Source organism: Trachypithecus francoisi, unplaced genomic scaffold (genome assembly GCF_009764315.1).
Source record: "Trachypithecus francoisi isolate TF-2019V2 unplaced genomic scaffold, Tfra_2.0 Lachesis_group1, whole genome shotgun sequence".
Lineage (NCBI taxonomy): Eukaryota > Metazoa > Chordata > Mammalia > Primates > Cercopithecidae > Trachypithecus > Trachypithecus francoisi.
In genome coordinates, this window is record NW_022681454.1 from 25,073,913 (window position 1) to 25,362,270 (window position 288,358).

Here is a 288,358-nt window from a genome sequence, read left to right on the forward strand (position 1 = left end):
TTTCCATTTCATTCCATTCCATACTCCATTTCATTCCATATTCCATTCCATTTTATTCCATTCCATTCCATTCCATATTCCATTCCATTCCATTCCATATTGCATTCCATTCCATACTCCATTGCTTTCCATGCCATATTCCATTCCATTCCATGTTCCATTCCATTCCATCTTCCATTCCATTCCATATTCCATTCCATTCCATATTCCATTCTATTCCATATTCCATTCCTTTCCACATTCCATTCCATTCCATTCTATATTCCATTCCTTTCCATTCCATTCCATATTCCATATTCCATTCCATTCCATATTCCATTCTATTCCATATTCCATTCCTTTCCACATTCCATTCCATCCCATTCTATATTCCATTCCTTTCCATTCCATTCCATATTCCATATTCTATTCCATTCCCTTCCATTCCGTATTCCATTCCTTTCCATTCCATTCCATATTCCATTTCATTGCATATTCCGTTCCATTCCACATTCCATTCCATTCCATTCCATATTCCATTCCATTCCATATTCCATTCCATTGCATTCCATTCCATTCCGTTCCATTCCATTCCATTCCATTCCATATCCCATTCCATTCCTTTCCATTCCTTTCGATATTCCATTCTATTCTATATTCCATTCCATTGCATTCCATTCCATTCCGTTCCATTCCATTCCATTCCATTCCATATCCCATTCCATTCCTTTCCATTCCTTTCGATATTCCATTCTATTCTATATTCCATTCCATTCCTTTCCATTCCATTCCATCCATATCCCATTCCATTCCATATTCCATTCCATTCCATATTTTATTCCATTCCATTCCATTCTCTTCTTTTCATTCCATTCCATATTCCTTTCCATTCCATTCCATTCCATATTCCATCCCATTCCATTACATTCCATATTCCATTCCATTCACTGCTTTCCATTCTATTCCATTCCATATTCCATTCCATTCCTTATTCCATTCCAATCCATATTCCATTCCATTCCATTCCATATTGCAGTCCATTCTATATTCCATTCATTTCCATTCCATTCTGTTCCTTTCCACATTCCACTCCATTCCATTCCATATTCCATTCCATTCCATTCCATTCCATTCCATATTCCATTCCATTCCATTCCATATTCCTTTCCATTCCTTTCCATTCCAATCCGTACCATTCCATTCCATTCCATTTCATATTCCCTTCCGTTCCGTTCCATTCCATTCCGTATTCCATTCCATTCCCTTCCATTCCGTATTCTATTCCATTCCATTCCATTCCATTCCATTCCATTCCATATTCCATTCCATTCCAATCCATTGCATTCCATTCCATTCCATATTTCATTCCATTCCATATTCCATTCCATTCCGTATTCCATTGCATTCGTATCCCATTCCATTTTGTTACATTCCATTCCATTTCATATTCTCTTCCGTTCCGTTCCGTTCCATTCCATATTCCATTGCGTTCCATATTCCATTCCATTTCACATTCCATATTCCATTTCATTCCATTCCATATTCCATTCCATTCTATATTCCATTCCATTCCATTCTACACTGTGGAGTGTGTGTTCTTTTGTTTTTCACAATAAATCTTGCTGCTCCAGCTTGCTGTCTCAAACAGTGCTGTTTGTATCACACTTTTTTATCCATTGCCCCTATTGGACCTGTGCAGAGTTTGGGAAGCTCATACTTTGGAGTGGGCTTTCTGAGCCCTAAATGCTTTTCCTGCCATATCGTTCACCTGTTTACTCAGCCACCAGTGCAATGAGACTGGAGAATTTGTTTCCCCACATCCTCAGGATATTACATGCATTTCTTTTTTTTTTTTTTTCCCTGAAACAGAGTCTTGCTCTGTTGCCCAGGCTGGAGTGCAGTGGTGCAATCTCAGCTTACTGCAACTATGCCCGGAATTGGTTCCTTCCCTGGTTCTTGGTCTCGCTGACTTCAAGCGTGAAGCCACGGACCTTCACGGTGAGTGTTAACAGTTCTTAAAGATAGCGTGACCAGAGTCTGTTCCTTCAGATGTCTCCAAAATTTATTCCTTCCTGTTGGTTCGTTGTCTCACCTGACTTCAAGAGTGAAGCTGCAAACCTTCACAGTAAGTGTTACAGCTCTTAAAAATGGCATGCACCCAAAGACTGAGCAGCAAGATTTATTGTGAAAAACAAAAGAACACACACTCCACAGTGTAGAAAGGGACCCAGCTGGCGCAGGTGACCAGCTTTTATTCCCTTATTTGGCCCTGCCCACATCCTGCTGATTGGTCCATTTTACAGAGCACTGATTGGTCCATTTTACAGAGTGCTGATTGGTCCATTTTTATAGAGTGCTGATTGGTGTATTTACAAACCTTTAGCTAGACACAGAAAGCTGATTGGTGTGTTTACAATCCTTTAGGTAGACAGAAAAGTTCTCCAAGTCCCCACACAACCCAGAAGCCCAACCGGCTTCACTTCTCACAGTCTCTGCCTCCCGGATTCAAGGGATTCTCTTGCCTCAGCCTCCCCAGTAGCTGGAATTAACAGGTGCTGCTTCACCACGCCTGGCTAATTTTTGTATTTTTAGTGGAGACGGAATTTCACCATGTTGGCCAGGCTGATCTTGAACCCCTGACATCAAGTGATCTACCCACCTTGGTCTTCAAGGTGTTGGGATTACAGACATGAGCCACTGCGCCTGACCGTATTATCTAATTGCTTTCTTTTTTTTTTTTTTAGACGGAGTTTTGCTCTTGTCACCCAGGCTGGAGTGTAATGGCGTGATCTTGGCTCACTGCAACCTCTGCCTCCCTGGTTCAAGCAATTCTCCTATCTCAGTCTCCTGAATACCTGGGATTACAGGCAGCCGCCACCACGCTCAACTAATTTTTGTATTTTTAGTAGAGATGGGGTTTCACTACCCCCAGGATGGTCTCAAACTCCTGACCTCAAGTAATCCGCCTGCCTCAGCCTTCCAAAGTGCTGGGATTACAGAGGTGAGCCACCGCGGCTGGCCATATTACCTATATTTCTAGTGTTTACGATGGGTGTGAAGTGACATATTTGTATTTGAATTTGTATTTCTTTGACTTCAAGTTAGGTTGAGCAGCTCTTCATCTACTTTAAGGCATTAGATTTTCTCCTTCTATGGACTGTCTGTTCCTGTGCTTTGAATATTTTCTCTACGAGGTTCTGCCTCCTTGTTGTGGTCAATTAACATACATTCTTTGCACATTCTAGATTTTGATATTTTAGATGTGGGATGTTGCAAATCTCACACCTTAATCCACCAGCTTTGTCAGTGGTGTTCTTTCTTGAACAGAAATCCTTCATTTTTGAAGAAGAGAAATCTGTATTTTTATATACTGTTTAAGAAATCTTTTGTCATTCAAAATGTGTAAAATCTTCTTACATTTTCTTTTATTTGTTATTATTATTTTTTTGAGATGGAGTTTCACTCTCGTTGCCCAGGCTAGATTGCAATGGTGTGATCTTGACTCACTGCAACCTCTGCCTCCTGGGTTCGAGCGATTCTCCTGCCTCAGCCCCCAAAGTAGCTGGGATTACAGGCACCCACCACCATGCCTGGCAAATTTTTTTTGTAGTTTTAGTAGGGACAGGATTTCACCATGTTGGCCAAGCTGGTCTCGAACTCCTGTCCTCAAGTGATCTGCCTGCCTCGGCCTCCCAAACTGCTGGGATTACAAGTGTGAGCCACTGCGCCCGGCCAAATCATCTTACATTTTCTATTACTAGCCTTGTAGTTCTGCCTTTCACAGTTAAGTCTAATTCATTTGAAGTATTCATTTATTTATTTATTTAGATACAGTGTGTTGTTCTGTTGCTCAGGCTGGGGTGAAATGGCACCATCTTGGCTCATTGCAGCCTCGATCTTCTGGGCTCAAACAATCCTTCCACCTCAACCTCCCAAGTATCTAGGACCACAGACATGCACCACCACACCCGGCTAATTTTTGTATTTTTTGTAGAGATGGGGTTTCACCATGTTGCCCTGGCTGGGCTCCACATCCTGCACTCAAGCAATCTTGGTGCAATCAGGTGCGTGCCACCACACCCAGCTAATTTTTGTATTTTTAGTAGAAATGGGGTTTCACCATATTGGCCAGGCTGGTCTCAAACTCCTGATCTCGTGATCTGCCTGACTCAGCCTCTCAAAGTGGTGGGACTATAGGCGTGAGCCACTGCGCCCGGCCAAGGAGTAGACTTTTTAAATTTCCTTGATAAACATCTAATGAGTTCATAGTTTGGTTAATTTCTAGATACTTTACAACTGTGTCATTACTGTAAATGAAATCTTATTTACATTTAATATTACTTAGTATTTAATTTTCTAGTTATTGCTGGTGTAGGAAAACACTAATTTTTTTTAATTGGCATTTTGTCTTGCAACTTTATTGGACACTTTATTGAAACTCCAAATGACCTACAGCTTGACATCTCCCTCAATCAGGGAGCAGAAAGAAAGACTACCAGAGTACCACTTTCCCAGCTCCCAAAAGCTTGGAAATGATTAAGCAGTAAATGAATTTGGAGATCTCTCTCAGACTTTTCACAGTGAAGTCATTAAGAATGAAGAGAAGGAGATTCAAACCATGAGTTATGAACCCAAATGCCTGCATAAAGGAATAAATGGACTAGGTGTAAAGCAACAGGGAATGGTGGAGACTGTGGCAAATCAGAAAGGACAGACTCTAACTAAAAAGGGAAGACCTAGTTAGCCTCAGCTAATTCTTGCCATGCAGCAATGAAAGCCCAGTTTTTTCACATCATTAGAGTTTTTAGGAGAAGCCCCATATCCTTGATTTTACAATATTAGCAATTAATTGAAAAATTTAAAAATACTGAGTGGGCCAAAAAAATTGTATCTGTGGGTTGGATTTGTTTCAACCTACTGGTCGGCAACCTATGGTCTAAGAATGTCCCAAGTGGTGGGGACGATAGGGAAGTAACTGAATATCACTTCTGTACCCTACCCTCTGTTAACCCAGAATATCTGAGACAGGTCTCAGTCCATTTAGGAAGTTTATTTTGCTAAAGTCAAGGATGTGTGCCTGTCACACAGTCTCAGAAAGTCATGATGACATGTGCCCAAGGTGGCCAGGGCACAGCCTGATTTTATACATTTCAGGGAGACGTGAGACATCAATCAATATATGTAAGATGAACACTGGTTCAGTCCGGAAAGGCAGGACCACTCAAAGCTGGCAGGGGGCTTCAAGGTCACAGATAGGCGAGAGACAAACAGTTGCAATCTTTGGAGATTCTCATCAGCTTTTCCAAAGGAGGCAATCAGATACGCATTTATCTCAGTGAGCAGAGGGATGACTTTGAATAGACTGGGAGGCAGGTTTGCCCTAAGCTGTTCCCAGTTTGACTTTTCCTTTTAGCTTATGATTTGGGAGTCCCAATATTTATTTTTCCTTCACACCTCCTATTTCCTTTTTCCTTCCCTCCTACCCCATTTTGCCTTAACTGTGCAGGGTTCTATTCCAGCCAGCTTGGACACTAGGCTTGTGGAAATTCAGCTTAGAATTTAAGGAGAGAAGAGGAAGATTGGGGCTTGAGAAGGTGTGTGATGGATCCAGATCATATAGCCTTGAGAAATCCCTGGAGGACAGATGTCTAAGGTGGGACACGAATTGACAATTAGCTTACCAGCTTCACCTGAACCCAGGTTCGACCCCAGAACCATGCCAGCATTTCCCAACCTCATTTGGAGCTGAGCAGACCAGGATGGATCCCATGAATGAGTCCATATGCTGGACCGGAACCAGCCTTCCATGGTGTAAGGGCTGTTGGTGGTAAGGGCTGAATTGTGTCCTGCCACCAAATTCTCATGTTGAAGTCCTAACCCCAAGTACCTCAGAATGTGACAGTATTTGAAGATATGGCCTTTTTTTTGTTTGTTTTGTTTTGAGATGGAGTCTCACTGTGGCACCCAGCCTGGAGTGCAATGGCACAGCACAATCTCAGCTCACCGCAACCTCCACCTCTCAGATTCAAGCGATGCACATGCTTCAGCTTCCCGAGTAGCTGGGATTAGAGGCATGCACCGCCACACCCAGCTAATTTTTGTATTTTTATTAGAGACGAGGTTTCACCATGTTGGCCAGGCTGGTCTCAAATTCCTGACCTCAAGTGATCCAGCCGCCTCTGCCTCCCAAAGTGCTGGGATTACAGGCGTGAGCCATTGTGTGCTGGTGCCCACTGCAGGCATTCATTAATTAGAGGCCAGGGGTGCTGTTTAACATTCTACAATGCACAAGACAACCCTGCTCCCCAACAAATGTGTATGGGTCTTAATCCAATATGGCTGGTGTCCTTATGAGAAGAGACTAAGACACAGACACGTGCAGAGGAGAGACCATGTGAAGACCCCGAAAGATGACGACCATCTACGAGCCAAGGAGAGAGGACTTAGAAGGAATCAATCCTGCTGACGCCTTGATCTTGGACTTCCAGCCTCCAAAACTGTGAGAAAATAAATTTCTGTTGTTCAAGTACCCAGTATTTGGTACTTGGTTATGGCAGTCCCAGCAAACTAATATATTAGGGTTTTTTTTTTTTTTTTTTTAGAAATTGAGGTACAGAGTTGGGTGTGAAGATTTCTGGGGATCAGCGTTGGAAAATCCTATAAGAACACGAGGAAAAAGGAAAGGCCAGGCTGGGATTCACACCTGTAATCCCAGCACTTTGGGAGGCTGCGGCGGGTAGATCATTTGAGGTCAGGAGTTCAAGATCTGCTTAGCCAACGTGCCAAAACCCACCTCTATGAAAAATATAAAAATTAGGTGGGCATGGTGGCACGGGCCTGTAATCCCAGCTACTCGGGAGGCTGGGGCTGGAAAATCTCTTGAGCCTGGGAGGTGGAGGATGCAGTGAGCCAAGATCACGTCACTGTCCTGCAGCTTGGGTGGTACAGCAAGACTCAGTCTCAAAAAAAAAAAAAAAAGAAAAAGAAAAAGAACATGAGGAAGGCAGAATAGGGCAGAGTGAGGAGAAGTTGCATTCAGTGAGGTTGCAACCAACATGGAGTTTTGGAGCTGGGATGCCCTGCCCTTCAGCCCTGTTCCAAATTGAGGCAAGGGACCTCTGTTTTCCTACATCAGTCATTCTCAAGGTGAAGGGAGTGTGATTTTGCTCCTAAGGAGGTGTTTGCTCCTAAGGCTGTCACACTGGGAAGCAGGGGTGGTGAGTGTCCACTGCAGCGTTCATTAATTAGAGGCCAGAGGTGCTGTTTAACATTCAACAATGCACAAGACAACCCTGCCCCTCAACAAAGAACCATCCAGCTCAAATGTCAATAGTGTTGAGATTGAGAAACTCTGCCTACATCAGGGAGCCACTAACCATGGGCTGCTCTTGCAAGGGTATGCCCTTGGGCAGATCCCAGCAGCTTAGGGCAATTCCCAGTGTGGCGTGTAGCTGTGAGCTCATGTTCCCAACAGATTGGAAATGTGTGTGTTTGCCATGAAGAGAGGATCTCAGCAGAGCAGAGTCACTCTCTGGCCCCTCAGACTGCTCTTTCTTATGTTATAAAAATAATGACCTACCATATTTTAGGACCTGATATAGTTTGGATATTTGCTTTGCTCAAATCTCACATTGAAATGTAATCCCCCATGTTGGAGGCGAGCCCTGGCAGGAGGTGATTGGATAATGGGGATGAATTTCTCATGAATGGTTTAGCACCATCCCATTGATGCTGTCCTCATGGTAGTGAGTTCTCGTGAGAGCAGGTTGTTTAAAAGTGTGTGGCAAAAAATATAAAAAATAAAAATAAAAAAGTATGTAATAGGCTGGGCGTGGTGGCTCACACCTATAATCCCAGCACTTTGGGAGGCCAAGGCAGGTGGATTGCCTGAGCTCAGGAGTTCAAGACCAGCCTGGGCAACATGGCAAAACACTGTTTCTACTAAAAATACAAAAAAATTAGCTAAGCATGGTGGCACATGCTTGCAGTCGCAGCTACTCAGAAGCTGAGGCACCAGAACCTAGGAGGGGGAGGTTGCAGTGAGCCAAGATTGTGCCACTGTACTCCAGCCTGGGTGACATTGAGATTATCTCAAAATATATATATATATAAATGTATATATATTCAAATATATATTTAAATACATATATTCTCTCTCCATATATAGATAGATATAGAGCTCTATCTATTGTAGAGAGAAACAAAAATAAAATAAATAAAAGTCTGTGGCACCTGCCTCGGTCTCTCTTGCTCCTGCTCTGGCCATGTAAGACATGTCTGATCTGCCTTCGCCTTCTGCCATGATTGAAAGTTTCCTGAGGCCTTCCTGGAAGTCAAATAGCTATCAGCACCTTGTTTCCTGTACAGTCTGCAGGACTCTGAGCTAATTAAACCTCTTTTCTTTATAAATTACCCTGTCTCAGGTATTTAGTTAATAGCAATGCAAGAACGACCTAATACAAGACCATATCCTGTAGGGTTTACATATATTATCTCGCTTAGGCCTCATAAAAAGCCGAAGTGGTGGTTTTCATCATCCCATTTTATAGCACAGGAGTCTGAGACTCAGAGAAGGTTAATTACTCACCTAAGGTTACTGAGCTTGTCAGTTACAGGACCAGAATTTGAATCCAGGACTCTCAGCCTTCAACCTCTGGCTTTTTTGCAAATAGGAAAGACAACATTTGCTAAAACAGGAGCAGCACTCATAGGAGGAGGAGGAGGATGAATTGCAAGCTTAGCCTGGAATGAACATAGACCCCAGGTTCAGAGCAGCACGAAGCCCTGAAACAATGTCTGATACTGTGCGAACATTCCAAGGCCAGACCTGAGCTCAGGATTCCTGGAGAGAAGCCTCCTGCCACCTTCCTATCTGCAAATGTTAATGGGTTATGAAAAATAAGCCCTCTCATCAGGAGGACTTTTCTTTTTTCCCTCCTCAAGGAGAATGCATGGACCTTTAGACTTTGTATGGTAACAGTAATTATAAAAAAGGAAAAAAAAAACACTTTCTGGTAGTCAATTGTATAAAAATAATTTTATTTACTACTGTAAATAAAGTAGTGCAAAGAGTAGTTTGGACCCACAATATTGCATTACTGATTTATTTACTACCTTAGCAGCATGTAGTATACAGACATTCTGCTCTTTCTCTTCCTCTCTCTCTCTCTCACACACACACACACACACACATCCCTGTACGACTCAGGCAGGCATAAGGGGTAGGGATGAAACTATAAGCTAAAGGCTTACTTTCTGCATATTCCGTTGCTGCCAGTCTATTCTAATGGGTAATTCATGGAGAAGACTACAGTTAAGTACTAAGAATCTTCTAAATGTAATTTCATGGATTGCAATTGAAATGTAAAAGATATCCAACAATGTCATTAAATGATTCGGAAGCGCTGCGACCCTAGACAAATTCAAGGAGAAAAATGTAAACCAATTTACAAAGCTATCGCCCTCCCTGCATTTCCAGGCATAAACAATTTACTTCAGGGTGACTTATAACTGCTCGGTCTTGGAAGTCAAAGAGAAATCTATCAATTCGGCTTTGAGGAACAGGGCTGTGGCAAACACAGGTACCAAAATATTATCTACCCTGTAGAGTAGTCATAACTTTCTGTTCTTTGATAAAGGAATGAACCACGCACGACGATTCTTAAGACACATCTTAGTGTATAAGAATCCAGATCTGCCACAGGGCAAGCTGTGACTCCTAATACATACAATCACTGGAACAAAGGCTGTGATGACCCAGTAGCCCTCCCCACGTGCCCTATGATCAAGATGTTCCTTGTATGTGTTTGATGACCTTTGGGATTACCACTGCCTGATCTGGGTACTTCCTTGTAATTTGACTTTTTAAAAAAAGGACACCAATTGCAAAATTTGCATCCAGTTGACAAGACATTTAAGGTGTTTATCAGGATCATGCCCTGGCCCCAGCTTCCCAATATCAGCTGTTGAAAGGATTCTCTCTCATCCGGAGAGAACCGGAGAGGACAGTTCACCCACGTGGCTCCAGGTTATTAGTGACTGTGGGCTGGTCTTGGTCAGAGGCATCTGCAGCTGGAGTCACAGCTGGACTTGCAGTGGACGTGGCAGTGTCTGGGGAGGCCCGGGATGGTCTTGGAGAGGGATCGCTTGCTGCAGAGACACATGCACAGCAGGTGCTGAATACTCAAAACAGTGCATTCAGGACGTACAACCACACCTAGACTCTGGCAAGCCGGGAGAGATGCATCTAGTCTAATAACTCTGACACTAACTAGCCAGGCAACTCTGGGCCCATTATCTAAGTTTAAGAAGATGGCACCACATGCTGACAATCTGATTTCTAAATAAAAACCCTTCAAGAGTTTCACCTCCAAGTGCCAATGCTCATCTCCAAGGGGACATTCTAGGAAGTTCAAGAATGGGTCCCCAAACTTCTGGCTTTTCTGGATATATGCAGGAATTCTCCTTCAGGCCCCTTCCAGTACCTACAGAAGAGGTCGTGGATTCCAACACTCTTCTGAAAGAATAGGAGAGTGATGGGGAGGGGCAGGATGTTGTAGAATGATGTGCCCTTTCTAAGGTCATTAAAGCCACTACTCTGGCAGGTGATCTAGTGATTAGAGTCCCAATGATGAGGTACAAAGACCATTTTGCAACAGTCAGGAGAACTGGTTTGGGCAAGTCTCATTCATCTGCTGCTAACAAGTGACCTTGGGATAGATACAGACGGCAGACATTTTGGTTGTAGAATGTTTGAGTCTCCTGGGCCTCGGTTTCGTGACTTGTGAACTCAGAGTCTTGGATTAGATGATCTTGAAACCCACTTTGATCCTAAGACTTACCTTCCTGATGATCTCTGAGGAAGTTAATGAAGTACTAAGGCATGTATTTTCAAGCTCAGGGAAATGTTTAAATCACCATGGTAACAAGATAAATCAGCAATCAGTTTTCTGATTTTTTAAAAAAGTGCCAATGTGTAAATGTAGAAAGAATGTATAATTAGCATTGCCACCGTTTAAATCTTTGGTAAGAGCGTAGTAAAAATGTTCGATGTCTCTACAGGAAGTTAGTCATTATCTGTGTGAGGACTCCCCCTCTTCCACTAGGGGGTTTGCAATCACTGCACAAGACCCCCACAGCCCAGCCTAATTTTAAAGTGGCCTCTTTGTCTGTGCTCACCTGGAATGTGCACTAATTTTATTACTGGACTAGAATCAAGGTAACCAGGACAATAAGCATGCTGTTTAAAAAATTAGAGAGTGTATTCCAGAGCCAAATAGGAGTGATTTGTGAATTATTTGCTGCCTGGGGGACCATTTTCTGTACATTAGTGAGAATTATCAAGAACTGGCCCAAACTGCAGCCCATGGGCCAAACGTAGTCATTGCTTGTTTTTGTATGGCTCGTGGTTTAAAAACAGTTTCTACACAGTTGAACAGAAGAATAGTAATATTTCGTGACACGTGAAAAATATATGAAATTCAAATTTTGCATCCATAGTAAAGATTTATTAGAAACCCAGCCACAGGCTTTGCGCCGTGGCTCATGCCTGTAATCCCAGCACTTTGGGAGGCCCAGGCAGGCAGATAACCCAAGGTCAGGAGTTTGAGACCAGCCTGGCCAACACGGTGAAACCCCGTCTCTATAAAAAATACAAAAATTAGCTAGGCGTGGTGGCGCGTGCCTGTCATCCCAGCTACTCAGGTGGCTAAAGCAGGAGAATTGCTTGAACCTGGGAGGCGGAGGTTGCAGTGAGCCGAGATTGGGCCACTGCACTCCAGCCTGGGCGACAGAGCGAGATTCCGTCTCAAAAAAAAAAAAAAAAAGAAAGAAAGAAAAAAAAAAAAAAAAAGAAACCCAGACACAATGGCTGCTTTTCAGCTACAGCGGCAGAGTGGAGTAGTTGTGACCAAGACAGCCTTGAGGGCCCAAGATGTTTATTATCTGGTCCTTTACAGAAAAAGTTTGCTGATCTCTGCTGTTGTTAGGAAGAACATCTGCTTGCCGACTGACCAGATGGAAGCAAAAAAGAAAGAATACGTGGGACTATGTTGAATTCATCCTGAAATGAGAGAATGTTTGCACAAAGGCGGTATAAAGGGGAAAGCCCTAGAAATTGTATGCTATAAGTAAGATCATGCCGACTTCATCTGGGCCTCTGGATCTAGCAGAGACCGGATTCATGTCACTGAAACACTTTTCAGGAGTGGAGATGCTGGTAAGATGTCAAGCTAATGAGATAGGACAGGAGTACAACCTCTTCATAAAATCTCTCTGACTGTTAGGCTACTGCTTTCTTCATAAGCACTGCTTTGTGACATTTTACTATAATTTTAGTAGAAACCTCATTAGCTGGAAATGTAGATGACAGGAAACAGTAGGAAAAGGTTTAATTAATCTTACACATATCACCTTACTCTTTTTAAAAGAACATTAGGCTAACCACTTAGCCAGAAGGAATGAGTTGCCTTAAGTTATAAATGTATTGAATAGGTTGACGTTGGTTTAAAAGGTTACCTAGTTGTACCGAGGAACTAGTAGTTCTACAAATCTTGCTCTATATGGTGTATTCTATTGAGACATAAAGTTGACATGATATTAGTAAGGCAGAGTTCTTTCTTTGAAATAGTGACTTCTATTTTCCCCTTCTGTTCTTGCCTTTAGCTTCCTTCAGGCAACTGGCCAGGCTCCATGATTTTTTGGTCTCAGGGGAGGTTTGTGGCCGGGCAGAAGTGGAGACAGCTCCAGACATAGACTTTACTTTGGGATTTTTTTGTTTTTCAAAAGCCTGGTCCATTAAGGCAATTATGCTTGGTGTACCCTCCCAAAGAGTGGACAAAGGAGAGCCCTTTTGAGATGCAACAGGTGAGGAAAGGAGCTTCTTGGAGTCCTTGGGTTGTACCCACAGCAGGGCCTCTACCTTGCCCCATCAGCAATCAGAAATAAAGACTTGGGAGAAGAAAGGCTAATGACACTTGGCTTTGGCAAAGATGATGGAGTGCCCAGGTGACCCAGAAGCTGCAAAGCCAATGGACCTGGGGGAACAGTGTAGGCCCAGGGTGATGTGTGTCCTACTATGAGACTGGTGACTACCTGAGTGACCCTAGGGCCACCCAAACCCAGGGACCTTTCCACCACCGTGGGAGGCATAAGCCGCAAGAAAGACTGAGCTGCCTGGTGGGATGCGAGCCAGCAGTCAAACACAAGTTCCCTTGAAGGAAAGAATATATATATTTATCCATAAATATACATGTATTCTTTATATATAAATATATATTCTTTATATACACATATATGTATTCTTTTTATATATAAATATATATGATGAAGATCAAGACATTGACTAATCTATTGAAAGTACCAATTGAGCTATCTTGGTATTTTTGATAGATTAGTCAGTGTCTTTGTTGAAATGCTTTAAAAAATAGTTGAATGGGCCGGGTGTGGTGGCTCACGCCTGTAATCCCAGTACTTTGGGAGGCCAAGGCAGGCAGATCACGAGGCCACGAGTTCAAGACCAGCCTCACCAACATGGTGAAACCCCGTCTCTACTAAAAGTACAAAAATTAGCTGGGTGTGGTGGTGTGCACCTGTAATCCCAGCTACTCAGGAGGCTGAGGCAGAATAATTGTTTCAATCCGGGAGATGGAGGTTGCAGTGAGCCGAGATAATGCCACTGTGCTCCAGCCTGGGTGACAGAGTAAGACTCCATCTCAAAAAAAAAAAAAAAAAAAAAAAATAGTTGAATGGGCCAGGTGTGGTGGCTCATGCCTGTAATCCCAATACTTTGGGAGGCTGAGGTGGGCAGATCACTTGAGGTCAGGAGTTCAAGACCAGCCCAGCCAACATGGTGAAACCATATCTCTACTAAAAATACAAAAATTAGCTGGGCGTGGTGGTGCACACCTGTAGTCCCAGCTACTCAGGAGGCTGAGGCAGGAGAATCGCTTGAACTCAGGAGGTAGTGGTTGCAGTGAGCTGAGATCTCACCACTGCACTCCAGCCTGGGCAATAGGGTGAGATTCCATCTCCAAAAAAAAAATTGAATGTTTTAGAAAGAGTCTAATAGCAAAGAAAAGCATACTAGGCTTTGGTCATTATGTCTGCTTCTGAGGTAAATCAAGCTATTTATGTGTAGGTGTTACCTAGTGTCAGCATGCTTTAATTGCAGGTAAAGTACCCCAGAGGACATACTCCTTGAGAACTAGCAGCTAACATTTGTGGTTTTGCTTTGTTTTGTTTTGTTTTTGAGATGGAGTTTCACTCTTGTTGCCGAGGCTGGAGTGCAGTGGCGCGATCTCGGCTCTCTGCAGCCTCTGCCTCCCAGCTTCAGGCGATTCTCCTGCCTCAGCCTCCCAAGTAGCTGGAATTACAGGCATGCACCACCATGCCCAGCTAATTTTTGTATTTTTAGTAGAGATGGGGTTTCACCATGTTGGTCAGATTGGTCTCAAACTCCTGACCTCAGGTGATCTACCTGCCTTGGCCTCCCAAAGTGCTAGGTGTGAGCCACTGTGCCCGGCCCATTTGTGGAGTTTTAAACACTGTACATGTGTTACCTCATTTGGTTATCTCAACTACAACAGGCAGTGGGTGTATTACTATTTCTACTACTTACAGAAGAGGGAACTGAGGCACAGATAGGCTCCTTCCTTTGCCCAAGGTCACATAGCTAGCTAGTGGCAGGGCCAGGAATCTTAGCAGCATGCCTTCCACACCAATGCTGTTAACTACCGTCCTGCACTGCTAGCCTTCTGAATGCAGGACAATTTAATGTGGCAAATGCCATGACGTGTCAACCATATATCACAGAGCATATAAACTCAGGAGGAAAATGAAGGTAGTTGGAGCTGAACGCAAAATGGATGGACAGCTCAACTGCAAGTCTTGACTATAAATCATTACTTTTTAAAAACAACTGACTGGAAAAAATGCAAATCACAAAATGACAAACCTCTCTAACTTATAGCAACAATCCTCACCCCAAGCTGCTGACGGGAGGCTCCTAACTCTCAAATCCATTTCCTCTTTTTCACACTGTCAGTCAGCACCCATAGTTCATTATTAAGTTTGTTTCAGGCCGGGCGCGGTGGCTCAAGCCTGTAATCCCAGCACTTTGGGAGGCCGAGACAGGCGGATCACGAGGTCAGCAGATCGAGACCATCCTGGCTAACCCGGTGAAACCCCGTCTCTACTAAAAAATACAAAAAAAACTAGCCGGGCGAGGTGGCGGGTGCCTGTAGTCTCAGTTACTCGGGAGGCTGAGGCAGGAGAATGGCGTGAACCCGGGAGGCGGAGCTTGCAGTGACCTGAGATCCGGCCACTGCACTCCAGCCTGGGTGACAGAGCAAGACTCCATCTCAAAAAAAAAAAAAAAAAAAACAGTTTGTTTCACAACACCATGGCTGCTACATGCACCCATCCCTGTCTTCCCCCAGCTGTGGGGCAGGTCTCAGGACCTTGTGCCAGCTCATCGGGGAGACACCAAGTGGTAGAAACTTGATCTCTGAGCAGCATTGCCTTTGCGGCAGCTTCTCCTCACCTCGTCTGTGCCTCGATTTCCCTGCCCCATCATCCCATCAGCTCCACTGTGCTGCTGGAGTACCTTCTTACTTAAAAAGTATTGACAGGCCAGGTACAGTGGCTTATGCCTGTAGTCCCAGCACTTTGGGAGTCCAAGGCAGGTAGATCACTTGAGGTCAGGAGTTCGAGACCTGCTTGGCCAACATGACGAAACCCCGAAACCCCGTCTCTACTAAAAGTACAAAAATCAGCTGGGGGTGGTGGCACGCACCTGTAATTCCATCTACTCAGTCAGCTGAGGCAGGAGAATCACCTGAGTCTGAGAGGTGGAGGTTGCAGTGAGCCGAGAGGGTACCACTGCACTCCAGCCTAGGCGACAGTGAGACTCTGTCTCAACATAAATAAATAAATAAATAAATAAGGTCAGGTGTGGTGGCTCACACCTGTAATCCCAGCACTTTGGGAGACTGAGGTGGGTAGATCACCTGAGGTTGGGAGTTCGAGACCAGCTACTACAAATACAAAATTAGCCAGGCATGGTGGCACATGCCTGTATTCCCAGCTACTTGGGAGGCTGAGGCAGGAGAATCGCTTGAACCCAGAAGGTGGAGGTTGTGGTGAGCTGAAATCGTTCCATTAGACTCCAGCCTGGGCAACACGAGTGAAACTCAATCTCAAAAATAAATAAAACAAACAAATAAATAAATAAATAAATACAAAAATTATTGACAAATTTGCACTTTGATGAGGACTTTTTAAAATGCAAAAATAATGTACTACAACTTTTTTTTTTTTTTTTTTGAGACGGGGTCTCATTCTGTTGCCCAGGCTGGAGTGTAGTAGTGCAATCTCAGCTCACTGCAACCTCCATCTCCGGGGTTCAAGCAATTCTCATGCCTTGGCTTCCCAAGTAGGTGGGATTACAGGCACATGCCATGATGCCCAGCAAATTTTTGTATTTTTAGTAGAGATAGAGTTTTCGCCATGTTAGCCAGGCTGGTCTCGAACTCCTGACCTCAGGTGATCCAGCCACCTCACACTCCCAAAGTGCTGGGATTACAGGAGTGAACCACCATATCCGTCCCATATTTCAACTCTTAACATTAGTTCTAACAGGGCTGGCAGACACTACTGTGGGGGTACATTTTGGAAATGTGTGGAATTTTTTTCTTTTTCTTTTTTTTATACTTCTCAGCCCTTACTACTCGAAGTATGCTTTTACTAGACAGCAGTGTGGGCATCTGCTAGGAGTTTGCTAGAAATGCCAAATCTCAGGGCTTACCTACTGAACCAAAACCTACTGAACCAGAATCTGCATTTAATAAGAACCCTGGATGATTTATATGCACATTAAAATTAGGAAGCACTGGGCTAGAATGTACTTATTGAAATCAATATTTTTTTATTTTATTATAATTAGTTTCTTTTTATTTCCCTTTTATATTGCTGTTAGGGCCCTATATTGATTATTTTAAATGTGTGTAGATGGGTTAATTATCACGAATTTCATTTCAAGGTACTAAAAAGTTCGTTACAAAATATTTGCTATGTGAGAGGCAATGGGTTTGAGACAGAAGACAATCACTGTTTTAAAGTACTGTGATTCTAAAACTAAGTTTGAACTTCTGCTGCCCAAATCCATTCTTAATCTTTTTTTTTTTCTTCCATTTTTTAGAGACTGGGTCTCATTCTGTTGCCCAGGCTGGAGTGCCATGGTGTGATCATAGCTCACTGCAGCCTTGAACTCCTGGGTACAAAAGATTCTCCTGCCTCAGCCTCCCCAGTAGCTGGGACTGCAGGCATGTGCAACCACATCCGGATAATTTTTATTTTATTTTAGAGACAGGGTCTCACTATGTTGCCCAGGTTGGTCTCAAACTCCTGAGCTCAAGTGATCCTCCCTCCTGGGCCTGTCAAAGTGTTGGAATTATAGGAGTGAGTCACTGTGCTTGGCCTCCTGGTCTTTATTTCCTTATTTGGGAAAGCTACTTCACCTCTCTGCCTCAGTTTCCTCATCTGTAAAATAATGGGCATAGAATTAAATAATTTTTATGATCCTGTCCAAACATAGCCTTCTTTAGACTGGTCAAGCAAGAAGTAGGTATGTGCTGGAGAAAGCAATTGAAAAAGTTTGAGAAAAACGATGAAAATGTATGAAAGAACTATGGGGATATAGGAAAAGCAAAACGTCACAGGACAGGAGAGACACGGAGACAAGAATGTGAAGAGACTAACAATGAAGGCATGGAGACAGAAAAAAGAGATGACTTCTGATCAAAGCAATTCTACCCGCCCATGAATTTTCATGGCTACCAGCTGGCATAAAATCATAAAGACAAATTTCAGTTCCTCTAACGGAATTGCATTTGTAATAATCATCACAATATTTCTACAGAGTAAAAATGACAAAGATAATTTGAAATGGAAAACACTGACAAGATGCAAAATAAATGACTATACCTGGCAACAAATTTAGGGACGGGACAGAATTTGCATGAGTGAAGTTTATTAACTGGCAGACTATGGGGCATCAAGCCCGGAAGGTTTTGATGGGTCCCTGTGAACCTCCTCAGGTAAATCAGAGAGAAATGATTTCCCACTAGCTCCTTGCAACAGTGACTTCCTTCTCACCGTGGAAGAGACGGTGACGTGCACCCCTTTCACTTTTCATTATCTGCTACACAAATAACAGCTACGCAAATGCTCCAATGCCATGTCCAGTCCTAATCTATACATTTGCAAATGTCTCTGTTTGTCTCCATGGGTTATTATATCCTTTTGTAGCCGCCCGAGATGGTAAAATATCAGTTTTCTTTCTCTCGAGAGACCAGAGACGTCTGTGGGTGTGAGTACCGACTATGCATGAGTTATTGCAAATGACACGACGGGGGCCTTCCTCTTACTCAGCTTATGGTCTAATAGAGGAGATAAATGTAAGAGCTAACATTTATTGGGAAGGTTTTGTGTGCCAGATAAATATAACAGCTAATGTTTAACTACAGTTGTCATTTTGGTAAGTGTCTTATGTGTATTTTTTTTTCACTTAATATTTTTTTCATTTTATGTTCCTGGGAAGTAGCTACTCTCAGAACCTCATTGTATTGATGAGAAATTTGGGGATCAGAAAGGTTAAATAACTTGTCATAAGTCATACAGCTAATGAGTAGCCAAGCCTGGACTCTAAGCCCAAATAGAAGCAAGTAAGGCTTGCTTGTCCTTAACTGCTATTCTATACTAGCTCAGAAAAATAACAATGATTAGTGGAAACCATGCTCAACTAAATGCCCACTTTACGATTCCTGCTCAGTCCCTCCCTCTTGAGTCCGTGTGGCCGAGGATTTTTATTCATTATGAGTGTTTGTTTATCCTCTTACACATTTGATTGCTTGACTGAAATGGAAGGGAAGACTTCATGCTGCCAGGGACTTTGGTGCTGTGTTTTCAGGCACACAGAGGCAGAATTCTGACAGATGTATTTTCAATGGAAGAAGTTGTATTAGGTCAGTTTCTTAAGCTTTTTAAAGAAAATCCTTATTTTGAGGGTTGGTGCGGTAGCCCCCGCCTGTAATCCCAGCACTTTGGGAGGCTGAGGCAGCCAGATCACCTGAGGTCAGGAATTCGGGATCAGCCTGGTCAACATGGTGAAATCCTGTCTCTACTAAAAACACAAAAATTAGCCGGGTGTGGTGGTGCATGCCTGTAATCCCAGCTACTCGGGAGGGTGAGGCAGGAGAATTGCTTGAGCACAGAAGGCAGAGGTTGCAGGGAGCTGAGATCACACCACTGCACTCCAGCCTGGGTGACAGAACGAGACTCCATCTCAAAATAAAATAAAATAAAATCCTTATTTTGAAAAATACAATAGTAACTTTGTGGCCTCCCAACAGCCAGGAATTTCATATACCTCTAGAAGGATTCGCACCCTGTGAAGACGACCCTAGGGATAGGAGATAGCATGACCAAGGGCACCAGGAGGGAAAACACAATTTTTCTGGTAGACCAAAAAAAAAAAAAAAATCCCTGCTTTTTTTTATATATTGCTTTCGCTTTTTATAAATCTTTACCTGAGACAGACTGGAAATACTGCACAGTCCAGGCGATCAATATGGACAGCAGAAAGGTTCCCAGAAAGTAGATCTGCAAACATCAGAAGCACACATTAGTGACTGACAAAGGCCAGAGGCCACAAGGGCGGGGCTGGTGGGAGATGAAACCTACCAGGGCTGAGTGGAGGACAGCACCCCAGAGAAGCCGCAAGTGCAGGTAAAGCCAGGCCAAGGAGCAGGGGCTGAAGGACTCCTCATTACTGTGGCTCCAGCACCTGCAGACAAGACCCAGGGCATCTTGACGTGTCAGCCAACTTTGGTGGCACGACCCAGGACTGGCATTTTCAGATCCACAAACCTACATTCTTCTGCTTTTAGACAAATGAGCACACTCAACTGACAAAGATGAGAGACAAAGAAAGAAAGCCAGTGGCCAAATAAGTGGTTTGGCCTGATCTGACATTCTAGAATCCCAGTAGGAAGTTTAGAAAAAGGTCAGTTTTGTCCTTAATTAAGAGTCAAGCCTGTTCTGCTGTGGTGACAGCAAAAATTTAAAAATAAATAAAATAAAAGTCAAGCAAGACGCTGAAGCACAGGACCTGCTAGAACAGTATTTCTCTTTAAAGTGCATATGTAGGAATGCCTCCTTAGCTTTCAGAAAAGCATCAGCTAATTAGGCCGGGCCTGGTGGCTCACACCTGTAATCCCAGCACTTTGGGAGGCCAAGGCAGGTGGATCACTTGAGGCCAGGAGTTAGAGACCAGCCTGGCCAACATGGGGAAACCTTGTCTCTGTGAAAAACACAAAAAATTAGTCTGGTGTGATGGTGCACACCTGTAATCTCAGCTACTCAGGAGGCTGAGGCATGAGAATCACTTGAACCCAAGAAGTGGAGGTTGCAGTGAGCTGAGATTGCACCACTGCGCTCCAGCCTGAGTGACAGAACGAGGCCCTGTCTCAAAACAAACAAGAGACAAGCATGGGCTAATCAGATTGTTATTCTTTCCATTCTCGTGGAAATTTTTGGTCAGCCCTTAAACTTCAGATCAAGTACCTTCTATATCTTAAAATTCATATATTAGAAAAGAGAAATACACTCGGATCTGGCTGAATGTTTTCTAGTAGAAGCAAACCCTGGGCTTTTTCTTTCTTTTCTCTCTCTCTGTTTTTTTTTTTTTTTTTTTTTTTTTTGTTCCTTTAGTAGAGATGAGGTTCCATCATGTTGGCATGTTGGCCAGGCTGGTCTTGAACTCTTGACCTCAAGTGTTCTGCCCGCCTCAGCCTCCCACAGTGCTGGGATTACAAGTATGGGCCACAGTGCCCTGCGTTTTGTTTTTGTTTGTTTGTTTTTTAAATACAATTTACATTACAAAATAAGGGTAAAGCTAACTTTAACCAAGAAGCAAACATCATCTACTTGGGTTCCTCAGATTCCACAGTTCTAGAGGCTCTGAGCTCACCTTTCGTACAGTTCCTGGAGAATGGAGATGTTATTAGAATGGAGAGTTGAGTCAATTTCCAAGAAATCCAAGATATGGTGTGGGATTATAGTACCTTCCTCGATTAACAGGGCCAGGTTAAAAAATCCCTAAAAACAAACCACAAACCAACCTCATCAACTCCTTGAAATAAAACCTAGACACATACTCTTCATCAGAACATAAATGTTTACAACCTCTAAAATTTTTTTTAGTCTCTAGAGCCAGATGGTTTTGTCATTTTCATTGATGAATTGTTTCCCTAAATATATGCATCTTAGAAATTTATTTGCAGGAGAACCAGGAGGCTTTCAGAAGCTGCTGTGTCCCATCTGCTCCGAAGCCAGTCAACCGGGAGATCTGTCCTTTCTCGCTTACTCTCTCAAAACAGAACTTACTGGAAAACGTGCCCTTGTATCATAAATGAAACAAGAATACCGAGTCGAATGCCATGTCCATTGCCTACAGACTATGCCCTCGGTTGCCATAGCCCTGTCGGAAATCTGACAAAATGTTTCTGTGGCTAGGGCGGCTTCCCATGATTGACATCCCAAGGCGGTGCCTGCCTTGCACAGGATCACCTAAGGGCACTCATCTCAACTTTCCTAGGCTGGTGCAGAAACCTCTTCTCATGACTCTTCTTGGCATAGATCTCCACTATGGTGTATTTTCCTACCTCTTCCTCTGACATCTTGTTCTTGATCCTTAGAGGTAGGACCTGTCTTATTGGGCTGTATGGATCCAATAAAATAAACATAGTTAGATGGCCCGACCATAGACATGCTTCATAAAGGATGGGTACTATTACACTACCTGGAGAATGCACACCCTCCATCACAAGCCGAGCAGGTGGCCAGATTAAGAAACAAGCAGAAAACGATGTGGTGCTTACCATTAGAACTTGACCAATTAAACTGGATTGTTGCCCTTGAAAGAACTCCGGATCGTGTTTTGTTTTTAACTTCTATTTCAACTTTAGGGGTACATGCACAGGTTCGTCATATAGATTATTTTGTTATGTGTTACGGGGGTTTGTTGTACACATTATTTTGTCACCCAGGTACTAAGCCTAGTACCTATTATTTTTCCTGATCCTCTCCCTCCTTCCAACCTCCACCCTTAGGTGTAGTGTCTATTGTTCTCTTCTATGTGCCCATGTGTTCCCATCATTTAGCTCCCACTAAGTGAGAACATGTGGTGTTTGGTTTTCTGCTCCTGCATAGTTTGCTATGGATAATGGCTTCCAGCTCCATCCATGTTCCTGCAAAGGACGTGATCTCATTCTTTTTTATGGCTGCATAGTATTCCATGGTGTATATGTACCCCATTTTCTTTATCCAGTCTACCGTTGATGGGCATTTAGGTTGATTCCATGTCTTTGCTATTGTGAATAGTGCCGCAATGAACATACATGTGCATGTGTCTGCATAACAGAACAATTTATAATCCTTTGGGTATATACAATCTCATTACTGGGTCAAATGGGAGTTCTGTTTTTAGGTCTTTGAGGAATTGCAAGTGTTTTCCACAATGGCTGAACTAATTTACACTCCCACCAACACTGCCTAAGTGTTCTTTCTCTTTGCAACCTCACCAGCACCTGTTCTTTTTTGACTTTTTAATAATAACCATTCTGACTGGTGTGAGATGGTGTCTCACTGTGATTTTGATTTGCGCTTCTCTAATGACATGATCACATCGAATGACTTATGTCTTCCCTCTGATCTTGCCTCTTAGTTGCCTCTGACAACAATCTAAATGAAAATCATCATTTACCATGTTGCATACCCCAGGACTTTCACAACCATCATATGTAGCAATCACGATAAAAATACTAGCAGCTCACAATGCCTGCCATATGTGAGGCATTGTTCTGTTTTCTATATTTATTCATTTAACCCTCATAACAACAAATTGATATAGGTGGTATTATCCTATTTTATAGATGAGGAAACTGAGGCACAGAGTGGTTAAACAACTTGCCCAAGGTTACACAGCTGGAAAGTGGAAGAGCTGGGGCGTCAAACACAAGAGGACAGGGTGCAGAGTCTCAAATCTTAAATTCCCCCAAGGTGCCACGGATAACCTCTAAATAGATGAAGCATTAAGTATCTTTAAGATGCACACACACACTCACACAACAGCAGAAAATAAACTACTTCTGCACTCTTTGAAAGGAAGGCACTCTTAAAATTTGAGGTATTAAGAGAAAAGAAGAAAATGGCTTTATGAATTTTTTTTTTTTTGAGTGCAATGGTGTGATCTCGGCACAGTGCATCCTCCGCCTCCCAGGTTCAAATGATTATCCGACCTCAGCCTCCTGAGTAGCTGGGATTACAGATGCCCACTACCACGCATGGCTAATTTTTGTATTTTTAGTAGAGACGGGGTTTCTCCATGTCAGCCAGGCTGGTCTCGACCTTCTGACCTCAGGTGATCCGCCCACCTCAGCCTCCCAAAGTGCTGGGACTACAGGGTTGAGCCACTGCACCAGGCAGGCTTTATGCAATTTTAAAGTCTCTAATCAGTGGAATAATACCAAGATTAAAATAAGTGGGAAAACAGAGTAGGAGAATAGTTGTATGCAATGTAATAGCTTAAGGTTCATTATCGACTAGATAAATATATAAAGAACTAATTATGGTTTAAATTTTTAAAAGTGTCAAAATTCCAATAGATAAACAGACAAAGAATAAGAATAGAGAATTTACAGAAAAGAAAATGTGAAAAGTAAGTTATCATAAACAAGTATATGTAAAAGTGTCCATCGTCACTAGTAATTAAGTAAATGCATGTTAAAAACAGTAAGAAAGTATCAACATATCATTATTCAATTAGCAAAATTAAATCATGAAAGCATCCAGTTGCTGGTAAGACTTCAGTCATCCTTCTCTACTTAACCGCTGATGGGTGAGGTATTAAATGGAAAGCCCTTTCAGAAAGCAAAATGGCAGCGTGCTATCATGTAGTCATAAAACCATTTATTTATGTTTTTATTTTTACTTTTATTTTTTGAGATGGAGTCTCACTCTGTTGCCCAGGCTGGAGTGCAGTGATCTTGGCTCACTGTAACCTCCACCTTCCAGGTTCAAGAGATTCTCTTGCCTCAGCGTCCCAAGTGGCTGGAACTACTGGTGTGCACCACCACGCCCAGCTAATTTTTGTATTTTTAGTAGAGATGGGGTTTCACCATGTTGGCCACGCTGGTCTCAAACTGCTGACCTCAAGTGATCCGCCCACCTCAGCTTCCCAAAGAACTGGGATTACAGGCATAAGACACTGTGCCTGGCCTTATAAAACCCTTTAGAATGTCTGACTCAATAATACTATTTCTCAGATTATAAGGAAAGTGTTCAAACTAAGAAAAAAGATGGAAATATAAAAATATTCATTGTAGCACTAGCTATAATTCCAACACAAGAGGAAACCACCTCCAAGTCTTCCTTGGTAGACTATAAATCCCATATAGGCAAGAGTATGATCTATCTTTTTATCTTATGTCCCCACCACTAATCATTGTCTAAGACATGGTAGGACTAGATAAATGTGTGTCAAATCAATGAATAAGTTAGTATACAAAAGTATAAGCATCCACCAATAAAGTAAAGCTTAAGAAATTATAATGAATCAGTTCAACAGAATATGGGGCAGCTATTAGAGGTAATAATTAGAGACTATGTAATAAAACGCACACAGTCCTACAATGAATGTTAAGACAGATTTTAAAAGTGACAGGTGGCCAGGTGTGGTGGCTCGTGCCTCTAATCCTAGCACTTTGGGAGGCCAAGGTGGGCGAATCACGAGGTCAAGAGATCAAGACCATCCTGCCCAACATGGTGAAACCCCGTCTCTACTAAAAATACAAAAATTAGCTGGGTGTGGTGGCACATGCCTGTAGTCCCAGCTACTCAGGATGCTGAAGCAGGAGAATTGCTTGAACCTGGGATGCAGAGGTTGCAGTAAGCCAAGATTGTGCCACTGCACTCCAGCCTGGCGACAGAGCAAGACTCTGTCTCAAAAAAAAAAAAAAGTGACAGGCACACTATGGATAACATGACAGATGCATTTGCTTGCGGGCAGGGACTGCAAGGAAACATGAAGACATAAAGGAGTAAAATTCCTGCCATAGAATTATCAGTGCATTCTTTGGTTTATTTTTCTTGAAAAATTATCCTCCATTGTTTTTGTAACATTGGCTTTCCAAAAAGTAAAAATAAAAATTGAAAAAAAAAAATCCAGGCCCAATTTTAAGTGACAGGAAATATGACCTAAGGGAGTTTATTTCTATAGCAAATGACTTTAGCAGCAACTCCCTCTTTTCAGAGGAAATGATAACAGAATAGATCACGTCCACTGAGTGTACTTGGCATTGGGCTTAGAGCTTTACACTGAACATCTCATTTAATCCTCACGATCTATGAGGCAGATGCTCTTATTACTGCCATTTACACATGAGCAAATAGAGATTCAGAGATTTAGTGACTCGTCAGGGACAAAGAGCTATGGAGTGAGAGAGATGTGGGATTTTAACCCAGGTAATGACCACCGTGATGTTGTACTTCCACTAAAAAAAAAAAAAAAAAGATTGGCCAGGCACAGTGGCTCATGCCTGTAATCCCAGCACCTGGGGAGGCCAAGGTGGGCAGATCACTCGAGCTCAGGAGTTCAAGCCCAGCCTGGGCAACATGGCAAAACTCCATCTCTACAAAAAATTAGCCGGACATGCATTTGTAGTCCCAGCTACTTAGGAGGCTGAGGTAGGAGGATCGCTTGAGCCTGGGGGATCAAGGCTGCAGTGAGCTGAGATTGTGCCACTGCATTCCAGCCTGGCTTACAAAGTGAGACCCTGTCTCAAAAAACTCCACAAAACAGTAACAACAAAAAAATCCCACCAAAGATTGATACAGGGATGAGTTTCCAATTTTTGTTTTGTGGTCAGACTGTAAAGCACAACACCAGAAATCCGTTGCAGCAGAGGGTAACAACTATCCAAACCTCCATCATGAAAATGATTCTGAGGTCCTCACAAGAGGATTCCAAGTAGCAAATGTAGAGGGAATAAGGGAAATTGAGAATCATCGTTGGAACAGCATGGTAATAATCATAAGAGGCAAAATTCCTGCCCAAAATGTATAACCTCAATCTGTTCAAGAGAAAACAGAAGACAGACCCAAATCAACAGACATTCTACAAGCTACCTAACAAGCATTCTTCAAGTATCAAGGGTCATGAAGATGAGAAAAGACTGAGGAACTGTAATAGATTGGAGAAGATTGGAAAGAAATATACAACTCAATCTAATGTGGGATCCTGGATTGAATTCTGGAACAGAAGAAGGATATTAGTGGAAAAATTGGTGAAATCTACATGAAGTCTGAAGTGTAGTTAATAATACTGTCCCAATATTAATATCTTAGTTTGACAATGGCATTGCGGTTATGTCAGATGTGAACATTAGGGGAAGTCGAATGAAGGGTATACAGAGCTCTCACCTATTTTTGCAACATTTCTGTAAATCTAACATTATTTTCAATTAAGAAGTTTACAAAAAAATCATCGAGGGAAAAACTCTGTCACTGAAGCACAGCCCAACAGTACAAGCAAACCACTTCCTATTGTGGATGCACTTCTAATTTCTTGAGTTTCTACCTGGTGAGTGAGTTTGATGTAATTTGGTAGAAATACCCTTTGATGTCTTTGATGTTTGGAGCCAAAGATCCAGTTTTAGGAGCTGGGCACTTTGCTTACCATCTGATTACTTGGCCTTGAACAATTCATTACCTTTTTCTTTCTTTCTTTTTTTTTTTTTCTGAGACAGAGTCTCGCTCTGTCGCCCAGGCTGGAGTGCAGTGGCGCGATCTCAGCTCACTGCAAGCTCCACCTCCCAGGTTCACGCCATTCTCCTGCCTCAGCCTCCCAATTCATTATCTTTGACTATAAATAGGGTATAATAATCTCCATTCCCAAGGGATTATGTGAGAATGGCACAGGGGACACAGTAGGTGTTTAATAAAGGCTCACCCTGATGGTTAGTGTCCTCATAGAGTTGTTTGATGGGCATGTGAAAATGGATGAACAATGGCTTTGTAAACTGTGCAGTGTATGCACACATAAAGGACTGTTAGGAAGATTTCTGGTTTTGCAAGTTCACAAATGGATGTCACCAAGAACTGGGTTTTTTTCTGAGACAGGGTCTCGCTCTTTCACACAGGCTGGAATGCAATGGTGTGATCACGACTTGCTGCAGCCTTGACTTGCCAGGCTCAAGCAATCCTCCTGCTTCAGTCTCCCAAGTAGCTGGGACTACAGGTGAGCACCACCACACACAGCTAATTTTTGTATTTTTGTAGAGACGGGGTTTCACCATGTTGCTCAGGCTGGTCCTGAATTCCTGACCTCAAGCCACTCATCCCCGTCGGCCTCCCAAAGTGCTGGGATTATAGGCGCGAGCCATCGCGCCTGGCCAAGAGCTGATTTTTGTTGTGGTTGCTGTTTACCTGGGAGTCTCCATCCAGGGCGGCTTGGGCATACATCTGCACAGACAACTCCAGGTCTTGTGACTGGTTTTGGTGGCCATAGTAGTAAAGATCTCCCATCTTCAAATATGCTGCAGGAAATAAAGCACAGATCCATTTGTCAAGTGGTTTTTTTTCACACCAACATTTTAAATTAATTGGCCCTTTCACATGAATGAAAGGTTTTCCTATTAGTATCTGAAGAACATCTTTATGTTTCCCTGATATGTCAAGAGAGAAACAAGCAAAAAGGCTTTTTACCCAGAGCATCCCTATATCTAGACATATTTTGCTTTCCTTTTTTTCTAAATTTTTTGTGATAGGGTCTCCGCCACCCAGGCTGGAGTACAGTGGTGAGATCAGGGCTCACTGCAGCCTTGACTTCCTGGGTTCAAGTGATGCTTCCACCTCAGCCTCCCAAGTAGCTGGGATTACAGGAGTATGCCACCACACCCAGCTAATTTTTGTATTTTTTTTATAGAGATGGGGTTTCACCACGTTGTCCTGGCTGGTCTCGAACTCCTGGACTCAAGCAATCCTCCCACCTCAGCCTCCCAAGGTGCTGGGATTACAGGCGTGTGCCACCGCACCTGGCCTCTAGACAGTTTCTTATTTGGCCGGGTAGCTCTCCTGAATAGCTCTGAACATCTTAGTCTACAACTTTGCTGCCCAATCAGCCAAGGTTGTTCTGGGTGCTTTACCTCACATCTGACATTTTGCTGTTCATTTTTGACATCTGTTGTTGGTAACTCTTTGCTTTAGCCATGTATTTTATTTTCCTCTGAAGAAAAACTTATGTTTAAGAGTGTATGTATTGGCTGGGTGCCGTAGCTCACACCTGTAATCCTAGCATTTTCGGAGGCTGAGATGGGCAGATCACTGGAGGTCAGGAGTTCAAGACCAGCCTGGCTAACATGGTGAAACCCCATCTCTACTAAAAAATACAGCAATTAGCCAGGTGTGGTGGTGTGTTCCTGTAATCCCATCTACCCAGGAGGCTGAGGGGAGAATCGCTTGAACCTGAGAGGCAGAGGTTGCTGTGAGCTGAGATAGCGCCATTGCACTCCAGCCTGGGCAACAGAGCAAGACTCCATCTCAAAAAAAAAAAAAAAAAAAAAAGAGTGTATGTATTAGTCAATGTCCAAGAAGGAAAACAGAATCCATTTCAGCTGGTTCAAAAGAGGAATTTCATCATGGAGAAGTAGTTACTAGGGTGTTCGGAGAGCTGAAAAGGCAAATGGAAAACAGTAGGCAGCCGAGATCAGCAGTGAGAAGGCTACTATTATCCCCAGGACTTAGGGGTCACAGAGTGCCTGTAATGTTACCAGAGACCCAGAGCCTGGTGCTGAGATCAAAGAGGGTGGAGCTGCCAGGCGGGGCTGGAACCGTGGAAACGTAGCCCCTGCCAGAGACACAGTTCAAAGCAGAGAGAGAAGGGGAGAAGTACTTGGGCTTCTTCTCCCATCCTGCAATCTTCTGCCTGTGCCTCTTACTGCCTGAAAGGAATCAGAAGCCTGTGGGTAGAGAAGTCCAGAAACTGTAGTTCCTGGAGGCCAGTCCCTTACCATGCAGAGCAGAGGAATCTGCACAAATGACTGGCCCAGAGAATTGTTCCATAATAGCGTTCTCTTTTACATTTTTGTTGACTCAGAAGAAATGTCGGGGGCTAGGTGCAGTGGCTCATAACTGTAATCCCAGCATTTTGGGAGGCCAAGGCGGGTGGATCACCTGAGGTCAGGAGTTTGAGACGAGCCTGGCCAACATGGTGAAACCCTGTGTCTACTTAAAAATACAAAAATTAGCTGGGCGTGGTCGTGGGCGCCTGAAATCCCAGCTACTCGGGAGGCTCGGGCAGGAGAATCACCTGAACCTGGAAGGTGGAGGTTGCACTGAGTCCATATCATGCCACTGCACTCCAGCCTGGGGAACAGAGCGAGACTGTCTCAAAACATAAAAATAAAAAATAAGAGATGTTGGGTCCAAGCACTCCATGGGACAATGGGCGAGGGGCAGTGCATTGTGTGAGGCTGAGAGCAGAGTTTAGCGATCTTAATAGCAGAGATTTTTCACGTTCTTTTCTAATTATTTAGAAATACCTCACTTCACACAAAGCTGTCAGATGTTCCCTGTTACTAAAGATGAAAAACTTCTAATGCTTCAGTTATGCACCTGTTTCTCTATACATACCAAAGGAAGGAGCATCGATTTGAAAAACAGAGAAATTATAGTATCTCCAAACACAGTTAACACCCAAGTATCTCCTGGCCAGGTCCTAAGGGGTAAAGGGAAGAAAAAGTTAATTCATTAATATTTCGGCCAAGTGATCAAGGTTGCCTCCATAAAACCCAATTCATTATCCTTAACCTCAGAGCTTCTACTCTGAGAAGAATACATTTACTTACTGGCCTCTCCTCACAGATGTGTGCTAAATTTGTCTGTGACACTTCAATTCCAGTTTCTGCTGCTAAAACATAATACAGCAAAGCTTCATGCCTAAAAATAGATGATTAATAATAAATTTCATATAGTGGTTCTTACTAATATTCACAGAGAGCTTTATATCCAAACATAAGAGGGCACAAAATAAGCAGTTTTTTTAAAAACCACAAAATCATGAGTTTTTTTTTTTTTTAAATAAATATTGTTAAAAATACTGCATGCACTGATTTATTTTCTGTCTTAAAGGCTGAACTCACAGATAAGGCTGGGGAGCTAGTTGATGCAACAGCTACCTCTACTGGCTGAAGGGCATGTCGGATGTTGGCTTGGGAGTTGTCTACTAGCCTTCAGTCCTTGAATCCTTCTTCCATCCTCGCTTAGAGGAGATACATGGTGTTAAGAAAAATCCCTGTGCTTTGGAGTCCTCTGTTTTATGAAAGGCTTTATAGGGCTTAGGATTCTGAATGAGCTTAATTAAAGCTGAGCTTTTGTTGTGCATTAGAAGTTTGGCAAAGGAGAGGCAGTTTACAAGGGACTTGATATCAATGGCCAAAAGACATAAGAGAAAAGAACGTTTGACACCACTAGCAATCGAATAATTGCAAAACAATGAGTGACCACTTTCATCTGTTGAAAGATTGGTACAAGATTCATATTTGGAATAATGGCAAAGGCTTGGGGAAATGGACATACTCTACAACTACTGCCAGCTTGAGGGCCAATAAATACAACGGTTCTGGAAGGACAGGCCCGGGGAGTCTTAAGAACGTACATACCATGTGGCCCTACAGTTCTCCCTTGTGGGGGTTTATTCTAAAGAAACAATCAGAGATATGTGCAAAGATTCTGTTGCCATGGAGTTCACGGTAGAGCTCTTTATATGAACAACAACAAAAAACTGGAAACACATGTCTGAAAATCAGAGACTAGTGAAATTCACCCACAGTGTAGCCACTTTCAGACGTGGCCATTAAAATGATGTGTGGAAGGGTATTCAAAAACATAGCAAAATATTTATGCAACATTTTCCATTCAGTGAAAAAAAAGCAGTATATATAAAACGATGCACCCTATTTTTGCAAAGCAAAAATATAACTGAACACACACATGTACACACATACACATGCAGATACAAATAGGCAGAGGAAAAAAGACCCTAAAAATTATCACCAAAATGCTAACAACACTTATTTCTGGGTGGTGAGAATGCATGTCATTTTTATTCTATTCTTTTTACTTATCTGATTTCCTCAATTTTTTATACGTTACCCAGCTTAAGAGTAGAACTCTATTTTAACCATAAGTAGTTTCTCAAAGCTTATTTTTCATTTTAAGGAGTTGATATTAATAGCTCTTTCTTAATTTTAGCTCCACCTAGGAACTGGTTTAGGAAACGGTGGGGAAAGGTTGGGTGAGGGGGAGTAAGGGAAGCAGATTCTGAAATCATCTTTTCTAAACTGCTAAAAGCAGCTTCTGGCAGGCAATCCCTTGGAGACCGAGAGGTGCTGGGGGATCAGATTAGGATAGTTAGACCTTCAGTCAGACATGCTGCAGGTCACAAGCCACATGGCTGCTGAGTGAGCCAATTCACAGGCTCTGAGATACCTAAGGCAGCTGACCAATTAGCCATGACTCAGGCTAAAGAGGGACAAGGTCAGCTGAGCAGTGTCCCTTGCAGAGGCAAGCCAGATAACAAGCCCCCAAGTGCAGCTGCAACAACATCCCGAAAGAAGCCTGGGGATTAGCTAACATAGCCTGCAAAATCTATGTTTGGCGACAAGAATCCTCAGAGCAGACCCAAGGCCCCAGACAGAGGGCATGCAAGGGAAGCCCAGCAGAAAGTCCCCCTCATTCTGACATAAGGTCCTCTTCCTAAGGTCTCAGAATTCTCAAGTTTCTTCAGAGACACTTCAGCCTGCACTGGTGTCTCAGTTTCCACCAGGGATTGATGAGGAAAGGAGACGGCGTAGGCCTGCAAACTAAGGTCCAATATTGGGCCAGTGCCCTCTGTGACCATAACTGACTGGGATGTGGCTCATGTTTACTAAAATGTAACAGCATGAGGTTTTTTCTGGCCAGGCGTGTGGTGGCTCATGCCTGTAAACCCAGAAGTTTGGGAGGGTGAGGCGGGAGGATCGCTTGAGCTCTGGAGTTCAAGACCAGTCTGGGCAACAGTAGACACCCTGTCTCTACTAAAACACAAAAAAATTAGTTTGGCATGATAGTGCATGCCTGTAACCCCAGCTACTCGGGAGGCTGAAGCGGGAGAATTGCTCGAACACGAAAGGCGGAGGTTGCAGTGAGGCGAGATTGCGCCACTGCACTGCAGCCTGGGCAATGGAACCAGACTCTGTCTCTAAGAAAAAAGAAAAAGAATTTTTTTCTTAACAGCAGAAACCAATAGGCTGGTTGTCAGAATGGGTGGGGGAAATGGAAGTTGATACTCCCTGCAAGAACATTCACAATGATAAACTTTATAAAGATAATATCTTGTGTCTAAAGTGATCTGGTAGTGGGGAAGGAAGGCAGGAACAAGTTTTATAGAAGACTTCTATCATCCAATCATTGTGTAAACCAGGAGGAAATGTCATCGAATTCTCAAGCATTTCCACTGAGGAAACACTGAAATTCATCAGAAAGAGATGTCTAAAAAGGTATGTGATATCCATAGAAGCACTGAACAAAAATCTACCTCTGGGCCGAGCACTGTGGCTCACGTGTACAATCCTAGCACTTTGGGAGGCCGAAGCAGGTAGATCACTTGAGGTCAGGAGTTCAAGACCAGCCTGGCCAACACTGTGAAACCCCATCTCTACTAAAAATACAAAAATTAGCTGGGCGTGGTAGTGGGTGCCTGTAATCTCAGCTACTTGGGGGGCTGTGGCAGGAGAATCATTTGAACCCAGGAGGCAGAGGTTGCAGGGAGCCGAGATTACGCCACTGTACTCCAGCCTGGGCAACAGAGCGAGACTCAGTCTCAAAAAAAAAAAAAAGAAAAGAAAAAAAAAGAAAAGAAAAAAAGAAATCCACCTCTGTCTTTCATCTTGCACAATCAATCACCCAATGCCTGTACCACCACCATCCATGTTCACATCTACTGAGCAGTGAGCTCTAGGTAGGGGCTGGCCACTCAAGACCAGATTTCCTCAGCTTATTAAAGCTTCTGAGACAATGCCTCTGCAGAAACCCTGTCCACATTTAGCCTTCTAGCACTTTGCTCTTACTGTGTTTCAACAGACGCCATCTGAAAGTATTAATTACAGATGTTCCTACACTTATATTCATAGAACAAACATTTACTCAGCATTTTTTAATTGCAGGAAACCCAAAGACAAGCTGCAAAACTATTGTCCTTCCTCGAATTTCCTCAAGCTTTAGGAAGTCAACCAGAGCTTCAAGCTTTATTTCCAATGCACGCAAGTAAAATTGTCCCCTAGACAGTCATTTTGACAGGTAGAGGGGACGGGTGCGGAGACGAAGGGATTGAGAGAAAAGAAAGAATTTAAGGACACATTTACTATCCTCCTTTCAGACCCAGCACATGCATTTCTAGAACTTTTATAATGATACATCTTAATCATCAATCCTTTGGCTGCTTGCTGTGAATTATAAATTTGAGTATCCCTGAGCAGTTTCTCCACAATTATATTATTTTCCATGTGCTCTTTTCTGCCAATGCTTGAAGGAGCTCAGACTATAAGGGTGAAAAAAAAAATCCTGGGGTCTCAGTGGAATTCAGGACCCAGCTTTATTGCAAAAAGGTGAATTTCTTTCACCTGGAGCTATGTATGCTTACTTGCCTTGCCTCAAGCTCACTATAATCTGGCTAACCTCCTGGGTTAAGTATTTTTGGTATATTTAAGACAAAGGACAATAAAATGCGTAGCTTGCAGATAAAACAGATAAAACACATGTAGGGGTAAGGCAGAGAGAAATGAAACAAGACAGCTGGTCTTTCCTTCGCTAACTTCTTCGGAGTGTCCGAGGACAGCCTCAGGCATGACAACATTATCTTCTGTATTACGCTGATACAGCAAAAAGCCCTTTTCTTAATCATGTTCCTCTTTTGAACTATCCCATATAAATCTTGGAACAACACGGAAAAGCACAAGCTCATCAAACTGACACAAGTAATTTGAAAATAACTTCTAGAATAAATTCACTCACACAAAAATGAAAAAAGGGGATGGACCGGGACATTGATGGATGATTTAGTTCTATTACAGCAGAATAGATGGTACCCAAAAAATGTCATGTTGGACTGTGAGGAGGCCAACAAACATGTATTTCCTATTTAACCCCTGGGGAGGACTTGAAAGCTTGGAGAGCAGGAACGGATGGAAGCACTTTGCCCCAAATATATTTTGAAAAAGATTTCCCCATCATAATTGATACAAAATGTTTCTTCCTGTTGATACTAAGAGGTTTCAAATCCAGACTGAGACATACCTTTAAAAATAATTAGCTTCTGTATCAAGATTAGCAAAGATATGGAGAAATAGAAATTTATGTATGGTGGGCAAGATAATAAATTGCTAAAACCACTTAGGAAAACAATTGACATTGTCTTGTAAGGTTGAACATGTTCCCCTATGACCCAGAGTCGCCACTCCTAAGTTTATATTCTAGAGTGACTCTTTCTGTATGCCCTAGGAGATACACAAAAAATGCTCATGGCCGCATTGCTCTTAAAAAACAAAGGAAACAAAAGGCAAGGCAAGGCAAGGCAAGGCGGAAGGGAAAAGGAAAGGAAAAGAAAGAAAAAAGAAATGAAAGAAAAGAAAGGAAGAAAAAAAAACAGAAAAGAAAGAGAACCCAAATATTCATTAACAAGAGAACTGGGAAATAAATTATGATCTATTACAGCAGTGAATATAAATGACCTACAGGTACATGCATCAAAATGTGTGAATCCTATTTTTATTTTTATTTTTGAGAGGGAGTCTTGCTCAGTCATCCAGGCTGGAATGCAGTGGCTCAATCTCAGCTCACTGCAACCTCCGCCTCCTGGGTTCAAGTGATTCTCCTGTCTCAGCCTCCCGAGTAGCTGAGATTACAGGTGCACACCATCACACCTGGCTAATTTTTGTATTTTAGTCGAGATGGGGTTTCAGCATGTTGGTCAGGCTGGTCTCAAACTCCTGACCGCAAATGATCCGCCCACCTTGGCCTCCCAAAATGCTGAGATTACAGACGTGCACCACCACACCCAGCAAGATGTGTGAACCTTAGAAGCATAATGTTAAGTATAAAAAAGCAGTTGAAGAATTATATATTATATAAAACAATTATAATTATATAAAGGTCAGAAATAAGCCAAACTAAATCCATTTCTTAGGAATATATCCATATATATCAAAAATATAAAGAGGGCAAGGGGCAGACTAACAAGAAGCTAGGATGATGGTTACTTCTGAGTACTGGCAGTAGGATGGGATTTAATTTGGGAGGGACAGCAGGGGCTTCACCAGCACTGGCCATGTTTATTTTTTTAAGTAGAGTGGTAGCTTTATGGCTGTTCCTTTTGTTGTCATGCTTTGGAGGTTATGTATATATCATACATATCAATGATTACATGATAAAAGAAGAGAGAAGCCACCCTAGTGACTCATGCCACGTCTTCCGTACAAATGCTCGGCTCCTTTTGAACTAAATCCCCTTTCAGGCTCTCCCTGCTATTCACCATACACAGCTGTTTGATTAAGCATCGTAGAAACAGGCTCTGTCATGTCACTACGCTCTCCAAAATGATCAATGGCTCCCCACTGCTTCACAAATTAAATAGAAAACTATAGATGGTTCCCCACTGCTTTACAAATGCATAATCTGCCATTCAAAACTCCATAAAGTAGCACCTCTTTGGTTTCATTATATATCCCTCTCAAGTTTTACCCACATGGCATAATATTTTGTAGACTCACTTAGAATTTTCCTATCACTTTGCTTTTGTTCCTGTAATTCCCTACACCATAAACGCTGTTCCCTGCCTGGCTAAGTGGAAATTCCACCCATCCTTCAAGACCACATCATCCATTACTTCTATCAAGAAGGCTGTCCCAAGCTTCCCAAACCAAGCATCTTTTCCTCGTTTGTATCCCCAGTGATCTTTACATACTGCTCATGGCCCTTGAGCTATAATTGTTCCCTCTATTCACCTTAGTTCATTCAATCAGTAGTTTCTGAACACTTTCTGGGCACCCCTGTGTTTAGGGAACTGGGATAGATGTGATCGGGCAATTGATGTGTAAAGAGCAATCATAATCCACAGAAGAACAAAAGGAAATAAGGAGTTAGGTAGGATTCCTGGGCAGAGGGAAAAGTCAGTGCAAGGGCTCAGAGATCGGATAGAATATGGGCCACATGAGAACCTGCCTGCAGAAGAGATGAGGCAGCAAATTTCCCCAAGCCCTACTTAAGGCATCTATGGAAGCTTGTGGCCAGGCATCCTGCATTTAAGTGTACTCAGTAAAATCTGCAGAACTGAATCCAAACTCACAAAGCATGCAGGACACACTTCAGGTCTCCTTTCTCCTTCCCCCAACTAACCAACCAACCAACCAACCAAACAGAAAAAAACCATGATAAGGCTGAGTATTCTAAGAAGGAGGGCAAGTCACAGAAATTTTAATTCATCTAGCCCTTCACAGCAGCTTTTTAAATGTGCTAAAGTGCTTTGTGATATTAAATTCAAAAGTAGGACCCAGGCGCGGTGGCTCATGCCTGTAATCCCAACACTTTGGGGAGGCCAAGGTGGGTGAATCACCTGAGGTCAGGAGTTCGAGACCAGCCTGGCCAAAATGGAAAAACGCTGTCTCTACTAAAAACACAAAAATTATCTGGGCATGGTGGTGGACACCTGTAATCCCAGCTACTCGGGACACTGAGGCAGGAGAATTGCTTGAACCCGGGAGGCGGAGGCTGCAGTGAGCCAAGATCATGCCACTGCACCCCAGCCTGGGTGACAGAGTGAGACTTCATCTCAAAAAAGCTTTAACACATCAAAAGTAGGCAAGAAAGCTAAGGAACTAACAAAGACTCTATGAGAGAAACAGTGTTAGACACCATGGGGGTGGGGGTGGGTTGGGGAGGAGTGTTTACAGGAGTGCTCTTCCTTTGGGAAAACCCCCAAAATAAACACTCCGATATTGAATGTTTAGTTCATCCTAAGAAGTTTGTAGGGAGCAGAGGGTGGGAGGCTGGGAGAGCGAGAAGCAGAGAATGAATTAAAGTCAAATTTGGGAGTTTTATGAACTGAAGTTCATTTGAGAAACAAGATAAAGCATCCCAAAAAAATTGTAAGGTACGTTTATGATGGGGAAACAGTAACTTTCTGAAAAAAATTCTTTTTGATTGTGCAAAGTGAGGTCACAGGTAATAAACTTTCACAGGATGATGATAATAAAAATTTGCACTTGGTGCTTTCTTCATTGGCCTCATTTCTCCTACATTTTCTAATTTAAGATTCTCACTCATTGAGATGCTATCTGTTGGTTGCATGTGCAGCCATGGACTAAAAGGGAAAATGTCATTCTTTTGAACTTACACTTTAATTTTTAATTAAGGTTCAAATCAGAATATGATCAATGCTGAGTCTCATCTAACGTCTTTGAGGCAGTGGACCAAGGACTTTTTTAAGTTATTACTGAAATATCCACATCATTTAGGCAATAAACCAGCCAAGAAAATGTGACCCAAGTTAAAACAATGAAGGTATGCTAGAACTGACAGAAAAAAATAAAAGAAAGGAGATTGGTCAAGTTGGGGGAGGGGTCCCTTATTTGTAAAATCTATGAGTAACAGCAGACAGGGAGCATTTGTGGGTCCTCATGCATCATATTTCATCCCATAAAAAACAAGATGAGATTTGCTAACTCCACCAGAAGGTTAGGAAGCAGGGCATCTGCTTGGTTGTGCCACTGGATACTGGACTTCCAGCAATCCCAGGCTCCTAGTCATGGCAGATGCAGTAAAACATCTATGGAAGAGGTAGCCTGAACCTTAAACACTGATCTCTCTTCTTGCTAGGAACAAGGTAGAAATTCTGGACTTTCTGTGGCCTGGAAATAAAAAGCAGAGGGTCTCACCTAAGATCCCCTATGCTGTCTCCAGGCTCTAAAACCAAAAGGGGCAAGCTTAAAGGAAAGAGAAATCAATGTATTTGTATATCTCTCTCAACTTGATGAGTGTGAACAATTCCCCTAGAGAACAAATTTTTGTGTATAATTAAACATGGAAATGCTATGTTTTCTAATCAACAGCCAATCAGTCCACGATACTCTGAATATCATTACTGGGAGCTGTGATTTCCCTGCAAATTGCTTTCTCAGTTGCATTTTAAGACTCCATTTCATAAGACTATACTGACAGGCAGGGAAAAAAGTTTGCTCTAACGTGGATCCCAAGCTTACCATGAACCTTCCAGGTAGGCATTGAGGCCTTTGCGAATGACATGGCCCAAGTAGCCATTTTTCTCAGCTACATGTTTTGCCCATCTGAAAAAAAAAGGGAAGAGAAAATATGCAAACCATGGCAAATTTAATAAAATGTTTTTCTTCATATGCTCTCAATAAATCCCACTTGGGGAATATTTTGCTAGTTAGAATTTTTATAGAGCAACAAACCAGAACTGAATGTTAAGAAGGTAAAGAAAATGCATTCTGAGCTTTTCATTTAGTGCCCTTTCTTATGAATGATTAGGAGTTGTCTTTTATGGAAACAAAGACATGTAAGATACATAATGAAATATATCCGCCAGTATGAAAAAATACAATCTCTACCAAGAGTTCTAGTACTCTATTAAGTCATGTTTACTGACTTATTATTAGTTTTCCCTATTTTGCTTTGTTCCCTAATTTATTAGGGGTTTATTAGTAATGACCTAGTCTGTTATAATCTTTAGACTTATAACTACTAAAGTAATAGTTTAAGAATGCATAACTAAAAAGCTAATAGAAGGGGAAGTAGAATAATTTTTTAAAATACTTGATTAGTACAAAGGAAGAGTAAGAAAAGAGATTTAAAAAGGCCCCCCACAAAAGTGACCCCCGACAAAACTCCCCACAAAAGTAACAAATAGAAAATAAACAGGAAAATAGTATATTTAAAACCAAACATATCCACAATTACATTAAATGTAAATGGACAAAATACACAATTAAAAATGAAAATTTAAAAATACAAAAAATAATTAAAAATACAAAATTTTAAAAATTAAAAAATACAAATACCTAATTATATGCTGCTTACAAGAGACATGCATTGAAATTTAAGAATGAAGAAAAGTTGAAAGTAAAGAAATGGAAAAAGATAAATCATACAAACTCTAACACTAAAATCAGGTATAACTATATGATCATCAGAAAAAATAGATTTTAAAAGACCATGAACAGAGATAAAGAAGACATTGTAAAATGATAAAGGGATCAACTACAAATACAAAACAATTCTAAATCTATGTGATCCAATAACATAGATTCAAGATATATAATGCAAAATTGACAGAACTAAAAGGAGAGGTAGATAAGTTCACAATATAGTTGGAGATTTTAATATACTTCTTTCAGTAACTGATCTAACAAGCAGAAAAAGAAACATCAGAAAGGATAGGGAGGCTCTGAATAACATGATTAACAAACTTGACGTAACTGATATATATGTAGATGTTGTACCCAACAAGTTCAGAAAGTACACTCTTTTCAAGAAGCCATAAAACATATACCAAAATTGACCATATACTAGTCATAAAGCACACTTCGACAAATTTCAAAGGATTGGAATCATTCACAATATATTCTCTCATCACAGTGAAATTAAGCTGGAAATCAATGAAAAGAGGATAACAGAAAAACCACAAAACATGAATATTCATGTCAAATATACTAAATAACAAAGATAAAAAATCAAGTCAGTCTAAGTCAAGTTTATCACCAAGGTCAGGTCAGGTTGGATTTGAACCCAAATGTGTTACGAAGAACAATCTTTTGGAGAGCCAGGGTATCAGTGTGAGGGTGGCTTAAAACAGAGGTCGACAAACTCTTTTTCTGTAAAGAGCAAGATACTAAATATCGTAAACTTTGTGGGCCACATATAGTCTCTGTTGCATATCCTTCTTTATTTGTTTTATAACTCCTCAGGAATGTAAAAAGCATTCTTAGCTCTTGGAGTCATACAAAACAGGTACCAAGCTACATTTCATCTATGGGTCATGGTTTGACAACTCCTGTAAAACATTTTCAGACATGCAAGACCTCAAAAATGTGCCTCCCATTCACCATATCTCAGGAACCTACTATAGGATGTGCTCTACCAACATGTAAGTGCAGACCAAGAAAGAGAAAGAAAGGGGTCTGGCAAAGAAGAGAACCAAAAAAGACAGAGATGGAGGGAAAGTAAATATCCATAATGATGACAGTTAATCTCAGCATGACAGCCTTGCCCTGAACAAAGACTCCAGGACAGATGTCACCAAGAAGGTTAAATTAATATAATATGTAGATAGGTCTGGACATACTGAGAGGAAATTCAGGCACCTGGAGGATAATTTAGAGATCAAATACATAGAAAATGATAAGTATACAGAAAGCTTAGCAAATAAACAATAAAAAATAAGTAGCAATCCATAGAAAAGAAAAAGTTGTGCAAGAAAGGAAAAGTAATCATAGTATACTATGGCTCAGTTAGAAATAGCATTTACATGGTCATAATAATGTAAGCCCTGATACTAATGTAACCAAAATGATATACTTTTTGGGAAGATGAAAGATGGCAGGAAGTGTGAATGAACTGAGTAGTGGGAGGTGGTATAGTCAAAGGAAACTACATCTTTATCGTTCACAGTGGGACATCATTAGACAATGCCTAGGATGAAAATACCAAGAAATAATGGTATAAGCATGTTAGTAAGAAATAGAGACAAATAAAAAATAAATAAAATCAATAAATAAATCTTTCAAAAAAGATTGAAAGTGATTCATTCTAGGGAGCAGAAAATAGAGTCTGGGGGTGGGATGAAGCGGGGTAGGCAAGGATTTCTTGTTTTGCCTTTGTCAAATTATTTTTAAATTTTTAATTAAAATTTTTAATTTTGTCTTGTCAAATTATGTGGCTTTTAAAACTACATGCATGTATAACTGGTAAAAATAAAAAACTCAATTTAAAAAATGCCCAGGCACAGTGAATATAGGATATGACTTTCCCTTCAAATGCAACGTTTGACAGTCTTACACAACAGCTTTCTCAGGATCTCTAGGGAATGTCTTCAGGTTGCCTGTGATATAGTAGAGAGAACACCACAAGGTTCCTTCCATGTGTCCGCCTTGTGCAGCCTTATGGAAATATTCACCAGCTAAAGTCTGTAATGAGAGATGAACAAACGTTGAGTCATCCTAGCTGGGCTGGTTTCACCGGAGGCTAGGTGGTAAGATGCTTTAAGCCTGATATGATTACAGGCTTATAACTTCTGATAGCTTTAAAACCAGGGCAAGCAACAATTCCAGGAAGATAGCCAATCACAGAAGCCAGTCTCTGAGATGTACGACCTTGCCTCAGCTATTCTGTTGATTAAGTTTACCCAATAAATAAGACAATATGTAATTATGAATACCATTGTCATCTCATTTGATCTTCACATAACCCCCTGCAGGCTAGATAGAAGACTATATCAGAAGTCATGCCAGGTGAAAATCCAGGCATTTGCTTTCCTAACCCTGCTTAAAACCTTTCTTCAAACTCATGTGCAAAAACTGCATTTCCAGTAGGAAGGTGAGAATTAGAATGTGACAATAAGAAAAATTCACTCACAGATATCTTGGGAGGGTTAGCACACATTTGCTATGCATAAAAATATACAGCCACTTATGTCATCAGAGACAGGTAGAGGGTAAAAATAAGACAAACACATAGATGGGTATATTTCCACTAATTACTCTTATTTTTCTGGGGCAGTTAGCTATTGTTTTTTGAAAGCATGGGCGTTGAAGTTAGGCAGGCTTGGTTCAAATCCCAGCTCTGCTCCTTACTAGCTGTGTGGACTTGGGCATGTTGGTTAATCTCTCCAAACCTAATTTCCTTCCACTGAAAAATGTGCCTTCAGATAGCACCTACAATGAAGGGTTGTTGCAAGGATTAAATGAGATAACACATTCTCAAGGTTTATCACAGTGTTTCAAAAAGAATAGTCTTCCAATTCTTCCCCTCCTACCTCCAAATCTGCTGCTGCCACAATCTTGTTCCTCCCAATAAATACCACTTCCATTCTTCCAGCGCAACAGATGACAAACACCTTGGAGTCATCCCTGACTCTTCTCCACCTCTCACACCCCACATTCAATCCATCAGCAAATCCTGTTGCCTCAACCTTCCAAATACATGTAGAACCTGATTTCAGCCCCTCCACTGACATTGCCCTGGTCTCTCGCCCACTGTCCTCTCTCACTTGGATCCAATGCATGAACCCCCTGCTCCTGTCCATGTCTCCAGTAGGCAGGATCCAGGAGGAACTTTTAAAATATAGCCCATCATTGCCCCATTGAACACTGCCCAGTGGTTTCCATTTTGCTCAGAGTAGAAACTAAGTCTCACACTGGTTGGCTTCCTCCCTAGCCCTGTCTCCCACCCTCTCCATCTCTTATGCTTTCCACTCCACTCCCCTGGCCTCCCTGCTGCTCCTCTAGCACACCAAGCCTGCTACCTTCTTGGGGCCTCTGCACTGCCTGTTTCTTCCTTCCAGAATGTTCTCCCAGATATCTGTAAGATTCCTTTAGGAGTCTATACAATATCACCTTATGAAAGAGGCCTTCCCTGGTTCCCTGGTTTCCGTTATAAAATAGCATTTCCCAAACTCCACCTCCTCATACTACATACATATATAAAAGATATATAAATAAAAATTTATATACACATATAAACTATATATAAATTAAAAATACATTTTTTGTTTGTTTGTTTGTTTTTTGAGATAGAGTCTTGCTCTGTCTCCCAGGCTGGAGTACAGTGGCTCAATCTTGGCTCACTGCAAGCTCCGCCTCCAGGGTTCCAGTGATTCTCCTGCCTCAGCCTCTTGAGTGGCTGGGATTACAAGCATACCTGGCTAATTTTTGTATTTTTAGTGATGAGGGTTTGTGTTTTTAGAGATGGAGTTTTACCATGTTGGCCAGGCTGGTCTTGAACTCCTGAGCTCAAGTGATCTGCCTGCCTCAGTCTTCCAAAGTGATGGGATTACAGGTGTGAATCACTGTTCTCAGCCCTCCTGAACTTGTTTTAGTTCTCTGCATAGCACTGATCTTCACCTCCTCTCCTATTATATAGCTATTTGTTTATTGTCTTTTCCATCTGGTGGAATGAAAGCTTCGTAAGAGCAGGGACTGATTTGCCTGCTACTATGTCCTGTGTTCAGAAGGGTGCTTGGCACTGGGTAGGTGTTCACCACATTTTGTTAAATGTAGTTGAGCTCAGGGCCAGGCACAGTGGCTCACGCCTGTAATCCCCGCACTTTGGGTGGCCGAGGTGGGCAGATCACTTGGGGCCAGGAGTTCAAGACCAGCCTGGACAAATGGCAAAACCTCATCTCTATTAAAAATACAAAAATTAACTAGGCATGGTGGTGCATGCCTGTAATCCCAGCTACTCCGGAGGTTGAGGCATGAGAATCGTTTGAACCCAGGAGGTGGAGGCTGTAGTGAGCTGAGACTGTGCCACTGCACTCCAGCTTGGGTGATAGAGCGAGACTCTGTCTCAGAAAAAAAAAAAAAAAAGTAATGTAGCTTAGGCTATGATTACCAATATCAACATTATTATTAATAGAGTGGACTTCCACTGTGCACTAGGGCCAGGTCTTCACACCACTAAGCGTGTGACCCTACGTTACTTAACTTCGCAGAACCTCAGTCACTTATCTGAAAAATGGACATAACCAGAGTATTAATAGCTATTTCAGAGGAGAATTAGGATTACATAAGAGGGCACATGGTAGGGTGTTTTGCAGGGTGCTTGGCACATAGGAAATGCTTAATCAACACTAAAGATTGCCATTGTATTTTCATTATTATTAAAACTGGTTTCACATCAGGCAGTCGTATCTGGACTTAGCTCTCCTTGCTTCTAGCAAGATCAGTCTCTGCTCCATCTCATGCTTATTCCTGTCCTGTGTCATCTCCCACTCCTCCCTCTAGCTCAAGCCTCCCTCCTCCATGAAGCCTTCCTGGATGCTTTGGCCTTCACTGTTTCCCGGCTCCAGAGCTTTGGGTCATGCCATTTGCCACACACTTGGCGCTTGGCCAGATGCCATCCTTTCCTCTTCACTATCTTGTCTTCCTACGAGACCCCCTGAGCTCCTCGAGGACAGGGACTGTGTCTGGGGCACACAGTGTACCTTCAACAAATGCTGCATCATCAAGTGACTGACCAGTTGCAGAGTGGGTCTCAAGTCTTACTCACTTGATTTCTTCCAGGAACTCCAGGGAAAATGCCATCCAAATGCAGGACTCCAAGATTATATGATGCATCTGGGTTCCCCATTTCTTCTGCTTTTAACCAGTACTTTGCTGCTTTGGCGTAATTTTTCTTGAATTTATGGTAATACCATCCCAGGCCATTGACTGCCTGATGCAATCCCTAAATTTTGGGACAATAAAGAAATTAACTTTAGAAAAATGAAATCTAAAGAGCTCTGGAAGCAATTATTGTGGAAGCATTCTGCCTAAGTCTGAACAAAACCTTCCCTTTCTCTTATTTTGGAACAGATGGCATTAAAGAAAAACTAAGTGCTAGAAAACACAAGCCTGCCTCAGAGTCTTCCCAGGTGGGTTTCACCCGACTGCTGCTGGGATTCTGCCTTCCATCTCTGCAGCAATGTTAGCCCCCAAATCATTGTTCTGCTCCTGTGGGCTCTTATGCAACACGCTTGTCTATAAAAGGTCTCTGATTGCCCTGCTGCGTCAATAGTGCCCTTGAAATTCATGAACGCTCAACTGAGGCCTGAAACCTGCCCTGACTGGGATGGTTTCTAGGTGATCGGCCTGCCCATCTGTTGATTCCTCTGCCCTGAACACCAACACGCACTCTGTGGGAAGCAGACGCAACATCCTACTTGCACGGCATAGGTGCTCTGTCTTTGCATGGTACCCCCCAGTTCTGACAGGGGATTCAGGGTCTGGGAGGGACAGAAGCAGAAGGGGATGGCAGTGAAGAATGAGAATCATATAACACTTTTAAGGCCATGACTATTCCAGATCAATGAAAGTGTATTTCCTCATTACTTACCTAAGCTCTGTTAAAATTCATTCAGAATAAAGCACACTAGACATCAATTCAGCACTAGGATGGTACAGAGATGCAAATTTCACACCTTCCAAGAAACCACCTCACGGCCCCATTTTATGGTCCTCTGCAACCAATGACTTCCATGACTACCGTTAAGTTATTTTTCTACTCCTGCCCTAGAGTTTCTGTTGGGGTCAAGAGTGGGGTATGTATCAGGGGGTTCCCTCTTCCTGGGTCATGTGTCCTCCTGACAACACACAGATGGAGGAACAATCTTTTAGGTCTCTCATTCCATGTTCCAACTTCCTGCTGTATGCAACTTTGAACTCCTCAGGAGACGAGAATGAAGAAGAAAAATCAGCATGGTCATTTTAGGAGTCTTCATCGTTAAGGCAAATATTGGTAGCCTTGGAGGCACATCCAGATGCCGAAAGGGCTATAAGGTACCTTGTCAAGGTGTAGATTTATAGTAGTTTCTGCAAATCTATTTATTTGGACATCAGTATGCATGCACATATGAGTGTGCACATGTGACTAGGCATGCATTGGGCATGCGTGTGTGTGTGCATGTGTGTGCATGTGTGGGTGGGGGCCCCTCGAAAGCAACATTGTAACCTCCATTCTATACAGCTGTATAGAAACTAGCCGACTTGATGATACCACTTAAGTGTAAATAGTGACAAAAGCAAAATAATGCCCAGACCTAGCAATAAACTTAATAAACAGCCCTGTTATCAATGCACAGGAAACAAATGAGAAACAGACACCACAGAGTTAACCTTCAGAGGAGTTAGTTTTCTGGTTTCCTGAATTCAATGGCATTTACACCCATTCAATTTCCAGGGGTCCTGCTGCTTGTTATCAGGGCAGCTCCTGATTATAATTTTAGCCTTCAAACAAAATCAGCCCGAATGCTATTGACTGGAAGGTGAATTCAGCTTTTGAATTTTGCTGCCCCTATTGCGGCAAGTTTCTGTATGTATTGTAACTAAAAAGTGACTAATCACGGCAGTGGGGGTGCTGTGCCTGCGACCGACCAACCGCTCACCACCCCATTTCCACCTTAGGGCTTTGTAGGAAGAGGCTGGCCATTTCCTTTTTTTAGATGTGCGAGAGTGTGTGGGTGTGTGTGGTGGAACTGTTTCCCTTTGATAATATGCATGTGTTACCTTGGAAGCTGCTTTCTTCATCAGCTCTAAGGCAAGCCGTCTGTTCTTTTTTACTCCTTGACCCTAAACATTGATAAACAGTGACGATTACAAAGAAAATAAAACCAGACTGCACACATACAGACACATTAGTGTTGGATATAAAATACTTAAAAATAAAACCCTAACTTTCTTCATTTCAACCCAAGGTTAGGGATTTCTATATGCAGTGCTGTTTTGTCATCATCATCATTATTATTTCACTTATATTTGTGGGGCACAGGCAACAAACCTCAACTTTGCAGCTTAGCAGTAATCCCTGTGTCAACGGCAACCCTGTCAATCCACAGGTACTGTTGGGGGAAGCTATGAATCAGGTTAAATGGGTTTGGTCATCCTGGATGCTTTCCTCTGGGGACTACCTAATTTGCCAGCCAGAGAAAGCACTTTATCTGTGTTGGACAGTCAGGAGTTACCAGGCTGTCGCCTGCAGCCTTCATCAGTGCTGGCTGGGGTCTCCAGGGTGGAACATTGTTGCTTCAGCATCAGCTCAAGAACCGGCTCCACAGAAGATAGAATGCAGCAGAATCGGTTGCCTCAGATGTAACTAACAGAAACTAACCAGGTTCTTCTAGCAAAATCAAGATTTTCCAGAGGAGGTGGTTTGTCCACAACAAAGAGACACGGGCTTTGGGGTTCTTGTCACAAGACAGAAACTCTGTGGAACACAGTGAGATGTCTGGAGGACCACTGGGGAGATGGTGGGCTCAAGGGTAGAGTGGAAGGAGGTCCTTGAGTATCTCTTGGCGTAGATCTGAAAGCAAAGATAGCCAGGCAAGGGGGAGGAGGTGGCTGTAAACCACTGCTGCTTCCAAACTCACTTAGAATTACTGATACCCCCAATCCCCATGTGCCACATGGGGTCCTCCTGGACTCAGACAACAGTTGACAGGATCACCTGTGATTTGAATGTGAGAGGGTTTTGCAACAAACACACCTACAAACGCTATCTAGATGCTTAGCTCTACAGTAAATGGAAACAGCACTAGTTACCATTCCTGTGTTAATTAACGTTGGCCAAGCACTGTCTAAGTGCTTCATCAACCCCACCTGAGGTGCTGCTGTTATATTCTCATCTGAGAAATGTGCCCTTAGTCACACAATGGGAAATGGGGGCAGAATTTGAATCCAGACGGGTGGACTCCAGAATCCAAGCTTGTAACCGCCACTCTCTATTTTCTTCTGCCTATTTCAGTTCATAACCTCCTTGTAGGATCCGGGAACCATGCAGGATATACTTGACTGTCTGTCTTTCAGGACCCCAAATAAAACTGTGAATCCAACTAAAGGTTAAATTACATACGCCAAGTTTCTACTCGACTTTAACTTGCTTATTTAATAAAACCAATGAACTGAAGCAAAGTGGAAGATGAAAATATTTTTCAGAATGGCACCACTGCTTCATTTAATTAGGGAAGAAGAGGAGAGGTAAAAGGACATAGAAGAACACTTGGAGTAACTGGAGGGGGAGGAGAGGAGCTTTCCGGACTTCTGGAAAAGTATCAGAAAGACCAGAATCACAGAACGTTAGCGCCTGGTTGAAGTAAAATAAGTTTATCTTCTCCAACTCTTTTTTGTTTTGAAGAAATAAAACAGGGGCCCAGAGTGGTTGACTTAGCCAAAGCCTCACAGTTAGAGCTGCAATGACAACCCATACACTCTAGGACAGGGATGTTTACACTATACCCGCTATCGAGGCAAAACTGGGATGACTTTTCTTGCACAAAGATGATGTACTCTACACAGATCTGAGTAGTATTGGAAGTTGTTAAATGAGAGAAATGTGAAGCCTGGTATATCATAAGTACTCAGTAACTATCCACTGAGTGAATGGATGGAGGACAGTTGCTGCTGTCAAAGTCAAAGCTTTATCCTTATGTGGATGCCAGATAAGATGGACTCAACTACCTGGAATGAACCACAGCCACCATCTTGGTACCATCTTTGCATACAAGCCCGATGCCCCCACACAGCCAAATGCACTTACTGTCTTTGCATATGGAAAGCCCATTTTCAGCGTGGGGTTCTTTCACACAGAATACACTTGAGGAGATCTTCTAGCCAGAGGCGGAAATCTTCCCTGAGCTGCTAATAAAGGGCTTCCTTCCTCCCACCCAGAGAAAACTTAGCAAGAATGCAGAACCCCACCTCTCTGCAAAAAAGCCTGAAGGTGTGAGAAAGCAAACCCAGAGAAGGCATTATGTCACTCCCAGCGTCATTTATTTCTGGATTTGCCTCTCCCTGTAGATTGTGAGATCTTGGTGGGCAGAGATAACGTCTGATTCGTGCCTTTATCTTTGGACTCCACTCTAGTGGACAGGTGCTGCTCCTCTGTGCTTACTGATGTCGGTCTTCTGCCTTCCTCTCTGTGTATGAGCTCCCTGAGGTCAGGGACGTGACTCATGCATCCATATGTCCCTCCATGTAGCCCAGAGCCTGGCATTGGGTCAGCCCTGAATGGAATGGTTGCTGATTGAACAAATACATGAATGCATTCACAAATGGCTCAGATTCAAAGCATTTCCATGTTGATTTGACAACTGGAAGGAGAAGGTCTGAGACCTCAATTTGGAAAACACAACAACCAATAGGTTTTCAGGTTTTGATAGTGTAGGGAGGGTTAGAAATGTAACCACAGCCATGGTTATTAATTTCGGAGTGGCCACAGCTGTGTTCTGGAGATGGGCCTGGCCTTGTTTGAAGATCCTTGCTTTTTGGGGGCAGCTGCTTTCTTTGGGTATGGACATAAGTCTAAGAATTTCCTTACCAAAGCCAAAGCTTTTTACTTTTCTAAGATTGATGAATTGATGTCTCTGTGTTTGGGGAGGACGAACACAGACTGTGAAGCCAGACTTCCTAGATCCCAGTTCCAGGTCAGAAATGTACCAGTTGGGTGACCTTGGGCAAGTTACAAAACCTTTTTGTGCCTTTGTCTCCACATAAATGAAGAGCGATCATAATACACCAAGGTATCAACCTCGTTAAGTCGGTTGTAAGGATTTAATGCATTAGTCCATGCAAAGCAGGTAACAACCACTCAGTCAGTGTGAACTATTACTAATTTTTTTTTTTTCCTGAGATGGAGTCTGGCTCTCTCGCCCAGGCTGGAGTGCAGTGGCACGATCTTGGCTCAGTGCAACCTGTGCCTCCCAGGTTCAAGCAATTTTCCTGCCTCAACCTCCCGAGTTGCTGGGATTACAGGCACAGCCACCACACCTGGCTAATTTTTGTACTTTTAGTAGAGATGGGGTTTCACCATGTTGGCCAAGCTTGTCTTGAACTCCTGACCTCAGGAGATCCACCTGCCTTGGCCTCCCAAAGTGCTGGGATAACAGGCGTGAGCCACCATGCCAGGCCATACTATTTTGTATAAAGAACTCGGCATTTTACGGTCCCCAAAGTCCACTGGTCCTATTATCTCATTCAATCTGTGGTCATTGCCACTGTCCCATGAGATGAGGTGACTCCAAGGACATACCTGACGGTTACAGAGGTGGGACTTTAATGCTTGTGTGCTAGGCTCTTCCCACCCCTCTCCTGTTGGCTTAAAACCAAGATCTTTATTTTCATCAGCAGGATTGTTGGGATCCAGCCCAATTACACACTATGTTTAAGCTGTAATTAAAAGAGAACTCTGCCTGGTGGCAAACTTGCAGTGCCTGTGGGGGCTGGCAGCTGAGTGCCAATCGATAAAATACGGGTATCTCCTCCAGAATGCCACGGTTCTTGCAAAAGCACAGAGAATCCAGGTGCCAAACATAAGACTAATGATTAAAAATGAGAACAGGGAATTGCTTCTGACTCTGCCTTTTTAGCCAACATCCCTTTCCATCAAGAGTGACAGAAGCATATACTAAGTTTCTCCAATTATCGACTCCCTGTTTGCTGGCCCGCCCACAGGAAACTGCTCAGGAGTCTGATAAGAATTGTACAACTTCAGCACAAATGAAGTGATTCTTACCTTGAATAGCACAATGGCATAGTCATAGATTAATGCAGGATCCTCCGTCTCCAGGGCGCCCTTGGCATACCACTCAATTGCTGCTTCAGGATTCTTGGCCACACCTTGCTGCCCCCAGAACAGCATCTGGGCCAATCGTTGCTTAAAGACAATAGCAATTTAGAACAATGACTTTTCCCGTGTAATGCTTAACACAAGACTTTGAAAGGTGGGAGGGCAAACCTATTTTACAATGTTTTCAATTGAGAACCAAGGATTAGCTAGATATACTTTGTCTTCCAACTGGAGGCCAGAGCCATGAACGTGGACTTATGTAAATACAAGCCCTTAATGCAAGCAAGAAATGAAGGGTTTGTGTGTGTGTGTGTGTGTGTGTGTGTGTGTGTGTGTGTGTGTGTATTTACTGTACCCAGGACCAGAGCTAGCTGGAACTTTGTCAAATAATCAGAACTCCTCAAATGGCACTCTTTTGGGAGTTATTGCCCTTTCTTTTGGCATGTGATTGGCATGGAGGTCTCTGCACATCTGTCTCATTAAGGCATCCTTCTATAGCATTGATCTTTTATCATTTGTCTACATGGCTGGGTCCACCATCAGACTGGGGGCTGGAAGCTCTTGGGAGGGAGGAACCTCAAGATGTTGCTTATCTTTGCCCCTGTCCGTTGGCCCCCTTACCCAGCAGAGCTCAACAGGTCATAGAAGCTGCTCAACAAAGACTTAGTGAACAAAGGAAGGAAGAAGTGCCTATTGTTAGAAAAGTTAATGCAAGCTCTGGCACACCCAGGAAATGGCTCTGGCAGAGTCATTCCCAGGCTGGAGTGCAGTGGCAGGATCTTGGCTCACTGCAACCTCTGCCTCCCAGGTTCAAGCAATTTTCTTGCCTCAGCCTCCCGAGTAGCTGGGATTACAGGCACAGCCACCACGCCTGGCTAATTTTTGTATTTTTAGTAGAGACGGGGTTTCTCCATGTTGCCTTGAACTCCTGATCTCAGGTGATCCACCCGCCTTGGCCCCCCAAAGTGCTGGGATTACAGGCATGAGCCACCACGCCAGGCCATACTATTTTGTATATATTCCTGTATTTGTATATCCTTCCTGTACTAGAGAGACTGCAGGCTAGGGACAGATGCCCAGGAACGTGGCCAGAGCCATGTGTGTTAACATTCCAGTTCCACATGGGTCCCTTATTGTCTTTCCTTCTTTCTGCTTCTCCTCTCATCTCATTCTCTTCCCTTTTCCTTCCCAATACTTACAACTTCCAGCAAAGTATTTCCTGAAATGTGGTGAGGACCCCTATAGAGAGATGGGAGACCTGTTACAAAAGAGCCTCTTGGGCCAGGTGTGGTGGGCCTTAATTCCTGCACTTCGAGAGGCCTAAGCAGGAGAATTGTTTGAGACCGGGAGTTCAAGACCAGTCTGGGCAACATAGCAAGACCCCATCTCTACAAAATATTTAAAACTTATCAGGGCACGGCATGGTGGCATATGCCTATAGTCCCAGCTACTCGGGAGGCTGAGGCTAGAGGATCGCTTGAGCCCAGGACTTTAAGGCTGCAGTGAGCTATGATCATGCCACTGCACTCCAGCCTGCCCAACAGAGTGAGACCCTGACTCTAAAAAAAAAAAAAAAAGCACCTGTACTGTCTGCTCTGTCAATGCCTGTGACTCCTTTCTTTTTTCTGTCCCTTTCCCATCTCTGGGCTTCAGCCTCCTTAGCAGCCCCAGAGGCTCTTCCCGACGCTGCTGCACTCATAGGGAGCATTAAGCCCAAGTTAAATCCTTCCTGTGGGAAGGAGGCTTCCTCCCAGTGCAATTAGCGTTCATAGGCTCCCACAAAGGGCTCCTCTTCATAGTGAAATCAAAGAAGGGAAGCAGAGAGGGTGTTTCCCCAGCTGTCTGCCCTTTCTCGTACCTCCTAAAAGTCCATCCAAAGAGAAGAGATGTTCAAGAGACAAGGTTGATCCTTGTGGTCCAACAAGCCATAAATGACCTTCTATTGCTCTTCTAGCTGAGTTCATGGTCTTCTGGACACCTAATTTCCCCTGCACCCCAGGGTGCATCGTGTTTTTCTATCTGATGGATGCATCAATGCACCTGATGGTAGTCTTTAGGGCTGGTCGTAAATATTGTGGCTTTCCCCACTTCTGGGTGAGTGGCAGAACTTGAAGTCAAGAGGGGCCACGCGATTCGCATTGGCCAGTGAAATATCCCACTTCTGGGCAGAAGCAGTTAGCCAGTAGGTAGGGCGCTATGGCCATGGCTTGACTGCAATGGTTTTGGAAATCTCTGTCAGCTTGGGCTCTTAAGGGATTGTGACAACTATGGCCTGCCCCTGACAACCTCTATTGGACATGTAGTGTGAGTGAGAAATAGTGGCATTGTTTTAAGCCACTGAGGTTTGAGATGTTTCATTACCACGGTATAACTCAGTCTATCATGGCTGATAGAATCTCCAAGACAGTAGCCTGCATTTTTACCTGAGCTGCTGCATTGCCTCGGGTAGCTTCATGCTTCAACCACATAAAGACGTCTCCATCTTCTTTGGTTTGTACCTTGAGTATTTCATCATCTTTTAGTCTAATTGTTTCAACATATGCCTGAGAAGGAAGGAGGGAAGGAAGGAAGGAAAGAAGGAAGGAAGGAAGGAAGGAAGGAAGGAAGGAAGGAAGGAAGGAAGGAAGGAAGGAAATATCCAAATGATATAAGCATGCAAAAGACATGACATTATTCTTAAACCAGCAATTGCTCAAGAAAAACTATATGAATAATTGAAATATGAGGTGTGCCTACAATGATACAAGGTCAAATTCTTTTTAAAGGAATGTATTACATCTTTTATATCTAAATGGTTGTTTGTTCCTATCAAAGTATTTGCCTTGGGAAGCCGAAATTATTTCCACATCTACTTCTATTGCTCAGGCTTGTTTGGAAGTCCATTTTGTGCCAATGATTTCAGAGCCAGATTATATACATGCAGCATCAAAAAGGCAAATCAATATTTTCTAAGTATAACCTTATTTTTGATTCTAACGTATTACTATCCTGCATGACTAACCTCTTTTTATTTCACGGGTTCTGCTTCAAATATCTTTTGGCTATTTCCAAAAATTAAATCTACCCTGAAAAGAAGAGGGCATGTTAACTCTGAGGATGTGAGAAAGAATGTGCTAGAGGCTTTAAAGAAGAACCCAAAGGGAAAGTTCACAAAATGTTTAGAATTTGCACACAGCCTCCCAGGTATCTGACTCCTTTGAAGAAGATAAAATTCATTTTGATGTATAAACTTTCACTGTTTATTAAAAATCCAGTCCTGTTGTTCCATGGTCTCTCTTTATACATAGTGAAGTCGCTCTAACGGTGCCATGAGGGATACTAGAGAGGGCTCCCCATGCCCAAAGCATGCCACAGGCAGATGGTGAAAAAATTGGGTCTGCACTAGTTTGGGAAAGAAGCCGCAGAGAAGAAGCCAGGCCTGATTTTCTTTGTTAGTTAATTAAGAAGAGTACTGAGCACTTTGGGAGGCCGAGGCAGGAGGATCACTTGAGGTCAGGAGTTCGAGACCAGCCTGGCCAATGTGGTGAAACCCTGTCTCTACTAAAAATATAAAATTTAATGGGCGTGGTGATACACACCTCTAATCCCAGCTACTTGAGAGGCTGAGGCATGAGAATCGCTTGAACCCGGAGGCAGAGTTTGCAGTGAGCCAAGATCATGCCACTGCACTCCAGCCTGGGGGACAGAGCGAGACTCAGTCTCAAAAAAAAAAAAAAAAAAGTACTGAGAGTCAAAAACTCATAAACTCGAGTCTGCAGCCCTGTTCCTCAGAAAGTCTCTCAGCTGCCTCCTCTACTGGCCTCGTGAAGTCAGGGGTCCCTTCCAGGGGGACTTGGGGGCTGAGACTGGGATCATGCTAGGCTCAAAACCCAGCCAGTAGCCATTCCTGCTGGATAGCTAACCTGAGGAGGCCACCAAGTTAATAGTAACATTTAGAATAACGACGGCCACTACCTTTTATTGAAACCAACTATCTACTCAGTGTTTAAGACATGTGTTTTTTTTTCTTTTTTTTCTTTTTCCTTCCACTTAATCCTCATAATAAAACTTCAATCCAGGTATCACTGCCCCCAGTTTACAGGCCAAGAAACAGACTCAGAGGGTGAGACCATGAACTCCAGGTGACACTATAGAGCTGGCCTTGCCAGGATGGCTTGACTCCAAAGACACAGCTCTCTGGTGCTCCCACAGGATGTCGCCCTCTAGTAAGAAGGCCCTGAAATCCAGTCTGGGCACAGACCACTCTATCTGGTCTATGCTTGGCCAAGTTTATGACCAGTGTGCATGGAGGGCACCCCATGAGCGGGTGTTTCAGCTTAAACTCCAGGGGACACTGTCCTGGGCGGTGAGCCTGGAATTGTGCTGAAACCTGAGCTGCCCTGATAAGGAGTTCTCAGCTGGAGGCTTTCTGTTCATCTGATTAGCAGATGAGTAGTGGAGCCTAGATTTGACCTAGGTCTTTCTAGCTTATTGCACTGTAAAAAAGAATGGCCAAAAAATTGGGTGCCTTTGATGTAGCAGGTGCCATGCTAAACTCCACTTATGGATGCAGAAACTGAGACTCAGATAAAGTAACTGGCCCAAGGCCCACAGGTAGTTAGTGGTAAGTTAGAATTCGGACCTCCTCAGTCTGATACGAAAGGTGCTCTTAATATTTTGTTTTGTTTTGGTTGTTTTTCTTTTTCTCCTTGTTTTGTTTCCTCCTTGAATAAAAGACATAACTCATGAAGACACAGTTCCTTTCCCGCAGTGATTGATATTTTTAGGTGTTTCTGGCAGTGATAATATATCATAAGAACCATCATGGATGATGTGCCAGGCACTGTCCTAATTGTTTTGCCTGGATTGACTCATCAAATCTTTGCAACCTGATAAGACAGTCACCATTAATATCCTCACTTCACATATGCGGAAACGGAGGCCCAGAGAGGTTAAGTAACAAGCCCAACATCAGACAGTTCTTCAAATTGAGGAGTCAAATCCAAGCCGGCTGGTTGCGGGGCCCACACCCTTTACCCAGCCTTACCATCATGAGAAATACTCATGTATCTGGGTGGTGACGTAAATGGTGACTGTGAAGAAGAAACACGTTTGTCCTTTTTTCTGAGACAGGGTCTCACTCTGTCATCCAGACTGGATTGCAGTGGCATGATCATGGCTTGCTGCAGGCTTGACCTCCCTGAGCTCAAGTGATCCTCCCACTTCAGCCTCCCGAGTAGCTGAGACCACAGGCATGCTCCACCAAGCCTAGCTATTTTTTTGTGTTTTTTGTAGAGATGGGGTTTTGCCATGTTGCCCAGGCTGGTCTTGAACTCCTGGGCTCAAATGTTTGCCTTTTGTTTCTGTGTCCTAACCTAGCCCTGCCCCACCTCCCTGCTGGAGTCACTGAGCTTTGCAGCAGGGTGGGACCATTAAGAGCACAATTTTTCTTATCAGAGGGAGGGGATCTAAATTTTAACTCACCACTACCTACCTTAGGCCTTGGGCTGGCTACTTTATCTGAGACTCAGTTTCTGCATCCATAAAATGGAGTTTAGCATGGCATCTGCTACATCAAAGGCACTCAACCTACGAGCCACGCTTTTGCACTGTGCAAAGAGCTAGAATGACCTAGGTTCAAATCTAGGCTCCACTACTCATTTGCTGTGTGACTTTGGGCAATTTCTGACCTCATAAGGTTGCATGAGGATTAAATGAGATTGTTTGTCTGACAAAAGCAAGCAGTGGAGAAAGGATTCCCTATTTAATAAATGGTGCTAGGAGAAATGGCTAGCTATATGCAGAAAATTGAAAATGGACCCCTTCCTTATACAAAAATTAACTCAAGATGGACTAAATACTTAAATGTAAAACCCCAAACTACAAAAACTCTAGAAGAAAATCTAGGCAATACCACTCAGGACATAAGCATAGACAAAGATTTCATATGAAAATGTCAAAAGCAATTGCAACAAAAGCAAACATTAAAAAATGGGATGAATTAAACCAAACAGCTTCTGCACAGCAAAAGAAACTATCATCAGAGCAAACAACCATCCTACAGAATGGGAAAACATTTTTGCAACTTACCCGTCTGACAAAGGTCTAATATCCAGAGTCTACAAGGAACTTAAACAAATTTACAAGAAAAAAAAAAAAAACCCAAACTACTTCATTTAAAAGTGGGCAAAGAACATGAACAGACACTTCTCAAAAGAAGGCATTTATGCAGCCAACAAATGTAGGAAAAAAAGAGCTCAACATCCGTGGTCATTAGAGAAATGCAAATCAAAACCGCAATGAGATACCATCTCATGCTGGGTAAATAGTGGTGAGTTAGAATTCAGATCACGCCAGTCAGAATGATTATTAACAAGTCAAGAAACAACAGACACTGGTGAGGCTGTGGAAAGAGAGGAACACTTTTACACTGTTGGTGGGAATGTAAATTAGTTCAACCATTGTGGAAGACAATGTGACGATTCCTCAAAGACCTAGAACCAGAAATAACATTTGACCCAGCAATCCCATTACTGGGTATATATCCCAAGGAATATAAATCATTCTATTACGAAGATACATGTGTGCGTATGTTCACTGTAGGGATAGCAAAGACATGGAATCAGTGCAAATGCCCATCAATGGCAGACTGGATAAAGAAAATGTGGTACATACACACTATGAAATACTGTGTAGCCAAAAAAAGGAATGAGATCATGTCCTTTGAAGGGACATGGATGGAGCTAGAAGCCATAATCCTCACCAAACTAACACAGGAACAGAAAACGAAACACTGCATGTTCTCACTTACAAGTGGGAGCTGAACAATGAGAACACATGGACACAGGGAGGGGAACAAAACACTCTGGGACCTCTTGGGGGGTCAGGGGAGGGAGAGGATCAGCAAAAATAGTGAAAGTATGCTGGGCTTAATACCTAGATGATGGGTTGATAGGTGCAGCAAACCACCATGGCACACGTTTACCTATGTAACAACCTGTACGTCTTGCACATATACCCCGGAACGTAAAATAAAATATTTCTTTTAAAAGGAGATTGTGAAAGAGCTTAGCAGAGTGCCTGGGTCATGGCACACTCTAAGTAAATGACAACTCATCATTTTTTAGGACCTTAACTCATACTAAAGTGTAAATGGCTAATTGTTGTTTAGAACGTTAGCCCTGTTGGTATTTGCAGTTTAGTACAACTCAAAGCCTTAGGCTGTCGGGAAAAAGATCTAAGAGAATTTTATGCTTTAGAAAACAGAAGGACTAGAACTGGGGGAGGGAGTGTTGGGGCCAGAAACAATTTAGGGAGCTTATCCTGTATGCTTGGCTGTACTGGAGTGACTTATTTGTTCTGTAACAACATGGCAGGTGCAGACCACCATGCTGCCCATGTGACGGGTGAGAAACAGACACAGAGGTGAGCAGAATGATCCAAGAGTTCACACCCAGTGAGCGGCAGACTCAGGACTTGAACCTAGGCAAATCTGGCCATGGAGCCACCACATGCTGCCTGCCCCTGAGGCGGGGGGTACCTTCTCCATAGTTCTGGGGTCACTACAACAGCAACCAGCATCACATCGTGGTCACATCCTTGAGGCCTTCTGTGAAAGCAGACCACCTATTAATACAAAGACTTCTGAGGCGGGAACGACCTTTAAAAGGATGGTGTTCAGTTGTCCATTCATTCAAACAGTTTTGTGGGCAGGAAAAGCCGAGAAGCAGCTGTGGACTGGAAAAAAAAAAAACTAGGCAGTGTGTGGGGTAGAGACAGAGCTGGTGGACACTGGCAGGAACGAAGCGTCCCAACCTGACCAGTTCTGGGATCCTCCGTGGCTTCTGGGTTTTCATTGTAATGGTTGTTGCCGTTTTATAAAATCCGCATCTCTAGAATGAGCAGCTCAGAAGTTCTTATCTTAATACTGCTGACCAAGTCACAGGAGGCCCAGTGTCTGGAGACAAGGCAATCCTCACACCATCTGGGCAAGCCCCAGAGAAGGCTCCACACTGTCCCGGGGACGCTGACACGCCTTTCATTCCAGTCAGCCTGCAGGCCATGGAGGGCCGTGTTCACAACATATCCTGTCTGTGTGTCGTCAGCTTCAGGAAAGGTGAAGGCCAGGGTGCAATGGCTCACACCTGTAATCCTAGCAGTTTGGGAGGCTGAGGCAGGCATATCACTTGAGCCCAGGAGTTTGAGACCAGCCTGGGCAACATAGCAAAACCCTGTCTCAAATTAAAGAAAAAAACATTGTGTGTGTGTGTGTGTGTGTGTGTGTAAAATTTTAAAAAATAAAACAAAGAAAACCTTAATCACTACAGTAAGTGTGGCCAGGTGCTCACGCCTATAATCCCAGCACTTTGGGAGGCCGAGGCAGGCAGATCACTTGAGGTCAGGAGTTCGAGGCTAGCCTGGCCAATGTGGCCCATCTCTACTAAAAATGCCCAAAATTAGCCAGGCGTGGTGGTGCTCATCTGTAGTTCCAGCTATTTGGGAGGCTGAGGCATGAGCCCGGGAGGTGGAGGTTGCAGGGAGCCGGGATCACACCACTGCACTACAGAGGGACTCTATCTCAAAAAAAAAATAAAAATACAGTAAGGTCTGTGTTTGTTGGACAATATTTCCTTTCAAGTCCAACAGAGCATAAAGACAAAAAAAAAGAAGAAGAAAGAAGAAGGAGAAGAAGGAGGAGGAGGAGGAGGAGAAGAAGAAGCAGAAGAAGAAGTAGAAGAAGCAGAAGAAGCAGAAGAAGAAGAAGGAGGAGGAGGAGGAGGAGGAGAACGAGAAGAAAAAGCAGAAGCAGAAGCAGAAGAAGAAGAAGAAGGAGAAGAAGAAGGAGGAGGAGGAGAAGGAGGAGGAGGAGAAGGAGGAGGAGAAGAAGGCAATGAGAAAGAAGAAGGAGGGAGAGAGAAGAGGGGGCAGGAAGAGGAAAGAGAGAGGAAGAGAGGGAAAGACGGGGGAATAGACAAGTAGTGGAGAGAGAAAGAGGAGAGGGAGGAGAAAGAGAAAGGAATAGAAGAAAGAAAGGAGGTGGGAAAGAGAGAAAGAGAAGGAGGGCAGGTGAGGACGAGAGAGGGAGAGAGAGAAAAGAAGGAAGAAAGAAAGACCAAAAAAAACCCCTCTAGTTTTTGCAGCTGGGGAGCAAAGCCTCTCAGCAGCCCCACGTTTTCCAGAAGCCTCTGCCTTCCCCGAAGTTGTGGAATAGAACAGTTCCGCCAGCACCCCTGGGAACTCAGGAGCAGGCTCAGCTGGAGGAACAGGCAGTTGCGGAGCCTGCACTTCAACCTCCCACCTCAGGGCCTGGCAGGACCACCACGAGGAATCTGCCTCCTAGCCTGTTTAAAATCAGCTATAATGTTCGGCTCCCAATAGTGCGTGTGTTTTCTTTGTAGAAATTTAACACTTTAGGGATTCGTAAGTCACAAGGAGAAATATCAGCTGTAAGGGTGGAGAGTCAGGGAAGCAAACAGCCAAGATTCCCCAAATATGAGTGTCACATACGATGGTGGTGCTGCATGCAGGAGAGGCAGGGGCTCGTGGCAAGGGCTCTGAGTACCTGCTGTCAACAACGAAACACAGGTCCCCTCGAAAAGCACCAGCATGAAGACACTGCAGTGACTTTCTGCTCATCACTGGGTGACCTCTGCACCCACTTCTAGCCATCTTTCCATCAGTAAACACTGAGCACCAACTATGTGTCAGGCACAGTGCTGGGCCCTGGGACACAGAGGTGAACAGATGACGTCCCTGCCTCGGGCAGCTCACAGCCTACTTGGGAGCCAGCTCTGTCCCCCTGCACACAACACCCAGCGTGGGAGCAATGGGAGAGATGTGCCTAGGTGTGATGGTGGCACAGCAAGGAGAGTCCCAGGAAGGATTCCAGAGGGGGTGACATCTCAGCAAGAATTGAAGTGGGAAGAGTCAGAGGGAAAGGGGGAGGGGCATGGAGCAAGCAAACCAGTGAGCAGACAGGCAAGGTCAGGAGGTGGGAACAGCCAGGCCTGGCCAAAAGTTTGGTGTTGCGAGTTTGGTTGGGGAGGTAGCAAGGAACCAGATCAAAGAACGCCTCATATGGCACCCGATGAGCTAGACTTACTCTTCTGGGTGAGTGAGTACTTCTCAACCCTGACTGCAGGGTACAATCCCCTGAGGATTGTATTTTGTTGTTGTTGTTGTTGCCATTTTATAAAATGAACATCTCTAGAATGGGCAGCTCAGAAGTTCACCTCTGACACTGCAGAGTTAAAGCCTGCTGACCAGCAAGCTTATTTTAAAATATACACATACATGTATCCGCATATCACATGCATGTGCCTAGGCCACACCGCACATCACTTTCATGAGACTTTCCATGGTGGATTCCGTGCAGAGATGTTCTGTAAGCCCCCAGGTGATTCCAGCGTGCGGCGGTGGTGCACTTGGCCTGAGGGAGAGGATGGGAAGGCTGGTGACAGAAAGACCAGGACGGCTGGGGGGAGGTGGCTCACACCTGTAATCCCAGCACTTTGGGAGGCCAAGGTGGGTGGATCACCTGAGGTCAGGAAATCAAGACCAGCTGGCCAACATGGTGAAACCCCATCTTTGCTAAAAATACAAAAATTAGTTGGGCATGGTGGCACATGCCTGTAGTCCCAGCTACTCCGGAGCCTGAGGCAGGAAGATCGCTTGAATCCAGGAGGCGGAGGTTGCAGTGAGCCGAGATCGTGCCACTGCACTCCAGCCTGGGTGATAGAGTGAGACTTTGTCTCAAAACAAAAAAAGAAAGAAAGAAAGAAAGAAAGACCGGGGAGGAGAGCTCTCCATCTGCTAGGGCTGCCATAACAAAGATCTACAGCCTGGGTGACTTAGAAATTTTCTCATAGTCCTAGAGGCTGGAAGTTCCTGATGAAGGTGTTGGAAGGCTTGGTTTCTTCTGAGACCCCCTTCCTTGGCTTGCAGATGGCCGTCATTTTCTGCATCCTCACGTGGTCATCCCTCTGTGTTGCCTATGTCCTCATCTCACCTTGTTGTTGTTGTTTGAGACAGAGTCTTGCCCAGGCTGGAGTGCAGTGGCATGATGTCGGCTCACTACAGCCTCCGCCTCCTGGGTTTAAGCGACTCTCGTGCCTCAGCCTCCTGAGTAGCTGGGATGACAGATGCACACCACCATGCCTGACTAGTTTTTGTATTTTTAGTAGAGATGGGGTCTCACTATGTTGCCCAGACTGGTCTTAAAACTCTTGGCCTCAAGTGATCTGCCAGCCTCGTCCTCCCAAAGTGCTGGGATTACAGGGGTGGCCCACCATACCTGGCCTCTAATCTCTTTTTATAGGGACATCAGTCCTACTGGATTAGAGGTCTACCCTAACAGCCTCATTTTAACTTAATCAACTCTTTAGAGATCTGATTTCCAAGTATGGTTCCATTTTGAGGTACTGGGAATTGGAACCTCAACATACAGATTTTGGCAGGACACAATTCAGCCCATCCGCTGTTGTGGGAGCTCAGAGGGGAGGTGATGAGCAACAAATTCAGGCAGCAGCAGGGCTGCACGTGGGGAGGAGAGAAAAAGCGGCTTGGAAAGCTGTTGGGGGTTGTTGACTGGTGGGATGATGGCGGATCCAAGATGACTCCCCAGGTTCTAGCATGAACAACGGTGCCATCTGCTGAGGTGTTTGCAGGGAATGGAGATGAGGAGGAATGTGTTTCTTTTGCAGTATGTAACAATGACGGCAGATGGGGATTTGCAAGAAAACAGCCGGAGATTAAGGTCTGAGAATTATCATATGTGGAGGGTAGCTGAAACCAAAGGTGTAGATGAGATCTCTGTCCAGAAAATGCAGAGAGAGAACAGAAGACTGGCAACCAAACCTTGAGGAAGAGCAGCTTTTGAGGAGGGGGCAGAATGTGAGGACTAATCATTTGTAATTAAGCCGCAGAAACAAACAGAAGCACTAGCCATCTTCTTTCTATCTAGCCTGAAGCAGAGTCCTACTAAACCATAAAGAAAGTGATGTGAAGGGAGAGCACTAATAAAGATGAAATGATGTGAACCACGAGTTACATAAAAGAGAGAATGAAATTGATGGGTCCTTGGTTTGTTAATTAGAGGTCTGGCTTTCTCTGTCTTCTCATTTACTACATTACGCTGGTGAATTAATAGATTTCTCAACAAAAGGACATTTAAATCAACGTACGACACCGGTTTAAATTCTTAAGAAGCCATTAATTACACATTCTTAAGAAAATGAGCTATGACACAACTCTTCTAACTGTATAATTCCTATCTGTGATTCTTAATCAGGCGACTTTTCAGCTGCAAGATGGATCTTTTCTATTCATCTCCTCTGGTTCTGACCAATTAAACGTTTTCTTTCGTAATCATAACATTTCACATGCCAAATCTTCAAAAGAAAAGGAGCTTGTTAGCAACATACCATTTCCTGTTTGCTAATTTATGCTGAATTTGAATTCTTAAAAGTATAACATACACATGTAGAACATTATTAACACATCCAGGCTTAGTTAAAAAAAAAAAAAAAGCAATTTTTTGGCTTGACTTTGTGCAAATTTTTTTAGAACAACTCTTTTTTTAAAAAAAACTTCACCAATTAATAAATCTATTCCTGTAAATTGAGGTTAAATTATACAGACAGAAAATACATGTATATATTATAAGGGTGTGTAAGTTTGTTCAGAAGGAATCATTATTTTCTGAAGGAATTAGAATGCCTATATAGACAGCCTTTTCGTGTTTTATAGCTTGACTCATGTTCAATATTTACTGACAGCATGTATCTTCAAGTCATTTACTTCATAACCACCCAGTAGCCACTCTAGATTTCTTTTCCAGAAACCAACCATTTCCAAACATCAAAGCTTGCATTTTCTGCATTGAGGATTTCTGAGCCCAATCCAGGGGCGGAGCTGGGGACCAGTGGTCTGCTTCCCAGTCAGCCACTCAGCCTAAAATTCAACAATCCTAACCTGGCTAGGCCTCTCTCTCAGAGCTGCTCACTAAGCAGGGGCAAATCATGAGTTTATGGCACTCGCCAGGCATGATGGCTCACGCCTGTAATCCCAGCACTCTGGGAGGCTGAGGCATGTGGATCACCTGAGGTCAGGAGTTCAAGACCAGTCTGGCCAACATGGTGAAACCCTGTCTCTACGGAAAATACAAAAAATTAGCCAGGCGTGGTGGCACAAGCCTATAATCCCAGCCACTTGGGAGGCTGAGGCATGAGAATCACTTGAACCCCGGAGACGGAGGTTGCACTGAGCTGAGATCGTACCACTGCATTCCAGCCTAGGGGATAGAACGAGACTCTGTCTCAAAAAAAAAAAAAAACAAAAAAAAAAAAACAAAAACACACAACTACTTATAAGAAGCAACTAGTTCATTGTCTACCACTATTTGATGCAGATCTGTATCAAAGGGCAGCTTTCTTTTATTCTTACGTTATCACCTTTTAGTTGGACCCTATTATTCCCTGTCCTCCGAAAGAAGTCTGGAAACAAACCATCAGTTGGTCTAATGTAATATATTATGGTCTTTTGGGAGAGGCGAGTCACTGATTGTTTTGTCCAATGAATCAATAATATTTGAGAGCCTGCAAAACTGGGGGCTAGAGTTAGTGTCCCTCATCTAGTCCTTCATCTGGGATAGGGTGGAGTCTTCAATTATCACATCCTGTTGTCAGTCACCTGGGAGCACTGGGGTAGCAAGGCTCATGGCATGGGGCCAGACATTTCTCAAGCACCCAGCAGGGGGAACATAGCTGGGTAGGAAGCTTGCCTGTCTCCATTGTAGACATTGCTTGCTCATCACACATTGAAAAGAGCCCTTACAGCTTCCTGCCTCCACTCAATTTGACCCAATCCCACCTAACATCTCCAGACCTCAGCATCTCATACGGTATTGGCACAAAGACAAGACGCCTATGTTTCTTTTTTGCAAAATCAAAATCTGCCCAAGGCCAAATGGACTCTTCACATACCGGTCCTCTCAAGAATGAAAAGCTTTTCCTGCATAAATGTAGGGCTGCCCCTGCATTCATCCTGAGAACACAGCCAGGAAATAGGAATTGGAGAGCGCAAGAAAGCTCCTCTCTCCATTCGATTATGTTCATCCTCTGAAGGCCAACGACGAAAGCAGCCACAGGTGCAGACACTCCATGAAAGCAGGTAAACAGGCCCATAACCATTCCCAACCTTTTTTCTCTCTCATACCTGATCTCCTTGCAGCGTGTGCTGGTCAAGGGGTGTCTTGGTGGCAATATTGCTGTAGTAGGCATATGACAGTTCCCAGTCCAGGGGGTAGTTGTCAATACCCTGGTAGTGTTTGTACCCAAGATTCATTGAGGACAGCCTCTCACTCCCCTGGCCTCCAACCAAACTATACAACATGCCCTGTTAGGAAGAAATTTACAAAGTGCTCATGAGATTGTAGAAAGGGTCATAAAATCCTAACACTGAGAGGTCATCAGGCCCAATTCCTATATACAATCCTAGCCATTCCAGAAATATGTTAACTTGCCTTTTTTTTTTTTTTTTTTTTTTTGAGACAGAGGCTCGCTCTGTTGCCCAGGCTGGAGTGCAGTGGTGCAGTCTCGGCTCACTGCCAGCTCCGCCTCCCGGGTTCACGCCATTCTCCTGCCTCAGCCTCCCGAGTAGCTGAAACTACAGGCGCACACCACCATGCCCAGCTAATTTTTTGTATTTTTAGTAGAGACAGGGTTTCACCGTGTTAGTCAGGATGGTCTCGATCTCCTGACCTCATGATCCACCTGCCTCGGTCTCTCAAAGTGCTGGGATTTAACTTGCCTTTTAAAAAAAATAATAAAATGAAATGAATCTTTAGGAAAAAAGCCAATCCAGCTTTCTATTGGTTTACAAATTTCCAGCTAGCTGCCCTTCCTAATGTCAAACAGCTTAAAACGCCCTGACTTTTGCCTCTTCCTGGTACAAACGGGGATCTCTCGTGACTGCTACTGCAGCACTTTTTTGGGCACCAACCAACCGTCCTAAGTCCCCTGTTCTGTTTCAGAGATGTCATCGATGGACACAGGGTCTGGATGGCAGGCCCATGTCCCATCCTCACACTCTCAGAATGTTTGTGCTGGAAGGGTCTCTGGAGATTGACTGGTCTGACCACCTCATTTCATAGTTGGGAAAAGAGGGGCCCAGAAAGGGGAAGTCGATTGTCCATAGTCAACCAGCCACTTTGTGGCAGAGATGGGACTAGACTGTTCTCGTTATTCCAGCCTTGTGGGGACTGCTTCTGGGTATCAGGAAAACATGCTGTGATTCCGGAGCATCTGTAAGCCAGAGGTATCATAAGCAAATCACTGGAAGGGAACATGGAACCATTTGGGCACCTCTCAACAGTCTGAGCCTCCCTAACCACAGATACACAATCACCTATGCAAATCTGAAAACGAAAAGCAATCAGGGAACATTTAGCAGTACTTATTGCGATGGTTCATTTTGTGTGTCAACTCGACTGTGCCATCGGATACCCAGATGAAACATCATTTCTGCATGTGTCTGCGAGAGTGTTTCCGGATGAGATGAATATTTGAACTGGTGAGGTGAGCTACGCAGACAGCCCTCTCCACTGTGAGTGGGCATCATCCAATCTCTTGAGGGCCTCCATAGGACAAAAAGGCAGAGGAAAGAGAAACTGGTCCCTTTTTGCTCTCTGCCTGCCTGCCTGCCTGCCTGCCTGCCTGCCTGCCTACTTGAGGCAGGAAGACATCATGTGTTTTTTGTTTTGTTTCTTTTTTTTTTTTCTTCCTGCCCTCGGACTGGAATTTATGCCGTCATGTCTCCTGATTCTCAGGCCTTCAGGCTTAGACTGGAATTACACGACTGGCTTTCCTGGCCCTCAGCTTTCAGACGGCAGACCGTGGGACTTCTCAGCCTCCATAACTGCATGAGCCAATTCTTCGTAAGAAACCTCTTCCTATATATATCTAATCCCATTGGTTCTGTTTCACTGGAGAACCCTGACTAATGCACCATGAAAATGTAATTCTAAATGTTAGGCAAGTTGCATAATAAATTTGGATTCAAAACCAGAAATGAAGCCGTCTGGTATGGCGTTTATTTTGATGACAGACTGCTGGATGCAGCAATACTTTGCTTCAAGGTCCAAGTGACTTCACTTAGCTGAAAAGTGATGTGGGATAATGGATAACGGTCTCCCAGCCAGAGTAATTAAAAGAATTTGGTAAGAAGCACCTGTTCTTGAAGAACTGGGGTTCTGGCAAGCCCTGACACTGTTCCTTAGCTGGTGCACCAATCATCCCCCCAAGACCTTGTCTAGAAATGGATGAAGTGCCCTTTTTCGTTCACTGAAAGGAGAGGATCCTGTATTTAACACAGCCCCAGGACATTTATCTTGAGTGTAAAGATTTTTAAAGGACTCCAAGGAGCTGCAACATGTCCAGTTCTACCAGGGGCATGAGCACATTGCACTGCAAATATAACGCAGGTGACTGATGTTAATGGAGCAATGAAATACTCTACCTGCAGCTGATCCCGAGGAACATTTAATCCAGTCTCATAAAAGACTGCGAGGTAGTAGGATGCTTTATGGTATCCACAGCAGCTGGAATCCATCAGAAAGGGGACGACAGAGCTAATTTGGTGAAGACCATCAATGCTAGAGAGTCTCTTTACAGCCTTCTCAAATATCTTCCCACCAATTTCTAATACAGATTCATTTTGGTTCCTTGGCACTGTAAATAACACAATTCAGAGCACACACAATTAATTACCATGGGATCGACATGGCTTTAGAAAAAGAGGAAAAGCCAATTAAAGCACCTGAGTTATTGATATGGTCGGTCCTGCAGTGCCTCAAAATATACCACCTTCTAGGGAGGTAAATTAAACCCTTTGGGGATGCCATGGTGTCATTCTGTAAATAGCTTTTCTTTGGCACTAAATGACAGCCTGGTATCCTGGGGAAATGATGTGCTGTATGTAGCTCAGAAATTGCCTCAAGAGAGTAATTTCCTCAGTGTAACTCATCACCAAACCAGGACCACTGAAACTTCCAGAGAGACTTTTTCCCCCTCTAAGACTCCCTAAAGAAGATTGTGTTTTATCTCACAAACAGTTCCTAGGTACTGCTCTAAAAAGTTGAGCAAAAGAATCTTATTTTTGGATGCTTTCTAGACATCTTTTGTCCCCAGTTTTTCTCATGGGTCTCCAAATAAAAAGAATGTGTCAACTTTTATTGAGAGCTTACAGCAGGCCAAGTACTGGGTTAAGTGTCTTATGTAAATTATGTCATTTAATTGGTACACTTTTTTTTTTTTTTTTTTGAGACGGAGTCTCGCTCTGTCGCCCAGGCTGGAGTGCAGTGGCCGGATGTCAGCTTACTGCAAGCTCCGCCTCCCGGGTTCCCGCCATTCTCCTGCCTCAGCCTCCCGAGTAGCTGGGACTACAGGCGCCTGCCACCTCGCCCGGCTAGTTTTTTGTATTTTTTAGTAGAGACGGGGTTTCACAGTGTTAGCCAGGGTGGTCTCCATCTCCTGACCTCGTGATCCGCCCGTCTCGGCCTCTCAAAGTGCTGGGATTACAGGCTTGAGCCACCGCGCCCGGCCTAATTGGTACACTTTTATAAAGTCGGTACTATTTCCAGCATCCCCATTTTTCACATGAAGAGACTGAGGCCTGGAGAAGAATAACTTGTCTAAAGTTACAAAGGCTGGCAAGAGGCAGAGCCAATCTGTGAGACCCACTTTGAAGGTCACTAAAGCCAGAGTTCACAGTCACCCTGATGCACATACCCTCAATGAACAGTCAGTCAGTTGCCTTAATAGGTACCTTACCACGTGGATAGAGACTTGTTTACACAACTGCTATATGATGCTTCCTTTTACATAATTCTCCCATGAATCTATAAGCTGATCATCACTTAAGCCCAAACAAGCAAGTTTTATGGCCCTAGATGTCCTGTTAGAGTCTTCTAAAGTCTATCTTCATTATTCCTATCTCTTGTTAATTCAGCCAACGAATGTTTACTTTCTATTATGTGCAAAGCACTATGCTAGATGCTATGTTACAAAAGGCCATATAGAATTACAAAGATACTATATTTACATTTAACTTAAGACTTAACTTTTAACTGAAGACTTACATTTAACTTAGGATGTGAGTTAAATGTAAATGTACATGTAAATAATGTTGATTTAAATGTTAAGTTAAATGTCAACTTGACTAAAATTTCACCTGCCTAAAAACTATGTCCAACATTTTTCTTCCTTTCTTCATTCCATCAAAAATCAAAATGTTATTTTTTTTAAATCTCAGGAGGCAATGAGAGAGACTCACTCTTATCAGTCCTTCATCAGGATTGAACAGAGAAGAGTCTCCAATGTGGGAAGGTTGGGGGTGGGTCTATGTAAGGGCGATTTCCTTGCAGAGGTCCACACTAAAAATGGAAGTCGAGATCAGAAGGACCCACAGATGATACTGTGAATGCTGACATGTTGTCAATGAGTGGATACTGGTGCCTGGGGACACATGGGTGGGTTGGGTGTCCCTGAGAGGGGGACACTGTGCCTGTGCTTGCAGACCCTGAGCTGTGGGGAACGATGCAGCCACCACCTCCACCAGCCCTAAGGCATCCTCTAGCTACTAGCTCCTGGAACTCCTTCCTGCCTACCTCCTGGCTCTGCTTTTGCTTTTTTGATCCCAAGTACCTGGCACAGTAGGTGCTGAAAAAATTCACTTTACTGAACGAATGGAGTTTGTTCCTTTTTCTGTATTTTTTAAAACTCCCCAGAGAAATAACAGCTTCTTGTTAAAAAAAAAAAAAAATCAAACAATGCAGATTTGTATAAAATAAAAACAGAAATCCCCTCTCCCTCAATCTTTCTTTAATAATGAAGATTAAAAACTATTAAAAGCTTGGTATGTAGGCTTTGGGACTTTTCCTTCGTATATACAATAATTCATATCCACATCTATTTACATATCTACATACACATTTTCTTTACCAAAATGGCGTATTATGCCATTGTCGATTCTGACTCTCGACTTTCTTTTTTAAATTAACTACACATTATGAATAACTCTCTGGGGCTGTCAGAAGCTCATATTTTCTAATGCTTCAGTAGTATTGCATTCCATAGCTGTACCATTTTCCCTACCAGGCCTCTATTTTTAGACTCCTGGGTTGTTTCCAGCGGTTTTGCTATAACCAACAACGTGGCATTGAACATCCTCGAACATTTCCATTTCCCTCTGCTAATCTGTTAGGATGACATCTGCATGATAACACCCTTTTCACCAGCAGCCTGCGGAATCTTGTCTTGGCTTTTCCCTTTGCATAGTTGAGAGAAGTCTGTTCTACCCAGTCTTTAGCTGTGATAAGAACCTGGAATACACTGAATTCAGTAGACACTGTAGCACTCAGAGGTGCAAAATAAATTCCACTGCCACTTATTCATGTGTTTACTTTTAACTATGTGCTCATCTTGGATACCCCTCTGCACATTCCCAGCAAAGCAACATTAACATTTGTTAACAATTCATCCCTGCCTCACCTACTCTGCCAAATGCCTAACTAAGATGACGAGTTTTGCCAGAGTACCCATGGACCCGCTCTTTGTAGGCTCAGAGGAGGAAGAGACTCCAAACCAAATGAAGCTTCGAATGAAACACTTGCCCTGCCGACCGCTGGCACAGAACCTCAGAAATCATTAGCAGGAGTGCCCAGGGAGCTGAGATTGCTGGAGAATAAGGAGCACAAAGGGAATCCTTCAAAAAGCTCAAATCTTCAGCACAAAAAAACTTTGCAGATCGAAACACAGGCAGTTTGAAAGGGCTATGTTATTTCTTCTGCACATGAAATGCAAAACTGCCCCCGAAATATAACCAAACAGTATTTTCTCTGAAAAAGAATCTAAATAATTTTCTGCAGTAGTAAATACAATAAAAAATAATAATCCTAAGGTAAAACTGCTCATTTTGCACATTTGGTAAACTTTGAATTCCAACTGTTGCTCAAAAGCAAAGGCATAATGTCTTGGGTGATATTGTGTAACTGGTTATTTTAAAGTCAGTTTAATGAAACTGTTAATTTCACCCATCTGGCTTAGCATATGCATTTTTTCCTAGTCAATCTGTAACTAAAAACAGGCCTTGTTTATGGAGATTAATGGTTTAATGAAGAAACAAACAAACAAAATAGAAGAAGCTGTTTTCCCATTTTCTTTCTTTCAGCACCCAAAGCTAAGAAACAAAAGCCACCACCACCATTAATTACCCCTTACTATTTTCCATGTAGCCCAGAATCGTTTATTTTGCTTTTTTTTTCCCTTTTTCACAGTAATACCATAAGGTCACCGTTTGTGTGCTCATCTTTAGAAGAGACAAAAAGCAGAATATGAGAAGGTAGCCACTTGCTGAAGGCCCCGGAGCTGGGACCAGTGTCTGTTTGAGAATTCAGGAGGAGAAAGTCACCTCATTCCTTGGGAGAGGAATGGAGACATCAACAGGAAAGTCATTTTTAGTTTCAAGCTTCTGAAAGGTGTCATGCATCCAAAGTAGAAGTTTGAAAGGGGAAAAAAAGGAAAGGAGAAAATGTCACTTAACTATTAAAAGGAATGATCTACACCAAGTTGACTGGTTTGCACTCTGACCTGGAGATCTTTATTGGGCTCACGGGCTATTTTATTTTTCTCTTTCAAAAAAAGCCTATTTAGGCCGGGCACGGTGGCTCACGCCTCTAATCCCAGCACTTTGGGAGGCTGAGGCGGGCGGATCACGAGGTCAGGAAATCCAGACCATCCTGGCTAACACGGTGAAATCCCCATCTCTATTAAAAATACAAAAAAATTTAGCAGGGTGTAGTGGCAAGTGCCTGTAGTCCCAGCTACTCGGGGGGCTGAGGCAGGAGAATGGTGTGAACCTGGGAGGTGGAGCTTGCAGTGAGCCAAGATCGTGCCACTGCACTCCAGCCTAGGTGACAGAGTGAGACTCTGTCTCAAAAAAAAAAAAAAAAAAAAAAGCCTATCTGTATCTTTCTATATACTGTGTAAATTTTCTTTTCTTTCTTCTTTTTTATTTTATTTTATTGAGACAGAATCTTGCTCTGTCACACAGACTGGAGTGCACTGGCATGATCTTGGCTCACTGCAACTTCCACCTCCCGGGTTCAAGCAATTCTCCTGCCTCAGCTTCCAAAGTAGCTGGGATTACAGGGATGCACACCACACCTGGCTAATTTTTTTTTTTTGGTAGAGACAGTGTTTTGCCATGTTGGCCAGGCTGGTCTCAAACTCCTGGCCTCAAGCAATCCACCTACCTCTGCCTACCAAAGTGCTGGGATTACAGGCATGAGCTACAGCGCCCAGTCTTTTTTTTTTTTTTTTTTTTTTTAAATAGAGACAGGGCTTCACTATGTTACTCAGGCTGGTCTTGAACTCCTGGTCTCAAGTGATCCTCCTGCATTGGCCTCCCAAAGGGCTGGAATTACAGGTATAAGCCTCTGCTACTGACCCCTTATAAACTTTCTGATTTTACACATGTCATTTTCCTCCCTGTCTTCTTCCTTTCCTTCCCTCCTTCCTCCCTCTCTCTCTCTCTCTTTCTCCTTTCAGAGCTGTTATTCTCTGACCAAGAAAAGCACAGCCCATTGTTTGTTTTCTTGGTGTCTCTGTGTATTTTTTTTTAAAAAAACTATAATGTATGCTTTTTTAAAAAAGATAATAAAGATGATGGTTCTTCAACAAACAACAGGGAACACAGCTCTTAAAAGGAAACGGTATCCCGATGTTATTATGTAACATAATTGTATTTCTAACATCTCCACTCTCTGCATTTTAAGGTCTCCAAATAAACATTGCAATTGTTGGCAAAAATAAAGTCAAAAGCAACGCAGAGCTTCGCTAGTGCAGCCAGTCACTCCTTGGCGTATTGTGTGGGGACACCTCTGCCCCCACACTCAGCACTCCAGAGCCTGGGGGCAAGAGGCAGGCAGTGGTCCTGAAGGGGTGCAGATGGTGTCAGCCCAGGGAGCCGAGCCCAACCTTGGACCTGGCCCCATCTCAGAGAACCATTTGTTGGCAGACCTTGGACTTCCTTTAGCCACAGGCACCAACTCCCTTGGTCAGAGGTGCCCAGTGCAGATGAAAGGCAGGAAAGGAATAAATAGGCCTGGCCATGGGGCAGATGTCCCTGGGGGCATGCTGCCCAGTTCCCCCCTCCCCTCTCTACCTTCATGTCACCTGTTCAGTGCCTTTGTGTCCTTCCTCACTGCTCCCCGCCACAACCAAGAGCCTGGCCTGCCACTGCCATCCCTGCAGCCTCTCACCAGCCCAGTCCTCATCGCCTCTCTTCTCTGGATGCCAGGGCCCCATTCAAAGGGTTTTTGAATTCAAACGGCTCGGTTTTGACAGGCAAGGTGTGACAGGAAAGTAAAAGAAGGAAATGGCCAGCACAACTCTTAAATAATGAAAAAACACGCATACTAAAACACCACCGCACTAGCATTAGAAAAAACCCAAATGCTAATGGGGCAATTTCTATGCTCTGGCAGGAGCCATTTTCCTAGAGAATTGGAGGTTCCCCAGGAAACAACATAGAGTTTGACCAATCAGAGTCCCCTCCTCCAGAGTCCTGAACGTGGGGTCTCGTGTTGGATGCCACCCAAGAGTCTAGACGGTGGTGAACTACAAGTCACAGCAGCACAGGAGAACCCTGTGCCAAGCAAGAAAATCAGGATGCAGAGCAGAGGCCCTGGAATGCCCGAGGCAGCAAGGGGACTCAGCCACATCTATATGCGCTGCAGTTGGGGGCCCCGAGTAGCCCCGCCATGTTTAATTCAAAGGCGTGCCCGCTCCGGCAGGCGAGGAACGGGTCCTGTTATACATCAGAGCGGAAAACACCAGTGGGAACAGCTGCGTCTTATACCAGGTTAGCGCATCAGCTGTCAACTCTCAATGAGCCTCCCTCCTCTGCACCCCCTGGCACCTGGCACAGAGTCGTGTGTGGGCTGGTCCACGATTTTCATTGTGGTCGCCCCAGGGCCTGGCACCATGCTGGGATGCACCCAGTACACGGGTCCTGAACTGGGTTTGCAGGTACCTCGGGGCTGCTTTACATCTTGGAACCTGTATATCTCAGCAACTAGATTACAGATGGTATGAAAGCAAGAACTATGACGGCTACATTTCTGGAATTCTTTTGTAAATGAGTGTGCACAGACCTGAGCAGGATTCTGGTCTACTGCTGTTGACAGCAGAAAGCTGGCAAACAGCGTCCTGGTAGACCTGAGAAACAGAACGATGTTTACAGAAGTGTCTACCGAGAAAGAGCAGTCGCTCCTCAGAGGAAACAGGCTGAGAGAGAGTAGGAGAAATGAGGGAAATGTAGAAAGAAGCAGAGTAAGCCCATAGATCTCTTAGCAGTCTGGATCGGAGCTGCGGCTTGACTAGCACAAACCTTGAACTTCGGTCTCCTGGAAGTCAAATTCCTCATTCCTTCAGTGATTCGTTGACCCAACAAAGATGTTTTGAGTACTAAGGTGAGATCACTTATTCATTTGGGCTGCCGCCATTCAGTTACTCAACAAATATTTATTGAGGCAAGGGTCTTAAAAAACAAACAAACAAGCAAACAAAAAGCAAAAGAAAAACCAAAACCCTAGATACTGTTCCTGTCTTTGAGGAGTTTTTTTTTTTCCTGTTTTTTTTGTTTGTTCTTTTTTTTTTTTTTTTATAGTAGCCATCCTCATGGCTGTGAGGTATAATTTATTTTTGTGCAGTAATTTATATATTGGAGAAAGTCTGGTTTAACCGGAATTTAAAATGCAATGCTTTTATAAAGTGACACAATGTCTATGAAAGAACTTAGTGGACAGAAAGATACCATATGGACCTGGGGAACAGGTTCGCCTGAATAAAGCTCATCTTACTCTGCCTTGAGTTTCACCATTTGATCCTACACGTGTCTCCGTCGCTCACTCTGTGGCAAGCTTGTTAAGGGTGGTGCAAGAAGTGGAAGGATCCAACTTATACTTTGAATTCTCGACAGCGCCTGCAACAGTGCTAGGCATAAGTTAGCTGCCTATGCCATATGTTAGTGAAGTGATCCTTCTTCTATATGACCACACATGGTGTGTTTGTGCCCCATACTCACCAAGGAACATACCTCATCCGCCCACACTCCTCAGTTTGCCTGCCTGGCAAACAGCTGTTATGTTCCCACTTAGATACCTCTCCTCACGTCATCTCTCCTGTCTCCCCAGGCAGATGGCTCTTCTCCGATGCCCCCCTTGCCACTGTGTAGGCATCCTCTTTACCAGAACTACCATCCTGCATAATGACTGTCGACTTTCCTGATTTCACAGTACAGCTTAGATGTCCTCAAATACATCTCAAAGGGTTGAGTGCAGGGGCTCACAACTGGAATCCTAGCACTTTGGGAGGCCAAGGCAGGGAGATCAACTGAGGTCAGGAGTTCGAGACCAGCCTGGTCAAAATGGCAAAACCCCTGTCTCTACTAAAAATACAAAACATCAGCCAGGTGTGGTGGCAGGCATCTGTAATCCCAGTTACTCAGGAGGCTGAGGCAAGAGAATCGCTTGAATCCAGGAGGCAGAGGTTGCAGTAAGCCAAGATTGCGCCATTGCACTCTAGTTTGGGCAACAAGAGCAAAACTCTGTCTCAGAAAAAAAAAAAAAAATAGACTAGGTGCAGTGGCTCATGCCTGTAATCACAGCACTTTGGGAGACTGAGGCAGGTAGATCAATTGAGGTCAGGAGTTCAAGACCAGCCTGGCCAACATGGCGAAACCCCATCTCTACTAAACATACACAAATTAGCTGGGTTGGGTGGTGCATGCCTGTAATCCCTGCTACTCAGGAGGCTGAGGCAGGAGAATCGCTTGAACCCAGGAGGCAGAAGTTGTGGTGAGCCGAGATCCGCCACTGCACTCCAGCCTGGGCGACAGAGTAAGACTCTGTCTCAAAAAAAACGAGCAAACAACCAAACAAAACAGGAAATAACAAGTGTTTCTGAGGATGTAGAGAAATTGGAACCCTTGTGCACTGTTGGAGGGAATATAAAGGGTGCAGCTGCCGTGGAAGACAGCATGGAGGTTTCTCAGGAAACTAAATGTAGAATTACTATATGACCCAGAAATTTTGCTTCTGGATCCAGTATATATCCAACAGGAAATGAAAGCATGGTTCTAAAGAGATATTTGTAGACCCATATTCTTAGCAAAGTCACTCACAATAGTCAAGAGGTGGAAGCAACTCAAGTGTCCATCGATGGATGAATGGATAAATAAAGTGTGGTATAAACATGTCATGAAATACCATTCAGCCTTAAGATGAAAGGAAATTCTAACACACACTGCAACAGAGATGAACCTTGAGGACATTATGCTAAGTGAAATAAACCAGTCACCAAAAGACAAATACTGTGTAAGATACCACTTATACAAGGTATCTAAAGCAGTCAAACTCAGAGAAAAAAAAAGCAGGATGATGGCTCCCAGGGTTTGGGATGGAGGCAACGGGTAGATGTTTACTGAGTACGAATTTTCGGTTTTGCAAGAAAAAAGTTGTGGAACTCTGTGGCACGAGAATGTGAATATCCTTCACGCTGCTGAACTGTGTACACCTAAAACTGGTTCAGATGGCAAATTTTGTTATGTGTATTCTAGCAAGAATAAGAATTTTAAAATCACAGCCCTTAAAGAGGAAAAGTGTAAATATTTGGTGACTCTCTTTTGTAGTAGAAGAATACGGTTATTCTGGGAACAACTCAAAGGTGCTGACCTCACTGGACGGGAATGTGGAGGACACTCTTCCACTTCCCACTGGCTGTTAATGAAGCCAAAGCCTCCCCACTCTCTACCCCCTGCAATGTTCTCATCTCTGCTTTGAAGTGTGTTGTTGGCTGAGATAGTGAGCAGATGATCCATCTAAAATCACACAGTGTGGGGGGAAGAAACACTTTCAGGTCTGAAACGTGCACATGTAGCGGCCTGGAAGTGGAGTGCTGGCTGTGTCTATGAAGAAAAGCTGCTGGCAGGGAAGAAGATGACTCTCAGACAGAACCAGAAATTACAGCCCATTTTCTCTTGCTCCATGATGGCATCTTATTTGTTAAAAATTCCAGAAAAAAAATTCCACAGATTAATGCCCTTTGGGGAAACTATGGGAGCTGATGTTTTCTTTTACGTTCGCCTAAATGACTCTCATTCAAAACACAGCCCCATTTTGATTCTATCCTGGCTTGTAGGGGGCATTCAGTCAATGCTTGTTCAGTAAATGAATGAATGAAAGGTTGTGAGTAACTTCAGAACACACCCACTCAGTTAAATTCCTTATCTTTGTTACTGCGCCTATTCAGTTCCTACAGTAAGAATTCCAAGCATCAAACATCTCATGCCTGAATCCATTCTTACAGCTTATCTCAGATATGAAAAATGTAATATGATGAGGATGTTCTAATAAAGTCTATTAATCAACAGGACAGGACAGGTCAGGGCAGCAGCAGAAAATAGAATACAAACATAGTTCCTATTGACTAGAGTCATCTGAAGCCTGCCGGAGCCAGCTAGGGCCAGACACTGTGGGCAGGACGAACTTGGAACGAAGGGTATTTGAGGAACTGGGAACGGTAATAGCGTCACACTCGTCTTACTATGGTTCTTTTTATAGGAGAGCAGAGTAAAGACGTGTTGGAAATATAAATTCTTTTTTTTTTTTTTTACCCTCAATTTACAAAATCAAGTTTTTTTTTTTTTTTTCTCTCAGCCTTGTTAGGAAGCTGGGTGCAATACAAGACACCAGTCTTTCTTCCAGGTTTGCTGGAAGATGCTATGATAGCCCCAAGCAAGGGCCCTGTGCCAGGTAGAGAGATAACCTTAAGGAGTATATGCCCTACCTCTACAGAAGGCTCCCCAATCCTTCCAATTTGACCTAGAAAAAGAGGCGCTGAAGGCAAATGGGTCCCGGAGCTTGGTTCTAGAAACTCACCTGAACTTCTGCTCTCCCTCCCTGCCAGCTCCTAGGCCAGGGAAAGGCAGGGAGAAGAGGAAGGCAGCTGGCCATGTGCCTCTGGAAGCAGAGGATGTGGTGGCAGGGGAGGCTGGCAGGTATGGTCCCTCAGGGGAAGCTCCTTGGGGCTGTTTTAACTTGGCGCCAGAAGACCCCAAAGGCAGTTTAAGCATGAACGGTGGGTCCTAAAGTGGCAAATCCAGCTTTGGGTCCCCCTCTCTCCCCACTGATGGGGGCCCCAGATGCCTAACAGAGGTCAGTGGAATACGCTCACTGCATGGGAATCTAGCGGTTCTGCAGCAACCCGTACCCAGGGAGTCTTAAGGTAAAGGGACTTATGATTGGGGTTTTTCATTAGATTTCATTGCCAGGCCTCCATGGAAAACAAATCATTCTGAATTCTTATAAACAAAATTTTGAGCTGCAACAATAACATGAAAACCTTATCACAGACAGTATTTACTTTAAAAAGAACATTTTGTAAAAAGGATGCACTCCTGTTTCCAATCAGCAAAACTATTTTTAAGTAGGATTGGAACTCACATAAAAACAACGTTGGTGTGGATGTGGTCTTAGCCCATTTAGCCTAAACTGTCCAACATGCATCTCCCTCTCCTATTTGCGGGTCTTGGGGCACGGGGCTTCATCACCTCCAGACAGCCATCCAGCGGAAACCTGGAATTATCTCTGCCCGGTAAGAAGAGCAATAACACTGACGTAGCAATGGTTCTCAGCTGGGGGGTGATCTGGCCTCCCTAGGGACTTGGGAGCATTTGCCAATACCTGGAGATATTTTTGGAAAGGAGGGATATGGGGAGGGTGCTATTTGTATCTAGTTGTGGAGTCCCGAAATGCAGCTAAACATCCCATAATACACAGGACAGTCCCCAACAAAAAAAATTCTACAGTCCAAAATGTCCATATTGTGAGATTGAGAAACCCTGCTTATGTAAGGCTTACCACGTGCTGAAATTCTTCTAAGTATATTATATATATAAAATACTTATATAATATATATATTTTATATATAAAATACTTATATAATAATATATATTATATATAAAATACTTATATATAATATATATTATATAAGTATTATCTATTAATACTTAATAGATAATATATAAGTAATATATTATATATTTTATATATTATAAGTATTAATAGATAATACTTATATAATATATAATAACATGTTTATATATTATATATATTATATATTATATTTTATGTTATATAATGTAATGTACATATATTATATATGATATATACACACATATTCACACACATATACATACATACATATATGTATACATATATATATATCAACTTATTGAAGCCAACACTAGAAGACAGGTAGTATTTTCATTCCCATTTTGCAGACGAGGAAACTAAGGCTCAGAGAAATTAAGTAACTTGCCCAAATCACACAGCTAGTGAATGTTAAAATTGGACCCAGGCCAGCTGGCTCCAGAGGCTACGCCACTCATTATACAACATGACACAGCCTACCGCCCACTTGTCCTTTGCCCACATCCAAGCAGCTATGGAGTCCCTCAGAGTCCATCTCTACATCCTTCAGCTCTGTTCCTGTCACCATGCCCCACTCAGGCCTGCATCCTCTCCTCAAGGGACCGTGGCAATACATTCCCTTCTTCCAGCTCCACGCCCTTCTAGTTCACCTCCCTGCCGTGACCTCAAAGTCCCAGATCTCACTATGCCTCTTCTTCTTGCTTGAAACCCTTTAACAGGTCCCTGTCACCTGAAAGGTAAAGCCCAAACTTCAGGATGGTGTCTGAACCCTCGTTGGAATAATCACTTTGCAGGGCTTCTCCTGCCTCCGCATTGTCACGGCACCATCATGCGATAATGCTGTGCTGTTGCCACCTCTCAGGGTCTGCTCTGCCTGCAATTCCCACCTCCAACTCTCTTATCTGGCAGACACCTGCTGGCCTTTCAAGAATCAGTCCCAGTGTCTTCTCTTCCAGGAAGCCTTCCCAGAACACCTCAGCCCTCCTTTCTTTGTGTCTCCACCATTAGCTTCTATACCTTTAATAAAATGCATTACCATTTTTCTTTGCTTTCAAGTCCATTCCTTAAGGACAGAAGCATTGTGTTACTTCACATATCTCTGAAGTCTAGCCAAGTTACTGAGTAGTCACTGAGTAAGCATCAGAAGAATGAATGATAAAATATCCTATATGACTTGAATTCTTTGCAGGAGGGTCACCATTTGCAAAGGAAATCTATGCTGTTAGACACTGCCATTCTTAGGCAGTGGGTGCAATTTAAGACACCAATCTTACATGAGGCAGAAGTCACTTTCTGCATCGCCCCAACTCAAGATCTGGTTCTATGCCCAGGACTACGTGGAGTTGCCTCCCACCACTAAGACAGTTGGCAACTCCCTGCTAGGATCCTCTTCACCAGGCTGAACATCTCCAGCTGCCTTTCCTCTTCCTAACAGCCATGGTTTTAAGATCCCTCATGGCCCTGGAGGATGCACTGAATTACTAAGCAAACCCAAATTGCGGTGGGCCTTCAGAGAAGCTGGTGGCATCTGGGAAGTTTATGCAGATTCCTGAGATGACGCTGAAAGTGTACTTCAAATCAGAGGTCCCAAGTTCAAGTGCCTGTGGGCTCACATGGGTCAGATCCATGAATGAAGTAAGCAGGAGGTGACAAAATAGACAGGAGGTGCTGTGGGTGGACAAGGTATGCCTGGTCTGAGCCTCACCTCCACAATTGCTGCCACACAGGAGAAATGCCCAGTCTTGCCAGATCTTTGGTTTTTTCTTTTTTAAAAAAAGCTAGAAATTTGCATTTTCGTACAAGCTTTTTAGATACATATAACTACTTTTTTTTTTTTTTAACATATACAACAAGGTATTTTCCAAGTCAACTGCATCTGGGGGCTAGCTCTGGCTGCAGGCTGTCCATTTGTGGCCTTGGCTTTAAATAAAGAATTGCTTGAGCAATTCCTAAATTTAAGTTTTTGCATTTAGTGTTGGAAGTGTGCACAGATATATCGAGAGTTGTGGACATACAAGGGCAGAATTTAAATTTGAAATTAAGCTAAAACCTTAGGGTTAAAAATAACTTTAAGGCCTAAAACACCAAAGAGGGTGAGTGAAACGGAGAAAAACAAGGAGCCTTTCTAACCAGTGCCCAAAGCCGAGGCAAAGACTCAATTACCGGTCAGCAAGTCCATCTCCAGTAATGCCTGGAACAAGCTGGGGTGTTTGTCTTTCAGCTCCTTCTCCCAGGGGAAGGCGCTGCACATCGAGGGTCTCCCATACTTGCGCTGGAGGTCCAGGTAGGAGTTATGGAGGTGGCCTACACAGAAGAGGAAGCAGAAGACATCACACCCTTTAGCAGAAGATGAGACTCACCTCCCTAAAGTCCTTCGTCCTAAGAGGAACCAGAAAGAAGAGGCCAGACTTGCCATTACTGGATGTTGGTTTGGGTCCTTTTGGGATTTGAAATTGGCTATGATGCTTTTGCCTCCAGGTCACAAATTCAGAGCCAAGTCCATGAGAAATGTGCCAAAGTTGCTGATGGCTGTTGAATAATTCTACAGAATGAGCAGCTGGCCTCTGACTGGTCCCCAGGAGGCCAATATCTAGGCCATTTTCTTGGCATTTGAGTTGAGGAGCAAAGCACAAAGACCCCCAGGGAGGCAAGGCAGTTAAAGATGGTAGGAAAATCTTCCTAATGCCACCAAACAGATGGGTGTGCATGCCTCGCCTTCCATCTCAGGGTATGTCTCCTGACAGTACGTAAGTTACCCAAGTCAGTTTCTTTCCTCTTTGGGTTATTACTATTCCTATATATCTTCCCCCTCCGCTTGACAGCATCATATTTTCTGGATGATTCAGCAGTGAGAGCAGCAGCTGGAGACCAGTATAGCCTATTCTTAAATTGAATTGCAGAAGCACTGTCTTTCCACACTCACCCGTCACCATCTCTAATCACTGCCTGGGACCATTTCATGTGAACCCTATTGGACCGGGGCATGTTTGAGATGTATCCTTCCCTCCATGACCTGGAATGAGAAGTTCCGCTCTGGAGATGGAGAGACATATGGGCAGGACTGAAATACTCAATTCGCTTTTGCTGATGGCAAAGGCCCCACAGGAATTTCTCTTCCAGAAGGAACATATGTGAGTAACTCTAGTGCCACCATATCAAACAGCAAGATCCACATCACAGAGAAATGTGTAAGTGCTAGATCCAAGCTGGAACACTGGCGGACCAGACAGGACCAAGTTTTGTAACTGATAAACACCCTGTGTGAGTAAAAGGATGTTTGTGCAAATATGAGCATGCATGAAGCAGTCTATTTGAAATTCATTCCTTCCGTTAAAAATTACTGATTTCTTCGAGAATGAGTCAGTTTCAAGGATTTAAAAAATAAAACCGAACTCCAAACAACAAAGTCACCATTCAACATTTCTGAAAGCTAATATTCAGATATTAATGGCCCAAAACAAAAGTGCACTGATGGGGAAACATTTCTAATGATTAATTTATTTTCCAATTCATTTTTATTTTCTTAGGCTGGCCTTATGAATGGGAATAATGCCATGCGAGGCACAAAACACTCGCTTTCATTTGTACTTGTGAACTAGATTTTTATGGTTGGAGCTATAAGATGTTTTGGTTCTTCTTGACTGTCATTGGTCTTGGTAGAATCCAGGTGGAATGTGTAATTTCACCTGTATCCACCAGTGGAGGGCTCAAGGTCACACTTGTCCCAGCTGATATGTGAGCCAAGTCATATATGTTCAATTTTAATCCCATTATGGAGAAGCCAAACATGTGTTTATGCAAATGCACAGAGCTTAAAACAGCTCCCCGAAGCTCAACACTTACATGCTTCTTGTCTCTCGCCCCCGCGCAGTGCTGCGAATGCATACACAGATACTATTTCTTGAACCTCAGCACACCTTTCATAATACAACTTGATTTGTTCAGCAAGTTGCTTCTCAAGGAGGGGATTAAAAATCTACAAGAAGGCAAGAAAGTCAAATGAACAACAATTGTCATCAAATGTCCATCCACCTCTAGGAAGATGTGTTCCAGTTGACTTCGTTCTCCCACTGACATCTCTAGGTGGCCTGTTTGTACACATATCATCCACTCTGCATTTGCAAAGCAAGGTCATCGCTATGAATTCAAGGACACGCCAGCTCTGACGGCTTCCCTCCAGCTTCTCTTTGTGTCCAGCTTGTTAAACGTCAGAATTTCCCAGACACTGGGACTCTTCCCTCTTCTTTTCTCTGGCTGCACTCTGTCCCTAGAAAATCACACTCACCTCCTCCTTCAATTCCCACGAAAAGACGCAAGTACCCGCAATGTGCCTGCTGCATCAAAGAGCCCTCCTCCCCTCTTCTGCAACCCCCAAGAGCTGGGTGCAAGGCCATGGCTTCAGGACAGGCCCCCCCAGCAACTCACCCCATCTCATTTGTGGGCCGATGTACCTGTTCCTGCCTCAGCACTCCCAAACACATCTGAATTTAAGCATGTATTGTATTCTTTCATGAATTCCTTGTTTAAGATCCCAAAAGGGAGCTCCTCAGGAACAACGGACTTAACTCTGTGTGCTTCAAAATAGAGCCTGGGACCCATTAGAGGGTCACATAGTTATTTCAGCGGGTGGTAACCTACAGAGTTTTGGTGGTTGTTTTTGTTTTTATAAAGTAGAACACAAAATGGCAGCGTGCACTGAATATAGCAAGGGTATGTATTCTTAGAATAATTTCGTTTCCATTTTGTGTGTGAATATATGTATGCATATGTATATGTACTGTTCATGATATTAAGTACGTTTCTTTTTTTTTTTTTTTTTGAGACAGTCTTGTTCTTATCACCCAGGCTGGAGTGCAGTGGCACAATCTTGGCTCACTGCAACCTCCGCCTTCTGGGTTCAAGTGAGCACATCCAGCTAACTTTTGTATTTTTAGTAGAGATGGGGTTTCACCATGTTGGCTGGTCTCAAACTCCTGACCTCAAGTGATCTGCCTGCCTCAGCCTTCCAAAGCGCTGGGATTACAGGTGTGAGCCACCACGCCTGGCCAATAGTAAGCAGATTTCTTATTGTGGACAACCTTCAGATGAATTTTAAACCTACCCATCTTGCTTGCCTCAGCAACTAGTTCAGAGCCTGGCATACAGTAGGTTCTCAATAAGCATTTGTTGCACAAATGACTATTTCATTCTTTTCCCCTTTTCACAAAGGTCTCTCACAGAGGCTGTAAGATATCACCCATGGACAGCAGGGCTCCCCATTTTTCCTGATTATGACTTTGTCTGGTGACCCCTGTTTTTCTCAGAATAAACCCCATAGGGTGAAGGGAATGAAAGAATATTTCCCTTTCAGGTATCAGGTGTGGTCCTGGATCTCCTTAACACAGCCCAGAAAACAAGTGCCCTGAAGACTCCCTCGTGGGGAAACAGCCATCTCCCCCGACCAGTCCAGCTGCATTGGCCCGGAGCATTGGAGAGTTCCATTCAGGGGCGGGTTTTGGATGTGGAAGGCACTGTGCAGAGGATTCGGCCCTGAACACAATGCCTTTTTGATCCATACAACTGCTGCCAACCGACCCCAGTGTGAGCCGAAGGCCTGTGTTTCTGAAGAGAGCAGCCAATGGAACCAAGATTTTAATTTGCTACAGCATCTCTTCTGATACTTTAAATAATAGCATATAAAAGAAGCTTTACCAAATAACTAAGATTCTCTCCTTTCATTAGCTTAATCGCTGGATAGGCAACAGCCTGATGAAAATCTACTCTATAATTAAACTAGTAGTTATTAAAACAGAGGAAGTAAATGGTTTCCATTTTATGAGTACTAAATGAACCAGATGTTAACAGAAATCTATTATTGCCTTTGCTGGGGGAAAAGCCTCAGTATTAATGATGTTTGATGACAGAGGCAATGCATGGTCCGGCTTGGGTAAACTTTTATTTACACTGGGCTGCACACCCTGAGGCCCATACTCATCACCCAGGAGTACTGCAATCTTCCTGATCCCCTGGGACTCACCTGGGCGGGGTGCAGACTGCGAAGGCGATAGTACTTCAGAGGTCCAAAAAACCCTTCAATGCCAGCCACATACCTGCTCCCTCCAATAATGAAGTACCCAGCTGTGTCATTATAATGGAAATCCTCCCGGAAGCTAGAGAAGAGAATGAAGGATTAAGAGAGCTCTGTGCTGGAACTAGATGACTTAAAAAGAGTCTCTTTCCTAGACTCTCCTTGACTTAACCCAAATTGCCCCAAGCCCTTCACTCTGAGTTTTAGCAGAGGAGACCAGTGTGGGGCCAGGTGGACCTGGGCTAGGATCCCAATTTTGCTGTTTGCCAGCTATGAGACCTCAGCCCAGTCACTTAACCTCCTCTCCAGTGCTGTCTCCTCCTGTGTCAAATGATAATTCTTCACTTATTGGATGGTTAAGAGGATTAGGTGAAGTATAAAGATGTCAAGCATCTAGCAGAGTGCTTGGCCCACAGTAAATACTCAATATATACTATTGATAGTGGTGGTATTGTTTGGAATCAATGGAATTGTCTGTCTGGAATTGTTGGTCTTCATTGGAAATATTTTGCTTTAAAAGAAAATAAAAAATCTTGCTGAATGAACAGAAGGTGGCTGTGGGAGAAAGCCAAAAGCATAGACTATTAGATAAGGACTGAGGCAAAATTCAGTTAGGAGGAGGAGGCCACAGCCAGCTCAGAGGATTTGGCCGGAGATGAGAGGTGAGCACAAGTGATGAGCTAGAGGACCACACTGTTCTGAAGGGCTTGAAACATCAGGAAGGAAAGAGAGGGCAAAGTGGGGTGGCATTTATAAAATGCATGAAGGGGTTCCTTGCAACATTGTTTATATTCACCAAAGATGGGAGAACCCCCGTGTCTATCAGCCAGGACTGGCCCATCCATCCAGGAGAACTCCAGTGTCTGCCAGTGGGGACGGGCCCATCCATTCAGTGTACCTTGGACTGGAGCTTTTTCACTATGCAACTAAAAAAGGGACAAAAGAACCTGGAGAGATCTCCAAAATATCGTGTTAAGTAAAAAAAAAAAAAAAAGTACAGGACACAGAGCATACCTTTTATCTAAGAAAGAGGGGCACAGATTTTTTTCATATTTGCATAAAGAAACTCTGGGTGGAAGTCTATACAGAAAACCAATAGAATTATCTCCCCATGGGGTGCTGGGGGGTTGGGGTGAAGCATGAGGGTAGGGTTGGGAGCAAGACATCTAACTGTATTTTTACAAAGTTTTGATTTTTTTTTTAAACCATGTGCATCTATTACCTATTAAGAATTTAAAATAAGGCTGGGCACAGTGGCTCACACCTGTAATCCCAGCACTTTGGGAGGCCAAGGTGGGCAGATCACCTGAGGTCAGGAGTTCAAGACCAGCCTGGCCAATGTGGTGAAACCCATCTCTACTAAAAATATAAAAATTAGCCAGGCGTGGTGGTGCGTGCCTGTAATCCCAGCTACTCAGGGGGCTAATGCAAGAGAATCACTCGAACCTGGAAGCGGAGGTTGCAGTGAGCTGAGATCGCACCACTGCACTCCAGCCTGGGCGACAACAGTGAGACTCATGTCAAAATAATAATAATAATAATTGATAAATAAATAAAAATAACAAATAAGAATTTAAAGTAAGAATGGGAGGACAAGGTGTGATCAGAGCATACATGAACAGTGAGGAGAGTGAGGGCTAAGACAGGTATCCAGTTAGAGGTCAGGCAACAAGGCGGAGCCAGGAACCACGAGGGGCAGATGGAAGCAGGAGAAAAGAAAACAAAGTGGCAGACAGGCTGCCAGGAGCCCAGGGAGCTGAGGGAGCGAAGGGCCGGCGTGATGACATGGATGGGGACAGGGCAAGCTACTCACAGTTGGATCAGGGAAACCAGGCAACCCAGGGTTATTTCAGAACCGGGGATCGACTGTCTGTTAGCAAAGAACCCAAGCCCTAGCAGGTGCACCTGGCCAGGGAGGAGGCATGAGATGGTGAAGCAAAGCACACAGCCTGGCAGCAACAGCTGACAGCAGCAGCATCGAATGTCTAGAGATTAGCCTTGTTTAAATGCCACCAAAATGGAAAAGAAGTGCTTCAGCTCCTGATATTATGCTTTTCAGAATCTCAGTCTTGTAGGACTGTGAAGATGATAGTCTCTCCTGCCTATTTATGGCGAGGTCATAAAGTTATTATCTCTAGAGTTGTGAATTGATTCTGTTTTCCAAGACCTTGAAAAGGCATGAACATTCCAACAACCCTCATGAGACAGCACAGGGCACTCGATGGATACAAAGCAATGTTTCTGCAGTAGGAAGCCCTCTTAACAGAGCTGCAGCTGAACCAACTCTCCAGCTTACCTGACCGTCCTCATGCAAAACCGACTGACTGATGCTTACAGCATCCGGGATGCTCACTGCCTCACTGCCTAGAGCTTACTGCCTAGAGCCTTAGTCTCCCCATTTAAAAAACGGAAATAGCAACAGTACCTGCCTGTCTGGTTGTTATGAAGATGAAATAAACTAATATGTAAACAAAGCATTTCAAACAATGTCAGGTACAGAGCAGACACCATAACCATTAGCAACAGTGATTATCATTTTTAACCTAGTCCTTTGTTGGACTTTGGCTCCCACATTTTGAGTTGCACACTTAGCAAGAATAAGATGTGTATACTCTCAAACTAGTTAATGTTGGCCTGGTGCAGTGGCTCATGCCTGTAATCTCAGCACTTTGGAAGGCCGAGGCGGGGGGATCACTTGAGCCCAAACCAGTTAATACCAATAGTATGTTTACTGTAATCGTACCATTTACTTAAATATGTAATTCAGTAAAGTATGAGTGGGAAGAAAGAGTTGTTCTCGGCCAGGCGCGGTGGCTCACGCCTGTAATCCCAGCACTTTGGGAGGCTGAGGTGGGCGGATCACAAGACCAGGAGATCGAGACCATCCTGGCGAACACGGTGAAAATCTGTCTCTACTAAAAACACAAAAAAATTAGCCGGGTGTGGTGGCGGGCGCCTGCAGTCCCAGCTTCTCGGGAGGCTGAGGCAGGAGAATGGTGTGAACCTGGGAGGCGGCAGAGCTTGCAGTGAGCCGAGGCGCGCCACTGCACTCCAGCCTGGGTGACAGAGCAAGACTCCGTCTCAAACAAAAAAAAAAAAAAAAGAGTTGTTCTTTCTATAAAACCTAAGTTGATTATTTTGGGTGGACGCAACAGAGGTTACTAAAAACTTGTTGTAACATGTCTTGAAAAAAACTGAGAAAAATCTAGATGGCTTTTGGGCTGATTATTTCCACAAGTGTCTTTGTTTTCATTTGGAAGAAACAGAAATTGGGTGTTGTTTACAAGTGTGAAAAAAGCCCACAGGAAACTCTAATCTCTAGATTTGTACTCAAAAGAAGGCCCTATCTAGACAGATTGGTAAATGAATATATACATATATTTTTTTAATTGAAAAAATGTTTAAGGGAGTTATCTGTTTTAATGGATCCTTACATTAACTGAGTTTTTCAACAAAAAAACAAATTACTTGGTCCCTAGGGCACTGAACCATAATTGTTAAATTGTCATTATCATCAAGCAGTAGGGTATCTGTCCAACGTGGTCTCCATGTACATCGATGTCTTCGCATTTTTCTCCTGCAGAATTCTCAGTGTCTGCACAAAGACTGCAAGAGATTCCTTGTACTGTGCACTGTTTGATGGTCATCAATTTCACTGACATAAAAGCTGAGCTAGACTCTTCCAAAGCCCAAGACCTGAGACATGCTGGCAAACTATCTTTACTCTTATCTGGACATAGGAGAGTGCCCTGGTTTATTACTGCAGAGCACCAGTAGCCTGAAAGAATCACCGACGTAGTGAAACAGGCCTCACTCAGAATTAGGAAATAGCTCCAGCTTGAAGTTTCTGTGGTAGGAGAACTTAGAGCTTCAGATTGGCTGCCCCCATGCCCCATAGAGTAGCCATCATCTTACATCATCTTATATGTCACTTCTGCAGGGCCTGGTCTAAATTTTTTTTTTTTGAGACAGAGTCTTGCTCTGTTGCCAGGCTGGAGTGCAGTGGCGCAATCTTGGCTCACTGCAACCTCTGCCTCCTGGGTTCAAGCGATTCTCCTGCCTCAGCCTCCCGAGTAGCCTGGACTACAGGTGTGCACCCCACGCCCAGCAATTTTTGTATTTTTAGTAGAGACGGGGTTTTACCATGTTGGCCAGATGGTCTCCATCTCTTGACCTCATGATCCGCCAGCTTCGGCCTCCCAAAGTGCTAGGATTACAGGCATGAGCCACCACGCCTGGCAGGCCTGGTCTAAATTCTGACCTACTTGTTCTCCTCAAGCTACCTTATCCGTTTCCTTCCTAGTGCTCACCACAACTTGTAAATTTAAATTTATTTGTGAATTTGTTTTCTGTTTGTCTCCCCAGCTTGATATTTTAGCTCCATGAAGGCAGGGTCTGTATTCTTTGTGTTCATCATTTTATTCCCAGAGTTGAGTGCTGTGTCTGGCATGTGACAGGTGTTCAGTGAACAAGTGTTGAATGAGTGAATGAATTTAACACTATAGAGGCCTGAAGCTGTCACATGTCATGGAGTATTATTGGCAGCCTTTCATTTATGCGTTGTACTGCCATCCCAAGCACTTAATTCCTGATCTTCTCACACTATCCTTGTAGGACAACCATCATTATGTTTACGTCACAGGAACAAATAAAAAGGAGGGGTAAGAGCCTTGCCTGGGAACACCTATAACCAGTAAACTGGAAATATCTGATGTTTAGTTCACTGGCTTGGCCCACTCTGAAAGTGGGGTTCCTGGCAGGGATGAGATTCCAAATGCTTGACCACAGGAACCCTCGGGGAACTGTGGACAGCTCCCTCTGGGCCTAGCTTTACCTCTGCTTATTTCTCTGATGGGGAGGTCTCAGGAGTACAGGCAGGGCAGCTGGGGTGGTGGGGAAGGGCACTCCTGGGTCTGAGTACTGCTAGCTTTTTTTGTTTGTTCTGAGTTTTTTGCTTTGTTTTGTTTTTTTTGTTTGTTTGTTTTGTGGCAGGGTCTCACTCTGTTACCCAGGCTGGAGTGCAGTGGTACAATCTTGGCTCTCTACAACCTTCACCTCAGCCTCCCGGGTAGCTGGGATTATAGGCGCCCACCACCACGCCCGGCTAATTTTTGTATTTTTAGTAGAGTCGGGGTTTCACCATGTTGCCCAGCCTGGTCTCAAACTCCTGGACTTAAGTGATCTGCCTACCTCTGCCTCCCAAAGTGCTGGGATTACAGGCGTGAGCCACTGTGTCAGGCCGGAGTACTGCCAGTTTTACTAAGAAATTGTTTCAATGCTTCAATTGGGATGTAGAGTTGGCGTGTGCCCCAAAATCAGTCTTGATCCCTTGATTCTTCTATGTCTATGTTTATTATGTCTTTACTCAAAATTTTAATATTTTGTTCATCACAGATTATCTGCATTCATTTTGATTTTTAAAAACATCATATTAATATGTTATTTATCATGATTACTGTTGAGTTAAATTGTGTGCCCCCTCCTCCCACCAAATTCATATGTCAAAGTCCAAATCTCCAGCACCTCAGATTGTGACCTTATTTGGAAATCGGGTCATCGCAGACATAAGTAGTTAAATTGAGATGATACTGGAGTAGGGTGAGCCCCTAACCCGATATGACTGACATCTTTATAAAAAAGGGAAATTTGGATACAGGCACACCCATGGGGAGGATGCCATGTGAAGACTGAAATTATGCTGCCATGAGCCAAGGAGCTACCAGAAGCCAGGAGAGACTGGGAGCAAATCTGTCCCTCGCACCTTCACAGGGAGCACGGCCCTGCCAGCCCTATGATCCTGGACTTCCGCCCTCTAAAACTGAGATAATACATTTTTGTTGTTTAAGCCACTTTGTTTTGGCACTTGGTTCTGGCAGCCCCAGGAAACGAATGCAATCCCTGAGCTTTCTGGCACCTCCTTAAGTTTTAGGCTCACTTGCCTCACCCCGGCCCCAGCCCTGGATCATTTTGTGGCCACTCTGTCTCCCATTCACTCATATAAGCCTCTAGATCTCTAGGATTGAAAAGGAAAGGAAACGAAAAGGGGCCTATGAAATTCAACCAGTTGTCGAAAATGTCATGGAGCTGGACATGGGTTTCAGGGGAGAGAGGGGAAGCTCTTCTTTTAGACTTCATGTCCTGAAACCAAAACCTTTAATTTCTGGCCAGAGCCCACTTCACAGAACATGGAGATCTGATCTCCCAAGCAGACTCAGATCATCTGTTTCTCCAAAGACAGCTCCCAGGCTTCGCTGTCCTTGAACTTTTCGGAGAAGATCCCCCAGCCACCAGTTATATAACAACACTCCTATGTGTTGAACGCCTTCTGGCTGATCCGAATCTACCTTGGTGCTCTTGAAGACACATGCTGTCTCCCTAGGCCTCGGCCCCTCTGTTTCAATGCAGCTCTTAAGCCACCGGCACCCTCTTTGCAGGCTAATAACACTTCTTTAGCCTTTCTATGAAACTCTAATCCTTTAATCCAGCCATGAAAATAAGAATTGTTCTATGCGCCCAGAGCCTAAAAGAAATCAGTCGGACTTAAATGAAAACAGGAATTTTTGTTTTAATTTTTTTTAGTTTTTTTTTTTTTTTAGTTTTTTAATGCAGATTCTGATTTAGAAGCTCTAGAGCAAAGTCCAAGATTCTGCATTTCTTTTCTTATCTTTTCTTTTCTTTTTTATTGTTAAGACAGAGTATCACTCTGTTACCTAGGCTGGAGTGCCATGGTGGGATCTTGGCTTATTGCAACCTCCACCTCTCAGGTTCAAGCAATTCTCGTGCCTCAGCCTTAGGTAGCTGGGATTACAGGTGCACACCACCATGACCGGCTACTTTTTAAATTTTTAGTAGAGATGGGAATTTCACTATGTTGGCCAGGCTGGTCTTGAACTCCTTGCCTCATGTGATTCATCCACCTCGGCCTCCCGAAGTGCTGGGATTACAGGTGTGAACCACCTGTAAAATGCCTGGCCAGGCAAGGAGGTTTTTGTTTGTTTGTTTTTGTTTTAGTAGCATATATGGCCCTCTATTTCTGTCTCTGCCCCTCTTTGCTTCCCTTTCTTTAATAATCAGAATCCAAGAGAATTTGGGTTGTGCGGGACCCTGCATATCCCCAGCCTGTGTGAAGAGGCAGCATTCTGTCTGCTGCAGTGAAATAACAGACTCGAGGAATAAACCACTCCTCATCCCAGACAAAGTGCCTAAAAGTTCTGATACATTTTTTAAAATTATACATTCAAAATTGGTAATTTTTATTTCTGATCTTAATGCTTATTTTTTATTTTAAGACAGAGTCTTGCTCTGTCTCCAGGCTGGAATGCAGTGGCACCATCTCGGCTCACTGCAACCTCTGCTTCCCGGGTTCAAGCCATTCTTGTGCCTCAGCCACCCGAGTAGCTGGGGTTACAGGCATGTGCCACCATGCTCAGCTAATTTTTGTATTTTTAGTACAGACAGAGTTTCGCCATGTTGCCCAGGCTGGTCTCAAACTCGTAGCCTCAAGTGATCCACCTGCCTTGGCCTCCCAAAGTGCTGGGATTACAGGCATGAGCCAACACCCCTGGCCTACACTTGCTCTTAAGCCTTCAATTTCATATGTTCTTCGACATACAATGGGGTTACATCCTAATAAACTCATTCTAAGTTGAAAGTATCATTAGTACGAAATGTATTTATTACCCTGACAAACCCATTGTAAAGTCAAAAAATTGCAAATCAAATCATCATTGGGTCAGGCACCACCTACATACATATATTATCTACTTATGGCAAAGTATCCTGAATTCCTAATGAAGGTTGCCCCATGATTCTGACACTATAAAATCCACTATTATATGTGGATGTAGAAGTAAATTAAAAAATTATGAAACACAGGCAAGAAACTCAATTCTTAGCTTCTGTAACTCTTGTAGAGAATGGTTATATAAAGATGAAAAGTGACACCAATATCAATAGTTGCATACATTTCAAATCCAGATTATAAACATAAATATGAAGACTGTCTGCTTTTATGTCTTATATGAGGCCAAAGTTACCAACCATTCTCAATAAGGAATATTAATACTTTGATTTATTTTTCAGAATCCTTCATAGAAGATAATTTTCAAAGAAAAAGAATTATAAAGTGCCATGAAAGGAAGAATTTACAACAAGATCTGGAGAGAGGACTAGTTTTTCTTGCTTAGAAAAAAAGGTTTTGGGGGAAACAGAAAGAGTTTGTACATGGTAGGAAAAAAAGTACAAAGACTAGCTACAGGGCAGAGAATAATCCATGCTTGGAAAAGCTGAGTGAGGAGATGCGGAATAACATCAGGGCTGAGGGCTAAAGTGTGACGATTCCTTAACCCACATGCAGGCAAATCTTGAATAAAAAGAAAAATCGCACTTACCTAATGGTCTGATTGTGGTAGCTTTTCAAATCCTGTCCAATGCTAGTGGTTACTACTATCTATGATGGGAGAGATACACAAGAATCAGTTATGCCTCATCACCCTACATTACCTATACAGCCTTGGTGTACATTACTCATAATATGTCTTGGAGAGTCTTTTACCTGATCAGTTTCTGCAAAAATAAAATTAACAGTTTACTAGCCCTGTGCATATTTTAAGATTTCATACATTTAACTTCCCCAAATGTGACTTGATGTGGTTAAAAATACCTACAATGCAGTTTCCACCAAGTTTCTGATACTTCCAAACTCCAAGCCAAAGGCTCATTTGATGTATTTGTCCTTAAAAGCTCATTGTATAGAAAGACAAGGAAATATGTATGATACTACAAGGAGTGTTTAAAATCTCCCTCTGATTCCATGAGAGCCTTAGGGGGAAAACAAGATTGGTAGTGTATGTTCTTCATGCACTGCTGTTCCCACCTCCCTTTCCCTAAGCACTTGGAATCATCATTCTCATTTTAACAGGGACACTATTTTTTGTCATGAATGCCGTTAGCTGTCTCTTATGCACTCTTCTCATGTCTTGGACTCCAACATAAGCCTCTGGACTCAAGGAGCCACTTACACTCTGCTAGTGCCACCACAGAGTAAGTGCTAGGGTGCGTCTCAAAGACATGGCTACAACACTTGGTATATGAAAGACAACTAACCCACCAGAAACCAACCCAGTTCAGCCATACAACATGTCGGTACAGAAAAGAAAATGACTCACGCCACTTGTTGGCCTAAACCAACCATTTAAGTCATTTATACATTCAGTCAAGGCAGACTATGGTAGTCCCACCACAGAGGTGGATTTTGGGTGGGAAGCATTATGTGTTGTTTGGGACCTATGTATATTCGACCAGATAGAATAGAAAGAAGAAGGAAAAATGGGCTAAAGTCTACACACACCAAAAAAACTTTTTTGCCCCCACTTATCTGGTCTTTCTCTCCTGCTTTACTCAACTATGTACTCCACCACTAAATGTATCTCCTTCATTAAAGGACTACTTTTAATCTTCTGCTCAAAAATCTTCTATGGTGCCTTGCAAGTTGATGTCTAAATTCCCTGATATCCAAGATTCTCCACATTCTACTCCTAAAGACATATTTTTCCATTCCATTAGCTTTCTATAGTCTACAAATTTATACTCTAGTCAAACTGGTTTGTCTGCTAACCTCCAATAATATGCTGAAATACCCTCTTCTCCCTTCTCCATCTAAATCCTGTCCAACCAGAGAAATCTTCTCGTGACATCTTCCCTAAGCATCCCAGCATAAAATGCCATCTCCCTTCTAGGAATCAATACAAATCATCTGGCAATTAATTATTTTTAAATTATGATTATTATGAGACAGAGTCTCACTCTGTTACCCAGGCTAGAGTGCAGTGGCGCCATCTCGGCTCACTGCAACCTCCGCCTCCCGGGTTCAAACAAGTCTCCTGCCTCAGCCTCCCGAGTAGGTGGGATTATAGGCACGCACACCACGCCCAGTTACTTTTTGTAATTTTACTAGAGACAGGATTTCACCATGTTGGCCAGGCTGGTCTCCTGACCTCAGGTGACCCACCCACATCAGCCTCCCAAAGTGCTGGGATTACAGGTGCGAGCCACCACAACCAGCTATCATCTGGCAATTAAGCTCACTTTATAACAGTCCTTCACCTCCTTAATGTTACTTCCATAAATAGTCTACAAGCAACTTGAGCATAGTGCCTTGCATACAGCAGGTGCAAAATAAGATCTGTGAATCTGCTCTGATGATTTGATACTTATCTCAGGGACAATGGCACTGAGCTGACCTTCTCCATAGGAGAAAGCAGCAACCAGGCTATTATGGCCACCATAATTCTCACATAGCTAGGAAGCTAAAATGTGGACCACCGCTATGTCACCAAACATTTGTAAGTAAACAAACACACATACCAAGAATCCCAGTTCACATTTTACAGACTCTTCTCAGGAAAGCAGCAAGGACTGACCTGATTTCTTTTCTCTTACAGAAAAAAAAGGAAATGTGATCAACCTAAACACCAAGGGAAGACTGTGCATCATCTTATCCACAAGACAAACAAAATGCCTCTTCCACTTTTGTTACAGGAAAATCACAGATCAATAGGAAAAGCTGATGAGAAAACAAAGCAACCAGGAAAAGGTGGCCAACCGGCACTGCGTATATTGAGAAATAGGACTGTCTTCAATTAGAACAAGAGATTTGCCATCATCCATAAAATTCATGTTATGAGAGTTTGAAGCAGTTACGTACAATGTTTTATACTACAAAGTAGATAAAGACCCTCTATCCCACCTGAATTATCACTTATGTGTGTTGGTTATTATGATCTGTTTAATGCCAAACATAAGCAATTGCTTCACTTGCCAAAAGCAGTCAAATCATTTCTTGGCTGAACTAACCAATCCATTTCCTTAAAAAAAATGTTGTAGATCTCATAACACTATATAAACATGGCCAATTATTGTTTTAACATTTATCTCCACAAAGCCTATCTCCCCAGGAGAAAAGGACTGAATTGCTCAGATCACTAAGGCTATAGAGCTGCCTGTATGCTTTATTCATTCACCCTACAGTCAAAAGCAGCACTTTAAAAGTTAATTAAATGGGATGGGATTCTTATGATTTAAACTTCCATCTATAAAAGTTTGATTTAGCAAGTGTGTAGTTGTAAAGAGTCTATCATTTACCACAAATTTGCTTTTGCAGATTTTGTTGCTCCCTGGCTTTATGGTAATGCTTAACTTTAAGCGAAAATACTCGTATGGCGTGTGATAAAGCATGCATACAGATACCTGGCCTCCATTAAAAGAGATATCCAGTCGAAACCACTCCTTCAAAGGTACGATGAATTTAGTTTTTACAGCAAGGTCTTCCCCTTTGACAAGATGCATCTGAATATGCAAGTAGCCTAAAAGGAAAAATCGAGCACATGAAAATGACCAAAAAATATCTAAGAGTGAATGAAGTAGCTAGACCTTTTCAACAACTGTCCTAAGAAACTACAAGACTCCCCCCAAAACAAAGCAAAACCCAAACGCGCGTTTATAAATGCATTTCTTTGTAAATAAGACATTGGGTTTAAGCTTCCGGGAAAATCAGTTACATCTGAAGCCCACATTTGGAAGCCATTGCTCTTGCTGGGCTGCCACGTTGACAGTATCTTCCTTATTCTAGACAGACATATCTGTCACTAGGTAGAGCTTCAAAAAATTACAATATCGTTTTAAAGGTTCTGTTTTATACTCACCCTCTTCCGTAAGAAATACAGAAGGTGTGCCGTACATCTCATTAGAGTCGACAAAGTACAGAATCCCACAGAGGTTGGCCTTGCAATAATGGAGTAAATAAAGCCACAATGAAACAGTAAACCTATAAGAGTGAGGGGGAAAAAAATTCTGCAGATTGATATCATCCAAGAACAGGTAATTATGGTTAACAATGACCAAGTAAATTGCTTTCTTTCCAATGAAGGGATGAATTTGCCTTTGCGTTCATCATGGGAGATCAGCTTGCAAAGCTTGATTTTTGAAACAAAGGACGTAGTTATAGTAACTGCAAAAGACAGGAGTTAAGCTTCATTGTACAAAACTGGCAGACTTTCCACCTTGCACCAAAAACTCTGTTTCTGTGCCTCTTTGAGAATCTCACATGCCTCCTATTTGAATTCTTGATTAAGGCTTACAAAGTCAGACATAGATTTTAAAAATCTGGATTTTAATAAGAGGTGATTTGATAAGAAGCTATTTTAATTTCTATGATTAAAAGAAAAAACATAATTAGAGCCTTTTAAGCAATTTTGTTCCTTTCACGGATAAAAGCCATAAGGTAGAAAAATGTGATCATCTATGAATGGCATCACTACGAGATAACAGGGACACATATATGCTATTTTCATGCTCAGATTAGGTTATTCAGTATCACGGTCCTGGCTGATCAATACAGAACAATTAATCTAATTATCCCATTCCTGGACTGGGGCTATTTTAGTCGAAAAAAATATTGTACATCTGTGACTTGTGGAGTTAGGATAAAATAACAGTAGCCAACTTAACTAGGACACATTTAGCCAAGATATGTGATCCATCAATCAGTCAGAAAAGAGTTGCTGAGCACCCCTTGACACCACACACAGTGCTACTGACCAGTAGTTCAAAGACGAGGAAGTGGGAATGATTGCATTTTGTATGTGAAACATGGATCGAGGTCAAAATGAATGCATTGATTTCTCTTCATTTACCCCAGTAACCAATTTACAGTTTGGGTTAAAGTGACAGTGCCCCAGGTTCTTTGCAGATACACACAAAGAATTCCTTTCTGGTCTTTATAATCTGGCCTCAAAATCAGTGGTATGATACGCAAACAGATGGTGCCACACAGCTCCCTCCTGACCCACCCAGCTGAGCAAGCTCATGAAGATAAGTTATTACAAGGAAGCTTAGCAAGAACATACGCTCGGTAAAGTGACTCAAGATCTTTCTACAGCCAGCAGCATGGGAAGAATTAAATCACTCTGCTAAATCCATCTGGTCTGAGGTGAACCAGGAACCATTTTCAGCATCTTCAATTCAGCAGCAGGGAAAAAAAAAAAATACATGTATCTGGGTCTGGCTGAAATCAATGGAGGAGATCAGAAGTTGTGAGATTTCAAACAGCTCGTCCAATCTTCCATGACAGAAAGGCAAAGCCAAGGCTGCAATCTGTGCTGGCTTTGGCTGGCTGCACCTGAGACCTTGTAGGGCCTCAGGCTTCAACACCTTGCTGTCTACTCATGTCATGGAAGGAGGCTAAGGCAAATTGAGGACTGTTAAATGCAAGGATAATTCAAGACTCATTTGAGGTTTTCAGGTCCACCAATTCTGTCTAAGCCACGGAGATCTCAACATTTTTGCAAAACACCTTACCGTGGTGTGTTGTCCTAAGGAGTTCTTCCACTAGCCTGCCCTGGTCCTCAAATAAAACAAGCACTTCCCAACCAGCTCCCTTCTACTACCCATCCTTACACTGGGTAATCCATCCGCTGGCGTCGAGTGGCCTCCAGCTCTCGGTTTTGAAACCTCGGGAACTTCTTGACAATGCCTGTGTTTTCTCCACTGGAGGCATAAGGAAAGCCAAGCAGGGCAACCACATCTGCAAACAGCAAAACGGCTCCCTTTCAATTATATCCAGAAAAACATTCCTTCCCAAATGGCATTCATCCTGAAAGCCTCTGCTGAGCTCCAATCAAACATTTAAGTGAGATACCCTAAAAATACCAGCAAACATCTGTTGAATATACGCCAAGCACCATGCTAAGCACTTTACAGAGACCATGTCAATTACTTTTCATAACAACTCCGTTAAGTAGATTCTATTATTAGTTCCATTCTGCAGAGGCAAAGCCCGAGGCTAAGTTCACAAAGTTAATAAGTGATAGAACCACAATTCAGGTTTTGAACTCAGGCTTCTGTGTTCATAATCATTTCACATCCTGCCCTCTGAATGCTAAGAAAAGCATCTGAATTTGTGTTACAGCAGTAAGTTAACAGTTTCGTAGTTCTCACTATGGTCCTGACATTTCTGTAAACATGCTACATAAATTTGTTCATTTAATTTTCATTATTATCCCCAGTCTACAGATGAGAAAACAGAGGCATGGTTGCCAAAACAGTAACTAATATTTAGTATACACCAGCAATATGCTAAACACAATTCAGGGATAATCTCACTTCATTTCACAACAAACTATGAAATAGGTTCTTTTATTATCCCCATTTAACACATTAAAAACTGAGCATCAGAGAGGGTTAAATAAGAGATGGAGTTGGCATTCGAACTCCAGCTCTTTGGTTTCAGAATCCATACTCTTAAAATTGCAGGGTTTTTTTGTTCTGTGCAAACTTTCCACAGTAAATTCAACATACTACCCTACATAAAAATTACTAACCATATACTTTAACATTGGAAAGTCTTCCATTTTATTTCACAAACACAAAAGAATTCTTCTCCATAACCCAAAAATCATAGGGATGTTCATAACAAATCTTAAAGGGAGAACTGAGTTATTTCATCTATACTTAATACCTACCGCTTTCAGCAAGCCTAAGTATGAATTTTTGGTTTTCCATATTCTCCCCAACTAAAGAAAAGAGAATCCACTTAACTCAACCAAGGTGTAAGAATACTTTTCTTGGTTGGGCATGGTGGCTCACACCTGTAATTTCAGCACTTTGGGAGGCCAAGGTGGGCAGATCACTTGAGGTCAGGAGTTCAAGACCAGCCTGGTCAACATGGTGAAACCCTATCTCTACTAAAAATACAAAAAAAATTAGCGGGCCATGGGAGTGTGTGCTTGTAATCCCAGCTACTCGGGAGGCTGAGGCAAGAGAATTGCTTGAATCCAGAAGGCAGAAGTTGTTGTGAGCTGAGATGGCACCACTGCATTCCAAACTGGGCGACAGAGCAAGACTCCGTCTCAAAAAAAAAAAGGATACTTTTCTTCTGCTTAAAATGCTCCTTAGTTTAGACATTCATGATTAAATGGTGGAAACAGTCTATTTTCCTGGGTTTCTTGGAGAGACAAGAGTTGATTTACGTGCAATTCACCAAATACCAATATTGGCACAAATTTTGGAGGCTTCAGCCTAGGATGCTGGACATCACAGCTCTCATTTCCCAAAGGAAATAAAAAGTTTTATTATATAGAGAGGTACCTCTGGTTTACAACAATTTGGAAATCGCAAGAGCAGTTTTTAGAATCTCAGGCCCTTGTGTATATATTTAATACCATTAAATAAGCCAATTTCTCCCCAGTAGTCACAAATCTACATGCTTTGTTACAGGCAGAGATGCATTTGGAAATCCAAAAGAGTGGAGTTACCAGTTTCAACAGAAGTACTTAAAACCTTTGTTTTTTCAATACGAGCTCAATTTGGGCCAACTGGACTTGCAGGTCTATTATGGGGGTGGTGAGAGGGGTGAGAAATGGAAGTACTGCAAAGGTTTTCTTTGGAATCTGAAGGAAAAATTCACCAAGGAAGTTGACATCAGCTCAACTTTGGTTTGGCTTCCACTATGTTGAGTGGAGCAGAAGAGACCAGATGGCCACGTTAGACCCCTAGGAAGCCTTCTGCTGGTGATGGCTGTTGAGTGATCTAGTGTGCAGTGGAAACATTTGTCAAAACAAATGGGATTCAGTTCTGCCCAACCTGACTCCAATATAAAGAAGCTTCATAAAGGAGGTTTCTAAAGTGGAAAGAGTTAAAAGTGAATGACAATGAGCTCTCCCCTGTCCAAAGACTAAAATAAAGCAGGTCAAATGGGAGAACTGGCCGCAATAGATTATGAAGGAAAAAGCTCAGACCCAAAGATCTAAAATAATTTTACAATACTATTTGTACCCAACACATACTATTTGTATCCAACAAAACCAAAGTAATGGTAGTTTTCTTTCAAATCTGTAGCTTCACTACATGTATAATTTGGGGTCCTAGGCAGTTTGCCCTCAGTATGATACTGTCTTTCGATTACAATTAGAAGTAATGAACAAGAATAAATTTTGGAGCCGGAGAAGACTTTAAAATTCATCTGAATAACATAAAGGATATGTTATTTATCCCAGGATAACATATAGGTCTATTGTCTAATAACTGATTATGGCTGCATGCAATGCTGTAATTGACTAGCAATGTCTTGTCATGGGCAGTGGAATGCGGAGAAACAGTACCAGTGCCATCCACCACTAAATAACTAACAGGTAGGAAAACTTAGGTCCAAAGAAGTTTACTGCTTGCCTCTAGAATGTATTCATTAAAGCAGGGGCCTTACTTATTCACTATTCCATCCCCAGAGCCTAGAACAGTGTGCAGTACTTGATAAAGACCCCATAAATATTTGATGAATGAATGAATATAGGTGTGGCCAGGTCGGATTTGAACCTGTCTCCCTTCCTCCTAGTACTGTTCACAGTTCTATAATGTGCATCACACTGCATAAGCCAAATAATGACCTTTCTTCTTTCAAATCCTTTCCCCAAATTCATTTCTTTAGCTTATTTTGCATGAAGAGCTTAGGTTAAACAAACAAACAAACAAAGACATAATTAAGACATAAATGTAGAATGCCAGGAAAACAGTTGATGTTAGGAACACTTTGCTGTTTTGTTTATATTATTGCCTCAAATTTTGGAACAAGAAGAGACAAGAGATATTATATGGTGCAAACCCCTTCATTTGGAGACATGAAAAGTATTGAGTGTCTTATTGAAGATTTCATAGCTGGTAAGAAGTCCTGATATGACTCAAACCTGGCTTCCCCACTGCAAACCAATGGGCTTTTCTTCTCAAAAGTCCTCCCAGAGAGAACCTCAGCTGATATTCAGTGGGTGTGCCCCTGTGCGGATATACTGGTTGCTCAAACACTGAAATATTTCTATTGTGGTTTGATACTTGATGTCACCTGGAACCTCCAAGGCCCCACCACCCACCCTGGCCCCTCCTTCAAGTTAGAGCCTGGCCCAGCAGCAGCCTCTGGAGCTGGCTTCAGCACTAAGGCTAGCACCCACTGGGGTTCACCGAGGCCCCCCACCCTCACTGATTGTTAATATTTTAAATCTCATCCCCGGGTCAGGTGGGGTTAAGGGACGACTATGTAGCCCATTCCCTAATTTAGCTGAGTGATCAGAACCCTGACACAGATTCCTTGCTCGGGAAAAGGTAACGCTTCCACGCAACAAAACCCCACTCCAGATGTGCTTCAAACACACAGCAATGAAGCCACTGAGATCATCAGCCCACCCTTGGAGAAGCTGAAGACTGTCTCAGTGCAAGGAATCACAATGACTACCAGTCTGTAAGCAGAATCTGCGGGGAAAGAAGCGAAGACTTCTCAACCTGGAGAAATAAAGCCAGAGCACAGGCAGCTCAGTAATGCTTTCCAAACACAAGACATTCAAAAGCCAGTGGCCAATAAGGTGTTTAATTTTCTTTAAAGCCAACGCCTGAGAATAAAAACTTGATTTTCTAGCAGATATGATTTAGGTCAGAACTTCCTCCAGAAAGGATACCAGGCAGTGAGGCAGGTTCCTAAGGAAGTCTGTGGAACATTTGATGACAGGAATCTTAAGAATAAAACCAGTTCTACTCCTAGTAATTTATCCTCCAAACAAGCTTATAAATGTGCACAAAGATACATGTACAAGGATGTTCAGTGAAGTCTTGTGGCTAAAAGCAACAGCATGACCATCAGCAAAAGACGGGTTAAATAAATTATGGTCTGTCAGGCGATGCAACGCTAAGGAGCTGCTGAAAAGAATGAGGTCGGCAGCATGTCCTGGTACAGAAAAATCTACTGTATTGTTAATGAGCGCAGGTCCGTTTCTAGAATCCTCTCATTTGTGCAGGAAGAGAACGGGACACAACTTAACGCTTGTATGTGCAGAGAAAATTTCTAGAAGGAGACACAAGAAACTGTTGCTAATGAATTTACTTCTGGGAAAAGGACCAGAAGATTCAAAGGGGAGGGGTGTGGAAACTTACTAGTTCCCCTAAACCTTTTCACACTATTTACTTTTTTTTTTTTTATTGTTACCGTGTACACGTATTACCTTTTTTCTATGAAAGAAGAGAACAAAAGCTCTGAGCACTTCCGGGCAGGCAGATAGAAGGAGCCAGCTACATCCCAAGGCCTTCCCACCCTCAGCCTCCGAGGCTGCCCAATCCGCTTCAAAGACACAAAGTCCAGTGGGTGAAGAAAACAGGATGATTCACATCGATAAAAATTCAACTTTAAAAAAAGTATTCTTTCTAATTTAGAACCTGGGTTAGGACTGTATTAGCATATTTCAGAGAGGCGGCATAGGAAAGTCAAAAGAATCAGGAAGTCTGGACTCCAGTTAAACAAACTCCCTGAGCCTCGGTTTTCCTCTTTGTTAAAGAAAGGTTCAGAATAACACTATTTTTCCCACTGAACTATTATGAGGATTAAATGAAACAATGTGCATGAAAAAAGTGTTTTGAAAATCATAAAGGGGAATGTAAATGCTAGGCATTAATTAGTGTTATTACTGAAAAGTTCAGACTACCATGATTAACTGGAAAAAAAGGAATTAGGTCTGGTTTTTTTTAATGCCAAATATATAGTTTATAACTACTAAAAGTACTATCATGACATTGACTTGAATAGTCCTGCTGTATAAACCATTTTTTTCACAAAGACAAGTCAAGGCTGGTTCCAACACTTGACTTAACTTTCAATCATTTTGTTGTAATGAAATTTTGTTATAAAAAAATCATACTTCCAGTCCATTGGATCTGAAGATGAGAATGCATTTTTAGTGAAAGGAAAAGAGAGTGGAGAAGAAAAAAACTACCATGTTGCCCCAGAGTTTCTCATTTAAGAGGGAAGCTCAGAGAAATGTTCATAAAGCTAGACATTAGGGCATTTAAGAACCTTCCAAGAGTGTTCCTAACCTGCTTATCTAGTCTTACTTCTTGAATTGCCCATCTCACACCTGAGATTGTGTCTTGGAAAATAAACCACAGCAAGCGTGCTGCTAGTCCACATTTCCACTCCATGGCAGACAGTAACTGATGGACATGGCACTCTTTCTCAGTAAGTGCAGACTTATCCTCAGAATCCTACTCAACACCATGTTCTAGGCAGCCACCCCCAATCAACACAAGCTAGCCTGTGAGATGAAGCCTCATTGCCATCTTTCCTGTCAAAGAACAAAGGCTTGTCACCATTTCTCCATCAGGAATTTTCTTCTTTGTGCGCCATAGCTTATGCCTTCCCCTCTACCTGAAAGCTGAATGTCCTTCCCTTCATTCCTTTTTTTTTCTCTCTTTTTTTTTTTTTTGAGACAGAGTCTTGCTCTGTTGCCCAGGCTGGAGAGCAGTGGCACCGTTTTGGCTCACTGCAGCCTCCACCTCCCGAATTCAAGCAATTCTCCCACCTCAGCCCCCCAAGTAGCTGGAACCACAGATGCACGCCACCACACCTGGCTAATTTTTTGTATTTTTAGTAGAGATGGAATTTCACCATGTTGGCTATGCTGGTCTCTAACTCCTGGCCTCAAGTGATCTGCCTGCCTCAGCCTCCCAAATTGCTGGGTTTATAGGCGTGAGCCACTGCGCCCGGCCCCTCCTTTATGATCCATGAAAACTCTACTCATTCTTCCAGTCTCTGTCAAAATGTCACCTCCTCTGTGAAGAAGCCACACAAAGTGCTTAACACATACAGGTTGCTCAGGAACTGTTTTTCAGTGAATGAATGACTTAAAATAAATACATAGCTTCATGACATCACCTGGTAGTTTAGCCTAATGAGTTAAGTGTGGGATTTGGGAACCAAACTACCCAGGTTCAAACTCCAGCATCTTCATTAATAGCTGTGCAAACTTAGACAAGCTACTCTATCTCTCTGAGTCAGTTTTCTGTTTTCTCCTTGGTGAATATCCCAGTGGAATATTGGGCAAATTAAATTAAATAACAATGGGCCAGACACTGCAGTTCACCCAGCACTTTGTAATCCCAGCACTTTGGGGGCTGATGCAGGCGGATCACTTGAGGACAGGAGTTTGAGACCAGTCTGGCCAACATAGCGAAACACTGTCGCTACTGAAAATACAAAAATTAGCTGGGCATGGTGGCACACATCCGTAACACCAACTACTCAAGAGAATAGCATGAACCCGGGAGGCAGAGGTTGCAGTGAGCTAAGATCGCGCCACTGCACTCCAGCCTGGATGACAGAGCAAGACCCTGTCTCAAAAAAAAAAAAAAAAAAAAAAAAAAATTAGATAACCAGGTAAACCACATAAAGCACTTTGACAGTGCCTGGCACATAGCAAATGCTCAGTAGCAGTAAGTGACTGTGACTATTGGTAGCCACATTAAAGAGAGTGGCTTTGTCCTCCTCTTTGAGCCTTCACACTCAGTAAAGAAACTGATCCATAATAGGTGCTCAATCTTTGTTTAATTGAATGAATCATGATACATGTCATAGGAGCAGTACCAATAGAGCATTCTGATGGCCAGCAGTTAGGAAGTTAATTTCTGGTTGTGGAAACTAAAAAAAAAACTCAACAAAACTTCAGGGTGGGGGCTAGAAAAGTGTTAGAAATTTGAGCCAGTTGTTGAAATAGGGGCATGATTTTGCCAAGCAGACATGGAAACTGGCAGTGGGGGGAGGTGTTGCTTCGTGGGCTGGGGGAGTCGGGGCGGAACAGGAGCTATTCTAGGGGAAAGAAACTGCTTTAGCAAAGACATAGGGGTGGGGAATCAAAGACTTAAACCACAAAGGGGAAGCTGAGCTTACCTGTGGCTGCGAAGGAGAATCCCTGAACAGGAGAAGCCTGCAGACTTAACTAGCACAGCTCCGGTGGGTGTGTCTGGGAAGCTGCGGAGTGTGTGCAGTGGCCCTAGGGAAGGAGCACAGCCACCCCCACCCCCACACACTCCCTCATGTGGCAACACAGCCCTGCAAGGGTATCAGTGTGTGACGTTCACAAACTGTCCTTCCCCCTTGGCTAAGAGCATTCATTCAAGCAACAAATAGTCATGAGTGCAGGGCTCTATGCTCAGCATCAGAACAAAGCAAACAAGTCCCCCGGCCTCGTGGAGCCTGTGCTCCAGTGTGGACCAGGCAATAGGCACATAGGCAACTAAAGATATTTACGGAAACCATCCAGTGGTGATCAGGCCAGGAAGGAAAATGAAGGTGGACAATAACAGGCAGGGCGGTGGGGTGGGCCTGCTGTCTTAGATAAGGTGGCTGGGAGAGCCATCTTGAGGAGATGGCATTGGAGCAGAGGGGTGAGTGAGGTAAGGAAGTGGCCATGTGGTGATCTGGGAGAAGAGCATCTTAGGTGGAGGGAGCAGTCACACACATGTCCCAAAGTAAGAATGAACTCGGTATGCTCCAGGAGAAGCAAGGAGGCTTCCTGTTGCTGGAAGCAGTCAGGAAGGGTGTGCATGGTGGGACACGAGGCTGCAAGGGGACAGAGACAGATTCCCACAGAGTAAGGGGCATGGGTTGATCTTAACTGGGATAGTGAGCAATGGGAGGAACTGGGGGGTTTAATCAGGGAGTGATGTGATCAGCTTGCACTGGCTGCTGGTGGGGGGTCAAGAGGGTATGATGGGCAAAACTGGGGGGCCACTTGCAGGCAGTGCCAGGAGTCCAGACAGGAGGATGATGGCTTAGACCAGGACAATGGCACTCCACGTGATGAGAAATGCAAGAAGGGACTGAATATGTGACACATACAGTCAGCACTAGGTGACTCTCAAAATAGAGTATGACAGGAAGAGAAGTCCAGGTGGGTCCCCAGGTCTGGGGCCCAAGTCACCAGCCTGCATGGCTGATTCCTTTCTTTCCATGACTCCAGCGTGAGTCAGGCACACATGTGATTTGGGAGGGACAACAGAAACGCCCAGTCCCTTCCCTCAAGGAAATAAGCCACACTAGGTAGATTCATAGTCTGCCTATGGCTACGTATGCCCCCCACACCCAGGATGCAGCAGCAACAGGTGCACCGGGGGCACGTGGCCAAGTCGTGGCACACACGTGTTCCCAATGGCTACTGACTTCTCATCTCGGTTAGGTTTTCCACGCAGGACTGGGTAAACGTCTGCTGCATCTCCACCAAAAATCAGCCTCATGGCCTGGCCGGGTCTGGCCTGGCAAAGGAGATAAGCTGCTGAAAGCCATGTCTGGACACATGCAGCCCTCGCCTCGGGAGCCTCGGCAAAGCCGGTGGTGGAGGCCCTCCAAGCACACTTTCAGAACACCAGGGCACAGGGACTTTGACTCTTTTTATACATGAAAAGGAAAATGAAAGCAAGTCAGGGAGTACTTCAGTTCAGAGGCAGGGCCATCGTAGGACACCAGGCACTTGACACAGAAAACCTTCCCTGAAACCCCACATCAGTGCTGGCTGAGACAGGGGTCATACATGACAGGCCCCCTGTGGCTCAGCTCGGCGCCTCACTGATGCCATCTTGTTCTGACTTGATTCTTGTTCATCAAGAAGCCCCTGCTAAAAACAAACCAGAGGCCTGGCCCCCTTCCATCCCCACAGCCCAGATCTGGAACAAAGGTCATGGATGTTTTCCATGGGACTGCTGCAGACGTGCTTGTGACCTGTCTTTGGAGAAGGAAGAATGTGTGCCCCTTTTTCAGTAACCAAATCACAGCCTTGTGATCAGAGCTTATTTTGAGGGTGCATGGAGCGCCCCACCATTTTCAGTGACTTTAACTCTTGGAAAAGGGTTTTCTCTGCATTATGGTTTAATTCTCACTCCTGAGGTAATGCTCTGAAGCAGGTGAGGAGAAAAACCCCACTGTGCTGTTCCTAAGCCCTGTGAATATGAGAAGAAACAACAAAAGAAGGAAAAGACGTTTCACATTTTAAGGGCATATTCAGACACCTTAAGAACTGAGCCAGTTCGTTAAATGATTTCATTTGGAAACTTCCAGCTTGCAATTCAGTCATTCTTCAATGAGAAATACATGATGTGTCAAATATGAAATGGAATCATTAATCCCTGCCAAAGTCAGAGGTACAGCAAACTGTGGCTGTGTGTGCCCCATGCTCTCTTCCCCTTAACAAATTAGGTAGCCCTGTGGAAGGTATTCCAGACAGATGCCTGCATGGGGCTCTGCCTGGAAGAGGGAGGCACACTGATCATCAAAATGATTGATTTGACTGCTTTCAGACATTTAACTACCCATCCCACCCTCCCCGCTATGTGCACACAAACAGAAAGGGAATTTGCTTTCATCTTCTAGCCATCTTTTCATTTAAAGCACCGTACAAACGCAGAATAAGCCAGACAGACAGGGCTATTAAAACGTAGGTTAAAATTGTATAGCTCTACACAAACAGAGGAGCCCCTGTAAAAAATGGTAAAATCTGAATAAGGTCTTGGAGTCCAGTTAACAGTATTAGATCAGCGTTACTTCCCCAGTGTTGATTTTGCACTGTAGATATGGAAAATGAGGAAGCTGGGGTGAGGATACACAGGGGACTCTGTAGCCCTTGCAACTTTCTGTGAATCTGTAATTATTTCAAAATAGTTTTAATCCAGCACTTTGGAACGCCAAGGCGGGAGGATTGCTTGAGCCTAGGAGTTGAAGACCAGCCTGGGCAACATAGGAAGACCCCATCTCTACAAAAAAATTTAAAAATCAGCTGGGTGTGCTGGTGCATGCCTGTGGTCCCAGCTACTCGGGAGGCTGAGGTGGGAGGATTGCTTGAGCCCAGGATGTTGAGGCTATAGTGAGTTATGATCATGCCACTGCACTCCAGCTTGGGTAACACAGTGAACCCCTGTCTCAAAACAAGAAAAAGTTTTGGAATATGTCATATGTGCCAGTTCTAGGGTAAGTGGCCTCTGAGCAGCTATCACATATGGTGACACAGGACCTTTCAGTTTTCATTTGATGCAGAGCTGTTTTGGGACAGTACCAAGAAATCGCTACAGCCATTATTTCCCCAAAGAGAGCCCAACAGAAATCCCATCCCAGAGGTGACAAGAAGTTGATCACTAGAGGAAAAACTTAGAGAGCATGTCCTTAAGTCACCTTGTCCTACACCCGTCCTGTTGAAGATGAGAACGGCCTGTTGCCACAAGCCCATGGATGTCCTCTGCCTGCCAAACCTGGCTGGGGGTTGGGTCACGGGAACCTTAGCAATCCTAAGTCCAACCAGCTCTGTCCCTGGCCCGCAGGTTCTCAAGTTTTAGGTTGCATCAGAGTCGTGAGGAAGGTGTTTAAAATGCTGATTCCAGGCCTTCCTCTGCCCCCGCCGATCCCAACTAAGTAGATGAAGGACGGGGCCTAGGAATTTGGATTTGCAACAAACGTTTGTAATTCTGTCACAGGTGGTCCTAGGGCCATAGTTGAGGAAACAACTGTGGAGGGCTCCCCACTGAGGGGGCAGAAGAAGAGCTGACAGGCACTCAGCATTCACAGAGCAAGGCGCTCCTTGCACAATGGAGAGAACTTGAGAGTGCCTCCTCTCAGCACACACCTGAGATCTCCAGCCCTGGGCTTCACGAAGGCTGTAGAAGGGCCTGGGAGCCTCCGGGATTGGTCCTGCTGAGTTTGTGACCATGTGGCAATTAGGATAAAACGCAGAGTGTGGACTCTATCATCATCACAACTTTTCACTGAGAACTGATGATGTGCTAAGCAATCACATCTCATTTAGTCCTCATAGTACTGACCTGAAGGAACTGTTTATTATCCCCATTTTACAGATAGGAAAACTGAGGCTCAGAGAGTTCCAAGGTTACAGAGATAGAAAGTGGCAGGGCAGGAATCCTGCCCAGCCAGAGGTTACCATTCGGTGATACAACCTCCCTTTCCGTCGGAAGGGTTCCTTTAGGTTCTCATCTCCTCCAAGATAAAACACTCTGCTTAAAAATAATAGAGGCCGGACATGGTGTCTCACACCTGTAATTCTAGCACTCTGGGAGGCAGAGGCAGGCAGATCGCCTGAGGTCAGGAGTTTGAGACCAGCCTGGCCAACATGATGAAACCCCATCTATACTAAAAATACAAAAATTAGCCGGGCATGGTGGCAGGCGCCTGTAATCCCAGCTACTCGGGAGGCTGAGGCAGGAGAATTGCTTGAACCCGGGAGGCAGAGGTTGCAGTGTGCCGAGCGAGATCTCGCCACTGCACTGAAGCCTGGGCAACAGAACAAAACTCTGTCTCAAAAAAAAAAGAAAGAAAGAAAAGAAATTTAGTGGGCTTGTGGGGGAATGGGAAGATTTTCCCAATTCTTGTTTCGGTGGCATGAATACTCCTTTCCAGCTTAAAGCAGATCTAACCCTCTCAAAGTCCATCTTCCTCAGCTCCTCTGTTCTGCTCTTTCATCTTTGGTCCTGCTCTCTACTAATCTTTCTCCTCTCTTCCCATTTTAATTTTTCTCCTTTTGTCTTCAGACTTCAAAGTCACAGACTCAATGTGTCCCTCCATTTTCCCTATATCCCCCGTCACTAATAGAAGAATTTTATCCTGCCATTCGATCATGATACAGGCTATCTGAAAAAAATGAGAATTAGGTTCCTAGCAAGAGAGATGACCTACCATTTTCCAGAGGACACTGTGGAATCCTGTTTGCCTGAAGGTTCCAAATATAACCCATGTTCCACTCAAGGCACACTTGATGATCTTTGAAAGGGCGTTCAAAAGGCGGGATGGTCTGCAGGAGGGTATAATTCTTTGCTACAGCATGGAGCAAGTTTTCCTCCCATTTAACATTCCAGTCTCCGCCACTGTATTTGTGAGTAATCCAGGCGCGTACTATCACTGCAGATACAGAGATGGAATGTCTGATGAAATAATCATCTCTGTAAACCATAATGCTTGGAAATTTCACATGTACTATTTGTGTCCTGCTGGTGTGAAGATGTTTCTCATTCTTCCACCTTTTTTTGTACACGGGAATGCTACTTCTGAACTCAGATGAAACAACTGCTTCCAAATTGACAACGCAAGGCTGAGAGCATAAATACTCAACCGAGACTTCAGAAATGTTGCGAACATTTCCTTCAAAGACAGTGAAATAAATAAAGTCTTTGTAAGCCACGCTCTGCTCAGCTTTGGGTATCACTGACGTCGTCAGGGAAGTCTGCCTACCCAAAGACGGTACAACATTCTGAAAAAAAGAAAAAGAAAGTAAGCAATACAGAAAGTTTAAAAATCCTCATCATAACAGGTATGCGAATCATTATTTTCCTGGGATAAAAAATATCAGTCTACATAAAGCAATGAATGAATGCAGGAGATAAAAGATGTCAAAACCATTACTGAAGAATTGGGGAAAAACCAACACACAAATACAATGGAAGATGAGGTCACATTAAACTCTCTCCCCAGACCCAGTAACATCTGCTGATCAGAATGTGACTGTCACATCTACGTGGCAATAATTCCAGAGTTGGTTTTCAAAGGCAGAAGCTGGTTCACAACAAATCCAGTAGCGATGGAACCTGCCTTAGAATAAAACAGAGACAACACAGCTTCAGACATTTTCAAACCATTGTCCTGACTTTAAGTGGTGGATCCGACAGTACCAAGTCAAAGGGTGGCAGAAAAGTGCAAAGTGCACCCTCAAGGGAACATAACAGGGATGCCACCCTGGCCCCTTTTTCTCCCATAAGTTTGAAGCCAGGGCAAGCCTGCGTGATATATGGACAGGCAAGAGGCTTCTATTGCTCCTGGTCACAAGCAAGCTCAGACGATGGGCTGTGTTGTCCAATTCTTTCACCATAGACGATGCTACATGCACCAAGAAAGATTTTAGCTGAATGCTTGTTTATCTGGTCATGAAGTTGAGGCAAGGTTTTGAGCATGAGGTGCTGATATATGAATGCTAAGAGCTCTCCTAAATATGACTTTGTGATTCAGGTATCCAAAACACAATAGAAAAAGGTCACTTTGGACCACTGCATATCCATTAGGGTGGCTATTATAAAACACACACACACACACACACACACACACACACAGAAAATAACAAGTGTTGGTGAAGATGTGGAGAATCTGGAACCCTTAGGCACTCTTAGTGAGAACGTAAAATGGTGCAGCTACTGTAGAAAGCAGTATGGCAGTTCCTCAAATAAATTAAACACAGAATGATCATATGATCAGGCTGGGCGTGATGGCTCACGCCTGTAATCCCAGAACTTTGGGAGGTTGAGGTGGGTGGATCACCTGAGGTCAGGAGTTCAAGACCAGCCTAGTAAACATGATGAAACCCTGTCTCTACTAATAATACAAAAATCAGCCAGGAGTGGTGGTGTGCACCTGTAATTCCAGCTATTTGGGAGGCTGAGGCAGGAGAATTGCTTGAACCTGGGAGGTGGAGGTTGCAGTGAGCCAAGATCACACCACTGCACTCTAGCCTGGGGAACAGAGTGAGACTGCATCTCAAAAAATAATTATGATATGATCAGATCCAGCAATTCCACTTCTGGATATACACCACAAAAATTTAAAGCAAAGACTTGAAGAGAGATTTGTACACTCATGTTCATAACAGCATTACTCACACTAGCCAAAAGCAACCCCAACGGTCCATTCACGGATGAATGGGTAGAAAAAATGTGGTATATATGTGGGATGGAATATTATTCAGCCCATAGAAGGGAATGAAATAATGAAATTCTGATACATGCTGTAAAATGGATGAACTTTGAGGACATGATGCTAAGTAAAACAAGCTAGACACAAAAGAACAGATATTGTATCATCCACTTACATGAAGTGCCTAGAGTAGTCAAACTCGCAGAGACAGAAGGTACAATAGAGGTTACCAGGGTCTAAGGGAAGAGGGGATTGAGGAGTTAGGATGTAATGGGTCTAGAGATTCAGTTTGGGATGATGAAATAGTGTGGAGATAGAAAGTGGTGCTGGTTGCACAATAATGGGAATGTCCTTAACACTACTGAACTATACACTTACAAATGATTAAAATGGTACATTTTAATGCATGCATCTTTTTACCACAATTTAAAAGAAAAAAAGTCACTTTGGTCTCCTCCGAGGAAAGAAATAAAAACTCCTTTTTTCAATTCTGACTTAGAACTGTGGGAGAGGCAAAGATGGACAAGACATGAAATTTGGTATCAGGGAATCATGTCTATAAACAATGGCAATACAGGCAAAATGTGGTCAGTGTTCCCACCAAACTGTAAACAAGCCCGAGGGTGCATAGCACTGGGAGAGAATAATTCTAACTGGAAGGTCTGGGATAGGCTTTATGGAAGAAATGGTATCTCAGTTGGGCTTTGAGGAATGAAAAGAAGTTCCTCAGGTAGAGAGACAAGGGAAAGGCACTGCAGAGGGTGTGAACAGCATAAGCTGGGCAAGAGCCAGGGGAATGCAGGTATACTTAGGGAATAGAAAGTAGTTATGTGAACACGCAGGTATGTGGTTGAAAAGAAAAGTAGAGTTTGGCCCTGGAGAACACTGAGTCCCAGCCCAAGGAATGTGAACTTTTATTCCACTGACAGCAAAGAATCAACAAAGGTTTCTGTACAAGGGGATGGTGTCTCCCTTTTAAAGCAACTGATAGTCAATGTCAATTAGAAACAAGGCTAACAATTCATACAAAAATGAGCAAACGACATAGTTAATCAACAGGTAAATGCTTATTCACAGTAAGATAAATGCAAACTGAAACCGCGCTGAGATACCATTTTTTACCCACTAGATTTGCAAAGATCAAAAAGTCAGATAACACACTGTACTGACCAGAGTGTAGGAAGCATGCCCTCTTATGTATTGCTGGTGGCAGTAATCTCTAATCTCTATGAGGTCAATCAAGTAATACCTACTAAAATTATAAATGCACTCACCCTCTGCACCAACAATTTCACTTCTAGGAGTTTAACCTACAAATACACTCAAAGTTGTGCAAAATGATGTTTGTGTAGATTTTCACTTCAGTACAGTTTGTAACTGCAGGACATGGGGAGCCTAAATAACCATCAAAAGGGAGCTGGTTAAATAAAAATAGTATATCCACTCATAGAGTATTACACAGTTATTAAAAGGAAGAAGCTCTCCACGTACAGATAACGGAATGATCTCAAAGGGTTTTGTGTCTGTTTTTTTTGTTTGTTTTTGAATTTTCAGGGTTTTCTTTTTTTTGAGATGGAGTCTCACTCTGTAACCCAGGCTGGAGTGCAGTGACACAATCTCAGTTCACTGCAACCTCTGCCTCCCGGGTTCAAGTGATTCTCCTGCCTCAGTCTCCCAAGTAGCTGGGATTACAGACACGTGCCACCACACCCGGCTAATTTTTGTGTTTTTAGTAGAGATGGGGTTGGCCAAGTTGGCCAGGCTGGTCTCGAACTTCTGACCTCAGGTAATCCACCCATCTCGGCCTCCCAAAGTGTTGGGATTACAGGCGTGAGCCACCGCGCCCAGCCCAGGTTTTGAAATTCCAGGTTTGCTGAAACGTAATTCACACCACACAATTCACACATTGAAAGTGTAAGTTGCAATGTTTTCTAGTAGATTTATAGAGCTAGTCAACAATCAATCATTACAACAATCAATTTTCAAATATTTCATTGCCCCAAAATGAAACCCAGTACCCACTGGCAGTCACTTCCCATTTTTTTGCTTGCTTTTTAAAAACAGATTCAGAAATACCATTTGGATTAAATACACACACACACCACACATACATATACATGTACATGTGCATATTCACTTGAATACACTTATCACTGGTTGCTTACAGGGATAAGAATGAGGTGACCAGGAGACAGAATAAGAGAGAGAGATGCACCGGGCATAGTGGCTCACGCCTGTAATCCCAGCACCTTGGGAGGCCAAGGAGGGTGGATCACGAGGTCAGGAGATAGAGAGCATCCTGGCTAACACAGTGAAACCCCGACTCTACTAAAAATACAAAAAATTAGCCAGGCGTGGTGATGGGTGCCTGTAGTCCCAGCTACTCGGGAGGCTGAGGCAGGAGAATGGCGTGAACCCAGGAGGCAGAGCTTGCAGTGAGCCAAGATCATGACACTGCACTCAAGCCTAGGTGACAGAGGGAGACTCCGTCTCAAAAAAAAAAAAAAAAAAAAACCAGAGAGAGAGATGCACTGTACATCCGTCCCTAACTTTTGAATTGTGTACTACACAATTTTTTTTTTTAAGTAGGTGAGGAGAAAGCAACTATCCTAAAAGGTCAAAGTGGGCTGGGCATGGTGGCTCATGCCTGTAATCTCAGCACTTTGGGAGGCTGAGGTGGGTGGTTCACAAAGTCAAGAGATCGAGACCATCCTGGCCAACATGGTAAAACTCCGTCTTTACAAAAAATACAAATATTAGCCAGGCGTGGTGGCACATGTCTGTAGTCCCAGCTACTCGGGAGGCTGAGGCAGGAGAATCGCTTGAACCCGGGAGGCAGAGCTTGCAGTGAGCCAATATGCCACTGCATTCCAGCCTGGTGACAGAGTGAGACTCTGTCTCAAAAAAAAAAAAAAAAAAAAAGGGTCACAGTGGAAACCGTGTCTTCTGCAAATGGCAGGGAGAATAGGAGAAGGGCTAGCAATTCCTTTTGATCAGTCATGGGAAACCTGTGGGAAGAGATATATAAAGAAGGGGGCACAGTGCAAACTGTCCGTGCCACCCCCCCCAGGAGAGGTTTAATTGTTTTATGTTCTCGTTCATACTGCCAGATTACAAGGAGGAAACACATATAAAAACCATCTCATAATTAGAAGCAGAGAACGTTACAATGGATGAGTCTGGTGACAAGCCAGTCTACTCTCTTATTCTGCAGATAAGAAAATGACAATCAAGAGGTGACATTCTCCAACATCACCCAGCTGGCGGGTTAGCAAAGGCAAACCCAGAAACCTGGCTCGTCTTCTAGCCGCCCGCCCACTCCCACCTTACCCATGCCATAGCAAATGATATCAGTGGTGACTAATGGTCACCATTCCATGGCCGCCTGGAAACTCTAGGCTAAATTCTGCTTCCACACGAATAGGGATGCACCCAGCATTTGTCCATGAACACTGGTTTATTCATTCAGCCAGATGTGCCAAGATGTCGCCCCCACCCTCAAGATGCAAATCACAGTGTTAAGTCCACAACAGAGTTTCACCCAAGGCCAGAGATCACTGGTGCTGGTGGAAACCGAATCAGCCGAAGGGTGACCACCAACACGCCTTATTCCAAAGCAATGCCCCGAATGTTTGCCTCACTAATCCCACAAATAAGTCAAATGTCAAATAAGACATTTGCTTATTTTGTGAGACAAAAGGCAGCCCAGGACATGCAGAGGTGTATTAAATATCACATTTTCTTTTTTCCCAAAGAATGACTTGAAACCTCTTCCTCGTATACCTTAAAAACTCACCCAGGCTCAGCTCTCCCACTACGATATTTTTCTGAGTGGGAATGGAGGGTGTCAGATTTTTAATGCTGATGCTGGGACCTCCAGTGAAAACCTCTTTTAAACAGAATGCTGGGGAAAAGGCCATTTGATTTTACTAGAAAAGTGTAGTTCATAATAACCATGTTCATTATTTTACATCTTACTGCTAAAAGTGCACCAGTCCACTTTTCTTTACTAATTAGCGCAGCACCCTGAGCATGGTTTCAAGTTTTGTTTGATGGTCCATGCTTATAACATTGTGGATAATAGAAGTATATACAAGCCGGGTGCTGTGGCTCATGCTGGTAATCCCAGTGCTTTGGGAGGCCAAGGCAGGAAGATCACTTGAGCCTCAAAATTCAAGGTTACAGTGAGCTATGATAGTGCCAATGCACTACAGCCTGGGCAATAGAGTAAGGCCCTGTCCCCCCAAAAATAAAAATAAAAATAAGAAGGCATATACACATTTCACCACATACTCTCCACAGAGCTGTCCCTTCAAATTCTGTTTCAAAAAAACTCTCCATATACTCATTTGAAGATTATTTCATTTTCACCTGTTTCAAAGTCTCAGGTACAGTAAAAGTTACCTCAAGGTATATAGGTGCTAAACATATGTTATTCAACATGGTAGTCACAGGTCATATTAAGCACTTGTAATGTGGCTGGTCTGATTTGAGATGTGCTGTAAGTGTAAAATATACATTGAATTTCAAAGCCTTCATATAAAAAAAGGGCTGCAAAATACCTCATTAATAATTTTTATATTAATTATATGTTGACAATATTTGGACACACTGAATTAAATAGAATATATTAATATTCATTATGCCTGGTCTCCTTACTTTTTTTTTTTTTTTTGAGATGAAGTCTCACCCTGTCATCCAGGCTGGAGTACAATGGGGCAATCTTGGCTCACTGCAACCTCTGCCTCCCCGGTTCTAGCGATTCTCCTGTCTCAGTCTCCTGAGCAGCTGAGATCACAGGCATGTGCCACCACGCCCGGCTAATTTTTGTATTTTTAGTAGAGACAGGGTTTTGCCATGTTGGCCAGGCTGGTCTCGAACTCGTGACCTCAGGTGATCCACGTGTCTTGGCCTCCCAAAGTGTTGGGATTACAGGCGTGAGCCACTGTGCCTGGCCTCTCTTTACTTTTTTAACATAGCTACTAGAGAATTTAAAATTATATATGTGGCTTGAAATTTGTGGTTCATATTGTATTTCTACTGGATAGTGCTATTCTAAATTTGAGGTCAGCTGAATTTCTTGGTTAAAAAAAAAAAAAGCCAGATGGTAAATATTTTAGGTTTTGCAGGGACACTTTGAAACAGCCATAGGGACAACACACAACTGAATGAGTATGGCCACGGTCCCACACAACTTTGGTTACAAAAGCAGGTGGCTGACTGGACAGGCCCACAGGCCTATAGTTTGCCAACTTCTTTTCTAAATTATCAAGCTTTTTTTTTTTTGAGACTGAGTCTCGCTCTGTCACCCAGGCTTGAGTGCAGTGGCACAATCTCAGCTCACTGCAACCTCTGCCTCCCAGGTTCAAGTGATTCTCGTACCTCAGCCTCCCAAGTACCTGGGACTACAGGCGCGCACCACCACGCCCGGGTAATTTTTGTATTTTTAGTAGAGACCGAGTTCCACCATGTTGGCCAGACTGGTCTCGAACTTCTGACCTCAGGGGATCCATCCACCTCAGCCTCCCAAAGTGCTGGGATTACCGCATGAGCCACAGTGCCAAGCCAATTATCAAGCTATTATCCCAGATAGAGTTTTGAAGAACAAAAGGTGACAGAAGATATGCTTTGTTAGGAGTTGTCATATAGGAGAAACGGGGTGAATAGCCCAAGAGGGCATCATTTCATATGTGTGTAGTTGATGGGACTTGATTCTGTATTTTTCTAAGGTTCCCTGGTAGAGAGTGTTGACATTTTGCTATTGTTTCTTTCAGAAAAGATCTAAGTCAGAGGATAACATGAAATTAATCTAGGCAAAGAGATCAAATTTCAAGGACTGAGATGGATTGCTTGACAAGTAGGAGAAGCTTGAATGACAGCTGGAGTACAAGAGAAGAGAAACTTCGGGGTGGGGCAACGTTTCCTTAAGTTAATGAGGGTGTGTTGGCCCCAAAGAGGGCCTCAAAATCACCCTACGTGACTTGTGCAGAACATGGTCTAAACCCTTCAAGAAGGTGCTTTGAGGCACCTATGCAATGAAGGAAGCTGGCATCCAGTGACTTGTAGCAGACCCTGTGGGCAGCTGATTCACCACGAGTCGTGGCTACCTCTGCTATGCACAAAACCAACACTGATTAGCAACACATCACACTCTAAATATTGATTAAGCTGAAGTTGACTTCCTGGCTCAAGTCATGCGTGTGGTTATAAGCTGTTTCCTGCCAGGAAAATAAGGCAATTAAACTTGAAGAGTTCCAGCTACAGGCATGACACGTGTCCAGCCTTCATAGGTATTTTCACATGCCAGGTTGCATTAATACAAGCTGAAAATTTATCTGCATGTTCCTTTGTTTAGAAATTATGAGTTCAGAGTCTATGTCATTGTTATGTTTCCAGCTTCTAAGATAGAGTCTGACACACCATAAGAATTTGGTAAGTGTTTCTTGCTGAAATAAAGCACTGGGGCTGGGCACGATGGCTCATGCCTATAATCCCAGCACTCTGGGAGGCTGAGGGGGGCAGATCACCTGAGGTCAGGAGTTTGAGACCAGCCTGGTCAACACGGTGAAACCCTGTCTCTGCTAAAAATACAAAACAAAATTAGCCAGGCGTAGTGGCAGGCACCTGTAATCTCAGCGACTCAGGAGGCTAAAGCAGGAGAATCACTTGAAACAGGGAGGCAGAGGTGGCAGTGAGACAAGATTGTGCCACCGCACTCCAGCCTGGGCAACAGAGCGAGATTCCATCTCAGGGAAAAAAAAAAGCACTGGGTGTGGGCATTTCTGCCAGATGCCTCGGTGGCTCTGGGGGCACTTGCATATAAACCAAATGACTTGATCAGTTTTGAGTCCCCACTGCCTTCTTCTTATACTCTAAGTTCTCTTGTAAGGGATCCCCATCATTTCTCTGTTTTTCTCCCAGCCTCGTTAATTCCTTCCAAATAGCCCTTACCCTTTGGCATCTTATTGGTCCCTGGGGGTCAGAGCCTAGCTGGGGAACTGTGAGGTCGGGGGAGGTGGCACCTTGGCACCCACCTTACCCATTTGGGGCAAACTTCTCCCAGCTATTTTGTCCCTCTAGACCTTTCAGACAACTGCCTTACATTCTAGGACCGTTTCCATTTCTCCACACCAAAAATACAAATTAATTGTTTAAGATTTCTCATCCCTCGACCCTCTGCTGAGTTCCTGTTTATCTGGCAAGTTCATCCATGTCACTGTGATAATGAAAAACTACTGAGGTAATGTCACGTATCTGTATTTCTATGCCGGCTTTGCGGAGATAAGGCCTTAAAAGCACAGTCTAAATGCACCACAACTCTAAGCAAGATATTTGGGGTGAAGAGGGGCATCTGTGTCCCTCAAATTATGCTGTTTAGGCAGCTACAATAGATGTTCCACCTTGAAAGCAACATACTGATCCATTTTGCACACAACGGAGCTGGGCCCTGAAAGATGCTTGAGACCTCAAATATGTTTACACCAGATGTGAGCCCTTATCAAAGTCAAATTTGACAATGTCATGCACAGTCACAAAACATAGATTCTCTTATTTCTGTGTAAATGTGCATGTATTGTAAAATTTTTTTAAAAAAAGAAAGAAATGGGCCAGTTAATGTGTGTTCATGATAGAAGACCCCAAATAGGAGATCTAAATGCATTGAATTCTGCCTGGGAATCAAGAAACAGATGAATTTATGTATCTTCTGGATGGAAAACAAAACTATCAACATGACCTAAACTTCTTTTAGGATGACTGCATTCAATTCCTTTAAGCAAAATCAGTAAGAAGAGATGCTGTTCAAATCACCCTCCCTTGTTCCAAAGAGCTGAGAAAACTTGGCTTTGTTCTCTATCTGGTCTCCACTTGGTATTTAAGGAAGGGACAGAGAGATTGGGAAACTTTAAATCGTTCACAACTTGCTATGAGTTCACTGGCACGTACACGTGTCTGTGGGTGGGTACGATAAGAAAACAATAACTGTTTTTCTCATTCCTGACCATTCTGCCCCATTCTTTTCCTAAGAAAACTGTGGCTCATGAGGGCTTCCTCTTCAAACTGGCTGGATCACATTTTCCCTAAGTCAAAAAGGTAAGCAAGCATCTTGCCTTAAAGGGCCTATTTTTGTAATTTCTGCCTACCAGATATAAGCAAAAATTCTGTTTAAGTCAACAAAGCATGCAATTAAGCAAAATGGAAGATGATGTCAATACAGACTTCAAAATCAGCATGTGCTTAGGGAAGCATTTCCCAGTTGAGTATTATTCCTTCCTAAACCTGAGAGCTGGCCAGAGCCACACCATCACAGTCATGATCAATAATACTGGTTGTGTAAGATTCTCCCCCATACTATTTAATATGCTGTTTCTTCCCAACTCACATCACACAAAGCTACCTAAGTTGGTTTGCTCTTATTTCATTGAGTACCTACTGTGTACTGGGCACTGGGACGGGTGTGTTAAACCTTTTTTCCTCTCTGACTTCTAACTTCCTCCTCTTACATGGGACCTCATAGACTTCTCCCTCCTAACCCAATCCTCACAACAGCCCACAGGGGGAGACAGCATCCCCACTGGCACAGCTGAGGCAACGGAATGCCTTCAGAGAGGGTAAGTAACTTGCCCAAGGTCAACCAGCTACCAAAAAGCAGAACCAAAATTCAAATCCACATCAGCTGACTCCAGAGTCAGTGACAGTGTGCCTCTTGTCTTCTAACAACACCCAAAGATGATGCCCTCAACTCACACCCTTGCCTTTACACACTTGTCACCGCTTTCTGGCTACAGGGTTGGGGAATCTCACGACTTTCCTTATTCTCATCTTGAAAGTGTTGGAGCTAAAATGCCACCATGCTGCCATGCCTTGAGTTTGAAGAAGATAGATATTGCCTTAACCACAAACACACAAACGCCAGACTCAGCCAGTTCCCCAGTATAACTAAGCCCTCCTCCAGGTAGAGATGGGAAACAAGGCCTGCCAAGGCTGAATCCCATCAACCATTCCTCACGGGCTGCACATGCCTCCTGCCCCTCGACTCCCTTCTCAGGGGAATGGCATGAGCCAATAAACAAGGTAACCGAATTCACTTTAGGCTATTTACGGTCTACTCCAGTGTATCCGTCTTCCCAGAGAATTGCCTGGGTTATTCTCTCCTACCTGTCCTCTAGCTCTGACACTTTTGCCAACAGGCAGCCAGAAGAAATAGAAGGCAAGAGGCCAACACCATGGCTTGAGAGATTTTAGCAGCTCTGGTCAGGATGAATATGGAAGCTATTGGTTGATGTGAGGTTTGGGGATGATCTCTGTTTTCAAATATTCATAATCCCTCTCCCTCAGGCTGGATAATTGCAGATCTCTTTACCTCGTTTTGATCTTCTTATGCCCTGCATTGCACACATAGTGAGGGGTTAATGAATACTCTTAGATGGATGACCGAGGGTATGTCATCACTTACAGAGAATCCTGTACAAGGCTCTGTCACAGCCACTGTCTGCTAACTGTCCCACATGTGTCTGTGTTGTTTTTTGTTGTTGTTGTTGTTTGTTTTTCCTTTTGAGACAGAGCCTCGCTCTGTCTCCAGGCTGGAGTGCAGCAGCGTGATCTCAGCTCACTGTAACCTCCGCCTCCCAGGTTCAAGCGGTTCTCCTGTCTCAGCCTCCCGAGTAGCTGGGATTACAGGTGCACACCACCACACCCAGCTAGTTTTTGTATTTTTAGTAGAGACGGGGTTTCACCATGTTGGCCAGGATGGTCTCAATCTCCTGACCTCGTGATCCACCTGCCTCGGCCTCCCAAAGTGCTGGGATTACAGGCATAAGCCACCACGCCCGGCCTCTGTGCTGTTAATGTCCTCTTACTTCTTTGTCCTCAGTCTGATTGTCTAACAAGTGCAGATATCCACTCTGAACATTTCATCTAGACAGCTGACATCAATACTGGCCATTCTGAGATTTATCTTTTCATATAAGAAAATATTATACATTGGAGACCAGAGCTTAGAATGGACAAAATTGTCTTCTAGAAGAGCCATTATCACAGATAGGCAGCTGGGGCAGCCTCAGGCTGGTTCTAGCCAAGTTGGAAGAAGGTAAGAGTTAATGGTGTAAGAAAATAGCAAGAGGGCCCGTTGGGCAGGGAAAGTTCTGTGTGGAGCACAGTACTCAGCACCCGAAACCTCAGTGGAAGCAATTTCATTATCCTTTGCTTTGGAGGCCCTCTCCCTCTCTGAGGAGGCTCTCTGCATCTTGACCTTTGGTGACCTCAGAATTTTCTGGCAGCCGCTGGAACCAGGGATCATCTTTTCAGAAATCTGTTTGGCATCGTTCCGTGACTTATCTTTCAGCCCTCATCACCATTATTCATGCTTTGGCAATATCCTAGCTACAGACACAGTACTCTTCTTGAGCTGATACTGAAGGTTACTCCATCCCAGCCAATGGAGAGGGAAGGCGCCCACTCCTCAGGACCCTGACTCCAGGAAGCATGCTCCCTGTGAGGGCAGGTGCTTAAAGGCATCTATTCAGAAGCTGATCTCAGCCTCCAGCCCTTGTGAACAGGCAAATAGGTGAAGATAACACAAAACAGGAACTGGTCCCCAAATCATAGGCAATTTGGCTTTGTAATGCATTCCAAGGCACATTTGCTGTACACTTGTATGCACATTCATCCAAACTCAAATGCTAAACTCCACCAGCTGCCTCTGGTCTACATAAAAACCCCAAACCTTTATCTCTTCATTAACGATGGCAAATATTTTCTGGCTTTACCTTTCTTCCCCACTTTAACATCCTGCTTCTATTCTGTGGCCTGCGCTTCCTGCTTTGTATATTTTAGATTACTTTAGACATGACCTCACATCCTGGCCAATTGCACAGTAGCTGCTAATTGCTAGAGCTTTGCTAATGGCCTGTACATCGATGAAGAATGAGTTACAAGCAGCAAAATCCAGAAGACAATAAGCTAGTGTGGATTAGAGCTGGGGCTCTGGAAGGAGACAGACTTGGGTTTCAATCTCAGACTGTGTGGCCTGGGGCAACTAACTTAACCTCTCTGAATCTCTGTTATCTCATCTAAATGGATATTATAATAGCTCCTACCTCACAGGGTTGTTGCTAAAATAAATACTGGATAATGCCTATAAAGGACTTAGCACAATGCAAGCTATTGTTATTACCATGTAGGCTTTCAAATTATGAAACAGCTTTCTTCCTCTAGAGTCTACATATTCCTGAGATCCTGCCTAGCTATTCTGCTCCATCTCTACCCTGCACCTGCCCAGCCCCATTCCCCTGACCAACCACTTCTTCCAGGTAGCATTCCTTGGTTGAGCAAAATGCACACAATTATGCATTTGCGTTTTCTCTCTATTGTTTTATGCTTTCCAAGGGTTTCATATGGGTATTTACATTTTCTCCAATTCACACACCAAGTTTCTCCAAGATCAAGAAGCCTTACCTTCAGCAGTATCTCAGGTAGTACAAACCCAAGAGCAATATCCCTAGTAAACAGCCAGATCTTCAGAACAAAATGTGGAGACTACCTTTTAAGTTGGCCTTTTGTGTCCTTTGCAAAATGGCTCTCTTGTTTATCAAAGTCTCTTTGTACAGTAAGCGTATCAGAAGTTCATCTGAAGGAAGTATGCAGAGGCAGGAAGCACTGACATTTCCCCCCACCATGAGGTCCCCAAATCCATTCCTTCCCCATCTGCCAAGACATTCATCCATGCTCTAGTAATTTTCCACATCACAGTATTTTCTAAAATTACTCTTTCTGGAGCCCTTCCTCACCCCTTCACTATCTCACTTGAGTCTATCCATGGCATCATTTTTCCCCCTGTTCTCTTAACCCCCCTTGGTGCACACAGAACTTTCACATGAGCGATATTTGCTCCATCATCATCCGTCTCTATCTGCAGATCCCACTTAGGCCCTCAGGCTTTGCTCTCCGGACTCTGACTTCCTGAACTGTGGTGAAGTAGTCCCCCTCCTTGCCAGGTCTTGAGATGTCCATGTGGAACTTTCTGGCCCGGCTCATTTGTACATGAATGTTTCACGCAACACTCTACAACATCACTTCTGCTTCTGTGGGTAGCCAGCAGGGCCCTGTGTACAGGCATCATCTGTTTAAACTGAAATCTTGTCATTTGTCATGGCAGTTTTATTTATGATCCTGTGTGTTGTAACCTTGTGGCATAAATATTAAATAATAATATCTCTTGGGTAAAAAAAAATCATTCATGTTAACTGTCAACTTCTTATGAAAATATGAAGTAAGCCCAACCACACAATTTGGTATTGGCTCATTTTGAAATATGAGTAAAAGCACGGATTGCTCAACAGGTAGATGCACAGGCAGAATTATAATTTCCATTTTTACACCTTCTTGCTTCAAGAAATGAAACATTCAAGTAGTAAAAAATGTTAAAAGAAACGGGCTGGGTGGCAAATTTCTGCAGAATCAAATTCTAATTCCTGCCAGTATCTCCTCAGCAGTTTTTAGCTTCCAAAAAGGAAGACTCCAAATAATGACAATGCCACATAAGTGAAGTGAATTCCGGACAATGACACTGCTCATTTTTTTTTTTTTTTTGGCATTCTGTGAATTTCCTATTACATCAGTTTCATGATTCAGCATTTTCCATTTCATTTATTTAGAGTAATATATGGCGAGATAACCCAAGGTTTCTGCAGGATTTTGGAACATAAGGTACGCTGGGCAGGAAGGGTGTCGCCTTCTGTAAATTTACTATTGTTTAGGAGAACTCAAAACAGAAGCAAGCAAGCCATCAAAGGAACTGAGAAAATTTCTCCCCACCTTGTTCTGAGGGCTCTCAACTACTCTGGTATTTAAAATAAATTGGTTTTGAAAAATAGGTTACTGCCCTTTAGTTGATGACTAAAACAAAAGCCAAGAAGTGTGCAAACTGCAAACTGACATGCATGAGCCAAACATATTCTCTGAAATAACAATGTTCAAGACGCAGCTAAAGTCACCACTCTGGCGGTAAGCGTGTTACAGAGAACTAGATTTCTTTCCGGCATCCGCAACTTGGCTGGAGTGACCAAGGAGGAGTTGAAGAGCGCTGGAGATGCGAGGTGCGTTGGCAGAAAATCGTCCGGGCCGGGAGGACCCGGTGGAAACTAAAAGGAGGGTCGAGGCGGGTGGCAGGCGACAAGAGAAAGAGGCGAAGTTGGGCACGGGAAGGAAAGGAGCTGCGAGTAGATTGAGAGGGAAGCCCAGAAGGGGTGGGGGGTTGCGGGGGTGGGGGGGCTGGAGACCGCGCGCGGCGAGGCGGAGAGCGAACTCCCGGCGGCGAGGCTCCCGGGTGGAGTCGAGGACAAGAAGGAGTCTCGAGGGGAATCCGACCCGGGTCTAGAGAGAGTCTGGGAGGGAGAGGAATGGGCACGAACGAGACAGCAGCGCGGCAAGTCCGGTCCACGCGCCCTTCTCCACGCCCGGGGTACCCATCCCAGGTGCCGGGAGCGCCCGGAGCGCAACGGCGAGGAAGAGAGAAAACTAGCAGCGGCGTCCCCGCCCCGCGTGGCGGGTGTCCCCGGCCGCCCCCACCCGCGTCCCCGGGGCCCCGCGCGGAGAGGAGGACCCGGGCAGGGTCCGGCGCTCACCAGGTAGCAGAGGAGGAGCAGCGCGCAGGCAGGGCGGCCGCCGAGGCCCGGGGGGACGCCGCCACTCGGGGGGGCCATGGCTGCGGCCCGGGGGCAGACCGCGGGCGGCGGGGGTTGCTGCTGCTGCTGCCTCGGCCACCCAAGCCCAGCGCCGCGCCGCTGCATGGCGAGGCCGCCCGGATCCGGGCCGGAACAGGTCACCTGGTGCAAGGACCGGCCCCCGCCCGAGGCGCCACCTTCCCGCCCGCCCCCGGCCCGGCCGGCCGCCGCGCGCGGGGCCACCTGCCACCACCTCCGGACCCGCCGCCGCCGCCGCCACTGCCGCTCCCGCCGTCGCCGCCCCCGCAGCCCCAGCCGAGCGCCGGCTCCTCCCCGCCTCCCAGTCCCCGTCCCCTCCCTCCCCTCTGCCTCCCTGCCCAGCCCGCCTCCCGGCCGCTCCCTTCGGCCCCCGGGCTTCCACCCCTCCGGGCAATGGGCGCCCACGCAGGTGGGCACCGACCCGGGTCCCGCCCCTGGCCGCTGCCACCCCCCGCCCGGGTGGCTGGGCCCCGGAGCACCCCCCTTTCCCTTTCTCTCCGCTCCTCCCCCGCCCCCTTCCCCGCTCCTGCTCTCCGCGATCCCCCTCCTCTCCTCCGGCTCCCTCTTCCCTCTCCCCTCCCGCTCCCAAACCCCCTCTCTTTTTCACTTTCTCCTTTTCCTCCCTTTCCTCTTTCTCCCTTCCCATCCTCTTCCTTGCTCCCGCATTCTCCTTCTCCCACCCACCCTTTTGCCGGTCGCACAGCCCAGTTCCCGCCCGTGCAATGGGTTTTGTCTGGTTGCTTTTTTGGCCGGGGCGCCATTCCCGCAGGGCGCAGGGCGAGTGTGCCCCCTGGAGTTGTGCTGCGCAGCTGCCCGGCTCCCAGGCCTTCAGGATGGATTTTGACCCCTGCCAACCTCCACCTGTCCACCTGCGGGGTTAGAACCGCCTCCTTCCTGGCACGTTTGCAGCCCGGCTGCGCCCCACCCTGCCGGCTGGTTCGCGGCACGTTCTGGATGTTTCCCGAGGGTTTTGTGTGGTGCCGCCGCCGCCGCCACCACTGCGCTCTTTGTTTTAATTGTCCAGAGTATTGGCACCCAGGACGGGTTTGTATTTGATTTGCATCCCTGTGCTCCAGCTTCCACTTTGGACAGAAAAGAAAATGAATTAATTAGGTCAATACAGTAATACTGGAGCCCCAAATAAAAGGGGTGAGGCCCTAGAAGTGCGCAAACAGCTTTTTAAAAAACCAGGACACATCCTGGGCCTTGGGGACGCAGGTTGAGACCGGCTGCTCTCGGACCCGGGTTCTGGGGCCTGGCGGAGAAGGACCGCCGGGCGGCGGGACCACCAGCTTGCCGCCGGCTTTGGCGTTCAGGGAAGCGCTTGGCTGTGTCTAGCGGCTCCGACAACTATCTGGGCCCGCAGCTGCTGCTCTGAAACAGTTAATCCACCTTCCAAAGTTCGCAGAAGCTTCCCTTTGGCACTGGTAGATTTGTGCGGATTGGAACAATAGCCTGGGAGCCTGGGAGGCCACAGCCCTTTCCCTGTGCCACGAGCATAGGTCAAGTCACAACAGACGTCGGGGAGAGGCTGCTGGTGAGACGGGGTGCCCAGGGTAGTTTGACGGGCGTGGGCATCCCCTGTGCCTGGATGCGCCCTCAGCTGCTCAGTACAGGCCTGGTCATACCGGGCATGGCGGCTCCTCAGCTGTCATCCACTTTTTTTTAGGTCACCTAAGAGCTGTGGACCTGTGTGAGTCCGCTGGCCTTATTACACGGTTCTCAAACTTCAGAATTACCTGGAGGGATTGTTAAAACACAGATTCCTGGACTCCAGCCCTAGAATTTCTGACTCAGTTGGTCCTGGGAGGGACTTCAGATTGTACCTTTCTAACAAGCTCCTGGGTGATGCTAACGCGCTGGTTCAAACAGCCCTCCTCCATTTCCAGAACTATTGGCTTTTAGGAAACTGGGCTCCTGCTCCTCCCAGCCAGCTGCCACCACATTAAAGCATTTTGGGGGTTTTGACAGACGTTCCCACTATCTCTTTTCCACTTCTGCAGAAACAAAGCACTTAGCATTCTCCTGTGTGACATGGAAAACCATTTATTCTATCGAGTGTCCAAGGGAACAAAAGATTTGGTGGCTTTGTCCCAGATCCTGTCTATATCTTTTCCATCAGGTCAAAATACAGACTATACTTTTAATGTATGTGGAAGGAAAACTGTCGGCCAGTTCAGGGGAAAGGGGCTTCAACAGGCATTGCAGCATTTCTAGGGTTGCCACCTGTCTTCCTGGGCCACTGTCGGAAGTTTCTCTCCTCCCACATTGCACACAGACTCTGTTGGTCTTCAGGGAGCCAAACGGTTCCTTCTGGTTGTTTGTAATCAGGATTCATGGAATTGGGAGTTTTCAAGGCTTTGTGAGCTTTGAGGGTTTGGGTTTACCTAAGTGTAGGTAACAGAGCGCCCCATTGGGGGCTGGGCTGTTTCTAACCTGCCATATCCAACCGCTCACTTCTCCCTTCTTACTCATCCCCTATTGTGTTCCTACTGTGGATTGGGTACCACCAGAGGCCCCAGGATTCCAGAAGTAGGCAGAATGGCTCTATTTCTACAAGGAGCATCAGGCGTGCAGAAAACCTGCTAGAGTTTGGTCTTCTAAGAGGTATGTGTGAGTTACTCTCTCATCCTGGGCTAGAGCTGATGGAATTAACTGTTTCATCCTGTATTGGAGAGGGGGAGAGAAAAAGTCAGGGTTTCTTTTCATGGGGGAGTGAGACATTTTGATCCAGAAGACAGAATCAGCCCTCACTCTTGCATCTCTCCAGCAGTTTGTGTCAGTCATTGAGAGGGCGTTGTCTGATTTCAGAAGAAAGCCCTTTATTTTAAAAGAAATATATTTTCTCATCGTCCCATGGAAAGGCTTGAAATCTCACCATTACAATTCATCAGGTTAAATTAAGTTTTAATACTCCACTAAAAGTTGAAGGCCCCAGGGGGAGATTGGCCTCCCTTATTACTGCCTTGGTGTGAGTCAGTTTATCACATGCCCTTGGAAAGGGACCAATTCCACACCTCAACACGGGAAAAGGACAAAGGCACAGAGTCCTGAGCTCATCACCACCCGCCCCTAGGATGAGACTCCAGAGGCCTGGAGGGAGGGGCTGGAGAAAGCACTGCATCTGCATGCCTAGGTGGCACATCATAGTATTCCAGGCCAGGTGTTCTGAGGCTCTGAAAATTTTTTTTTCTTTTTCCTTTTCTTTTCTTTTCTTTCTTTCTTTCCTTTTTTTTTTTTTTTTTTTTTTTTGAGACGGATGCCCAGGCTGGAGTGCAGTGGCATGATCTCAGCTCACTGCAACCTCCACTCCCTGGGTTTGATTCTCCTGCCTCAAGCCTCTTGAGTAGCTGGAATTACAGGCACCCGCCACCATGCCCAGCTAATTTTTGTATTTTTAGTAGAGACAGGGGTTTCACCATGTTGGTCAGGTTGGTCTTGAACTCCTGACCTCGTGATCCACCCACCTAGGCCTCCCAAAGTGCTGGGATTACAGGCATGAGCCACCGTGCCCGGCCCAAAATGGCTTAAGATCAGTCACGTCTCAGGGACCAATGCACTTGGTCAACGATTACCTTACTGACCAAAAATAGTTTTTATAAACCAACTGCATATACTATCTTCTGTCAGTATCATTTCATTAAAAAGACAAGGCCTGTTACCATCAAAAAATTACGAAGAGCCTTTGGGAGGCTGAGACGGGCGGATCATGAGGTCAGGAGATCGAGACCATCCTGGCTAACATGGTGAAACCCCGTCTCTACTAAAATACAAAACAAATTAGCTGGGCATAGTGGCGGGCGCCTGTAGTCCCAGCTACTCGGGAGGCTGAGGCAGGAGAATGGTGTGAACCCGGGAGGTGGAGCTTGCAGTGAGCCGAGATCGCGCCACTGCACTCCAGCCTGGGCGACAGAGTGAGACTCCGTCTCAACAACAAAAAAAAATTACGAAGAGCCTAACATTCCAAGTAAAGACTGGGTTAGGTGCCACGGCTCATACTTGTAATCTCAGCACTTTGGTAGGTCACTTGAGCCCAGAAGTTCGTGACCAGCCTGGGCAACATGGCGAAACCCTGTCTCTACTAAAAATACAAAAATTAGCCAGGTGTAGTGGTGTGTGCCTGCAGTCCCAGCTACTCAGGAAGCTGAGGTGGGAGGATCGCTTGAGCTCAGGAGGTCAAGGCTGCACTGAGCTCTAATCACACCATTGCACTCCAGCCTGGGTGACAGAGTGAGACCTTGTCTTAAAAAAAAGAAAAAAAAATGCTGTTCTTTAATCTGAATATTTTACTTCTGTCTTGTCTTTATGTGTTGTTGCATTTTGCTGTGGATCAGTAAAAACTTACCTTTGGAGTGGCTCTGTCCATGTCAGCACTTGGAAACCCCATTTCTATATGCTAAGGATGTCTAGGGCAAAGAGATCTGCCCCTGCAGAGACATATGACCTCCGGATTACAGGAGGTGGGTAGGAAGGCATTTTGCAGGAGTAGAGAGTGTTCCTTCCATCCACTTACCCTCCCACATAAATCTCTGAGACCCAGGCAAATGCTGCCAGTTTTAGGGAATCTTCCCTCATGGCCTCAGGTCAAAACGCAAATGGGTTGGTTCTCTGTGCCCCCACCAGGCATTGCCTGTAACCCTAAGTGGCCATTGGCTAACTCTCCCTTATATTGGGTATGTTAGTTGGCCTGTTCTCCTCCAGTAGACTATATGCTCTCTGAAAGCAGAGGTTGCTTCTTAACCATTTCTCTGTACCCCCATGCCTTGTACATAGAACACTCTTGAACATATTCACTGAATAAAGTTGAATCCAACATCTTCCTTTTTCATTTTTTCCTCTTTCTTCCTCCCTCCCTTCCTTCTTTTCCTTTTTAATTCATTGTTGTCTCCCCAGTCTCTTCCCATTAGAATATGGCTATTTCCACACTCAAGTTTCTCTATAATTCTACAGTCTTCTCCTTTCTTCCCCCTCCCTCCTTCCTGTAATTTCAGTTATTCAGAATGAAAATGAATGAACCGTGACATTTGCCTTTTATATCAAAATAAAAGAGAAGAAAGCAAAAATAGAAGAGAGTAAAGCAAAAATAGACGATTGCTGTCAGGCAGCACACTCCCCATCCCAATAGGAAAACCATGGCCTTTCTTTCTGCCAAAGGTGACCTCTGGGATCTAGACAAATCCTGCATGCCATTGTTTTATGGGCAGCATTTTCTTGTGGCCCCCAGCCATTACCTTCCCTAAATCTATCTCCTGTCTGTTTCTCCTTGTTTCAGATTCTCCATGTTTAACAGTTACTTCTTGCTTCTTCCTTCCGTAGAACATCCCATCAGATGCCATCCTCATCTCCTTATCCTCAGATCCCGTCCTTTGAGCCTCAAATCCCTGACTCTGCAGACTCTCTTCCTATGGGCCACAGAGCCCTTGCCTTGGGAAGTTGTGGTAAAGGAGGAAAAGGAAGCATTTGTGTAAACTGAAAGCTTTTCCGTGTATTTTTATGGGATGCTGAAGGTCTTGGAATCACTCGGTCTATAGCCCTGGCATGCTCCAAAATGAGCTCTATTTCTGGGCCTGTCAGATGAAATGCTGTTGCTCCTAGTTATTTTTGGCTCTTTGCCCTTCGGAATAGGTGCATATTCAGCTCAATTCTTTCCCCCACCCTGAGCTGGGGGAAAAAGCAGGCAGCTTCCCTTAGCCAAGCCCTCCCCTGTGTCAGGAGCACTTTCCCTCTTAAGCAGCAGCTACTGACATAAGCTCTCTGGACAGCCCATGACTTACTTGTGCAGTGTCCAGGTGGGCAGCAGGGAAATCCATTCTCTGACCCTCTTGGGCCATTAAGGGAAAGCTCTGTGAGCTGAACATTTCCAGGCAGGTGCAACCAGATGTCAAGGGCCTCCTTATTCATACCCAGGTCTGCATCCTGCCCCACCGCCATAGTTGCAGAAACTTCTGCCATCCTTGGGGGTATTGGGATAAGAAGCAGGGATTTCAGGCTCAGTGAGCACAGAAGTCCCTGTGTACTGGGTGTTTGGGGAAGGAAAGTACACAGGATGTAGAAGATCAAGGGCATGTGTCCATAGATGTAAGGACATCTTCCGGACCAGGTGCAGTGGCTCACGCCTGTAATCCCTGCACTTTGGGAGGCTGAGGCAGGTGGATCACGAGGTCAGGAGTTTGAGACCAGCCTGGCCAGCATGGTGAAACCCCGTATCTACTAAAAATACAAAAAAATTAGCTGGGAATGGTGGCGTGCACCTGTGGTCCCAGCTACTCAGGAGGCTGAGGCACGAGAATTGCTTGAACCCAGCAGGTGGAGGTTGCAGTGAGCCGAGATCGTGCCACTGCACTGCAGCCTGGGTGACAGAGCGACACTCCGGAAAAAAAAAAAAAAAGATATAAGGACATCTTTGATCTTTGATCTTCGAGTGAGCATGTTGAGAAGAACATGCGTTTGAAAAATGAATAGAGTAGAGAGAAGTTAAGGGTGAATGTCCAGATCCAGTTGGGACAATGAGTAACAGAAGAGTGAATGGGCACCGAGGGAGAGAATGTCACTATAAATAATTGAAAAGAGACTGAGTGCACATGAGAGCTTGGGGAAAGACAGGTTGTGCCTATAATTCATAGGCATATTTTATAACTGCATCCTGCAGCTCCAATCGCAATCCTGGGTAGGCATTAACATTGATTTAGGGCTTTTAGTCCATCTGATAATATGTAATATCAAGCACAATGAAACATCATGATCAGCTGCGATGCTTAGTAAAGTCCATATAAAATCAAGAAACACACAGAGAAGAGGCAGCTAGAACGGGGTCCTCTTAATAGCCACTTATCTCTACAGCTTTTCATGGAGAGGTTTCTTTTTCAGTTCTTACCGAGTATTACTTTGAGGCCTTCATTCATGTAATTCTCTTGGCAACCCGGAGAGGTAGACACTGTTACTATCATCAGCCTCCTTTTACAAATGAAGAAACAGAGACGTAGGAAAGATCCCAGGTCCACAGCCAGGAGGTGGCAGAGGCAGTTTGGATTCTGGTAATTTTGCTCAAGAACTAGTGCCCATGTCACTACATCAAACTCTTGCTACGAAGGGCCAATGGAGAGGCAACCAGGTGCATGCTGGGGAAAAGAGGTCACATCTGGGTTTTAGGTTTAGGCCTCTGCCAGCACTTCACCAGCTGCTTGAGAACATAGATTTCTATGTCAGACACATTTGTCCAGGGCAACCCCCTCATCATAGCTGGGCTAGCTTGGGAAGATCACTAATCTTTAGGCCTCAGTCTCTGTGTCTGTAAAAATGGGACAAAGTTAATCTACCTGTTTACACAGTGTTGTGAAGGCCAGGTAAGGTAGCATAGTGAGGGTGGTGGTAAATTGTTGAGCCTTAGACAAGAGTAAAGCATTGTGTGTGTATTATTCATACTTGCTAACTTCCAAAAAAGGCTCACAAGGAAAGATACAGCTCTTATAAGACCATGAAACATTTTTAAAAGATTTATAAATACCTGTGGTGATATGTCTCTAATGATGACCCCACTCGTGAACCACATCTCCCATTATGACCCCAAGGGAAGTGTTTCCCCAGTTCTTCCCCCCGGAAGTCAGCCACCATACAGCTACCAGCAGGTTGTGAGAGGGCCTAAGCTAGCCACATGGATGGAGAGAGAGGTGCTCAGTCAGCCTCCAACCATCCGGGTCAGCCCAGCCCAGGTACCAAACGTGAATGAGCAAACCATCTTGAACATCTGTCCCCGTTGAGTCTTCAGATGACTCCAACCCTAGCCACCATCCCACTGAAACTGCATGAGAATTTGCAAGCAAGAAGTGCCCAGCTGAGTCCTGTCAGCTTACGGAACCATGGAAGATAAAAATAAAGTGTTGGCCGGGCGCGGTGGCTCAAGCCTGTAATCCCAGCACTTTGGGAGGCCGAGATGGGCGGATCACGAGGTCAGGAGATCGAGACCATCCTGGCTAACACGGTGAAACCCCGTCTCTACTAAAAAAATACAAAAATCTAGCCGGGCGAGGTGGCGGGCGCCTGTAGTCCCAGCTACTCCAGAGGCTGAGGCAGGAGAATGGCGTGAACCCGGGAGGCGGAGCTTGCAGTGAGCTGAGATCCGGCCACTGCGCTCCAGCCCGGGCGACAGAGCGAGACTCCGTCTCAAAAAAATAAAAAAATAAAAAAAATAAAGTGTTGTTTTGAGCCAGTAAGTTTGAGGGTAGTTTGTTTATAGCAATAGATAACTGAAACAGTGCCCTGAGTATTTAACGGGACAGTATAATCAGCTCTGAGCTTCTTACCATTCAAAGCAAAGAGGGAAGCAGAATGGATTAAGGCATTTATTATCTTGAGATTCTGTGATTTACCTTAATGTAGGGTTCATCCAATTGTCTCTTTGCAGTCAAATCAGAATGAAAATTAAACTGTCTTCCTTACATGAGAATTTCTCCTATCTTCACCAAAACTATTTGTGCAAATTCTATAATCCACCTTGCCAGAGCAAAACAAAGAATTACAGCTATCACTAATAAGAAAACATCCCTTGTATCTGCACCAAATCTTTCAAAATTCCAGGTCAAGCCCATTTTCTCCTGTTTGCTTCTCAGCACCTTCTCCTCCTGCCTCATTCCCATCCCAAATTAAGTCGCAAACAGGCTCGGTGACTCCGGGGTCCTTAGCAGTCAGAATTAATGATTAAAATAGAAATGCTGAAAATAGTTGAAACCGAAGCAGATTGGATGATTTATTCAAACCTTCAGGAAAAATTACTATTCAGGCCAGAATTGAAATTTAGACCTGTAGTTCATAACCAATTAGAATGCAACTCTTCCCTGATGCTACCCGCTCCTCGCCACCCCGCAAAAAAGGAAAAAAGTAGACAAAATTCATGCATGACTGTCCGGGTGTCCTTTAGAACCCACACTCTGAGATGTCAGGAACCTTGTCTGTCTTCTGTGTAGTGTGGTGTTTATGCATTACTGGTGCTTATTAAAGCTTTTTTTTTTTCACTAACAGCGTCTTCACAGTCTATAATAATAAAAAACATAAAAATGAGTGAATCAGTGATTCCTATTCTCTCCAGTGTGGCATCAATAAGCAGGCAAGGCTGGTCTCATTCTAGGACGTCTAAGTTGTCACATGGGGTATTTGCGGTCACCTCCCTCACTTGGGACCCACAGTGGGCACAGGCAACTCTTTGAAGGTAATGAAATTTGTCTTTCATGACTTGACCTCATTTTCTATACTCTTTCTCCCTCATTAGTCTTCACACCCCTAAATTGAGGCTTCTATGCTGAGAGTCTGCAGGTAGCCTGATCGTTGGGAGACAGGGCCAGACTCAAATCCCAGCTGAGTTCCTTTGCCTACATTTGCATAAACACTTTCCAGTCACCAAGACATTTCACATTTCAGTTCATGTTTGCAACAGTTCTGTGAAGGAGGCTGTTATGGGTTGAACTGTGTTCCCTAAAAGGATATGTCAGAGTCCTAATCCTCAATACTTGTGAATGTGACTTTATTTAGAAATAGGGTTCATACAGGTGTCATTAAGTTAAGATAAAGTCAGAAGGTAGGCCGAGCATGGTGGCTCACGCCTGTAATCCCAGCACTTTGGGAGGCTGAGGCGGGTGGATCACTTAAGGCCAGGAGTTCAAGACCAGCCTGACCAACATGGTGAAATCCGTTTCTACTAAAAATACAAAATTTAGCCAGGCGTGGCAGCACATGCCTGTAATCCCAGCTATTTGGGAAGCTGAGGCAGAAGAAGCACTTGAACCTGGAAGGCAGAGGTTGCAGTGAGCTGAGATCGTACCACTGCACTCCAGCCTGGGTGAAAGAGCAAGACTCTGTCTCAGGGAAAAAAAAAAAAAAAGGCATAAGGTGAACCCTCATGCAATATGACTGGTATCTTTATAAGAAGATGGAAATTTGCGGCCAGGCATGGTGGCTCATGCCTATAATCCCAACATTTTGGGAGGCTGAGGCGGGTGTATCACTTGAGGTCAGGAGTTGGAGACCAGCCTGGCCAACATGGTGAAACCTTGTCTCTACTAAAAATACAAAAATTAACCAGTATAGTCGCATGTGCCTGTAATCCCAGGTACTCTGGAGGCTGAGGCAGGAGAATTGCTTAAACCTGGGAGGCAGAGATTGCAGTGAGCCAAAATCGTGCCACTTCACTCCAGCCTGGGTGACAAAGTGGGACTCTGTCTCAAAAAAAAAAAAGAAGAAGAAGAAGAAGGAGGAGGAGGAGGAAATGTGGACGATGTGGATGTGGACATAGACACATACACAGGGTATGACGGTGTGAAGAGCCAGAGAAAAGATGGCCATGGGAGGCAGAGACTGGAGCCAGGATGCCACAAGCCAAGGTGTGCTTGGGGCAACCAGAACCTGGAAGAGGCAGAAGGATGCTCCTCTCAAGGTTTCAGAGGGAGAACGGCCTTGCCAGTACCTCGGTGTTGGGCTCCTACCTTTCAGAACTGAGACAATACATTTCCTCATTTCAAACTGCCCAGTGTGTGCTCATTTTTCCCAGCAGTCCCAGAAAATGAATACATAGATAGTTGTTATTTTCCCGTCCTTTTCCATCTAATGTTATTGGGCCCCTATTGTGTTCCAGGCTCTGTGCTGAACTCTGGAGCCTAGACCCAAGGCTACAGGCTGATATAAAGCAACTCAAAGTTCCCAAGCTTCTTATAAAATTTCCGTGCTCATTATGTTGTGTCTCAGGCTCCTACCGTCGTCCTCACATCCAGGCACCCCCCGACTCATCACCATGGTTGTATCTGTGCCCCTTCCCACAACTATCAGAGATACACAGTGCTGGGAATGGAAATGACGCTGGACATCTGCTGATCTAATGCCCTGGTTTCCTGGTGTGTACACTGAGGTTCAGAGGAGTGGGGTAGTCAGTAGAAAGGCAGCCTTGCACTCAAGTACATCTTCCCACTCCCTGCCTCTGATCAATGCATGTTATGTGTCAATCCAACAAACAACAAATATTTGTACTAAATTACTAATGACTGGTAAACACGATGTATTGTACCTCCTAGAGGTATTTGAATGTGGAACAACGGCTTAACTCAGAGAAGTGAATGTCTAATAGTGGAATGTGGTGCTGCAGGTGGGGTGGGCATGGCAGGGCAGGGAGATTTGAGAGAAAGTGTAGGGTCTTTAGCTGACCGTTTATCTCATATCCCTAGAGCGACTTCTGTGTCTGCTAAGTATAGGACTGGCTACCCTGGAGAATTGTGGAAGTGGGCCAAGGAGGGACTTGCCCACTTCTGTACTTTGAGAGGCCATGCAGGCTGTGACCAATGGCCTCCTAGATGCAGAAGGAAGCACTGACCTCATTACTTGCAGGTATCACGACTGCTGTTTTAAACTCCAATACTGCTGAACCTTTCAGAAATAGATCCATTATAGGTCTGCCTTAGCCCCAGGGCTTTCACACAGGTCACTAGAAAATCCAAGATTGCACAGTAATTCAAACTCTTAGGAAGGAAAGAAACAAATTCTCTTCAGCGCTTCCTCCCTCCCCTCCCCGCTCCTGGCCTAAAAGGAAGCACCTCTTCATTTCTGTAGTGCTTTGGAATAAGTAGCTCTTACATTGAGCTTGAAATCTAAATTTTTCTTCAGCTATTAATTGATAAGAGCAGCTCATTTTACTTCTCATGCTCTGAAGTAAGATTACAGTGTAAATAAACTGGGTCAGGTTTAGCAGGATGGACGTGAACTGTTCTCTAATTCCCCTTAATCTCCGGTAAAGGAATAACTAGGATTTGGACATCAACATTCAATAAGCAATTATGCTGCTCCCTCATACTCCATCTAAATTAGTCCACAGTTCCCTCAAAGAGAATCCAACCAACCTCCAAACCAGGCTCTTAAATTGCAATCTCTTTGTATTGTTCTGGCTGATGATAGACAAGTCAACATTGTGGGAGGGGTTTGATTTGATTTATATTAATTTTTAAACTATCTGGGATCTCTCGTTTTACTTGAAACAGATCAGGGAAAAGGGGTTGGTAAACAAGGGTTTCCTCTACTGCTGATAACCACACCATGCTCAGCATTTCATGAGCTTGGCTTCTCATTTTCATAGCACATTAGAATCATTATCTAATTATTAATCTCACCCTAGAGTTCTTAGGAGCTTATGACGCCTGTTGAAGTTAATGAAGGCTTTTACCTATAGATCTGGCGTTAAATCATTGTGATTGCCTGAGTGCCCACAATATGGTAGGCACTGACAAAGCTGACAGAAAGGAAAGAGAATTAAGCAGAATTGGAAATTAAGGAGGGGAAGAAGGAGAAGGCATGGGAAAGAAGGAGGGGCGAGATACCAAATCTAGATAGTAACTTCAAAACACCTCGTTAGGAAAATGGGGCAGTTAAGAAAGAACTCACCAAGTAATCTGCTTAAACTTTAATTAATAATTCATTTATATATATTTATGTGGCACACTTTCTCTAGGGAACCCAATGTGCTTAGAAAACATATTCAATAATTAACTCTCTCATAGCTGAGTGAAGTGGAGAGGCAGCCGACTTACTCCGTAACTGGTTGAGCAGATTGACGGGTGACAACTAGATGTCTTGCTTGGGAGAGGAAAGCCCATGTGTCACTTACCAGATGCCACAAGCACATGATCTCTCTGGGGGCCTAGTACTGTAAGGCTCTGTCTTAGCACCTTCCTAGATTAAGCAGTTTTTGTTTAGATAGATAGATAATGAGGATACATAGACGGAGATAAATATGTATGAATGACTGTAGCAATCAAGAATATTTTGAGGGGGGGGTGTTATTTAGAAGAAAGTCAAACAGGGTACCTTTTTAAAAAAATATTACCTTCAAGACAAAAGATAAAAGGAAGTATTTCAAATCAGGAATATTGATTATGGCATTCAATAAAATGAGTTTGCAGAGGCCAAATGCCAAATGATGAGACATAACATTTGCTAAGTTGTGTTTAAACGCATTTTGAGTTCCTAAATTGTATCCTCAATGTACTGTTGACAGGATACCATTTAGAAAAAAAAATACCTTTAACACGAATGGTATAAATATCTCTCCAAAAAGTACAAATGCATCTGCCAAACCAGGGGAAGGTAAAAACCAAACAAAACTTAGGAAATTTAAAAATAAAAAACAAGAAGCGAAAGTGGCACCTGCTCAGATGCAGTGAGTGTGGCTTCAGCGTGAGTTAGGTGGTCATGTACTTAAGATTCATGCCTTCGTGGCCTACATCCCCTTGGTCGACTACGAGAACAGACTTTTGTTCACCACATCTTAAAACCAATAAATTGGAATCTCCATACACAGGAGGACAGACACAATCCTTGGAGACATCATGGTGATTAAAACCACAACCTGCACTGCTTGGACACACATACTAGCCTACAGGAAGTTTCAATGCTGGAGAGAGGTTTTCCAAACCTTTTTTTTTTTTTTTTCCTTACAAGACTGTCAGCCTGACTGGAATGCAGTAGTGTGATCACAGCTCACTGCAGCCTCGAACTCCTGGGCTCGAGTGATCCTCCCACCTCAGCCTCCTGAGTAGCTAGGACTACAAGCACAGCCACCATACCTGGCTAGTTTTTTAAAAAAAAAAAAAACGTGAGCACAGGGTCTCACTATGTTGCTCAGGCTGGTCTCAAATTCCTGGGCTCAAGTGATCTTCCCACCTCAGCCTGCTGAGTTGCTAGGACGACGGGCACAGCCACCATGCCAGGCTTCTTATCTTTCTAAAATGAAATATGAACTTACATCAAGACCACTGTCAGAAAAGTAGAGAGGGAAGGGTGGTGAGGTGGAAGGGAAGAAACTTTTTTAAAAGCAAACAAAACCACTCTATTGATTCTTAACTCTTCACCTGATTCCTGACTACTTTCCATATTTATTTTATTCTACATTTTTAGGGGAATTTTTTTCTCCTTTTTTTTTTAAGAGAAGGAACTTGGCATGTGGGGTAGATTGGTTCTAGCTGATACTCCACAAATTATCAATCAAAGGCCCTTGAATAAGTTTCTTGACCCATCTGAGCTGGCTTTATCCATCGAAAATAATGGTAGCAACTTTCAGGATTGTCCTGAGGATTATATGAAATGGTGGCTGAGAAAGTGCTTTGCAAACTACACAGATGTGTGGGGTTATTGGTATCAATTTTGGACGGGGATGAAAGTCTTACAGCTCATTGCACAGACACTTCTGAGAGTCAGGTCTTCACCCCCCTGCCCTCTTCCAGACAGACATCCCATGCTACTGCCACTGGAAAGTTCCCAAATCATACTCCAGTTTAAAAGACGTTGGTCTTATTTTATTACTTTCTTTACCCTTTGGACTAACCCAAGTTTAGCTGGCTAATTTCAACATTAGTCAGGGATCAGTCTTTAGCCTTAATATAAACCAACCGACATTTTCCTGCTTAATCCTCCTGCTTTAAGTAGCACAGAGCCACAAAGACAAAACAAGATCCCTCTTTCTGTGTTCCTTCAGGGGCTGTAGGTAAATTCTCCTTCACAAGATATACATGCAGGCTGCCTGGGGGGACTGTTCTCTAGAGCTTTCTGATATTCAGACCAACTAAGGTTTTCTAACTCCATTCACATTTTTAGTATACGCTATGATCTGAATGTTTTTGTCCCTTCTCTGCAAAATTCATTCATTAAAATCCAGTCCCCAAAGCGATGGTATTAGGAGCTGAGCCTTCAGGAGGTGATGAGGTCATGAAGGCTCTGCCCTCATGAATGGGATTAGTACCCTTATAAAAAGAGTCTCCAGAGAGCTTCCTCCTCCCCTTCCACCACGTGAGGACACAGTGAAAAGGCACCATCTGTGAACCAGGAAGTAGGCCCTCACCAGATACCAAATTTACTGGCACGTTGATCTTGGACTTCCCAGCCTCTAGAACTGGGAAATAAATTTCTGTTGTTTATAAGCCACCCAGTCTGTGGTATTTCATTAGGGCCATCCCAGTGAAGACAGTAGATACAGTTTATAATTTCTAATCTAAAATACCAAAAGCTTTTTCAAACCATGGAAGTCATGGTGATATTTTTAGGTAGTATTTTATTATTCTCATTATGAATTTATTCAAAGATTCATATCTTTACCTACATAAAATATCTATTACATATGTTATCTATAGCTATATGAATTATATCTCTACATCTATCTATATAATGGGTTCAAATTCATCTATACCTAATCTCAACTCACCAGATTTAAATTTATGGTGTTTAGTGTTTCTGTGAAGCATCTTGCATCTCCGATTATATAAAATAAACATCTGTGGACCTAACCAATTTACCAAAAGAAATAGGGCAAATAGGCCAGGCATGGTGGCTCGTGCCTGTAATCCCCGCATTTTGGGAGGCCTAGGCGGGTGGATCACAAGGTCAGGAGATCGACACCCTCCTGGTCAACACGGTGAAACCTCATCTCTACTAAAAATACAAAAATTAGCTGGGTGTGGTGGCACGTGCCTGTAATTCCAGCTACTCAGGAGGCTGAGGCAGGAGAATCACTTGAACCAGGTAGTCGGAGGTTGCAGTGAGCCAAGATTGTACCACTGCACTCCAGCCTGGCGACAGAGCGAGACTCTGTCTCAAAAAGAAAAAGAAAAAAGGAAAAGAAATAGACCAAATACTGGGAAAGACCTGATAGCCTCAAGGTGAAGTCACACTCCTCAAACCATAATGCCAGACCCCCAGTTGCAATCTCATTAAACCTCACCACAGTCTGGTGAGGGATTCAGCGATTGCTTTTAGTTTTATTTTCAGAAAAAAAGACTGTGAAGATCCAAGGAGATCTGGCCATTTTTCAAGGTCACACACCTCTAGCATGGCAAAAAGGCAGGAAGTCGAGTATCTTCAGCCCACATGTTTGCAGCAGCCCCAGCTGGATGGTGATTTCTGTCCGAGCAGAGGACGCCGGGCAGTCGACCCCTGTCAGAGAGCTTCACTCTCTTGGGAAATTTTGCAAAGCTTTTCCAATTCCTCCAGACTACAGTTAAGCATCCAAATGATTCTATTCTAGCTTTTAATACCTTCCCATCTCCCACCAAAACTGAGGTAGGAGAAATATTTAAAGTCTGAAGAGCACAGGGAGCAAACAACCGTTTCCTTTTTTGTTCCTCTGCAGATGAAGAAATAGCAAGGCTGTTTTTGCATTTCAAACTTTAAATTAAAAAGTTGACTTGCAGAATCCTAAGCTCCACTTTCCTCAGTGAATGGAATGAGGTCTGCCCCTCAGCTGGGAGTTTCTAGTGAGGCTGGAGTGGAGGCATTTCCATGTACATGCTAGGCGTTTCAATAGTTTGGAAAGCAAAACTTATTTAAGGTTGAAAACCTCTAACCACATGGTATAGAACTCTTTTCTTATTAAAACAATCCTCGAATTATTGGCCATGCTTGTTTTTATTCCACAAAACCTTCTATACCAGGTGTACTAATTATGCGTCCTCTATACAGTGTTCAAAAGTAGGGAGGATTTTGTCTCCCAGGAGGCATTTGGCAACGTCTGGAGATACATTTGGTTGTCACAACTGGGGATGGGGGAGATGTGTGCTAGTGGTATCTGGTGGGTAAAGGTCAGGGGTGTTGTTCAACATCATACAAGGCACAGGGCAACCTCCACGACCAAGAATGACATGGCCCCAAATGTCACGAGTGCCAAGGTTGAAACCCAGCTCTATGACAATCACTGTTACTATTCAGGACACTTTCCTTCCCCCTTCCTACCCTGTGGCCCCCGATTCTGCCCCTGCGAGGTTTATTGCTATCTTAACATGCTATGAATTACAATAGCTTGACCCCAAAAGATTTTGCAGACCTTTTAAATATAAATGTTGAATATCTGGAGTACGAAAATGCTATTATGATGTATTTTATTATTAGAATTATAAATGGAGTCAAGAGCATTTACATTTTGAATTTATCTATATTTAATCCTGGTTGTAAATCGAAGGCCCGGCACGCAAAGGCCACACATCACCTCTCAGGAGAGAGATTATGCCAACTTGGTTGGGTGCCCTGTGTTCTATTAAAGTTGAAACCAGGCTTCCCTGTCAGACTGTTATGGCTAAACACGTTCAGATCTGCAAGCAGCAAGCACAGGCTGTTCATTGTGTGCAGAAGAGAGAGCCGAGCCGGCCTACTGGAGCGTGTCCCTCTGCCACCCCAGCACCCTCCCCATTATCCACTCCGGACTGGGAGACCAGCCTGCTCGGCAGCTAACGGCTGTTGGGGGACACCTGTAATTGAGTCAAGATGCCAGCCAGGGACTGTGTCGAGGCAAGAACAAGAAATTCTACAGCACTTTCCAGTACGCTTCCGGGTATGCTTCCACAACCCACACCAAAAAACTGGGTCCTTCCCCGTTGTCCACCGATTCTTCCACATGGGTCCGCTTTGCTGTTAGGATAAGGACAACACTCCGCAAGGGCCCACAAGGTACTGCCCACACCCTTTGCCCTCCCCCGTCCTCCCACGCTGACCTTCATGCTAGTCATCATGTGCATTATGCTTTCCCACCACAGGGCCTTTGCACGAGCTGTTTTCATTTTTTTTCCACCCCCGCAGCCCGCTTCACTTAGGTAAGGCACTGGCTCATATACAGATCGTCACTTCCTCAGTCATCATTCCCAAAGGACACTTCCCAGACCTCCCTGATTAAGGCAGATCCTTCTAGTATACATTTCCACTGCACCAACTTGTTTCTTCAGAGCACTCCCACTGATGTACTTTTACAGTTGTTTGTGTACTTAATTAAATAATGTCTGGTTATGACATATCATTGTATCCTAAGCACCAAGCATAGCACTTGGTGTATAGTAGGTGCTGGGTTAAGTATTTGTTGCCTGGCCATTTAATTTTTTTAAACGAACAATTTTTTTAAATGAAAGAACAAATGAATGAATGAAACTATTGTAAGATCTAAAACCTGGAGCAAAGTCACAGGTATGAAACTGTGCGTGTGCTTGCGTCTGGCTAACCATTCGGATTGTCAGTTTAGGTTATTGAAAGGAACAGAAGAGAAATGTTGTCTATAAAACATGGAACCGAGAAAAAAGTGTATACCTCACTTAGAGCGTCATTAAATTAGAGAACAGCTCCCACACTCTGCTCTAAGATGAAGCCAACATCCAGATTCTCATTGCAAACTTGGCTCCCCTAGAATTCTCTGTTCTTCTTTCCCCTGTGCCCGCTGCTTTCTAAACGTGAAATATCCACAGCTGTGCTGTTTCTTTACTTTTTTTTTTTTTTTTTTTTTCTGGAGAGGTTAACCTTCCTTCTTCAGTTGTCTGTTGTGCAGTACCCAAGAGGCCAACATTACTGTTTGAGATATTTAAATATGACTTTGAGAAACGAGTCTGTCTTAGATATAAAAGCCCACAGTCACCATGATGAACATGACTGCAATGTTTAAAATTCCTAAATAAAGAGATGCAGCACTTTCTGCATATTCATTGCTGACATGAATATTATATATGATGCCTGTTTTTGTAAGCATTCAAATAAAGCAGTAGGAGAGAATGTGGATTTACTTATTTTTATCAATGGAAACAATTCGACTTGACCAAAGGAAGAATTGTTTCCTCTAGTATAAAGAGCAGTATGTACACGGAAGGCAATTCTGTGTATTAGTCTCTGAGCAAAGCTTTATTTTTATATTATTGTGTCATTTTATGCACACTCCCCAAGTGCCTTGTCAGTGACAGCCACTCATTAAATCATTTAAACTATCATATAAAAATAAAGATGGATTTTAAGCTACACTGAGCCAGGCAGTCGGTTAGCAAATACTGACTGCTCCCCGTGGGGTCCCAAGTATTCTTTCAGGTGATGGAAGTACATATGAAAGAAGTGCATGGTCTGTTACCTTTGAAGGGACTTAGGGACTAATCAAAGCCACAATCAGATGAACCTCTAATCAAAGTAAAATTATCCAGATAAATGCTGTCTTTTCAAAATGGATTGAAGGTCAGCAGTGAATCAGTCTTCAGACTCAGCCAATAAGGTGGCAGGCACTATGCTGGACAGAGAAGGTACACTGTTCCATAAGTGGTAAACAGTTTAGCAAAAGGTTAGAAAGTCATGAAACTGAAAGAAGAAACTCCAAGAGGTCAATGTGGTTGATGCACAACTGAACTCCTTCAACTCTGTGGCAGTTGAAGGCACAAGAATAAACTTGGTACATCTTCCACAAGATTCATTTCCCCTTTTTGGCAAAAAATTCTGTAAATTTTCAACATGGAAATGAACATGAGTGTCTCGTGGAGAAGAAAGAAAATAAATCTGAAAGTGTGGAACAAGAAAGAATTCCTATAGACTAGAGATGGGAGTGCAGATTGGTTCAACCACTCTGGAAAGATCTTTGAACTATCAGAGAGTTGAAATACGTTGAAATATGTAAAAACCATCATCCAGTAATTCACTTCTAGATATATATGCCCCAAATTCATGCTCACATGTACCAACAGATATTTGTAAGACTGTTCATGGCAGGTTTATATATAATAACAATGGGATACAACTTAAATGCCCATCAACAATGATAAACATAAATAAATGTTGGTGTACTCATATATACATATATTGAGTATACTATACTATTGGCATACTACACGGCATGAAAATGAGTAACCAAAGACCACACAGGGCACCACAGATGAATCTCACAAACATTATGTTGAATGAAAGAAACCATATACGAAGGAATTTGTAGTGCTTGATTATATTTACATAAAATTCAAAAACAGGCAAAACCAAATAATAGTATTAGCGGTCAGAAAAGTGGTTGGTTTCCTTTGAGGAGAAGATAGTGAAGCATTTGTTTATCTGGAAGTTATAAATTTTGTGATAATTTCTTAAGCTGTATGTCTATTTTCTGTGTACTTTTTAGAAGGTACGTTATACATAATAATATTTCAATGATTAAAACATCTTCTCTAAAGCATGTGACCTTTTGAAAATAAAAACACTATAATTCAAAGAAATATATTGCTTGTCAGTGGGACTTCTGCCCCAGATTTGCTGAAATATATGTTCATCCTTTGTCCTTAAGTTCAAGAGCCACTGGCATGGGTGGTGGGAGTGGGAAGAAGCAGTTTTCATCTAAGATGCTGGTCAGGGATTATCATATAAGATCCAGGAGCTGGAAGGCAGGTGGCAATTGACCAGATTGTTTTTCCAGGCCCAGGGGTGACTCCATCAGGGACATTATTTTCTGGGGATTGTGCCAGATATAAGCATGAGACCAGGGGTTGCCTGAAAAAGCTAGAAACAAGTTAATCAGAGGCAGAAATTGGAGTTAAAGAGAGAAGCCAGAGAGCAGAGCCAAACAAATGGCACCAAATGACAGATATCACTGATGTGCAGTAAAGGGGAAGCAACTGGAGACACATTGCGGAGGAGTCCAGGAGCAGGCTAGAAAATAGAAAGAAGGGTTGAAAGTTGGGGGTTGGGTGGGATGAGGCACTGCTCTCCCACACTGCCATGTTACAGCATTAAGACTCCGAGGAGTCAGAGAATTCTGAATTTGAACCTGGACTTCCAGGTGTTGAAGAAAGTCTATTTGTCAAGGTAGGAGGATACAGCACATTTTGTTTAGCTTGTTGTCTTGATTTGTAACTTCCAAATATTTGGATGTATGGCAGGCTGGTCTCCATTTGTACTCTTGCCCCAGGATCTGAAAATATCAGATATTTTGCTAGGGTCCTACATTCTTCATTTAGGAGAGACTGCTTCTGTGGCAGAGAGTACATTCTGACCACTACTCTAGTTCATCAAGATTTCTTTGGAACACGGATTCTGACATATCAATGCCACTTTTAGCCGTCCTCCATCCTGTAGCTATGGGTAAACCCCACATTGAGAAACATGGTTTCTAGTTCATTTATGCCAGTGAAAATGCTGAACAGGACAGGAGTAAGTCTTCAGTCTTATAGGAGCACATTAGATATTTCCGTAAGATTGATGTCAACCCATTCATGCACATGCTGTGGGGGCAGCTGTTTGACCAACACAACTACCTAATCAGTTCTGTCTTCCCAATGAGGATGTGATAAAAAGGTTCTCGAATAATGCTGCAGTCAGTATACTTGGGGTCATGGAAGGCTGCTGACCTCATACGTAGGGACTTTTGCAGAGAAGAGATGAAGTGGCTTGACAAGACTTGCTCAGTTTCTAGAATTCACTGTCTCTCTCTCTCTGTGTCTTTTTTTTTTTTTTTAAATGTGATCCTCTGCCCTATACTCCACAACTGACTTTGTGAGAGCAGTTGAATTTGGCCACTTGATAAAGGCAGAGGTAAGCAGTACAGAAGGTAATAAGGCAAACCTTCTAGGTAGTCTTCCAAGTTTCTGGTCTGATGGGAAAGATGGCAATGATTTTGGAGAACCAAAAGTCAAGGGTCAGCAAGCTTTTTCCGTAAAGCACCATATCATAAATATTTCAGGTCTTGTGCATCAGTCTCTGTTGCAGCTATGCAACTCTGCTGTGAAATCAGTCCTAGTGCAATGATCAGCCATAGACAACACGAAACGAATAGTCATGGCTGTGGTTCAATACAACTTTACTGACAAAAATAGGTGGTGGGTCAAATTTGATATGGCTATAGTTTGCCAATGTCCGTTTTCAAGTATAATCACTCCCTGAGACTAAGCAAAAGACATCAGGAAATGGGCTAATCTTCTGAGTTAGTAAGTAAAACAATGACAACACCATGTGTCATATTAAAGATGGCCCTCGTTGTGCTGCCCTGCTCTGCAGCTCACAGACCATCAGAAGAATCCAAGTAAAACACCAACCTCCTTGCACCCTTCCTAACCTGAGAACCTTCTGGGCTCCTGTTTACACTGGCTTTGCCTAAACACTCCTGCTTTCTTTCCCAGCCTCACCCTTTGTCCCTGTCACATACACCATGCTGTCCAGTCATACAAAGCTCTTCTCTGATCCCTCATTAGCTGTGTAGAGTCATGCCTCCAAACCTTACCCCGTGTTGTTCCCCCTGCTGAAAAAATTCCCTTGTTGCTTTCAAACTCTTATTCATCCTTCAAGGGACCATTCAAATGTCTCTGCCTTGAAGTTTGCCAGGCACCCTTAAGTTGGATTAATTTTCCTTCTTCCATGTTCTCATAGCACTTTGTACAGAACCATACTTCATCAACACAACTTCAGAGTGATCCCTTCTAACTCATCTCTAATAGTTTAACCTTCTTGTGTATAGTATTTTCAAAATCTGTTTGCTCCTTTCTCACTGGGATGTGAATTCTTTTCAGATACAGGCTACACCTTATTAATCTTCGCTCACCCCAGGGCTAGCACTGAATCCGGCACAGAAAGGATGTGGAGCACATGTTTGCACAATTGTTTAACTCATGGCAGAATCTGCTCGTGCTCACACCACTGGGGCTCCATGGAGTGATTCACAGTTTAGATTGTCTGCTATTTTTATAAGACACTTTCAGCGGCTTAATAACTGGCTCTTCCTGACAAGACATTTGGGAACTGTGCATAAGTGACAGAATAATATTAAAATCAAATCAAGTTCAGAGATAAATATACAAATCTCTGCTCCACCTACGTGATATGCCCCCTACGAATCTCAAAAGGTAATTGTTTTAGTTGATACAGCTGTTGCGTGTTTTGTACAAGGATTTTCTCTTTCAAAGACATCTCATGAAAATCTCATTCTCTAATGAGTTATGAGACCATGTTACACCTTTTCCCTTTTTAAATACGTTTCCTACATCTTGTTGATTTGATCCCCAGTTCCATTTAGAACACTGAAGGGGTGATCTACGCAGTGGGACCCCAGTGGCCTCAAAGTGTGGCTGCAGTTTTTCAAAGTGCCTCGTCGAAGATCGTTCATAGAAGTAAATCTGGGCAAGATCAGGTTCATGAAATGACACATGTCCCTGGGCCTGCTTCTACATTGTTTATCCAAGGAGAAGGTCAAATATGTGTTTAAGGTGGACACCCTGTTATGAGTTGAAGCCTGCCACCTCCTCAGCTTTCCTGCAACACCCACTTTCCAGAAACTGTTCTTCCTGCAAATGAGTAAGACAACAGGGCAAACAGAACTAGGAGGTGGGAGGGGCAGATGTGCAGTTATGAGGCCCTCGCTCCCTCTAAAACGTGTGAGTGGTGAACCCTCACTTCCTCTAAAACTTCAGACGGTCTCATATATTTTTCCTTATTTACTCCAAGAATTCTTGGGGAAACACTAGGTTTATAAGAATCTTCTCAGGCCAGGCGCAGTGGCTCACACCTGTAATCTCAACATTTTGGGATGCCAAGGTGGGAGGACCACTTGAGCCCAGGAGTTCGAGACCACACTTGAGCCCAGGAGTTCGAGACCGGCCTGGGCAACATAGCAAGAACTAATCTCTCTCTAAAAAAAAAAAAAAAAAATTAGCCACACAGGGTGATGTGTGCTTGTAGTCTCAGCTACTCCGAAGGCTGAGGTGGGAGGATTGCCTGAGCCCAGAGGTTAAGGCTGCAGCAAACCATGATTGCACTCTCCAGCCTGGGTGACAGAGCAAGACCCTGTCTCAAAAAAAAAAAAAAAAAAAAAAAAAAAAAAAATACCGTAACAAACAAAAAGAATCTTCTTGGCTGTCAAATCCCTGGTTGGGTAGTGGCATCACTGTTTCTTTCCCTGCATCTCAGTTCCTTCCTCTCTGGTCTCGCCTGCTCCTCCGGAATCTGCCTACGCCGACTCCCACATTAGCCTGAAGCACTCACAGGCAAACTCCTTGAGGTTAACGAGGCCACGAAACAAGAGGGAGGAAAAGAAGTGGTCAAAATTAGTTTCTTTTAGGCTGGCTTGATTTCCTCTGGGCCCTGGAATTGGCAGGACATAAATAGATAATCAAAGATTTTTACTTGCCCAGGTAGAAATTATATAATCAGAGGCTGCTTCTTCCTTTGGTTTTTTTGAAACTTCACTGGAAGGAAATTCTCCTTGAGTTCTCAGTGACATCGAGCATTCCTCCTCTGCTTTTACTTGGAAATCTTCATTCTCTTTAAGCCAACAGCCTTCAAAGCTAATCAGGTTATTCTATGTAAGTTAATATACACACTGGGGCTTTAAAAATGCATCTTTTATGATCTTTGGTAGGTGTGTGTCTTGTGTGTTTGACAAGAGAGATCATACAATGACACAGATAACCCATTTCAAAAATAACCTTGTTTTCTTCTTCAGGATCCACTGAACCCAGGAACACGACCCCCATCCCTGTCCACTGCAGAGTTCAAAGATGAGCAGGTGAACCTTTCAACTCCTATTAGCAGAAGGAATGATTTCTTTCCAGTCTCCCCCATTTCAGCCCCCATTACAATGACTGCCAACTCTGCACCTGGCTCCAGAGCCCAAACTCTTTTCTCCACTCTCCTCAACTTACTTATGTCCCAGGCATCTCCAGCTCAACTCATCCAAGCTGATCGCCCCCTCTGTTCCACCCTCAGCCCACCAGAACTACTCTTCCTCCAGCATTTCCTGCGGCACTGTAAATATTTCCAATCATCCACATGAGAAATCTGCTGCCCATAGCAGCCAGGAATTCTTTTCTGCCAGGGGAAATAAGTCTTTTGTGCCCACAGCCACTAGCTCAGGCCCATGACACATTGGATCAGCCAGAGAAGCCTGGCCCAGCAGGGTGCGTCTTTCTTGCTTATCTCCACATCTGGGCACTTTTGTCTGCTCCATTCCCTCCCCTCTTGACCTAGTTTGGCCCTTAGCTTCTTCCTTGGACTTCTGTAAACACCGGGTGGAAGTGGGCTCAGAGCATCGGGTCCCAGTCCAAACAACTTGCGTTCAAGTCCTGCCTCCACCCAGTCTTAGTTTCAGGACCTGAATGACATCATTTCATCCTCCCTCTGCCTCAGTTCCCTTATCCTTAAGTAAGAACAATGCCTAGACGGGCGTGGTGGCTCATGCCTGTAATCCCGGCACTTTAGGAGGCCAAAGTGGGCAGATCACTTGAGATCGGAAGTTCGAGACCAGACTGGCCAACATGATGGAACCCCATCTCTACTAAAAATACAAAAATTAGCCAGGCGTGGTGGTGGGTGCCTGTAATCCCAGCTACTCGGGAGGCTGAGGCAGGAGAATCGCTTGAACCCAGGAGGCAGAGGTTGCCATGAGCTAAGATCGCTCCATTGCACTCCAGCCTGGGAGACAGAGCAAGACTCTGTCTAAAAAAAAAGAAAGAAAGAAAAGAAAAGAAAAGAGAAAAGAACAGCACTGGCAAGGTTTTGCTACAAAGGGCGAGATAGTAAATACTTCTGGTATTGAAAGTCAAGAAGCAAAATTGAGGCTACTATATAGGCATTTATAAAACTAGAGAGAAAATAAAGATCCACAACGTTTTCGCTGGTAGAATTCAAAATATAATAATAATTGGAACTCATAGAGAGAGTAGAAGGGTGACTGCCAGGGACTGGGAGTGGGGGAATGCTGAGATGTTGGTCAAAGGGTACAAACTTTCGCTTATAAGATGAGTAAGTTCTGGGGTTCTAGAGTACAGGATGTACTCTAGTTAATAGTTAATAGTACTGTATTGTAAACCTAAAATTTGCTGAGAATAAATCTCTAGTGTCACCACCACACACACAAAAAATAGTTACTATGTGAGGTGATGGACATGTTAATTCAATTGTGATAATTATTTCACAACATATACCAAATCGTCATGTTGTATATCTTCAATATATACAATTTTAATTTGTAAATTGTACCTCAATAAAACAGAAAAAAGTATTATTAACTGAGGACAATTTTATTCATTTATTTATAGAATAGAGGTGGGGTCTCGCTATGTTGCCCAGGCTGGTCTCAAACTCCTGGCATTAAGTGATCCTCCTGCCTTGGCCTCCCAAAGTTCTTGGATTACAGGGGTGAGCCTCTGTATCTGACCAAGGACAATTTTTTAAAAAAATTCAGGCCTACTAATGAGAACAACAGATTTCTTTGTGAGGAGGATAACATTTTGTTTAATTAGGGTTTGAACTTAGTATTCCCTATCATCAAAATCAATTTAAGTGTTACATCTGTAAAAATCATTCTTAGCTCACCTGCCAAGCAAAAACAGGTGGTGGGCTCGATTTGGCCTGCAGGCCATGGGTTGCCCACTCCAGGGAAAGAATAGAAGTGATCATGCTAAGTGCTTAACACATCGTGACTACTCAAAGGTTGCTAACCACTGTAATGATCTCTCACCATCCTATGCACCTCCACAGGTGGCTTCAGATGCGTACACTCTCAGGGTTTTCTTAGGCTGTCTCATACCTGAGCCTTTGCCCAGGCTGTGCTCTCAAGATCCCACCTCCTTGGAAAGCCTTTCCTGCTCCCCTCCCTTCTTCCACATCTTTCCATCCCTGAGGGACTCCCTTAATCCCTCTTCAAGCTCCTGATCCTTCCAGAGCCCCTCATCCCTGCTTCTCTCCTATTTGATTATTCTTCTTCCCCCTTTCAACTTCAAGGTGACACCACACATCACTCATGATATCTCCAGCTCTGTGCTTAATTGTACTATGCGCTCAATAAGTATTGGCTGTAATGAATGAACCTCCTACCTGCAAATGGAAGACTCAGCAGAAGCCCTCCTTCATTGCTTCACTTCCCAAGGAGTTCTTTGTTCTCAAAGCATCTGAAACATTTGATCCTCATTGGTTTTCTTATAAATGACACATTATAGAATAACAGCTAAGTGCCTTGGCCCTGGTTACAAATTCCAGCTCCATCACTTCCTGGCTTTGCGGTTTTGTACAACTTACTTAACTTGTCTGAGCCTCAATTTGTTGGTAAAATGGTGATAATCGTGGTACCCACCTCATATGTTGTTTGCAAATTAGATTACATAAAGCATACAAAGCACTTAGCACAGTAAATACTCTACAAATGTCTGTTGCTTTCTTCACAATTATTGAGCAATGGCCATGTTTTAAGCTCTTTCATTCATTTTTTTTTTCTTTTGAGACAAGGTCTCACTCTGTCGCCCATGTTGGAATGCAATGGTGGGATCACAACTTGCTGCAGCCTCGAGCTCCCAGATTCAAGCGATCCTCCCTCCTCAGCCTTCTGAGTAGCTGAGACTACAGGTGCACATTGCCACGCTCAGCTAATTTTTTTTTTTTTTTGGTATATTTTGTAGAGAGAGGGTCTCACCATGTGGCGCAGGCTGGTTTCAAACTCCTGGCCCCTAGTGATCCTCCTGCCTCGGCCTCCCAAGGTACTAAGATTACAGGCATGAGCCACCATGCCTGGCCATTAACTTGTTAATTTCTCACACATATGCTGTGAGGCAGGTACTACTGTCATCCCCGTTTTATAGATGAGAAAACTGAGGCAGAGACATTGTTTGTGTAAGGTGACACAGCCAGTGTGGCAGAGCCAAGATTCAAACCAGGCCATCTGGTCTAAAGCTGTGCTGCTAACCCGTGTTGGTATCTTGTAGAGATATGCCTCTTCAGCAAGATTTTAGGCTCTTTGAGTGTAAGGAATGTGTTGTAGAATTCTTCATACCCTTCCTAGCAGCCAGCACAGCACCCTGCATGTGGTGCTCCTTGCTACAGATCTGCTAATTCATGTACTCATCCCTCCATCACCCTAATGCAGAGGAGGGGCAGAGTGTTCTACAGAGATTTCCTCCCACCCAGGCCTGACCGCCCGTGAGCGTCTTTGTGTCTTACAGAAGGGGACACGAGGAGAAGCAGAAAAGGGGGAAAATACATGAAAAGAGTGCAGGTGGGGTGTGTGGGGAGAAGTTCACCTGCGCAGAAGGCAACAGTGGAATTAGAGCCGACCTCAATGAACTATTTCTTCCTGTTCCATAGAGCACCAGCCCCATCGTCAGTGAGCGGCTGTGAGGACACCAACCAGCACAGGCTGACTCTGCTATTGTCTGTAACATGCTTGTCCCTCTTAATCAAAGTGATGTCATCCTCTGATTTCAGAAAGTGAATGATAGCAAAATTAATGTTGGCTCAAGTGGGCTTCTAATGGCCGTGGGCCGCCGAGGGGCTGTAGGCCTGCAGGCCTGCTGCATTTCAATGATGTGCACTGGGATTTCTTCGCTAACAAGGGTGCCATAAGTCTTAATTACCCAGAACCAAGGCCTCACCTTGCTGTGTGTCCCCCGGAGCTCCCTGTGAAGTCAGTGGGAGCTTTGCCTGCGGTTCAGCCCTGTGAAAACTTGCCTGCAAATGTTTGCAAATTACCTCCTGCACCTCTGAAGGAAACAGGAGGGAATTATTTATTTTTAGAAGGTTGGTGCAGCCTTGCCCCTGCCTCGCCTGTCACATACCTCTGTGTTACTCAAATCCCACTCCCTTCCCTCTGATTAATTCTGAACCCTGGGTCTCTTTTCTTTATGGTTGATGGATACACCTCCTAGGTCTTGCCCTCAGTCAAACTGCTGGTAATGTCCTGTTGCTCTTTCTCCTTCCTTAGGGGGCTCTCTCGAGAAAGCCTAATGCATTTTCCATTAGAGGAACGATTTGTCCTTTCCTTTCCAGCAATGGAAAGCAATCTCCCCCATGTGGAGGATGTCAAGAGCCCCTAAATGGCTATTCCTTCTCTCTTCAGCTCTTCCTGCCTGTACTGAGGCACCCACGCCCCGGCTGCTGTGAATACTGCCCATTAACAACACATCTGTTCCCTTCTCCTGAGACTTGCCCTGGGAGAAAAGTACCACTCACCTGGAAAAGCCAGGGAGGTTTGCCTTCCCGCCTTTGTGCTGGCCCTCTTGCCTCAATCAAGAGGGCAATCTGTGTCCCCATACACACCCCAGAGCTCCCACAGGAGCAGGCTGAGGCCAAACCTCCTCTGAGCCTGCGTTTTCCTCGCACCCTTACAGGTTTCACTTGAAAGCACTCCCTTAAGAAATTGCTTGCCCAAGGAGCCCTGTTTCTGGCTCAGCGTCTTGGCAACCCAATATAAGCCGCCTCGCTAAGCCATCCTTCCCACTGCAAACAGAATAGTCTTTTCAAACTGCAGCCTGATCATGCCACTTCCTTTCTTAAGCCTTCAATGCCTTCCATTGTTCAAATTCCGGAGCTTGGGTCTTAATCCCCCAAGACCTGGCTCTCCTTCTATCTTCACCCTCACCTCCCAGAGAGGTCACTTCCTCCGGCAATGCCTATCCAGACCCCCTACCATAAATACTATCGTATTGAGACTGACCGCTTGCTTTTCTTTCTTCTCCTCTAGACTGCAAACTCCTCTGGAATTCCAGAAACCTACTATGCATATAGCACATATGAGACCTTCAGTAATTATTTGTTGATTAACAAAATTGAACTGATGAATGATTGAACTAGATACTTCATACATGTTTAATAATAACAGCCAAATGCCAACTTCAAGTTAATATTATATCAACACTTGCCTCCTAGTGATGTATCTAAAGTTCTCGTAAGTAGCAGAATTCACTGGGAATATATTAAAATAATTACATGTTTTAACACATACATATATGCAGGTTGATTAGGGTATCCAGTACAATCGATGTACAGATGTTCTCTGATGTTTCAGGTTTTCATTTTTTTTGGACACTTAGTTTGTCAATCAAAGCCTTCCCAGCCCCCACTGACCAACCTCTGACTTTCAGCAATTCTCTGTGGAATATTAAATACCCTTGCCTTCTCTCTGCGTGTTCCCAACAACAACAACAACAAACAAATAAACAAAAAACCTGCAATTTCAAGTGCCAGAATAGCTCTTCTTATCAGAGAAAGAAAGCCTTGAACATCAGTGAACCATACTTAAAACCTGCCATTTCACTGCTGACTTTTCAGAAAGGCATTACCCTGCAAAGAAGCTGCTCTTGGATGCAAGCCTCATGATTGCCAGAGTCATCGAATGTTCGGACTTGCCTAGTTCTCACTTTGGAATTGGGCGTATCAGCCAGTAGAGTGCATTAATTCTCAGCATGACCACAGACTGAAACACAAGCAGCATTAACAAATTACCAGTGATAGATATGCAAATGGGCCAAAGACAAATATTAAAACAGCCCTATCTTGCTTTGCCGCTACCTCATCCTGTCCAAAATTCGTAGAATTATTAATCCTCCTGGAACGCTTAGTAGTGCGTATAGGGTAATATTCTTGAGGAAGCTAATAATTATCTCTTGTTAGCAAGATCAGCTTACTACAGTCTTTCACTGCAGGGACAGAAAAATATTGTGACTTTGTTATGCAAAACGAAACACAGTGGCAGGATAAATTAGGACATTTAAACTAATAATAATAATAACGTCGCACAGCTATAGTTCACCTCTACATATAATTGATAAAATTAACAGAAAACAGGCACAGTAACAATAGAAGAATATGCATTATGAATGGTTGATTGAGACACAAAGGGACAAGTTTTCTTCTGTTGCTTATGTTATTATAGCTAATATTTATTACGCACCCACTGTGCAAGGCATAACTCTTATCAAGGACAATGATAATAATAAATTACTACCTGTCAACCATAGTAACTTCATTATGTAACCAGGCAGCACTCTTATTAAGGCTTTGAAATCTATTAAAAGTTTCATTTTGAAACAATGAACCAAGAGAAAAAAATTTGTGAATTGCGGATCTGCAATATTAACCCAAAGACTGAGCCTTGGAGAGAAACAAAATTCTAAAGAAAAAAATTAATTTCTGCCAAAGAAAATCTAAGAACATAAGTTAGCCAGCCCTACCAGCTGCCTCTCACTGTGCTGTAACAGAGACGAGGCAAATATCTAATTTCGCGGAAAAAATTTATAGACTAGACTTTGAATCAGGCAGAGTCCAACAAGCCTTCCCTGCCCAGTTTTCAATCAAATGGTGTAATAAACAGCAATGTCCTCACATGTCCAGGATCCCCCCCTCTGATCTCTGGGTATCACCTTCCCTGATATATCCAGACATAACTCACCCACTGCATTTGCTAGTTTAATTTGCTTAGTGGATGTGGTAGACTGTTTACAAAGTTGGCTGTAGTAAATCCTCACATCAGGTCTGAACATCTCTTTGCAACGTGACTTCGTACTACTTCCCATCAAGTGATGGAATCTATTTCTCCTTGCCTTGAATCTAGGAAGGCTTTGTAACTTGCTCTAAGCAAAAGAATACAACGGAAGTGGTATTTTGGCAACTTCCAAGCCTAGTCCTTAAGATACCTTGCAGCTTTCACTTCTATCATCTTAAAACACAGGGCCACCAGGTAAGGAAGCCAGAGCTAACCATCTTGAAGATGAGAACTTGCATGGAGACAGGTGGCCCAGCCAATAGCCAGTACCAACTGCCACACACATTGGCCATCCTGAACGATGGTTCCAGTTACACTACTAGGTGACAGTAGCTGCATAAGTTACTCCAAAAGAGACCAAGCAGAAGAACCACCCCATTGAGCCCAATATAAATTGCTGACCCTCAGAATCGTGAACAAATAAAATAGTTATAATTTGAAGCCACTCAATTTTGGAGCAGTTTGTTACACAGCAATTGGTAACCACACATGAACAATGTGATAGACACTTTAGAATTTTGCGCAGTACTTTAAAGGAATGACTCCTCTAACTCCTACATAACACCAGCCTCCAGGACTGTGTTAACTTGTGAAGCTAAGGAATTCTCGTTTCTTTCCCCTTCATCTCTCAAAGCAATTCACACTGAGGCTGAACTGTGCAACCTTCCTTTGCCGAGGGATTTATAAAAAATTGAAGGCTCAGAAATGCTTCTTCAGCGGTTGACTGATGGTTTGTTTACAGTGAGATGGGTGGACAGGCAACCCCAGCTCTCCTCCTCTGTCTAGGTGAGAAACTGCCACAGCTCTGGCACCACCGCCAAGACCCTGAGGCCTAAGGGAGGGCCTCTGGTGACTGGGACCAATGAATGGTGTATTATAATGCCAGCGCTGGCCAAGGGCGGTGGCTCAGGCCTGTAATCCCATCACTTTGAGAGGCTGAGGCAGGTGGATCGCCTGAGGTCAGGAGTTCGAGACCCAGGCCGGCCAACATGGTGAAATCCCGTCTCTACTAAAAATCCAAAAATTAGCCAGGCTTGGTCGTGGGTGCCTGTAATGTCAGCTACTTGGAGGCTGAGGCGGGAGAATCATTTGGACCCAGGAGGCGGAGTTGCAGTGAGCCGAGATCACACCATTGCACTCCAGTCTGGGTGACAAGAGAAAGAATCCATCTTAAATAATAATAATAGTAATAATAATAATAATAATGCCAGGGCTCTGCAGAGGAACAGCACCAACAGGATGGGTATATGTAATCTGTAGGGTAGGCTGGCAGGCTGGAGACCCAGAGAACACTTTCAGTTTGAGTTCAAAGGCAGTAAGTATATTGGCAGAATTTCCTCTCCTTCCAGGACGTCAGTCTTTTTCCACTAAGGCCTTCAACTGATTGGAGGAAGCCCGCCTACGTTATGGAGAATAATCTGCTTTATTCCAAGTTTACTGTTAATCTTATCTAATGTTGGCCAGGCTAGTCTCGAACTCCTGCCCTCAAGTGATCTGCCTGTCTCAGCCTCCCAAAGTGCTGGGATTACAGGTGTGAGCCACCACGCCCGGCCACCTTTAATAGCATCTAACAGAGTGAGTGCTTCTGGCCTGCTAGTTGGCTTGATTAAATATAGGGGTTTACTCCAGACCATAGTGTCCCTAGCATGCTTTTATACCTTCACAGAAACACCTAGAACAATGTTTGATCAAATTTCTGGGTGGCCTAGCTAAGTTTACACACTATTATTATTATTATTATTATTTTGAGATACGGTCTCGCTCCATTGCCCAGGCTGGAGTACAGTGGCATGATCTCTGCTCACTGCAGGCTCACCCTCCAGGACTCAAGCAATCCTCCCTGCTCAGCCTCTCAGGTAGCTGGGACTACATGACTGGCTAATTTTTTATCTTTTGTAGAGACAGCGTCTTGCTATGTTGCCCAGGCTGGTCTCGAACTCCCGGAATCAAGCTATTCTCCAGCATTGGCCTCCCAAAAGTTCTGAAATTACAGGTGTAATTACTGTGTCCAACCTGGCACATGAATTAACCATTATAGATGGTTTTATGAATTGAATTGTGTCTCCTCAAAGAAAGATAGGCTGAGGTCCTACCCCTAGTACTTCAGAATGTGACCTTATTTGGAGATAGGGTCTTTACAAAAGTAATCAAGTTAAAATGAGGTTGTTAGGATGGGCCCTAACCCAATATAATTGATATCCTTATCAAAAAGGGGAAATTTGGACACAGAGATAGACATGCACAGAGGGAAGATGATGAAGACATACAGGGAGAAGGCAGCCATGTGACTGATGTAACGTGTCTACAAGCCAAGGAAAGCCAGGGGTTGTCAGCAGAGACCAGGAGCTAGAAGAAGCTAGGAAGGAGTCTCCCGTGAATATTCAGGGATAGCGTGGCCCTGCTGACATCTTGATTTTGGACTTCCAGACTCTAAAACTGTGATGAAATAGATTTCTGTTTCAAGCCATCCAGTTTTGGGTCCATTGTTATGACAGCTCTGGGAAATGAATAGGGGTGGAGAGCTCAGAACTTTGTTTCCAGGTCTGAGAGGAGACCACAGGCACCTGCCCCTCCGGCAGGGGGAGGAGAGGGAGCTGAAGAAACCTTAAGTGGGTCTTCCCTCCTCCAGCTCCTGACCTCACAACATGGACCTTTGACAAGCCCTGGGAGATAAGTCTGAGGGGAGTGGGGAAAGTGTCTCCTTCCTCCCAAAGAAGCAAGGTTGCTCCTTAGGTACATGGATCACTAAGTAGGGTGGGAGGATGGAGGTTCTTGGCTGTGATTTTGTGAGTGGAAGGGCCTCAGTCCAGGTATTTGGCTGGTGGTCCTGTGTCCCGTTACAAGAGCTCACTCCACAGAAGGAGAGCCCTGAAGAGCAGTCCAGCAGAAGTCACACTGAGCCCCGAAAATGGGCTCTGGAGCCAGATAAACCTGGGTTAGTTCTGGCTCTGCCAGTCACCAGTTCATAATAATGGCTGGCTTTTTATGGAATGCTAGGCACTTCAGGTATGTGGTCTCATTGACTCATTTAAACAACTCATTTTGCAGAAGAGAGCCTAAAGCTCAGAGAGGTTAAATGAGCTCCCCAAAATCACACAACCAGTGAAGATTCTAATCGAAGTAGTCTGACCACCAATTCCCCATGCCCAAATTCTTAATCACCATAGCTGATAAAAGCATGCTAGGGACACTATGGCCTGGGGTAAACCCCTATATTTAATCAAGCCAACTAGCAGGCCAGAAGCACTCTCTCTGTTAGATGCTATTAAAGGTGGCTGGGCGTGGTGGCTCACACCTGTAATCCCAGCACTTTGGGAGGCTGAGACGGGCGGATAACTTGAGGGCAGGAGTTTGAGACCAGCCTGGCCAACATTGTGATATCCTGTCTCTACCAAAAATACAAAAAGTTGGGCATGGTGGTGTGTGCCTGTAGTCCTAGCTACTCGGGAGGCTGAGGCAGGAGAATTGCTTAAACCCAGGAGATGGAGGTTGCAGTGAGCTAAGATCATGCCACTGCACTCCAGCCTGGGCAACAGAGTGAGACTCCATGTCAGAAAAAAAAAAAGTTATTAAAGGTACAGAGAAAGCTAGACTAGGGCCTCGTCCTGAAGGTATTGATGGTCTAGTTGACAGGAGGACACCCACTTGGGAATAATTATGCCTGGCATTGCCCCCTTCTTTGGGAATATGGAAAGTTTAAGTTTATCCACAGGGAGGGCTTTAGCTACTGGGGATCTCACCATTTTTAATGAGTTGGCATTTTGCTCTCCAAATACATCAGCAGGTGAATGCATTTTATCAGACTTCTACTGGCATAGCAACAGAGTTGAAAACTAAAGGAAGTTGGGCCCCTGCTCAAAATACTAGGCAGCAGGCCCAGATTGTAGCTAATCAGTACCCCAGGCAAATCACTGATTAATTCAGACTTGCTTCCCCTCATTGTGCATCTTCTTCTGCATCTGTGCTACCTATCTGACTCAAAGGAATGGGCAGGGTGAGGGCTGGTAGGTAGAAGTGCTATGATGGTCAGCAACCAAAGACTGTGTGATATTAAGACAGTAAATCAAGAGATGGCTTCAACATTAGTCACAAAGGAGAAATCATAAGACTTGTATCCTGGAAACAGAATGGCCTTGGAATGAATATTAAGAAAGGGCAACACCCTGGTATTAACTGCCCACTGTCTCTGGGTACTTGCCTGTCCAAAGCAAACAGTGGAGCAAACACTGATAGCCTCTGGGGCCAGAGTGTGTTCAGAAGACAGTGTTGTTATATAAGGCAGGTCCTGGTGTCAGGTATGCCGAGAACTGGCTGTGTCACACAGCTGTGGGGTTACAGAGTTGCGTCCAAAAGGATCTCCTCTGCGTTGTGTCATAGATGGGGAGGGTAGGACTCTCTGGCTGCAGGGGGTTGTCCAGGGGGTAGGTAGCTGCAATTGTAGGCAAGATTGAAACTTGCATAAGTTCCTGGAAGCATTGCCCTGGATGACTGTATTGCTTTTCTAGGGCTGCCATAACGCAGTACTAAAAACTAGGTTGCTCAAAACAATAGAAATGTTTCTGGAGGGTAGAAGTCTGAAATCAAGATGGCGGCAGGGTTGGTTCCTTCCAAGGGCTCTTAGGGAGTGTTTGTTCTGTGCCTGTCTCCTAGATTCTGGTGAAGGCTGGCAATCCTTGGTGTTCCTTGGTTTGTAGATACATCACTCCAGTCTCTGCCTCTGTCTTCATATGGCATTCAAACAGTGAGCCTTTGTGTTTAAATTTCCCTGTTCTTATAAGGACACCAATTATATTAGATTGGAGCCTGCCCTAATGACCTCATCTCAATTTGATCACATCTGCATAGACCCTATTTCCAAATAAGGTCACAATCACAGGCACTGAGGATTGGGGCTTCAATATATTTTGTGGGGAAGACACCATTTAATCCATAATAATGACCCTGATGGAGCCATTAGACCCCACTGGATTGAAAGCATCTGAAAATTGGGCATGATTTTATTCATTTCATATCCTTATTGCCTAGAACCACACCAGGCAAATAGCTAGTGCCCAGTAAGTGCTGACTGAGTGAATAAGCAATGATCTCATACGGATCTGTATAATGTGAGTTATTTACTATTTCTTACCTGGGTAGTATTTGCCAAGTCTCTTAGCAACTCTGAGCCTCAATTTGCTCTTCTCTAAAATGGGTATAATGCAACATGCAGGTTGGTGGCCAGGTACCAGGAAGCCACTACACATAAAATGCCTAGCACATAGCAGGTGCTGAGCAAATGGACTTTTTTTTCTTTTTTTTTTTTAGATGGAGCCTTGCTCTGTAGCCCAGGCTGGAATGCAGTGGTGTGGTCTCTACTCACTGCAACCTCCACCTCCCAGGTTCAAGCAATTTTCATGCCTCAGTCTCCTGAGTAGCTGGGATTACAGGAGCCTGCCACTATGCCCAGCTAATTTTTGTATTTTTAGTAGAGACAGGGTTTCACCATGTTGGCCAGGCTGGTCTCAAACCCCTGACCTCAAGTGATCTGCCTGCCTCGGCCTCCCAAAGTGCTGGGATTACAGGCATAAGCCACCATGCTTGGCCGGAAATTTTTATTTTAAAAGGTGATATGGTTTTCCTCTGTACCCCCTCCCAAATCTCATCTCACTGAAATCTCCACAAGTCAAGGGAGGGACCTGCTGGGAGGGTGATTCGATCATGGGGGCAGTTCCCCCATGCTGTTCTTGTGATAGTGAGTGAGTTCTCATGAGATTCGATGATTTTAGAAGTGTTTGACAGTTCCTCCTTCACATTCTCTCTTTCTCGCCTGCTGCCATGTAAGATGTGCCTGCTTCCCCTTCCACCATGATTGTAAGTGTCCTGAGGTCTCCCCAGCCATGTGGAGCTATGAGTAAATTAAACCTCTGTTCTTTATAAATTATCCAGTCTCAGGCAATTCTTTATAGCAGTGTGAAAATGGACTAAAAAATATAAAAGGAAATTTCCAACTTAACTCAACATGCTACCCTCTAATTTATATTTCTTCATACCATATTTATTTCATCATATCAATTCTTTAAGATTTTTTTTTCAAAAACCTTAATACCTATTAGGCTAATCTAACCATATTAATCAGAAATGCATTCAGTTGACAATAACACAATCCTCATTTAAACATCGTTCAAAAATAGCAGGGTGGAGGGCATTTATTAGCTCACATAATGCCCTGCTGTTCTGGCATCAGGGAGGGCTTGATCCAGAATCCAGACAATTTGCCCTTTGTCTCTTGGACAGGCCTTCATCACGTGGCTGGCTACTGGTGGCCTCACTGAATCTTCTCAGCCTAACAACCCTAGGGGATAGAGATGGCCTTTTCTGATTGCAACCTCAGAAGAGATCCAAGGAAGATACTGATTTGCTTGACTTGGATCATGTGCCTGTCTTGGAACCAGTCACTAAGACCAAGAGCATAGGATAGATGCATTGGCCAGTTCTGGGTCATGTGAATGGGGAAGGGCAGAGCCAGGCTCTTGTGGAATGGGTTCCCTACAGAAAAAAAAAGGGCTCTATTTTAGAAAGACATGCTGGAGAGGTTTAATAAGAAATGCCTCTGGCCCTTGAAATGGCCCACAGGACAGAAGATAAATGAGGCTTAAAAAACATCAGGTTTCTAGAAAAGTACTCAGTGTAATTTCTGCAAAAATAAAAACAGAAGCCGTATCTTACAGACAAGAGCTTGCTGCTCCAATTTTTAAAAAGGCCTCACTGCCTTTGTGGTCCTTACACCTACATAAATTATTACTAGCGATGGGGAAGGCTGGCCTGAGTCACGTGGACTGAGAGGGCCTATCATTACGTCAGCTGATAACACAGGGATGTCCCTGCAAGGGAGACTGGAACATGGCCAAGTGAGGTAACTCTTTATGGATATACCTAGGTCCCACTTCATGTACAAATGGGGTAAAGTGGGAGTGAAAGCGAGTTTAGTGGTAGGAATGCCAGTGTGCAAGGGGCCCTTCCATTGAGAAGAACCCTGTTTAAATCCACTTAGGTTCATGTCACAGTAGTTTTTTCTTTTTTCACTTGTTAGTGTTATACTCTGATTTTATGAAAAATACCCCGTAACTCAGGTTTAATTTCCCTGGGGGAGATAGCTTTGAAATAACTATTAAATCTCTTTTTCCCTCTTTTTGCTGTACTAAGCAAACTGGGAGATATTTTCCCTGAGGACAACAGCCCGGTCATTCATGCAATAATCATTTTAATGCTATTTATTTCTTCTTCCTTTTTTAAAAAAACTTTCCAACAGTGTTTGCATACAGCCCTCCCAATTTTATATTTCTACATTTTCTTTTTTATGAGTAAGACAGATAACATGTTCATGTTTAGGATTTTGTGGGAAATTCAACTTAATTTCATGGCCAGGGGTAAATGTGAATGACTCATTGATGAAATTAATAAGCCCTTTGCACAGCAATTGAAAATTTATCTATCTGGCACATTCATTTCATTGTCACACAACCACAAGAGGCATTATCCTCAGTTTATAGATGAGGAAACTGAGTCTCAGAGAGATGAAATCTTGTTAAGGTGCCACAAGTAGATTTGAACCCAAATAACCTGACCCAAACAAAAACAATCAACATTTCCTGTTTAAACCCCTTGTATGCAGTGTGCTATTTAATCTCAAAAGAAATCTGTGAGCTAGGTTATGATTAACATCTTTATTTTACAGAAAAAATTGAGTTTTTGAGGTTTAAATAAATCGGTAAGATTCAAACCCAGATCTGCCTTATTGCAAAGCTTTGTCCAAACACAGAACTTTTCCCGAAGCCTCAGTTAGCTTTGAAAACTTCAAATCTGGTGGAGGTAAGAAGTGACGGCTGGACCCGAGGCCACGGAAAGGAGAGCAGCCAGATCAAGCCCCCTGCTCGGGCTGAGAAGCCTTCACTTGCCAAGCCAGCTCTGTGGATGAACTATTTGCAGGCCTTGTTCTTTCAGAAGAGCTGAGGCAGCCTGGATGGAAGCCCAAATGCCAAGATGAAGGTGCCCGACTGACAAAATGCCAGTGTGAGCTGTTGCCTGCTGGCTTCACCCACTGAAAACTTGGGGACCCCCATGTTCACAAAGGCACTGCAGACAGAAAGAAATGTCTGGTAAGCAGAGAGGTCTCAGCAAGTCCAATTATCCACTGCAGCCAATGATCGTGATTGTGGTACATACCCAGCCCTACCACGTGGGGGGTGGCCCGATGCGGACATGGAGGCGCCAGCTGGTGCACCGCCAATTCTTCATCAGCAACGAAGGGCAGCCCTGACATCTCTCATCCGCCCCAAGCACCCTCTTTTAACCTCCTTTACATGACAAAATTTCTACTTACAAGTTAATCAAAACCCTGACCATGAATGAGAAAGGAAAAAAAAATACCCCGTTAATTAGAAATCTCAAAAGATGCCAGTGGTAACAGTTTGCAGATGCCTTCTTCTTCTGCTAATCCTACAGGAAAACCAGACATCAGTGATCAGTTTAAGAATCACAGGTGCAACCGGGCGCGGTGGCTCAAGCCTGTAATCCCAGCACTTTGGGAGGCCGAGACAGGCGGATCACGAGGTCAGGAGATCGAGACCATCTCGGCTAACACGGTGAAACCCCGTCTCTACTAAAAAATACAAAAAAAAAAAACTAGCCAGGCGAGGTGACGGGCGCCTGTAGTCCCAGCTACTCAGAGGCTGAGGCAGGAGAATGGCATAAACCCGGGAGGCGGAGCTTGCAGTGAGCTGAGAACTGGCTACTGCACTCCAGCCTGGGAGACAGAGCAAGACTCCATCTCAAAAAAAAAAAAAAAAAAAAGAATCACAGGTGCTGTGATTAGGCCTGAGAGCATTTAGCTGTGACAAGTGGAATGAGAAAGATTTTTAATCTTCCTGAAATTCCAAGCTTTGAAAGTAATTAAATAATTAATGAGAAGCAGGGCTTTCCCTTCCTTCCCAAGAGAGGTTAAGTTCCCAAGTCTCTTCCCTGTGCAATACTGTCTCTTAAATGCATAGACAAAACATTTCCAGTCATTCAACAAATATTTATTGAGCACCTGCTCTGTGTCAAGTACTCTGGAAGGTGGTGGAGACACAGCAGGGAGGTTGACAAAGTTCCTGCACTTACCTTCTAGAATGAGGGACAATTAACAGGTAAATGGGTAGCTTGAGGGTGTTGGAATAAAAAGTAAGATGCGTACAGCGTGAAAAGGGGGAGGACCCCTTTAGACCATGTGGTCAGGTACAGTCCTACGAGGTAGTGGCACTTGAATTGATACTTAAATGACAAGTGTCTTTGTCTTCTCTTGCTTATAACTGAATACCTGAAACTGGGAAATTTGTAAAGAAAAACACTTCTTATGGTTATGGAGGCTGAGAACTCCAAAGTCAAGGGGCTGCACCTAGGGTCTCTGCAGTTTCAAGGCGGCTCAGGGTATCAAGTGGCAAGGTTGCCGTGTGTGCTAGCTCAGCTGTCTTCCTCTTCTTAGAAGACCACTAGCTCCATTCCCATGATAACCCATTAATTCATGAGTGGATTAATCCATGCATGATCCAATCACCTCTGAAAAGCCCCACCTCTCAATACTGCAACGTTGGGGATTAGCTTTCAACATGAGTTTTGGAAAGGACAAATATTCAAGCCATGGCAACAAGTAAAGCCAGGCCAAGAGCACAGAGCATTTCAGGCAGAGGAAACTATAAGTATGAAGTCCCGTAGGCTACATCAGACTTGATGTGCTCAAGAACAAGCGGAATACTTGTGTGAGGTGTAAGAGGTCGGCAGGGACAAATCCCCTAGAACCTTCTAGGACATAGTAAAATGTCTGGATGTTATTCTAAGTGATTGAGAAGGCTTTATCACTATTTTGTTTCTTTTGTGACAAGGTCATGTGCCACCATGCTTGATTAAGTTTTTTTTTTTTTTTTTGGTAGTGATGGGGGTCTCAATTTGTTGCTCAGGCTGGTCTCAAACTTCTGGGCTCAAGCAATTCACCTGCTTCATTCTTCCAAAATGCTGGGATTACAGGCATGAGCCACCAATCCCAGCCTGAAAAGCCTTTTATTGGGGTGTCTTAACAAGGGATCATAAATCAGATTTCAATTTCTAAATGTTTGCCCTGGCTACAGTGTGGGTAATGTTTATGGGGGTGGGTGGTGGGCAAGGAAGAGAACAAACATATTCAATGGGACCAATAGTCCATATAAAATAATACTGCCTTTGATAAAGTCCCCGTGACATTTTTTATTGACACAAGCACACTCATGTGTCACTTAACAGGGATACATTCTGAGAAATACATCCTTAGGTGATTTCACTGTTTTCTGAACATCAAAGTGTACTTACCAAACCTACATGGTAGAGCCTACTACACACCTATGTTATATGGTGTGGCCTATGGCTCCTAGGCTGCAAACCTGTAGAGTACGTGATTGAACTGAAAACTTTAGACAATCATAACACAATGGGAAGTATTTGTGTACCTAAACATATTTAAATATTAAATTAAAAGGTATAGTAAAAATAGGGTAATCTTACGGGACCACCATCATATACGTGGTTCGCTGTTGACAGAAACATATTCTGTAGTACATGACTGTAGTTGTTATTTTCAGAATGGATTTATATTAGACAGGGCTTTTGAGAGAGACAAAACATAGATGGATGGATGGATAGACAGAGATGAGAAGGGATTGATTAGGGGAATCAGCTCACACGATTTGGAAACTGAGAAGTCCCATGCCAGGCATTTGCAAGCTGGAGACCCAGGGCAGCTGGTAGTATGGCTCAGTCGCAGCTGAAGGCCTCAGCATTAGGGAAGCTGATGGTGTTACTCTCAGTCCAAGACAGCAGGTCTGAGAACCAAGGGAACCCCTGGTTCAGGTCCTGGAGTCCAAAAGCTGAAGAACTTGGAATTCTGCTTCCAAAAACAGGAGAAGAAGGGTGCCCCAGCTCCAGAAGAGAGAGAAAAAATTTGTCTCTCCTCTGCCTTTTTGTTCTATCTGGGCCATCAGCCAATTAAATGGTGCCACCCACACTGCGTGAGGGCAGATCTTCCTCACTCAGTCCACTGCTTCAAATGCCAGTCTCTTCCAGAAACACCCTCACGGACACACCCAGAAATCATGCTTTACCAGCTATCTGTGTATCCCCTCATTCAGGCAAGTTGACACCAAAATTAACCATCACAGTATTTCTCTGTTGCTTGGCAGAGTTCCATCATTTCAGACTTTCTAGTGTCTTAAAGTAGTACTCTTAATAAATGGATGTATCGTTTTACCCTTCTAGGAGCTGAGGACTGGCTCCATTGACTATAAAGAATTGAGAATGTCAGCTGACCAGGCAACCAGGGAGACGCTTTCCTGACTTTGTGCACACGGGCTGCATAATTGTGTCTGTGAAGTACTGAAGAATGTGCTTGCCCTGTAACATCCAAACGTGTGGCCACCATTCACAGATAGTGTCCTTTGGGAATGGTGTGGGTATAGATGGGGAATGGTCAGTCCTACGAATATGGGACTATAAGACAGCAAGGCTAGAAAGTATCTGTGCTTTCATGATTTAATTTTCTTTCCTTCTTTCTTTCTTTCTTTCTTTTTTTTTTTTTTGCACTAATGGTTTGCATTCACATTGAGGAACTGAGACTGTTTTTCAGACTTTTGGCCTACTGATGACCTTATGTTCATAAAAGGACAGAAGTATAAGAAGTTGTTTAATATAAAACATACTGAAATTTTATTTTCTGTCTCCTTGGATATAAAGTTTCCACTTATCTTAGGTTTAAGTACCTACTCCTCCACAGAGAGGGACCTTGTGCACGTAGATTGATATTCTCAGGATGAAAGCAGTACCTTCTACAACTAGGGACTCAGAACAGGAAGATGGTGCTTGTTCCTGATGGCATGTAAATCTAGATTCACTTCTAGCTGGAAGGAGGCAGGCCAGAAATTCAGAGTTGTAGGTCCTTGGCTTGGGTGGATGTGCTACAACGTGAACCATAAACCTCCATCACTTACCTTGGCAGATAGAAAATTGGAATTTTGGAGGAAAGTTTCGCATCAAGCACTCAGACCCAATAAATACTCCCACTCCTCGCAGAGCTACCAAACACTGCACTCCATTTATCAGGCTACCCAGGGATGCTTGGAATGTGTTGACCAGAGCCACCATCAGCACTTGCTGACGACCCTTTGTGGTATCACCACTCACTTTCTGTACTGCATTCTTTCTTCTTCCTTCCCTTTTGTTCTCCTGCCTAGTGACACACCAGTGCAGATTGACTTGGTGCCCTGGTGCCTGCTATGGACTGAATTCTCATGTCCTCCCACATTCATATGTCAAAGCACAATCCCCAGTGTGATGGTATTTGGAGATGAGGCCTCTGGGAGGTGATCAGGTTTAGCTGTTGTAAAGGTGAGCCCCCCGTGACTGGATTACTGCCCTTATAAAAAGAGACACAAGCGAGCTTTCTCACCCTCCTTCCACCATGTTAAGATACAATGAGAAGACGGCCATCTGGAAAATAGGAAGCAGGCCCTCACCTGCTGTAGGCAATCATAACACAATGAGAAGTATTGTGTTGGCACTATCTGGTCCAGGAGCAGCTGGACCTCCCAGAAAGACATGGGGTCAGCCTCCACCTGGATCCTGAACTTCCCAGCCTCCAAAAGTAAAAGAAATAAACCTCTGTTGTTTAAGCCATGCAGCTTATGATAACTTTTAATAGCAGCCTGAAGCTACTAAGATGGTGCCAAGACAAACACAGGCTCTTAAGCGGTCCAAATCCTGGCTCTGCCACTTGTCCACTATGTGGTTTTGGGCAAAGCTGAATCTCTCTGTGCCTCAGTTCCCAATTTGGAAAATGAGATGTCTATTCTACCAGGGTAGGGATGAGATGAGATCATGTGTTCAATTAGATGGGATCAAACACATGGTAGAGGAACTTAATATGTGTTTATTGTTATTATAGCTATGGCACTGAAAGAGTTGGGTTAAATAAAATGCAATCTGTCGGCCGGGCGCGGTGGCTCACACCTGTAATCCCAGAACTTTGGGAGGCTGAGGCGGGTGGATCACGAGGTCAGGAGTTTGAGGCCAGCCTGGCCAAGATGGTGAAGCCCCGTCTCTACTAAAAATACAAAAATTAGCCAGGCGTGGTGGGCATCTGTAATCCCAGTTACTTGGGAGGCTGAGGCAGGAGAATCACTTGAACCCGGGAGGCAGAGGTTGCAGTGAGCCAAGATTGCTGCTCTCTAGCCTGGATGACAGAGCAAGACTCTGTCTCAAAAAAAAAAAATGCAATCTGTCACCAGAAGTTGAAAATCTAGCCTGTGAGATAAAGAGATACTTAATTGTAATATGTGGCGCTTCGCAAAAAGTGACAAACACTATTATATAATCAGTACATGGAAAAAACACCATGAAAGCTGCAGTAGATTAACAAGAGCTGCAAATTCCTTATCACTGCTTTCGTCAAGAGCTGGAGTTCCCCTCCTCCTTGAAACTGTGACCTGTTGACAAACAGAATGAGGCTGAAACAACTCTGGGTGTCTTGCAAGGCAAAACCATGAGAAAGCTTGCAGCTGCTTCCTGACTCTCATGGGGCACTCCCTCTCGGAACTGAGCTGCCATACTGGAAGATGTTACCTATGGGGGCTCCAGTTGACAGCCCCAGTTGAGCATCCACTGTTGGCCGTAGGAGTGAACCATCCCGGACAGTCCAACTCAGTCAGCTCCCAGGTGACTTCAGCTGTTCCAGTGCCCAGCCACACCTTGTGATGCAGAATGCCCAGTCAACCCACAGAACTGCAAGAGATGATACAATTGTTTGCTTTTTTTCATCTTTAAGCTCTAAGTTTTGGATAGTTAGTTATGTAGCCATAGATAAACCAAATAGGAGTTTAGGAGAGGAGAGTTCTTTTCAAGTCAAGTGATCATGGAAGGGCTCCTAGAAGACATGGGATTTGAGAATATCCTTGGAGGGAACGTCTGTGACAAGAGACGCACAGGAGAAGGTCATTCTAAAGAGAGGAATGAGTTAGAGCAGAACCCAGAGTGGGGTAAAGGTAGGCTGCAGGCAGCACCTGGCATATGGACCAGAGCTGCCTAAGCAGGGTGCTGGGAGAAATGGGCTAGAGCCAAGCTGAGACAGTTGCTCATTCCAAATCATGGTGGCTTTGGGGACAGGCTCTTTACATTGCCAGGAAGGAAAACTCATTCCTGCTCTTCTAGGTAAAGGGGCTTTATGGGAAGCAATGGGATTTTATGAGTTGGGAGATAAGAATCTGTGGAAAGAATAAAAACTAAAGAGCAGTTGGACCTCCCAGAGAGACACTGGAATTGGAAGTTGCTCAAGATCCCCCAGTGGCCGCCTATCATAGGCACAGCAAAATCCTAAGCTTTTCACATGGTCTGTGAGGCCCACAGCATGGTGTCCTTGCCCTGGCTACCTCAATGATCTGATTTCCTTTCACTGCCACCTTCACTCACTCTGTTTCGGCCACACTGGATTCCTCACTGATGTTTGAACAGCATACTCTGGGTTCGGCACTTTTGCACTCATAGGTCTCGCCACCAGGATTGTTCTTCCAGATATTTACATGGCTCCCTCCTCTTCACTCAGGTCTCTGTCGTCTCCTCAAGGGTGACTGCTTCCTCCCGCCACAGTGCTCTTGCCTGCTCTATTTTTCTTCCCAACACAGTATTATTGCCTTTTTAAAAAATCTGGCTTGGTGTGGTGGCTCACACCTGTTATCCCAGCACTTTGGGAGGCCAAGGTGAGCAGATTGCTTGAGCCTAGGAGTTCAAGACCAGCCTGGGCAACATGGTAAACAACCCATCTGTAAAAAAAATACAAACAATTAGTTGGGTGTGGTAGCGTGCACCTATGCTTCCAGCTCAGAGGCTGAGGGGGGAGGATGGTTTGAGCCCAAGAGTTGGAGATTGCAGTGAGCCACGGTCACACCACTGCCCTCCAGCCTGGGTGACAGAGTGAGCGAGACCCTGTCCCAGGGAAAAAAAAAAAAAAAATATGTATATATATATATATGCGCTAGGTGCAGGGGCTCACGCCTATAATCCTAGCACTTTGGGAGGCTGAGGTGGGTGGATTGCCTGAACTCAGGAGTTTGAGACCACCCTGGGCAACATGGTGAAATCCCATCTCTACTAAAATACAAAAAATTATCTGGACATGGTGGTGGGTGCCTGTAGTCCCAGCTACTCGGGAGACTGAGGAACAAGAATTGCTTGAGCCCGGGAGGCAGAGGATGTGGGTGAGCCAAGATCTCGCCACTGCACTCTAGCCTGGGCAACAGTGTGAGACTCTTGTTTCCAAAAAAAAGGGAAAAAAAAGATATATATAATTACCATTTGCCTTCCCAACTAGAATATATGCTCCATGATAGCAAAGACTTTGTATAATGCTTAGAAGAGTTCCTGGTATATAGTGGGTACTCCACAAAAATGGTAGAAAATAGTGAATGAATAAATGAATCCCAGGCAGTCGCAGGGCTTGAGGTATCTTGTTACTTCTCAGCAGGAGGAGTTTGTGGATCTTCATTTTAATTCTCCTCCAGTGTTCTCTGCTTCCTGTATTCCCAGGCAATTCCCACCCCATCTACTCGCTAAGAGCTTTCTTCTCACAGCTCCTGCTGACTCATAACCACGGCTTACTCACAGCTCCCCTCGAGCTGCTACTGTGTTTCTTTGTGCATCTGTCCACCGTCTGTTCCTTCCACTGACCTCCTGATTCTCCCTGGTTTTCCAGTTGAAGTTCCAGAAACAGAGAATCTGATTAGGTCAGCCCATTCTCCATTTAGGCAGAGGTTCTGACCTTTAACTCTGGTGTGGGTCAGACATCCACATGGCTCCATCAGCTGTGACCACAGGCACAGAGCACAGCAACCTAGATACAGAGAACCATTGTCTCACTCAGCAGAGGCACCTGGATGCAGTGGGTACCTTTAATGACCTGTTGACAATAACTTGAGGCTTCTGGTCAGGGCAGTGATGGACCAGATCCATGTCTTCAGAAGGTAATTTTAATCACCCTGTGTATTAGTCTGTTTTCACGCTGCTGATAAAGACATACCCAAAACTGGGCAATTTACAAAAGAAGGAGGTTTAATGAACTTACCCCCACGTGGCTGGGGAGGCCTCACAATCATGGCTGAAGGTGAGGGGCACGTCTCACATGGCAGAAGGCAAGAGAAGAGAACTTGTGCAGGGAAACACCCCTTTATAAAACCATCAGATCTCATGAGACGTATTCACTATCATGAGAACAGCACAAGAAAGACCCGTCCCCAATTACCTCCCACCAGGTCCCTCCCACAACACACGAGAACTGTGGGAGCTACAATTCAAGATGAGATTTGGGTGGGGTCACAGCCAAACCATATCACCCTGTGAATAAGACAGTTTACTGATGGAAGAGGACACACAAGACCAGTTAGGAAGCCATAGGAAGGGAGAGCTGATGAGGACTCAAGTCAAGCCAAGGTTAACGACAGTGAGGAAGAGTAGGAGCAAGTGGGCCTTGAACCTGAAGCTGTCCACCAGGCAAGTGATGCTGGAGTTCAGCAGAGCAAATAGTCTGGAAGTCATAAAGGCATGATTTAAAATTATGGGGTGCACAGCATAGCAACAGATTAGCTGAGATGGACATTTGGGGAAATCTCTTACATGGAAAGAGTCAAACAAAAAAGAAAAACCTATATATACTTATATGGATGGGCAGAGACTCAGCAAGTCACAGAACCCCATAAAAACAGAGAAGCATTTTCCCCACTTACTCTCTTATTCTCAGCAATACCAGCCCAGAGGTTCTGCATGAGATCCCACTCTGTTCCAAGCCCCAAGCTTCAAGTCTGTTTTTCTACAGCCAGTAACATTATTTCTTGGGAATCCACAACATTCTAAAAATACATTCGCTAGGCTGCAGTGCCACAATTAGTAAAGCTGCTGTCCCAGGAAACCCTCATCATCATTTTGCTTAGATCAGAGAGTGGATTAACTTTGATGTCTGTCTGAACCCTGTGCGATACACCACTGGCGGTCTGCTCCCTGCAAGCATTCAATCTTCACATCCAAGGGAAGAGGAGAAAGTGCCGGAGAGAAGCCCAGCCCAATTCTTTCCCCAGTGATTGAGATGAAAATATGCACCCTAGGACTGCCAACATATCTGACTTGCATCCTATCTCCCTACATCCCTGGAGCTCTCTCTCCCTTTGCACAAATACGTTCCCCCAAACTCAAACCTCCTTTGCCTTTCCCAAACATTAGCACAGTGATGAAGCCCCAAGTGCTTTCATCTATGCCATGTGTAGGAGGTAATTGTGTTAATTTCTGTATCTGTTAGCACTCCTGGTGGCATGCCACTGAAACTGATTCTAACTTAAGTCCAAAGGGAGTTTATTGGAAGCATATGGGGTGTCCTGCAGAATATAATGAACACTCAAGAATCAGATTGCAAGCGGAAACAACCAGGAAAGCTCCAGGATTACAGGCAAGTGGGAGGTATACGACAATCACATCAGAACATTAGCAACGGAAGACAGCTACTGCAACAATGCTGTCCATCTTTGCATCACTATCTTCATGGTCCTTATTTCTGGGAGAAAAAGTACAATTGGACCAAATGATCCAGTTGGATCGTCCCCACACCCAGGCAACACAAGCTCCCTGACATCACAAAGCATTGTAGATTGGTGGTTAAGAGCAGTATCTGGAACTAGCCAGGCTGGGTTTGAATCCTGGCTCTGCCATTTACCAGCCATGTGACCAAGTCATTCTCAGTATGCCCCCGTTTCCCTCTCTGAACATGAGGATACCTATCCATAGGTATTGGTGAGCACTAAATGAGCAAACCTGTGATACTGACTACAGAGGGCAAGTGTTCTACTAATCTTGATGTTAATATTGATTAGGAATACACAAGGCCCCTGAAACTGCAGTCCATCCAAAAAGGCCAAGATGAGAGGTCATGCTCCAAAAGACATCAGGAGATTTTATTAAGGGAAACTGGGTGGCCAAAAAGCAATTACAATCCTCTGCTACATCTTATCCCTCCACCAGACTGTGGACACCATGAGGACAATGGATTCTGCTGTTTTCCTCACAGTTGTGTTCGCCAGCACCTGAAAAGTGTCTGGCATGTTGTGCCTGGCTCAATGAACCATTATTGAATTCACAAATTTTGAATGATTCCTTCTGTGTTCCCAATCAACTAGTCCAATGTTTTGCGTGGGAGTAGGCACACAATAAGTATTTGCTGATTTAACTGATGGGTCAGTGGGAAAAAGAAAAACTGGAGGAGTGTGGTTTTCTCAGAAATGGGGAAAACATTGGAATCAAAGAGATGAGCTTGCATTTGGCAGGACTTGGTGGCAAGTAAGTGACAGGTAACTGTTTTCTGGTGTGTTGATGTCAATTATCTATACGAATGATCTAGACAGCCCAATCATTTCTGCTGGTCAACTAACGCCTTTAGATCAGCATCAAGGAGATGAGAGAAACCACGAGTCACTTGGCACATCACCTTGGAGAGGGAGAGGCTCATCTGACCCAATGGACTTGTCCCTGTCTTAGAGGCACTCCCGGTACCTCACCAGGATGCCCTTTTCTCCTGGCAACTCTCCTTACTGGCTTGCAGGTGCCTGTGAGTAGGGCTTGGCTGGCCATCCTGCCAAGCTTGCTCATGGACACAGCAAGATCTCATGGAGGAGCATTTCAGATCAGACATCACAAGAGCTAAGACCTCGGACAATGCTGTGTGACCTCAGGAGAGTTCTGGTCTCTGGCTGTCAGTGACCAGATCTATAAAATAGAGTAATCCTTGCCTTGCAGCTCAGGGAGGTGTTATCCAAGTGGAGTCACATCCTCAGAGATTTCACCTGGAACTCCTTCTGTTGTAAAAGACAGAACCCAACTCAAACTGGCTTCAGAGAAAGGGGGACCCTATTGCTCATGTTACTGAGCAGTCTAGGGGTAGATCTTCTTTGAGATACAGCTGGCACAAATCAACATTAGCACGTGATTTCTCCCCATCTCTCAGCCCTCCTTCTGCTGTACTGACTTCCTTTTCAGTCCCTAAATTATGGCCCCCAGTAGCTCGAGTCTCATTCACTCAAGTTCAAATCCAACTTTCCAGTAGCTGGGATAGACTATGGTTGGCTCAGCTTTGGTCACGTGGCCAGGAGGATGCAACTACATTGGGTGTTCAGGACTGATTCCCAATCAGTACTAACTTCAAGACTGAGTCCTGGGTACCAACCAATCCCTGTGATGAGGAATCTTGGTCAGGCCCTTATGCTTCACTCTCAGAGCTCGGAAGAAGTAGGATGAGGATGGGGAGCCCTAGCTTATCTCATGGACTAACAGTGGGAAAAAAGTGGGTCCCAGAAAGATATTTGGGGTACTATTCACAGAAAAAAGGGAAGTGGCCACTGGGCTGATACAATGAAGATGCCCACTACTCCTGGGTATTTTCTTTCTTTTTTTTCTTTTGCAACAGAGTCTCACTCTGTCACCCAGGCTGGAGTGCAGTGGTAGGATCTCGGCTCACTGCAACCTCCACCTCCCAGGTTACAGCTATTCTCCTGCCTCAGCCTCCCAGGTAGCTGGGCCTACAGGCATGTGCCACCACACCTGGCTAATTTTTTTGTATTTTTAGTAGAGACGGGGTTTCACCATGTTGGTCAGGCTGGTCTCGAACTCCTGACCTCATGACCCACCCACCTCGGCCTCCCAAAATGCTGGGATTACAGGCGTCAGCCACTGTCCCCTGCCCTCACCTGGGTATTTTCTATCACGTGATATAAAGCCAGTGTCACAGGTTCCCTCTGTGTTATGAAGTCTTCTGTCCTCACCCTAACAAGCTCCTGTAAGTGCCCGAGGAGCAGCTGCCACACTGCAGTCATCTGTCTCCCTCCTCTGAATTTCTGTAGCCCGCAGGACGATAACACGTGTCGGCAGCAGGCCATGTCGGTCACTAGTTATCTTTTTATGGATATGTTCTATCTCTTCATCTATGTGACAGGATCCTAGAGAGCAGGGGTCACATCTTATTCATCTTCGGGTCCCCTTAGCACTCTGTCTGGTGTTCGGGGCATGGCTGATAGTCCATGAATCTGGGGAGAGATTGGATAACTGATTTACATGCTTCTGGAGCCACAGAGGTAGACGGTAGCTTGATGCAACTACAAGATTACAAAGACAGAGGAAACCTGTCCTCTCCAAGCTATTTTGAAACGCTTGTATATCTGTCGTGGCCTAAATAATGCTGCTAGGGTCAAGATAGAAATCCTCTTTGCTCCCCAGGCCCAGCTGCTGGCATGATTCCTGCTTATAAAGGCGTGGAGGCCCAAGGAATCTGTGTCTCAGCTGCGCAGTCTCCCTGTGCAAGTCACAGTCAGGCACAGCCCACCTGTAAGGGCAGTGAGGTGCAGAGGGCAGAGGATGGCAACTTGAGGAAGAGGAAACAGGTATCTGTCCTCAGTGGCCCCCACCCAGACAATACGGCAGTGCTCCGTGGCCTCATGGATGGAACCGGACGGACGCTGGCTCTCTGCCTTGGCCAAGGCATCCCAGCACAGGCAACAGAGAGAGAGGATGGGATGGAAAAAGAGAGTAGCTCGGATGCTGAAACAACGTTCCTCCTAGGCTAGTCTTGGTGCAGAAGCCCCGCGGCTCCGGTTTTAGAATCCCCCAGCAGGCCCTCTCGGGCGAGAGATTTGCCCCTTTGTCCCTCATACGTACAAACCTCCCTCAAGAAGGACGAGTGAGTCGTCCAAGGCCGCGCAGCGGAGCCGCGGTTCCCTCTCCTGTAAACTAAGCCGAATGATACAAGGATTAATTGCGCGAGGGACAGAGAGCATCCGACGCACGGCGGACAGTCGCTAAATAAGAAATTAATGGGGGATGGACGAGAAAGCTGGCTGGTAAAGAAGGGGATGGTAAAGGACGTCTGGAGGGTGCTGGGTGGAGGAGCTGAAGGAGGAACCGCGCCGAAGGAAGGAAAGCAGACAGAACAGGGCGGCGGGAATCGACCGCAGCAAAACAGCTCCAACCTCAACCCAACGCCAGCACCGGGCCAGCACAGCACGGAAGCCCGGGGAAGGTGGAGGGCGGGGTCCGAGGCTCCGCCGGTGACCCCACCCCTTTCGTGGCCCCGCCCCTCCAGTCATGAGGCCCCGCCTCTGACTCCACCCCTGCCTCGCTCCCCGCTTCGCCCCTCCTCCTCGTCCCTCCCCCAAGGCCCGGAAGCGAAAGCCTCTCCGCCTCTTCCGAGCGGGGTCACAGGACGGCCGGCTGTCTGTAGCCAGGTTTCCGAGAGTGCGGGACGGTCGGCGGGTCAGGGCAGCCCGGGGCCCAACGCCATGTCCCGGAACCTGCGCACCACGCTCGTTTTCGGCGGCTTCATCTCCCTGATCGGCGCCGCCTTCTATCCCATCTACTTCCGACCCCTAATGAGATTGGAAGACTACAGTGAGTGATCTCTGACCCCGTGCGGTGACCTGACCCCCCAACACACACCTCCCCGCCGTGAGCTCCACGTGGTGCCGTGGAAAGAACTTGGCTCGAGGGTTAAGGAGAGCCGGGTTCGTAATCCTGCCATGTGCAGCCTTGTGACCGTGGACAAGTTACTCAACCTCTAGGACCCTCAGTATCCTCATCTGTGAATATTAATAGCTACATCATCTATAGTAAAATGCCGAGCCTCCTGTGAGACTCAGGTGGTCATGTATATGAAAGCAGTCCTCTCATAAGTCAACGCTAAGTACTAGTTCATATTTACAGTTAAAATTCACTGAATGCCTATATTATACGTCAGGTTAGGCATATGTTGGATCGTTTATTTGCACAAACTCACCTTGAAGTATGTATGTAAAACATACCCATTTTACAAATAAGGGAACTGAGGCTCAGAGGTTTCATAACGTTCCCAAGGTCACACAGCAAGTGACAAGGCAAATATATCCTACCCCAGGCCTCTGTACAGAGCCTTCTTGGAGCATTTAGGCTGGGAATGGTGACTGGGGGAGCCAGATGGAACCCTGATCCTCCTGAGCAGAAAGGTGCTTTTACTGCACTTCATTTCCACTCCCAAAGATGTTTTTTGAGCGGGACTGTTTCAAACCCAAATGTTAACCTGGGGCTTTTAGTTTTCTCTCTTCTTTTTCCTCAAACTGTTTTTCTGATTCTGCTGGTTTCCTTCGTTTTAAGCCGGTTGCTCACATGGTAATGGTGAATATCCTGGGAGTAATTTTCCTTCTTAATCATTCCAGTCCTATCATTCTAAAAGCCAAACTCTTCTTCCTTGAGACCTATATCTCAGCAAGGATTAGCACTTTCATACATCTGAAACCATCTGTCAGAGAGAAAATATTAGGCATTAGAGGCTCATTTTTGTTCACCAGGAAACTCGAATCGTCTTGAAGATGGAAGGAGGCCAACCCTGCCCTTTGGGAATATTAACGGACACTGAAAGCTTGGCGAATTGAAGGCGAAAGCTCCGTGTAAACGTTCTGCCCATTACAAATGTTACAGCAGTCGGTTGCTGGAGGCAGAGCGTTTTAAGTGCCCACTCAGATTTCCTTGTAGCTTCTTCTCATCAGCCAAGACTGAAATGGCCACTGTGTTCTGCCTTCCAGCTTATCTGCATGCACCATGCGTGGGAGTAAGGTGGGCTGTGTGATGCCCTGCGGGATCTGTTGCCACCATCCTTCTTCACCGGACACCTGCCCCAGTGATTATATTAAGGCCACTAGAACTTGGGACAAAGGGTCTGCTTTGCATCCCACTGGAAAAGTCAGTTCTGAAAACTAGAGCTGTTGGTTCTCATCTAGGAGTGATTTTACCCCTCAAGCTATTTGGCTCAATCTGGAGACATTTTTGCCTGTCACAACTTGGGGTGGGGGTGTCAAGTGTTGCTGCTGGTTTCTTGTGGATAGACGCCAGGGATACTGCTAAACTTTTTGCAGTGCATACAAGACAGACCCCCATGACAAAGAATTACCCAGCTTAAAATTCAAGTGGTGCCTTGGTTGAGAAACCCTGCTTGAGGTGAGATGGTCAAGATGTGGGCTTGTACTGTGTATCCTAGTAACAGTCTTTTAGGGATACTCCAGAATCTGTGGTTGTCTGAATGTCTTGAGACAGACAGAAATCAGGTGATGTTCATCTATGGGTGAACCTTTAGTGAATGTAACTATAACACCTGCATGTTTAACTGGAAGGCAGTCTGTGCCTTCCCACTTTTCTGGTTCCTTTTTTTTTTCTTTTTTTCCGCTGTCACCCAGGGTGGAGTGCAGTGGCCTCATTTCAGCGCACTGCAGTCTCTGCCTCCCAGGTTCAAGCAGTTCTCCTGCTTCAGCCTCCTGAGTAGCTGGAATTACAGGCGCCCACCACCATGCCCAGCTAATTTTTGTTATTTTTTAGTAGAGATGGGGTTTGGCCATGTTGGCCAGGCTGGTCTTGAACTCCTGACCTCAGGTGATCCACCTGCCTTGGCCTCCCAAAGTGCTGGGATTATAGGTGTGAGCCACCATGCCCAGCCTCTGGTTCCATTTTGATTAACTTGGCCAACTCTGTTCTGGGGATCATAACTGATTCTTTTTTCTGAGACAGAGTCTCGCTCTGTCGCCCAGGCCGGAGTGCAGTGGCATGATCTTGGCTCGCTGCAACCTCTGCCTCCCAGGTTCGAGCAATTCTTGTGCCTCAGCCTCCCAAGTAGCTGGGAATCCAGGCGTGCACCACCAGTCCTGGCTAATTTTTGTATTTTTAGTAGAGAGAGCATTCTGCTATGTTTGCCAGGTTGGTCTTAAGTGCTTCACCTCAAGCGATCTTCCAGCCTCAGCCTCCCAAAGTGGTAGTGTTACAAACTGACTGCTGTAACATTTGTAATGGGCAGAGTGTTTACACAGAGTTTTCACCTTCAGTGCCGGCAACTGATTCTTTTAAACAGGTAAATATTGCTGAATAGGTAATATTTGTGGGAAGTTTACTGTATGTTTGGCACTCTTCTAAGCACTTCCTATGTATTAACCCATTTAGTGTTGATAACAACCCTTTGTGGCAGCTGCTATATGATCATCATCCCCATTTTATATGTGGATAAACTGAGGTGCGAAACAGTTAAATTACTTGCACAAGGACCCACAGCTGATGAGTCACAGATCTGGCTGGGACTGGAATTAGTATCCTTAATCCCTAAACCAAGACAGCATACTGCTTGTCTAAGGGGGCAAGAAAAGGCAGTAGGGGAGATGAGTGTCTACATAGCCTACTAGATGAATGACCCTCATCTAAGTTACTTCAGCTCTCTGAGCCCTGCCTGTTTCCTCATCTGTAGCAGTGTAGTTCACTGGATTGAATTTACAGGGTTTGGGGTGAATTAAATGAGGTAACAGGTGTGGAAACACCTAGTATATAGTCTTATATTAGACATTTCATTAAAATATTTACAAAATAGTGAGCCACAAGGGCGGCAATGTGAGACATGGAGATTTTAGCAGGTGGATAGGCCTGGAGCTGGCTGACCTCGCAGTAAACTGGGGTGAGGTGTTCATTATCAGGTCACGGAAACCCACTGTGTGGTGGGAGCTTCAGCTCATTCCAACACATTCAACTAGCATTTATTTAGCATCTCACTCTCTTTTTTAGAAGAAACCTGGATTCTGGCAATGGCTAGGTACCTGGCCTGTGCTGGGTGTGGGCTGCACCTAACCAAACAACATGGTCAGTCACTTCCTTCCATCGTGCTCTTCCCACCCTTGTCCTGTCCACCTCGCTCCACCCATTCCTGGGACTGAGCTCCTTCCATTGTGCCCCACCTACTGCCCATTCTCTACCGAGCAGCCACAATGGTCTTTTCCGGTGACTTTTGGTTGCTGGTCTCTATCTTATTTGCATTTGTGGTCAGAGAACGTGAACTATATGATTTTGATTCTCTGACACTGGTCAAGATTTGCTTTGGGGCCTGGTACAGGTCAGTTTTTGTAAATATTGCCTGTGTGCTTGGAATGGTGGCTATTGTTGGGTACAGAATTCTGTATCTGTGTATGTTAATTACAGATCAAGCGTCTTAATTCTGTTTGTATTTGGATGTCCTGCGGCCATGTTATTAGGTGCGTACAATCTAGAATATTCTGGATAATTTTTTCTAAGTATTATTATATAAGAATTCTCTTTATTTCCACTGTTCTTCCCCATCTCTATTTTATCTGATTTTATTGTGCTACTGGATTCCTTTTTTTTTGTTGTTTTTTTTTTTTGAGACGGAGTTTCGCTGTTGATGCCCAGGCTGGAGGCAGGCTGGAGGCTGGAGTGCAATGGCGCAATCTTAGCACACTGCAACCTCCGCTTCCCAGGTTCTAGCAATTCTCCTGCCTCAGCCTCCCGAGTAGCTGGGATTACTTAATAGGTGCCCACCACCACACCTGGCTATTTTTTAGTAGAGACGGGATCTCACCATGTTGGCCAGGCTGGTCTCGAACTCCTGACCTCAGTTGATCCACCCACCTCAGCCTCCCAAAGTGCTGGGATTACAGGCATGAGCCATTGTGCTCAGCCCAGATTTCTTCTAATATTTTCCTGGCTTATCTGTTTCTCTCCTCATACATGCAGCCTTTGTCCTTATGTGAATATCTTAGAACCAACATAAACTAGATATTTTAATCTGACCCGTTAATCTCTTTTAACTATTAGATTTGATTAAATTTATTCTATTTACTGACATGTTTGCATTTGTTTTTCTCACCTTATTTTGTGTTTTCTTTTCTTTTTTTTTTTTTTTTGAGAGAGACAGAGTCTTGCTCTGTTGCCAGGTTGTACTGCAGTGGCAAGTACTCGGCTCACTGCAACCTGTGCCTCCTAGGTTCAAGCAGTTCTTCTGCCTCAGCCTTCCAAATAACTGGGATTACAGGCACATGCCGCCACACCCGGCTATTTATTCTTTCTGTATTTTAGTAGAGATGGGGTTTCACCATGTTGCCCAGGCTGGTCTCAAACTCCTGAGCTCAGGCAATCCGGCGGCCTCAGCCTCCCAAAGTGTTAGGATTACAGGCATGAGCCACTGCGCCCGACCTTCTCTTCTATTTCTATGCTTCCTTTTTTCTTCTTTTCTGCCTCAAGCCTTCTTTATTCTTCTCTTCCCTCTACTAGTTTGAAAGTTTTAGATTCTATTTGTGTTCTTTTGTAATTAAAATTTAGAGTTAGCCAGTATCTTTACCCTTGAACAATAGGAGGTCCTTATAATGCCTTAGCCTTTGTCCCATGCACCTTTCATAATATATTTGTCCTGCCTGGTGCCTATCACTCAGCAAATCAGTTAACACCAGGACTATTGTATCTGGTCACTGACTGTTTATCTTCACCTGCCTTCTTTACCTACCGACCCTTCTTACATCTCACTCCTTTCTAGCTTCAGTTTTCTTCCTTCTGACATACATCTGTTACTACTTCTTTGGTAAGAATTTGTAACTGGGAAACTCTGTTTTTGTCTGTTGGAAAATGTATAGAACTGCAGGTCTTCTGCTGTGGTTTTTGAAAAGTTTGTTGTGACATCATCCACATTTGATCATCTCACTTGCTTAATTACAGTGCTCCAATAACCCTTTGGTGTCTTGGAAGTCCAGCCAGCGGAGGGTTATTGAAGTATAGTTATATGCTGCATCATATTTTGACCCGTGATAGACCACGTGTATGACAGTGGTCCCAAAAGATTATCATGGTGCTGAAAAATTCCTGTCGCCTAGTGATTCCCTGAAGATCCCGATCCTGTGTGGGCCTACGCTAATATATGTGTTGTATCTTAGTTTCTCACACAAAAGTTTAAAAAGGAAAAAATAATAATAATTTTAAAATAGAAAGATGCCTATAGAATGAAGATATATAAAGAAAGAAAATATTTTCGTACAGCTATACATGTTTGTGTTTTAAGCTAAATATTATTATAAGAGTCAAAAAGATTTAAAAATTTAAAAGTTTACAAAGTAAAAAAGTTAGCTGGGATTCATTTATTACTGAAGAAATTTTAAAAAATAAATGTAGTGTAGCCTAAGTGTGCAGTGTTTATAGAGTCTGCAGTAGTGTACAGTAATGTCCTAGGCCTTCACATTCGCTCCACTCACTCACTCACTCACCCACCCAGAGCAACTCCCAGTCCTGCAAACTTTATTCATGGTGAATATCCTTTATGGGAATACCATTTGGAAAATATATTATACAGTATTTTTACTGTACCTTTTAGCTATGTTTAGATATACAAATCCTTACCGTGTTTACAGTTGCCTGCAGTATTCAGTACAGTACCATGCTGTACAGGTTTGTAGCCTAGGAACAATAGGCTATATCACATAGCCTGGGTGTGTAGTAGGCTACGCTGTCTAGTTTTGTGCAAGTACACTCTATGATGGTCGCACAACAATGAAATCCCCTAAGGATGCATTTCTCAGAATGTACTTATACAGCTGAGCAACACAGGACTGTATGTTATTAAGAGCAGTGATCATATTCACTCTTTACAAGCATCACTCGGCTTGATATGTGAACTAGAAGCTGGAAGGGTCAAATCTGGGGACAGGAAGGCCAGGTACAGGAAGGCTGTATTTCCTGTGACCTCGGGGAGAGGTGACTGTACCTTGAACCAGAGTGGTGGCTATGGGAGTGGAGAGAAGTGACTGCATTTGGGAGCCACATTTAAGAAGCAAACTGGTGGGTGTGGTGGCTCACATCTGTAATCCCAGCAGTTTGGGAGGCTGAGGCAGGAGGATCGCTTGAGCCCAGGAGTTCAAACCAACCTGGGCAACAGAGCGCAACTCTGTCTCATTTAAAAAACAGAAAAGAAGTAAACTCTACAGGGGTTTGTGGCTGATTAGCTACGGGGCAAAGAAGAAAAATGGCACCCAGTGTTCTGGCTCCAGCAGCTGAGGAGATGGAGATGCTGGTCATTAGCAAGAAGGAATTGGTTTTAGGGGTGAAAAGACAAGTTAGTTTGCTTTTGGGCATTTAGGTAGCTTTTGAGGTTGAGGTAGCTGATGTGCTCTTGGAGATTTCCCATGGACAGTGGGCTATACCGATCTGGGGCTGAGACGCCGGATGCAAGCTGTAGCTGGAGATGGAGCATCATCAGCATGTGGCTGGGAATCAGGTCTCTGCAGTAGGTAAGGGTTCCCAGGCAGCGGTCAGAGATTTTAAGGGGCAAGCTGGCCCGGGACAGTGTGCTGGGGAGCACCAGTGTCAGAAGGACTGAAGCACAGGCGGTCAGAGGAGGAGAAAGGCCCACTAAGGAGACTGAGGAGGAGTGGCTAGACAGGTTTCAAACCAGGAGAGGCGTCAGTCACAAGCCCCATAAAGACAGCTCTTCATGAAAAGGGAGTGTGGTCAGCAGGGTTAGGCTGCTTAGAGACAGTAAAAGAGGTAAGTGAAAATATCTATTATATTTAACAGAAAGAGGTGAAAAGTGATTGGTTATATTGTTAAACATGCTTTCAGTGGTTTGGAAGTAGGCAGAAGGCAGGTTGCAGTGGATTGAAGAGTACATAGTGTATTAAGTTGACTATTTATAGACGTTTGGCTGTATGGAGAGGAGAATGGCAAAGTTTCCAGCAGGTCACAGGGTCTGGAAAAAGTTTTGTTTTAGTTTTGGCTGGAAGAGATGGAGGGCCAAGAAAGTCTTAGACAGAGAAAGCTGCTAGAGAGAGAAGACAGTCCACAGAGTGGGAGGTGGCATAGGATCCTGAGCTCAGGTAGAGGAAAGAGCTGTGGACCAAAGGCAGGGCACCTCTTCCACCAGCTCAGGAGGAAGGATGGCGTGGATGCTGCCATATCTAGGTTTGATGCTGGCAAGTTGTGGGCACTTCCAGGTGATGGCGTCTATTCCCTTTCTGACACAGGAAGTCAGGTCATTTATGAGTAAGAGGCATCAACTCGAGGCCATCCTCTCCCTCCTTGGAGCACTGTCTTCCCTGGGTGTCTCCACTGTGGAAGGTCCTCCTGGGTTTGCTCTTTTGCTCCTGCCTTTCAGCCACTCCTGTTAGCCTTTCTTGTTAGGCCTTCTGTCCTGACTGTCCTTCATACATTTCATTACCCAGGATTCTGAGACTACTGGGCAGAAGCCCATCAATTCTTGGATGGACAGGGCAGAAGCCTAGTCCCTGAGAACTGGGTTACTAGTAAAAGCAAGACTTAGGGCCGGCAACTGGCAAGGCAGTCCATGTAGAGCCAAGTGTCAGATAGGTTCGGGCCCTTCACCTCTGCCAGCATGGGTGTGGGGACAGGTATGTTCCAGGGTCTCTGCTGGAACAAGCCTACAGGCAACAGAAAAGAAGGGGACGCCTGCTTAGGTGAAACAAAGCCAAGGAGATCTTCTGTGGTTGCAGAGCAGGCAGCCACTATCACCAGACTGCCTTATTGGATTTCATTTTGGCATTCAGCATGATCTTCAGCTCTTTTGTTAACTCAGCAAGGCTTTCCTGAGTGTTATGTGGAGTACAAGGTCAGTTCTGTACATGATACCTCAAGTACTGAAATGAGCACTGGGCAGATGATGGCATCAGTGGGTCAGTGACCCAAAACCAGAAGTCTGGGTACAGTTCTGCTGTACTTCTGGAGGGAGTCCCAGACGCTTTGTAGCTTTCACCGTGTTGGCATAGTGTGTTTGGTCTGCAGAGGTCACAGTTAGGGAAGAGTACAGATGGCTAATCTGTCTTTGTTTCCTAGAACTAGACAGTGACCCTGAATATGGCCTTTTACAAATAACATGCATTTGAGGCCAGCCTATGAAATTAGACAGAATGAGATATTTTCTGTGATCTTCTTCATTTGAAATTTTAATTGGATGTTCAGAAGCATAAAATCATAGGGTTTTGCCAGAAGGGGCTTGAGCTCATTTCCATCCCCTCATTTAGTGACTTGTGCAAGGTTATTCAGCACATTAGTTGCTGGGTGGACACTAGACCCTGACTCCCTTAACCTTGCCTGTACTTAATGCCCTGCCTCTCAATGCCTTGAGACAGTGAAGAATGTTCAACAGCCAGCCAAGTGAAAAGGCCACAGGGGAGAGCTATGAGGCCTCAGTTCTGCTGCTTCTCGGTCCTGTTGATTTCTGCTGCACTTTTCTGCCCCAGCCCGAAAGGATGCTCTGCCTAGGCAGCACAGGGTACTAGAGATCACTGGATGCAGAAAGAATTCTTACCTTGTAAGAACATTTTCCTTATGACATGCCAAGCACTTAGAATATGCTTTTCAGTCCTTTCCCCATATAATCGAATGAAATGCACAGGCTGACCTGGTCTTGTTTTCTAACTGGCATTACACAGTTCCCTGGATTCAAGCAGGCTCCGGTGAGGAAACAGACCTGTTGACACTGTTGGGAGGAGTGCAGTGCTTCAAGTGCCCACTTGGTCCCCTTCAGCCAACTGGGTCACACTTGCTCCTGTGGTCATTTGGTTTCCCCCTCAGTCCCTGGTTCTTTCTCGTCACACTTGCTTCTGCGGACATATGGCTTCCCCTTGGCCCCTGGTTCCCACTCGCCACCAGTGAACCTCCAGTTCTGGAATACCCCAGAGGCAGATGGCGTATGTGTCTAGGTACCAGCAGCAACATGGCTGCCCTGAAAACTTTGAAAAAAATTTTATATTTGCTACTTTTTAAAACATCGCTTCTTTGAAATAATCACCATGAAAGAGTCAAAATGGTGTTGGACTTTCCTATGCGTGTTGTACAGTTATGTGGTTTTTGTTAGTTAAAAAAGAAACTCAAACTTGGGGAGGCTGAGGCAGCAGAATCACTTGAACCTGGCAGGCAGACGTTGCAGTGAGCCGAGATCACGCCACTGTACTCCAGCCTGGGTGACAGAGCAAGACTCCATCTCAAAAAAATGTAAATAAATAAATAAAAGAATCTCAAACTGACAAAAGATCCAAGAACAGTGCAGTAAATTCCTATATTGTCCTTCACCTTGATTTACCAGTTGTTAACATTTTGCCACATTTGCTTTCTCCCCCATATATAACATATATAGATACATACATATATACATATACAGTTATATTTCTATATATTATAATTATTACTGTTATTTTGCTGAACCATTTGAGAGTAGGTTGAAGACATTGGGAGCTTTCATTCCTAAACACTTCAGCATGTATTTCTGAAGAACGAGGACATTCTCTTACATAATCACGATACGGTTTTCCAATCTAGGAAATTTAACATTGATGCAGTGCTATTACAGTTTGAGCATTTCTAATCTGAAAATGGAAAATGCTCCAAAATCTGAAATTTTTTGAGCTCCAAAATGACACAAGTAGAAAATTCCACACATAAGTACTTAATATAAATTCAGTTTCATGCACAAAATTATTAAAAACATTGTATAAAATTGTCTTCAGTCTATGTATATAAGATGTATATGAAACAAATGAATTTAATGTTTAGACTTGGATCCCGTCCCCAAGATACCTTGTTATATATATATGCAAAATTCCAAAATCTGAAAAAAATCCTAAATCCAAACCAATTCTGTTCCCAACCAATTTCAGATAAGGGAATATATTCAACTTGTATGGAATATACAGCCCACGTTCAAATTTTGCCATTTGTCACAATTCAAATTGTGAGTTGCTTTTATTTTATTTTATTTATTTATTTTTCTTTTTTGAGACAGAGTTTTGCTCTTTCACCCAGGCGGGAGTGCAGTGGCGCGATCTCAGCTCACTGCAACAGCTGCCCCCCAGGTTCAAGTGGCTCTTCTGCCTCAGCATCCCAAGTAGCTGGGATTGTGGGCACCCGCCACCATGCCTGGCTAATTTTTGTATTTTTAGTAGAGATAGGGTTTCGTTATGTTGGCCAGGCTGGTCTTGAACTCTTGACCTCAGGTGATCCGCCTGCCTCGGCCTCCTAAAGTGCAAGGATTACAGGTGTGAGCCACTGCGCCCTGCGGAGTAGCTTTTATTTTAACTATTTATTGGCAGGAGGAAATGGGGAGGTAGATTACCAAGGTCATACCCTGCACCAGCTTTCATTTGCTTTTTTATTTTAGGTTTCTATCTGCTGGTCCTCCACTAGAGCACCCTCAACCAGTAATCCTGAGACTGCTGAGGGAGCTGGGGCTTGGGTGTCCTGCAGTAGTTGCATTGTTGTGAATGTTCAAGTAACAAGTCACACAGTCAATATATTTCCCAGTGTGGACATTTAATATAAGGATATGTTTTTGTTTTCAAAGACTTAAACATTATTAGGTAGATTCTTTTACTACCGTACAAAAAAAAATCAGCCAGTCTGCATGTATTACTAGTTTTAATATTACACTTTGGCCCCTGGACTAGAGATAACGTCCTCAGTTAAAACTACAAATCACACCACTGCCTTAGCACCAGGGGGCAGAGTCGGGCTTGCTGAGACACTGGAGTGGGGAGTTTTTTTACCCAGTGTGCCATAGTTGGGTTTAAATCATTTCACTCCTGATAGAAATGTACTCACTAGTGAAGTTGGTAATACGTTTATCCTGATTTTTTTAAAATAGTTAAACCCCTGACTTCTGCCATTACCCTTTTCCTGAGGTTTATATACATTTGCTGTTTTCCAAAGATAGGGAAATAGAAACTTACTGTCAACCTCAATCAAGATGCATTGCTAAATCGTGAGAGACTAATTTCCGTTTTCCTTTTAGCGTATTCTGCATTCACAAATAAAGTGTCTTTGTGTTATATCATGAATTTACATAAGACTGCTTTGGCCTTATTTATAAAACATTAATGGATTAAAGAACCAGGGGATGTAGATAGGACGCTAATACCTGGTTATCATTTGGTAGGAACTGGCTCAGCAAAGTGGTTTAAATTTCCTGACCAAGCCAAACTACAGAGGTGGTTGCATTAGGACAAGGATTATAAAGAGATTATGGTCTATTTAAAATAAATCTTCAGCCTTGCTTCAGCCTCATTAGCAATTAGCAAGAAAGTGTGAAGACAGGGATTTCTTTCTCTTCACTTGGTTCTCCATTGCATCATAAGAGGTTAGAACACAATTAGGCATTCTGTCCCTGCCACCAAAAGTCAGCTTCCTTTGATGCTTGGCAGTCTGCCAGCTTCTTTTGCTTTGCAGTACCTGCCTCTGGAGAACGTGTTTGGTACACCAGGATGTCTGATTTTATTAAATCTCTAAGTCTAGAATGCTTTCTGATAATTATTTTTTAAAATTCAAATCTAAAAAAAAAAACCTCAAATCTTCCCTCTTCCATAGTATCAGAAAATAGACCTTTTAGTTATAGAAAATGATTTCTATTTTTGTTCCTGGCAAGGCTGATGACTGTGGGCTTTTACATGTTCGCATCTTCCAAGAGCATGTTCAAGACATCCATGCTTTGAGACTTACATGTCTATAGGGTGGTGGGGCTCAGTTCTACAATGATTTAATGTCTTAAGAAATGAGGACACCTTTTGTGTTGAGTTATTTCAGAAAGTCTAACATTTTAGAGGCTCCATAATATCCACTCTAGATGGAAGAAATCTTTTGATATATCTTGAGAGAATCTTGGTTGCCATTTACCCGCTCTTTTTCAGAGAGGAACAGTGAAACCATCAGGCCACTTGTTGCCTGTAATAGGCCTGAGTATCCTATGTGTTCTCTGCATCCCTCTTAGACTTGCATATCAGGATTCCCATAATCCCCGTTACCCAGTGTTTTATTTGCCACAGCAAAACTTAGTATTGATAAAACTATCAGGTCGGTCATTTAGGATTGACTTTCTGTCTGTCACATGACTAGAGAAGCAAGTTCAATGAATATTAGATTTGGCCAAACCCTGTTTCTTGTACCTTTATGTTTGTGTAACTTTATGAGAATCCAGAGGCCAGAGTAAAGAAAATGGCCTGATACTAAATAAGAACTAAATGTGGATTTAAAGAAACACTCAGCCTGATTAAAACAAAGGTCCGATTATGACATTTCATTACTATAATTTAGTTGTAAACGTCCTTCAGCTCTAAGACTTTCTCCTGAAAAACTGCCATTTGTTTGTCAAGATACTTAAAATAATAACTCTTTGTTTTCACAGACCTTGGGTTTATTCTAAACCACTTCGAAAGATGTGTCAGAGTGCTTCAAGCCCACAGATATGAAATGCCCAATTTCTCTTGGCCCTTGCCTGTTGGACATCTCCAAAGAGACTGGCTTAGTTGCTGTCGCTACAATGCGCTTACTAATTGGCACAGCACCTGCAATCAATTAGGGAAGCTTCAATTATCCAAACCAAAGCCACCCACCCAAAGATTAATTTTCTGCTCTATTTCCTATCAAAAACATAGCATATTTAGCTCTGAGTCTAGTCCTTCAGTGGAGTGCATTTTAGACATATAAACTACATCGTTTTCTTAATTGTACTTGTTCCTCCAATTCAGCAGCTTTTCCCTCGTGATATCACACCCACCAGTTCTTTCAAAATTGTTCTTTTTTTGTTGTTGTTTTCTTGTCTTTCCAAAATGCTGAGATCACAGAGAAAAGATGTTAGTTGGGGAGCTTTTCTTTTGAAGTATGGATTTCTTTATTCTTTTGAAAATACCCAATCTCTTTTGCATTATAGGATCTAACTTCCACAACCTAAAAGCTCTGCATAATAGCATATCTGAATTTAACAGCACTCATAAATACTGTTTTCTAATTGTCCCATGTAAATACAAAGATTTCTCTCTCCCCGCCCCACTTCTAAAGAATGATGTTTCTCTCATGTTTCTCAGAGAGGGAGCAAGCCATAAATCGGGCTGGAATTGTTCAAGAGGATGTGCAGCCACCAGGTAAACTGAAAAAAAAAAAAAAAAAATCAAAACCAAATCTCGTTTGTACTACTGTGTTGTGTGGTTGTGTGTATTTGCCTTGGCATGGAGAGTAGGAAAATGCCTTTTAGCTTAGAGACAAGATTGTGATTTTGCTATTTATTTCTCAACGGTTGCCATTTATAGATGCCACCCAAGACTTCATTCTCATATTTCACTCCAGAATACTTTTTGCATGTTTGCCAGGTTCCTCTTTTCCATTTTGTAAGTGGGCATAAAAATGTTAACAAGTGCGCGATTAGATATGAGACCTGAATAGCTGTTTGGCCGACTTATTTACCAAGCACCTATTTAAACACCCCTCTCATGGGAAAATAGTGTTTACTTGTCAGCTATTTGAATTGATGTGGGGTTCTGCTTTGCACAAGGGCTAAAAAGCTTCCTTTATGACTGAATGGTTAGTTCCTTTAAGAGGATCCAAGTTAGCCAGGAATGAGAGGTTTCTCATTTATTAACCAAAGCTCTTATAATCTGTGGCAACGTTCTTTTTTATTTGTTTATTTTTAACTAGACCAGATGTAGGTCTTCCTATTATGGGGTACAATTCCTGAGCCATTTAAAAGTCCCTTATGGCTGCCATGGCTTCCTGGCCATTTAATGCCAGGGTTCCGGCAGCCTGCTCACACCATCTCAAACTACACTGTAAATTGCACAGCTCAATTCTGATGTCGTTTTGTTTGTTTGGGGTGGAGGAAAGTGGAAGGACATTTAAAAATGAATCCTGCTTTTGTTCCTGTTTCTTTCCATAGGGTTAAAAGTGTGGTCTGATCCATTTGGCAGGAAATGAGAAGGTTGTCACCAGCTCTGATTAAGAAAGGAGATTTCTTCATGCTTTCAATTCTGCATGGGGTACAGTCAGTTACCTCACCAGAGAATGACGGCTGGAGAAGAAAACTCTGTAATACCATAAATAAGAGTGTTTGTAATAAAAGACTGTGCACAAGGATTAATATTTCCCTTCTTAAGTATCAAAAGAACTCTGGAACAAATTATACCATTAGGAAGGTTTTCGTGATTCAGTTGATTTTCCAAAAATGAAGCTATCTCACCCAGCTGGGTTTGGAGCAATCTGCTTATTATTCTGTCGTTACCACTTACTCAAGCGAGCTGTGATATGAATACAAGCAACCAGTGGGCTCGGGAAGGTCCGGGTCTATTTTGCCATCTTCCAGATAAGAGATTTCAGTAAAAAACTGCCATGCTGAGCTGCCTTATAGAGCTCTTTGAAAATGTTCAAGTTGATAAAGCTCTTTGAGGACAAGGTACTTCGTGCACCTCATGCTGAAGATATGAAGCAAGTCAAACTAGATGCATACACTTGTGTAGAAATCAATAATCAGTTAGTAGAAGTGAAAAAATAAATATTAAAATGATTTATTTCTACTTTGCAGCGGTGTCTTTTCGTAAATCGTCTTTTGTAAAGCAATTAAATTATAGTGCTGAGAAGTACAGTTTGACTAGATTATATTTGACTAGATATCTGTATGCGATTCATCTCTTTGTACTCAGGTAAACATTTTAGAGGCAAATAACAAGTTTGTTAAGACAAATATTATTGAATGGTGACGCTCTACCAGGTACCTCACTAGGTGCTGCAAAGATGAAAGTGAGAAGACAGGCTGAGTATCCCTTATCCAGAAAAGCTTGGGAACAGAAGTGTTTTGGACTTGAGATTTTCTTGGATTTTGGAATATTTGCATATATATGATGAGACATTTTGAGGATGGCACCCAAGTCTAAGCATGAAATTTATTTATGTTTCATATACTTTATACACGTAGCCTGAAGGCAACTTGATACAATATTTTAAAATAATTTTGTGCGTGAAGCAAACTTTTGACTAAAACCATCACATGAGGTCAGGTGTGGAATTTTCTACTTGTGTTATGTTGGTGCTCAAAAAGTTTCAGATTTTGGAGCATTTCAGATTCCAGATTAGGAATGCTCAACCTGTCTTCTTTCCCTCCCTTCCTCCCTCCCTCCCTCTTTCCTTCCTTCCCTCCCTCCCTTTCCTTCCTTCCTCCTTCCTTTGCTCTGTCTAGCCTCTTACTAGATGATATGCTTCTGAAGTGGCACACTTTTTTCATTTTTACATCGGAATGTCTTGCATATTACTGTAGGCTGTCTATGAGCTGCCTGATGACATAATTTTATTACTGTGAACCTGGAGTTTTCTTAACAGACAGCTGGCCCAATTATGTAATTACTGTCAAGAAGACATAAGGTTGATAGTTCTAAAACCAAAGTCAACATTTTTGGTAGGCATTCCCTAACATTTAATTGACTTACAGTTCACAGTTCACGATTCAGTAAAAGAAGTTGACTCATGAGTGGTACATTTGACCATTTCTTTTTTTTTTTTTGGAAAGGGCACCAGGAATTTATATAACTTAGAGTCAAACGTTCTGTGGGAGCATGATTGAGATTTCTTTATGACCGAAGTGAGCATGTGGTACCATCTGCTTTGGAAGATGTCCAGGCTAAGATGACTGTGTCTGAGTTCTGTAGAGAAGAACTATGGGGACTCCATTGACTGTCTTGGATGGAACAGACCGAGATTTATCTCCTGAGTGGAGTCTTTGTCCCGGGCCTGTTCCTGCCCTCAGCTCACCTCTTTGCAGAGATAAAGGGGCTGTCTGTCCTGCTCAGTCGCCTTGACGTTTATACAAGGATCATTCTACATGTTGCCAGAGATGTTAACTTGAGACTCTCTGCTGTCCACACGTGACAGAGGCCAAGTTGTAAGAGATGCTATTTATGAGGACTGACAGAGGGCCTTGCGATTTATCCATGAGTTTCCCAGGTGTGCCCCCAAGATGATGACAGAGCGCTTGAAAGAGGGGGTCCTTAGTCAAATCCATTTAGGAAACAGAGCTAAAGTTGATTATGTGTATTTGCTTCTAATTTTTCTGATTTCCAAGAAAGGCATAACATTTCCCAAATATATTTGATCACAGGACAGTTTTTTTAGATTATCTCTTGGAAGTTGGGAACAAGCAGCAACTTTTGGGGGAAATCTTTATGTCAGAGATTCTTAAACTTTTTACTCTCAGGACACCTTTACACTCTTAAAAATCAAGAAGTCCAAAGTGATTCTGTTTATGTGGGTTACATCTATAGATACTTACTGTATTCGAAATTAAAACAAATTTGAGAAATGTTTATTAATAACAAACTTACAGGTTAATATGACATTTTTGTGTGAAAAACTTATTTTCCAAGACAAAAAATAACTTGCAAATCTCCTTAATGTCTGGCTTAACAGGAATAACTGGATTCTCACATCTGCTTCTGCATTTGATCTGTTGCTCTATCACACATCACGTGGCCTCTGGAAAACTCCTCTGTACACATCCACAAAAGGACAAGTGTAAAAAGGGCAAAAAAGCTTTAGTAGTTTTCTAAAAATAGTTTTGACCATACAGACCCCCTGGAAAGGTTTCAGAGACCCCTAGTGGTCCCTGGACCACACTTTGAACCCACTTTTTTTCCCTCTGTAGTCAGGACTTTTGAGAATTGTGTATCTGGATTGTGTTGATTCCTTTAAGGAGTTACTTGTAATGAACTGTGCTTGGGCATGTCCATATTCAGGGTGGTTAGAAGCGGAGGGGAGAAACTAAAATTTCTTACTGCTATTACTGCGGTGAAGTCGGGATCTTCATTTTCAATGTCAAATAACATCCCCTTTAGGAATACTTGAATTTACATTTTTAAATCTCAGAACCAGAAATAGCAACATTGCTGAACAGTTGAGACTTTTCTCTTGTGAGATTTAATTGTGTAACTTGGTTCTCTCTTTGTACTGGCTGTCAGGAAGCTCAACCACATTTATAGATTAGCTTTTATTTTTATTTCTTTTTATTTATATTTATTGAGACAGGGTCTTACTCTGTTACCAAGGCTAGAGTACAGTGGCTCAATCATGGCTCACTTCAGCCTAGACTTCCCAGGCCCAAGTGATCCTCCCACCTCATTCTTCCAAGGAGCTGGGACTACAGGCTTGCACCACCACACATGAGTAATTTTTTTTTTTTAATTTTTCATAGAGACAGGGTTTCACCATGTTGACCAGGCTGATATCAAACTTGGGTTCAAACCATCTGCCTGTTGTTTTGGCCTCCCAAAGTGCTGGGATGACAGGTGTGAGCCACTGCACCCAGCCTGCAGACCAGCTTTTTAAAAAATGTTGAAGACCTTGTGGAATGTATCTTGGCCATTACCTTACATTCACTTCATCCCCCAAACCCCACCTCCCGCCCTTATTTTCCTTCATGTTAGACCCCTTATTTTAAAATGAGGCAGGGCATAAATAATATGTATTCACTAAAATAATCACTTACACTCTGGTAAGGAAAATGAAGTAAGTTCACAAATAACGATTAACATAATGTAGAATACTAAAAGTGCCTTTAAAGAGGTCAGAGTATCAACTAACACTGGACATAGGCAAACCGCATGTTCCTGCAGTCCTGCTTCTGGCTATGCAGCAAGAGTGCATCCACAAGTTTACCAAAAGACATGTTCTAGAATGTTCATGGCAGCACTGGAGGCTACCCAAATGCCCATCAGCAATACAATGTATGAAGAAACTGATGTATTCACAGGATGGAATAGGATACAACAGTGAGAATGAACAATACAATCTCACCAACAATACTGAATAAACTAAGCCAGTTGCAAGAGTACATACTTTTAGGTTCTAGTTAGATGAATGAAAACAGGCAAAATTAAACCCTACAGGTAGGGGTCAGGGTAGTGGCTCTTCTGTTTTTTTTTTTTTTTTTTTGAGACAGAGTCTCACTGTGTCACCCAGGCTGGAGTAGCTGGGACTACAGGCACGCACCACCACACCCGGCTACTTTTTTGTGTTTTTAGTAGAAACAGGGTTTCATCATATTGGCCAGGCTAGTGTCAAACTCCTGACCTTGTGATCCACCCTCCTTGGCCTCCCAAAGTGCTGGGATTACAGACATGAGCCACTGTGCCTGGCAGGATAGTGACTCTTCTTAGGGAGGGATGGGTAGGGACTGGGAAGGGGCACAAGCAGGGGTTCAGGGTGCTGTTGGGTTCTATTTTTTTAACCTAGGTGCAGGTTACATTGGTGTGTTGAGTTTCTGAATATTCATTGAAATGTACAAATATGTTTACTTTTCTAAATATATGTTGCGCTTCAGTAAAAAAGTTTGGTTTTTTGTTTTTGTTTTTCAGTGCAGAGGCTGGGTGCAGTGTCTCATGCCTGTAATCTCAGCACTTTGGGAGGCAGGCAGATGGCTTGAGCTCAGGAGCTCAAGACCAGCCTAGGCAAATGGCAAAACCGCATCTCTGAAAAATACAAAAAAAATTAGCCAAGGTTGGTGGCATGGGCCTGTAGTCCCACCTACTTGGGAGGCTGAGGTGAGAGGATCGCTTGAGCCTGGGAGACGGAGGTTTCAGTGAGCTGAGATCATGCTACTACACTCCAGCCTGAGCGACACAGCAAGACCCTGTCTCAAAAAGAAAAAACAAAGAAATAAGAAGAAAAAAAGTCCAGAGATACATTTTAGAAGAAAAAGAGGTTGCATCTAATTGTAATTTCAGGGAACTTTCCATGTTGTCGTTCAGTGGCAGGAAGGATGGTAAGATCATGTAGATTTTGGGGGAAAATTAGGAATACTGTATGTAAGGTGCCTATTATAGTATCTGGAACATGGCAGGGCCAGATAAATGACAGCCAATCATAGATGGAGTAGCTGACACGAACAGAGCTGTGGGAAATGAGATTCAGACATCCAGTGGGTGACAAAAGTGCAGAATTTGAGAGCTGCTTTGGTTTGGATGTAGGTGTGGATGGGCAGATCACTATACCGTGGGCTTTACCTGTCCTGTGCACCACTGTATCCTGCCACCTGGTGTGGACTTGGTGTAGAGTGGGCACTTGGTCAGTATTTGGAGGGATGGAATGATTAAATGATCAACTGAAAGAATGAGTGAATGGAGGAAGGGGATGTAGTTTAGGACATGTGGCAGACTCCCTTAAATGTCAAGCTGGTATTTCTTACTTAACTTAGGAGACATGAAGCATTTTAAGTAGAAAGTGTTCTGAAAACTTTAAAACAAAGCCAGCATGCTTTCCCCAGAGCAGTTCTAATGGTAGTTGTAGCTGGAGCAGTTCAAGGCTGTTTGTTAACTGTCCACAAAGAGCTAAACACAGAAATGAAGAATAAGCATTTAGAAACTTTTGAATCTGATAGAGCAAAACTCAGGCCTCCCTTTTTTTTTTTTTTTTAATATTGTCAAATTTCTAATAACATTACTTTTTAGTAAATTTTACAACGGTCCACCATGGATTGGTAGCTAGAAACAAACAAAACTGTGCTCGGCCCCAGGTAGTTTGAGAAGCACTAACCTCAAGGATGGATCCCAGATGGTGTTTCCGGGTCCACGCCAGTCCGAGGCTCACAAGTCTCGTGTGCTCAGCCGACTGAAAGAGTTCCCTGCCTCCCAGAGGCTCCTGTGTGCTGAAGCATCAGCAGATGAAAACCCCTTGTGTCTTAGCCCTGGGCGGGACTTCATGGACATGCAGTTTCAGTCTTCTGGGCTTCACTCACACCTGCTGCGTGCAGTGAGGCCTTCTGCCATTCATTCTACCTGTTGGTAATAAAGCGTAGAACTCATTGCGTCCTCTGTGCATGGGAAGACAAGTGGAGCACCCAGGAGGCTGCAGTGCTGATCCATGGACCGTGCCTGGGGGTGGCATTCACTCTCCAGGGAGCTCTCCTCCCTGGAGCCGGGATCTCAGCCAGGAGATGGCAGCCAGGTCATCCTTCCTGGGATCACCAGCTGATGGTAGCAGCTGTGTGAGCCTCACTCTTAAACGCTTCGGCTCTGCTTAGTGGTGGTCCTCCAGCGGTGATCACCTGAGCATGCTGAGAAGAAACAAAGAGTCACTGCTCCCCAGGAGACCTGAGGAAGCTGAATATAGAGACTCCAAAGTCTTCTCCTCTCCCTAGGAGTCTCTCTGTCACCACATGACTACAATAAGATACCAAACAATAGGTGAGTTTTCCAGACTTTTTTGGTTGCCAGTGACAGAAAACGCAACCCCAAATGGTGCAAAAAAGGGTGTTTACTCATATGATTAAAAACTCCAGAGTCACGATCATTTTTTATCGTCACAATCAAACATGAAATGAAAAAAGTAATTATATCCTTGTCAGTGGTCTTAAAATGTCCACATTTTTTTCACTTCTGAGACTGTTTCATAAATTGATAATCTTATTTAAAAAAAAAAAAACTGTGTACAAAGATGTTCATCACAGGATACTAACAACAATTTGGAAACATTTAAGTCTAGAACTATGGTAAATGTGTTTGATGATCTATGAGAGTCATTTAAAATTATGTTTAAATTTTACTTGTACATATTTTCTTTTAAAATATTTTTAAATAATTATGTATTATTTATAATGATGTGCATATATCCTAACTACTCCTAAAAGTATGTTTACATGTACATGTGTGTGTTGTATAGTGTTAGGGATCTTAAAACATTACCAAATACTTGTTCATTCATTAACTTATCTACTTAAACATTTACTGTGTTTAATCAATCTCAAAATTGATTGATGAAAATCAGCCTAAAAAAAGGGCTGAGCGTGGTGGCTCATGCCTATAATCCCAGCACTTTGGGAGGCCGAGACAGGCAGATCACTTGAGGTCAGGAGTTCAAGACCAGACTGGCCAACATGATGAAACCCCATCTCTACTAAAAATACCAAAAAAAAAAGTTAGCTGGGCATGGTGGCAGGCACCTGCAATCCCAGCTACTTGGGAGGCAGAGGCAGGAGAATTGCTTTAACCCGGGAGGCAGAAGTTGCAGTGAGCCAAGATCATGCCATCGCATTGCAGCCTGGGCAACAGAGCAAAACTCTGTCTCACGAAAAAAGAAAGAAAGAAAAAAATCAGTAAAAGTAATTATACCCAGAACCTTCAAGAGTCATGCTGGGTATCGTAGATAGTCACAGGCTTGGCCTGTCCTGGTAGACATTTTTCAGCTCTCTGTGCCCAACATCTTTTTCCCTCTTTCATGGTCACATCTACTTCTACCCTCCACTCCCACTTTTGCTCATCCCTGACCCATTCTATCTCCCTGCTTGGGTGGAGCTGACTTCACCCCATGCTCCAGGAAAAAGCATGTGGTCTGAGTTTGGCCAATCAGAATACTGTGCAGACTCCTGCCCACATGGATTGGATCCAGGATGAGCATGTGACCCAAACCAAGCTAATCAGGTCTAGCTAGAGTTAATGTTGCCTGCTGGCTTTGTGGTCAGACTGGAGGAGCTCTTGTTCGCCAAAATTTGGAGCTGTTGGCAGCCATCTTGCCACCATGAGGGCACAGCTAGTTTGAGACTAATATCAAAGTAGAAGGGAGATATTCAGGCCTCCTGGATTCACTTGTGTCCGAAGCAAAGATATCTCTGAATTTAAAAACAAAGTCAATAAGGTCCCTTTTTGTACCAATTTGGATTTTTTGTCACTTGCAATCAAAAAAGTATTGACAAGTGTCTTAGTTCATGTTGTGCTGCTATAACAGAATACCTGGGACTGGGTAATTTATAATGAACAGAAATTAATTTGGCTCAAAGTTCTGGAGGCTGGGAAGTCCAAGATTGAGGGGCCAGCATCTGGTGAAAGCCCCCTGCTGTATATCATCCCATGGTGAAGGCAAAAGGGCAAGAGAATTTGGGTGGGGGATAGGGAAGGGGGCCAAACTCATCATTTTATGAGGAACCCACTCCCAAGATAACTAACCCACTCCCAAGATAACTAACCCACTCCCAAGATAACTAACCCACTCCCATGATAATGGCATTAATCCATTCATGAGGGCTGTGCCTAATCACCTCTTAAAAAGTCCCACCTCTCAACACTGTTGCACTGGGGACTGAGTTTCCAGCACATGAACCCTAGGAGGCACATTCAATACACAGCAACAAGGCATCTCCATTTTGTATTTTAACTATTTTTCTGAAATGTAATCCACATGGCATATCTGCCTTAAATAAAAGATGTTAAATATAATTTAGTCTTCTCTTTATGACTTGGACTTATTGTTATTGTACAGTTGTGCCTAAGGGCTGTTGGGGTGGGTCAGACAGTTACCCCTTCATTCTGTGATGGGGGACATTGCTGTGCTTGTGAGATTACTGGCTTTTCTGGTTTTCTTATCTCTGCCCTGTCTCACAGCTGTAGAGAGCAGATTCTGACTTCCTCTGATTTGCTCTTTCTAGTCTGCAGTGAGATTGGAAAGCAGTTAGCCAAAATGCTGGAATCTGGCATCAAATGAAAGCAAATGCTTTTAGTGTGGGTTTAGAGGCTCTGGTATGGATAAATTACAGTGTTTTTGTGATGTTTTGGCTGCCTTGAGGTTTTTTGGTATTTGCTTTCTGTTTTTGCATTGTTTTGGATGGATGAGGTTTCCTGATGTTTCTGTTGGTTGAGTTTTGTTTTTTGGGGTTTTTTTTTTTTTTTTTTTTTACTGTAACAAGATTTTCACCACTAATGGATTGTGCAGTGTGAACAAAACAGCTAGAGTTGAAACGTTTTATAACTTAGCAAAGTTATTCAGTTTTCTTCAAAGAAGGAAGAATATCCCACAGCAGTTCTCTGAACATCAGGCTAATCTTTCACTTGTTTTTCTTCTTTCCTAAAACACCCCCTTTATTTTTCAACCTCTAATATAGCATGCACTGTCTCGCAAGGGGAGAAAAAGCGTGGTTGTATCAGAGGAAGCAGTGCACTTAAAGCAGATGTGGAATCAATTTGGGCAAATGTGAGTTGCCAGCGTCTGTACTTTTCTGCTAGTATCTGTGCCCTGGAAAACATCAGAGCCACTTAAGCCTCATAAATGGGATGCTGGTAAACATGTATAAGGGGCACACAGCCTGACACCTTTGCTGGGTTGAGTGAAAACCCAAAGGGGCACACTCCCTCTGAGCAATTCTAATGAAGACAACTGTGTTTAGAAAAATATAATAACCAATGTCTGGTTTTGAAATTACTAGGAAAATGGCAGCTCTGGTGCTTCATCTTGTGAAATAAGCAAAATCTGCTTTCTAAGATGGCTATTTTTTATTTTTATTTTTCCTCTCCCTCAATATGGACTCACATTACAGACATAAAGTGCCCGAGCACAAAACCATTCTTTGGTTTTTATAATCAAGAGAGAAGCACCAGTTTTCAATGGTCTCTGCCCTTTGAAAGGTAGGTCCGTGGGTTGCAGAACAAGGTAGGCAGTGGACTGAGAATTCCCAAAGGGTTGCTTCCATTTTTTCAATGACTAAATGTGTGACTCCTTGTTCAGTTTCAGCTCCCCATTAACTCTGCACCAGCTCTTGCCAGACACAGTGGTTTTCAGGGACAATGTGAGTAATTGCAGGGAGTGAGTGTCAGAGGCCTTGCTACAGCTGGTCCCCAAGGCCCTGGCCTCCTGGATGTGTTTTCAGTAAAGGAACAGGAAGACAAATGGGAGCAGTTGCTTCTCTAGTCTCTAGAATGCCTAACACTATCACACAGATATGGCAGGTATTAGGAGCTGAATTGTGTCCCCTCGAAATCCCTATGAATGTGATTATATTTGGAGATAGGGTCTTCAGAGAGGTAATTAAGAAAATAAAAAAAGGTCATTAGGGTGGGCCCAAATCCAGTGAAAAGAAAATTAAGACCCAAACACACAGAGGGATGACTGTATGAAGACATAGAGAGAAGACAGCCAAGGAGAAAGACCTTAGAAGAAACCAACCCTGCCAATACCTTGATTTTAGACTTCCAGCATCCAGAATTGTGAGAAAGTGAATTTCCATTGTTGAAGCCACCCCGGTTGTGGTTCTTTGTCATGGCAGCCCTAGCAAAGGAATACAGTAGGTGCGCGGCAATGTCTGTTGGTAACAATCACAACACAAGGTAGCTATGCCATTTCATGGGAAATGAACAGTACATGCTTATAAAAAGCCAAAGAGGGAAGTGATCCCTCAAAGCTGGTAAGATCAGAGGAAGACTTCTGTGGAGGAAAAAATTTAAAATTGGTCTGGAGGCCAGGCACAGTGGTTCATGCCAGTAATCCCAGGTGGGAGGAATGCTTGAGCCTAGGAATTGAAGACCAGCCTGGGCAACCTGGTGAGACCCTCTCTCTACAAAAAATAAAAAAATTAGCAGATGTGGTGCTGCATGCCTATAGTCCCAGCTGCTTGGGAAGCTGAGGTGGGAGGATTACTTGAGCTTGAGAGGTCGAGGCCACAGTGAGCCATGGTCATGCCACTGCACTCCAGCCTGAGTGACAGAGTGAGATTCTGTCTTAAAAAATAAAAGGCCTGGAAATAATTGTAGTGTTTAGCTAGCTGAAGAGAAAAGGGTGTCCTACAAGGACTGAAGATGGACAGAGGGATGGAGAGGTGCAGGAAGGCACTAATGGTGTTCTGAGGGCCGTGCGTAGATATGCTGGGCTGACGTTTCCTCCACAGGTTTATCTCTGCCCACCTTCTCACAAGGGTAAATCTGAGGAAGACGTTCAGCCTCTAGCTAATGCCATGGTCCTATGAAACAAAGAGATTTCATTTTAGAGAAACATTCACAGAAGGTGATAGAACAATTGTTAAAAGTAAGTAATCCCAGCACTTTGGGAGGCCAAGGCAGGCAGATCACTTGATATCAGGAGTTCCAGACCAGCCTGGCCAACGTGGCGAAACTCCGTCTCTACTAAAAATACAAAAATTAGCCAGGCGTGGTGGCGGATGCCTGTAATCCTGGCTACTTGGGTGGCTGAGGCAGGAGAATCACCTGAACCCAGAAGGCGGAGGTTGCAGTGAGCCGGGATTGTGCCACTGCCAGCCTGGGTGACAGAGTGAGACTCCATCTCAAAAAAAAAAAAAAAAAAAAGGTAAGAACTCTGAAATTAAGACCACCCAACTACAGATCCTGGCTCTACTTACCAACTCTATGACGTCGGAGGAACTCCTTAATCTCTTTCAAATTCAATTTTCTAATCTCTAAAATGAGGAGGCCCCTTTCGTCCCCTTCCTTCCTTTACTCAAAAGAAAATAAAATGAGGATAACGCCTCTCCACTCCACACCCCTCTTTGAAGAGTCCATGAGCAACAGGGGAGGAGCACCTGGTGCCCGGTACATAGGTGCGAGGGATGTTGGCTACACCCAGTCCCAGCAAGTGGTGACTCCCTCCCACCTTCAGCTCAGGCTAAAATCCTCACATCATCCTTTCTCTGCTTTTCCTCACACCTGAGGACCAATCTGGCAGGAATCCAGGGGCCTCGACCATCCGAATCCACACACTGAAGCCTTCTCATCACCTCCACCGTTATCCTCACCACCTAAGCCCCTGGCTGCTCTCACCTGGATTTCGACAACAACCTCCTGGCAGAACTGTTCTTCTACTTTGTCCCTGTAATTGACAGAATTCTGTGATGGCCGTGTGTCTTGGCCTCCCCTGACTGTAGGGGGATCTTTGAAATCCCATGGATGTTGCATCCATGATTAAGTTACTAATTAGCTGACTTTGAGGAGTATCCTGGTTGGTCTCTACCTAGTCAGGTGAGCCCTTCAAAGGGACTCGGTCCTTTCTGAAGGAAGAGATTTGAGCTATAAGAGGAATTCCATTAGGCTTGTTAACTGTCTATGGAGGGGGCCACATGGCAACGACCTGAAAGTGGCCTCTAGGATCTTAGAGCCATCCTCAGACAACAGCTGGCAAGAAAATGGGATCTCAGTCCTACAGCCACAACAAAGGATTAGATTCTGCCAACAGCCAGTGAGCTTGGGAGAGGATCTTGAGCCTTAATTTCAGTCTGGAGAGACCTTGAGCAAGGACCCAGCTAACCCATGCCTGGACTACTGACGCAGGAAACTGAAATATTGTATGCTGCTAACCCTGTGGTAATTTGTTATGCAGTGTGGATTACTCGCACACCCCACTTCAGCCCATTCTGTGCACAGTAGTAAGAGAGATCCTATTAGAACACAAGACAGATCCTGTCTCTCTTCCTCCCAGAAGCCTTCAATGTCTTCCGTTGCCCTTGCAAGAAAAGCCAAAGGCTCAGAACATCTTCTGTGATCTGAGCTCTACCACCTCTGACTTCAGATCCTATTACTGTCTGTTGTTCTCCCTGCTCAGGATGCAATGGCCTCTGGACTGTTTTAGAAATTCATCCAGCATGTACATGTTTCCCCCTCAAGGAGTTCGTTCTCTGCATCTGGAGTTCTCTCCTGCCAGATTTTCCCATGGCTCATTCCATTACCTCCTTCAAATCTGTTCTCCAAGAGGCTCCTTAATCACCATATTTAAATTGGCATTTACATTTAAATCACCATAGTTAAATGCCCTCAACCCAGAAACTGCCACTCCTGATTCCCTCACCCTCTTATAGTACTGTATAGTTTACATATTTAATGTGAACATTATTCTGTAACACTGTATAATTCACTTACTTATTGGGTATATTACTGTGTCTTTCTTCACCTGTTAGAATGTACATTCCACAAGTTCAGGAATCCATGTCTCTTCTGTTCATTGATGTATCCAAGCCATCACAACAGAGCTTGGTAATTAGTACTTCTTGAACGAATGGGTAGATACTCATCATGAATTTTAACAGTGAGATGCTTTCTGTTTCGACTCTCTGGCAAATGTTGTTGATGTCCCACCCACATCCCCTCCACCTACCCTGGAGGTCATCTAAGGGTAGGTGGAGGGGCTGTGAGTGGGATATCGCCCACCAAGAAGATACATCCTGGGTCTCTCACCATGTACTCATGGGGCAGGTCAGAATTGCTGGGGAGTTAACCCCAAGTGACAACTTTCAGCCAGCTGGGATGGAATTTGATGGAGAAACACCCCAGCTTCCTTGCCCCTTGTGGGACTGAGCCTCAGTTGTGCACAGCGGCACTCCACTGACTTAACTGGCTTTCTTCTCTTTCCTGTCCCTCCTCCACCTTTCTGCATCACCTTCCAAATAAACAACATGGAGCTCTCGCCTCATTTCAGTCTCTCCCTTCAGCCCAAAGGAACCCAGACCAAGCTAGTCTCCTGGTTTGAAGTATTAGGATTGCAAGCCGCATTCTTAGAACTAGGCTTTAAGACTGACTAGTAGGTGAAACCTCAAATATTTACCCTGAGGAAGCTCGCAGGATTCACTCATTTAAGAATTTTAGAACCAGAGGGACTATAGAACTCTCTTCGCCCAGTAGATCTCAAGACTTCTTGGGGTGGGTTATGGATGGTGTTCCTTCAAGGTAGTAAGGAAATCTAAAAACTGTTCTCAATTTTCTGAAAGGCTGAGAGAAATCATCCATTTGCCTATGACAAAACCGTGTGGGCTAAATGTTAACATTCACTGTTGGAGGTTGGAGGCATATCACCTTCTTGTAGTATATTATTCTGATCAAAAGCTATTACAGTGGTGGATGTGTGATTAATTTTTACGAAGAAGCAAGACAATGTATTAATTAATCAAAGGCACTGGTGTTTGAAGGAATCTATAAGCAGAAACTTTCTGTGTAAGCACATTTAGAAACCACTAAACTAATCCAATCCCCTCATTCTACACAGGAGGCATCTGAGGCTGGGAAAGGCCAAGGGGCTTGGCCAAGGCCGATGGGCTGGGAGTAAAGGATGAGGCTAGAACTTGGGCCTCAAGACTCTCGGTTTCGTGTTCTCCCTTTACACTGGAATGGAATGACATACTTTGGGGAATATGGGATTGTTGTTTCATCTGGAGAATATTTTGATAAAGCCAAAATTTTCCTTAAAAAGCATAGTGAATAGGATTTTATCCATTAGAAGATAAATTAGCTGCAATGAAAAAAATGCTGAGTATTTACAACACCAAAAGAGCTTCTCTGTGGGAAACAGCCACGTGGTATATGAAGAATAGTATGAAAGACATATTCATTCATTCTGGAAGCAGTGTGATGTAATTACACGCCAAACATGGGACCTGGCATGTAGTAGATTCTTAGTGCCTAATTCTTCCATCATGGACCAATCACATGTCCCCTTCTGGACCTCTTTCTCCTAATGTGTAAAGAGTGAGGGAGGGGAGGTCTTGATCTACTGGGAAGACCCCATATCAAGTTTCAGCTTTGCCATGGGATCTTGGGTAAGTCCCTCCATCACTCTGAGCCTTGGTTTCCACATCTGTAAATAGAGGATTGATTATAAACTCTCTATAATCCCTTTGAGCTAACAATTCCAAGTCTCATGGCCTAGATGTTCCCACATATCCCTTCCAGCTCTCACAACCCCTGATTTTATTGCATTTGGAATTGATTTGTTTTTGAGATTGATTTTTTTTTAACCTAAGTAAAAATAAAATGACATCTTCCTTTCAGTCTAGCTAATCCTAAGCAAGCAGCTCAGAGAAGAGCAAAGAAGTGTCAACTAGACAAATAGAAGTGAGGGCAGCCTCAGCAGGGGATGTTCTAAAACCTGTTTCCTTTCAGCCAAAGGTGATCTCTGGGCAATTACTCTCATCAGTGTGACAGCAGGTAGGAAAGAAAGACTAGAGCCTTGCTCTGACAAATCCAGGAAAGCTTACGAGCAAGAGGGATGTTCAAACATGGACTCCTTCAAAGCCTAGTTCTTACCTTCCCTTTTGAAGGGATAAGATGGTTTCAGGGTGTGTGCTGTTCTGACCATGGTCTTTCCAGAACTCTTAGCAGGACCCTATGTCACCACAGCCACCTGGTCTGTGTCCCAGTGGGTGTTCCAGGGGCATAAGCTTTTGAAAGAATGTCACCTAAAATAAACCCTGCATTAAATCAAGATTTAATTCTTGATCTGTTTTGCAACATATGTGTGCATATATATGTGTGTGTGTGTGTATGTGTGTGTGTGTGTGTGTGTATGAGGATATGGTGGTAAAACAATGCAACTGATTTCTGTTTTAAGCAGAAGTTTTAGAAGTTTTACATCCACATAATCAGGCACCCCGGACAGGCAGGTACACTGGCAAGGCCACCCCTGTGAGATAATTTTTAGAATTCCTCTCTCAGACTTGCTTTCAGAATTCAAGGCACAGTTTTTGGACTTTCTTCAATGACAGAGAATCAAGGATTTTTAGGGGTGAATTTGAGTTTTGAAAGTAGCTTTAAGTCATTTAGAGCAAGGATTTGTGTATAAAGTGGTTCTCTGGCTGCTTAAAAACAGGCAGAAGAATTCTGCCTGATATACAGAGACAGAATGAGAAAATTAGAAAATCACCATTTTGCAACTCCTAAAGAAATAATTGATCCAGACAATGATTATCAATGAACATGTTAGATGAGAGGTTAATGAGGAACTTGACTTCAGAGGGATCAAGCTGTCACACTACCTGAACCAATGATCAATCTTAGCATCATTGAAATTAGGACATTGTATGTCTTCTGCTGTAATACACTATGTAGCACAAAGTCCCACCCGGAGGTGTTTCTGCCAAAAATGCCAATTGTGCTCCTAGAGCTGGCTTTCCATTCACAGGGAATGTGGAGGAATGGGGGAGTAGTAAAATGACTTAAATGCCACATCAAAGAGGCAAAGACACAAATCCAGAGTGTGTGAAATTTTCCAGGACAACAGACCCAATTTCTCTAAGTCAGTGGTGTGAAATAAAGATGGCACTGGGGCTATTCAAGATTAAAAGAATGAAGAGTCATAACTATCAAATGGAATATATGGGTCTTTTTTTTTTTTTTTTTTTTAACCAGCTGAAAAAGGAATTTTTACTTTTTTGTTTGTTTGTTTTTGAGGAGTCTTACTCTGTTGCCTAGGCTGAAGTACACTGGTGTGATCTCAGCTCACTGCAACCTCCACCTCCTGGGTTCAAGCGATTCTCCTGCCTCAGCCTCCTGAGTAGCTGGGATTACAGGCATGTGCCACCACATGCAGCTAATTTTTGTATTTTTAGTAGAGATGGGATTTCACCATGTTGACTAGGCTGGTCTTGAACTCCTGACCTTAGGTGATCCACCCACCTTGGCTTCCCAAAGTGCTGGGATTATGGACGTGAGCCACCGCTCCCAGCCTGAATTTTTACTTTTGAGGCAATTAGGAAATTTGCATATGAACCAGGCATAAGACAATATTAAAGAATTATTGTGAATTTTGTTAGGTGCAGTCATGACTTTGTGGTTTTATGAAAACGATATTCACATGTTTTAGAGCTGCATATTGAAAAATGCAGGGATGAAATGACCTGATGCCCGGGATTTGCCTTAAAATACATGAAAAAGAAACAAGGAGAACTTTTAAATGGATAACGATAAAGTAAATGTCACAGATTCTTGATAATTATTGCATCTGGGTGACAGGTAAATGGGGCTCTATAGTACCAGTCTCCCTATTTTGGGTAGAAATTTTTTTAAAATAAACAAGAAAAAGGGAAGTAGTGGGGACTTAAAAGCTGGTCATTCTGAAGGTGGGCATCAGAGCACAGGCCCATGATGGTCCCTTGTCTTAGTCCATTCCTGCTGCTATCGCAAAATAACTGAGGCTGGGTAATTTGTATGAGCAGAAATTTATTCCTTACAGTTCTGGAAGCTGGGAAGTCCAAAATCAAAGCACCAGCAGAGTTAGAGTCTGCTAAGGACACTCTGCTTTCACGATGGCACCTTGTTACTGCACCCTCATGTGGTGGAAGGCAGAAGGGCAAAAGGGCATAAGCTAGTTCCCTCCAGCTCTTTTTAAGGTCACTAATCCCATTAGATATCACACTGGGGTTTGAGTTCCAACATGAGGGACACACACATTTAAACCATTGAACCCCCTTTACATGAATTAATGCATATACCTTTACAAGGGAAAGAAAAGAAGAAGAAGAGGTGGAGAAAGGAAAGGAAGAAGGCAGAGGAGGAGAAGGAGGGGGAAAAAGGAGAAGAATGAGACACATCTATATATATACTAGCATGTAATGATCTCTAGGAGATAGAATAATAGGTTTAGAGTGCTACCATTTAGGTAAAAGAAAAAAAAAGGTAGGGAAGAGGAGGTAAATCTACTTTTCTCTGGAAAGATGCAAAAGAAATCAGCAGTTATCACGAAGGAGAGAAGCTGGTAGCTGGGCTGGGGTAGGAGGGACATTGACTTGACCTTATAAGGACTTGACCAATGTCCTTATAATAAGGACATTGACCTTATAAATTTTGCACAATATATACGTATTACCTCTTTAAAATGCAATTTTAAAGAAAAACAAAACAACAACTGAAAAGAGCTGGGCATTCATTCCTCTATTGGTAAGTAGGGCATTTCTAGTCTAGATCAGGTCCTAAGCTTTGAAATATTTTAGGTTTGTTGAGAGGATGTTCACCTCATCTATACCTTTCTTTTTCAGGAACCACCTCTCACAGAAAGTGTATGCTGAAGGGATGGGCCCAGGTGGCACCATTCTATGCCCAAACCATGACTTGGCATACAGTTAATGGCCCACCCTATTCCAGTATGGCTTCAACAATTACATCTGCAACCACCCTGTTTCCAAAAAAGGGATCACTCTGAGGTACTCAGGGTTAGGAGTTTAACATATTTGGGGGGGAGTACATTTCAACCCGTCACAAAGAGCAATACTTTGTTGAACTAGGGAACTAAAAAAATGTATTATCTAACCATAATATAGCAGAAACTCATATTGGAAAAAGACCCAGCAATCGTAAAGCTGCAACTTCTCTAAGCCTAGTAGTTTAAGAGTCTAAGAGTCAGAAGCATCAATGAAACTAGGAGATGAAGACCAAAAGAACGCTTGATGAGCCCACCGTGAGGCTGGTTAAGGCTGAATGGAGGAACCAGTCTCCTGGAGACCAGGAGCCACCAGGATTTCCATGTTTTAATTCTTTCTTTCTCTTTCTCCACTCACATATACATGCGTGCACACACACACACGCTGGTCTCATGTTTCTTCTTTCTTTGAAAAAAAAGAAAAATTGTTAAAATTGTGATGAAATATGTTTAATATTTACTATCTTACCAATTTTTTTTTTTGAAACGAAGTCTCGCTCTTGTTGCCCAGGCTGGAATGTAACGGTGTGATCTCGGCTCACTGCAACCTCCGCTTCCCGGGTTCAAGCAATTTTCCTGCCTCAGCCTCCTGAGTAGCTGGGATTACAGGCGACCGCCACCATGCCTGGCTAATTTTTGTATTTTTTAGTAGAGATGGGGTTTCAACATGTTGGCCAGGCTGGTCTCGAACTCCTGACCTCTAGCGATCTGCCTGCCTCAGCCTCCCAACGTGCTGGGATTACAGGCATGAACCACCATGCCTGGACTCTTTTACCAGTTTTTAAGTATGCTGTTCAATAGTGTTAAGTACATTCACATTGTTATGCAGATTTCTTTTCATCTTGCAAAACTCTGTACCATTGAACAATTCCTCCTTCCCCTCTCTCCTCAGCCCCTGGTGACGACCATTCTCTTTTCCTTATGAATCTGACGTGTCTATGAACCTGACTATTCTGGGTACCTCATATAAGTGGATTCATGCCAAATGTATCATTTTGTGACTAGCTTGTTTTACTTAGTGTAATATCCTCAACGTTCATCCTTGTTGTAGCATGAGTCAGAATTAACCTTCCTTTTCATCTGAATAATATTCTATTGTATGTATATACCACATTTAAAAAACCTGTTCATCCATTGATGAACCTTTGGGTTACTTTTAGCTATTGCGAATAATTCTGCTACGGACACGGGTATACAAATATCTCATTGAGATGCTGCTTTCAATTACTTTTGGCATACCCACAAGTGGAATTGCTCAGTTATATAATTCTACATTTAATTTTTTCAGAAACCACCATACAGTTTTCCATAGCAGCTGCATCATTTAACATTCCCATCAATAGCACACAAGGGTTCCAATGTCTTCATGTTCTTACCAACATTTGTTTTTTTGATAGCAGCCATCCTAATGGACATGAGGTGGGCTCTCCTTGTGGTTTTGCATTTCTATAAGTCATGTTTCTTCTTGGCTTGATTCTTTATCTTTAACCCTGTTCTCTTGCTATAGCCCTGAACAAGTTTGTCAGTTTTTTAAGGGTTTTATGTTTTTCAAGTGTACCGAGATATTAATTATTGGCTTCTCTTTACAAGTTCTGGAGACCAAGAACTTTTCTGATAGACATATTGTAAAGTTTCCAATTCCAGACAGTCAGTTTCTGACGTGAAGCAGTGCAACAGGTAATCAAAGAGTGAAGATGGCAGGGCCAATTCAATCTAGCTCTAGTGTGTATGCTCCTCAGTGATGTGTTTGCACAAGGTTTGCCTTCTAGTGAGTATTTGTGGAGATTTTAGGTATTGCTTTTTAATAGGGATTCCTTTTATATTGGGCAGAATTCAGCAATTTCCAGGGACAGAGTCCCTGAAGGGTGACTGTGTTCTTTAAAACGTCACCGCCTCTCCCCCCCCCCATAAAAATGTATCACTAAGGAAAGGCCACGTGAACATAAGGGAGAAGAGGGCAAACAAGTGCAAAGACCTTGAGGCAGAAACTTGCTTGGAACTCCACCCAAACCCCAAGGTTAAGGAGGCCAGTGGGACTGCAGAGCTGCTGTGGGGGATAGGAGGAAAGGGTTAAGGGGAGAGAAAAAGAGAGAGAGAGAGAGAGAGAGAGAGAGAGAGAGACCGTAACCATGGTGATGGAAGGTTTATTTGTTTGCTAGGGCTGCCAGAGCAAAGTACCACAAAATGGGTGGCTTCAAACACACATTTATCTCCTCACAATTCTGGAGGCTAGATGTCTGAAATCAAGGAATTAGCAGGTTTGGAGGAGAATCTTTACCATGCCTCCCCCGAGGTTTTGGTCGGGGCTGGCAACCCTTGGCATTCCTTGGCTTTGTAGATGCATCTACATCAACCCAGATGTAGATGCATCTGCCTGCGTTTTCACTTGACGTTGTCCCTTTGTGCCTCTCTCTTGGTGTCCATGTTTCCTTTCCCCCTTATGAGGACACCAGTAATATTGGGTTAATGGCCTACTCTACTCCAGTATGGCTTCACGAATTCATCTGCAACCACCCTATTTCCAAATAAAGGCACACTCTGAGGCACTCAAGGTGAGGACTTTAACATATTTGAGGGGGAAAATACATTTCAACCCATCACAAAGAACAATACTTGGTTGAATTAGGGAACTAAAAAATGTATTATTTAACCATAATATAGCAGAAATTCACACCGGAGAAAGATCCAATGATCATAAAGCTGCAGCCTCTCTAAGCCTACAAGTTTAAGGATCTAGGAGTCAGAAAGATCAATGAAACTAGGAGATGAAGACCAAAGAAACACTTGATGAGCCCACTGTGAGGCTGGCGCTCATGGTTCCAATGTGCCTGAGGGTCTGCTCTCTGTCCAGTGGGTTGGAATATGGCCCAAAAAGATAGATGGTAAGAACAAGGGCTCTGAGCTGGACCACCTGGGTACAAATCCAAGTGCTCTCGTTCACGGCTGTGTGATCTTAGGCAGGTTACCTACCCTGTCTGTTTCTTTATTTGTTTATCTGAAAATTGGGGAAAATAATAGAATCTGTTGCAAAGGGCAATCATGAGGACGAAATTTGTCAATGTAGAAAAAGAGCTTAGAATGGCACTTAACAGCTAGTCACGGCCCCACGGACATTAGTGGTTATAATTACTGGGGTAGAGCTGGGGAATAGTCCTGCTCCAACAATCCTCTCCAAGCACAAGGATGGTTCATTCAAACGCAAATAAAAAAGAAGTTGATGAAGATCCTATTTTCAGAGGCTTGGGTGGAGTTCAGGGAACCAGTAAAGGATGGTGAAGCAGGAGGGGACTAGCAGGAAGCCAGAAGGGGCATGGGGAGGAAGTGGAGTTAGCTGGATCTGGAGAGAGCCTGGGGAATGAGGTGCGTTACAAGCACCATAGCTGCAGAGAGAGGAAACAGCTGCTGCCAAACCCAGGCTTGGCAGAGAGGGAGTGGGAGTCATGGAGCCTTTTTTCCCACTTTCCAACTTCCCATCCCTGCTGCTGATTTCCCAGTGTTCATTCTCCACTGACTGAACCCATCTGGAAATCAAAGGGCAGAGCAATCTAGCAGATTCCAAGCCCTAGAAGGACAGAGCGTGGATCTGAGGAGTAAGCAGAGAATGAACAGCGTCCCCTTCCCCCAACACTGATCTTACTGGGGGATCCAGGGCAACACCATGAAAGTGGTGTCCATTCCCTGAGCCACATCACCTGGGAAGGGAAGGTGCAGCAGACAGTGCTCATCCGAGTTCTAGGTGTTTCCTACAGTCACGCTGGGGCCACACTAGTGCGAGCCAATGAACTATGAGCAGAAATGACAGGTGGTCAAAGCAGTTAGGAGCCAGCGTGCCTCCTCCATCCCTTTCTTCCTCTCACACAGTCACCTTGGAGGCTACGTTTAAAGGTAGCACGACTTCAAGATGGAGGAGGAATGCCCAACTTGCACCAGACTTGACAGAAGTGGGAAGAAAACCTTGATTGGGTGAAGCCTCTGAGATGTGGGGCTGTGTCTGTTACAGCAGCATGGCCCCGTCATGCCCTGGCTAATGCAAGAGAGGACCTTGGCCTGGAGTTGTCCTAGACAGTGGAGAAAATGTCCCTGCTGAGACTTGGAAATATGTTTGAAACAATGTAAAAAGAAAAAAATGCCCTCACCCACCTCCATGTCTGGGGGCAGCTGGAGGCTGACTGTACTTGTTTCTAAAGGGTCCTAGCTGTGTCGTCTGAGTGAGTGGGTTTGTGGGAGAAAGCAGGTAAGGGGAATTCATGGAGACACTAGACTGAAAACACGGCGCAGGGGCAGGGGGTGGTGCGGTGGGGGTCGAGGGAGGCGACGGGAGCTGCGGTGCAGGAGGTCAGCCAGGCTCTGAGGCAGGGGAGGAGGGAGGGGTTGGAGAAGGACATGGGGAAGGAGTGCTTCTCACTGTATCCCCAGACCGGCAAAGGCTCTAATTAGAAACGATGTGTTTCAGCAATGGAGCATTTTTTATTTTAAGGAGCTGAAGTGCTAAGGTAGGTATTATACCCTTTGATGATCTGTTTGTGTGGTGAACATCAAGGAGGAAGGAGGCTTCCTTTCTGAAATTTAAATGTAAGCCTTCACCTTTCAGTGTCTTGCTGGTGTTTTAAATTCATGCCTAGCACATCACAGGGCTCGCAGAGGGGCTGGAAAGAAGCAGAGGCCAGACCTGTGAACCAGGCCTGGAGCAAGTCCAAGAGGCAGCCCAGTGGTAGCCATGGGGACAGCTGTCACCAGGTAAGGGCGGAGCCTGGAGTCCAGCAGTCAGTAACGGGACACCTAGCCCTGGAAGCCCAACACAGACAGAGATTAGAACCTGGAGAGCCATCAGCAGGGAACCCACTGCCTCAGTCACCCTTGGCCTGGACTTGGGGCTGAGCCTTTGGGTGATGGAGTCACACCACCCCGATATGGCCAGCAGGAAATGGCTGAGGTGGAAAAAGTAAGGTGAGCCAGAGAGAGGCACCCAGGAGAGGAAATTCTGAACTGTGCATGGGAGCTGGGCTGTTTCCTTTCCCAGGAAGATGCATGGCTGAGCGGGCGGGACTCCTGGTCTCCTAATGGGGACATTGTGAGCACTGTCCATCACCTACATGACCATTAGAACCTCGGTTCTCCACTGGCTGCATGTGGGGAAAATAGGAAGCTTTAGAAAATATTGATGCAGGGCAGGTGCAGTGGTTCACGCTTCTAATCCCGGCACTGTGGGAGGCCGAGGAAGGTGGATCATCTGAGGCCAGGAGTTCAAAACCAGCCTGGGCAATGTGGTGAAACCCCGTCTCTACTAAAAAAAAAAAAAAAAAAAAAATTAGCTGGGCGTAATGGCACATGCCTGTGATCCCAGCTACTGGGGAGGCTGAGGCAGGAGAATTGCTTGAACCCGGGAGGCAGAGGTTGCGGTGAGCCGAGATCGCACCATGGCACTCCAGCCTGAGTGACAGAGCAAGACTCTGTCTCAAAAAAAAAAAGAAAAAAAAAGAAAGAAAATGCCGATGCATAACCCACACCCCAAAGCACTTCAATCAAAACCCTGAGGGGGGTTATAAGCTCCCTGCTGCCCAGTGATTGTAAGGTATAGCCAGGGCTGAACACTGTTGCTTGAGAACAGTGGCTCTCAGAGTGTGGTCCCCACACTAGCAGCATCCGTATCACCTGCCTGCTGCTGTGCTCTGGACTGAATGTGTGTGTTCCCCAAAATCCATATGTTGAAGCTCTCAGTCCCAATGTAATAGTATTAGGAGGGGGCTTTGGGAGATGATTGGGTCATGAGGGTGCAGCCTGCAGGAAGCGGATGAGAGTCCTTATAAAAGGGACTCCAGAGAGCTCTCTTTCCCTCTTTCTACCACAGGAGGATATCATGAGAAGACACCTGGCAGCCAGGAAGTGGCCTGCACCAGACACCGAACCTGCCAGTACGTTGATCTTGGACTTCTCAGCCTCCCACACTGTGAGAAGAAGAAGTGTGTGATTTAAGCCACCCAGTCTAGGATATATTTGTTATAGCAGCTTGAACTAAGACACCTGGGAGCTTGTTGGAAATACATATTCTCAGGCCTCACCCCAAACCTAGTGCATCAGAAACTCTGGGGATGGGGCCTGGCAATCTGTGTTTTAACAATCCCCAGGGAGTTGCAAGTACAGTGAAGCTGGGGCACCACTGCCTCTCCCTCATGCCGACTGGTCATCTCTTGGAAGCAGCCATCCTAAGGCGCACAGCACCCACTGACGTTTGCTGAGCGCCTGCTGTGAAGCCAGCGCCGTGCTGAGCACTTCCATGCTTTCTCTTGTCTAATAATCCTCCCAGCATATCCAAAATGGAGATACTATGATCCCCATTTTACAGAGAAAGAAACTGAGGTTTCTAGATGCTGCCCAAAGACTTACCAGCTGGTCAAACAGGGAGTCAGGGTTTTCTGGGTATTCTACCAGGTCTGACCCCAGAGCTCCAATGGTCCTAGCTATTCTATGAGGCAGGGACTTTATTTTTCTCTGATAATCTGGAAATACCCTGAGCTGGTGATGGTGCAGAAAAAGGAGAGGATGGAACCACTAGGCTGCTGTGGGATCCTAGGATCTCCCTTCTCCTCAAGCCCCTGCTGTCTCTAAAAAGAAGTAACACTCTGTGAAGCTCTGGGCGGGTTGCTAAGAATGACTAAACCATTGTGCTTCTCCCTGATGGACCGCGCCTTTGAAAGTGAGTCAGCTGTGTCTTTCATCTCAGCCAGTTTCCCTCCCAGCCTCGCTGCAACCCTGCACTGTTTGGAACAGGTGTTCTGGGAGCCAAGGAACTCTGCAGGCCCCTGAAGGGCTCCAGGCCCCCTTTGCCCACTAAGTAACCTTAGCATCGTGTCCTGAGAAGTAAAAGAGATGAAAGATGATGGCTTAGAGATGAAAGATGATGCCTCAGAGCGTGGGGAAGACCTGGGAAAAATTCCTGTCACTTTCTCCACACACTGAATGCACAGGGAGGCAGTGTAAGGGCTGGTAAGAGGGTGGTAGGAATCCACCTCCTCGAGGAACTCCTATCAGCACTGTATTATTACTCAGGGTTCCCTAGAGAAACAGAACCAATAGGGGAATACATAATATATATATATATATCTTCTAGTGAAAGATTTATGATAAGGAATTGGCTTATGTGATTAAGAAGCCTGAAATGTCCCAGGATCTGCAATCAGCAAGCTAGAGACCCAAGAGAGTCCATGCTGTAATTCCAGTCTGGGTCTCAAGGTCTGAGAAACAGGAGGGGAATGAGGCACGTTACAAGCACCATGGCTGCAGCAAGAGGTGTGAAGAGAGGTGAGAGGTGTGAAGAGAGGTGAGAGGTGTGAAGAGAGGTAAGAGGTGTGAAGAGAGGTGAGAGGTATGAAGCTCGGGTGTGAAGTCCAACAGGCTGGAGACCCAAGAAGAGCTGGTCCTTCAGGCCAAGTCCAAAGACAGGAAAAGACCAGCTCAAGCAGTCAGGCAGGGGTGTTCCCTCATACTCAACCTTTTTCAGGTCTATTAAGGTCTGTAGCTGATGGGATGAGGCCAACCCATATCAGACAGGGCAATCTGCTTTACCCAGTCTGCTGATTCAAATCTCATCCAGAAACATACAGATGCACCCAGAATAATGCTTGGCCAAATGTCTGGGCACCCCATGGCTCAGTCAAGTTGACACTTAAATTCACCATCACACAGATCATAAGAGTTTTCCTGTGGGACCAGTTTTCTTGATCTCAGCGCTGCTACAATTTGGGCTAGATGATGTTTTGGTGTGGGAAGCCGCCCTGTGCACAGTGGGATGTTTAGCAGCATCCCTGGCCTCCACCCACTGGAGGCCAGCAGCCCCCTACTCCCCAAGTGTGACAACCCCAAAAATGTCTTCAGACTTTGTCAGATGTCTCCTAGGAGGGGGCTAGATTTTGTCCCCTCGTTGAAAGATATCCACTGCTGTAGAGCTACAGGCTGAGAACCCACTCCTTTGTCTAAGTGACATTTGTCTGCTCATTAGTGGCTCTCAGCCTGGCAAGGGGTTGCTCAGGGCAAAGGAGAATGGGTGCTCAGAAGATTGGCGGTACTTCACTAGCACCTCATGCAAGCTTCCTAAGGGAATCGGGTGATGATGTTACCACTAGATCACAGTGACAGCTCAGAGGTCTGTGTTTTGGAGGAACTTGGTAAAAGTCAATTCTGGTGGTTTTTTGTCGCAAGGATTTCCCTGGGGCCATGATCTATGCTACCTCCCCCTCCTTTCCTCTAGTAATGGACCCCAGACACTGGTTACACAGGGAGATATGGGATCTAAGTTGAGCCAACCAGAGCACTTCCTGCCTCTGGTCCCAGTGACTGGTCCTAGTTGTGGTCAGGTGACCCAAGCCAAGACAATTCGGGTCCTTCCCAGGTCTTACGCATTGGAGCTTGCAAAGAGAAGTGGCTTCTCTTCCTGGCTGAGGCAGTATTAGAATGTGAGTGCAAAGTTTAGAGGCAATTTGTCTATTGTATGAAGTAAGCTGGTCTGAGAGTGAGGAAAATGGAGAAGAGAAAAAGAGTGTTTTGATAATGTTGGAATTCCTGCTTCCAGGAGCTCCTAAGCCATTTTCCTGTCCTGATCTTTCTGTGGCTTTGTTATATAAGACAATAAGTGCCAGCTTTTGCTTAATAAGTTGTGCTAGTATGATTTATAATAAGATATATTTATATAATCTTTGTCCAGGTTTCCTGGCATGTGGCTTCTAAAATCCTTGGAATCTCCAAGGTGATAAGAGTGTCTTTTGTATGCTAATAAGATGACTGGTGGCTCGGATCCCCTAGGTAGCTTCAGGAGGAGGATAGGTCACAGAAAACACCAAGGCATATTAGAGGGTTGGGACTTTCACCCCCACCCCCCAACCTCCAGGAAGGGGAGAGAGGCTGAAGAATAAACTGACCGCCAATGGCCAATGATTCCATCAGTCATGCCTATGTAATGAAGCGTCTGTGAAAACTCAAAAGGACTGGGTTCAGGGATTCAGGGCTTCTGGCTAGTTGAACTCACGGAGGTTCCTGGAGGATGGTGTGCCCTGAGAGGGCGTGGAAGCGCCGTGCCTCTTCCCACGTGCCTTGCCCTGTGTATCTCTTCATCTGGCTGTTCATTTGGATCCTTTAAAATATCCTGTGTAATAAATGGGTAAACATAAGTAAGGTGTTTCCCTGAGTTCTATGAGCAGCTCTAACAAATTAATCAAACCAGAGGAGTCATGGGCACTCTGATTTATAGCTGCTTATTCAGGCATTGCAGAGGCCCAGACTTGTGACTGGCATCTGCAGTATGGGATATCTTGCAGGACTGAGCCCTGAGCCTGTGGTAACTGATGTTATCCAGGTAGATAGTGTCAGAATTGAATTGAATTGAATTGCATTAGAGGACACCCAGCTGGTGTCTGCCAGAGAATCTGCTGCAGAACTGCTTGCTGGCTTGTTAGTGGAGAAAACCCCCACACATCTGGTCACAGAAGTCTCTGTGTTGTGTTGTGAGAGTATAGTAGGAGAAAAACTATTTTTTCCCCACACATAAGTATATGTTAGATTTCTTTTGCCTACATCAAGAGAGGCTTGAGTTATATAAGGAGGGAATGAGAACAGGCCTGGGATTAGGGTGAGGCAAGCGAGGTACTCGGGGCCTCCAATTTAAGGAGACTCCCACTCTCAGGCCTGGGCAAGGGCAGGGTTGGCATCCGAGGTGAATGCCTTTTAAATTGTGTGTTCTTGTCACTTGTCTGGCCTCATACTTCCTGGCCCTGGGTGGTAATCACAGCATTTGGCCACAAATGGGAGTCTTGACTTTCTATAAAGTGCTTTGGGGAACTCAAAACTCTAATTGTCCACTGACTCCTTTGTTTGTTTGTTAAAGAAACATTGAGTACCTACTGGACGCTCAATGCCATGATAGGTGCTGGAAGGGGCAGCAGGTGAGTTTCTGTCTCTAGGAGGCGGACAGCCTACAATAACTTGAGTGATGTATCTTAGGGAAGGGGAAGTATGTTTTGCAGTGGGCATGTGTAGCAGGAAGACCTGCGAGTGGATGCTGGAGCTCAGGGCTAGAGCAGAAATACAATTTGGATTTGTGTGTGTGTGTGTGTGTGTGTGTGTGTGTGTGTGTGTGTTGGAGACTGAAAAGAAATTCCAGACAGAGGGCCAGCACATGCTGAAACATTCTCCATATTCACTCAGCAGACACTGTTCAAAGCCTGTCATGAACCAGGGGATGGGTTAGCCTTTGGGGAAAATCACCACCTTACCCTCAAGGAATTCACCCTAACAGTGAAGGAACCAGACAAGTTAGCCAATCTTGACCATGCAGAGTAAGGCATTCTACAGAAGTACAGAGCCAGGCACGCAATTCAACCAGAGTGGGCAAAGGAAGACTTCCAGGAGGGCTGATACTTACTCAAGCTGGGTCTTGAAGGATGAGATGGTATTAGAACAAGTCAAAGAAGAGAAATCAAGGCAAGCTAAAAAGAGACCAGCCAGCAAAAGGCACCTGGCCGAGAAGGTGAAAGAATGCAGTATGATGCTTTTAATGATGATTAGGTACCCGGGATAGCCCATGTGATCCAATATGGCCCTGAAGTACTATACATTTACAAAGAAAAACAGTAGAAATAATAATAAGTGGAGTCACATCTACCTCATCTTTCAGGAAGTCCCACGCATCAGCTTTTCTTCCAGCACTGGAACAGATAGCTGTTTTTTTAGTTGAGCACAGGATGAAGCAGTTGGCTTGCATTTAAGGATTTGTGCTGCATGAAAAAATACGTATCTTTAAACTAGAATGAAATTCAGTGCACCAAGATTTTGCACCATTAGAGTCTGAGAAACTAGAAGAAATTGATGTGGACCAAAGCAGCTCAGACAGCACAGTCCCTCCAGGGCATTGATAATTGAGGAGAATGGCAGACAACTGCCTATACTTTTAATTGTGTCTCTCCCTCTCTCTCTGATTACATAGATTTGAAAATTCACATATAACTCAATAGTACCATTTGCAGGGAACAAAGCCTCTTAGGAGAATAGACACTGGCACCAAAAGCCTGGGTTTGAATCACAGTTCCACTTTCTAACTGAGCGCCCTCGGGCAAATTACTTCTCTTTGCCTCAATTTCCTTATCCATAAAATAGGGATAATAACACAGTTAGGAGAAATAAATGAGTCGAAGTATTTAAAGGGCTTAAGTGCTTTTTAAATACGAGTTGTTTCATTGTTTTTATTGGTTAAATAGACTTAGAGCACCAGTCTTACCACCATTTTAGACTCTGTTTCTGTGGGAAAGGCAGGAGGAAGCCTGTTTCCCACCCACAAAGGCCATTGCTAAAGGGCTGATGGGGTGTAGGGAAGATGAAGGAGACCAAGGCTGGGGTGAGGAGAGCTGAGAGGGGGGCAGGGAGTATGAAGCTCAGGCTGAGAGCTCACCCCCACACCACTCCTGCATCAGGCCTCCTGTACAGATCTCCAAGTGTGCACTGTTCCTTGGTGCTAAGGAAAGCAAAGGGAGGACTGAAGTGGGCAGGTGAGGCCAGACGGCCTAGCGACCACCAGCAACTCTTCAACTGGCCCATGGCTGGCTGGGGCAATTTTGCCTAGAAGAAAACACGGAACGCTTTGTTGGGGCTGGCCCAAGGTAACCGATGTGAGACAGGTTTGTCTTTGATTGGCTCCCCAGCCCCACAAATCCTCTGATGTCCTTATTTCCTTTCTGTCTGGTCTTAGCCCCGCAAGCCCAGGGTCTTTGTCCCAGGAACTTAGGCCGGCTGCCCCACACATGTTCTTCCCCCTTCCTAGGCCATCATGGCCCCAGCTGAAATCCTTCTTTTGCGCTCATACTTCTTCAGGCCACAACTTTACTACTCAAGGGGTGGTCTGCAACCCAGGGGCCTTGGCGTCACCTGAGAGTTTGTTAGAAATGCAGAATCCAGTCAGGCACGGTGGGTCACACCTGTAATTCCAGCACTGTGGGAGGCTGAGGCACGCAAACCATCTGAGCTCAGGAGTTTGAGACCAGCCTGGGCAATATGGCGAAACCCCATCTCAGTAAAGACACACATACATACATACATACATACATACATAAATGCAGAATCCTACTGAATGGAATCTGCATTTCTCCAGAGTCCCCAGGTGACTCGTGTGCGTGTGACAGTTTGAGGAACACTGGCCTAAGCCTATATGATGGCTTTCTCTTCAGACTGCCCTCCCATGGCCCTCGTTAACCGCCTGAGAATTGACTTTATCAGCTGTACAGAGAGAACGGTCCTCCTATGATTGTTCTGATGGGTTTTGGGGTTGGACTTGACCATCTCTCATGTTCAGTTCTCTGGCAGCTGTTCCCTACCAGTCTTGAAAACACTCCTCTCCTTAGAATTTCCCACAGCAGCACATACAAATTTTACTAAAGGCTTGGGCTGGCCAGGCACGGTGGCTCACGCCTGTAATCCCAGCACTTTGGGAGGCTGAGGCGGGCAGATCACAAGGTCAGGAGTTCGAGACTAGCCTGGCCAACATGGTGAAATTCCATCTCTACTAAAACGTAAAAAATTAGCCAGGCATGGTGGCACATGCCTGTAATCCCAGCTACTCAGAAGGCTGAGGCAGGCGAATCACTTGAACCCAGGAGGTGGAGGTTGCAGTGAGTGGAAATTGAGCCACTGCACTCCAGCACTCCAGCCTAGGTGACAGAGCAAGACTCCATCTTGGAAAAAAAAAAAAAAAAGGCTTAGGCAAGTACATTGCAGGACAGCCAAAACATATTATAGATATATATATATCTACACACACACACACACACATATACACAAACAAAATGCCTATATATATGTGTGTATATACATATATATGTCTATTTTTAAAAATCAAAGTATTATATCTGAGTTTAATAAGTCAATAGAGGCTAAAAAGTACATCAATGTGTCACTTCATGTCAGGGATACATGCTGAGTGTGTCACTGGGCAATTTTGCCATGCGACCATCACAGTGTACTTACACAAACCTAGGTTGTATAGTATAACCTATTGCTTCTAGGCTAAAAACCTGTGCAGCATGTTACTGCACTGAATACTGTGGGCAGTTGTAATACAGAGGTATTTGTGTATCTAAACATATCTAAACAGAAGAGGTACAGTGAAAATATGGTATAAAAGATTTAAAATGGTACACTTGTACAGACACTTACCATGAACGGTGCTTGCAGGACGGGAAGTTGTTCTGGGTGAGTGAGTGGGTGAGTAGTGAATATGAAGGCGTAGGATATTGCTTTATAAACACTGTAGATTTTATAAACACTGTACACTTAGGCTATACCTAATTTATAAAACTTTTTTCTTCAATAATAAATTGGCTTACTGTAACTTTTATACTTTAAAAACTTTTTAGTTGTTTTAACGTTTGACTCTTGTCATAACAGAGCTTAAAACACAAACACATTGTATACCTGTCCAAAAATATTTTCTTTCTTTATTATATCCTTAGTCTAGAAGCTTTTTCCTATTTTAAACAATGTTTTCTTTTTAGAAATAAGGTCTCACTTTGTTGTTCAGGCTACAGTGCATTGATGCAAACATAGCTCACTGCGGCCTCAAACTCCTGGGCTCAAATGATCCTCCCACCTTAGCCTCCCAAGTAGCTAGGAGTACAAGTACACACCACCATGCCTAGCTAATTTATTTTTATTTTTGTTTTTAGAGACGAGGTCTCTCTATGTTGGCCAGGCTGGTCTCAAACTCCTGGCCTCAAGTAATCCTCCCACCTTGGCTTCCCCAAAAGTGCTAGGATTGAGCCACCATGCTCGGCCAACACTTTTTTTTTTTTTTTTTTTAACTTTTAAAACTTTTTTCTTGAAAACCAAGACACAAACACACACATGAGCCTAGGCCTACATGGTCAGGATCATCATTATTACTGTCTTCTCCCCCAACATCTTGTCCCACTGGAAGGTCTTTGGGGCATTAACGCACATAGAGCTGTCATCTCCTGTGATAACAATACCTTCTTCTGGATACCTAAGGAGTCCCTGGCTGAGGCTGTTTCATGGTTAACTTTTTTTTAATAAGTAGAAGGAGCATATATTAAAAGAGTGAGAAAACATATAGTATAGTAAATATATAAACCAGTAACGTAGTCATTTATTATCGTTTTCAAGTAGTATGTACTGCAGCAGTCCCCAGCCTTTTGGGCACCAGGGACCAGTTTCATGGAAGACAGTTGTTCCACTGGATGGAGGGAGGAGGATGGTCTCAGAGGCATTAGATTCTAGATGCAACCTAGATCAGTCGCATGAGCAGTTCATAATAGGGTTCTTGCTCCTATGAGAATCTAATGCTGCTGCTGATCTGACAGGAGGCAGAGCTCAGCTTCGCTTGTTTGCCCACCGCTCACCTCCTACTGTGTGGCCCAGTTCCCAACAGGCCACAGACTGGTACCAGTCCATGGCCCTGGGGTTTGAGGATCCCTGATGTACTATACATCATTCTATGAGCTTAACTTTTATACAACTGGAAGCATAGTAGTATCACCACACCAGCATCACCACGAACACATGAGTAATGCATTGCACTAACATACTAAGGCTATAACATCAGTAGGCAATGGGAATTTTTCAGCTCCTTTATGATCTTATGGAACCATTGTCATACATGTGTAAGTCATTGACTGAAATGTCATTATGCAGCTTATGACTGTACAAAAACAAAGAACAATAATCCCTTCATCTTCATGTTTTAGACAACCATTCTTTTAGGTTTTTCTTCTACTGTAAATACAGTGCCAATTCTTGATTCAATTTTAGACTTTATCTCTTGGCTTTCTATTTTGGTACATGAAGATTGAGCTCTTTAAAAATGCTTTATGCCCCTGTGTCAAATCTCTAAATATAGTTTTATCACAATTTCTTAGTCAAAGCAATATTTAATGCTTTCAATAGTCAATGTATCCCTAAAATCAAGAAACTCAAGCCTTTCAGTTTGAGCAAATTTTCTTGCCTTATTTCTGTAATAATTTCCTCCTCTGCACTGGATTCATTATTACCTCCATCTCTGGGATGACTATTTATTCATCTCATTATATCATATTAGTTTCACTCACTACAGAGACTTCCAGTGTCCCAGATAACATATTCACTTTTGTGCAACTCTTTACGTTTCTGTAGTTAATAACTGCATTATTCGCTGACTTTTTTGAGCCTGTGACTAAGTTTCCCATATCCCACTATGGCTCTGTTTAATGTCTTTTTATACAATTTCCCACTTGGTCACATCTGCCAAATAATTTATTGTTGTTATTTCTCACCTTTCTCCTCTCAGACAGCCTCCCATCTTCCTACTCCCTAAACCCACTGCCCAATTACAGCCCTGAGATTTTTCTTCACCCTCCTTGCAGGAATTCCCTTTGCCTCTCTCCTGTGGCTCTCATTTTCTAGATCTTCCTCTTTTTTACTAAGAAAAGAACTAACTATTGCTAATAGCTCCTTCATTTTGACTAAGAAATATCTTCCAGTAACTTCAAGGAATATAGAAATAACTATTTTGAGACTTTGAATATCTGAAAATATCCTACTATATGTATACTCACAGGTATTGACAGTTTGGCTAGGTATAGAATTCTAGGTTGAAAATTATCCTTTTTCTTATAATTCTGAAGACATTGCTCTATTGTCTTTAAGTTTCTAGCGTTGCTGTTAAATACTATCCTTAGTCCTCTTCCTTTGTATGTGACCCTTTTTTCTCCTCCATCTCTCTCTCAGAAAGCTTTTAGTGTTTAGCCATTTCACAAAGATGCATTTGTTTACACCTATTTTGCTGGGCATTCAGGGGTTCCTTTTGATCGAGAAGTTTATGAGTCTGGGGAATGAGCTTCAGTATGGGCTAAATTGTCTGTAGAAAAAATATAATCACTGGTAATTTAGAACAGGTAAGTGCTATGTTTTGAGCTGAGACTTAGAGAATTAATTTAGAACTAGTAATAGAAGGAATTAGAGGTAGATATACCACAGATAAGAAAATCAATTTGAAGCTCATTTTTCAATATCTGGTTTAATCAACAAATATTATGCCTTCTTTACAAAAACTGCTGTTTCATGTGTTGGGGGGCATATGAAGGAGAATAAACAAGATATTTCCCTCAAGGAAAAATTCATTAAAGAAACAAATCATAAGAATAAAATATATTAATCAATTTATATGAACAAGTAAATATATATAATACAAAATACTTACATTATTATATGTGGGTAAATTAACTTATATTATTTCTTTAGTAATTTCCACTGTATTATAGTCACTATTTTCTCTTTCTCTGGAATTCACTGGAAGGTGATCCTTCTGGGTTAACATTTTTTTAAATAAATATTAAAAAATATTTTTTAATAAATATTAAAAAATATTTTTAAAAATTTCTGATAAATATATTTGACTTTCTCTTAATTAATTTTAAATTCTGGCCCTCATATTTTTAATTTCCTAGAGCTCCATTTGGCGTTCTAATGACCCTTGATGACTGTTTTTATTTAATATCAAGGATCTCAAAAGCTCATTGTAAGCTCAAAGACTATTAGAATGTCGGTGGTCAAAGTGGAATAGGATAGTTGTCAACTAATGGGCTTTATTCATGAGTGGTTAAGGGACTAACTGATTCTTTCAATAGGGAATACCTAATGTCAGTATCTGTAGACCTCTTGTAAACACAGGAAATAGAAGAGGACTGGGGATAACACTATTCAACAGATTTTCATTTTCCCCCCGTTTTTAGTTCAGCATCTCAGTCCCACCCTCCTCTGTGCCTGGTGTCCTTGAGTCTAGGTCTTCTCTGATTCATTTTTTCTAGAATTTATATCTCACGTTCTACACTGGAGATGGGGTTGAGGGTGGTTGCCTAACTGGTAAAGCAGGAATGGGGACCTAGAAGGTCTAACTGCTCCTGGTTCATTTCTTCAAAGATGTCTCTACTTTATTCAGCGTCACATCTTCCTTTTTGCACACTCATGCCTCCCATTCCAGGGTGAACAAACGGATTCGATTCTCCTCAGTATCCCCTCAGACAATCAAGTTTACCCTCCCTGGTTCTTCCAAGAGGTTGGTCATTCCTCCTTCAATTTCCTCCATCTATTTTCTCATATTGTGGTTCAGGGTCACAAAGGGTCTTCATGCTGCATCAAAGATGCATTTATTTGATGGTTTTCATCTTGTTGTTTGAATATGATTTTTGAAGGAAAATCATAGAAGGGAATCAAAGAAGGAAGTGCAAATGTCATTTACTCAGCCATGGTAAAATTCAGCAAGCAAGTTAAATGTTGCTTTTCTTAAAGCCCCTCAGCAATCTGTGTTGGTGGGGATTCCAGCTTAGCTGTGTTTTCTCCTAAGATGCTGGCTTCCTGCTGTGGCGTTGACCTCTTTTTCCCCTTAACTCCTTACAATTCTCTCACCCCTCCACTTCCTCTGCTTCTCTTGATTTTCTCCTACAGAGAAGTTCAGACCTCCCTTTGTTCAGCCTCTTTCAGATTTTGTCCAGAGTCCTTTCTTTTCACTCAGATGGTGTATTAGTTTGCTGTGACAAATTGAGACAGCCAGATGGGAAACAGTCCCCAGAAAAACCCCAACCAGCATGCACATTGGAGGGACTGTGCACTGGGGTGGAGCCACAGAAGTTCGAAGGGCGGAGCCTGGCCCCTTCTCTTCCTGGGTGGTACCTGGGATTCAATTTGTGAGGTGGAAAGCATATACTAGCAGGATTCTCACTCTGGCTTTGTGGACGGAGGGTGCCTGTTTCCCTTTCTTTCTTTTTCTTTTTTTCTTTTTATTTTTTGGTCCTTTTCACCCAATAAATTCTGCCCTCCTCACCCTTCAAATTGTCTGTGACCCTAATTTTTTGTGGCCATGTTACAAGGACCCCCATCTTTAGCTGAACTAAGGAAAGAGTCCTAAAACAAAATTACCACAAACTGGGGTGGCTTAAAATGACAAAAATGTATTCTCTCAGTCCTGGAAGCTAAAAGGCTGAAATCAAGATGTCAGCAGGGACATGCTCCCGTGGAAGAATCTAAGGAAACCTCCTTCCTTGCCTCTTCCTATCTTCTGGTGACTGCTGGCAATCCTTGTCATTCCTGGGCTACAGCTGCATCACTCCAATTGCTGCCTCTGTGGTCACACGGCCTTCTTCCTGTAGGTGTGTCTGTGTGTCTCCAAATCTTTCTCTCCTTATTAGGATGCAAGTCTCATTAGATTTAGGGCCCATCCTAACCCAGTATGATCTCATCTTCACTTGATTACATCTACAAAGACTTTATTTCCAAATAAGGTCACATTCTGAGGTTCCAGGAAGATGTATATTTGAGGGAGACACTATTCAGCTCACTATTCAGCAAATGGTTTATACGATGTTCTGCTGAACAAAGAGTAGTTCTCTCCCTAAAAACTCCTCTTATAGCTCTTAAGATAAATTATATGTTTTCCCCTCACCACAATAACTCTTTAATCTTAGGCCTATTGGGTTTGTTTCTCCAGTGATCCTTTTTTTTTTTTTTTTTTTTTTTGATGGAGTCTCCCTCTGTTGCCCAGGCTGGAGTGCAGTGGTGTGATCTCAGTTCACTGCAACCTCTGCCTCCCTGGTTCAAGTGATTATCCTGCCTCAGCCTCCTGAGTAGCTGGGATTACAGGCGCACACCACCATGTTTGGCTAATTTTTGTATTTTTAGTAGAGACAGGGTTTCACCATATTGGTCAGGCTAGTCTCAAACTCTTAACCTCATGATTCGCCCACCTTGGCCTCCCAAAGTGCTGGGATTACAGGCATGAGCCCCTATGCCCTGCCTTTCTCCAGTTATTCTTAAGTGGCATTAGCTGGGTATTGGTGCATGAGAACTAGTTGCATTCTCACAGTGCCTAGTCAGTGCTATGTACATAGCAGGTACTTAGCAAATATAAGAAAAGAAACTTTTGATGTGGTGTTTGCTCAGTGCTCTGGTGGGAGAGTATCTCTAAGAACTGATGATTACCTTTCCAGGGATTTTGCTCTTTATAGTTCTCATGCACAACCTTCTGTGGATCCTCAGTAATCACTGAATACAATTAACACTCAGCTCAATATGTAAAGCCCTTCACCATCAGTGTGGGGGCCTCCGTAGTCTCACCTCTCTTTTAGCCTTTGCTGTCTCTGTCCATGCTCCAAGCCACCAGGCTCTTTCTTAGCCCAGAGCTTTTGCTTGGCTATACCACCTGCCTGACTGGGTCTCACTTCCTGTATCCCCCAGCCTTCCCTCTGGCTAAATGTTTACTCATCTCTCAAGACCTGATCCAAAAACCACTCCTTCCGTGAAGCCTTCTTGAACTCCCATAAGCTGAATTCATTTGTTCTGCCTTAATGCTCCCCACCATGTGAACACAGCTCCATTTTAACACTTGCCACATTCTGAGGAAATTCTTAATGTATGTGTCCACTTCCTTCCAGACTGAGATGTCTCTTAGGTATATTGTCTGGCATAGTGTAAACTCAATGATGTTTGTCCAGTGAAGTCATAATGGTGGAGATGATGGTAAACAGGCACAGGAGTTTTCTAGGTCTCCTTAACCCATGCCTGGGAAACTGTTGTAGAATTTCTTAGCATGGTCATTGGGAATTAGGGGAGGGAATGTTAGTGGTCTATGTGAGAATCTAAAATCTGTATTAAGAATCAGTCAATGCCTGTACTATAATCCCAGCACTTTGGGAGGCTGAGGCAGGAAGACTGCTCGAGTTCAGGAGTTCAAGACCAGCCTGGGCAACAGAGCGAGACCTCATCGCTATTTAAAAAAAAAAAAACAATCCAAGGTGACAATCTTTCATGGCTTGTGACCCTAGATAATATAGGAGAGTTCTTTCCCTGTGGGAGGCTGGGGAGGGCATGGAGTCCGAGAGAAGAGGGGTGCCTCTTCCCAGGTTCATCTTAATTGGGGTCCCTCCAGTTGGCTCAAGTCTTGGGGGCATACTATATGAAGCTGAAGAACCAAGAAGCTTGTAAAAAAGAAAACGCTCAGGGGCTAGCACTCTCTCACCGTCTCAAATGGACTGTAGGATCCATCTGTCTGTGTATGGCTCCTCTCTCTTGATGAGGCAGACACTTCCAGAGCCTCATCTGTATTCCTCAGAGCTTTCCGTGTGCTTCTAATCATTGCAGCTGCCAGTATATCTGCATCTCTGTGTCTAGGGAATATTTTCCTGGAGCCGTGGAAGGCGGCTCTTTCCATAAGCACAGGGTTTGAATTCCAGGGAATCAAATGCTATGGGAGCAGTCCTCAACCAAAGACTCTCAGGAGTTCCTAAATAATGTTCCAATTCCCTTACCTCCTGGTTGGGGAGAGTTCTGAGGTGTGCATATTACACAATTTCCCCCTGGGTTAAGCTCCAGTCACTGCATTCTGTGGCTGGCTCAGTAATGCGCCACTTACTGGCTGCCTTCCCTTCCTGGTATCACTTCCCCAAGTCCTCTTCTGCAGTTTCCTGAGACCACTTCCCAAATAAACCACTTGCACTGAAATCGTTTTCTCAGAGTCTGCTCCTGAAGGAACTCAAATGAAGAAACGGGGCCACCCTGTTCTCTTTCACTTTTGTTCTGTGCTCTTCTTGTTACCATTTGACTTATCCTTTCCTCTAATCTCTATAACCTTTTTAAAAAATCTCAGCCAGGCGTGGTGGCTCATGCCTGTAATCCCAGCACTTTGGGAGGCGGAGGTGGGTGGATCACGTGAGGTCAGGAGTACCAGCCTGACCAACATGGTGAAACCCTGTTTCTACTAAAAATACAAAAATTAGATAGGCGTGGTGGCATGTGCCTGTAATCCCAGCTACTCGGGAGGCTGGGGCAAGAGAATTGCTTGAACCCTGGAGGCAGAGGTTGCAGTGAGCTGAGATCCGCCACTGCCCTCCAGCCTGGGCAACAGAGCAAGATTCGGTCTGGGGGGAAAAAAAAATCTCTCTGCCTTTTTCATGCTTTTTATTTATTCATTTTAGTAATTATTTCTACTCTTTCATGATGCACACCATCTGTATCTCCTCATGGCTCTTACTCTGCTCCTGCTCCCTCTCCCTACAGCCTTTCAATTTACTATTCCCACTGCTAACTGTCTGGCTCTTCCCTAATTTCTCAGTTCAAATCCACCAGGGAGGAATTTAATGACCCAGCCATCTTTTTTCGCATAAGGCACAAGGCACAGGCTGCTGGGTGGATTGACTGCACTCAGGTCAGCTGATCACTCCCTGTCCAATCAGAAGGGAGATGGGGCAGGAGCACGCTGGAAGGTGTAAGGGCCGACCCCAAGGAGAAGACTGGTGAGGCCCTAGCCCCTCTCCCATTTCTTCATATGGACAATTGACATTGTCTTAACTTTATTTTAAATATAACTTCAATTTCTTCTTTCCAATCAGATTGTCTTCTTAAGTCTCTCCAGTACTGAAGTTTCAAAGCTGCTATGGTTGTGCATAAATTAAGACTTGGCCGCCTAAAGACTGGACCCTCAGTAGGGCTGTGGGCAGGACCTTCCCTGGGAAAAGGGGGTGTCTGTGAGGCCAGTGTATTTGGCAGGTTAATATTCCAAGCGTTCTATGAAAAAAGTCTTTTTTGAATGATTACAAAACGCTTGGAAAATACAGAAAAGCACAAAGGAAGAAAATAAAAGCCACAGGAAATCCCAGCACTCCGAGATAATCACTCCTTGAATTTTAGGGCCTTTCCTTGTGTGTGTGCGCGCAAGTGTGTGTGTGTGTGTGTGTGTCTACTTTTAGAGAGAAATATTTCTTCCTCGTAAAGAGGATCGTCCTACATATGCTGCTTTTTATAACCTGCTTTTTTTTTTAACCTATCACTGAACATTTTTCCGTGTCATTAAATATGCTTCTACCAGCCACATTTTGGTGTCAGCCTGGCCTTCGGATGCGGGGCTTCCTGCCCTGCTGAGCTGCCTTCTCAACCCATCCCTCCCCAGGACACTCAGCTGTGAAAGGAGCCGATTTGCACAGGTGAATCTAATGAGCTCATCTCGCTTCCCCCCTACACATTTCAGCTGATCCGAGGCTGAGGGCTGCCAAGTCGGGCCCGGGCTGTCTATGGTAGTGGGAGCTTCCCCAACAGCCGTAGACTCTCCGGGGAAATCACCAGTCAGCTCTCTACAGCTTCCTCATTCCCCACATGCCATTTGCAGCTCAGGACACCAGAAACTCAAATCATCAAAAACCGGAGCTGGAAGCTCCCTTAGGAAGCTGCTCCAGCTCCTCCCGCCCCTCAGAAGCCAGGCTGAGAGAGGGGAAGTGGCCCATCCACACTCAGCCAGGGAGTCAGTGGCAACGCCAAGACTCAAGTTGTGTCCCTTTAACCAAGCCTGGTCTCTTCTTGCCACCACCTCAATGCCTGTCAGGAGCTGGGGTTCTCCTCCTCCACCCATCAGCCCTGCAGAGTGAAGTCCCCATGGTATTCCTGAGCCCCAGGGCGAGCTGGCCAACTTAATAGCCCTAGCCCAAGGCTTGACCTTGGAGAAGGTAACTGCCCTGCCAGCCTCCCCTGGATCAAGTCCCAGTTTCACATCCCGGGGCGTGGTGCGGTTAGAACAGCTGCGTTTCTGACTCTCTGAGGTGGCTGAGTCAACATTCTAGCAACATCGGGTCTTCCTGCCACTAGGGCCTATGTTGGTGAAGTGTGTTGGGCTTTGGAGACTCACTAGCCATGGAGACCCCCAGGCTCTCAGTCCATGGAGCAGATTCTGGTGGCTGGAGCAAGCCCAGGAGTCTGGGACAGCCCTGACCTTCCAGTGGGCAGTCACTCGAGATGCCTTCAGGGCTAGCCTGGAGCCCACGTGAGGAGTCTGGTTACCAGGGGAACCTGGAGGAGACTTTGCCCCCGTGGTGATTAAAGGAGTGAGGCCCAGAGTGTGCCTTGGGAAGCCGTTCTTCCAGCTGAGAGCCAGTTCACTCAGTGTGAAATGGAAGGAGGATTATCCCAGTGCCCCATCTGCAGTTCTTAGGAGTCTCGGGCTCTGTGCCTGATTGCAAGAACCCGGGGGACCTGGCAGTTAAGCAGCATGAAAGGAATTCCAAGGCCTCATTTCCGCCTTTTTACTGAGACAATCTTGGCCAAGCCCCAGCCCCGGGGATGCCCCCATGGCACAGGCAGAGCTCCGGATGACCCTTTTTCTCATTCTGCCAGCCAGTGAAGTGTTTCCAGTTCTGCATCGCAGCAGGCCGCTTGTGCTTTATCTTCCTGGCATCTTTCTTCCATTTGGTGGGACAAGCTTCTCCAAACACAAGTCCCTTAGCGCTTTTTCTGCATCTTAAAGCACACACTGCCTTGTTTCATCTTGAATCTACTTCCTTTCTCCTGCAAATTTTCTTAAGCAGCAAGCAGGACCAAACAATTCCTGGTGGTGGCTGTGTCTGCTGAGAACTGATGTTGTTTTGTGTTAGAGACTAGAGAAGGAGAGAATGCCTGATCCTGGGGAATTGTCCTCATGGAAAAGATGGGGAGCAAACTCTCCTGTTTGATGCATGAGAACAGATTATTCTTATTCCCTTGGTGACTGAGAGCAAAGCCCCATGCCCCCGATCCTTCACTCAAGCAGCTCTCATCAGGAACCCTCTGCTAACCCTTACACCCCACCTCTAGGCCAAGAAACTGGAAATCTTCCTCTGCAACCTTTATGAGTTTCCATTCCTTCAGAGACGGTGTCATTCTCACCATTGCAAGCCAGCAAAAAGATTTCCACCATCACCAGGGGAAGGAGAGAGGCAAGCCAGAAGAAGGAGGTGAACCCCTCTGGTGGCCCAGGCCCTCGGTCTGGAGCAGGGCAAACACCTCCGAGCTTGGCTACCAAGCAGAAGCAGCGAGAGTTGGAAGGAAGGGTGGAAACCAGAGGACAAGGAGAAGAGAGGTGGGTGGGAGAAAAGGGAGGGGGTGACCCGAACAATGGAGCCCCAAGCTTACCAACCTACTGCACAAAGTGGAAGACAGGGCTAGGAGGAGAACCAGGCTCTGCTGAGGCAACCCCTGCTTGATAACTCTGCGCACGCATGAAGGCAGGAGACCAGTGATATCAGTATTCCAGGGAGGGTCAGTCATAGATGTTTGGACGAACGGAGGCGAGATGGTGCACTTCCCGGTTCTTCTTCACCAACTTTTCCCGCGCGCGCGAAAATGCAGCCGGTGCCCGGGAAGGTGCAGACCAACTGGGCATGCGCCAGGTGACGTCAATCTGAAGAGACCAAGATTTACCTGGTCGCACCTGCAGAACGCCCCCCACACGCCCGTGCCCCGCCTATTGCCCTCCCACTCCTAGAAAAGCCGCTCCGGAGGGACGCCACGCGCGGCCTTCTCACAGCCCCACTCCTGTCCGGATGTCGAGACTGTGGGAACTCCGTCCGAGAGCCCCACTGGGGGACTCTGTGGGCCTTCTTTGCCGGAGGCCGACAGACCTCTTCCCCACACCTTAGGTGACCAAAATAAACTTGCAGTTTTGCTCCTACACTTGCCTGTTGCTGGTTCTTTTGTGCCCGCTCTGGTGGTCTTAGAAAAACAAATCAATAGAATTTTCAAGGCCAGTGTAAAATGAGATTGTGGGCTACCTCGTTCAAAAATTATTAACAACTTCAAGATGGAGACTGAAGAGGATTAAAGCAAGAGTGGGCCCTTGAGCATGGGGCCCTGGTCAAGGGCACAGGTCACATGCCCATAAAGCCATCCCGATTCCAGGGCTGGGGCTGGTGCTTTGATGGTCTCTGGCCTAATTCAGATGCAGTTTATTGAGATTAAAAACAAATCTTGGGAGGGACATAATAAGATCAAATCGAGGGATGGAAGTTACATCAATAATACCTAGTTATTGAGTTCTACTGTATGTCAGGCTCTCTTCTAAATGCCTCAAACTTTATGACAACTAAATGGAGTAGGTACTATCATCATCATCACCATCATCATCTCCCAGTTTAAGAAACTGAGGCACTGAAAGGTTGAGTGGTAGAACCACTGTGACCGTTAGTTACTGGAAAGGCTAAGTAATTTGCTCAAGGACATCAAGCTCCTAAGTGAAAGAGCTGGGATTTGAATGTAAGGCCAGGGCCCATGCCCCTAATCGTTTAACAGTGCTGCAAACATAGTGGGCAATTTCAGCTAAGGGAAGCTTATTTACAAGGAATCATCTTCCTGTAGCAAAGTTCTAAGTAGAGGTGTTCAGAGAGCCGTGGCTGGCAACATTTGAAAATAGGCAGGATCCCCTTTACAAAGGGGAAGCCAGCATTGCCATGGAGTTGGATGAAATAACAACAATCCTCATAAGACCTACCACTTTCTCAGTATTTGTGATGAGTCAGCAACTATGCTAAGCATTTTATAAGCACTTTTAGAGCCCAGAATATTAGTGCCTTTTCCTGTTTTACAGAAAAGGAAACAAGCCCAAAGGCACAAAACTTAGAGCTGTCATTCCCTAGAGTCAAGGAGCCAGGATGCAACCCCAGATGAGTCTGCCTCCAAAGCCCTTGCTTTCAACAGCTGTAAGATACAGATTGGCTTTTAAAGTCCCTTCCACCCATAAGATGCAATAATTCTGAATATCCATGGGGAAATGATATTGCATCTGCCTGTGAAGTTTTATTTTCGCCAGTACTAATATTTTTACTGAGAGGTGGGAGGCTGCCAGGGGCCTGTGGAATCTGTTCCCTGTCTTGAGTCAGTCCTGTGGCATGTAGGACCAAATCCTGGCCAGATCCCACCGATTCTTTCTTCCTTGCACTTTACAATCTGAGCTTTGTTTAAGTGATGGTGAATGCCTGTATGTCTGATTTCATCTGTGTTTAACAAGATAACTTCATAAGTGATGGTGTGATGTCCAGAAAAGTTCATGAAGTGTCACTTTCTTTGAGCCAGGAAGCTTGTGACAACTTCTGTACCTCACACTGACCTGCAAGATGCCCCTAGAAGTTACAGAGTTGAAGCCACAAGCTAAAGGTCTTTAAGCCCAAGCACAGGCTAAGGGCTCTTCCAGTTTCCTCTCTCTGCTTCCAAACTGGCCCACAGGGATTCTGTCTTATGGTTCTGGAACTGTCGGCACCAGCAGGTCCCTAAGGATATTGGAATCCTAAAGAACACGTGCCAGGACCCAGGCCTCTGCCGCTCTAGACACCCAGCTCTTCAGAAGAGCAATACATGTCACTTGTATTAGTGCCCTAGGGCTGCTGTAACAACAGAAAGTTATTCTCTCCCAGTTCTGGAGGCCAGAAGTCCAAACTCAAGCTGTCTGCAGGGCTCTGCTCCCTCTGAAGGCCCTAGGGTAGAACCTGTTTCATGCCCTCTTCTTAGCTTCTGGGGTTCCCAACAATCCTGGTGGTTCCTTGGCTTGTGGATACAGGGCTCCAATTTCTGCATTTATCATCCCAAGGCCTTCTTTCTATGTCTCTGTTCTTTTCTCCTCTTTTTTTCTTCTTTAAGAGACAGGGTCTCGCTCTGTCACCCAGGTTGCCATGGTGCCATCATAGCTCACTGCAGCCTTGAACTCCTGGACTCAAGTGATCCTCCTGCCTCAGCCCACCAAGTAGCTGGGGCTACAGGTGCATGCCACCACGCCCAGCTAATATTTAATTTTTTAGAGATGGAGTCTTGCTGTGTTGCTCAGGCTAGTCTCAAACTCCTGGCCTCAAGCAATCCTCCCGCCTTGGCATCCCAAAGTTCTGGGATTATAGGTGTGAGCTATCGCACATGGTCTCTTCTTCTCATTTTATAAGGACAGCAACCAAATTTAATTAGGGCCTATCCTAATCAAACATGACTTCGTCTTAACTTGATTACATCTGCAAAGACCCTATCTCCAAATAAGTTCATGTAGGGGAGAAACTATAATTTCTTCCCTCCCTTTTATGTTCTTACTTGAGACACTCTCTGGAAAACAAAAGTCAGATTAATAAAAGAGAAACAAGCAGAAATGTATTAATGCATGCTCTATCATGCGGGAGAGGCCTCAGTTCAAAAGTATTTCTCTCTCAAGCTAGTGGCATAGAAACCTTGCCTAAATAATATTTTAACAAAGAGGCATAAATCCTATCTAGTGACAAGACAAAGGAGAGAGCAGTTTCAGTGTGGGAAAAATGTGGGAAAAGTGGGAAATGTGGGAAGAGAGTAAAATCTGTTCCTAGATTTTCCTGGTGCCTGCAGGTGCTTTCTCTGGGCTGATAAGCAAGTGCTGTGTCTTAAGTCAGGAAGGTTCTGTGCCCATCATCAGGCAAGTAGAGGCCAAGGCACAGTTCCCCTGTTTTAACAATCCTCACTGTTTTGAGAAGACATATTTTGGTTTCCTGCATTCACAGGGACCTCAAGTTAGCACATCAACATATCTTTTTAGGGAACACAGTTCCACCCACACATGGCCCATACCTCAGTGAACACACACAGTGACTGAGGATGTGCGGTGTGTGTATTGCTAGGGACACTTATATGGCATTTCCTGTTTGCCAGCACCGTTCATCATTTCATCCTCACCACGGCCCTACAAGTAGGTTCTGTGAATATCCCCATTCTACAGATGAGGAAACAGAGGGCCATGGAGGTTAAGCAGCTTACCCAAAATCACACTGTACTTCACACTGACCAAGCTACCAGGAGCTTCACACCCAGGTGGCATAGCTCTGAAGTCACAGGCGATTCAGGACATTGTGCAGCCTGTGGGGAGGAGAGGGAAGAAGAAGTTGAAGAAGCTCTTAGGTCATCAAGAGCTTTGGACCCCTTGAAACCAAAGCACTCTGCAACAACTGCGCAGTTCTATAAAGGGAAGCTGTGGGCTCCATGCTGGATGCCGTGGCTTCGGATGGATCATTTCAGGTCATTTATCTGAAGCTGAGTTTCTTTATCCATGGAAGCTGCCCCACCCATCTCAAAGAACAGCCGTGAGGATCAACACCAAGGCTTGTGCTGGCCTTCGGAAGCCCTCTATCTGTAAACTGCCCATCCACCTGGCCTCCACCTCCTTCAGGTCTGCCCAAATACCACCGCGTTAGAGCACGCTTCCCTGACCGCTGTATCTACACCAGTGGCACCCACCCTACCATCCTTTTTATGTCCTTCCCTGAAATTCTGACTACCTGACACCTTAGATTTATTTGTTCATAGTCTACCTTAACCCCTTTAGAAGGTAAATTTCCAAGGGAGCAAGAGCTTTGTCTGTTTTCTTTCTGTTGCGCTCCCAGTGCCTCTACCAGTGCCTGCCATGTAGCAGGCTCTCGGCAGTACTTCTTGACTGAATAAGTGAATAGCTTCACGTAAAGTGGTAGTTCCTTCTCCATTACATGACTGGAGTGGAGGAGGAACAGCTTTTCCGCTACAATGGAAGTTCCTTGAGAACAGGAAACGGAGGGTACTCAAGATACATATCTATTACATGAATGGAAGAGGAAAGGGCTGGATGGGGAGACAGACACCACGCTGTCCCCTCCTCTGGTACCCAAGAAGTCCAGGAAAGCTGTGGTTGGACCTGAGCTGGGGGACTGTAGAAGACTGGGTGAAGGTAGAGGAGCCTGGTAACCTACAAGGATGGGCTGTGAGCAGAAGACATGAAGGGCGGTGGGGAGGAGGCAATGGCACGACTCACTGAAATGTCAGGAGCCTGCTGGACTTGAACAAGGCTGGCATCATGGGAGAGAAGTGGACTGGTGGCCTCTGACTGTGAATTACTTAGATGCTGGGCGAAATGAAACATATTTTCTTCCCAGCCATATGCATCAGAGACTTCACAGATAAAGGATTTTAAAGTATGGAATGATGAGAGCTACTGAGTTTAACCTGTCTTCCCCCAGCTCCCCTCCCCACGCCTCCCTACCTCCTGTCACCAATGATCTCAGGCTCCACTCAGGCCGGGGCTAGTCTATCATAACTACTCAGGCAATTAAACCACATCCAATTTGGTAAGTCTGAATATTTCAGAGGACCCTGTTATCGCCATCTTTGGGCCTGGAGGCCTACATTGTCTCATTAAACCTAACTGGCTTGTAAGAGGAGGACGACATCTGGGTGATAAAGCGGGCAGGGCCTCTACCTGCTCCTGTCTCTCTCTGATTGTTGGTTGCTAAACAGCTTCAGCCTGTCTTCCGGAGGTGCTGGGGTTTCAGGGACCGGGAGGAAGCTCCCTCCCCTCCAGCACCTCTCCTCCTGCTGAGAATCTCCTTTAACACTGGTCAACACCTTTCGTTCCAGCTCAGAAAGACAAGGCTGAAAATTCAAAATGCCCCAGGAGAAGCAAAGTACTGGTTTAAATGAATACTAAAGTGCGAATGACTGAGCGCAGACCTTTTGTCCCTGGAAGGCAGATTTTAAAAAGCGAGGAGAGGAAAGGTGACGTAGGGAAAGAGAATGGATTTTTTACCATCTCAGTCCTTCCACTCACTACCCTGGGACTTAGAGCAAGTTAATTAACCTCTCATCTGTCAAAACATGAGAAAGCTGCTGTGGCCAGAGGAGCTGCCTGCGGCTTCCAGGCTATGCCAAACCCCACCCTCTCTCTGTGCCATTTCTCAGCGACCTCTTGGTCTTTAAGGTCCCTCCCCTTTCCTCACCTACCTCCTCATCTTTCCACTTCCCTGGACGTCTTCCCAGGGTTGGATGGCCATCATCCAGTTCACATAGTAAAGTCAGCTACAGTTGACCTTCAAACAACATGCGTTTAACTGCACAGGGCCACTTATCCCCGGAGTTTTTCTTTCAACCAAACGCAGATAAAAAATACAGTATTCTGGCCGGGCACGATGGCTCACCCCTGTAATCTCCACGCTTTGAGAGACCAAGGCGATGGATCACCTGAGGTCAGGAGTTCGAGACCAGCCTGGCCAATATGTCAAAACCCTGTCTCTACTAAAAATACAAAAATTAGCCGGATGTGGTTGTGGGCACCTGTGGTCCCAGCTACTCTAGAGGCTGAGGCAGGAGAATCACTTGAACCCAGGAGGTGGAGGTTGCAGTGAGCCGAGATCGCGCCATTGCACTCCAGCCTGGGGGACAGAGTGAGAATCTGTCTCAAAAAAAAAAAGACAATAATTTTAAAAAGAAGAAAGAAAAAGAAAATACAGTATTTTCTGGATTGGAAACCTGCAGATGCCGAGGGCCAACTTTTCTTGTATACATGGATTCTGAAGGGGCTACAATGTGACTTTGTTATGCATAAATATCAGTATATGGGGGTACAGGAACAATCATTCCTTTGCACCAAGGGACACTGTATTTACTTGTCAAGTCACTCTCGCTTTTTCCTACCGCATCCACCCCTGCCCACACACATACCCCAGACAGACAGTGATACCCTGAGGGTACGAACCCTTCCTTATTCTCCTCCAGGTCACCATTAAGAAATCAGCAAATGCCTCTTCAACAACTGAGAATTACTTCTGTTAAGGAAAAATTTTCAAACTTGGAAATCGAGCAAGAAAAAAGACTACACGCCTTTAAAAAACTTTACTTTTAATTGACAAATTATAATTGTGTATATTTATGAGCTTTTCATGTGATGTTTACTTGTTTGTTTTAAGGTAGAGTCTCACTATGTTGCCCAGGCTGGAATCAAATTCCTGGGCTCAAGTGATCCTCTAGTCTCAGCCTCCAGTGTAGCTGAGACTACAGACATGTGGCACCTTGCCGGGCTTTTATGCCATGTTTGAATGCAGTCTTCTGCATTGTCCTTTCAGTGTCATGCTGATGCATCCAGTTTCACCAAGGATCATTTAATTCTCTAGGAGAACTTATCCACGTTTGACTTAGCTATTTACTGTTGAATACAGCCCAGACACTGAATATCACATGTAATTAATATACAGACTTTCATTCTGCAGAGATGGAAATAATTTCTTCCTGGTAGAAAAGATAAGCTATGGTTTTATTGCCATGTAGACCATTAACCATTTTTATACCTAACTACCAATCTTATTCGAACAGCCTCTGTTTTTTTTTCTCTTACCTATCAATACCTCAAATATTATTGAAATCGGCTTTGCTGTCTTATTGGTTCCCTTATTATTCAGTGAGTTGAATAGTAAGACTTTGATATGTGTTCATTCTATATTTTATAAAAGACATGTTTTTAGCTTTGTGAAAATATTTTGATCTCCTGCAGGAATTTAGGGAGTCCTAAATAATAGAAGCCCCAGTCGTTGTGTTTTCATTAAAAAAAATTTTTTTTAGAGATGTGGTTTCCATCCGTTGCCCAGGCTGGAGTGCAGTCACAGCTCACTGCAGCCTCAAACTCCTGGCTTCAAGCGATCCTCCTGCCTCAGCCTCTGAAGCAACGAAGACTACAATCACATACCACTATGCCTGGCTAATTAAAACAAAACAAAGCAAAATTTTAGAAACAGGGTCATGCTATGCTGCCCAGGTTGGTCTCAAACTCCTGGCCTCAATTGATCCTCCTGTCCCAGCCTCCCAAGTAGCTGAGATTACAGGCACAAGCCACCATGCCTGACTATGTTTTTGTAAAAGCCAAACTTTGTGCCAAACACTTTATATCCATTAGCTCATCTAATCCTCATCACAAACTTATAAAGCAGATCTTTATTTTATCAATGAGGAAACTAAGGCTCAGAGACACTAAGTAACTTGCAAAGCTAGAGACACAAACTGTATGCCAGGAACTTTATCTACTCTCTTTAATCCTCATAACAATTCTGTGACACAAGTATCATGATCACGATCCCCCTGCCTTTTTTTTGAGACAGAGTTTCACTCTTGTTGCCCAGGCTGGAGTGCAATGGCGTGATCGTGCCTCACTGCAACCTCTGCCTCCCAGGTTCAAGTGATTCTCCTGCCTCAGCCTCCTGAGTAGCTGGGATTACAGGCATGTGCCACCATGCCGGGCTAATTTTGTATTCTTAGTAGATAAGGGGTTTCTCCATGTTGGTCAGGCTGATCTTGAATTCCCGACCTCAGGTGAGCTGTCCACCTCAGCCTCCCAAAGTGCTGGGATTACAGATGTGAGCTACTGCACCCGGCCTTCACCATTTTCTTTGTTAGAAAACTGAAGTTTAGTTACTTGGTATCACCATTCGTAAATGAATAAAATTAGGATTAGAGACTGTACACTTACCTACTCTTCTATACTTTTTCTTCATTGACTGGGTGACTTAGCTTATGGGGAAGTTTATGATGCCTAGCACATTACAGAAAATGTTCATTTCTCTTCTGTTGGAAAGTTTGGTAGTGAGGAGATGTGGTTCAAATTGTTAGAAAGCCCCATGAAAATGTTTCAATTTTCCCTTTCTTCCATAAAAATAGATCCCACAATTTTTAGCTGGGCCCTGACCATCCCAAATAAGGATTACGTTTCCCAGCTTGCTTTGCAGCAGTGTGGCCAAAATGGTTAACTTTATTAACTTTTGGCCAATAGGAAGTAGGCAAAACTGTCATTAGGCTCCTTCGAGGACCTTCCTTCAAAGTTGGTTGATAAGCACCTTCTTCTCTATGCCTTTCTCCCCCACCCACCTATTAGGAACATGAGTGTGAGGTCTGGTGCTCTAGCTGCAACCCTGTCCCCCACAGGGACAGTACTGGATCTGGGGAAGGTAGAATTCTGAACTTGAAGGAGGCTGGGTTCCTAAGGGTTTAGTCAAGCACCCCACTAACCCCAGAATGCTGACTTCTGGGCCTTCATGTGAGGAAGAAGTAAGCTGCTGTCTTGTTTAAGCCATTGTTTTTTTAGTATCTCTGTTGCTTGCAACCCAAAGCATCCCAAATGATACAGCACAAAGAAAGTGGAGAAGAAGCCTCAGAGGCAAAATTGGTCTTCTGCACAGAAGTGCCCAGGAGTGGTACTGACATCCAGAACCAACCAGAATTGCCCTGGAGAGCCCAGCAGAAGGAGCTGTCAGGAAGACAGATGTTGAATGGGTTCTGATAGCCACGATTCACCCTGATTTGCGTCACTGCACCCTCTGCCAGGCCTGCTATTTTTGTGGCATTATTAGGAGCCACCTGTGATGGCCTTACAGCTCCATGCCAGCACCCACTGTCTGTCCTCTTCTGAGTCGAAAGAAATGGCACATCACCAAAACTATCACGGGGCAATCTTGTAAGCACTGGCTTCTCTTCTTGTGAGCATGAGGAAGAAATATCTTCTGTTCTGCTTCTCTGAGCTTGGCCCATTGGCCATGCAAGAACAACATATGTTGGTCTCTTCAACAGTGATCCACAAGGCAGGGCACAGAGCCTTTGAACTTGCTAGAAATCTAAAATTTTCATTCTCCCAGGCTGCTGGAGGAAGAGCAGGATTTGACTCCCCTGCACATTTGGGCCAGGCTTGGGAGATCGGAGGAAATGGCAGTATTTGGCCAGGAGTTTTAAGACTTCATCCATGAAGATCCCAACAGAGGTGTCCTCTGCTGGGTCTGCACCTGCCTCTGCTACTGGGTGCCCACTCCTGGCATCTGGCTGCCTTTCGCAATGTCCTTGTTTCATTATACACTTTGCTATGTGATTTTTGACACAATGTTCCTCACCTGCAAGATGGAATTTATGACAGTTTCTATTCCAAAAGGCTGTTACAAAGACTAAATGAGATATTTCAAGTGAAGATTTTAGATACCTGGCACATAGTAAGTGCTCAATAAATATTGCCTGTTATTGTTATGGAGTAATAATAATACAATAGAGTTCCTTATGTGTGCTGGACACTGTACTAAGTACTTTACATACATAAACTTTAAAAAAAATTTCTGCCGGGTGCGGTGGCTCATGCCTGTAATCCCAGCACTTTGGGAGGCCGAGGTGGGCAGATCACGAGCTCAGCAGATGGAGACTATCCTGTCTAACATGGTGAAACCCCGTCTCTACTAAAAATACAAAAAATTAGCTGGGCGTGGTGGTGGGTGCCTGTAGTTTCAGCTACTCGGGAGGCTGAGGCAGGAGAATGGTGTGAACCCGGGAAGCAGAGCTTGCAGTAAGCCAAGATCGCGCCTCTGCACTTCAGCCTGGGAGACAGTGAGACTCCATCTCGAAAAAAAAAAAAAAAATTTTTTTTTTTTTTGAAACAGTCTCACTCCGTTGCCCCGGCTGGAGTGCAGTGGTGCGATCTTGGCTCACTGCAACCTCCACCTCCTGGGCTGAAATGATTCTCCCGCCTCAGCCTCCCGAGTAGTTGGGATTATAGGTGTGCGCCACCTTGCCCGGCTAATTTTTGTAGTTTTAATAGAGACAGAGTTTCACCGTGTTGGCCAGGCTGGTCTCAAACCCCTGACCTCAAGTGATCCAACTGCCTCGGCTTCCCAAACTGCTGGGATTACAGGTGTGAGCCACTGCGCCTGGCCTATATAAACTCTTTTCATCCTGACAATGACTCCATGAGGACTACTATTATTACCACCACAACCCCCATTTTATAGATAAGAAAACTGCAGCATAGCTGGGGCGTATCTTAGTCCATTTTCTTCTGCTATGACAGAGTACCACAGTGTGAGTAATTCATTGAAAAAAAGATTTATTTGGCTCATGGTTCTGGACACTGAGAAGTCCAAGTTTGAGGAGCCTGTATCTGGTGAGGGCCACCCCATGGTGGAAGGTGAAAGGGGAAAATGGAAGCTAGCAAACACCATGCTGGAAAAGGAGCAGGAAAGAGGAGATTCTGCTTCCTTACATGACTGCAGGCATTTTGATTTCCAGCACGCCTGGCTCCTTCTCTGCTCAGGCCTTTTAAATGCTGCCTCTTCCGCCTACCTTTTTTCTCTCCCTGACCTGCCTCCACTGTCTCCTAGGCACCGTCTCAGCCCTGGCCTGACCCTCTGTTTCTCTCACACACAGCTCCTGCTCTATTTGCTCTATTTTCACTCTGGGTTCCTATGGTAGGGGATTCTTTACTCCATGGTCCCTCCTCTGTCCTTCTGCAGGTTAGACTGTAAACTTCAGGAAGGCAGGGGAAATGCTGGCTTTACTCCTTGCTGTGTTACACCCAGCACGCAGGCGATGCTGGTGCACAGTGGACGTGTAGTAATTTTTTTTTTTTTTTTTGAGACGGAGTTTTGCTCTCTCTGTCTCCCAGGCCGAAGTGCAGTGGCACAATCTCAGCTCACTGCAGCCTCTGCCTCACGGGTTCAAGCAATCCTCCTGCCTCAGCCTCCTGATTAGCTGGGATTACAGGCACACACCACCACGCTCGGCTAATTTTGTATTTTTAGTAGAGACAGGGTTTTGCCATGTTGGCCAAGCTGGGTCTCAAACTCCTGCTCTCAGGTGATCCACCTGCCCTTGACCTCCCAAAGTGCTAGGATTACAGGCGTGAGCCATCGTACCCGGCCTGCAGTAAATATTGAATGTGTCATTGGGTCTGAATAGAACCAAGAGCAGCGTGTCTCTGCTGATCCCTGCAAGAATCAGGCTCTCACTTGTGATGAGAGGCTGCTACGTGTTAGGCACTTGCTATATACCTGGCCTATTCCAAGCACTTCACTTGCATCTTCTAATTTAACACTCACAGCCGCCTAGTGGGGCGTGTGGTCCACTGAGGTTGCTATCACAAAGGACCACAGCTTGGCTGGCTTCCACAAAAGAAATTTATTTTCTCACAGTTCTAGAAGCCCAATCTGAAGGTGTCAACAGGGTGGGTTTCTCCTGAGACCTCTCTCCTTGGAGTGTAGATGACCCTCTTCTCCCTGTACTCTCACATGGTCTTCCCAATCTGTCAGCGTCCTAATGTCCTCTTCTTATAAAGACAGCAGTCATACTGGATTAGGGCCCACCCTAATGACCTCTTTTAACTTCCCCTCTTTAAATACAGTCACAGCGTGATGTACCGGGAGTTAGGAGTTCAACATACGAATTGGGAGTGGGGGCGGGAGATAGAATTCAGCCCGTAACAGGGCGGTAGCTGTTATTGCCCTATTTCAGCTGAGGAAACTGAGGCACAGAGAGACTGGATAACTTACGTAAGTCCACAGCTGACAAAGGATAGAGCCAAGATTTGAGCCAGAATAGCCTGACTCCAAGGCCAAGGCAGGCGGATCACTTGAGGCCAGGAGTTCAAGACCAGCCTGGCCAACATGGTGAAACCCCGTCTCTATTAAAAATACAAAAAGTTAACCAAGTGTGGTGGTGCGTCCCTTAATTCCAGCTACTCAGGAGGCTAAGGCACAAGAGTCGCTTGAACCTGGGAGGCGGGGAGATTGCACCACTGACCTCCAGCCTGGGCAACAGAGCAAGACTCTGTCTCAAAAAGAAAGAAAGAAAGAAAGAAAGCCTGGCTCCATAGCCTGAGCACAGAAGCACTGCCTGGACCCCACGGCAGCCTGCAGAGGAAGATCTCAGACCAGCTGAGGACTTCGAGTCTCAGAGGCCACACCTCTTGCCCAAGGACATTGATGGGACAGATAGCAGAGCAAGAACTCTAAACCAAGTGTTCTGGCTCCCAGCCCAACCCCAGCCCGACCTCCTTCCACCGAAAAGGGAGCGGCAAAAGCTTCCAGGAAGGTAGAAAAGGGTTTGAGAATAAGAAGCAATTTGACTTTCCCGTGACATTACTGGGAGATTAATGAAAAAATGGTTCCGTCTAAGAGCCTCTGACACATGCCTTATAGGCAGGGCACCTGTGGTTCAGAACAGCCCCAGACAAAGCTGGAGAAGAAAGCAGCAAGCTCGCCACCCCACGCAAAGATTCTCACTCTCCCCTGAATTCCCCTCTCTGTATCCCGCAGCCCCCTTCCCTTGCAACAACAAAATAGCCTAAATAATACTCACACTTACCAAATGACTACTGTGCTAGGCCCTATTCTAAATGCTGGTTTCTTTGTTTTTGTTTTTGACAGAGTCTTGCTCTGTTGCCCAGGCTGGAATGCAATGGTACAATCTTGGCTCACCACAACTTCTGCCTGCTGGGTTCAAGTGATTCTCCTGCCTCAGCCTCCCGAGTAGCTGGGATTGCAGGTGCCTGCCACCACACCTGGCTAATTTTTGTATTTTTAGTAGAGATGGGGTTTCACCATGTTGGCCAGGCTGGTCTTGAACTCGTGGCCTCAAGTGATCTGCCTGCCTTGGCCTCCCAAAGTGCTGAGATTGCAGGCATAAGCCACTGTGCCTGGCCCTAAGTGTTTTTATGTACTGATTTATGTAATCCTCTCAACAACCTGTGGGCAGAGCATGGCATTATGACCCTTTCTATTTTATATATAAAGAAGTGAATGCACAGACATTTGCCAGAAGTCACCTGGGAAATACTTGCTGCAGGCTGGATTTGAACCAAGGCAGCCCACCTCCCAACCAACCCCGCGCCCGTTCTTCACACTGTGGAGTGGACGGCTGGTAGGGAGTTCATGGGTCAGCTCTCCTCAGCTACCCCTTCACTTGTTCATTTGCTGATCTACCCAAGGAGAATTTAACACACTTATTTTGCTGACTCTGCCCCAGCCCCACACGGGATTCCCCCATCTAGGGCCTCCAGTCTTGGAAGGCAGGGAGACCCTTAGAAATGACAGGGACCCTATATAATAGGATTGTGTCCAAGAGGCTCCGAGGCAAAGAACAGGGGGATTCACAGCCTAAGACAGTCAAGGTTGGTTTGATAAAGGCAGTGGTGGATAGGCAGGGTCTTGAAGAGTGGGTAGGTGTTTCCCAGGCAGATAAAGGGATGTTGCCTTTGGAACACAAGACAGAGCTATGGTGAGTACATGTGGAGATGAGAGTGCGGGGGTGAGGCAGGAGGAGAGTGCAGAGGAGAAGCTGGCTGGCTGGGTGCCGTGCTGAGGTGGTGTTTCATCCTAGAGGCCGTGGCATTTTAAAGCCCCTTTGGGGCTGGAAACAACATGGTCTTCAAACTCCATAGCGGCTTCCCATCATACATAGTCTAAAAGCCAAAGTCCCTACTGTGGCCTAGAAGGCTGTCCACGGTGTGGCCTCCCAGCCCAGGCTCCCATCTTTGCTCTCATCTCCCCGCCACTCTGCCCCTCACTGTCTGCCCTCCAGCTATTCCTGTCTTCCTGCTTTTCCTAAACAGGCCAAACCTATGACCTAGCCATTGGACTTGCTGCTCCCTCTGCCTGGAACTCTCTTTAGCACAGTTTGGCTTAATCAGCTAATTACATTCAGCAGAGCTTTAGCATGGCTCTCAATAAATGCTTACTTGTTAAATGAATGAATGAGGTCTATTTTATGATATTTCAGTTCATTGAAAGTAAGTATACAGACAGCTCTCAGCCATCTAACTGGGCTGAATAATGAACCAGGACACACTGTCGCCCTTTTGGGCTGGCCTGATGGCCCTGTTAGGTCTGGACTGTCCCTGGGTTACTAGCAAAGCCTTCTGAGCGGGTCTGGGCTGCAGTCAAAGTGAGGCTGCTTAGCAATTTGGCTCCTCAGCCTGAGGCTGCAGCTAACAACCCTGCTGCCACAAACATATCTCAGCAGCAGAAAAGCCGCCGTGAAATTGCCTGAATTGAGGAGCTGATGGGAAAGTAAAAGGGGCCTGTCAAAATCCAACTAAACTAAAATGCAATTCCTCCTTGCCACTGATGCACTTTTGATGCTTGGAAAAAGGGGAGAGAAGAGTCTCTTCCACTTCCCGTCCAACCTACACCCTCCTTTCCTCTGTCGTCTCCCTGCACTCATAACAGTCAGGGACGGGGAGTCCTACAAGCTAATGAGTGACCGTGGCCCTAGGGTGAAATGAAGTCACTGGCCGAGTTATTAGGGAAACATGTTCTTGACAATTTTGGATGATCAAAATAGCAATAAAGTCTTTGATGGGAAAGACAAAAAGCACCCTACTTCTCTCCCGGATAGCAGGGTGTTAAATAAATTGTGTCGGTAATTAGGAATTCATTCATGTCCATCCGTACTCAGTACTTGCCTCCTGTCTTTGTTCTTGGTTATTTCAGAACAAAAAATAACTAAGGTGGGCTCCCAAATTTTGTCCCCTAACTCAGTGCTCAAGTTTATTTCTCATGTTATTAGTCTTTCCTGTGAATGATAACATCAGCTGGTTACGAATAAATCAAGGTCCTTTTCTAGCAGTTACTGCTGAAAGTTAATGTCTCAGGATAGGGCCTATTTCAGTACATCTTAAACATGGGATGGAACAGCCAAGCCATTTACGCTCAGAATGCTGGTGAAGAAATTAGGGCTTAATGAATCCTGAAACAACCAGCTTCTTCTCTCCTATAGGGGGAAAAGAAAACATGGCTCACAATTTTAAATGTGAACCAACAACTGGTTTACAAATTGTTGTTTAGATATAGTGGCAGTGGGGGACTCTGGAAAGCAGATGTCTTCACACCTCAGGAGAGAGACTGTTTTCTTAGGAAAGGCTGAGGTCGCCCCTGAGAGATTCTGATGATAAAATTTGGAGCCCACGTTTCCTACAATTCTGTGCATGCGAATGGCAGGTTTTAAATGCCCAGAATGTCCAATTTGCCAGGGGCCTCTTGGGGGTTAGGTAATTGCCTGGCAGCCTCTGCGGGTTCTACTGGCAATGGGCTCAGTAGATTTACTCCTTGAAGACTGCAAGGCAAAGTGATTTCCCAATATTTGCAAATTGGCAAGCTGTGAAGGTTTTGAAAAAAGCAGATGGAGGTTGGAGAGCTCGGAGCAGGCATCGGAAATCTCAGCTCAGAGAATGCGCGGGAGCCAGTTCTCCATCGGAGCGCTAGATGGCGCCAGCAGCTTACCCGGGCTGAACGGCCTTCTCCCTCCCCATTCTCACGGCGAGGCTGGCCCGTAAAGTGACTGTGGAAAACACACACGCACACACACACACACCCTCACACACCCTCACACACACACCCAGAAAAGGCTTCCCGTTGCTTTAGGAGCACCGAGGGTGAATGTGGAAGGTGATTGGTGACACCTCTAGCTCTGGACGGCAGCACGTGGGCTGGCCGACAGGTTAGGAACCACTGCTGTATGCTGTGTTGCATTGCTCTTCAGTGGCTTTTGCGACGAAGGGCTGGTTTCCTCACTGAGACCTTTTTACCCTGCGTCAGCCTCAGCAGCACAGCCTACTCTCTGTCAGCTACCCGAGAGCTTCCCAAAAGATGGCACTCTGTTTTGGCAGAAACTGCTTGTTATCCCCTAATATCTGCTTTCTGCTACCTTAGTAATAGAACCTCGCTTCGTCTGGGAGCTCTGGGCAGCCAGGGACCACACAGCAGAGGACATCTGGGGATGGAAGTCATCACCACAGGACAGGGAGAGGCACTGAGGGACTCTGTGGGAGGCTCAGATGGGACACTTGCCCACTTCCCAGCTTTGTGCATCCTTACGTGTGATATGAATGCTGGGCCTGAAGTCAGACATTATCACCCAAACTTGGGCGTCTCTGTGAACAAAGGGACATAAAGAAATATGTGTATGGAACCTCAGGTTCATATTGTGGTTATTTCATGTTTTCATTCTTGATCAGTACCAGGACTTTCTGATGACAGAGTCTCACTCTGTCACCCAGGCTGGAGTGGAGTGGTGTGATCTCAGGTCACTGCGCCCTCTGCCTTCTGGGTTCAAGTGACTCTTCTGCCTCAGCCTTCCAAGTAGATGGGATTACAGGCTTGCGCCACCACGCCTGGCTGATTTTTGTATTTTTAGTAGAGACGGTAGTTCACCATGTAGGCCAGGCTGGTCTTGAACTCCTGACCTCAGGTGATCCCCTGGCCTTGGCCTCCCGATTAGCTGGGATTACAGGCGTGAGCCACTGCACCCAGCTTCTGATTGTCTTTTTACTCTTTTTTTGACCCTGTTCTCTACTCCAAAGGCAGCTGCTTTAATGTGATTCATACATGTCTTTGAAATCATATTATCCATAGAAAAAAATCTGTGATCTTGAGCACACATGCATGCATGCGTGCACACACACACACACAAACATAAACACACATATTCAAAGAGTTTGAGTAAGAATGTACTTTTTTTAAAAAGCACCTAATCCAACATTAACATTGCAAATTAGAAATCCAAAATCTAGGCTGGGTATGGTAGCTCATGTCTGGAATCCCAGCATTTTGAGAGGCTGAGGCGGGAAGATTGCTTGAGGCCAAGAGTTTGAGACCAGCCTGGGGAACATAGCAAGACCCCATCTCTACAAAACAAATCAAAACATTAGCCAGGTGTTGTGGCATGCACCTGTAGTCCCAGCTACTCGGGAGACTGAGGTCAGGGCTGTAGTAAGCGATGATCATACCACTGTACTCCCGCCTGGAAACATGGCAAGACCCAATCTCTATAAAGTTAAAAAAAAAAAAGTTTTCATAAAAAAGAAAAACATCCAAAGTCTAAGAAGGACAGACAAAGAGCTTGAGGTTTCACAATGGGTTGGGGCAGCACTTGCCTCCATCCCAGGCATCTTGATTCACAGGTCAGTACATCTTCCACCAGAGCAAGCACAGATTTTTAATTCACACAAATGAGTTATTAGTCTGGATCTAGCAAGAAAATTAGACACTGCTCTAGGTCTTTCAAACAGAGGAAATTTAATATAGGGAATTGGTTACACAAGTTGATAGGCAAACTGAGAAGATAAACAGATGATCCACAGATTATCAACCTCAGGAAGCCACCTAGGGCTGGAGGAGCAATAGGAAGGATGATGCTAGTGCTTTATGGCTGGGACTCCAATGTAGGGACTGCTGGCAGGATCTGAAACAATGGAGGAGGGGCCATCTGGCAGAAGGCAGAGCCAAGGAAGAGAAGCAGGGTTGTAGGAGCTACCAGAGGAAACAGACACAGAGGAACACCCTGGCTCTCCCTTCTCCCCCTCTCTAATATTCTACCAGTTTCCCATTCCCTAAACCAACCCACAAGTCAGAGCCACGAGAGCTGGCAATTGTAGTTCCCTGGGATACAAGGAAGAGCAGACGAAACGCAGAGATTTATTGAGAACAAACTGGCAGTTTGGCATAGGCGGAATGGTGGTGTGCTGAAGGTCTTGCTGTATAAATGTTTGTGTGTGAGGCCAGGCGTGGTGGCTCACACCTGTAATCCCTGCACTTTGGGAGGCCGAGGCGGGCGGATCACCTGAGATTGGGAGTTTGAGACCAGCCTGACCAACATGGAGAAACCAACATGGAGAAACCCCATCTCTACTAAAAGTATAAAATTAGCTGGGCATGGTGGCAGGCGCCTGTAATCCTAGCTACTCGGGAGGCTGAGGCAGGAGAATCGCTTGAACCTGGGAGGTGGAAGTTGTGGTGAGACGAGATCATCGCACCATTGCACTCCAGCCTTGGCAACAAGAGCGAAACTGTCTCAAAAATAAATAAATAAATACATACATAAATACATAAATAAATGTCCGTGTGTGTGTGTGTGGGTGTGTGGGTGTGTGTGTGTGTATGGATGTGTATGCATTTAATACAGAATTGAGGTGAAGCATGTAGGCTGCCCAGTTCAAATCTCAGCTCCTCTGCTATATAAGATGATGAGCAGGTTACTGAACTTTTCCATGCCTCTCTTTGCACATTGGAGATAATGATGTTGTGTACCTCTTGGGATTTGGTGAGAACTGAATGAGTTAAGCTATGTCAAGTATTTGGAATGGGGCTGGGTACAGAGTGGCATTCGATGTCCTCTATTATGTTTTTTAAGATCTGCTCGTGTTACTGTGTATGTGCATCCAGTTTGTGGTTCCTAATTGCTGCACAGAGTCCCATAATGTGTGAGCACCACATTTTACTTATCCAAGAAAGCACGAGTCAAGTCACTGATCCTCTGTCCACTTTCATTTGGGATGACCGGAGTGGTAGATATTGAATTCAGACAACAGTGTATTTCAGAAACAAAATTAGATGGTGCGTGTAGCTGGTGCGTGAGTTTACTGAAATCCAAGATGGTGCTTTTGCTTCACTTGACTTGCTTCATTTTTGACTTTTCATAAATGAAGATAACTTGGCTTTTTTCTTCTGAGTACAGTTCCATAAGAGCAAGTTCATGTCTCATAATAGTTTTACTAATAGATCACCTCCCCTGATCCTCACAGCTGCTTTGAGTGTTAGATATTGTTATCAGCTGAGAGAACTGAGGCTTGGAGGAGTTAAAAAACCTCCCATTGGCAGAGCCAGGACTCAACCCAAGCCTGTGGCTGGTCTCTCTGCCATTCCGCCTCAAGACGGTCACGGAGAGCCTGGCCCGTGGAGTGGGAATTCATCTTTCACTATTACCAGGACTGGGGATTGAGTCCATGGGCCTGAAATTTGGGTGAGAAGGGGCAGAATCTGTTGGCAGACAGCCAAAGAGCCATAGGCAGGACCTGAGATGGGGTCAGAGCCCAGAGTGTGAAAGAAGTGACTCCAGGTCTGGAATTACCCAGGGGGATGCTGGGAATCCTTGCCTAAAGGCAGAGTTGGTTGGCGGGAGAGGCAGGCTCAAAGGGCCAAGATCTTGGTGGCAGCTCACAGAGTTGGCAGCTCTATATGATTTCAGTGACGGATTACTGTAATGCCCCATTGTGTCATTGTAACTGATTGCATTTTGTAATTGAAAGCTCAGCCAGTGTAGAGCGTGGTTCATTTGGACAATTGCTGTGCACTTTTAAGGATGGATGTGGACCATTTATCTATGCCTTGTTGTCTCAGCAGGACTAGAATCAATGCTAATGAGAGCAGACTCATTTTTCTAAAGCACCATTTCTATCATGTTGCTTCTGGGTGAAAAACCTGCCATGACAGCCCATTACTTTCAGGAAAAAGGCCAGTGCCATGTCTGGAATGGCTTTAGTGTCCTCCACACTGGCCCCAGGCTGCCTTTCCTGCTTGGCTTCCCTCTGCCTCCCACACGCACCCTATACCCCCAGGCTGATCTACATGTAGGCCCCCGAATCCTCAAACCCTCAACATGCCTTGCATTCTCCCAATTTCATATCTTTGCCTGTGTCATCCCTCCTGTCTAGATCACCCTCCTCCCCAGCTGTGCGAGCACATCAGCCTGCTCAGTGCAGGAGAGTGCTCTCCACAGTCTTTTCTACTATCCCACTAAGAAATCAAATAAAATTATGCGTATTTAAGTATGTCCTATCAGGTAAACACAAATAAGTACATTTGTTCTTTTTCTTTTTTCTTGAGACTGAGTCTCGCTCTGTTGCCCAGGCTGGAGTGCAGTGGTGCAATCTCAGCTCACTGCAATCTCTGCCTCCCGGTTTCCAGTGATACTCCTGCCTCAGCCTCCAAAATAGCTGAGATTACAGGTGTGCACCACCACGCCTGGCTAATTTTTGTGTTTTTAATAGAGACGTGGTTTCACCGTGTTGCCCAGGCTGGTCTTGAACTCCTGACCTCAGGTGATCCACCAGCCTCCCAAAGTGCTGGGATTACAGGCAAGAGCCACCGCACTTAGTCTGCCCAGGATGTTCTTTTTTTTTTTTTTTTTTGAGGCAGAGTCTCACTCTGTCGCCGGGGCTGGAGTGCAGTGGCCGGATCTCAGCTCACTGCAAGCTCCACCTCCCGGGTTTACGCCATTCTCCTGGCTCAGCCTCCCGAGTAGCTGGGACTACAGGCGCCCGCCACTTCGCCCGGCTAGTTTTTGTATTTTTAGTAGAGACGGGGTTTCACCGTGTTAGCCAGGATGGTCTCGATCTCCTGACCTCGTGATCCGCCCGTCTCGGCCTCCCAAAGTGCTGGGATTACAGGCTTGAGCCACCGCGCCCGGCCCAGGATGTTCTTAAACTACTGGCCTCAAGTGATCCGCCTGCCTTGGCCTCCCAAAGTGCTAAGATTACAGGAATGAGCCCCTGTGCCCAGACCATTCATTCATTTAATTTTATTGTATGTTGGGTGCTGCTAAGTTACAATAATTACGATTTGGGTTGCAAGCAGAAAATAACCTAACAATACAGCATGCAATAGTTTTCTGTGGCTGTCTTGACAAGGTGCCACAAACTTGGTGACTTAAAACAACAGAAATTTATTCCCTCACACTTCCAGAGGCTAGAAGTTTGAAATGAAGGCGTCAGCAGGGTTGGTTCTTTCTGGAGGCTCCGATGGAGAATTGCTTCATGCTCATCTCCTAGATTTGGGGGATTCTTTTTGTTTTTGAGACAGAGTTTCCCTCTTGTTGCCCAGGCTGGAGTGCAATGGTGCAGTCTCGACTCACCACAACCTCTGCCTTCCGGGTTCAAGTGATTCTCCTGCCTCAGCCTCCCGAGTAGCTGGGATTACAGGCATGCACCACCACACCTGGCTAATTTTTTATTTTTAGTAGAGATGGGGTTTCTCCATGTTGGTCAGGCTGGTCTCGAACTCCTGACCTCGGGTGATCCGGGTCTCGAACTCCTGCCTCAGCCTCCCAAAGTGCTGGGATTACAAGCGTGAGCCTCCACGCCCCGCCAATTCTTGGAATTCTTTGACTTCTAGGTGAGTCACTTCCATATCCACCTCTGTCTTCACATTACCTTTCCTCTGTGTCTTTCTGCTCTTCTTCCAGAGGACAAGTCTCTATAAGAACGCTTGTCATTGGACTCAGGGCCCACTCTAACCCAGGATTATTTTTATCTCCTTTACTTAACTACATTTGCAAAGACTCTTTTTCCAAATAAGGTCACATTTGCAAGTCTCAGGGGAAGGACTTTCTGTTGCGGGGGCGCGGCCGGGGCCAGGGGCGGTGGGGGGGACACGACATGCCCACCATTCAACCCACTACACAGTGTGTTCAATAAAAAGGGCTTTATTCTTTTCACTTAACAAGGAGTCTGGGGGCCAGCAGTTGCCAGCCCTGGTTTATTCCCCGCCTCCTCTCTGCAGTTGCCTTGGGTTTTCCCTCATTATGCGAGAAAGCAGCCTCAGCTCACTTTGCTATGTGAGCAGGGGGTTGGGGGGGGCGGTGACAGCACCAGTCACATCCATCCCTATTGTCACCAGATCACGAGTTGTCTTAGACCCCACCCAGCAGACATCTCCTTTTCAGGAAGAAAGGATGCAACAGGGTGGAGGTGGATGAAGTGTCTGTCATGGATGGAGGATACGGTGACCAGCACACAGTCTCACCCTCAGGGAGCTGCGAATCACTGTTTCACTTCACCCCCTGGACAGTCCCGCCTTCAGGTTCGTTCAGCTGCAAGACCCAGAACCCACTGGTGGTGGATCCTGAAAGCACCGCCCTCTGGATCCTGAAAGCACCGCCCTCTTTGATTCGGGATCCGATGCCCCAGCTGCTGGGGGAGCTGACCACAGACAGCCTTCAGCTCTCAAGAGCCCTTAGGGACAGACTCGGCTGCAGAGTGTATCCTCGCCCAAGGTCATGCTATTCCCAGAAAGTTCCACATCCAGTGACTGATCCTTACAGACCTGATCTTTTTGGCCTGATTGGGATGATTTTGAAGGGCCGTTCTGACTCCAGAGCTTCCCATGGTGTCAGTTCAACTGTGCTCTCTACTGGCGCCTCCAACTCCACAACTGATAGGTGGAAGTTTAAACCCCAGAACCTCAACATGAGTCCCTGTTCAGAGACAAGACCTTTAAAGATTAATTAAGATAACATGAGGTTGGGCCATAATCCAATATGACAGGTGTCTATAAAAAGAGGAAATTGGCCGGGTGCAGTGGCTCACGCCTGTAATCCCAACACTTTGGGAGGCTGAGGCGGAGGGATCACCTGAGGTCGAGAGTTTGAGACCAGCCTGGCCAACATGGAGAAACCCCGTCTCTACTAAAAATACAAAATTAGCCAGGCGTGGTGGCGCATGCCTGTAATCCCAGCTACTCGGGAGGCTGAGGCAGGAGACTCACTTGAACCCAGGAGGTTGTGGTGAGCTGAGATCTCGCCATTGCACTCCAGCCTGGGCAACAAGAGCGAAATAAAAAAAAGAAGAGGAAATTAAGACACAGACACATGGAGGGAAGACCAGAGGGAGACACAGGGAGAAGACAGTTGCCTAAAGCCAAGGAGAGAGGCCTCAGAAGAAACCAGTCCAGCTCGGTGAGGTGACTCACTCTTATAATCTCAACACTTTGGGAGACTGAGGCAGACAGATTGATCACTTGAGGTCAGGAATTCAATACCAGCCTGGCCAACATGGTGAAACCCTGTCTCTACTAAAAATACAAAAATTAGCCAGGCCTGGTGGCACTCACCTGTAATCCCAGCCACTCAGGAGGCTGAGGCACAAGAATCGCTTGGACCCAGGAGGCAGAGGTTGCAGTGAGCTGAGCTCCCACCACTGCACTCCAGCCTGGGCGACAGAGTGAGACTTTGTCTGAAAAAAAAAAAGAGAAAAGAAGAAACCAGACCAGTCAACACCTGATCTCAGACTTCCAGCCTCCAAAATTGTGAGGAAATAAATTTCTGTGTGAAGCCCCTCAGACTGCGGTCCTTTGTTATTGCAGATTAACACACATGGGTTGGCCAAGGCTGTGGCCCTGGTCGCAGCTCAGCTGCTCTCTCCCCCGACTCCTGCCTCCTCCCTCTCCTTTCCATGGGTGTCTATCCCAAGGGCAGTCTTTGGTCAACATGGAGCAGCCTAATGCTCTCAGCGGCACCTTCCAGGGGACCCAGACTGTGCCTCCATTCCTGCAGCCTGCTCTAAGGGGAGCCTGTAGGGAATGCACAGGAGACACTTGGAGAAATGGATAGCAGGAATGCACAGGCCTGGGGAAGGACTGCACCTGGGGCTGGAAGCTGGAGAGGAACAGCCTCTCCCTAGCACCTGACCATGTGTCTCTTGTCCCCTTTCTGAGTGTCTGCTTCGTGCTGCAGATTCCCCAGGAAGACCTACCCTCTCTGTGGCATCCTCATTGTTGTTTCCCTCAACAGAACCAGCCCGCCCCAGCCTGAGTCTATGTGATTTTCCATTTCCAGGTCACCCCTGACCTTCCTCCTCTGGGATGCTCTGCTGAAATTCTCAGAGAATCTGATTGGCCCCACGGTTGCCCATGTGGTCAGATGGTCACTGGTAGGGTATCTCCCAGGCCTCTGGGAAGTGAGGGCAGTGGGCATGTCCACCATCTTTTGAGGTCAATGTCTTTCTGAGGAAGGATTGGAGGCCCGCAAGTCTTGCTTTCTTTTACCACTGACGGGGAGATGCTTGTCTTGTGTCGCCTGTGTTGTTATGGCACATTCCTCAATCTGATGAGAGTTCGAAGGCCTCTGAAACCCTGCACTGGGTATTAGACCTCTGCATCCTCCCCTCTTCCCTTACACCCGAGTCGTGGCCTATGGCCGGGTGGAGCTCAGAGCTGGAGCTTAATGAACATTTGTGGATTCAAGGACAGAGGTCAAGATTTCAGGTAAGTTTAATTCAGTTTCTTTCATGATAACAGCCCGTCCCTGGAATTGTGCCAGCCATCTCCAAGAGGTATGAAATGAGGGGCCGGGGAGCAGCTGGAGGCCACAGTCCGATACAACATTAACTTATTTAACAGCTGTTTTGCCTATTGTGGTAAAATATACATGCCATACAATGTATCATGTTTGTATTTTTAAATGTACAGTTTTGTGGCATTCATTACATTTACATTGCTGGGCAACCATCACCACCATCTAACTCCAAAGTTTTTTTGTCTTCCCCGGCTGAAAGTCTGTACTCATTAAACAATAATTCCTCATTCACCTCTCCCCATAAGCTTCTGGGAACCGCCATCCTACTTTCGGTCTCTATGAATTTTTTTGAGACAGAGTTTCGCTCTTGTCACCCAGGCTGGAGTACAATGGTGCAATCTCAGCTCACCACCACTTCTGCCTCCTGGGTTCAAGCTATTCTCCAGCCTCAGCCTCCTAAGTAACTAGGATTACAGGCACCCACCACCACACCTGGCTAATTTTTGTAGTTTTAGTAGAGATGTCACCATGTTGGCCAGGTTGGTTTCGAACTCTTGACCTCAGGTGATCCTCCTGCCTCAGCCTCCCAAAGTACTGGGATTACAGGTATGAGCCATTGCAACTGGCAGTCTCTATGAATTCGTCTACTCTAGGTATCTCATATAGAAGGAGTCAGTCAATATTAGTCCTTTCATGACTGTCCTATTTCACTTAGCATAATAGATGCAAGGATCACCTACGTAGACTATGTCAACATTTTCTTCCTTTTTGGGGCTGAATAATTTTCCATTGTATGGATATTCCACATTTTGCTTATCCATTCATCTATCAAGGGACTCTATGGTTATTTCTACCAATAGCTTTTTTAAGAAAAAATATTAATTTCTCATTCACCATTGTACTCAATTCTTTATATACCTTACTCAGTTAATCTTCCCTATAGCTTAGGAGGTACCATTATCATTACCCTCTTTTAGGATGAAAAAACTGAGATTTGGAAAAATTAAGGAATTTGCCTTCTGTTACTCAGCAAGTTAGTTCCAGAGCCTGAATCCCCCCAGGGCTGTGTGACACTACATGCTTCCCGCCCCATGGTAAATGGCACCAGGGTAATGCAATCAGCAAAATTCCAAATGAGGAAATTCTACATGGATAATGATCTAGTTTTTTCAAAAAATAAAATAGAAGAAACAAAAGAAAAGAAAAGGCAAGGAACCTAGAAATTAAAAGAGGTTTAGTAGAAAAATAAACCAAAAGCATGGGCTTGTTTGGATCTTGATTTTAACAAGCTGCAACTTCACTGTGAATTATATCACTTCTAAACAGTGATAATAACTGGGGAAATTTGAACAATGGATATCCAAGTATGATTATTATCATTACGGTGTATTAATTGAATAGCGGTTTTGTTCTAATGTGAGAGAGAGCGAGGGTGTTAGAAGTACAAACAGAAATATTTAGAGATGAGACTTAAGATTTTGGTGTCTGGGCCAGGTGTGGTGGCTCACGCCTATTATTCCGGCAATTTGGGAGGCCGAGGTGGGTGGATCATCTGAGATCAGGAGTTCAAGACCAGCCTGGCCAACATGGTGAAACCCCATCTCTATAAAAAAAAATTAGCTGGACATGGTGCTCATGCTTATAATCCCAGCTACTTGGGAGACTGAGACAGGAGAATCGCTTGAACCCAGGAGACAGAGATTGCAGTGAGCTGAGATCGCACCACTACACTCCAGCCTGAGCGACAGAGTGAGACTCTGTCTCAAAAAAAAGAAAAAAAAAATTGGTGTCTAGAATTTGTTTCAAAATATTTCAGAAGTAGGGGACAGGAAGTGAGGTGTAGGGAGTAGATACAGATGAAGTAAGAATGACCTATTGGGTCAGGCATGGTTGCTCACACTTGTAATCCCAGCACTTTGGGAGGCTGAGGGAGTGGGTCACCTGAGGTCAGGAGTTCGAGACCAGCCTGGCCAAATGGTGAAACCCTGTCTACAAAAAATACAAAAATTAGTCAGGCGTGGTGGCAAGCACCTGTAATCCCTGCTACTCAGGAGGGTGAGGCAGGAGAATCACTTAAACCTGGGAGGCGGAAGTTGCAGTGAGCCGAGATCATGCCATTGCACTCCAGCCTCGGCAACAGAGGGAGACCCTGTGTCAAAAAAAAAAAAAAAATTGACTTATTGATAACTGTTGGAACCTAGAGATTAAATGAAACTCAAGAGGCATATCAACCAAATGGAATGTAATAGGCCTTACGTCAGTCCTGACTCAAATAAATCAAGAGTGAAAAACGATTTATGAAAAAAAAAGGAAGATTCAAACTCCACATTTTTGAATATTAAGGAACTATTGTTAATGTTTTAGGTGTGATAGTAAAGGTTACATTTAAGAAAAAAGAGCAATTATATTTTGCATACATACTGAAATGTTTACGAACAAAATGATATCATCTGACATTTGCTTCAGAATATTGTCAGAGTAGGGTGTGGGGAGAAGGAGAGACACAGATCAGAGATCAGCTGTGGCAATAATTATTGAAGCTGGGTGATGCTTACCTGGATTCATTTTACTATTGACTGTTCTGATGAATGTGCTTGAAAATTTCTATAATAAAAATCCTAAAAACAAACACTTGTGAAGAAATAGCATCCCATTTCTCTAAGTGGGGAAACTGAGGCTTTGAGAGGATAAGTAATTTGCTTAAGTTTCCACAGCCTGTTGTGGGCAGCAGTGGGGGACACAGTCATCAACTTCAACTCAGGAGCCAGGGGGTTAGCCACTGGGACTGTTCCCTCCTGGGCACGGCCCATATTTTTCCCCCGTTACTAGTAGTATCTTGGTTTTTCTTAGAGAGAGCACCCTCTCCAGTTCTTAGTCCAAGTGGGAGGAAGGCTGACCCCACATCTGGCCCCAGACCCAGGGGAGGGGCATATTCCGGGCCCCATCAGTCTTATTAGTCTATCCCCTCAATCATGCTGATTGCCTCAGGGATGGACAGGAGGCCTGCATTGATCCAATGAGACACAATTTTTGGAATTTTCCAGAAGTAGAAGTAGCAGTTCCTTTTTTCTCTGGAATTGCTAAAGAATAACAACAGCAATGAGAATAATATGTATCAAAGGCTTACTATAGGTGCTATTATTATCTCCCTTTTTACAGATGAGAACACTGAGGTGCAGAGAGGTTAAGAGACCTGGTGACAATCTGGAACTACTGGAGGCCACCACATAGACAGATCTGCTCAGGGTAAAGTCAACTCCTTGAAGTCAACCATGCTCAAAAGAAAGAGTTGCAAGGAGATCAAGTCCCGATGATGTCATCTGAGTCTCTGGATTCAGCTAGATCTAGGACTTCTCTATTTCTTGAGCCTACTTGAGTTAGGTTTTGGCACTTCGCAACTCAGAGAGGCTTGGCATGAAAAATGATGGAGGACTTTGAATTTTGGGGATAGGGGAATGGAGAAAACAGAAAGGAACCAACAGAACCTACCTATTATTAAAACAGGCTAGAGGCTTTCCATACACTATCTCACTTAATCATTACAACAGCATGTTTGATGAGTAATAGTCACATTTTATAGATTAGGAAAATTAGGTCACAAAGGGTTCAGTCCATTGGTTCATTCACCATATTTTTTTTCTGGATCAGGTACTCTACTAGATATTGAGCAGTCAAAGATAGTAGCAATAATAACAACAGCTAACATTTTATTGAGAACTTACTATGTGCCAAACACTGTTCCAAGCATTTGACATTCGTTGTCTTATTTATTCCACTAAACAACCTTCTGAAGGTTGTTATCATCATCCCTATTTTATGCATGAGGAAATTAAGGCACAGAACCATTAAGAAACGTGCTCAAGGGCAGGTGGCTGGGAAGTGGTGAAGACAGAGTGACTTCAGGGGCCAGGACTCTGACATGATACCATGCTGCCAAGCTTCTCTCTGGAAGTTCAAGGTAGCTTGCCTCTGGTCACACAGCAACAGTCCAGACTGGTTCGTCTGACCCAAAGCAAGCTCTTTCCTCAGCATCATGATGCAATTGCACATAATGAAGTTAGATTTCAATTTTGAAAAGGATTGGCAGCCACCAAAAGGTTTTGGGAGGAAAATGATGTTCCCATCAAAATTATGCCATCTTTCAAAGAAGGGATGGGTCCTTCATTGTATTTATTCTGACCACGAGACAAAAAGACATCCCCATAAACACCTCCCAGAGGCCACACCTTAGTGTGGTTTATACTGTGTGCCACGATGTACAGAAATGGGTTTCATTTCTGTTTTTCGGGAGAAAACTTCCTGTTTGTTCTGGCACAGAACCCCTTGCAACAGGACACACTGTTGGCCAGCATAGGAACTTGACTCTTGCATGTCTTTTCTTTTGAACTGCCAAGAGCTCTTACTAACCTTATTTGGTAACAGCTCCCTTCTTTTGTTTCAGAACTGACCCTCTTCCATTCCACATGAGTCTGTTAGGATCCCCTAACTCTGGCCAGAGGGTAGGCGCCCCTGAGCTGCAGTGATGAGCACATGGATCGGGAATGCCACTCTAGTAAGAGCAATCAGATTCTTCTAGGAGAAGAGTCTGGCACTAGAAGAGAGAAGCTTGCTTTTTATTGAGAGTGAATGATGTAAACTAGAACCTGTCTGTGATCATACTCATACCCTCCTCTCCACAACCCCTAAATCCACAGGGAAGCTCATCTCTTGCAATAGGAATAAGCCTAACATCCCAAGAATAGCACAACTGAGAAACAGGCACAGAGAGAGAATATTACTGAGTTCCTGTGTCCAGTCATGCTGGAGAACAATTCCATTCCATGAACTCCTAGTTTCTGGAATCAGTAAATATCCCCTTTGTTTAAATTGGCTTGACTTGAGTTTCTGTTGCTTGCAACCAAAAGATTTCTGGCTAAGACTTGCTTCATTACCCAGAAGCTTTATTATCTATTGTTTGTTTTTGTTTTTGTTTTGGGTTTTCTCACTTTCATCTTTCGCGAATGGTAATAAGTCAAGATCTAACTGTAAGCTAATACTGGCTGCAGAGTTATTTGTTATGGTAAAAATTTAGAAAACACTTAGATGGCTCATAAGGGATCACTCACCTATACAGTAACCTAGTGTCCCTAAGTATGATGACTTTGTGGATAAAAAGTGACATCTAGTGATGTTAATGGCTTGACTGTGATACACAGGGGTTCAGCTTCACCCAGGGTCCCTGCGGTTTTGTCTGGGGTCCCATGGTAATGTCTCACATAAGTTCAAGGACAGGCTCACTTATATTCTTCAACTCTGGTTTCCTCCTTGAGACATTTCACCACTGCCCAGGGCTGTCTGGGAAAACTGCTCCTCTGTGTGATGCTGTCCTTTGGGTGTCTTGAGCTCTGGAGTATCAGACCTGGGCTAAGCCAGTGGGGGTGGGAGGACCAGTGAAGGAAATCGCCCTGCAGTGTGCTGTGGCATCTCTGTTTTATCTTTCTCTCTTCAACAAGCTTCTGCATGTTATTTCCTCTGTTAAGAAACCCTGTGATCTGGGAGAAACCAGGCCTGGCCAGTCAAAGTACTTTCTCTCCGTGACAATGAAGACTGGCCAAGAAGTGACATGGGACCCATGCAGGAGGACAGATTCCCAGAACCTGGGGAGAAAGACACTCTCTTCTTTTCACTTATGTTTCTAAGCTGGAGCTTATGGACTAAACCTATAATAAGAAAACCCAAGAGTTATTGGTTGGCCTCTACCTTTCACCCTGTGGCCTGAGGCATAAGGAAAGCTGGCTTGCATAGAACAGAGAATAGAGCAGATGGACAGGGAGCAGCAAGGAAGAGACAGAGTCTTGGCAGCCTCCATCCAGGCCCTGATTCTAGGTCATTCCTAAGGTTTTGCTGCATCCCTGACCTTGTGCTTCAGGGAATCCATACAATTGCTCTCAATATTTGCTAAAACTCACCTCAATTGGCTTTTGCTTTTTTGCAACTCAAAAGATCCTAACGAATACATGCACTGTTCTTTCTTTCTTCACATACCTGTGCATAAAGATACCTGTGCATAAAACTGTTCCCTTCCCTCTAGTCTCATAAAAGCAACTGCAGCTGGGCGGTGTGGCTCACGCCTATAATCCTAGCACTTTGGGAGGCTGAGGCGGGAGGAACACTTGAGGTCAAGAGTTTGAGACCAGCCTGACCAACATGGTGAAACCCTATCTCTACTAAAAATACAAAAATTAGTCGGGTGTGGTGCTGGGCGCCTGTAATCCTAGCTGCTTGGGAGGCTGAAGCAGAAGAATTGCTTGAATCTGGGAGGCAGAGTTTGCAGTGAGCCAAGATCTTGCTACTGTGCTCCAGCCTGGGCAACAGAGTGAGACTCTGTCTCAAAAACAGAACAAAACAAAACATAAAAACAAAGCAACTGCCTTTAAGCAAATGAACATGCAAACCAATCCCTGGGCTACTAGCCCTAAGCCTAGCCCCAGACTTGGCCAAAAAAACAGTCCCTTAGACACAACCTGTAACTCACAACTTCTACATTGAGTCTAAATGCAGTGAATAGCAATTGTGAACACGAACTTGCTCAAGATTGTCAGATATGATGAGACAGGAAGGGCCAGAATTCACATTTATGTTAACCTGTGTAGAAAAGTGTTTCACCATTTTGCTGTATTTGCGTATCAACCAATCTTTCAGAGCTTGATCTCAAAGAAGTAATCTGGGACTCATTTATAATCCTTAAAGTAAGGGTCTTAGCTGCAGATTCCAGCACCTCTCTGCTGCTTTGGGTGGCCATCAGCTGCCAGCAGCCAGGCCAGCCAGAGGGGAGGTGTCCTGTACCCCACACCACCACCCCTCACAGTTGGAGGGGCACTCAGCACAGATGCAGATCACACAGGCTCAGACACTCACCAGCTAAGCTCCAAGGCCTCTCCAGAACAAGGATGAATGAAGACAACTCCGAATGAGAGGACACAGGCCTGGTGTTCAGCCCAGGAGATAAGCCGGCTCAGAGCGTGGAGGAGGGTGGTCACAGTCAGAGAGCAGGGACTCTCTCAGACAGCTGTTTCCTGCTGGGATCTGCTTCAGAGAGGCTGGAGTGCCACCCCACACACTCCTTCCAGGGACTGCTGTCTCGACTGCTGTCTCCAGGCAGTTTTTACCTCATAACCCTTCAGATTCAAGCCCAGGGATTGGAACTATGATTTCTGATTCTATGGACTTGGGATTCCCAAGGCCTGGATCTTGCTGATGAGACCTCTCTGGCCTTCGCTTCCAAGGACTTCCAGCTCGAGCTGGATTCGTGTGATTGGGTTCTCCTTGGCTCCATAACCTCAGGGTCTCTGGCTCTCCACACCTCTGCTCGTGCGTTACTAAAAGAAGCCTATAGACAACTTTCCCAGATTGTGGGTGAGAGAAACAGCTGAGAAATATCTTGCGTATGCTGAGGATAAACACAGCCATTCCCTCTCAGTGGAAATCTTTGTTCTAGTTCTCCTTTGATGCCAAGGGAGTAGGCAGGTATTGAGAACTCTGATGAGAGGCCTCCACGCTCTTGCCAATGCTAGTTCTTCACTTGCTGACAGGCTTACGATTCCCTCTGCTGTAGAGACCAACCCTGTATTTAGCCTGCTGTTCTCTCCCACATCAGGCCTCCTGGTCCTACAGATGGGCACATCGTGGATCATGGTCTTCAGCCTCAGCAGGACCTCTGTGCTCCCCGGGGCCCTTTTCAGCACTAGTGCCCCTGATTTCCCACGGTCCTTTAAAAGGTGCCTCCCCTTAGGCCATGATGTGACCTCACTTTCTTTATCCCGGAAAGAATAGTCATCAGAGGAGATGTCTGCAGTCCCGCTGCACCCCCAAGCCTCCTCATTTCCCCTCCATCCCAGAGATCTATCTAAGGAGCCCCTCTTCCTATCTAAGGCACATATGCTGTGCCTCCTCAGGAAAGTCAACTATTATTTATGTCTCCCTCCTATACCACCAATGTTAATTAGCCTTCTGCACAGAAACAAAGCCAATAGGATGGATGGATAGGTAGATGATAGATAGACAGATAGATAGATAGATAAGTAGATAGATAGATAGATAAGAGATGATAGATACATACATAGATAAGAAATAGATAAAACAGATAGACACAAAAGACATATAGATTTATAGATTGGATAGAAGATAGAAAGATCATAGATAGATAGATAAATGGATAGATAAGAAAGATGATTGATAGATGGATAGATAGATTAGATAGATGGATGAATGGATAGATTAATAAGAAAGATAGATGATATCAAAACAGATAAGAAAGATGATAGATTACTCTTTTCCTTTCTCCGCCATCGTGGTGTGTTCTTGCCTCCGCTTCTCGCCGTGTCTTCTCACAAGACTTTCAGGATTAAGCGATTCCTGGCCAAGAAACAAAAGCAAAATCGTCCCATTCCCCAGTGGGTTCGGATGAAAACTGGAAATAAAATCAGGTACAACTCCAACAGGAGACATTGGAGAAGAACCAAGCTGGGTCTATAAGGAATTGCACATGAGATGGCACACATATTTGTGCTGTCTGAAGGTCACCATCACATTACCATATCAAACTGAAAATGTCACCACTCTCTGGAGAGTTCGACATGTTTTCCTCTCTGAATCTATTATGAATGCGTTGGTTGGCTGGGTTCAGTAATAAATATGTGAGGCCTTTCATTTCAAAAAAAAAAAAAAGAAAGATGATAGATTAGATATATGGATAGATGATAGATAGGTAGGTAGATGAATAGGTAGATAGATGGGTAGATGGATGAATGGATGGATAGATAGATAGATAGATAGATAGATAGATAGATAGATAGACAGAATTTAAGGAATTGGCTTATGTGATTGTGGGGCTGGCATGTCTAAATTCTGCAGGGCAGCTCAGCAGTCTGGAAACCCTGGGAAGACTTGATGTTGTAGCTCAAGTCTGAAGGCAGTCTGGAGACAGAATATCCTCTTGCTTGAGGGACCTGAGTCTTTTCCTCTTAAGGCTTCAGCTAATTGGAGGAGGCCCACTGACATGAGAGACAATCATCTGCTTTACTCAAAATCTACTGTTTCAAATACTCATCTCATCTTTAAAATACTGTCACAGCAATGTCCAGACTGGTGTTTGCCCAAATAGCTGGGCACTGTGGCCAAGCGAAGTTGACACATGAAATTAACCAATTACAGCAGTTATAACTGTGGTCAAGAGCTCTTACATGTTTACTAAGTGTTAGTGTTTGTGCTAAATTAATCACATACAGTTTCTTATTTAATCCTCTTGGTGCCCCATGAGGTAGATCCCATTGCTGTCCCCACTTTACAGATGGGAATGTTAAGTTACACAGTGAAGGGCAGAGCTCCTCCTCAAACCCAAGTCTAGCTGACTCAGAAGATTATATTCTTAATCACTAATCTGTGCCACCTTCCAGCTGCTTTCCCTATTCTGGCTTTTTATTATCTGATTATAAACATATTAAAAATCTCTCTGATTCAACAAAACAGAACTTCCCATGATCTATTTCCTCTCTTTCCCGGGGAACCATCTTTGCAAGAGTGGCATCCTCTTGGTGGCTCCAGTTCTTAGTCTTCTTCAACTCACAGCATCCTGGTATCCGCCTTCACCAGAACAAGAAAACAATGTTGACCTAGGTCACAAATAATGTTCATGGATATGGTTCTTTTATCCTGGAATTTATTGTAACACAGAAATAATTGTCCATTGTGTTAAAAAATCAGAAAAGCACTTCTGATGCAAGACAGCATTTGTGTAAATACACATTTGTGTCACCCATTCTGCCATAAACGTAGTAGCTATAGATAATATTTTTTAATGGAGCATGTAAAAAGGGTATAACTGAGCTCACAAATGAGATAGTTTTGCAGACCAGAAACAGAAGAGAAACATACAGAAGTTCGTGGGCAAGACTTTGGCTTCTGGGTGTAGCTAAGCTAATCTGGCTCCAAGGAAACAGGAACTGAATATGCTGTAGGTGAGACAGGGTTCAGGACTGAAACTAAGACTGGTATATTCTCCACTTAGGACAAGAGATTGCTAAAAGTGCCTACAAGCAACTGCTTGGGGTTTTAGCTTATGTGAAGCTGAGGAACTAGGTGGACAGTGATCAAGACAGAACAAGAAGCAGGACCTGAACCAAGCCACTTGTTCACTGAGTGAGGCACCCACATTGCCAATAAGCAAGAGCTACCATCATCAATATAAGGTTCAATTAGCAGGCAGGCTGATAGAGGAAACTCAAAACTCCTAGATAAGAAAAGAATAGACAGCAAAAGAGGAAAACAGAGAAGACAGTAAAGGATAAAGCTTTAAGTAAACCTGAAAACTAAAAGTCCAAAAGATAAAAAGAAATCTATCTCCAAGGGATAATAGCTAATAAATCAATATTGATAGATTTTTTTGCTTCAAGTGAAACTAAAATAGTAAAACAATCTGAAAAAGAATTGAAAAATAAATGTGTTCCAGATATGTAAAACAGAAAGTGAAGGAATGAGATGAAATAAATAAGAATAGAAAATGTGAAACAAAAATAGAAACGAATTTTTTGTTTTTGTTTTTGTTTTTGTTTTGAGAAGGAGTCTCACTCTGTCACCCAGGCTGGAGTGCAGTGGCACGATCTTGGCTCACTGCAAGCTGCGCCTCCCAGGTTCACACCATTCTTCTGCCTCACCCTCCCAAGTCGCTGGGACTATAGGCGCCCACCACCACACCTGGCTAATTTTTTTTTTTTTTTTTGTATTTTTAGTAGAGGTGGGGTTTCACCATGTTAGCCAAGAAATGAACTTTAAAAAAAAATGAATATGGCCAGGTGTGGTGGCTCATGCCTGTAATCCTAGCATTTTGGGAGGCTGAGTCGGGTGGATCACCTGAGGTCGGTAGTTGGAGACCAGCCTGACCAACATGGAGAAACCCCGTCTCTACTAACAATACAAAATTAGCCGGTGTGGAGGTGCATGCCTGTAATCCTAGCTAGTCGGGAGGCTGAGGCAGGACAGTCGCTTGCACCCAGGAGGCAGAGGTTGTGGTGAGCTGATATCATGTCATTGCACTCCAGCCTGGGCAACAAGAGTGAAACTCCATCTAAAAAAAAAAAAAGACTATGGAAAAGAAACAATTATTAATCTTGGAAATATAAAATACAGTTCCTGAAGTTTTAAAAAGTCTAATAGATTGGAGAAAATTTCAGACTTGGTACAGTCATAAAAATAATTGAATTGAAAGATGATACCAGAGAGTTCACTCAAAAATATGGCACAGAGAGCCAAAGTTTAAAATTATGTAAGAACAATTGAGAAAGATGGAGAATAATTGGAGAGGCTACAACTTACAGCACATGGAAGTTGCAGAGAAAGAGAGTAAATAAAAAAAAAATAAAAGAATGATGGTTAAGAACTTTCCAGAATGGTAGAAAGACCAAACTCTCAGGCTGAAAGTGTATTTTAAGCGAATAAAGAAAATCTTAAAGGCAATCGGAGAGAAGAATTAGATTATCTAACAATGAACCACAGTTAGACTGAAGGTAATTTTCTCATGAGCCACAATGAAGTCAGGGATAGTAATGACAACAGCTAACACTTGAATGGTACTATGTCCCAGGCATAATGCAAAGTACTTCATGCATATTAACTAATTTAATCTTCACAACAATTCTGTGAGATGGGATTCTTATTATCCCCTTTTTACAGTTGAGGAAACTGAGCCAAAAGGAAGTTTAATCGTTCTTGTCCAAGGTCTCGCATCTATTAAGTAGAGAAGCTGGGACTCAAACTGAGCTGATCTGACTCCAAATGTTCACAGTTACCGCTCTGTAATGCTTCTCACTGTAGACAAATATGTTCAAGGTAATGAGGGAAAATAAATGACAACCTAAGATTTTATTTCCAGCTAAATTAAGAAATGTTTTGGTGCATAAAAATTAGAAGACATATATTACCCACAGACATTCATTTAACACATTATTAATGTATATATTTCCACAAGAAGAAAAATTAACTGAAAAGGAAGGCATAGGAGTCAAGAAACAATGAGGACTTGATCATCCGTTTGGTAAACTTAATTATGAAGTATAAAAATTAGTTTATTTCTCTTTCTTTCTTTCTTCTTTCTTTTTCTCTCTCTTTCTTTCTCTCTCTCCCTTCCTTCCTTCCTTCCTTCCTTCCTTCCTTCCTTCCTTCCTTCCTTCCTCCTTCCTTCCTTCTTTCTTTCTTTCTTTCTTCTTTCTTTCTTTCTTTCTTTCTTTCTTTTTCTTTCTTGAATCTGACTCTGTCACCCAGGCTGGAGTGCAGTGGCACTATCTCAGCTCACTGCCACCTCTACCTCCTGGGTTCAAGGGATTCTCCTGTCTCAGCCTCTCAAGTAGCTGGGATTACAGGCATGTGCCACCACAACTGGCTAATTTTTGTATCTTTAGTAGAGACGGGGTTTCACTATGTTGGCCAGCCTGGTCTCGGACTCCTGGCCTCAAGTGATCTGCCCAACTCAGCCTCCCACAATGCTGGGATTACAGGCATGAGCCACCATGCCTGGCCAAAAATGATTAATTTTTAAAGAAGAGATAAAACTTAGTTGACAATAACAACATAAGAAAGATGATAATTATAATGTGTTTATATTTCTTTTCATGATTTAAATGAGCACAGAAATATGGAATGACTTCAGATTTATTTTGTGTGAATTATAAAGGTAACAATAAGGAATAGAAATAAAGCCTACAGCTTTCATACTGACAGAGAGGGAAAAGAGTAAATATAGAAAACTTTATCAATGCAGCAGAATAAATGGAAGGAAAAAAGGAAGCAAAGAAAAGAAATGGCAAATAGAAAGTGCAAAATAAAATGGTAGAAATTGCTTCAAGTAGATCAGTAATTACAATAAATGTAAATGGAATAAATTCATTGATAAAGAGGTAGGGATTATCAGATTAAAGTTTTTAAAATTCTGGGGCATATTGTCAAAGCCACATAGCAAAATTGTAGTAAAGGTAGAGAAAAAGATAAACAATATCATATAAATACTAACAAGAATAAGGCTGAGATTATACTACTTAAGTCAGACAAAATAGAGTTTAATGTAAAAAAAAGTAATAGCAACAAAGGGGTGGTATAGAACATTAAAAGAAATGATTTTCTAAAAATGTATAGTAGTAAACTTATATGACCTTACCAATGTAACCTCAAAATATAGAAAGCAAAACTGACTAAATTACTAGAAAAAATGGGAAAAAATTGTTATAATGGAAAATTTTAAATGATCTTTAAAAAAGTTATATAAAACTGACAAAAATATTTAGAATTTAAATTTAAACAAAAACATTAAATGCTTTAAAATCTATATAAAATGCTGTATCCATTAAATAAAGAATACACATTATTTTCAGAAGCATGTGGAACGCTTAAGAAGTGATCATATGTTAGATCACAATATTTTCAAAGAGATAAAATAATAAGGTCCACATTCTCTGTTCACATGGCAATTAAACTGAATGTCAAACTTCCAAAAGTTTGGAAACTAAAAAATGCACTCTAAACAACAGATGGGTTAGAAGGGAAATCATAATGAAACAGAAAATATTTTGAACTGAAGAGCATTCAAATGATTACATATCAAAAAAGTATACAGCTAAAGTGATACTTTGAGGTAAGTATAACCCCCACTACCCGCCACATACACACACTCCACCTACCCAGTTCCCTTCCCTGGAAATTGCTTATGTTTCCAGTTTCTTTTGTATTCATCCACAGATATTCAAACCGTATGTAAGCATATATGTATAGGCTTAGTAATGTGCAAAACAATGTGTGTAGTATGCTACCATTGGTATAAAAATGTTATAAGAAACATGTACAAGTTTCAGTTAATACATTTTGAAGATTTTCTTTTTTATGACTGCATTATATTAATTGTGCAACCTGTGAATCACTTGCATTAAAATCAGAAACAAGACAAGGATGCCCACTCTCAGGCAACTATTCAGTACTGGAGTACCTGTCTAAGGCAAAGCTGGAAAATAAATAAGCCGCATAATAATTGGAAGAGAAGAGGTGGGACCTTTTATATGCAGGCAATACAATTATCTGTGTAGAAATCCCTCCTCCCAAACCCCAAGAATATCCACTGTCAAATTATTCAAATGAATACGTGAGTTAAACAAAATTGCTGGATGCAAAATCAACATTTTAAAAATGGTTAAGTTTTTATATGCTCTAAATTCAGAATTTTAATTGAAAAATATCTAGTCATAGCGTTACGTGTCACATCCTCCAATCATCCCGAAAAACAAGAAAAGAATATGGAGCCTGCAGGCTAAAGCTTGAAAAATCCCAATAAAGGTGTTCTCTCTCTCTCTCTTTTTTTTTTTTAAATCAGATTGCTTCATATTTGTCTGTGCCTGAGCCAGCGATTGTGGTGCAGAAAGAGATGAGATGTGTGATTAATAGTCTTTGGTAAAATAGATGAATGAGGCAAGGAAGGGAAAATTATCTCCAAATAGGTGGGGATCTTCAGTAGCAAACGTGTTTTTTATCTACTACACATCTGTCTCCCCAGTAAACAGCTCATTAAGGGCAAAGACAATGTTGAATTGTCTCTTCAGCACCTAGGCTTAGCACTGTGCCTTACATGTGATAAAGTCACAATAAGTAATCAGTGAATGAGTGAGTGCATGTAAGCCAGGACCAACAAGCCTGGATCAGCTTCTCCTTTTGCAAGACTACCCAGAACCCTCACAGCTGGGGATAGAGACTCTTCACCAAGCCCGAGCTGAGTGAGTGGGAAATGAGGTAAGTAGCTTTTGGTTGAGATTGATGGGATCACTTAGAGGACAAATGTGACTACCATCCAAGGCACTGATGCAGGACCCTGGAAGGGAAGTGCTCACATTGAACTTGACTGTGCCCAACATGGTTATTGGTTTCCAGGAGTGTAGGGTCTTCTGTGCATTGGGAAATGAGGACAGCCTCTCATTTTGCCCAGAATTTTATGGGACTGGTTCCCTTTTATTTCGTGACCTAAGAGAAATAAGTGATCCTGTCTTATTTTCTTTTTTTGAGACAAGGTCTTGGTCTGTCACCCAAGCTAGACCACAGTGGCATGATCATAGCTCACTGCAGTCTCCAATTCCTGGGCTCAAGAGATCCTCCAACCTCAGCCTCCTGAGTAGCTGGGACTAGGTAAGATCCACTATATCTAGCTAATTTAAATATATATATTTATATATGTATTTATATATATTAAATATATATATTTATATATGTATTTATATATATTTAAATATATATATTTATATATGTATTTATATATTTAAATATATATGTGTGTGTGTATGTGTGCAGGGGTGCGTATGTATATGTATGTGTGTATTAATATATACGTATATATACACACACATATATGTATTTGTAGAGATGGGATTAACATAGTTAATGTTGCCCAGGCTAGTCTCAAACTCTGATCTCAAGTGATCCTCCCACTTCAGCTTTCCAAAGTTCTGGGCTTACAGGCATGAGCCACCATGCCCAACTGATCTTGCCTTTTAAGTGCAGACAGAACCTTCAGTGCTGCTCTCTTCAGCCTCAATACCACCGCTAGTTAAGCACAAAATGAGACAGTGAGAGGAAATTGACATTTGAATATACCCAGAGATTGATGGAAATCTTTCAGGAGCAAGGACTCCTTCTGTGTCTTTGCCCAAGCCATGCCCTTTGCTGTAACACCACATTGTCTCCTCCCAAGGCCCAAGTTCTGTTTGCCCTTTGAGGCTCAACTCATATCACACTTCCCTGAGGAAGCCTTCCATGACTATTCTCCTTAGAGGGCATTTCTCTGGACACTGAACTCCTGTAGCACCATCACCAATATCTAATTCTCTTTTCTGTGCCACGTTTTCTCCTCTCGGAGACTTTTCTTCCTCCCAACGCTTTGGAAATCTGATGGACTGTTAATCAAGGGGAACTGTCTTCCCATCATCTGAGGAGCCGTAAAACTCAGGCTGGCCAACCCGAGTACGCCATTCACCTGGACACAGTGATGGGTCCAAGAATGGGCAAAGGAACAAAATGGACTCTGGGCAAAGGAGGCTTTCTCTCCTTCTGAAGGACCATGGCTGGAGCCGATGAGCATCAGGTTTTCTGCAACAAGGAAAAAGTGTCAAGAAGTGAGGGCACACCGAGGAAAGCAAAACTGAGAGATGGGCAGAGAATATCCTGATTATATCACAAGAGTGCCCTGGATTGAGCTGTGCCTGAAGCCAGACTACTCTACTACTTGAGCCACCTCCTTTCCCTTTGTCTTAAAGTACTCTGAACTTCAGTTCCCTCAAACCAAGAGTCTTGACCAATTAACTCTCCCTCTTATTATTAGGACCATTTATTTGGCACATAAAATTATTGCAACCCAGTGAAGCTGGTTCCTCAAAATGTCTCACTTTTTTACAGAAAGACTTGACTAAACTCTGCTATATATCAGGGCCATCAGGCCAGACTCTTGGCTTCTTTCTGTGTCAGCCCTTGTTTCTTTATTTTGTAAAAAATTGTTTTTCAACCTTTCTTTTTGCACACTTTTTTCTCTCCATATGGTCTATCATGCTTTGGTGTCAAAATAATTTAGAGGCACATCAAATTGCTTACCATAGCTCATGCAGAATTTCCACTGCTCTCTGGCTCAGTCTGAGCCTCCCTCTGGGGGGTGTGTGTGTGTGTGTGTGTGTGTGTGTGTATGCTGTCTCCTTCCCTCACTCACTGCTCCATTTAGGAAACAGGTGTGCACAACCTCACAACCCCATTCTCCAAATGCCTCCTTCTCAGATCAACACCTCACTTGAAGATAGCCTTTGCAGAATCAGGTGCTCGGTTGAGAAAGGATCCCTCCCCCAAGGCCTCAGGGGGCCCCCAGATTTAGGACACCCCGGGTGTTCTCTGGTGCAGTCTCTCCTCTGTGTTCAAGGATCCGGAGAGCAGGGATCTGGCTAATTCTCCTGTCGCCATCTCAGGCTCTACCTTAACTTAATTACCCTTTTATCATGTGAGTACTTGCTCTAGAGCCCACAATGGCTCCCTAGTGTTACCCACACCTAAACCAACCTCGCGTGCCAGAACCTGCCCTGCTTAGGCTAACTTCTTTCCCGCACATTCTCTCTCCATCCCCCAGATTGGTGGGCTGACCCTCTCCCTGCTTCATAAAAAAAATCCAGCTCATTCTCCCCTCAAGGCTTTTGCTGTTTGTGCTCTTCCTGTCTGGAATACCCTTCTGTCTTCTTTCTCCCACCTCCAAATCTTACACAGCCCACTTCAAGTGCCTCCTGTTCCGTGCAGCCTTCTCTGATTTTTCTAGTTCATGATTTGCACCTTTTCTGAATTGCTCTACAGTTAGGACCATACAGCTTGTTATTTAGCTGTTCCACACTTTGGTATTCGAGTCTATCTTGCCCCTTACTGAAATATGTGTTTCTTGAATTTAAGGACCATTTCTTAAGCATGTTTTATTCCCCTCACTCCATCTCAGCATCAAGCATGGAAACAGTTGCTCGTACATGGTAGATCATTGGTGGCATAGGCATCATCCTGGGAATTTGTTTTAGAAATACAGATTCCCTGCATTATCGCCTGGAGAGTCTGACTTTTAATAGGTTTGGGGTAAGATGCTTGGATCTGTGCTTTTAAAAGCCCCGTGAGGTAAGGCATTGCTGAAGCGAGTTTGGAAAACAGCTTGAGTGAATATATTGTCGAACCTCAAATCAAGATACTCATCTGACAAGCTCAAGTATTTTTATGAGAAAAAGCCACAGGATATTTTAAATATGTAGGGACTTGGAAATCCCAGGGTGTGTGGTTCTCCTGCACTTGGTGATGGGGTTCCATTTTGGAGGTCATATGGTGTGATGGCTAAGAGCATGGGCTTGGAGTCTGACAAGGGTTTGAGTCCTGGTTCACTCACTTATCGTGGGACTTTGAACAATATAACCTCTCTGAACCTTCGCTTCCTCCTCTCTTAAATAGAAGTAAAAATAGAAGCCACTTTCCAGGATTAGTGTGAGAATTAAACAAGGTCCCATATATAAAGCACTCAGCTCTATGCCTGGCACAGAATACATATTTGTAACAAGTACTAGTAGGTGTTAAATTATTGAAGCTGGAAAATCTGCCAGCTTGTAGGAAGTTTTCGATCCAGGAAACTCTATGTCGGTGAGGCACACTCTCCTTTGCTTTTAAAGGGAGCACTTGGGAAGACCTCTTAGTCCTAATGCAAGTGCTTACCCACTACTGGGGAGGAAGAGCCCAACAGCATAAAGCAACTGAAACACAGACTGATAAGTTAAGTGCTCTATGTATTATGCAAATTGGGAGTGCTCCCAGCACTATCTCCTTGCTGAGTTAGAGAACGTTTTCCTTCCTCAATCTGTATTTACACAGCACCACAACTGGAAATCATTGTTTGTTTCTTGGAAGTATGTGTGCCCTTGCCCTTTCTTTGTCCACAGGAGATTGAGGGGACATCCGTAGCAGAGGGACGGAGAGCCTGGACTTTTCACTCCTAATGTCAGAGGAAAGACTATGACCAGGACCTAACCTGGGCCAGGATGGCGTGACCACCAGATGATGTCATTTAAGACCAGCAAACCCAGGCTTTAGAAATACATTAGCTGTGTCTTATAGGAGGCAGGGGGACAAGCCCAGCAAGTGGAATGGGGCTTTGCATGCAAGCAATAGATCAGTGGATCAATGAATCAATGGGCCAGTGAATCACTTGCTAAATGGGTTTCTCCTACAGGCCATGAATACTCCCATGGGTCAAGAAAAGAACAGGGTCTTAGTTTGGGCAGAGGGAAGCTTTCCTCCCCTCTTAGGGACCAACGGGCACTTGGATCTGTACTATGAAGGGACAAGAAGCTGGGAAAGTGTCATTCTGAGGGAGGTTCATGGCCTCTGATACCATTTTTGGGACACGGGTTCAATGGTTCTGTGTCACATGGCATTCTGCCAGGGAGGTGGGAACTCTCCGCTCAAGCAGTAGGTGAAAAGCCCTCTCTTGTTTAAGCTTCAGTTTCCATAATTTTTGACACGATCTCATGGGAAGAATTTAGTGGCAGAAATAACTCAGCAGAGATCATCCCTTCCTGGGGTGGGAGTCTTAGTGGCAGTTAACATCAGAAAAGCTAATGGGGTAACCCAAGAACTCTTGCTGGAGGAGGAGATGTTGGCTGAATCATCAGTCGGCTCATATCACTGAGCCAAATGCTTGTCATTGGCTTTGGGGGGTCAACGTAGACCCCACAGCCCCCCCATCATCCTCAGAATTGGCACTCCCCAATGCCTCACAGGGATGATTTCAGGGTTCAGAAATTGTGACTCCCAACCCCCTTGGGTAAACTTCCCTTCATCATGCAGGGCCATATCCCTGGTCTTGGCTTGCCCTGTGACCACACCGCATTATCCTTCCACATGCCCTGACACACGCTTCGAAATGCCAGGGTTCTCATGAGTCCAGCCTGCCAGGAGCGAGGCTTGCCAAAGCCATGTCCCAGCCAAGCGGGTGGCCTGCGGAGTGAGCCATAGGACTGCACTCAGCCCAGTTCCAAGCTGGAAGGTGAGGGCAGCCTCCCAACTATTTCTTCCAACCTCAGAAACGATTCAGTGCTGGCAGTTCACACAAGGTCCCCCTGACATCTCCAGTCAGGAATGTAACTTGCTGTGGATCCTCAGGCAAAGAGGCAAAGAGAAGACCATTAGGAAGGGGGGAAGTCATTAGCAGACGGGATGACCAGCATGCATGAGGGACCCATCTGCCTTTCCTGGAGGTGCCCAGGGGCTTGTGTGTGGGTCAACTTGAGCCTTCCAAGATTCTTGGACCACCTGAGACCCAGAAGATCAAAGGTCTGGTAGCCACAACCCTCTTTGAATCCATAAATCCTTGCCTCTCACAAATGAAGGGAAGAAAAGGTGTCAGGAGGCAAAGCTGTAGCTAGCAGTTTTGCCAACATGCATGGATTGCAAACATTATTTAGTAAAAGGGTTCAAGGATGGAACAGAGGAGGAGTCAGGAACTCCATTCTTGACCACCTCAAAGCACCCTTGACCTCAAGGGAACACCTGCTGCCGACTCCCTGCCCTTGACCTTCAGTCCTGCTCCATACATTTTTGTATCCTCTAACATGCCCCTGATGTGGTCTGGCTGACAATTTCTGCTGGCTGCTACCCCCCAAACCAGGGCTGGCTTGGCTCAATACATAGAGGGCACTCTGGGTTCTAGAACATGTACTGGCTTGATACATAGTCATCCCACCGGTGGGTAGAGGGTACTCAAGCAGTGCTTCTCAAACTTTCATGTGCCTAGATTTATCCGGGGCTCCTGTTGAAGTGCAGATTCTGATTGAGTAATTTTGGGCGAGCCCAAGATTCTGCCCTTCTAGGAAAGCCACAGTTGAGGTTAATACTTCCAGTCCATGACTACACTTGGAAAAAGAAAGTGCTAGAAGGCTCAGCAGCTACTGCTGTGAGATCAGGGCTTGCAATTCTTGTACAGAGAGAGGTCCAAATAGCACACTCATTAAAAAGACCAGCTGATTCCCTGCCCTCATAGCTGCGGCCACTTAGCCCCCACCAGCAGGCCCAACTCCTCCCCAAACTCAGGTACCCAACATCTTGAGAGATACAAAGGAGCTGTGGGGGTCGTTATTTCCCTCTATCCACTTCACCCTCCTCTTCTCAGTGTTAGATTCTCCTTTGCAACCTCCCAGCTTCCTGGGTTGACCAGCCTCTCTGCTTCACCCTCCAGTGCCAGGCCACAACCTGCCTGCTGTTGCTATGCAGTGAATGTGCATCCCCCAAAGTCATATATTGAAGCTCTAATCCCCAGTGACTGTGATGATGCTAAAAGTTGGGGTCTTTGCGAGGGAATTAGGTTTAGATGAAGTCACAAGAGTGGAACCCCTCTTCTGAAATTAGTGCCCTTATAAGAAAAGAAGGAGACCTTTTCTCTCTGACATGTGAGGACACAGCAAGAAGGTAACCATCTGCAAGCCAGAAAGAGAGTCCTTACCAGAACATTGAATCAGCTGGCACCTTGATCTTGGACTTCCCAGCCTCCAGAATTCTGAGAAACTAATGTTTGTTGTTTAAGCCACACAGTCTATGGTATTCTGTTATAGCAGGTTGAGCTGACTAGGATACTTGGAGTGTATCCTAGTCACTCCATACTTGGACCAGGCGGTCCCTTCATGGGCAGCACTAATGAATGAACACAGAGTTCTCCTCATTCCTCCAAGATCACCAGTGCCTCCTTTTCTCGGCCCCAGCTGGAAAGAGCAATCTCTGCCTTGTCCATGCTACTACTATTACGTGGAACATATAACCATAATGTTAGTCACAGTGTGATTGTGATTCTGCTTCTACATAATTGTCACTTCTTCTATCCTTGAGGGAGGACATAATAATGCAGAGCTGAGCACATAATGTATATTCATCGAATCAATGATGCTGTTATTCCTGGTCCCTCTTCCTTGGGAGGCCCCTCCCTCATATCCTTGGAAACAGTCACTATGCCTATCCCGTAGGGGACTTTTCTAGTTTAATAGCTCCAGTTTCTCCAACCCCAACCAACTTCTCTATTTAGAAGTATCTAAGATGCTAATTCTCAAGCTTGGCTGCTTGTTAAAATTAACAGGGGAGTTTTAAAAATACTGAGTCTAACCCTTAGAGATTCTGATTTATTTGGTTTGGAGTGTGACCTGGCCACTGGGATTTTTTTTTTTTTAAAAACCCAATGCTGCTAATGTGCAGCTGGGTTTGAGAGCCACTTGGAGTCAGGAATTTTAGGTTCCCACCCAGCACTTTAGTCTCCAGACTGCTGTCCGGCCTGTTCTAATTGTAGGTCCCCCAGTGCAAGTGAACAAGCTCTTACCTTGATCTTGACACTAGCTCTTTCTATGAAGAGAGGGCACAGGGCTACACTAGTAAGGGACCAGAGGCTGGCATGAGACAGATCCATCATTTAAATAGGCATGACTCAAAGCAATTGTCTCCACTTCTCTAAGCCTTCGTTTCTTAACCAATAAAATGGGATCATGGTGTAGTCAGTTTCTACTGGATAACAAATCACCCCAAAACCTAGAGGCTGTATTAGTCCGTTTTCATGCTGCTGATAAAGACACACCCAAGACTGGGCACTTTACAAAAGAAAGAGGTTTAATTGGACTTACACTTCCACGTCACTGGGGAAGCCTCACAATCATGGTGGAAGGCAAGGAAGAACAAGTCATGTCTTACATGGATGGCAGCAGGCAAAGAGAGCTTGTACAGGAAAACGCCCCCTTATAATAACCATCAGCTCTTATAAGACTTATTTGCTATCATGAGAACAGCACAGGAAAGACCTGCCCCCATCATCCAATTACCTCTCACCAGGTGCCTCCCACAACACGTGGGAATTCAAGGTGAGATTTGAGCCATATCAGTGGCTACAAGCACAGACATTTATTCTTTCACACAATACTGTGGGATGGCTGGGCAGTTCTGGTCTGGATGGACTCACCTGGAGCTAGATGGTCTAGGAGGGCCTCCTGCAGATGTCTGGTTGTTGGCTTGACATCAGCTGGGGTGACACGGATGGCTTGGCTGGTATCTGTGTCTCCCATCATCAGGCGGGCCATCTCAAGCTTGTTCGTGTTGTAGTCACCAGGTTCTGAGGGAGTGAGTCTCAAGATACTTTTCAAGCCTGTTTGCTAATGTCCCATTGGCCAAAGCAAGCATAGGGACCAAGGGGAAACTTCCCTTTCACTCTTCTGAGGTCTGCTGAAAATCAACTGACAAAAAAGGCAGATTAATAGGAGAAAAGACATACAAAATTTATTTTATGTGCATAGCATGAGGGAATTGCCAGAGAATATTACTCAGTATCTCCATGTGGTCCAGATGCTTATATAACTTTCTCCATAGCGAAGAGGGGAGATGCGAAATGTTGATAATTCTTTTGAGGAGCAGCAAATGATTATTAGGGAGAATGAATGGACCCAGGAGACTGAAATTCAATTGTAAATTATTCTCTTTGGAATCTGAGCAAACCTGAGAGACAGATATTATCTTATAAAAAGGTCTAACAAGTTGTGGTTACATTACTCAGTCTTTGTTTCTGTGATAGACAATGAGATTTCAGGGATGGGACAGGAAGCAATTGTTCCAATTGGTGGGTCAAGTCTTCATGCAGCTAAGGGAAAAGCCTCTTCCAGCATCCGCTGGTCTCCAGTGGCCTTGAATTTGAAATATTCATCATACCAGGGTGCCATATTTTGGGGTAAAATTTCTCTCGGTGTCTTCATTTATCAAGGCCAGCCCAGAGCCATGTTTGTTGCAGATGTTTCCTTGCAAGTCATGCTATTAATTCATTGATTCCTCCCAGAGATTAATTCATTCATTCATGTATCCATCCTAGAGATGCTGAGTGTCTGCTACATGCCAGGCATTGTACCAGGTGCAATGAATTTTGAAGCAAGTGAAAATAGATCCTTACTCCCAGGAGTTTTGTCATCCACTGGGAGGGGCATGTAGGTAAATAGAACCCAGAAGTCAACTTGAACTTCAGATTGGTATTTGCATGTGTTTTCTCTGCTTTTGCCTGTTTCAACTTGCACACAGAAATCCTTCTCTTTAGAGTTCCACATCAGACAAATGTGTTTGTAAGCAATACAGACTTTATGGGCAGCTTCGCAGGGGAAACAAAAAACAGGTAATATGGTACCCATCACATCAATGGGTCATCAGCTCAAACAACCCGTCAGATGTTTCTGTTCTTCCAAAGTTAAGGTGTCCGAACTCTCCCTTGGAGGAGCCCCACCTTCAATAGTTCCTTCTCTCCCCTTCCCAGAACCTCCTTCAGAAGTACACCCCTTTCCTCTCTGTTATGCAAAGCAAAGCAGCTCTCTCCTGGCTCCCCCACATCAAAATATTTCTTCTCCAATTTACAAAATTAGATCCACCCTGCGTAGAAGTCAGCGTTGGAACCATCTTGTGCTATTCAACCAGGCACTTTGAGATCTTATCTCTTGCCTCCTGTCATCTAAAACAATTTCTCAAATTGTTTACTCCAGTGTTCTCCCCAAGAAGATGTTTCTGAGTAAACATTTTCTCCATCTTCTTCCATATATATCTATGTCTAAAATCAAGCATGTTGAATTTTGTGCAAGAGCAACAGGAAAGAGTAATTTTTTTTTTTTTTTTTGAGACAGGGTCTTAATCTGTTTCCCAGGCTGGAGTGCAGTGACAAAAATGAACTCTGGTCGTCCTCACTGCTTATTGTATGCCAATTATAATGCCTTAGCAAGCAAAAGACACTCCCACGAGTGTCATGACAGTTTACAAATGCCATGGCAACATCAGGAAGTTACCCTATATGGTCTAAAAAGGAGATGAACACTCAGTTCCAGGACTTGCTCACTTCTTTCCCAGAAAACTCATGAATAATCCACCCCTTGTTTAGTATATAATGAAGAAATAATACTCAATCAAGCAGCCCACACCACTGCTCTGCCTATGGCGTGGCCATTATTTGTTTGCTTTCTTAATAAACGTGCTTTCACTTTATTCTATGGACTCGCCCCAAATTCTTTCTTTCTTTCTTTTTTTTTTTTTGAGATGAAGTGTTGCTCTGTCGCCCAGGCTGGAGTGCAGTGTCGTGATCTCAGCTCACTGCAACCTCCGCCTCCCAGGTGCAAGCAATTCTCCCTGCCTTAGTCTCCCAAGTAGCTGGGATTACAGGCACCCACTGCCACTCCTGGCTAATGTTTGTATTTTTAGTAGAGACAGGGTTTCATCATGTTGGCCAGGCTGGTCTCGAACTCCTGGACTGAAGTTATCCACCCACCTTGGCCTCCCAAAGTGCTGGGATTACAGGCATGAGCCACTGCCTCCAGCCCCCAAATCTGTTCAAGAACCCTCTGTTGGGGTCTAGGATTGGGACCTCTTCTGGTAACATTATCATAAGTGCCTTTTCTAGTTAGCTAACAGAAGGAGAAAACAGACCAAATCTTCACCTATTCACGGCACATAGAACAAGAAAGAAAAAACAGTGGCCCTACGGTTTCCATTGTTTCCCCCAAATGTCTGTATGTCATTTGTTACCTTGGTTTTGTTTGGCAAGGATGTGTTGTTGTTGCCTTTCACGTGCTTTGGATCTAGACTAATCTTGGCACTCAGATGTCCCTTTGGCCTCACAGAATAGGATGCCTGGAATCAGAACAAGCCATGGAGTGCAAAGAAATTCCTTAGTCATGACTACATTATTTTGTTCTTCATATCAAAACAAGCTAGGTGAGAGAATTCATTCATCTTTTATCACACTGTAAGGGATAGGGCAATTTTTCTCCCAGGATTCAGGACTAAAGTAGATGATCTTCTGGACTTCTCTGTGACATTTAACTGAAATTGCAATTCACCAAAAACAAACAAATGAAAACAAACAAACAAACAAAATCTTCCTTTTGAGAAGATCATCCCCAGAAGTAAAAAAAAGTTTGCACTTGGAAGATGCAAAAAATGTAAGTACACATGTCATTTGAAGGGGTGCATGTGTGTGTGTGTGTGTGTGTATGGACTCTTTCAGTTGCAAGGTAGAGCAACTCAACTACAAGTGGCTTAAACAAAATGGGAGTTTTATTTGTATTCTAGAAAAGTCCAAGATAGATCAGTCTTCAGTCATGGTTGGATCCAGGTGCTCAGATGATGTCATACGAGTTCTTATCCCTCTCCCTCACTCAGCTCTGGTTCAACATGACCACCAGCGGCCCCAGACTTACATTCTGCAGGCTAGACACATTCCTGGGGGAACGTATGCTTCTTTCCCAGAAGTCTTTTTAAAAGTTCCAGGCTTGCCGAGCGTGGTGGCTCACGCCTGTAATCCCAGCACTTTGGGAGGCTGAGACGGGCGGATCACGAGGTCAGGAGATCAAGACCATCCTGGCTAACATGGTGAAAACTCCGTCTGTACTAAAAATACAAAAATTACCCGGGGGTGGTGGCAGGCACCTGTAGTCCCAGCTACATGGGAGGCTGAGGCAGGAGAATGGCGTGAACCCAGGAGGCGGAGCTTGCAGTGAGTGGAGATTGTGCCCCTGCACTCCAGCCTGGGTGACAGAGCGAGACTCCTTCTCAAAAAAGAAGTTCCAGGCTTGCATCTCAATAGCCCAAATTGGATTTAGTTTCCATCCCTACACCAATAAGGGTGCCTCCAATTGGCCAGGCCTTGATCACACACTCCTGAAGTAGGGTGGGGTAAGGCAGACTCCAACCAAACTACATGGACTTTAAAAAAAAAAAAAAAAAAGGATTATATTACCAGAAAGGAAAATGGTTTGGCAACAGCAAAGGATGCCTGTTACAGTGGAATGCCTATGTAATGGTGAAATAAATAAGAGGGAGAAAAGAAAGGCAGCAGCTGGTAGGATGCTGGCAGAGGGCAATGAACAGGTCTGTCCTAAGTGAACTCAGGTCGGCAGGCTTGGTTCTCAAACCAGCTGCCTTGATTAATGGTAAAAACAACAACATTTCAAGACCTGAAACACATCTCCTTAAATTTCACTGAAGTGTCCAGTAAGTGCTGATGTTTATGGATGTCACCGTCACCCAGGGTTGCTGTTGCCCCTGGACAGCCGGGTTAGCAGACAGCTGTCTATCAGGACTAAAGGAAAGAGGTTCGAAAGCCAATGTAGAGAAGTCGAGAACTTGGCTTGTGTAGTGCATCATAAAGGAAGGAGGGAAGAGGGAGAAGCCTTGGCAATTTGTTTTTAATATTTTTGCTTGTTTTGGATGCCACAAAAGCCTCATGTATTGGCTCTTGACTAATAAAAACAGAGGGGAAGCCAGGCTGGAAACCTGGCTGTGTTTCCGTGCACAATTAGGTTTGTTTGTTTAGGTCTCTTTTTATTTGTTTTCAGATGACTCAGATATGAATACTGCAGGCCTTTCAGAGTGAAGTGTTCATATGTGTATTTTAGGTCTAGGGCTTCGCCAAGTGCAGAAAGACTTGGCTCCCCGAGGTTATTTTCCTATCCAGGGGTTTTTCAAACTTTCAAGTAGAGCTGAAGAATGCTGTTGCAAGCCAGGTTCTTTTTCTTAGCAGACCCCAGCTTGGGGTTGTAGGGGGGACAGGGATTGCAAAAATACAAACACAAAAATCCCCAAACAGTGCACAAGGGCACCCATTGTGCTGATCCCGGCACTGCCTCTCCCTGATGGCTTTACCATCTGCATACTTCCGTCCTCTCTGGAAACCTCTTCACGAGTCTGCCTCCCTTTCACCAGACAACCAAGTCCAGAGGTATACTCTCCCCTCCTCTCTCTCTGGATCTGTCTACAAACTGTTCTGCTTTCAAGATTCTCCTTTTTCATTGCCATAGTTTGGAGTCTGAAGCCTCCTATAAAATGCAGAGATATTTACAATCTGGGAAGCTGCCAAGCACCTGGCTGAGCTCCTACCCCTAAGAGTGGTGTCTCCTGCAGGTTTGCTTCTGGCCAGTTGACCCAGCGTCCAGGGTCTTGGGAGGGGTCTAGGGAGAGGTTGAGCAGTAGTCTTTCCCCCAAGATGATCAGGATGCAAACTAGGCAATGATGAAGACCACTCTGGTCTCCCTTCTTGGGGATGCGACTTCTTTCCAGTATCCCTGCCTCTGCATTGATGAATCAGAGAATAGGGACAGCTGAAAGTGGTCCCAGCTGTTTTCAAACACTCAGGATCTATATAGGCACCAGAAGCAGGTTTCCTAAGCTCCCTGGAAGCTGGTCACAGCCTAAGAGTCTCTAACAACCTCCCTTGCTCACTGCCCATGTGAAATGGAAGGCACTGACCAATGCATTCGCCAGAGAAGCACTTTCATATGTTAGTCACTCCAGCGAAACGTCTGGTCACCAAGATCGCATTTTTCAATGCTCCTCTCCCTCTGAATTTGCCCCCCAACTCTTCTGCTTTTAAGACTCTCCTCTTTCAGTGTGCCAGCATAGAGTCTGAAGCATCTGAAACTTTTAGGAGAAAGATTTATTCTGTCAAAATTCACGTATTTCAGGAATGTCCTTTTATTCCCCAAGACCAGTGTCTTCCAGAACTGTATCCTGGGGTCAAAGAAAAAATTGGTCCAATCTTGCACCTTCCACACCTACACTGCTGTGTCAGCACAGGTGGTGACTGGAATAATGGCTCTATGTCTCAGCAGACACTGAGATGAGGATTTGAGTGCAAACACTGTAGTCGAGCGGTGAGCCCAGGAAGAAACTCAGTGGGGAGGTGACCCTGGGTGACTGGACCTCAGTCCTGCTGGGACCCTCTAAGAGGAGGGACAGTGGAATAATGCCCCTGATTGTCCCGCTGAGGGACAAGGAAGCTGGTTCTTGATGGCTGAGGGTTGCTCTTGGCATCTTAACTCCTGGGCACTTCCAAGTACACTTCCAGTCAGGGAACATCTTCAGGCAGAGAGAGATGTAGAACTTTCCAGAGGCCACTTCCAGGGCAGGCTGAGGGGATTTGGGAAGGGCACCAGCCATGTCTGTAGTGTCTTCTATACCCTAAGATGACATAAGGAAAGGACTAATCATCAGAAAAAGACTGTACTGTCCTTACTCCACTGTGCCCACTGAGGCAGGGAAGTGGACTGCTAGGAATACTTATTAGCACTAGCTGAAACGACAGGGCTAGAAAGCAAAAGGTTTGAGTTCAACTCTCAGTTTTTTTTGTCTATTTATTTATTTAGCAAATATTCCTGGGCTACTTGCGAGTAGGTGGCAAGTGGGGATGGTGACGGTTAAAGCTGGTAGTGAGCAAAGGTCAGATCATAGGATCTAGAAGGCCATACTATGTTGCATAGCCAGGACAATGAGGAATTCTTTTGATTATTATTCAATTAATATTTATTTCATTGTTTCTTGAATCCCCTGTTTTCTTTCCAGGTTCAACTTATTTCTGAAGACCCCCCCCCCCCCCCCGCCCAGCTTTTAGAAGCTTTTCACTGATGTCTGTGAGGGGTAAACTCCCTCAGTCAAGAATGGATCCATTTTTAAGACTATTTATTTATTTATTTATTTATTCAGAGACAAGGTCTCACTCTGTCGCCCAGGCTGAAGTGCAGTGGCACAGTCACGGTTCACTTCAGCCTCCACCTCCCTGGCTCAAGCAATCCTCCCACCTTAGCCTCCTGAGTAGCTGGGACCACAGTCACCAGCCACCATGCCTGGCTAGTTTTTAAAATTTTTTGTAGAGACAAGGCCTCCCTGTGTTGCCCAGGCTGGTCTCAAACTCCTGCACTCTAGCAATCCTCCTGCCTTGGCCTCCCAAAGTGCTGGGATTACAGGCGTGAACCACTGCACCTGGCCTGGATCCATTTTTCTTGGGGCCTGAAGCTAATGCCATTTTGGATCCTCTTTAGGAAAAATAATACAAATTATGAATATAAAATTAAGGATGAAAATATTGACAATGAGAAAAAAATCACTACAAATTATAAAGTTTGAAATGCTGACAAATAAAACAAACATGGAAAAAAGTCCAGAAAAAAAATACTATTTTTTATTAATTAACTAGACTTTTCCCAACTTCTCATATTGGTGCCATTGGAGTGACGATGGGCATTTTGGAGATTTGACTAGCGAGAAGATGAGATGATCTACATTTACTTTGGATTCCATGAGATACAATAGGTGATCTGCAGTCCTTTTCACGTATAGCTCAGTTATTCAGTTATTGCTGGGTGTACAGATGTTGGAATGGCTTCTAGAAATACTCCTACCTTCCACAGGCTGACCTGCCTGGCACACAGCATCAGAGATTGGATGGAGATGCAAATAATTCTACAATGTCTGGCACCAAAAATATGTGGATAGTGAAGAAACAAAATTTAAGATGTATGGAATCACAAGGTAGTCTGTAGAAAACTCTTCCACTTATAAGATATGTAAAACTGTAAGTCGAGGACTCATTCATATTTAATGCCTAGTCAAA

The 288,358-nt window shown here is 44.3% G+C and overlaps 3 protein-coding genes and 2 long non-coding RNA genes across 8 annotated transcripts; 3 read left to right on the top strand and 2 right to left on the bottom strand.

Moving 5' to 3' along the window:
- Positions 1-8,997: 8,997 nt before the first annotated feature.
- On the bottom strand, positions 8,998-126,068 carry SEL1L3 (SEL1L family member 3). Of its 2 annotated transcripts, XM_033213924.1 has the most exons (24): positions 125,712-126,068; positions 110,089-110,659; positions 98,013-98,139; positions 96,260-96,381; positions 95,805-95,920; positions 92,948-93,006; positions 84,507-84,639; positions 82,334-82,466; positions 80,654-80,794; positions 66,955-67,166; positions 64,654-64,833; positions 52,884-53,003; positions 50,407-50,547; positions 46,407-46,469; positions 44,413-44,589; positions 41,203-41,330; positions 38,388-38,471; positions 29,943-30,033; positions 29,728-29,812; positions 27,523-27,632; positions 21,008-21,135; positions 19,720-19,822; positions 19,566-19,638; positions 8,998-10,128 (listed from the first exon to the last, which is right to left on the bottom strand). In XM_033213924.1, exons 1-24 carry the CDS (start codon positions 125,874-125,876, stop codon positions 9,989-9,991), a joined length of 3,402 nt encoding a protein of 1,133 aa, XP_033069815.1. In that variant the 5' UTR covers positions 125,877-126,068; the 3' UTR covers positions 8,998-9,988. The 2 variants fall into 2 exon arrangements, with proteins under 2 accessions (XP_033069815.1, XP_033069816.1); XM_033213925.1 differs by lacking the exon at positions 46,407-46,469.
- Positions 124,685-145,788, top strand: LOC117085234. 2 transcript variants are annotated; one of them, XR_004437887.1, is made up of 2 exons: positions 124,685-125,183; positions 141,576-145,788. It is a non-coding gene; the product is annotated as an uncharacterized LOC117085234 (long non-coding RNA). The 2 variants fall into 2 exon arrangements; XR_004437886.1 differs by lacking the exon at positions 124,685-125,183 and adding an exon at positions 133,981-134,991.
- LOC117085233 lies at positions 126,499-177,994 on the bottom strand. Of its 2 annotated transcripts, none has more exons than XR_004437885.1 (3): positions 177,891-177,994; positions 170,467-170,625; positions 126,499-128,454 (listed from the first exon to the last, which is right to left on the bottom strand). It is a non-coding gene; the product is annotated as an uncharacterized LOC117085233 (long non-coding RNA). The 2 variants fall into 2 exon arrangements; XR_004437884.1 differs by lacking the exon at positions 126,499-128,454 and adding an exon at positions 168,532-168,803.
- A 79-nt stretch (positions 177,995-178,073) lies between these two features.
- Positions 178,074-193,040, top strand: SMIM20 (small integral membrane protein 20). Its single transcript, XM_033213926.1, has 3 exons — positions 178,074-178,308; positions 191,562-191,618; positions 192,407-193,040. Exons 1-3 carry the CDS (start codon positions 178,200-178,202, stop codon positions 192,442-192,444), a joined length of 204 nt encoding a protein of 67 aa, XP_033069817.1. The 5' UTR covers positions 178,074-178,199; the 3' UTR covers positions 192,445-193,040.
- A 45,432-nt stretch (positions 193,041-238,472) lies between these two features.
- On the top strand, positions 238,473-267,078 carry LOC117086272. The gene is made up of 3 exons (XM_033215951.1): positions 238,473-238,540; positions 238,633-238,703; positions 266,660-267,078. Exons 1-3 carry the CDS (start codon positions 238,473-238,475, stop codon positions 266,884-266,886), a joined length of 366 nt encoding a protein of 121 aa, XP_033071842.1. The 3' UTR covers positions 266,887-267,078.
- The last annotated feature ends 21,280 nt before the right edge of the window (positions 267,079-288,358 follow it).

Coding starts and splice junctions, on each gene's coding strand:
- SEL1L3 (XM_033213924.1), bottom strand. CDS start 125,876: ATGCAGCGGCGCGGCGCTGGGCTTGGGTGGCCGAGGCAGCAGCAGCAG. Junction 53,004..64,653: donor ACACGCTGCAAGGAGATCAG/GTATGAGAGAGA, acceptor CTTCCTTCTCAG/GCATATGTTGAAACAATTAG. Junction 38,472..41,202: donor GATCCTGAGAAAGCTGTTGT/GTAAGACTGTCA, acceptor TTTTTTTTTCAG/ATGGGCAAAACATGTAGCTG.
- SMIM20 (XM_033213926.1), top strand. CDS start 178,200: ATGTCCCGGAACCTGCGCACCACGCTCGTTTTCGGCGGCTTCATCTCC. Junction 178,309..191,561: donor AATGAGATTGGAAGACTACA/GTGAGTGATCTC, acceptor CATGTTTCTCAG/AGAGGGAGCAAGCCATAAAT. Junction 191,619..192,406: donor AGAGGATGTGCAGCCACCAG/GTAAACTGAAAA, acceptor TTCTTTCCATAG/GGTTAAAAGTGTGGTCTGAT.
- LOC117086272 (XM_033215951.1), top strand. CDS start 238,473: ATGACTGGAGTGGAGGAGGAACAGCTTTTCCGCTACAATGGAAGTTCC. Junction 238,541..238,632: donor TTGAGAACAGGAAACGGAGG/GTACTCAAGATA, acceptor CTGGTACCCAAG/AAGTCCAGGAAAGCTGTGGT. Junction 238,704..266,659: donor GGTGAAGGTAGAGGAGCCTG/GTAACCTACAAG, acceptor ATATCAAAACAG/ATAAGAAAGATGATAGATTA.